This window comes from Eretmochelys imbricata, chromosome 3 (assembly GCF_965152235.1).
Source record: "Eretmochelys imbricata isolate rEreImb1 chromosome 3, rEreImb1.hap1, whole genome shotgun sequence".
NCBI lineage: Eukaryota > Metazoa > Chordata > Testudines > Cheloniidae > Eretmochelys > Eretmochelys imbricata.
In genome coordinates, this window is record NC_135574.1 from 166,529,056 (window position 1) to 166,800,563 (window position 271,508).

General features: G+C 42.7%; 4 protein-coding genes across 11 annotated transcripts; 2 read left to right on the plus strand and 2 right to left on the minus strand.

The window, feature by feature from the left end:
• Positions 1-47,690: 47,690 nt before the first annotated feature.
• NENF (neudesin neurotrophic factor) lies at positions 47,691-54,417 on the minus strand. The gene is made up of 4 exons (XM_077813773.1): positions 54,205-54,417; positions 49,605-49,665; positions 48,812-48,915; positions 47,691-48,099 (listed from the first exon to the last, which is right to left on the minus strand). The coding sequence occupies exons 1-4, from the start codon at positions 54,361-54,363 to the stop codon at positions 47,923-47,925; spliced, it is 501 nt and encodes a 166-aa protein (XP_077669899.1). The 5' UTR covers positions 54,364-54,417; the 3' UTR covers positions 47,691-47,922.
• Positions 54,418-77,792: 23,375 nt separating this feature from the next.
• On the plus strand, positions 77,793-129,504 carry PACC1 (proton activated chloride channel 1). Of its 8 annotated transcripts, none has more exons than XM_077813777.1 (9): positions 77,847-78,037; positions 86,607-86,706; positions 90,327-90,344; positions 90,441-90,542; positions 92,827-92,981; positions 95,538-95,680; positions 110,109-110,250; positions 115,005-115,109; positions 116,209-117,451. In XM_077813777.1, exons 1-9 carry the CDS (start codon positions 78,002-78,004, stop codon positions 116,368-116,370), a joined length of 963 nt encoding a protein of 320 aa, XP_077669903.1. In that variant the 5' UTR covers positions 77,847-78,001; the 3' UTR covers positions 116,371-117,451. The 8 variants fall into 8 exon arrangements, 6 of the variants coding, with proteins under 6 accessions (XP_077669906.1, XP_077669903.1, XP_077669905.1 ...); XR_013345720.1 differs by adding an exon at positions 129,401-129,504 and having other exon boundaries at positions 77,848-78,037; positions 90,327-90,542; positions 116,209-116,560; XR_013345721.1 differs by adding an exon at positions 127,699-127,900 and having other exon boundaries at positions 77,848-78,037; positions 90,327-90,542; positions 116,209-116,560.
• On the minus strand, positions 120,182-211,650 carry PPP2R5A (protein phosphatase 2 regulatory subunit B'alpha). The gene is made up of 13 exons (XM_077813774.1): positions 211,003-211,650; positions 174,742-174,938; positions 162,646-162,747; positions 152,483-152,575; positions 150,002-150,132; positions 149,137-149,196; positions 147,651-147,759; positions 135,241-135,294; positions 126,925-126,975; positions 125,641-125,760; positions 125,416-125,543; positions 121,880-121,981; positions 120,182-121,490 (listed from the first exon to the last, which is right to left on the minus strand). The coding sequence occupies exons 1-13, from the start codon at positions 211,151-211,153 to the stop codon at positions 121,355-121,357; spliced, it is 1,434 nt and encodes a 477-aa protein (XP_077669900.1). The 5' UTR covers positions 211,154-211,650; the 3' UTR covers positions 120,182-121,354.
• Positions 211,410-226,433, plus strand: LOC144263113 (uncharacterized). The gene is made up of 2 exons (XM_077813781.1): positions 211,410-211,882; positions 225,158-226,433. The coding sequence occupies exons 1-2, from the start codon at positions 211,593-211,595 to the stop codon at positions 225,168-225,170; spliced, it is 303 nt and encodes a 100-aa protein (XP_077669907.1). The 5' UTR covers positions 211,410-211,592; the 3' UTR covers positions 225,171-226,433.
• Positions 226,434-271,508: the final 45,075 nt, after the last annotated feature.

The window sequence follows — 271,508 nt, forward strand, 5'->3', positions numbered from 1 at the left end:
TTTATGAGATTGTTTGTGGCGTGAGGACCCAATCCTGCAGGTTGCGGAGTATCACTGGTAGAAGTCAGTGGAGGTGAGGGTGCTCATAACTTCCTGACTGGCTCTCAGCACCTCATAGGATTAGGTCCTAAATCAGGGTGGAATTTGGGGACTGTCCATCCTGCTTCTGTTTTGCCATTGCCTTCCATGGGAGATGATTGGCCCTTGATACTGGAGAATGGAGACACGTATGTACAGTACATTAGCTACAAATACATGCCTTCAGGAGTCCCTTGTATTTTGCTGTCTACTTACATTCATTGGCCATGGAATGTTCTGGGAGCAGTCAGTTAGCAGGAATGTTTTATGGGTTCTGCACTTTTCAGAATCCCAACACATTTTAAAAATGCCTCCCTCTGCACCATCCACTTGGCTAATATGACAGATGTGCAGTGCCTCATAGCAGTATCCGCTAGATTATATAATGTGATGGGACTTAGGCAACCTCACATGACTCAGCACAGTGTGATGGGTCAGTTGACAGTTTCAGGAACAAAATGCAGTAATTAGGGAAACTTTTCTTTCCTCTTTAAAAAAAAAAATTTTTTTTTAGAAAATTGCATGGTGAGTAAAAGGTGCCAGATTTTCAGCACTGGAAACTGAAGTATTTTCTTTATCCCTAGGATAGGTACAGCATAGACAGCGATAGCACACAATAGCTTGCCTTTTGGTGCCCTGACAACATGTCTCAATTCAGTTATAGAGGGACAACCCACAGGAGTGGCAAAGCACTTCAGGGCCACCATGACCTAATCCTTAGTCTCCAAGCCTTTTCAAGACCAGACCTCTTTGCAGAGACTAGCAGCAAGGGCCTGATTCTACTCCCATTAAAGCCAATGGCAGAACTCCCATCAACTTTCAGTCGGAGCAGGAGCAAGTCCAAGATGTCCATAATGATGCTAGTAGTTGTGATGCAAACCCCTGTTTTCCTACAGAGCCTACACCTTAGTTGAAACAACCAGTTTTATTTCACCTAGATCACTAAAGCCAAAATGTTCAAACCTTGGAGTCTATAGTTCAAAAGCCAAATCCATAATTAGGCCCCCATCCAGCAAAATACTACTTGCTTTATTAACGGCAATGGGACTACTCACATGCTGAAAGATATGCACTTACTTAAGTGCTCCACTGGACTGGGGCTGTTGGGCATTGTAGTGAGGCGGTGTGGCTCCCCGCTGCCCCGGAGAGGGTCGAGCCCCTCCAGAGTGGGCAGAGCCAGGAAGCTCTGAGCCCGCTCCTCAGAGGGACAGGCGGGCGACCCGGAAGTAGAACGGTGCAACCCAGAAGTATAAAGTTGGGCCCTCAGAGCTCACTAGAGGACCAGCTGCCGGGGAGGACAGATGTAGCCAGCCTAGCCTGCAACTGGGAAAACCCTGCGGCCCCAGGTCCCCGCCAAGACTGGCCTGACCTGCCCTGCGCCCGCTATCCAGGGGAATTACCGGGCTTGCCGCTTGTCCACTGCCCCAAGGAACCCCTGGTGCTGCACCTCCCGGAGAAGACCGCTGTGACCCAGGTACCAGAAGGAGGGGAGTTAGAAAGTAGCCCGGGGACAGCCGACCTCAGTCTGGCTGTAACTCTGCCAGAACCCATGTCAGTGTGTTGCGGTCAGGATCCCCACTGACCCAGCAGTGGGTCGTTGGCCACTGCTAGGGCCCCGAGCTGGGATGCAGTGGAGTGGATGGGCCCACGTCCCCTCTGCCACCCAACTTGTGGGTGGCAGTCCCCCCCTCTTCCAGGTCCTTGAAGGCCTGGGATAATTCACACATGCTGTGTTGCTCAGCCCCTGCCTGAGGGCCTGAGCTACTGAGTATTAGTGCCCCGCTCTGACTCAGGGCCGTGGCCTACGGTGCTCATTCCAGTTACCGCAAGGGCTGCCGAGGGAGACTCCGGTAGCCAGACAAATTCCCCCAAAGTCAACTGTGTGTAGAGAGCCGGTGCCCCGGAGAGGGCCGAGCCCCGGCCTAGCCCCTTTACAGGCACCTTAAATAAAGGGTGTGGTTTTCAGAGATGCTGAGCATTCACAGCCACTATTGAGGTCAGCGGATTTAGGTGTCTACATTTAGGCCCCCAAGTGTGAAAATCATGCCCTAAGTCACCATCACACATTGTGCATGTGGTATTTTAAGCTTGTTTTTCTCAGACTGCACCTACTATTGGAATTCTAAGCGAATATATTCAGTAATAAAAATAAATACTGCACAGAACAAACAGGAACATGATTAAATAGAAGGGTTCAGTGTAACTCTGACACTAGGTAACTCTATTCTCTTATTACCATCAGCAGGGTCTTTTGGCAGCAGTGTTGCTAAAATCTTTTTATATATATTTGTTTTTCTTCTTGTGGCAATCTAGGAATAAATGTTGATGGGATTGAACAACTTTCAGATATTTTGCTGTGAATGTCTTTGGAATTACCTTACTTTGTATCTGTGCTTTGCAGTGTTGCTGCTCTCTAGCAGACTCTGGGTTTCCTGTGGCTATATCTAGATTTTCAAAATTGATTTGCAGTATGAGCTGACCAAAAGGGAAAGAAACATGACATTGTAAGGTTCGACCCTGAGGTTTGTAACTTCTTATTAAGGAATGCAACATAGGATCCTTCAAGTTGTTGATTACTTCCTAAGAGGTGCTAAATACCCTCAACTCCATTGAGATCAGCATCCACTTTGTTCAGGGGAAAAAATAAGGGACATTTGTTCTCCTGTGCACTTGTTTCTGTCTTCCTCTGTGTATGCTCCCTTCCCCCTGTGCTCAGTAAAGTCATGTTAGCTATATATAGTACATCCAAGGGCAGGATGGAACTGGGTTAAAGGAACGTGCTTGTAGGTACAATTTGAGTATTCAGCCAACACACTATGATGATGCCAAAATGCAAGGTGCATAAACAGTGGCTATCGGCCAGATTCTGGCCCCCACTAAGACTGTCTAGTGCTGTTTTGGAGGCGCAAAGCAGCCTTAAAGGCATTTTAGCCAGCTTCTAGGGATTCCCACAGACTGGGGGACTGCCAGGTGGGTGGGGCCAGTGTAACTTGCTCTGTGCCAACCCTCTTGCAGTCCCTGAGGTAGATTGTGATTGGGGAGCCACAACCTCTGGCCAGTCCTCAGCTGTTGGTACAGCCCCTGGGTGCAGAAGCAGCAGGATGCAAGATAAAGCATCTTTGGGGTTTTTTACTTGTGCCAGGTATTGGACTTCAATGAAGTTACTCCTGGTTTACACAAAAGTAACTAAGAGAAGAATCAGGGCTTTACAGTTTTATACAAGCTAAGTTTTTAATGATATTACACCAGCGGAAGTATTAGAGATGAGCCCAAAGTAGAAACCCAGATCCAAACACCCCTGAACTTTGGGAAGCTTGCTCCTGCATCCAGTTCCCAATTTTGCAGCTGGTCCCTTTTTCAACTGTAGGCTGAATCTGAACCCAAACATGAAAGGAAAAGTTTGTATTAGCATCTGGTTCTGGATTGGAACCATCTCTGTTAACTATGGATGTAATTTTATCCTTTGACCTTGACATTTTAATTTAATAATATGACTGTGCTGGTGAGCAAGACTTGCCTACATATAGAATTTGCTAGTGAAAAGCATAAACCATTCAACAGAACAAGATCTATGGAAAATATGAGTTTAAACCCACATGGCATTTCAAAATTCATTTCCATTTCACATGATCCATGACTGGGCCTTGTTATATTGAATGGATACATTTAGAATTGTTTCCTGCCATCTCACACACAGGAAAGAAATTCCAAACCAATATAGTTAATATGTCTCTCCAGGAATAACTATTGCTTAAAATATTGGGCAGTCCTGGAATCTGTTCTTTTTCTACCATTTGTTTTAGAATTAAATCCTCATTGCTGCCTGAGTGAACAAGGAAGGGGCAAGGAGAGGAATTCTCTTCCCAGGCAGTGGTGCTATAAGGAGGGCTTTGGGATCTATGGCCATTGGGAAGCATTCATGGACAGAGGACTGTTCTCTCGGGATGGACTTCACCTGAGTAGGGAGGGAAATAGACTTCTAGGATGGAGTCTTAATAAACTGATTAAGAGAGCTTTAAACTAGGAATTTGGGGGAGATGGTTGGGAGATGTCCAGATAATCTCCCTGCCGGATTTTAACATTGAGAGGGAAGAAAACGAAGTAAGAAAGGATACAGCCATGGGTAGGAGAATGGATAAAAGGAGGAAGGGTAGTGTAGATACCAGTCTAATAGGTGATACTGGTGGTAGAATGTCTGTGCCTAATCAGGTAAAGAATGTGAGAGAAGCCAGACAGCAAAAATTAAGATGTTTGTACACTAATGCAAGGAGCCTAGGTAACAAAATGGAGGAAGTAGGAAAATGGAGGAAGTATTGGTGCAGGAAGTGAAACTAGATATTATAGGGATAACAGAGACATGGTGGAATAGTAGTCATGACTGGACTACAGGTATTGAAGGGTATGTGCTGTTTAGGAAAGACCGAAATAAAGGCAAAGGTGGTGGAGTAGCATTGTATATCTATGATGAGGTAGACTGTAAAGAAATAAGAAGTGATGGAATGGATAAGACAGTCTGTCTGGGCAAAAATCACATTGGGGAAGAAAGCTACTAGAGCTTCCCCTGGGATAGTGCTTGGGGTGTGCTATCGACTGCCGGGATCCGATTTGGATAAGGATAGAGACCTCTTTAATGTTTTCAGTGAAGTAATTACTAATGGGAATTGTGTGATCATGGGAGACTTTATCTTCCCAGATATAGACTGGAGGACAAGTGCTAGTAATAATAATAGGGCTCAGATTTTCCTGGATGCGATAGCTGATGGATTCCTTCCTTGCTGAACCAACAAGAGGGGATGCCATTTTAGATTTGGTTTTGGTGAGGACCTCATAGAAGAAATAGTTGAAGGGGATAATCTTGGTTTGAGCAATCATGACCTAATTCAGTTCAAACTAAATGGAAGGATAAACAAAAATAGATCTGTGACGAGGGTTTTTTTACTTCAAAAGGGCTAACTTCAAAAAATTAAGGAAATTGGTTAGGGAAGTGGATGGGACTAAAGAACCTGTGGATCTAAAGGCAGAGGAGGCCTGGAATTACTTCAAATCAAGATTGCAGAAACTATCCGAAGCCTGCATCCCAAGAAAGGGGAAAAAACTCATAGGCATGAGTTGTAGACCAAGCTGGATGAGCAAGCATCTCAGAGAGGTGATTAAGAAAAAGCAGAAAGCTTACAGGGAGTGGAAGCTGGGAGGGATCAGCAAGGAAAGCTACCTTATTGAGGTCAGAACATGTAGGGATAAAATGAGAAAAGCCAAAAGCCTGTAGAGTTGGACCTTGCAAAGGGAATTAAAACCAGTAGTAAAAGGTTCTATAGCCATATAAATAGGGAGAAAACAAAGAAAGAAGTGGGACCGCTAAACACTGAGCTGGAGTGGAGGCTAAGGATAATCTAGGCATGGCCCAATATCTAAACAAATACTTTGCCTCAGCCTTTAATGAGGAACTTAGGGGTAAAAGTAGGATGACAAATGGGAATGAGGATATGGAGGTAGATATTACCACATCCGAGGTAGAAGCCAAACTCGAACGGCTTAATGGGACTAAATCGGGGGGCCCAAATCTTCATCTAAGAACATTAAAGGAACTGGCACATGAAATTGCAAGCCCATTAGCAAGAATTTTTAATGAATCTGTGAACTCTGGGGTTGTATCATATGACTGGAGAATTGCTAACATAGTTCCTATTTTTAAGAAAGGGAAAAAAGGTGATCCGGATAACTACAGGCCTGTTAGTTTGACATCTGTAGTATGCAAGGTCTTAGAAAAATTTTTGAAGGAGAAAGTAGTTATGGATATTGAGGTCAATGGTAAATGGGACAAAATACAACATGGTTTTATAAAAGGTAGATCGTGCCAGACCAATCTGATCTCTTTCTTTGAGAAGATAGCTGATTCTTTTAGACAAAGGAAATGCAATAGATCTAATCTACCTGGATTTCAGTAAGGCATTTGATACAGTTCCACATGGGGAATTATTAGCTAAATTGGAAAAGATGGGGATCAATATGAAAATTGAAAGATGGATAAGGAATTGGTTAAAGGGAAGGCTACAACGAGTCATACTGAAAGGTGAACTGTCAGGCTGGAAGGAGGTTACTAGTGGAGTTCCTCAGGGATCAGTTTTGGGACCAATCATATTTAATCTTTTTATTACTGACCTTGGCACAAAAAGTGGGAATGTGCTAATAAAGTTTGCAGATGACACGAAGCTGGGAGGTATTGCCAATATAGAGAGGGACCAGGATATCACACAGGAAGATCTGGATGACCTTGTAAACTGGAGTAATAGTAATAGGATGAAATTTAATAGTGAGAAGTGCAAGGTCATGCATTTAGGGATTCATAACAAGAATTTTTGTTATAAACTGGGGACACATCACTTGGAAGTAACAGAGAAGGAGAAGGACCTTGGAGTATTGGTTGATCTCAGGATGACTATGAGCTGCCAATGTGATATGGCTGTGAAAAAAGCTAATGTGGTCTTGGGATGCATTAGGTGAGGTATTTCCAGCAGGGATAAGGAGGTGTTAGAACCATTATACAAGGCACTGATGAGACCTCATCTGGAATATTGTGTGCAGTTCTGGTGTCCCATGTTTAAGAAGGATGAATTCAAACTGGAACAGGTACAGAGAAGGGCTACTAGGATGATCCGAGGAATTGAAAACCTGTCTTATGAAGGGAGACTCAAAGAGTTTGGCTAACCAAAAGAAAGCTATGGGGAGATACGTTTGCTCTCTATAAATATATCGGAGGGATAAATACCAGGGAGGGAGAGGAATTGTTTAAGTTCAGTACCAATGTGGACACAAGAACAAATGGATGTAAACTGTCCATCAGGAAGTTTAGACTTGAAATTAGACGAAGGTTTCTAACCATCAGAGGAGTGACGTTCTGGAATAGCCTTCCAAGGGGAGCAGTGGAGGTCAAAGACATATCTGACTTCAAGACTAAACTTGATAAGTTTATGGTGGGGATGGTATGATGGGATTAATTGGTCTTTGACTATTAGCGGTAAATATGCCCAATGGCCTGTGATGGGACAATAGATAGGGTGGAATCTGAGTTACTGCAGAGAATTCTTTCCTGGGTATCTGGTGAATCTTGCTCACATGCTCAGGGTTTAGCTGATTGCCATATTTGGGGTCGGGAAGGAATTTTCCTCCAGGGCAGATTGACAGATGCCCTGGGGGTTTTTTGCCTTCCTCTGCAGCGTGGGGCACGGGTCACTTGCTGGAGGATTCTCTGCACCTTGAAGTCTTCAAACCACGAGTTGAGGACTTCAGTAGCTCAGACATAGGTCAGAGGTTTGTTACAGGAATGGGTGGGTGAGATTCTGTGGCCTGCGTTATGCAGGAGGTCAGACTAGACAATCATAATGGTCCCTTCTGACCTTAAAGTCTATGAGTCTATGAGCCATGAGCATCGGCAGAGGTGCTCTGTGAAGGTTGTTTCCCTATATTCCTCTTATTCACCTCTGCTGCGGGATCTGTTCCACAGCAGATCCTCTGATCTCATCAACTACCTGCTCTCCCGCTTTCTTCTCCCCCTGAATGCAGCCTTGCCAGGAGCTTCTGCAGAATGGCATGTGTTGTCAGTAGCTACAGGTGAGGTGCTCCGCTCTGGTTCAATGATGATAACAGTCAGCTGCATGCGTGTTCCCTCTGTGTGCTGCCCCAACTCTGCGCAGATAGCTGACACAGCAGACCCCAAGAGAACCCCCAAAGACTACAGACTCTAATAAGGTACGAAGGCACCCGGCCAGGTTTATTGTCAAATGAAGCACAGTAATAGTTTCCTATAGACTCCACAGGACATACTACGAATATGTGCCCCCTGGCAATGGACACAGCTCAGTCAGTGGCGGGACACTCAACTGCCCCCTACGCTGGACAAAGTTATGCACTCTGAGACCTATTTTTATACAATTGCAGGACAGATTACTCGTCCCTACTGACGTATTGAGGTATAGCCCCTTGACTCATTAAGGTGCTGTCTCCCCCTTCGATCATGTTGGTTGAAACAAACAGATCTGTCCATCATGCTGTCCTTTTGACCCTGTCTTTGTGATGCACCTGACTTTTCCTTGTTATCTCTGTGAAGTGTCCTCATATCGGGATGTCCAGGTGCCATCTTGGCACACGTTCCTCTTATTACTACTAATATCATTAGTGCGTGCTTTCTCAGAGCCCTTTTCTTGCCAAGTTCTGCAGTTAGGGCCTGCCTCTGGCTCACAGCCCTACTTTGCTTAGCAATGCCTGGAAGTACTTTGGTTCAGGCTTTAGGCCTCAGACCAGGCTTTAGGCCTCTCTGATACAAGGGTTCATGTTTCAGGACCTCTTACTACAGCATGCCATCCCATGCAGAAGATGTGTGTCTCCTATGTGTCTCCTTCCAATTCTGCCACTTCCTTGGGCAGCAAAATAGCATCAGGGAACCCTCATGTGGCCACAGAGGTGGAGGCAGTACTTGACCCTTTAATGCACATCTTGTAATTTCCTTCTGTGTATGCAAATGTAAAGAGAGAAAGTTCTCTCAAATAAAGAGTGTCATTTTCCCCTTTTATCCTTTCTTTGCAAGCTTAGTAATAAGACTTTACTCTCTAGGGCTTTCCACCAATGTCTCTCAGAGCACTTCACAAAGATGAGTAAATATCTCCCTATTTTATAGATGGGGACACAGGCCCAGGGCGGTCAAACGACATACCTAAGGTCACACAGCAGGTCAGTGGCAGTCAGGAAGAGAACCTAGCTCTCCTGGTTCCATCCCACTACCTGATCCATCTCCATCTCATTGGGAGAATGTTTTTCTGCATGATCCCATTAGCTGCATTAATGGCTTCTCAGTGGGTCAAACCCTTAAGTCCTTCCTCAGTTCACTCAATCTTTACTTGGACTTGCAGTTTTTCTTCTGAAGCTAAGGAGAGTTTTCCTGAGTCAGGGCAGAAAAAATGAGAGAGCATTTTAGGATTTGTACCAGACAGCAACGTTAGAGCCATGTGAACTGTTTCTCTCCTCTATTACAAGATGAGGAGAGTAGTGTAAGATCCCTGTCTGGCACTATTGAGCCTTCTCACTAAGTGCATTATCTCACTAGTGGTTATGCAATGACACCCCTATACAGTGTCCCAGTAAATCAGTAATTCTACATAAAGATTGCTCCATTCCTTCCCACCTGCCCACTTCCCTTCACTCCACTGAGACCTGCAATTAGATGGAACCATCTTATTTGTATTAGATTTTCAAACAATAGTCAGTGCCATGTGTGTGTATTTGTCAACTTACCATATAAGCCACAAGAGTCTCTTCCATTGTTTGCATTACACTGTCCTCTAGTGGCACCAACCTTCTTTTCTGTGCAGCCTTGCCGTCACATACAAATAAACCTTTTCAGATGTATTCTTCCTCATGTATGTTATGTACTAATGCAGAAGGCTCTTCCTACAGAAATGTTCTGCATAGTAACAATAACATTTAGCAAGAAGCTCTCCATAGAGGAAATGTGTTTGTAACAAAGCTTTCAGGCAGAAGTTGTAAGCATGAGTGGTCATGTTACAGAGCTAACCAATTCAGTTCCAGATTTGGGCTATAGGTTTCGTTTGGCTGTCCTTTCACTCTGCCCCTTGAAGATGTGAAAAGAATAGTCCAGTCTTGGGAGACCATTCTCCACTAGGAGTCATGAGATCTGGGTCATCTTTCTGTCTCTACCACAGAGTTCCTGTGAAACCATGGTTAAGTCACTTACGTCGTCTTCTCCTTCAGATCTCCTATCTGAAAAATGGGGGTGATAATAGTACCTTACCTGACCAGGGTGTTGTGAGGGTCAATTCATTAACGGTTGTAAAGTGCTTTGAGTAGCTCAGGTGGCAGGCACTATAGAAGAGAAAAATAATACTGTTTATTGTGCTAGCACCCAAAATGTGCTAGGCACTTTCCACTGGAGACAAAGTCCTTCCCCAAAGAATGTACAATCTTTAAAGACAATCCTTATACAGTGCCTAGTCCAACAGGGCCCAATCTGGTTGGAAGAATCCCATTTCTGATATGGGTTCTCTGTGCAAACAGGAGCATTCTCCTCTCTGTTTGTATCACTCAGATCCCCAAAGAGAATAGCTCTTACCAGAACTAGATTCTCCGTTCCTAGGCTCCTTTTTTCAGCCTGAAATATTTACCACTGATGCCCCAATATGGCACTGAGATCTATGTTGGTGGACTGCTGTATCCATGCCAATCACAATGCAGGATCAAGGACTTAGAATAACCTCTGTTTGCAAATGTTCTCTATCCTTTATGTGGATACAGTAAAAATGTTTTGCTGAAGTGTTTGGGATGAGTTTATTAAGTTGTCATAACTTGTGTAAATCATTAATAATGACTCATTTTATTAAAGAGACTAGGTGGGTGAGATAATATCTTTTATTGGACCAGCTGGGACTGACTAATGTTTTGGGACTGACATGGCTACAACTACACCTCATTTTATTAAAGATACTTGAAAGAAAAAATAATTTAAAAGATGCTTTGTTTGGTGGCCTAACAGTTATGTTCAGGAAATGACTCACAACCAGCTATTACTATTTGGCTGCCTATAGGAATAGGGCAAAGTAAACAATACATATTTTTCTCTCCTGTTGTGTAACTTATATGTAAATAAGCTGCACAGAACAATTCAAACTCCCAATCTTTATGGGAAGCGCTCTCACTGTTCATGTTGCGGACTATTTGCTAATGTTCACACAGAGAAAGGGAGAGAGAAAGAAGATGAAAAGGAATTCACAAAAAGAAAAGGAGTACTTGTGGCACCTTAGACTAACCAATTTATTTGTTAAATAACAATTTATTTGGATTTGTGCTGGAAATGGCCCACCTTGATTATCATACACATTGTAAAGAGAGTGGTCACTTTAGATAAGCTATTACCAGCAGGAGAGTGGGGTGGGAGGAGGTATTGTTTCATGGTCTCTGTGTATATAATGTCTTCTGCAGTTTCCGCAGTATGCATCCGATGAAGTGAGCTGTAGCTCACGAAAGCTTATGCTCAGATAAATTGGTTAGTCTCTAAGGTGCCACAAGTACTCCTTTTCTTTTTGCGAATACAGACTAACACGGCTGTTACTCTGAAAAGGAATTCAGTTCACTATACAGTTTCAGTTTGCACTGGTGAGAAATCCAGTTGAAATGTATCTGAGAATATATCCCACAGCCAGCCTTTTCAAAAGGTTTCAGATTATAAAATAGGTTTGTGGCATGTCTAATAATTTTCCATATTCCTTGCCTTGCTCATCCATTCAAAACACAGGAGGAAAAGCATTTAGTGGTTTTTAGCCTGTTTAAATTGACTTATTTTGTTAATGAAGTTTCCAAAAATGTTACATATCTATTAACATACTTCCTCTTCTTTTTAAGTGGCAAATGCAGTAGCCCAGATCCTCCCGTGGACATGACACAAACCTGTTTTGCTGTAAGATTGCTGTAAAATCATTTAACTGACCACAGCAGGATTCCCCCAGCATAGGGAGATCCTCAGGTGGCATAGAGTGACCACAATAGTTTCTGTATCAACCCCCTGCCCTGTCACTGATGCAGGGCTTGTGAGTGGGGAAAAGGGAGATTGGGGAAAAGGGAGTATGGTCAGGTCATCCATACACTTTTGATTCCCAGCTGATGTAATGGCTCCTTTGGACCATTGGCAGCTGGTTTAAGCTAAAGGAGACTGGCCCTGTGTAGAGCAGGGGATTATAAATATATTCAAAGCCACTTTTGCACATGCCCTCCTGACTCGTGCGGAGCTCTCCATGGCCAGAGTCTGGCCCAATATCCTTTTAATGCTTCTTGGATGTGTGAGAGACTCCTTTTCACTGCAGCTCATTCTGCTTGTTTTAAGTGATGTATTAATTCTTGATATTTCAGTAGCTGCCTTTTAGCCAAAAAGCCCTAATTGCTTTACCCAGTATTAACTAACTAAGCTTTATCATGTTCCTTCCTCTGAGATAAATAAATATTATTAAATCCATATTATAGATGGGGAAACTAATACTCAGAGATTATGGTGAACATTTTAACATAGGTATCTAAAGTTAGGTGTTTTAGACACCTAACCTCATATTTAGGTACCTAAATAAATGACTTGATTTTCGGTGTGGTAAGCACTCATTGCTTGTGTTGGCTTCACTGGGAACTGCAAATTATTATTGCATTACAGTAGTACCTAGAGGCCCCAACTGAGATTGGTGTCTTACTGTGCTAGGCACTGTTCACACACAGAGTAAGAAACAATCCCTGCCCTGAAATACTATAATTACAATCTAAATAAACAGGACAGACAATGAAAGTATTATTATCCTCAGGTGGGGAACTGAGACAGAGATACATTAAGTGATTTACCTGAGATTACACAGGAAATGTGTGGCATACCTAGAAATAGAATACTGCTCTCATGAGCCAAATTTCAGTACCTGAGCCCCAAAACCATCTTTCTGCTCTAGTACTCAGGACCTCCAAAAATCAGACCTCATATTTAGCTTCAGGCACCGAAGTTTGAAGATGTTGGTCTAAGTGACTTGTTCACGATCACATACAAAAATCCACTGCAGAATGAAGAACAGAACCATCTGCTATCGCCCTCAGCTACAGTTTTTATTCCTGTGAATAGTGGTCCTCTATCAGTCAGTACAGAACTGTTGGCATGACATGACAAAGGATGCACCACACTAAAGGCTGAGTCCTCAGCAGATGTAAATCAGCCTAGTGCCACTGATTTCAATAGAGCTGTGCCGATAGACATTAGCTGAGGATCTGCCCCTACAGGCCTAGTCTGGCATTCCTTAGTTACCCCCAAAACTGTGCAAGGAGTACAGGATTGGGTGTTAATTCTCTACCTATTATTTTAGTCAGGGGTGAAAGTAACTTAAGGGGCTTACCGCTATGCAGCGCGTCCTGAGCAAGGTGGGGGTGGGGTTTGACCGGAAGGGGCGGGGCTGGGGCCAGACTCCCCCAGCCAGCCCTTCAGTGCGGCCGGCAGCGATTTAAAGGGCCTGGGGCTGCTGGCCGCCGCAGCTGCTAGAATTACCCTGGGGCTCCAGCAGCGATTTAAAGGGCTGGAGCCCTGGAGCTCTCGGCCACCGCCACTTCCTGGGGCTCTGGCAGTGATTTAAAGGGCCGAAGCCCTGGGCCCTTTAAATTGCCACCAGAGCCCCGGGGCTCCTGGCCACCTCCACTACCCTGCGGCCCGAGAAGCGATTTAAAGGGATGAAGCCCCGGGCCCTCTAAATCACCGCTGGAGCTCTGAGGTTCCCGGCTGCCACTGGTTCCCCAGGACTTTGGCAGCAATTTAAAGGAGGGGCTCCGGCTGCTGGCGCGGTAGTGGCAGATGGGAATCCCGGCCCTTTAAATCACCGCCGAAGCCCCGGGGCTCTTTGCCACCACCAGTACGGTTGGCTGTGTACTGGCTCTTACCGGTACACTGTACCGGACCAAACCGGCTTACTTTTATCTCTGACTTTAGTACTCAATGTTGTGTGCATAATCTTTATATCGGTCATACTATGCTAAAATATATATATATATTTTATTTACAAAGCCGCCAAAACTGTTTTTAACAGTACCAGGTGCCACATTTCATATGAAAATCCTTCACACACTGGTCCAGATTTTGAATATTAGTCCTTTTCAGGTCACTTGTGCTCTCCTTTCTACCAACATACTTTTTTCAGATACATGTTTTAATTAGAAAGATATGTATTATTATTTATTATCGTCACTACACAAAGATATGCCAGGCACTTCTCTGTAGATTTAGAAAGCTGCAGTCTCTGCCCCAACAAGCTTACATTATCTGTAATTTAGATATGGCACAACAAATAGGGATGTGGAATGATCTTCTAAGAAAAGCTCTACATGGTATTGATTTACATTGATAGATTTAAAAGCCCTTTTTTTTTTTTTTTTTTTTACTTTGACACAAACATTAGATCATTGGGCCCATCTCAGTATTTACTACATTTATTCTGTGGTATTTTATGTCGTTAAAGATTGTACAGTAAATATAATTCCCAGACAGAAATACATTGTTAAAATGGAGATAACTGTGCTTTTTACATCTAAAGTTCTAGTCGAGTAGCTTCAAATATCTGAAAGGCAGGAGATTTAGGAGGAGATCCTCAGCTGATATCAACTGGTGTAGCTCCATTTAAGTTAATAGAACGATACCCTTTTACACCAGGTGAGAAACTGGGTCATGAAGTTAAACCTGGGGGTGGGGGGTGAACAGATATAGGAACTGAGACATGGAGAGGTAAAGTCACTTGTAGATCACAGAGAAAATCTATGGGAATAGAATTCAGATCTCCTGACTCCCCATCCTGTGCCTCAACCAGTGGATGATCTTTCCCCAGGTGCTTTAATGTCATAAAGCAGGGGTTCTCAACCTTTTTCTTTCCAAGATGCCCCTTCCCCCCCCGCCCCAACATGCTATAAAAACTCCATGGCCCACATGTGCCACAACAATTATGTTTCTGCATATAAAAGCCAGGGCCGGTGCTCGGGGGTAGCAAGCAGGGCAATTGTCCAGGGCCCCATGCTGCAGGGGGCCTCACGAAGCTCAATTGTTCAGACTTTGGCTTCAGCCCCAGTGGCAGGGCTCAGGGCTTCAGCCCCAGGCAACGTAGCAGCGGGGCTCCAGGGCTTTAGAGTCCAACGCTGGCCCTGCTTGATGGACCCCCTGAAACCTGTTCATGGTCTCCTGGGGGCTGTGGACCCCCGGGGTTGAGAACCGATGTCTTAAAGTATACATATGTACATAAGAATGTGGGGTATACACACAAATCTGGTAGCATATCTTGTTATACATAAGAAACCTGCAGTTTAACCAGTCAGACACTGGATGTCTCTGTTGTTTCAAAAAAGCAAAGTGAAGATCCTGTTGTCTTTCGGTCTGAACAAGTGAATCTCAGAAAGATAAATGGGTCACCACTATGAAAAGACCAGCTGTCAGACCACTTGACCTGCTGTGATATCATTCCTGGAACTACCAACTCCCAAAGGGACCCATAGTGACTGACCTACAGTGAGGACAAATGTATTTATCTATGTTTCAGCTCACCAGAGAGCATTTCCTATCAGCCCTATTCTCCTCTAGATTCAAGCAGTCAGCAAAACTGAAACTAGAGAGTTTAATACTGAATAATCTGCTGCCAGCAACTGAATATAATTTAGGAACTTAAACTGAAATCACTGGTGCCTGTTTCCACAAATGGCAGCTTTAAATAAATGTTCACTGTCCAGCTGGGTATGAATGGTAACTGCTGGTAATGCATCAGTTACATTTTTGTTTAAAAAAAAAAAAACCCATAAAAGTCAGGTTCTGGTTTGGGAATTGGATAAAGAGCCTTCTACCTTGAGGTTGCTGGTTGAAGTCAGCTCAGGTTGGTAGTGACTTAAACTTGTTGCCATTTCATCACTATGTGGCAATCTATAGATAGGAAATTAATTGTGTGGTGTTAGTCCATTTCCCACTGGAAACGTTCCTACTTCACAAAAATTACCCCACCATTGGCATTAATTGGCCTGCTGGCTGGCAGCTTTGGTAGAGAGGCCAAGGACTGAATTGGCAAGATGTCTTGCTCCAATTTCTTTGGGCCTGATTCTTCTCTCACTTGCATCAGTGTAGATCAGAAGTATGTCTGTTGAATTCAGTAGAGTCACACTGGTGTAAAAGTGGTGTAAATGAGATCTAAATAAAATTCAGATCTGAATTGGACCTTCTTTTTTTTTTTTTTCTTTTGCAGCCCTCCAGGTGAGAATTGTGGTGTAGTGTGGAAGAAACAGGTGCTACCTGTTCTGTGGATAAATAAAAGACTTTGTTCTCCAGAGCTGTTAATTTGGCACCTTTAACCAGCAGCAAATTCACATGAAAAAAATCAAACCAGCTCCTCACAGATATATCTTAAGAGATAGAATTGGTCAAAATTGTATGTTTTATATAGGAAAAATTAATTTTAATTTTCCTCAAAATGTTAACAAATATCCAAAACTTTCTATGAAAAAAATTGAAACCTTTTTCCTCCCTCCTTTCCATCCTTTTCTTTCATCTCTCCTCCCCCTTTTTTGCTAGCGAAAGAGAAGAAAAGGGGAAAAAGGGAGGGGAAAGGTAAAGAGAGGAAGGGGGGGGATGAAAACTGATTTTTTTTCAGGTTTGGGGGGATTTTTTCCTAAAAAGATAAAAAAAAATAAAAAAACAGATTTTCAAAAAAGTTAAATTTCCTCTACAGTTTTCATATTTGAAAAAGACCATTTATCGTGAAAAAAAAATTTTGAATGAAAAATGTTGACAAGACCTATTAAGAGACTTATGGAAAGGAAAATAGACTGACAGTTTGTTCCATAGAAATACATTTTATTTAATGTCAGAGTGATTTTATGTTTGAATTTGTTTATTAGATTTTGGACTCCGAACTTGTGTCTGGATAAGATGGTTTAAAACCCTTCTGTGAAATTGATAATTTTCACCAGTACTCATAAAATTCTATGTAACACTGTAACTATATCTATTCAGTCTGCCTGATAGAGGGATATCAGTAAAATAAAAAAATTTAGGATTCTAGCAGTTTTCTCTAAAAATATTGTCTTTTTAGTTAAAAAAAAATAGCAAAACTGATTTTTCTATTAGTAATATAGATATTGTCATACCCAATTATACTAGTGGTCTGTTTAGTCCAGTATAATGTCTCTGACAGTGGCCAGTACTAGCTGCTTCAGAGGAAGGAGTCAATTATAGAATACCAGCTGACAGGGAAGTTTCTTTCTAACCTCTGTCAGTTAGTGGTTGTTAAACCTTCATCCTTCAGGGTATATATGGGTCTGATCCAAATCTGCTGATCAGTGGAAAGATTCCCATTGACTCCAGTGGGCTTTGGAGCAGGCTTTATAATCTCTTTCCACTTGTATTCCAATTTATGTAACTGTGGATATTTTTGTTATCCATATAAATATCTAATCCTTTTTAGACTTCTAAGTTTTTGAACTCACTGATACATTATGGCAGTGAGTTCTGTGCTGTATGTAGAAAAGTGTTTACTCTCCCTTTAAATAAAATCATGGGTTTAAATTACAGAAATGCTTATAAACTTGAACTAGATTTTGCTAACTCCAAACTATCTTGGAGCCGATGGGAGTGAGCCTTCCAGCCTGGGTCAATAGACTCAGGCTGGTGGGGCTCGCGCTCTAAAAGCATCTGTTGCCAACACTTTCAAGTTGTGGCTTGGCTGGAGCTCAGGCTCTGAAGCCTACCCCACTCCCTAGACTTCAGAGCCCAAGCTCCAGCCCGAGCCACAACTTCAAAGTGCTACCTACACAACTATTTTTGGAATAATAGTGCAAGCCCCACTAGCCAGTCTGTCTCACAGGGTTCGTCTACATGGCAATAAAAGACCCATGGTATGGCCAAGGGTGCTCTGCATCAGCTGACTTGGGCTTGTGGGACTTGAGCTGTGGGATCAAAAATTGCAGTGTAGATGTTCAGGCTCAGGCTGGAGCCAAGTCTCTAAGACCCTGTGAGTGGGGAGAGTTTCAGAGTGTGGGCTCCAGCCTGATCCTGAATGTCCACACTGCAATTTTGAGTCCAGCAGCCCAAGCCCCACAAGCCCAAATCAACTGACCCAGAGTCTGAGACTCGATGCTGCAGGTTTTTTATTGTAGTGTACCCACAGACTCATAGGCTTTAAAGCCAGAAGGAACCATCATGATCATCTAGTCTGACCTCCTGCACATCACAGGCCACAGAACCTCACCTACCCACTCCTGCAGTAGGCCTATAACCTCTGGCTGAGTTGCTGAAGTCCTGAAATCATGATTTAAAGACTGGATGTTACGGAATATCCCCCGTTTACTTTAGTTAAAACCAGCAAGTGATCTGTGCCTCATGCTGCAGAGGAAGGTGAAACCTTCAGGGTCTCTGCCAGTCTGACCTAGGGGAATTCCTTTATGACACTAGCAGACCAGGTGCCAGCTCATGCCAAGGCCCCAGGACTCACTGAACACTGACAAATGCATAGCTGCAAACCAGTCTGTCTTACCTGTGGGTGCGCATAGTTAAAATAGATATTAGTGTTATAAGGATGTGTTTAGACTTTATGGAATGCTTGTAGGATGCTACATGAATTAATCCAACCTATAATATCTGTATCCCATGCTTTAAGGTAATACTTAAGTGTTTGCTCCATAATTGTAAAATGTTTGTTCTGAAACTATGGGCACATCTTCACTGGCAACGTAGTAACGGCAGAGCGCTGGGAGAGAGCTCTCCCAGCGCTCTAAAAAAATCACCTCCCTGAGAGGCATAGCTACCAGTGCTGGTGCACTGTCTATACTGGCATGTTACAGTGCTGAAACTTGCAGCACTCAGGGAGGTGTTTTTTCACACCCCGAGCGAGAAAGTTGCAGCGCTGTAAAGTGCTAGTGTAGACAAGCCCTATATAAAACTCACAAAACAGGGGAAAAAAACTTCACCTAATGTAATATGCTGGATTCCTACAGTTAATTAATAGGAATCAGCTAACTTAAGAACAAAACCTTACTTTCTAGTGAAGACAAGGCCCATGAGGGAAAACAGTGTGTCCTCTATAACATGTTACATCAAGTCTTGCCTCAAAAATGGCTGCTGTTCCTGCTCACAGGCAGATATCTCAGGGTATGTCTACACTTACTGGGGATCGACGTAGTGGAAATCTGCCAAATCGACCGCAGATGGCTCTCCCATCGTCTCCGGTACTCCACCAGCATGAGAAGCACAAGGTAAGTCAACAGAAGAATTTCTCCTGTCAACCCAGCGCGGTGTAGGCACTGCAGTAAGTCGACCTAAGCTACGTCGACTCCAGCTACGTTATTCACGTAGCTGGAGTTGTGTAACTTAGGTTGACTTAACCCCGTAGTGTAGACCTGCCCTTAGACATTCCAAGATATAAGGCTTGTTTTCCATGAAAAGTTAACGTGAGTTATAACTCAAGTCCTGTCCATGCACAAAAATCCTTCACTCAAGTGTGGTGGTGCTTTTAACTTGAGTTGGCTGGCCATCACCGGCTATAGATTAATGCCAGAGTTCACACAACCTGCTAATGTAACCACTCTGCAGTGTGTATGCAGGCTTGCTCCACTCGAGTGCAGTGCCTTCCCACACTTGGCCCATCTGCCCAGAAAGGTCAGACAAATTCTTCCCCAATTCATTGGGAAAGAATTCATAGAGCAGCTCAACTTACTTCATCACAACGCACCATAAGATGTGCCCCCAGAAGTGCTGAGTGCAGCACCAGTGTGAACATAGCAGCCCAAGTGTTATTTCACAGTGTGGCTTCTCTCACTTGAACTAGGCCAGCTCAAGAGAAGTAACTCAGGTGTAGATAACTCAAGTTTACACAGTAATGAAGACATCTCCATAGTCCACAGAAAATAAATTCACAACAACCACATAGATCACAATTTGTTATTGTACAGTTGCTCATGATAATTGCAGGGCTGTTGACACCAAGCCAGATTCTCTGTCCCGGTGATAGGGCTGGTACAAGGACCTAGGAGATGTGGTTTGAACCTCCTCTATTCAGGACCTGTCAGGGTCCAACGTGGTTCCCAGCACAGGTTACAGAAGCTATGAGGACTGGCCTAAATTGTACCCTAGCTGCAATGGTCTCTATGGATCGCTGCAGGGTTACAGAACAGCTGGAGCATAAAGCATTCTGGTTACTCTTCCTCTCTCCTCCAGAATGTCTCCTGTGCTGAGGCCTCTTGTGGAGCCTGGGAGTGGGAAGGAAGTATTCAGAGCTAGCTATGGCTGTCCTTCAGCTCAGGCAAAGGACCTCTTGCTCCAGGTTTATTTCTGGATGGGAGGTGAGGGAAGAAATCTTATGGCCCCTCTGAAGCTCTCTTGCACCAACATAGCTAGTGAATTCCTTCCACTGTGCTGGCTTATCTTTGTATAGAAAAACAGGCCAACAAAAATTGGCCCTAAATCTAAAATTACTACATTTTTTTCTCCATTATGGATATCAGTTTTCTTTGTTCTCATTGGCTGAAAGAGAGAACCAGAAGAACAGTACAGATATGTGAAGCATTTACAAGGAACTCTACTCTCTTCTTCCTGGAAATTTAAACAGTTGCCATTAATGTGTTTAGATTTCAGTGATTAAAACATCCCAAGTCTTACTATACCCATATTAATAGATTCTTAGGAATAAGTATTATGAAACCATGGACAACAGACACTGAAGGGAAAAACCCTCTACAATCTATGTCCGGGGCGGCAGGTTTGTAGAAATTTTGGTGGTGCCCAGAACTCCCAGAGCCCGCCCCCCCCCCAAATTCCATCCCCCCAAACTCCACTCCCCACCTGCCTAAGGCTCTGGGATGGAGTTTGGGTGGGGGGAGAAGGTCTGGGGTGCAGGCCCTGGGCTGGGGCAGGGGATTAGGGTGCAGGGTTCAGGCTCTGGGAGGGAGTTTGGGTGCAGAAGGGGTGAGAGGTTGGACTCTGCAAGAGAGTTTGGGTGGGGGAGGTGGTCTAGGGTGCAGGCTCTGGGATGACATTTGGGTAATGGGTGCAGGCTCCGGGCTGGGGCAGGGTGAGGATGCAGGAGGAGGGGTTCAAGGGTGCAGGCTCTCGGAGGGAGTTTGGGAGCAGGAGGGGATGTGTGTGGGAAGAGGGAGGGGGTGCAGGCGCTGGGAGTGAGTTTGCGGGAAGGAGGGGGTGTGGAGGGATGGGATGCAGGATCTGGGAGGGAGTTTGGGGGTGGGAAGGGGTGGGGATGCAGGCTCTGGGATGGGGTGGGGGTGCTGCGCTTACCTGGGGCTCGTAGGCAGGACAGGCTGGGGGGGCCTCTGTGCACTGCCCCCCTAGCTTCCTATTGGCCGCAGGGATGCTTAGGGCAGGAGCAGTGCACGTGGACACAGACCCAACCCACCCCGCCCAGGGGCCATAGGGAGGGGCCAGCAGCCACGTGGAGTGAGCAGGCAGAAGCCGCTCAGCTCCACTGCGCTGCCGGTGGTGGGTGGGAGCCCTGGGGCTGTTTTAAATCACCTGGGGATGTGCGGAGGGAGTGTGCAGGGGCAGCAGGTGGGGCCAAGGGAGAGACCTGGCCTCAAACAGTGCTGGAGTCAGGCACTGGGGTATATACCTGGTGCCAGGCACCACAGGCCCATAGAACTCGCTGCCTATGCGACCCACCTATGAAAAAGTTACTGCAGAAGCACTTGTCCCATCAGCTTGGACTCTAGGGAGCTGGGGATAAAACCCTAATTCCTTCTGGTCAGGGATTTTTATGCTGTTTGCATTCTAAAGGACAAAGATTCCAAAACATAAGAAAGAGATCCCCAAGGTGCTTGGCTTAGGTTAGCCCCAAAGAACTTAAAAGCTTGCTTATTATAGAAGCTTATATTACTTTTTGAACCTATAATTATATTTTATTTGTGTGTGTATGCTTACCTGCTTTAACCTTATGAATAAGTCTTTTGTTTCTTTTTCCTAGTTAATAAACCTCTAGTTAGTTTGTTGCAGTATTGGCTACAAGCATTGTCTTTGGTATGAGACCTAAGGTGCAAATTGACCTGGAGTAAATGACTGATCTCTTGGGACTGGAAGTAACCTGAATATTTTTTGATCTTTGGTGTAAAGTGACCATCTATCACAGAGGAAGTGTGCTTAGGTAGCAAGATAGATCGAAATGCCCAACGGGACTGTCTGTGACTCCATGTTAAGACTGTATAGAGACAGAGGAGTTTATACTTGTTACTTGGTTGGTGAAATCTAAGTATAGCACTCACAACCAGTTTGGGGTTTGTGCCCTGCTTCTTAACAGGCTGCCCTGAGGTTGGTATTCTCACTCCTGAGCCACTCCAGACAGCATGACATCCTTCTTGGCCCCAATTATGGTGATCAGATAGACCTTGAGCATGTGGGCGAGACCCACCAGCCAGACACCTGGGAAAGAATTCTCTGTAGTAACTCAGAGCCTTTGCCACCTCATGTCCCATCTCTGGCTGTTGGCGATAGTTGTTAATAGCAGATGCAGATAGGCCATATGCCACTGTAGGCAACCTGGTCACACCATTCCCTCCATAAATTTTTATCAAGATCAGTCTTGAAACAAGATAGTGTTTTTGCCTCCACTGCACCTCTTGGAAGGCTGTTTCAGAATTTCTCTCCTCAGATGATTAGAAACCTTTTGTCTAATTTCAAGCCTAAACTTGTTAACGGCCAGTTTTTATCCATTTGTTCTTGTGCCAATATTGGCCCTTAACTTAAATAACTCCTCTTGCTCCCTGATGTTTATTCCTCTGATGTGTTTATAGAGAGCAATCATCTCTCCTCAGCCTTCGTTTGGTTAGGCTAAACAAGCCAAGTGCCTTAAGTCTCTTCTCATAAGGTAGGTTTTCCATTCCTTGGATCATTCTAGTAACCCTTCTCTGCACCTGTTCCAGTTTGAGTTCATCTTTCTTAAACATGGGAGACCAGAACTGCACACAATATTCCAGATGAGGAACACTGTCGACCCTGACTGGTCCCACTCCAAAATACTGTGTGGACATACCCTAAAGTCCCAATTCTGGAATTGATAATGCACAGGCAGCGTGCTATGCCTGTGGGGAACTCCCTGATTTCAGCAAGGCTGCCCTGGAGGACAGTGTCAGTTACAGGATCTGGGCCTAAACCTATTCACCGCATATAAAACCACAATCATCAGAATCTGATATGCACTTTAAGAAAGAAGTAGATGTTTATTCATTCTGATCGCCTGGGAGACTCATTGTGGCTTACTGAATTTTGCATATTAACATTCAAGTGAACAAAACCCCATTTTGTTTGTTTTTGAAAATCAAGAATAGATAACATCACAAAACATGCTTTGTTCATGTAGCATTATGGCTACATTTAATAACTTTTTAAGTATTGGTGATTATTCTATATTGTATTTTGCAAAAATAACTGTTTTAGTATTATGAAAACTCACTGCAATGCTGAGCTATTAAATCTTTGCTTGCAAAGCGAGGTGCTACCACCATTTTGTGAGTGGATTATAAATGTGCAGATTAGCAAAATTCAGAGTTTTATTCTATTTTCACTCATCAAGAAATGTCTTTATGACTAAAGAATTGTGGCAAGAGGTGGGTCTGTGGTCTAGCTCAGAATGGCCATAATAAGTGAGATCCTCTTTTGGGGGTTAAGCCACAGGATGTGGAATTTATAGACTGCTGAGCTATTCTAGTATGTCAATTTCTATGCTCCTATGATAGCAAACCTGCTGTGCAAAATATTACAATGGCATATGGAAAGGACTGTAGATCAGATTCTAAAATTGTCAAAATCAGTGTAGTTCCGTAGAAGCACTGTAGCTATGTTGACTTACACCAGTCGAGGAGCTGGCCCCATGACTTCCGCTTGGATAAGAGCAGATGACCTTTTACAAAACAAAACAAAAGTTTTCATGCAGTTGCCTTAATGGTAAAGAATGAGGGAAGAAAAATACTGTGGGAACAAAAATGTTTCTAAATTGAAATTCTACTAAAGTTTCCTTGGAGGCATTGCGAGTTTTGGAAAGTGCACATTGATATGTGAGGCAGCCCTTTGATTGCTGTTTGTCTGTATTGTGATGTTATATTTACTGTAAGAAGCAATATTTATTTTTCATATTGCTATACTGCCTTTTTTGAACATGCCCTGTGGTTCATAAACACCGTATGTGCCATTTGCTATGGTTGTTGCTAAGGGAGCAGTTTAATATTTTCATGACTGTCAAAGTTAATAGGCTCATAAAACCAAGTGAAATTCTCCATAGGTGATTAATTGCTGCTCTAGTACTGAAATAATGTAAAGTCTGAACTCTCTGAGTTTCAAACTTTGACTTATAGTTTTTGTGGGACTAAGGTATTGTAATAATATGTATTGTATTCCTTCCTTCCTACTCCATTCAGTACTTTTGAGTCAGTTATGTTTAATTGCAGCACATAAGTGAAGAGCACTAAAGCACTGAAGATAAAAAGTGGCTTGGCAAATTATTGGAAATAGTAAACAACCTGGGGACAGGGCTGGCCTTACCATGAGGCGAACTGAGGCAGCTGCCTCAAGTGCCAGACTGTGGAGGGGCGCCACTAGGACCCAGAGTGCAGAAAATTGTGTCTGCTGCTGGTGTGTATGTATTCTCTCTGCTCTAGATGCACAGATACGGTGGAGTGCTGTGCTGGAGGAAGGAGGGCACAAGAGACATAACAGGCAGGCAGGAAAAAAGATGAGAGGAAATAACAGGGAGGAGGAGGAGCCTCTTATGTACCGCTCTAGCACCCCCAGGAACCTGGACTGATTAACACCAGCCTCTCAGGGAGCTTCCTGTTTCCTGCTGCTTCCCTGAACCCACTTGAGGAGAACAGGCAGTCAACTGAAGTAGTAGGAGCCAGTTAGGCCCTTAAGACAGTGATATCTTCCCTCACTCAGGCCCTGCTACCAGTCTGCGTATTTGTCCCCTTCAACTGAGTGTTGAGAGCCACTATAGCTGGCACAGAACAGCAGTCATGAGTGAAAGAAGAAAACGCCCCTCTGGGGCAGCATTCAGAAAAAGAAAGAAAGCAAAGGAAGCTTTTCAATCTAAGCAGGAAGGAGCTCTTCTGAGATACACAGACACAAATGTTCACGCTGAGCCTTCCGGCTCCAGTGAGGATGTGAGTGGTGAGGAAATGCCTGATCTTCCAGTTAGTCAGAGTGCAGGTGACCTGGCTGCTACTGCAGCATCCATATCTCCATCTCAAATGGATGTAACCATGCACATTCCTGAAGAAAAGTTTAGATCAGAGAAGAGTGTGGTGGAGGCTCAAGAAACAGCTGCTGCTGAGTTTAGTTCCTGAAGTCTAGATGATCCAGGACTATGGGCCCACTTGAACAGTAGCCTGAGGGACTTCCTTGTACTGCATGGGCCACAGCAAGTGAAAAACTTCATGTTCCCCAAAGACAATGAAAATAGAAGTTTCCATCCAGCACATTACTGGCGTGAAATCCCCAATGGTGACAAAGTGGAGAGGCCATGGCTTATGTACTCAAAAACCCAGAATGCTGCTTACTGTTTTTGTTGCAAACTTTTCCAGTCTAATATTCCAGCCACATTGGGTTCTACAGGAACAAAGGATTGGAAAAATCTGCCTAGAAATCTGGCATGCCACGAAAAGGCAGCAAATCACCAGAGAGCATTCCATAGGTGGAAAGAGCTTGAGATGAGACTAAGGTTAAAGACCACCATAGATGATCAGCATCAAGAGAAGCTTGCATCAGAATCTCTTTACTAGCAAAATGTTCTGAAAAGGCTCATTGCCATTGTGAGAATGCTTGCTACCCAAAACCTAGCACTGTGTGGCACTTCAGATCAGCTGTATGTGGCAAACAATGGAAACTTCCTTAAAATTGTGGAGCTGATGGCTGAGTTTGATGCTATACTCCAGAAGAATCACCACCCACAAAATGTACACACACCACTACCTTGGGAAAACAATTCAAAATGATATCAGACAGTTACTGGCACAAAAGTCAAACAGAAGATTGTGGCAGATCTGAAGTCAGCAAGATACTACTCTGTTATTCTTGACTGTACACTTGACAACAGCCATATGGAACAAATGACTTTAATGGTGCATTTTGTAACAACAACAGAACCTAGTGAAAATGTCCCTGCAATGGTGACTGTCAGAGTATTTTCTAGAATTTATTGACATTGATGATACTACAGGAGCTGGTATGAGAAATGTGCTTCTTAAAAAGCTGGAAGATACGGGAATTGCCATAGCTGACATGAGAGGTCAGGGCTACAATAATGGTGCCAACATGAGAGGAAAGAATAGAGGAGTGCAGTCCCGGATCCAAGAGTTAAACCCTTAAGCTTTTTTTTGTCTCTTGCAGTTCTCATTCATTGAACTTGGTGGTCAGTGATGCAGCAGGAGCTTCTAGTGAGGCTGCTGAATTTTTTAATGTAATTCAAAGCGTCTATTTTTCTCTGCATCAACTCATCAGTGGCAAATATTGAAGTAACATCTGGGAACATCCTCTCTGACACTGAAACCACTGAGTGCCACACGATGGGAAAGACGAGTGGAGGCGATATAGCCTATCAAACACCAAATTGGGAAGATAGATGATGCCATAGTTGCCATTATGGAGGATAATGAAATGACAGGAACTGTTTGTGGGAGAACAGTGGCAGAGGGAAATGGAATCACCTGAAACATACATAACTTCAAATTTCTGTGTGGCTTAGTGTTGTGGCATGATGTAATGTTTGAAATGTTGTAAGCAAGAGACTCAAGGTGTTGACCTTGATATATCTGGAGCAATGGAACAACTGGACAAAGCAAAGTCATACCTACAGTCTTACCGGTCAGACGAGGGATTTCAAAACGTTCTGAAAGAGTGGACAGAAGTTGGCAGAGGAACTTCACACTGAAGCTATTTTCCCACCCATTCAAGAATACAAGGGTCTCTGAAGAAGATGACATTTTGATTACGAGGCATAGGATAATCCCACAAGAGACCCCAAACAACAATTCAAAGTTGAATTCTTTAACCAGGTGCTAGATTGTGAAATACAGTCAGCTGAACGTTTCATGCAGCTCAAGGAACACAGCAATATATTTGAGATGTTGTATGATATTCCAAAACTCCTCACTGTACCTGAAGAAGACCTACATCAGCAATGCAGGGCACTAGAGACAATGTTGAAACATGATGACATGCATGATATTGATGCAAGTGATTTAGGTGATGAACTAAAAGCCCTTTCAAGATACATTTCAGCAGGATCAACTCCAAAGGGTGTTCTGGAATATATGTGCACAAATAAAATGACCACCCTCTTTCCAAATGCTTTTGTTGCTCTGCGCATACTTCTAACATTTCCTGTAACAGTTGCCAGTGGAGAATGCAGCTTCTCCAAGCTTAAGTTAATAAAAACACATCTATGCTCCACAATGACACAGGAGAGGCTGGTCAGCCTTGCAACCATCTCAATAGAGCATGAGCTGGCCCAGACTGTGGACCTTCAGGAAGCAGTTCAAATCTTAGCAACCAAGAAGGCACAGAAAGCACCACTTTGATTATTCAAACATAAAGATGCCAGTGTTTACTATGCAGACAAGAAAAGTTAACTTTCAAATGCCTGAACAGCAAATGTAAGCGTCACTTAAATCTTTTGAACAAGGCATTTTAAGTTGTTAGCTCTACTTTATTGAGGTAGGTAGCAGAGCAGTACCATGAGAGGAGTAGAACAGGAAGAAGGTAGAATTGAGGCCTTTCAAAGTTTTGGCCCAAGCGAGGGGGCATGGGGGCGTCATTTGAGCTCCCCGCCTCAGGTGCCAAAATGTTGTGGGCCGGCCCTGCCTGAGGGAAGTAGTTCCTGTCCACAATGAAATCAGAACCAGCCTAGCAGGGAGCTAATAGGGCTTTACAGTCTAGTGGGAATTATTTTTTCTGAGGATGCTGATAGCCAAGTCATACAGCCTTTCTCAGACAAACTATCGCTGACTATGGTGGTCTGGGAAATCATGCTAGAACCTGTTAGTAACTATTGTGTTTGAACATTGCTTTGACTAGAACAATCATTGTGGCCCAACAGTTTTTGTTGTCCTTCACTAAGACCATAAGAGGTTGGGTGAATGGTTGATCTGGGGAGAAAAATCCAAACTCATCCAAACAGTTTGCCAGATGGAACCCCAACATTGTGGGTTAGGGTGATGCAGCACTGCAGTAGCCTATAAAAATCCATGCTGTAAGAACCCATCCAAGCGTCATAGAGACCACTATATCACCTAGAACAGGGATGGCAACCCTTCCTGTTTCTTGACCAGATTCCTCAGATAGGTAAAGGCATTTAAAATATTAATTTCTGGACATTTAAAATAACATTGGGGTTGCAGTCTCTCCTGATAAAAAGCCAGTACACATGCACAGGCACACACAGTATCGTCAGTGTCGATCAAGGACAGAATGTATTCCTTGACTTTAAACACTCCCACCAATGCCACTTTGTCTTATGGTCCTGATGGTATACACTTTTTTTGAGAGGAAGGCTAATTTTTCTATTTAAAAATAAAATAAGTCTGAAATACCTCATGTTGGTTGACCTTCAGGACCCACAGCAAAGCCTGTCTTTTCCAGAGGGCATTTGAGGAGGGTTGAAGGACTTTTGGGCATGAGGCTTCCTTAAGGAATCTGAAGGTAGAGATCAGGACTGATGAGAGAGGAGAAAAGGAGGGACAGTTATACCATGGCTCTCAGCTCAGGGTCCCTCCCAAAACTTCTGTAACTGGGTTGAAATGGGAGGGGATAGGAACCCAGCAAACATGATGTTCCATGGCCCCAAATTTCTCTCCACGGGCCTGGTAGAGACACTTCGTACTGTTTCGTTGAGGGACTGTTTTGTATGGGGTAGGATCTGCTGGTGTTTTGTTTCGTGTAATGGTGTGGAGGTCACCCTAATATTCCCCCCTGTGGTCAGACATGATGCTGCAGGTGAGCCCCTGCCCTAGTTTTCTCTCACCCCAGGTATAAACAAGTCCAAGCAGGCTTTTCCAGTATGAAAGAGTGCCCGCCTTGGAACGTCTACTTTATTTAACAAAACAGAGCAGCGAAGTACAAAACATAAACAAAAGCTTTACATCTTGCCCCTCTAGCCCTTCAGCATTCTCAGGCTGAATTCTCTGCCGGGAGCTTGGGTCTTCGCTGACTGTTTAGCTAGATGCCTATTCTCCCCCCACGCCCAGTAGTGTATTGCTCTTTGCTGAGCCAGTCTCAAGAGGTCCCACACCTAGATTGTTCTCCTGGGCTGCTCCAGTCCCTTGCCTGGGAGTAGTTTCCCTCTGGGCCTGTTTCATGAACCTCTACTTTCTAAGGAAACACCACTGAGAATAGCACTGTAACCAATTCTCCTGAGGAATTATTCTCCCGAGAACAGGGGTGGGGAACCTATGGCCTGCGGACAGGATCCGGACCACTGGTTAATTTCATCCAGCCTAGCTTGTGGGGCTGTAGCCGCAAGCGCTAGCTCATCTCTCCACAGGACCTTCCTGGCTGATGCCTCATAAGCCTTTATTAGGCTTAGGTGCTTCTATCCCAGTTGAGACCACCACCCAGCTACTTAGACAATTAACTATTGGGATCTGGATTGACTCATTCTCCTTAGCAGAGCCTGTCACTGTAGGCTGGGTCCTGACCCCCTCAGGGGCCAACTCCTGTGACATTTTGTCATTACTTTTATTGCTCTGGATTGTAATTTTGGGTGTCAGGGCTCCAAGAGCCTGGGATAGGCAGCTTTTAAAGTGCTGAATTGAAATATATAAATCAATTCTTTCTCCCACAGACTCAAAGGCCAATAATGTGTGTATAAGCCTCAGACCTGGAAGGTTTAAAGGGAACAAGAGTTCTTTGCTCCCCATATAGATGAAAGGAGAAAATCTAGCTGCTGGCAGGCTTAATTTACATGCAGTATCATTTTGCTTCCTTGCAGTTCTGCATAGTGCTTTGTGTTGTATTATTTGGAGTTTATAATCTGCTTTTAGGAATGATATTAAACTGTTCATATAACTGTATTTATGTAAATTATGGAAGGCATACTTGGGAGAAAATGTGTTACCCTAAGCTGATGAATAGTGAGTTTGGTTTGGATAATGAGCCCAAAATGAAGAAGAGGAGGGCTTGCCTTAGAACTCATACCCAGAGCCCTAGATCCTGAACCCAGCAGTAGACTAGCTGAGCTGACTCTGCTCAATCAGGACCTGCTAGTAGCAGACCTGGTGAAGATAACTACTGAACAGACTTTAAAGCAGCAGATTAGGTAGATTGGATTTTGCTGAATCAAAACTGGCTGCAGAAGATCAGAGCAAGCTCTGGTCATGCTGACTTTAGCAGATGAAAGCAGTCTCAGAGGATCTACCCCGTACCTTACTACCAGCACCCACTTGACTGCCATGGAATCTAACTGGATCTGTGAGTGGCAGGTGAGTGTGGATTCTGCTGAGCAGGAGTTCTGGCCTCCACACTTAAATCTTTTAATAACAACTAGGATGGTGAGGACTGTTCTACCCCTTGCACTGTTCCTGGGTTTGCTAATTTCATGTGTGAGACAGCTGATTATCTTGTTTCTTCAATAAAAAGTGTTTGTGTTTCACATTCCACAGTGCTTTGCCTATGGGGAAGAATGTTTATTTTTAAAACAGGTGGAGGTTTGTCAAATATTTTACTTATTTTATACAAGGACCCCTAGATATCTTGTTGAACCAGGCCCTTGTTACTGCTAATGAGCCCTGGCAGAAGGGTTACCTATGTAAAATGCATACTGACTCAGAATGAGAGGGGCACGTTTTAAGGTGTTAGTCCAGAATGTATAGAGCGCTCATAATCTGCCTCAGATGCCATTTCTCTTCAAATCCACCTTGATGTGTAATGTCTACAGTATGTAATAATAACAACTTTCTTTTTCTCCTTCTACCAACAAGGAGTCTCAGCATTTTAACTTCCTTTTCCTCCTCCTAAATGAGGTTAAACGAAAACCCTTGTCAAGACTGAAAGGGAAAATATGATGTGATTTAATTTTTTTCCAGTCACTTGGTCCAATACAAATTATGACTAAATCGCTAGTACATATTTATTTAAAATGTTCATGCTGTCTCCCTAATATAGAAATCTGAAATAACGAGGCAGGAAGCAACCACATTATCAGTTTGGCTTTGGCCTTCTCTATTTTGCTGCAACTTGTCACGAAGATTTGCAACCACCTTTCCCTAGCTAAGTCACAGGGCTTCCTCTTTGTCCTCAGCCTCCTTTCTCTTTTTGTTGCTTTCAGTAATATTGATCACTCCCTCTCCCCCTCCTCCTTTTCACCCTTGGCTTCCTTGGTTCTGTCTTATCTTAGTTCTCCTCCTACCTTTTTAGTTTGTTCTGGTTTGCAGGGTTGGATCCATTGTGTGTTCTTTTCTTTCTGATAAGGGATGCTAATACATAGCATCCCTCAAATTTCTCAGGCTGCTATGTAATTGGATTCTGTGTATAACACTAATCATTGCTTGATTATTCTGACATTCTCAGTAAAGAAATATGGACATTAAAATCCTAATGTAATTACACTCTGGCCTCTGGCATGAATATATTTCACTCTGACTTCTCACTGACATTGAAAGCATTTAGAGGCCCCAGTGTTTATCTTATTTTGATATACATGTAATGGGCTTGAAGTAACTTTTTAAGGTGAAATTGTGTGCCTAGTGCTACTTACAGCCAAGGATTCTGCTTCCTGCTTGATGACATATCACAATTGTCAGCTTTTTATTAGAGCTTCTTGCGTAGGGTTAGACATTTGACTTTCTCTGTGAAATAAGCTGCTAACACTGCTGAGCTGGCAGGTTAATGGTGAGATTTCATTAATATTAAAGGCTAATACCAAAACAAAACTCCCAGAGAGATGCCTGTGCACAGATTTAAAGAACCTGGGGTCACCAGCTGAGACAGCTGGCTCTCTATACACTTCACTTAGGAAAAAAAGAAAATAAAATTATGATGAATAATAAGATGATGTTACAAACCAGAAGATCAATTTGTTTTGCAGCATCTGAAAGCTAAAGATAGTGATTTTAAAGCCTAAACAGTAAGCGCTCTGGTTTCTGAAGTAGATAAAGACATGTACAGTAAATGGTCGTTGCTTTTCCCTCTCCTTTACTTTGTGTTTTGAAAGAATTTCCAAGCAATGTGAACAGTAAAGATGTGTACCAGCAGTGGGGCTTAGCTTTAGTGGTCATCCTGACTTCCTCCTCATGACTGCAACCGTCTTCCCTCACTCTCTGTGATGCCTTTCCTAGTCCATCAGTTTCTCTTATCTTTAAAAAGGCTATGTTGCAAGTTTATTACACTTGCAACATAGACAGAACAAGAACAAGAGCCCTCTGCTTAGAGTGTTCCTTCTCTTAGTTCAAAAGGTAGAAATTTGTGCTTTGGGTGGTGAAGGCCTGAAGTTCAATCGCTGAGGATAACAGTGGTGGCCTTATGTGTAAGTAGATTCAGTTCATTACCATAGTCTATTTGTCTCTTTGCGAGAGCCAGTCAGCTAATCAACCCCAATATGCTTAGGAATCTTCTTCATTAGATGCACAACGTATTCTAGAGCATGTCCTTAAGAAAATCCTTTGGTTTAATATGCTATAACTGCCTATTCTAAATCACACATGGAAAAACTCTTCAAGGCAAATTAATAGTCAAGGGTCTTAAATCTGATCACAGTAAGAGAAATGTAAATCTGAGGTAATTCCATTGACTACGGTGGAGTTACTCTGAATTTACATCAGGGTATTTAAAAACAAAATGTTATCAATGATCTAAAGAGTAATTTCTGTTGTTCAGTAATAGACATATTTCAGAACTGTGGGCCAGATCCTCAGTGGGTGTAAACCGCCATAGTTTCCTTGACATCTGTGGAGTTATGCCAGTTTATACCAGCTAAATATCTGATCCAATGTCCTACATCCGCCTAGAGGACTGAAATTAAATAACTAAGAAACTTGTCTCTTCTGAGATATTCTGTCTAAATACAGTTCCATTTTTATGCCAACTTCTGTTCTGAGGGGATAAAAATGTAAGGTACAAGCTATTTGTGGGTGCAGTGAAAGTCATTTAAGCGAATTGATGGAAAAAGATCTAACTGAAGGAACAATAAAGTTAAAGGAAGTTATGGATGTAGTGTTTTTATATAAACATTTCGCAGTTTGTTTAGATCAATGTTTCCTTAACTCTGATAGGCAGATACTGATGATCTAAGGCAGTGGTTCTCAACCAGGGGTTTGGGGACCCCTGGGGGGCCACGGGCAAGTTTCAGGGGGTCCGCCAAGCATGGCTGGCATTGGATTCGCTAGGGCCCAGGGCAGAAAGCCAAAGCCCCACTGCACAGGACTGCAGCCCAGGGCCCCAAACCCCACCACCCAGGGCTGAAGCCGAAGCCTGATCAGCTTAGCTTTATGGTGTCCTCTGGGGTGTGGGGCTCCAGGCAATTGCCCTGCTTGCTACCCCAACACTTGCCCTGGCTTTTATATGCAGAAAAATAAGTGGTGTGGCACAGGTGGGCCATAGAGGTTTTATAGCATGTGGGGGGGGGGGTGTCTCAGTAAGAAAAAGGTTGAGAACCCCTGCGCTAGGGAGCATTTGATGATGGCTTAGGGAGAGCTGGCTGGCGATATGGTGCTGGCTGTTCTCCTTATTCCCAGCGAAATTGCATTAAAAACAGACAACACATATATTATTTCTTAATATGACTTTCCTATTTAAATAAGTGCTGTAATTGCTATAGGGATGTTATGTGATTGGGAATGGTCTGTGCTACCACCAATAGAAAGGGGAGTGTGGTCTGCGTGATCATAACTGTGAAGGTAAGTGATCCATGAGCAAATCTCTGTATTAAGATGTGGTCTGCATTATGAAAAAAAAAAAGAGAGAGAATACCTGGTTGAGATGCTTTGCAGTGAAATATACCAAGTGCAGTGGGATGGGAGTGATTCTTAAGGGTAACAAGTACTGGATGCATCAAGAAAACAGCTATATCTCGTTGGGTTTGCACTTTTACAGCACACACAAATGTATGTCAGTATGGTAACACTAGGCTTGCAATGAGGAGAGCCACATACTGAGTAAGATTTCAGAATAGCAGCCGTGTTAGTCTGTATCTGCAAAAAGAAAGGGTCTACTTGTGGCACCTTAGAGACTAACAAATTTATTTGAGCATAAGCTTTCGTGAGCTACAGCTCACTTCATCAGATGCATCCGATGAAGTGAGCTGTAGCTCATGAAAGCTTATGCTCAAATAATACTGAGTAAGCATTGTGAATATTGGCCTGTGCATTAAATGCACATATAATCATGTTGGCCTTCAACTTGGGTGACATTCTAATTGGGTAATTTTGTAATTATTTTGATTAAAATCTTGCTTATTTTTAACAGTGCTTCCTCAGTCATTGGAAAGATTATCAGACCTCTTTCAGACATTGCTGCCAATGAAAAATGATTAGTCCACTCAGGGTACAGGAATTACAGACAGTTGTTATAGAATTTGGAGACCTTTTCTTGTTTATCTGAGATCGTTCAAACTTACCTTTTAAAATATTTTGATTATGGCTAGTAGATGAAACTTTTAGCATCAACCTCTGTCTTATCCTTCTCCCCATACTCTCTACCTTCATTTCTTTCACTCTTTGGACTTACCGTCTCATCTTGTGTCTCTGTCTTGTACATGGTGAAAAGTATTACCATATAAAACATGCTTGCAGGTAGCTGAGCCAGGAATGCAGGACGGGGCTCATAATTATTTTAAAGCAATATTTCAGTAAATAAGTGACTATGGATCCAGCCCACACATGGACATTGACTTCATTAGCTAAGTAAGGATGGCAGGATCAGAATTCATAATGAATTTCTAAAATACCCATCCCATTTGCGTGCCTAAATAACCAACCCTCCTAATTTCAATCTGTAGCTTGTTCAGCAGATAAACACATAGCAGCTGCTTCCGCCCAACCAGTATGGGCAATCTGGATTTAGTCATCAGTAGAAAAAGTATCTTGATTTCACCTCTCCAAAATCCATTATTGATCTCAGGGGGGTTACACCACTACTATTTGCACTTGCAAATCACATATCTGTGGAGACCAAACTTCATGCCAGCTATAGGAGGCATCCGGTGGATGGATGTTAATAACATCTTCCAACTCTAACTAAAAGAAATAACACAGATCCTGTGGACCTGTTGAAGAAATAACATAGGAAGCTCTTAATATTATTTGTATTACAACTGCACTCAGGTCCCTGTCATGGTAAGTGCTGTACGTACACAAGAGATACTGCTGCCCCAGAAAGTTTACAGTCTCAATGGGCAAGACGGACAAGGTATTATCTTCATTGTGCATCAGTTCCCTATCTGAAAAGAGATTGTGACATGTTCAGAATTATGCAAGGCGTCTGTGGTAGAGCTGGGGATGATGCCAGATCTTGAGTCCCAGACAAATCCATCAACCACAAGACCCCAACCTTCCTTCCTAAATTATAACATCATTTTTTTTAAATGATGTAATGTGAAAAATCCCAAAATAATGACTGGACAGCAATGGCCTGCTTTTCAGAGGGGCTGAGTACCTGCAGCTCTCATCCAAGGCAAAGGGATTCAATATTTTTGGAAAATTAGGCTAGGATATCAAGAAAAGAGCAGGCAGAGATCTGTTTAATTCATGCTGTTTTTCACAGAACTGTATCTGCAGAGGGGGTCACACTTTTCCATTCTCAGGTTTAGCCTGTTCCTCTGTTTCACCACTTCTGAAACCATACTCTCCTCTGGGTTATTTATAACCTATTGCTTTTCAGCAAGTAGCATTTCACTTCTTTTACTCCTCTCTACCCCAAACTCTTACATTCCACTGGCATACTGCTGATTTGTACCCTTAATCCTTTCACCAGCCAGCCTGTCTTTCTCCAGCACCAGGACCTACTAAATTCAAAGGGGTCTCTTCATGCAATAAGAAGTGAAGCATTTATTGTAGGCTGCAGCACTTCAGGAGTTTGTGTAATATTAAGTGTGCAGAGTGTCAAACTCAATACATGTTTCTAAAATGTCCCTACATGTCTGGAGATCATATCACATATTTTTAAAGCCTTAACAAACCCACTAAATTGACATGTTGGTCTTTCACACACTACAATAATGAGAGCTTTTCTGCAGTCCTGAAAGTCTAGCCACCCCTTCTTTTTTGTCCACCATTAGTGCTGTGGATCATATTTCTGACCTGTACAGATTCAATTTAATTATAAGAATTTTTCTTGGTCATAAAGTTTAGATTTTCCCCTCAACGTAAACTGCTAAGTGTGTGCGTGCGCGTTTATACCTGTGTCTGGTCAATTATGTGCATGTATCTTTGTGTAATGTACATACATCCACAAATGCATTAAAATTCCAATTTTCCCATCCCTAAAAAATAATCTGTAGCTATTCTAAAACCCCGGTGCATGGCTAAACAATGATTAAGGAAAAATAAGAGGTGTGATTGTTGTGAGGCAATCTAGAACATAATGTAAGGTACTTCTAAGTATGTCTCTTTGGCCCTAAGGTTATCATCAAATTTTTAAGCATACATTCCCTGGAATCAACACTTCTGCCACAAAGAAACCTATTTCCATATGGGAGAAATGTTGGCAATGAAAGATGACTCTTGAAATTAAAATGAACGCTCTCCCTCTGGCAGAGTAATATTTATTTCTTTAAATGATGCATGGCCCCCATTAGCTGGGTGCCAGCCTCACGCTAATTAAAAATAAATACAAATGTAGTAAACCTACTGTATGTTTGATCTACTCCATTTTTGTCTCTTATCCGTATCCTAGCTTTAAAATGTAAAACAAATTATCCCGTTAATGGACTAGCCTCCACTCAAAAATATAGCTATACTGGGATACTCTTGAACACTTGTAAGTGCTTTAGGGACAGGAGTCTATCTAACTCTCTCTTAAGTACTCCACAGCATGGTATCTTGGCTGCATACATCTAACACAGCTGTGCTCAGATAGCCTTGAAAAGGGGCATGAGTTGACCAAACATGGAGGTATTAGCCCTACACATCAGCGAACCCCATGTGATTAGTATCTGTGGGGGAACATTTCATGAATCTGAAATAATTCACTTATTGGCTGGAACAAATGCCACACATGAGCTTCCTCCTCGGATATGTAGACAATAGAGAGCTTTCTAACTACCAAATATGGGCTCACGCCATGAAACTCAGGTCCAGATTCAAACTTTTCCCCAAGCTCAAGCTTGTTTGGATTTAGAGCTCTCGTTCCACCTGTTATGTAGTGTCTGTATAACTGCAAAAAGAACAGGAGGACTTGTGGCACCTTAGACTAACCAATTTATTTGAGCTCAAATAAATTTTAGTCTCTAAGGTGCCACAAGTCCTCCTTTTCTTTTTGCGAATACAGACTAACACGGCTGCTACTCTGAAACCTGTATAACTGTAATATCTATAATAGCCGAATCAGATATGCCAGGAAGTGGATCAGAACTTCTGTAAAGTTGGGATGGGGGTAGATCAATGTTTCTGCTTCAGTTTCATTCTCTGCTGTTTCTGCAAATGATTTTACCGGGTTTTCAGCAAAGTCTGATCTAAATACAGAATCCAGCACATGGGGATGGGGAGTTGTGATGCTCTCCAGCGGAGTTGGATGTTTTTTCATCTATGATCTATACAGTGTTGATATTTGAATGTAATCCAATTTGTAATTTGGTATAATTTACTAACATAAATTAAAAAGTTTTCTGAAACAGCTATTGAAAATGAACACCTTGTATGGGACAACTGAGCAGCACTATGTACAGTGTGAGATGTCACAACTTAGAGGAAATACTTTATGAAACTGTGAGAAGAGACAGTAGCCCTTGGAGAACATGTGGCCTTCTTCTCGGAGGAGAGAAAGGCATTTCACACTCTGGTTTGTCCTGAGAAGCAGGTCACATAGGCTGTGAGGTGTCTCTGCTGAAGAACCAACCTTATGCTATGTCTTTCACTTCTTTGAGAGACACAGAATTACAGAATCAGAGGACTGGAAGCGAGCTCGAGAGGTCAAATAATCTAGTCCCCTGCACTCATGGCAGGACTAAGTATTAAGTGAAAAGTGCCTGAACAACCACATGTTCTAAAGGATGGCAGCATTATGACGGGGTCCCCAGCGTGCAACCTGGAGTGTGGGGCCACTTAGCCCTTCAAACCCATCCACCAGACCTGGCCCTCATACGGTGATGCTGATGTCAAGCTACAAACCTTTGGCAGCTACTGCACTTACATAGACATCCACAGGCAGGGACACACCCAACTGTGCCACATTAATGATTTCCCAGCCACTCATGAACCATCAAGAGGGAGGCTCCAGACAATTCCCCCCAACCCCCCAGTCTTGCACCCCAGAACTGTACGGTCTTACACTGCTCAAAGCCCCTTGGGGCAGTGCAAGTTCATTAAGTAGTTCACCACTCCCTCAGTGTGGGATGGACTGAACTGAGATTTCCCAAGCACTTTGACCAAAACACAGTTTTAGGTAAAACAGGCTTATTAACTACAGAAAGATAGATTTTAAGTGATTATAAGTAGCAGGCGTAGAGATCAAAGTTGGTTACTTAAGAAATAAAAATAATTTCATAGTTTAAGTTCTACAGACTAAACAGGATTTGAATCAAGCAGTGTCTCACCCTGACAGATGGTACAAGCAGGTTACAGATCCTCAGTACACAGGCTGGCACTACCTTCCAGCCTGGGACCACCCTTCCCCCAGTTCAAAGTCTTTGTCCTCCAGGTGTTGAGTTGGGGGGAAGTGGAAGAGAGACCAAGTGATGATGTCACTCTCCCACTTTTATAATTTCTTCCATCTTGCTTGAAAGATCCTTGCTGTGACGTGAGGATTAGGCAGCCCCCATTGGTCAGGTAGTCTCCATTGCCTATTTGCTCTCTCTGAGAAGTCTCTGGGATGGCTGTTGAGAGACTAGATTCCCTTTAATAGGCCATCAACACATGTCTGGCTGTCTTTTGTTGAAAGCACATACAATAAAACAGGATATTAATATTCAACAGATCAAGACTTAAAATGATACCTCAGTAGGCATACTTTGTACAAAACATATCCTAATTTTATGACAGTGGTGAATATGGGCGTTCCAGGGTGCTACTTTGAGGTAGAGTGCCACAAGCCCATATTAATCTGGTAGTATTTCTTGGGACTGGAGAGTTTGTGATGGCAACAGACACAAATAGCCAAAGAGAAATAGTGGCAAATATTATATATTGCATAGTATTTCCTATGGCTCTGCTTTTTGAACTCAGCTGTTCCAGATGCATATCATCTTGGTTTCTATCTATTTTATTTGTCGTAGGTTTTCATAAAGCCCTTGCCCTCTGGTAAACAAGATATGAGGGCTTAAGTTTAGGTCCAGTAAACACACCAAAAGGACTGACATCCTGCACTGAACAGAAAGAATGAGGCACACAGAAAGGAAAATATTTTAATAGAGACCCATTTTTGAGGATAGATCTGCCAAAACAAGCCAAGCAGTATAAGGTGTCTTCATAGCACATGGATACACCTGCTCTTCCCACTTAATCCCCCCCTCTTTTTTTTAAACACCAAGTTAAGAATCACACTCCTTAGTATCCCTGTTCCCAGTCCCATCATCTGAGCAGCTTTCAATATCTCCCATGCACTTTTGTCCTTTCAGACACCGATTTAGTGGAATGAAAACATTCTTATCTGTTTGACATGGACCTGCACACTGACATGAGTGACAGATACTTTAAAAAGATTTAAAGGTATGCTATAAATAGCAAATTCTGACTCAGCTATGGTGCTAGCTGGGTGAACTACTAATTACAAATATAGCCACTCAGTAATGAAATATTCAATATTTGTTACAAATTCAGCCTTTTTTTAAAATCAACCCACTCTCACAGACTGATTTTCTTCTTTCTTCTTTCTTCTTTCTTCTTTCTCTGATTTTCTTTGAATGTATTGATTATTTGTAAGTATTTGCTGAATAGTTTGGCTGAATAACTTACAGACAACTGGTTGTTAAGGCACTTTTCACTTGGAGTACATGTATGTTTATTACTGATGTTGTGGTGCTCATTCACCTGCATCACAGGTTATGTCTTATTTCCTGATTGGATGACAAACATTCTAGAAAGACTAAAAAATAGCAGATAATACCCTTCCTGTATGAATTTTCATAATTCATACAGCTTTTGGGAATTGCAGACATCTTTGTGAATATCCACTAGCCATTTCATTCACAATGAATCAGTTCTTTTACAGTTTGACCAGATCTGCTCAGAAATCACTACTGGATTTCTGCATGCAACTCTTCAGCGCACTCCCATTCCCTTTACAACAAATGCAAATTAGTTTGAACAGGTTTCAGGCAAGTTTTATTTATAAATAAGTGCCAGATTAATTTTTTAAAAGTCAGCTAAACAGTTTTCTTCCTCTTTCCCTCCTGCCACATCAAGTGATTCCCCCACACCCAGTAGTTTTGCAAAAAAACAAGCTGTAGCAGCAGAACGCCTTTTCAAAACCAAACACAAGACAGAGGAGTTGATTACTGCTCCTGGTGAAATTTGTACCTCACCTCCAATGTATTGTAGCTAAATAGAGAAGCATCTTCTGTTCTCACTATTCTTAGTAAGATAGCCTTTCCTACTTAGCATTGTTCCCAAACATCTAGAGCTATTCCTGGCCTGAAATGTGATCTAAGATTGGTTCCTATAGCACTACAGATATACAGTTGATATCCTTGGATCACAAAGACTCTTGGGTAGCATGGCTGCAATTTTCAAAGAAACCCAAGGCCTTATCTACATGATAAAACTGTACCAATTTAATGAAATTTGTGTAGAAACTGATGTTAAATGGATGGAATTCTCATATTAGTTTGAGTCATGGAAATGAGTACATTCACCCAAAGAGGCACTGAAATGCGTCCACACAAAGGTGTTGTAATGACTTAATGACATCCGTTTCTAAACTGAAAAAATGAGGAGTCCTTGTGGCACCTTAGAGACTAACAAATTTATTTGGGCATAAGCTTTCGTGGGCTAAAACCCACTTCATCAGATGCATGGAGTTGAAAATACAGTAGGCAGGTATAAATATACAACACATGAAAAGATGGGAGTTGCCTTACCAAGTAGGGGGGTGGGAGCTGTCAGTTCTAACGAGCCAATTCAATTAAGGTGGAAGTGGACTAGTCTCAACAGTTGACAAGAAGGGGTGAATACCAAGGTAGGAAAAAAAAAAATCACTAAACTGATATAAATCTAAACTGATTTAGTTTAAAATGTATAATTTTCTCATGTAGACAACACATAAAGGAGTTAGGTTCCCAACTCCCATTGAATTTCAATGTGATTTGGGCACCTCATTCCATCAAGCTTCCTTTGAAAATCCCAACCCTAGTGATTAGAACTAGGATTCAGGTCTTCTGGGTTGTATTCAGAGCTGTCTTCAAATTTAGGTATTGCCTAGATTAGAAATTAAAAGATGTGCTGTTAGCTAATGTGCTAGTAACACATTTTGTATTCTAGTCTAGACAAGGCTTTAACATGAATTCACTTTAATCTGTTTCCATTCTGCAAATGGAGATAGTACTGATCTACCTCCCAGGGGCGTTGTGAGGTTTAGGCCAGATTCTGGAGCCCTTCTACTGAATAGCAGTTACCTCAGCAACTAGTACCATTGACTTCAAACAAGTGGCACTCAAAGTGAGGACTGCAGAATCTGATTAACATACATCCAGGTCTTCAAGCACTTTGTGTGTAATATAATCAGCATTTCTAAAGTGCCTGTTGCCATAGTATTTAGTTAAATGTACTAGGATAAAAGAGAGATTATTTGGAGGGGAGGGGAAGGTCATAAGAGGGAAACGTAGCAGTGTTGTGTAAATTATTCCTGTGTAAAGAGATCCTTAGGTGAGTTCTAGGGTTTTGACATTAGTTCAGCTCCCTTTGGTAAACTCTTTTGCATCTTCTCAACAATGAGAGAGGCTCCTTGAGATCCTCACCAATAGTTCACTCCACAATGTAGAGTAAAACATTATGAAAGAATAGAAAAGGAGTACTTGTGGCACCTTAGAGACTAACCAATTTATTTGAGCATGAGCTTTCGTGAGCTACAGCTCACTTCATCGGATGCATACTGTGGAAATTGCAGAAGACATTATATACACAGAGACCATGAAACAATACCTCCCCTCACCCCACTCTCCTGTTGGTAATAGCTTATCTAAAGTGATCATCAAGTTGTGCCATTTCCAGCACAAATCTAGGTTTTCTCACCCCCCCACCCCCCTCCAAAAACCACACACACAAACTCACTCTCCTGCTGGTAATAGCTTATCCAAAGTGACCACTCTCCTCACAATGTGTATGAAAATCAAGGTGGGCCATTTCCAGCACAAATACAGGTTTTCTCACCTCCCCACCCCCTTTTTTTCAAAAACACACACACACAAAAACTCACTCTCCTGCTGGTAATAGCTTATCCAAAGCGACCACTCTCCCTACAATATGCATGATAATCAAGGTGGGCCATTTCCAGCACAAATCCAGGTTTTCTCACCCCCCCCCCCACCACAAACTCACTCTCCTGCTGGCAATAGCTCATCCAAACTGACCACTCTCCTTACAATGTGCATGATAATCAAGGTGGGCCATTTCCAGCATAAATCCAAGTTTGACCAGAACGTCGGGGGCGGGGGTAGAAAAAAACAAGGGGAAATAGGCTACCTTGCATAATGACTTAGCCACTCCCAGTCTCTATTTAAGCCTAAATTAATAGCCTAAATTAATAGTATCCAATTTGCAAATGAATTCCAATTCAGCAGTTTCTCGCTGGAGTCTGGATTTGAAGTTTTTTTGTTGTAAGATAGCGACCTTCATGTCTCTGATTGCGTGACCAGAGAGATTGAAGTGTTCTCCGACTGGTTTATGAATGTTATAATTCTTGACATCTGATTTGTGTCCATTTATTCTTGAAGGATCCTGAAGGATGACCCAACACTCTCACAAATCTTGGGAGACAGGCCAGTCCTTGCCTACAGACAGCCCCCCAACCTGAAGCAAATACTCACCAACAACCACATACCACACAACAGAACCACTAACCCAGGAACCTATCCTTGCAACAAAGCCCGTTGCCAACTGTGCCCACATATCCATTCAGGGGACACCATCAAAGGGCCTAATAACATCAGCCACACTATCAGAGGCTCGTTCACCTGCACATCCACCAATGTGATATATGCCATCATGTGCCAGCAATGCCCCTCTGCCATGTACATTGGTCAAACTGGACATCTCTACGTAAAAGAATAAATGGACACAAATCAGATGTCAAGAATTATAACATTCATAAACCAGTCGGAGAACACTTCAATCTCTCTGGTCACGCAATCAGAGACATGAAGGTCGCTATCTTACAACAAAAAAACTTCAAATCCAGACTCCAGCGAGAAACTGCTGAATTGGAATTCATTGCAAATTGGATACTATTAATTTAGGCTTAAATAGAGACTGGGAGTGGCTAAGTCATTATGCAAGGTAGCCTATTTCCCCTTGTTTTTTTCTACCCCCGCCCCCGACGTTCTGGTCAAACTTGGATTTATGCTGGAAATGGCCCACCTTGATTATCATGCACATTGTAAGGAGAGTGGTCAGTTTGGATGGGCTATTACCAGCAGGAGAGTGAGTTTGTGGGGGGGGGGGGGGCGGAGGGTGAGAAAACCTGGATTTGTGCTGGAAATGGCCCAACTTGATGATCACTTTAAATAAGCTATTACCAGCAGGAGAGTGGGGTAGGAGGAGGTATTGTTTCATGGTCTCTGTGTATATAATGTCTTCTGCAATTTCCACAGTATGCATCCGATGAAGTGAGCTGTAGCTCACGAAAGCTCATGCTCAAATAAATTGGTTAGTCTCTAAGGTGCCACAAGTACTCCTTTTCTTTTTGCGAATACAGACTAACACGGCTGTTACTCTGAAACCTATGAAAGAATAGAGTAGGTTCTCTCCTGTTATGGCAAAGTCATTAAAACCTTCTTGAATCATGCAGACACACACGATAAATTAACAAGAGGTAGATTAGAGGCTGTAGAGTAAATACAGTGAGTCATTTTCTGGAGGATACAAGTGGATTACAAAGAAATTCATCACCCTTCAGGGTGTTAGGGGGCTTATTCCTTCACCTACTTACTTCCCTGGTCCTTCTCCCATGAACAGAGAGCAACAATACCCGAAGTCCAAAAGTGCAAACAATTGGATGTTGATTGGGGTGAACTTCCAGCAAGCATGATTCCAGTTTCTTTCCTTAGTATCCTCCTTCCCAGCTCTGACACCACAGAGCCTTACACCTGTGTCCCTATTCCCATTCCTGCCCTTAGCAAAACATTATTCCAATTTCCTTATCCCCATTCCCTGTTCCCATTTCCCCCTTTAGCAAAACATGATTCCAATTTCCCCACCCCTATTCCCATCTCCCCCACCCACACACCCACCTCCTCAGTTCCTGATTGATTGCAGACTATATAGTAAAACTTGAGTTCGGTTTAGCTATACCTTAACCAATCATTTTCCTGAAATTTAACTAACCAATCCTAACATATTGTAACATGATTATGTAACCAATTATATCCCACCACCTTTATTAGTTTACACCCAGCAAAATTAATTATACAGCAGACAGGAACAATCACAGAACCAGACAGAGATTATACAGACAAACAATAGCAAAGTGGGAACTATAATGACAAAACAATACAGAAGTGAGGATTTCACATCCCAGTATTGATAACTGAGTTCTTGCCAGACAGGATGCTATCAGACTAAGTTTCCTTTTACATCTTCTAGGCACTTCCCTTTCTCTGGAGGTGATAGGCACTATCAGGACAGGATTGTATTCCTAAGAGCCCAATAGCACCTTATTTCAATGTGACTAGTTTGGAACGTGAGGATGTGACCGTTCACTTCCCAGCTTATGGCTGCCTCTGTTGCTTAGCCAAAGGCCTTAATCTAAGAACAGGGCCGCAGACTGTCACAGTAAGAGAAGGACCTTACACTGGCAGACAGTGATTTTGATTCTTTCTTTTATACCTCTAACTCGCCAAGTGATAAGAATACACCTAAATTCTTAAAGTACAGGCCTTTGCAGACAGGCCTGAATATCTATATCCTAACACAGGGTAAGTCAGGAGCCTGTAATGGGACCTCTCACTGTCTGCTTGTTTAAGTGCAAATTTCAGATAGATCAATGGTCTCGCGAAATGATGCAAAACTCAGGGTAACAAAACCAGCTCTAAAGAAGGGGTGACAATAAATGTGATATTTTTAGGAAAATTTTTTTAAAAATGTACAGTTGACATCATACACATTTGTCTCCAAGGCAAATGTTACCTTTCAGCAGTGTAAAATTCAGCCCCCAATCAACTCCCTCACCACACCAAAAAAGATATCTTACAACATATGACTTGGCTGTTTTTTAAAAGGTTACACTCTCATGCTTAGCATACTAGAGTGGGACTCAATGGTTATGACATTGGGGGGGGTTAGTCAGGGGGCGGATCAGGGGTGGGGGCAGGCTGTTTGGGGAGGCACAGCCTTTCCCACTGGGCCCTCAATAGAGTTTCACAATCCCAATGTGGCCCTTGGGCCAAAAAGTTTGCCCAACGTGTCTTACACTATACTGCTGAATGACTATAAGGGAAAAAAGGGACTTAAGGCACAAAGCAAATTTAGAGTAAGTATTGATGTTATGAAAGGGATAATTTAAAAAAAGTTTTTCTTTGATTATCAGACAATTGTCCTTTTCCCACAATATGCTATATAGTGTACAGATCCCAGGAGAGGGAGAATAAATGATTTAATCATTTACTCTTTGAAAGAAAGCAGCCAGGAGGTTAACCTAATGAAGCAAATTATCTTTAAGAAATTGGAAGCAGCTGCTCAATTTCTCAGTGCTAATTCAAACTGTCATGGTGGCAGGTAAATCCACATACATGACAGTTAGCATTTGACTTCAGTTAGTGGAAGTCAGTAGTTAGCAGCACTTGGTATAGCACAAGCATTTAATGTTCTCTGGTTGCTATGTAAATTAAAAGCAGCCTGAAAGACAGCCAAGAGAAATCTGACAGAGGAGAGGACTTGTTTTCCCCCCAGCAGGACCTGGAGTTGTAAATTAGGTTAAACAGAAAAAAAAAAACACACACACACTCTCACCTCTTTCAAGGGAACTGGAGTGGCAATGATCAAGCTAGCAAAAGTAATAATGCAGAGAACCTGATAGTGCTTTTTCCATTTTTAAACTCTGGTAGACAAGGGTGCTGGAACAATTTGTGTAGGGTGGGGGTGGGGTGCTGAGAGCCCTTGAACCAAACTGTAAAGTCTGCATATGATGATAACCACTTCAAGCCAGGGGCTGTGGCAGCACCCCTAGTTCCTGTACCTGTATGTAGAGTCAACCAGAGAGTTTAATTGACAGCATAAAGAAGCTGGGAATATTCGGGTCAGACAAATAATCACAGTAAACTTATACTTTACAGTATGTGAACAAAGACTTTACGATAACCATAGGTCCTAGGTTATAATTTCTCTTGGTTTGTGGGAATTAGGCGTTGATACTAAGGAACCATGATGACCTAATTTTAAAGTGACAAACCCATGTAAATGTATTACAAAAAAGTGCTATTTTGCTGAAACTACTGCAATAATAAGAGTGAGTTAGGCCATGTCTACACTACCACTTATGTCAGTATAACTTAGGTCACCCAGGGGTGTGAATAAGTCACCCCCCAAGCAACATAAATTACACAGACCTATGTGCTGGTGTGGACAGCGTTATGGTGGCAGGAGACCTTCTCCTGCTGTCACTTGTTGGAGGTGGATTATTTAGGGCGATGGCAGACCTCTCTCTCGGCAGTGTACAGCAGCTCCACTAGAGATCTTTCAGCAGCGCTGCTGTGAGCTATTGAGTGTAGCCATAGCCTATACCAAATCAAAAAGGTAATTAAATATTACATTTCCCAGAAAAAAAAATAGTCTTTGTTTTGTAACACTGGGCTTTGCATAAACATACAGCATTTAAGGACTGTGGCAAATTGCCGGCTCTACTGTGATGGGTCTCACGCTCTCTCTTCTTGGGGGTGGTTCAGGGTACCGTTTCTTGCCCGTGAACTGGGGTATTAACTGCCCCACTAGTGTCCTAGAGGAGAGAAGTTGAGAGGGAAGGACCTGGGCCCGTCCTCTACTCTGGGTCCCAGCACAGGGGCCCTAGGGATAGCGGTAAACCACTTGAACTAGCAGTTCCTTCCCCTGGGCTACTTCCCTCTCCTGCCCTTCAGCTTGTGGAACTTTCTGCCCTCCCTCTGCACAAACCAGGGGTCCCTTTACCTAGAGTCTTGGTCTTCTTAGCCCACCGCACCACTTCTCCAAACTCTCCTCTGCTTCCCTCCCAACTGCTCTCTGCTTCAATGCCAATCCACTCTGCTTCAACTCCTCCTCTTATCTGATTGAAGCTGGGGTTTTTTATCATGTGACTGCCTTCATGAGCTTTAATTAATCTACAGCAAACTTTCTTCCCTCTACAGGGAATAAGGCTCCCTTCTAACACTCTCCTGCTGCCCTGTAGCCATGCTGTATCACAGTACATTTCAGGGAAGTCAGTATTTATATATCCACTGTAATCAAAGAGGATGAATATTAAGCTCCACACCACTTCTCTGAGATAGGAAGCCTTATTACACCTATTTTACTGATGGAGAAACTGAGGCATGGAGAAGTGAAGCAAGACGACTCACGTAATAGAGCAAGTTTGCATCAGAACAAGGAACAGAACCCAGAAATGGCAAAACCCCTAGTCTGATGATTCAGTTATTAAAGGACACTTTCTCCCCTTTAGAAATGAGTCTTTAGTTATCCAATTTTTCTTTTTATATTAAAAAAGAGAAATCAAGATATTGGCAGTGAGAATTTTATTGAATTAATTCTCCTCAGTCCACAAATATGTGCCACTGATTAAATTTTATTTGGTTCACTACTTGAAGGAATTCATTACATTAGTAATCAGTCATTATCCTCGTTTGTCAGGGGGTGGGGGCTGCTGATAACAAAAATACAAAAGATACATAATTCATAGAAACTGTTCTTTTGCCTTAGAAACAGTCAATGTTTCCCAGTCATACAGTGTTGTTCTACAATGTCCATCTGGGGATTTTCAGGATGCTAAATCCTTCATCAAAATTCATCTCTAATGCTGAAATGTGGCTGATCCTCCGGTTTAAAGTTCTGATTGGGGCTGCCATCCTCATTCAGAATTCTTTGAGAAGTGTAGCCAACAATAGGGTATTTGGCTTTGTACACATCATTGAAGATATCATCCAGGGATTTTAGCTCTTCATCCGTGAGTCCTGTCTATATGAAACATGGGCAAGAAAAAATGGCAGGTGTTTACATATGTCTTTATTTATGTTGATCATCCTACCCTCAGAGCCAGCCTTCAGATTTAATTTGCAGGGCACACAAACAATAGAGGGCTTAGTAACTGGCAATGGGTTATTTATCATAGAACCTTTAACCCCTAGGTCATTTATTCAAATTCAGCCCAGTAGTGACAAAGCCTGACATCCTCAGGTAAAGTGAGTTGTTGGCTTCAATTCATTTCCAAAAAGCACCATCACAGTTGGCCCATTTGGTATTCTCAGCAGAGACACCAAGGACTGAATTGGTCAAGGAAACTGAACTATACATTTTTAGATGCTATCCCTTGAAGGTATGTTGATGGGGCAGCTGCTGTCCAGGCTGTGTCTGTTCTACTGATGGAGAACTTCTCTCTCTAGAGCTCTCAGTTTAGTAGCTTTCACCAGTCCTAAATGCACTTTTTTTTATTTTAAATTTAAAGAGTAGCTAAAACCAATGTTAGAGGAAAACGTGTAAATCTATATAATGGAAGGTGTCTCAATCAGATCAAAAAGGTATTACGGCATTTCTTAGAAAATAAATATTTTCCTTATTCATAGGATTGGGCTTTGCATAAATATACAGCAGGGGAATATATTTTAGGAAAGCCAAGAAAATGATTGAAATTTTGCAAAGAAGGAATTAAACAAACAATCCCATTTCTTACTGTGTCATGAGTGAGATCTTCTGGGTCAAGTGACATCTTTGCAACTCCTCGTGTTGAGTCCTTCCCAACGAGGGCGTTGTATGGGGCACCTTTCCCATAAAATTCTGTTCAAGGAGAGGAAATCTAGTAATGCTCAGACTATTGATAGTGAAAACAATGGGCCAGATTAAGCATCTGCTTATACTAGCATGACATGAGCCCATTATGCTCCTAAATCAGTCAAAACTAAGGACTTGAATCTGAGCCCTTTTCCTCCCAAAACTTTAATGAAGTCTCAAGACAAACTAGCTTAACTGGACTAGTTAATGTGGCCTAAAATGGCAACTGGCTGTCTTCACTTAGATTGTAATACAGCTGCTGCCCAAGTTGTGTCTGATCTACTGATGGAGAATTTCTCTCTCTAGGGCTCTCAGTTTGGTAGCTTTCACCAGTCCTAAGTGCACTTTTAAAAAAAATTTAAAGAGTGGCTAAAACCAGTGTTGGAGGGAAATGTGTAAATCTATATAATGGGAAGGTACCTCAATCAGATCAAAAGGTATTACAGCATTTCTTAGAAAGTGATAGGATAAGAAGAGGATCTATTCTGTTCCAGACAGAGGTCAGCATGAAAGGGGGTGTGAAGCTGTGAGTGGGAGAAGGCACCTTCAGAGGAGGATGGTTAGGAATTAAGAGCAAATGAGTATGTTCTTTGTATTTAAATAGAGTTTGAAGTTTTCTAAAGGTTTAGGATGTTTAAGAAGAAAAATGGGATAATGTGAAAGGGGAAAAACCCCATGGGGAGAAGCCAACTCACCTTTTCCAGAAGTGACATCAAATACTACTCCCTTCACGGCCATGTAAATAGGCTGGCCCTCCTGGAAAGAAAGAGAGGCCAGCAGATGCTCAAAATGAAGCCAGTATGTGTACAGCACATTGAGGAGAAAATGAACCCCTTACTGTGTGTTCTCTAGCAACTTAAATCATGATCAATGCACACAAGATTCACAGCCTGGAGTTTTCATTCATCCCCCAATCCATCACATGCTGTAAAAAAAAAAAAAAAAAAAAAAAAACACGAATAAAGATTTCTCTGTGGGTCTCTGGGCAACAAGAAGCTGGTTTTCTATACCTCGCCATTATGACTGTTGTCAGTTGCCAAACAGTCATGCATCCCTGTGTCAGCTGCTGGCACTATACAGTAAAGAAGCCATATTCTGAGTCAATGGCAGGGATGGGGGAGGGAACAGAGGCTGCAAAGCCTCCAGGTCACTTGCAGGTTAGTGTACAAAAAAAATCAGTCTTCATCATGTGATAATTACATGAATAATTTCCACTGGTATCCAGTGATGTGTATTTCACTGGTATCTAGCTGTGATGCCAAGTTCTGAGTGTCTGCATTATGAATACCATGTTATACATGGAGAAGATGTAGTCTCCTGTTCTCACTATTGGAGCTTGTTTTCACTATTAGGACACCAAATACTAGTGGAATCGGTATGTTAAAGCCCTGTTTATTTCTGTGCTGCATCAGTCTGTCTCTTGCTCCCATAGATGACTATTCTTGTAATTCCTAGAATAAACACTGGCACTTGAAATAGTCTGAGAATCTTTATGGATTTAACCCCAGAAAATGATGGAAGTTCAAGGAAGAAACAATTCTGTTTGGAATCTAGTAGTCAGACAATACACTTCCCCTTTCTATGCCTTTTTTGGAGTCAGTTCATAATACTTGTTTGTTCCAAGATGATTAAGTAAATCATTCTGGAGGTGGATGTTTTGTGAAGTGAAAGGGTGTATGGCAGATGGTATTCTGCTTTCATCAAGAGGATAAAGTGCAAACATGCACACACAAATCTGATCTTCTGCTGACATCTGTTTTGCTTAATAAACCACTGATTCCACTTTGTCCTCCCCTCAAAATCTATTCTCCCTGTCCATGAGATGCTGGTTAGTGTTTTCTTAGTTTCTGGAGACAACCCCAAGAAGGCCAACCAGCAATCGCTTCAGAGAAGAGATCTGTGTAAATTTAGCAAAGGATTTTATCATTTTGAATTTGTTAGCTAAGATTTGTTTTCACCATAGAAAGCTAAAACTTCTGGAGATTGAATTCCTGTATTAATTCTATGATATTTTTAAAAACTGTCTATATACTTGACTTAATGAGCTAGAAAAATACATTAAAGGAAGATTTTGAATCCATTGGCCTACTCTAATCCTGAATCCATTGGCCTACTCTAATCCTGGCAGGCAAGGATTAGAGTAGGATGGATACTTCATTTAATCCCTACACATCTCTGAAGGCTATGGAATTAGCTCAGGTGAGAACAATAACTTTGTAAATGGGAAGAATTTTCTTTGAGGATTACCTCATTGGAGGGATCACCACAGGTTTTGGAAGAATAAATAGGTAGCTGTGATTCTGTAAAATTTTGAGACATCGGTAGTTATAGTGCTAGTGATGAGGGAGAGAGTGAGGGGGAGTTGTGTATTCCAGTAGCCTATTGAGTGGTTTGGTATTTATGGAGAAGCACATTCTACAGATCTCTAAAACTGAGGAACTGTCTGTAAACACTCAGATGGGAGCAGATATCTGGTATCTGTTCGTTTTCTGTCAGGAAGGAAACAGGAAAAATATCCTGTTCTACCATTGTGGTGTTCATCCTGGGGAAAAGGGGAGATCTGACAAACAACTAGAGACTTTGGGCCCATTGCCTGATTATTTTGATGGTTCTCTTGAGCAGCCTGGGAGAAACTGACCTGCTTGGATAGATGTTTAAGAACCTTGTCCCTACAATACCCGAGATATCCTTGAAACTGACTGTACTATTTGTACCTATGATTTGAAAAGGCATTTCTACTATTATATGTGCCTGAGATGGGTAAAGGACTGTTTAGTGAACTTGGCCTGTCTCACTAGACAAAATCTCAAACAGGGCTATCTATAGAAGAGTTTCCACCAGTTGCACATTTTTGATCTATTGTGTAAGAACTGATTAGAGAAAGAAATTAGAGTTAGGAAACCTGGATTCTCTTCCAAACTATTCACTGTGTGACTTTCAGCAGCACGTCACTTAACCACATTTGTTTAGTGTTTTGAAAACTTTGGTTGAAAGATACTTGCAAATTATTATTATAAGGCAATACAATTACCTTAAAGATAATACAGCTTTCTTTCCTCCTTCTCTAAAATTCTTTAAAATAGTGCTAGGAAGAAAAAAATTACTTCAGAAATGTTGGTGTTCTGAAGTTGTTTAAAAAAAAAAAAAAAGGAAATTCACACACATGCTTAGTTGAGAGTTAAAGTTGTCAATAGATATCTATTTTATCTCATTTTTAGTTTAAAATAAAGTCAGGAATTTAAGATCCCAGTAGAAACCTTATCTCTAGTCCTTAGCGTCTCCACCATCCCCATTCTAACCTTCAGCTATGAGTCACAGATGCCCAGTATCTCAGGTTAAAATTCTGGCCTTCAAACTATTAATATGCCACTAAACAGCTGTGACCAGACTTTCTAAAGTGCACAGCAGCCAGCAGATCCTATTGAAATCAATGGGAGTTTTGAGGAGCCGAGCTATTTTGAACCAGACTTTCCCCCTGCCTTCACTGTACAGGACGAGACCAAAACATGTAGTTACATCCATGGCTGACAGCTGACCATTTCTGCTAGGCTTATTCAATCTTTGCCTTACTGATTCTCACCATCAATTGCCATATGATCTATCAGTTCCTTCCCATTAATATATTGATCACTAACCTTTAATGTGCCTTGCTGACTTTTCACTTACTGACCATATTAACTAATCTCACCAACCTCTGCCTCCTTTGCCATGCCTTCTTTTGTGCCCTCATTCCACTCTGCTATTCTTCTCTCTCTTCCTCCCACTACAGTCTGATCCCGTCTACCGTCCTCATGCACACAACACAACAATCTTCTTCCAGCCCCAGTTCTGCCCCCTGTCCACTATTAACCTCCTCTCCAACTCTCTTGACAATAAGTAGAGAGAAAAAAATTAATTTTGCACTAAACAATATTAATTTGTTAACCTCCTCCCGTGCCATTACTTATGCTATTTCTAAATGTAGATTGTAAGATGGTTAGGCAATATCCTGTAATTCTGCATCTGTATGTAAAGATCTATGTACTCCTAAGGCCATGTATAAGTCTGATCACCTTGGACTTTATAGCTGTCACTATACAGCACGCCCCAATTACTCAGAACTTCATAGCAAGAGTACAAATACAAGTTGGATCCTCCTGCTCCAAAATCATAGGCCCTTATTATATGGGCTAAAAGGGCATCACAATAAGTTGTTAAAAATATAGGACCTATGACAGATACTTGAACAGTTCTACTGTTACCTAGTAGAGAGCAATGGTACGTACATATACACACTAGCCAGCTCATTACAAAAACATGTCATATTAGCCTCTACATATGATCCATAAGAGCCTGCTGTGCCCATCATCCCACAATGTCCTTGTCTTCATTGCAAAATTTTAACTCAAGTATTGCCCCATCCACACATACAGACCCTTAGTATGAGGGCTGTAGTGCTTTTAACTCTTATGGGCCAGCCTGCCCAGTGACACAGACCAAATCTCAGGTTAGCACAACTCATCAGCTGCTAACACAACCGTTCTGTAATGTGGATGCAGGCTAGCACCTTTTTCATCTGCTTTAGTCACTTTTCTGATCATACCAGGTGTGGTCCCCTCATCCTCACGATAAATTACACATCCTTGTAAGACAGGTCTCAGATCTTGTATAAGTATAAACTGGAAATGTGCGTGTTGAGTGAGGGGAACAGAATGCAGGTTATATCTCCATATAACAAAAGATCATACCACTGAAATTCATATGCACAATGGGGAAGAAGACTTGTGTTTCTTTCATGTGGCAACAAGTGGTGTTCTTAACTGAAAATGTCCAGACTGTCCGATGTTTGTCATTGTAACTACACTGTTCTAATATCCTGGCTCGCACAAGTTGGTTTCTTTTATCACTGTCTCCTCGTTTGTTTCCCAGCGATGTTTTTAGTCTGAGAGTGGTGACTATGCTCCCCAGTTGGAGAGAGCTGATTAGGTAGCTCCACTGTGTGATGACACTTGGTTTCCTTTGACATGAAAAGTTTTAAAGTCTCTAGGAGAGAGATGGTAAAGTTGGCATCAAACTGCTCCAGACACAGCAGGGCTGTGGCTAGTTTCTGGTGGGAGTGTCACGCATCCGATAGTAACAACTCCGCCCCATCTCCGCAGGGGCGGTGCCCTCCGCCCATGCAGCAGCGCCTTCCCCCACCTAGTCATGCCCCCGGGGCCAGCGCCCATGCCCCCCAGGTCCCCAGCGAGCGGCGCCCCCTCCCCACCCGCATCGGCGACGCCGCTCTCCCCGACGGGCCCGGCGGTGCCCCCGTACCTCCTGCCCGCTGTATCTGGCCAGCTCGGACTCGGTGAAGAGCCGCACCGGGCTGGGGGCCGGGGCCGGCTTGAAGCGCAGCTGCTGCTCCGCCAGAGCGGCCCAGACGGCCAGGCAGCCCAGGGCCAGGGGAAGCAGCCGCTCAGGCCCACGGGCCATGGTGCAGCGGAGGCGGCCAGGCAGCTCCGGGGCGGGGCCAGGGGCCTGCGAGGCGGGATCCGGGGAGGCTGTGGGCTGGCATCGGCCCCTGTGGGGAAACACCCTTCGTCCGTCCCACCCCTTCAACTGCCCCTGCCCTGACCCGCCCCGAGCTCTCCCCAATCACCAGTACTCCCATCAGCCCTGTAGCTCCCCAGCCCCAAACCACCCCTCACATCCCCTGCATTGCAACCCCCCAGCTCCCTCCAAATCACCCGCCCCACACCTCCCTTCCCCAAACCACGCCTCACATCCCCTGCATTGCAACCCCCCAGCTCCCTCCAAACCAACCACTCCTTACACCAGCCCCAGCTCCCCCAAATCACCCGCCCCACACCTTCCCCGCTCCACACCAGCCCTGCAGCTCCCCTGCCCCAAACCACCTCTCAAATCCCCTGCACTACAACCTCCCAGCTCTCTCCAAACCAACCACTCCTTACACCAGCCCCAGCTCCCCCAAATCACCTGCCTCACACCAGCCCTGCAGCTCCCCTCCCCCAAACCACCCCCCCACATCCCCTGCATCGCAACCCCCTAGCTCCCTCCAAACCAACCACCCCACCCCCTCAACTCCCCCTGCCCCACACCACCCCTTACACCTGCCCCAGCTCCCCCAAATCACCCAGCCCCCTCACCATCCCCAGATCCCCGCAAATCACCCCGTTCCTCACCTCCCTAGCCCTACACCAGCCCGGCAGCTCCTTCCAGCTACCCCATCCCCTCACTTCCCATGCCCCACACGACCCCTTACACCTGCCCCAGGTCTGCCAAATCACCCAGCCCCTTCACCATCCCCAGATCCTCCCCCAAACCACCCCATCCCCTCACCTCTCCAGCCCCACACTAGCCCTGCAGCTCCTCTGCTGCAAACCACCTCATCCTGTCACTCCGCTGCCCCACAACACCTCCAGCTCCCTCCAAACCAACCACCCCACCCCTTCAACTCCCCCTTACACCCACACCACCCCTTACACCCACCCCACAGCTCCCAAATCACCCCATTCCCTCACCTCCGCTGCCCTGCAGCTCTCCCCACCCCAAACCACCCCCATTCCCTTACCTCCCCTGCCGCACACCAGCCCTGCAGCTACCCCAGCCATCTCACCCCCTCATATTCCTCTGCTCACACCATCCTCATACCACCCCCGCAACAGCATCTTATCCCCTCAGGTCCCCTGCCGTACACAACCCTATGTCCCCCTACACCCACCCTGCATCTCCCCAACTTCAAATCCCTTACTTACACCTACCCCACAGTAGCTCTGCATCTCCCTTCAAACCACTCTCCTAACTCCAATTCTTCGCCTTCACTCCAATTCCTACCTCTCATCAGCCCTGCATCTTCCCCCAGACCAGGCTCCTATCTCCTATTCACTCCCAACCCCTACCTCTGCCCTTCCTTGCATCTTCTCCTAATTCCAACCCTTCATATCCGCCCCCAACTGCTGTCCCTCATTGCCACCAACCACCATCCCCTCTCCAGTCCTGCATCTCTGCAACTCCAGCCCATCACCTTCTCAATTCCAACCATCCAGTCCTATACCTTTCCCACTACCCCCATCCCCCATACTGACACCGTCATCCCTGATTTAGACCTCAATCCATTGCCTGGACCCTAACCCAACCCTATATTCCTCCTAACTCACAATGTAATCTCAGATCCACTGTTTTCCTTAACCTAATTTCAGCCTCTGGCTTTTCTTTAACCTCCCCCTAACACAGCTAACCCTTCCTCTCATCTCAGGGCCTAATCTTAGCTGTTTGTCATTTCTTTTACACCACACCCTAGTTCCAACTCCCCCTTTTCCCCTATGAGGTATATGAATTAGATAAGGATGTGGACAAATTGGAAAGAGCTCAGAGAAGAGCAACAAAAATGATTAAAGGTTTAGGAAACCTGACCTATGAGGAAACGTTGGAAAAAACACTAGGCATGTTTAGTCTTGGGGAAAGAAGACTGAGGGGCAACCTGGTAAGTCTCTGTTATGTTTTTATAAAGGGCTTTTATAAAGAGAAGGGTGATCAGTTGTCCTCCAGGTCCACTGAAGATAGTACAAGAAGTAATGAGCTTAATCTGCAGCAAGGGAGATTTAGGTTAGGTATGAGGAAAAACTTTCTAACTTTAAGGGTAGTTAAGCTCTGGAATTGGCTTCTAAGGGAGGTCATAGAATCATACAATCATAGAATATCAGGGTTGGAAGGGACCTCAAGAGATCATCTAGTCCAACCCCCTGCTCAAAGCAGGTCATTGGAGTTCCCATAATTGGAAGTGTTTAAAAACAAGTTGGACAAACACCTGTCAAGGATGATTTAGGTTTATTTGGTTCTGCCACAGTGCAGGGGGCTGGAGTCCCCAGACCTACATTTCTATGATTCTGTGAGTAATGCAGGTATTTATATATAGCATTCTGACAGTGCGTTTGATATTCCTGTTTAAACGAGTTGATGTATTATTTTTGCAAAAATACAGGGGAAGAGTTTAAGCAAATACATATATGCATAAAAATTAAACAAGGATCTGTAAAGTGCCTGTTATTACTCTGAGGAAGAATAATTAGTGGTTCACATCTGTAATTGACAGAGTGGTATTCCTTGAGGTATAAGCAGCCAGAATTGTAACAGACAATAGCTAATAAAAGATTCTTTCATTCCATTCTCTGAAGTTTCTCTGCTTGCTGTCTCAGATGATTATGCAGAAAACTGGGGAAAATAAGGATGGTTCAATCTTTGTGACTTAAAAATGCTAAGATTTTCAAGTTAAGGAACAAGTGGAAAAATATGAATGGAGATGGATTCCAATTCTCACATGTTGTGATTTCTCCCTGCTAGAAAGTATATTGTAGGGAAACATCCTGCACTGAAAAGGGGATTGACAAAATAAATGATCTAATGTCTGTGATTCTGTGTAGAATGAAAATCAGGTTAAACTATTCTTTTCAATTCAGGTTCTGGTACCTCCCTCATCAACATAGAATCTGAGTGCCTTCTAGTAGTAGCAGTGTGACTAACATCAGTCGTGTGGACTGGTTATGTGGAACACAATCTGATCTATCATAAGGTATTCTTGTAATTACTGATCCTACTACAGTCATACTGTGAAATGCAGAGTTTTCTATAAATTTACATGTAAAAAACTAAAAGGCATTTTCATTACCATTTTATGTGTACTTGAAAGTTTTTTAGATATGGTCTAAAGCTTGCTAAAACCAAGTGTTTCATATTTGATTTTAGTACAGTTTTCCCTTATCCTGTGAAAACTGTATGTTTCTTGTTTAAACCATGTTCATTATTAAAATTTTTGAATAGTCTTGGGCTGAGAACTTTGGTACCATGTTAGAAAACCCCCAATAATTGATAATTCCCTGTTGACAGGAAATTTGATCATGTTTGATACTGGGAAAATGAATGGAGAGAGAATTATTTTTCCTCTTGAGAATTTTTCAAGAATCTTGTAATATATTGGCATTTATTAGTAGAGCACTGAAAACAGAACATAAATTTTCTATTAAGTTAGCTCTCTGGAAAGGTTAATATAAAACTGATCCTGAATATCAACATCTGAGAAAAGTGGGCCTGACCCTGAGGTTATATCTTCACTGCAGAGTTTACCTAGGTCCAGACACCCAGGTAAGGGTATCTGAGCTAGCCAAGACTACCTGCAAGCACCCATACCTTGAAGCCACACTTAAGTCGTGACGCATACCTATCAAGCCACATTTACATTGGTCCCGCAATAGCCTGAATTATACACTAGGATTTCTGGGACCATAGTCGATGGTTCTTAGTGCTCCACTAAGCTGAGCCTCTCTATGAATTGCTTCACAGGGTATTGTGGGGAAACTTGTCTTTCCTTTCTGGGTCTCTGTTGAGAAAGGAATCTCTCAGCAAACTGTACAGTCTCAGAGGCTTTTAAAATGGTTTGGTTCTGTCCAGATAGAAGGCTAACATAAGAACAGGCATACTGGGTCAGACCAATGGTCCATCTAACCCAGTATCCTGTCTTCTGACAGTGACTGGTGCTAGATGCTTCAGAGGGAATGAACAGAACAGGTTAATTATCAAGTGATGCATATGCAGGCATCCAGTACCAGCTTCTGGCTGTCAGAGGTTTAGGGACACCAAAGCATGAGAGTGCATCCCTCAGCATCTTGGCTAATAGCCATTGATGGCCCTATCCTCCATGAACTTACCTAATTCTTTTTTGAACCCATTTGTACTTTTGGCCATCACTGTGTATACATAGTTGGAGTTATGTTTTCCAATATGCATTACTTTGCACTTATGAACACTGAATTTGTTGTTTTGCCATTTTATTGTCCAGTCAACCGGTTTTGTGAGATCCACTTCACGGTCAGCTTTGGACTTAAGTATCTTGAGTAATTTTTGTATTGTCTGCAAATTTAGCCACCTTATTGTTCACCCCCTTTTCCAGATCACTTATGAACATGTTGAACAGCACTGATCCCAATACAGATTCTTAGGGGACCCCACTATTTACCTTTCTCCACTGAAAATTGGCCATTTATTTCTATCCTTTGTTTCCTATCTTTTAACCGGTTACTAATCCATGAGAGGACTTTCTCTCTTATCCCATGACTTCTTATTTTGATTAAGATTCTTTGGTGAGGGACCTTGTCAATGATTTTCTGAAAGTCCAGCTACTTATCTGGATCACACTTGTTCACATGTCTGTTAACACCCCCAAAAAATTCTAAGATTGATGAGGCATGATTTCACTTTACAAAAGCTTGTTGACTCTTTTACCAACATAACGTGTTCTTCTATGTGTCTGTTAATTCTATTCTTGACTACAGTTTCAACCACTTTGTCCATACTGAAGTTAGGCTTACTGGCCTGTAATTGCCAGGATTGCCTCTGTAGCCTTCTTAAAAAATAGGCATTTCATTAGCTACTCTCCAGTCACTGGGTATGCAGGCTGATTTAAGTGATAGATTACATACTACAGTTAGTAGTTCTGCATTTTCATATTTGAGTTCCTTCAGAAACCTTGGGTGAATACATCTGGTCCTGGTGACTTATTACTGTTTAATTTATCCATTTAGACTCAGAGACTTTAAGGTCAGAAGGGGCCATCATGATCATCTAGTCTGATCTCTTGCACATTGCAGGACACAGAACCTCATCCACCCCGTCCTGTAATAGACCCCTAGCCCCTGGCTGAGTTACTGAAGTCCTCAAATCTTGATTTAAAGACTTCAAGTTACAGAGAATCCACCATTGACACTAGTTTAAACCTGCAAGAAACCCATGCCCCATGCTGCAGAGAAAAGCAAAAAAAACCCAGGGCTCTACCCATCTGACCTGGGGGGAAATTCCTTTCTGACCCCAAATCTGGTGATCAGTTAGACCCTGAGCATGTGGGCAAAACCACCGAGCCAGACACCTGGGAAAGAATTCTCGGTAGTAATTCAGAACCCTCCCCATCTAGTGTCCCATCACCAGCCATTGGAGATATTTGCTGCTAGCAGTCGCAGCTTGGCTACATGCTACTGCAGGCAGTCTCATCATACCATCCACTCTATAAACTTATCAAGCTCAGTCTTGAAGCCAGTTAAGTTTTTTGCCCCCACTGCACCCTTTGGAAGGCTGTTCCAGAACTTCACTCCTCTGATGGTTAGAAACCTTGGTTTAAGTTCAAGCCTAAGCTTGTTGATGGCCAGTTTATATCTATTTGTTCTTGTGTCCACATTGGCGCTTAACTTAAATAACGCCTCTCCTTCCCTGGTATTTATCCCTCTGATGTATCTATAGAGAGCAATCATATCTCCCCTCAGCCTTCTTGTAGTTAGGCTAAACTAGTCAAGCTCTTTGAATGTCCTCTCATAAGGTAGGTATTCCATTCTTCGGATCATCCTATGCGGGTTACTGCATCCTTCTCTGCACCTGTTCCAGTTAGAATTAATCTTTCTTAAACAAGGGCGACCAGAACTGCACATAGTATTCCAGATGAGATCTCAGCAGTGCTTTATATAATGGTATTAACACTTCCCTGTCTCTACTGGAAATATCCCACCTGATGCATCCTAGACTGCATTAGCTTTTTTCACAGCCACATCACATTGGTGGCTCCTAGTCATTCTCGGAACAACAAAAACACTCAGGTCTTTCTCTTCCTCTGTCACTTCCAACTGATAAGTCCTCAGTCTATAGCAAAAATTATTATTATTAGTCCTTATGTCAGTGGTGGACAACCTGCAGCCTGTCAGGGTAATCCGCTGGTGGGCTGCCAGACAGTTTGTTTACATTTACATGGTTGCCTGCAGCTCCCAGTGGCCGTAATTCGCTGTTCCCGGCCAATGGGAGCTGCGGGAAGTGGCGTGGGCCGCAGGGAGGAACGTGCTGGCTGGTGCTTCCCGCAGCTTCCATTGACCGGGAATGGCAAACCGTGGCCACTGGGAGCTGCAGGCTGCCATGCAAATGTAAACAAACTGTCTGGCGGCCTGCCAGCGTATTACCCTCATGGGCTGTGTGTGGCCTGCAAGTTGCCCAGCACTGCCTTATGTGCATGACTTTGCACTATTACATTTTATCCCATTTCTATTACTCCAGTTTACAAGGTCTTCCAGGTAATCTTGTATGATATTCTAATCCTCCTTTTTATTGGCAATACTTCCCAACTTTGTGTCATCGGCAAATTTTATTAACACACACTCACTTTTTATGCCAAGGTCAGTACTAAAAATGTTAAATAAGATTGGTCCCAAGAATGATCCCTGCGGAACTCCATTAGTAACCTCCCTCCAGCCCGACAGTTCACCTTTCAATATGACCTGTTGTAGTCTTCCCTTTAACCAGTTCCGTATCCACCTTTCAATTTTCATATTAATCCCTATCTTCAATTTAACTAACAATTTCCCATGTGGAACTATATCAGATGTCTTACTGAAATCTAGGTAGATTAAATCTACTGCATTTTCTTTGTTTAAAAAAATCATTTATCTTTTCAAAGAAGGTTTCAGAGTAACAGCCGTGTTAGTGTGTATCCGCAAAGTGAGCTGTAGCTCACGAACACTTATGCTCAAATAAATTTGTTAGTCTCTCTAAGGTGCCACAAGTACTCCTTTTCTTCTCAAAGAAGGAGATCAGGTTGGTCTGGCATGATCTAGTTTTTGTAAACCCATGTTGCATTTTATCCCAATTACTGTTCACCTCTACATCCTTAACTATTTTCTCTTTCAAAATTTGTTCCAAAACTTTGCATACAATTGAGGTCAAACTAAAAAGCCTGTGGTTTCCCAGATCACATTTTTCCCCTTTTTTAAAAATAGGAATTATATCAGCAATTCTCCAGTCATTGGATATGACCCCCAAATCTACAGATTAATTAAAAATCCTTACTATTGGGCTTGCAGTTTCACATGCCAGTTCCTTTAATATTCTTGGATAGAGATTATTCAGGCCCCCCAGTTTAGTCCCATTAAGATGTTTGAGTTTGACTTAGACTTACAACTTGAATGTGGTAATTTCTATCTCCATATCCTCATTCCCATTAGCCATCCTGCCTCTACCTCTAAGCTCTTCATTAGTCTTATTAAAAACTGAGGCAAAGTATTTGTTTAGGTGTTGGGCCATGCCTAGATTTTCTTTAATCTCCACCCCATCCTTAGTGGTTAGGGGTCCCACTTCTTCTTCCCTCGTTTTCTTTTTATTTATGTGGCTATAGAACCTTTTATTATTGGTTTTAATTCCCTTTGTAGTATCTAACTCCGCTTGGCTTTTGGCAGTTCTCACTTTATCCCTATACTTTCTGACCTCCATGAGGAAGCTTTCCTTGCTGATCCATTCCATCTTCCATTCCTTGTAGGCTTTCTGCTTTCTTTTAATCACCTTTTTGAGATGCTTGCTCATCTAAGTTGGTCTGCAACCCTTCCTTGTGAATTTTTGCCCTTGCTTGGATACAGGGGAAACCACCTCTATTGAAACCTCAATCTGAGACAGTTCCTCAGATTGGTCACCTAAAAAAATTATTTGGATGTGGGATCTCTCCGATATCCTCTGCAGTGAAGACCACTGCAGAGAATTCATGGAACTTCTCTGGGATGGCCTTGTCTTCCTTGAGTGCTTCTTTAGCATCTTGATTATCAAGTGGCCCAACTGGTTGTCTGGCAGGCTTTATAGTGTCTGCTTGAAGGTAAACCCTAGCTGTTACGGTGTTCAGAGAAGCCCCTATAAAGAATATCTATTGTACTGTGCTCAAAGTGGACTTAGTGTTGACTTGGAGACCTAGCCTGTGGAACAGGGATATGGTTGTCTGTACTGCAGAGAATGTAATTGTATGACTGGCCCTTGAGCAGCTAGTCATCAAAGTAGGGGAAGACTATTATTCCCGGCCACCGGAGGTAAGCAGCTATCACTGCTCTGATCTTTGAGAATACCCTTGGGACAGAGGAGAGGTCAAAGGGAAACACTCAGTACTGGAAGTGACTCTGACTGCTTGTAAAACAAAGAACCTTTTGTGAGAGGGGTGAATTGTGACATGAAAATATGTGTCCTGAAGGTTGAGGGCCATGAACCAGTTCCTGGAATCTAACTATGGAATAATGTCTGTGGAGTTACCATCCTGAATTTCTGTGATTCCACAAAGGTGTTTATCAGTCCGAGATCTAATATTGATTTCTCCATCCTCTGTTCTTTTAGGGTACCAGAAAATACTTGGAGTAGAATCTCTTCCCTCTCCGCTGGAATGCAACTGTTTCTGTGGCTCCTATGCATAGAAGAGAGATGACTTCTTGTCTCAGTAACTGTTCATGAGATAAATAGGGTCGGTAAAGAGGGCAGGGTGAGCAATGGAGGTGAAATGGATTGAGTAACCTGATGTTAAGGCCTCCAACACCCATCTGTTAGACGTAATCTGTTCCCAAGCAGGTTGAAAATGGGAGAATCCTCTCCAAAGGGAGGGAGGTGAGTGCAGCTGAACATTCATGAGGTGTGGAAGTTCCAAGCTCTCAACCAAACCATCAGAATTGACGGTTGGATGAAGAGGACAGCTGTGTGGTGGTAGTAGTCACAGTAGGTAGTCTCTTCTTTTGACACCTAGGCCTGCCTTTCGATGGTTCAGTAGGCCTAGGGTAGGTAAAGAACTGAACTGGACGAGATCTCTGTGCCATTTGTGATCTGCTAAATTTTCTTTTGTTTGCAGGCATGTATATGCTAAGGGCTCTAAGTGTGGCTCTGGAATCTTTCAAAGTCTGGAGAATTGACTCATAGGAGAATTTAAGTCCATCAAAAGGGAAGTTTTCTACAGTATGTTGGACCTCCCTAAGAAAACCAGATAGCTCTAGCCAAAGTTCTCTGCTCATAACATCAGTGGAGGTGCAGTGGCCTACTGTCACCTGAATCTAGGGAGGCTATCAAAGAGGCTCTTGCTAAGAACTGACCTTTGACTATGATGGTCTTGAACTGCTCACAGTGTTCTACAGGTAAGTGTTCACTAAAACTGTTGAATTTGTCATAATTGGAATAGTTGTACTTCACCATTAGACCTTGTTAATTTGTAATCCAAAATTTTGGAGTGGCTGAAAAGTAGCTCTTACAACCAAATAGGTCAAGGCACTTCTGGTCTTTATCACAGGGTGTAGACTTGGAAAGATGTTGGCTGCCATGCTTGTTGACAGCCTCCACAGCTAAAGAATTTGGTGGAGAGTGGGAGAACAAAAATTCCACATATTTTAGTTGGGATGTAGTACCATGAGCCTGCTTGCAAGTGGGTGGTGTGCTGGCTTATGGTTTTGGCAGGATCCAGCAGAGCTTTATTCACTTGTAAAGTCACTCAACCAGAGGATGTTCTAAGCAAAATGCCAAAAGTTTGTTGCAACTCTTGGGCCTTCTTTAAGGGAATCTCTAGCAAGTCAGTATGCTTCATCAGTTCCTGACACTATTTAAAATCACTAGCCAAAGAAGGTGGAGGCATTACAGCCTCATATGGTGGTGATGATATTTGTTTGAGGTGTCCCCTCCTTGTCCACTCTGACCTCTTGCTCCTCAAAAGTTTCCTCTCGAGGTTGAGGTTGTTGAGGAGAAAGTGATGGAACAGACAGGTGTCGTCTTCTGTATTCCCCACGAGTGACACTAGGAGCCGTTGAGAACTGACGGTAATAGAGAGTCCATGGGTCTTAAGAAGGGCATTGAGGGGGCCCATAAGGTAGAGGATGGAGCATCCACTGCTGGTCATACCAGTGAGGCAGGGCTTATGATAGTTTCTCCCTTGGAATTTCCCTTTGAGGGTAGGTATCAGGGAAGAAGTCTCTCCTATGGAAGGTAGGAGATCCCTGGACAGAGATCTGGGAATCAGAGGACTCCTCCTCAGAATAGTTCAAAGGTGGGGTGAACACTGAAGATAAAGATAGTTGTCCACCTGGTGTGATATGTACCGGAGAGCTGGTCACTGGGGCTGGGTCCAAGAGATACAGGGAAGTAAAGGATGCTTTGTACACCCACACATCCTTGCTTTCTGTGAGGAAATGCATGGATAAATTCAGATGTACACTACAACATCACATTGATCTATTTGCTATTATTATGAGAATTTGGTTTAAACCTCCTGCCTCCTCTTTGTTTCCCAAGTACTAACACCCCAATGAATTGTACAACCAAGTACTTTATTAAAAACGAATACAGGTGTTCCAGCTGCCAATACTAGAGAGTACAATTGTTAATAAAAGTGAAAGTGCAACGAAAACCAACAGTGATGCCAATCTGTGTAACGTCACTGGAAATGTAAATGCCACCACCAGTGTAGCTGGTTCTCTACCTGTGGCTGAAAGGAGACAGAGTGAACAGGGTACATCTAATCATACACACTTCAATTCCAGGAGTTCATCAACTGAATCTTTGCCTACCCTGCCCCCTACAATTGTCCAGTGGCTATATTGGTTGCAGGATGTGCAGCATGGAGGAGGGTCCTCTGGGGATGGTGTTGATGCAGGTATTAGGGTCTGCTGCTTGCTGACCATCACACTGAGCAGTCACTCAAACATTTGCTCCTCCCAGTCTTGCTCGAGTTCCCTGTGTTGCTGTCAGCTCCTGCTCCATTCTCACTCTGTCATGCTCAAAGTACTCTGCCACCAGTCTCTCCTCCCTCTCCCTGTCTGAAACCTCCTTTTTCCTCTTCTGCTTCATCATTTGCTGCTGGAATTTCAGCTGTTGGTTCAACCTGTGGTCAGAATCCCTCTGCATGTCCTGCAGCAGGTAGTCTCTAACCCTTTGTCTTTTCTCCTGTTGGTTCAGGGTCCTTGCCCAAAGGGGCTAGGTGGCTGCCTTGGTCCAGCAAAGACAGAAGGCCCTGCCAAGGCAATGAAAGAGGATATTACTTTTTTGTCCAGGAAAAGAAAACAAAAAAGTTCCTTCCCTTTTCATGTTCCGCATCAAAGTAAGGCCACAAGTTAATACTTTTATCTACCTGGTAGCATGCCTTGATTCCATCTGCCCTGTCAGGGTTCCTTCCCCACTCTGAACTCTAGGGTACAGATGTGGGGAACCGCATGAAAGACCCCCTAAGCTTATTCTTACCAGTTTAGGTTAAAAACTTCCCCAAGGTACAAACTTTGCTTTGTCCTTGAACAGTATGCTGCCGCCACCAAGCGTTTTAAACAAAGAACAGGGAAAGAGACCACTTGGAGACGTCTTCCCCAAAAATATCCCCCCAAGCCCTACACACCCCCTTTCCTGGGGAGGCTTGACAATAATATCCTAACCAATTTGTTACAAAATCATCAAATGCCCAAACCCCTGGATCTTGGAACAACGGAAAAATCAGTCAGGTTCTTAAAAGAAGGATTTTATTTAAAAAAAAAAAAAAAAAAAAAAGGTAAAAATCATCTCTGTAAAATCAGGATGGAAAATACTTTACAGGGTATTCAGATTCAAAACACAGAGGATCCCCCTCTGGGCAAAACCTTAAAGTTACAGAAAACAGGAATAAACCTCCCTCTTAACACAAGGAAAATTCACATAAAACAAAAGATAAACTAATCCGCCTTGCCTGGCTTACCTATACTGGTTGCAATATTGGAGACTTGGATTAGGATGGGTTTGGAGAAGATGGATTTCTGTCTGGCCTCTCTCAGTCCCAAGAGAGAACAACCACGTAAACAAAGATCACAAACAAAAGCCTTCCCCCCCCAAGATTTGAAAGTATCTTGTCCCCTTATTGGTCCTTTGGGTCAGTTGCCAGCCAGGTTTTCTGAGCTTCTTAACCCTTTACAGGTAACAGGATGTTGCCTCTGGCAGGAGGGATTTTATAGCACTGTATACAGAAAGGTGGTTACCCTTCCCTTTATTTTTATGACATGCCCATATTTGCCTGTTCAGAAGCAGCTGCATTTCAGGTCACCAGCCCATGAAGTAAATCTTTTATATTTATTTTATTGTAAAAAATCAATACATATTTTTGGCCTAGACAGGAGGCGCTTGGGGCCCACAGGCCAAGGACCTTTTACCAGTAGTGGTCTTAACACTATTTCAGCCAGTGGTATGTAGGAGACAGACCTCAATATTGAGTCGAAAATATTTATCAGTAAAACTATTATAATTTATTCTTATAATATTAGGTCATTTCAAACTTGCTTGCACCTTAAAATATACTCAATATTTATACAGGATGCTTAGAAAAATAACAGCACAGTCTTATGTTATCAGTTGCTTATTTAATTGTATGAAATGTTCAAGTTAAAGAAATCTACCTTCTGTCAACTAGTGACAAATTGTCGAAGTGTCAAAGGAGGATAACCACCCCACAGCCATAAAATCTGTGTTTACTCTGAAATGCAGCTTTTATAAGTTCTATCGTGCCTTAACTTTCTGTGTTATTTTCTTTTGTTATGTTTTGAAAGATGTATGTAAACCTTGGTTGTTAGGATTTTATGTTTTCTATAGAATGTTTTACTGAAGTTTTTAACTGCAAGTTGTAAATGTACTACAAATGGCAGATTTTAAATCTAAGGGTCATTTTGGACAAAGGACCAAAGCACATCTGGTATGAGATGCAAGTCTACTACAGAGACGAGTTTTATCTCAAGCAAAGGATTTTGTAGGCATGTTTACTATTGTGTCATCAAGAGCCATAAAAGTAGGCCTTTTACAACCCCCACTCTCTTTGCAAGAAAAAAGTGTTGGTTTCAAACACACAGCAAATATGCTAGAAAAAAATCCTATTAAAATTAACCCCTTTTATAAACTCTTTAAAGACTTAATTATTCAAATATTAAGGAAAACATTTATGGCTGGGGAATGTTTTGTAGCAGATCTTTGTAACTTCTAAGTTCATGTTCCACTTGATGGTGAAAAATCTATGCCTGTCACTTAAATGCTTAAGAGTTCATCAGCTTCTTTTGAGATGTATATTTGCAAGTGCTTTGTCTCTAACTGCAAACCTTCTAATGTAATAAGTTCCTTATATCATTGTATATGAACAGTGGCATGGTTTACGTGCAATATAGTAAGGTCATTTGATGCTACAACTGGTTACTCATTTAAAAGCCATTTGAGTATAGAATATTTGTATTAAATAGGGAATTTATTTGATTATCTGGCTTAAACTACTTTCTTACCAAACTCGGAGAAACAATCACCTATCCAAAGATTGTTAAGAAGGGACAATAACTTCTTTAATGACTATTCAAGTTTAAAAACTTTCTTTAAGGAGTAATAAAGTTTAAAAAATACTTTTGAAAACTGAAAACCATTATATACGACATACAGGTATTTGCACCCTTTTGAAGCAGAATTTCAGCTCCAGTAAGCTAGAAAGGAACTAATGGGATAAATCAGAAAATGGACCGAATAAAAGAAAACTCAAACTTCGAAGATGTTCTGATAATCTCCCACAACAAAGGCAGTATAACTATCAAGTTGAGGAAAAATTACAACCCTGCTGCATGTGTTGTAGCAGATCATCTATGCATGAGCTGAAACTGCTGATAACCTCAGAAAGGTGCTGAGCCAATGAAAGAATGACAGCTGCTAATTTTTTAATTCAACCAAGCTCTGAAATAGGCTTGACTTCCTCTTCCAGTAAAACTATGAAAGGAAAGGAATATAAAACTTGCTGAATTAAGTAAACCAGCAGCACAGCCTGCTCCCATTCCTCAACTTTACAGTACTCCTCACAGCTCCTCCTGTTCATCTCTGCAAGCAAACAAGTAACAGCAATTAGCCAAAGAGCAAAACGGAGCATAGAAGAGCATCAAGAAGAAGCAGCAACCTTCCAGTTCAGCACTGTTCCTTCAGCATCAAGGGCTAGATTAAGTTAGCAAAGCACCCCAAGGAATCAGATATAAATTTTCTTGTAGTGATTTTAATAGCATATTGAAATGCTATTGTAATTTAAGGTATTAACAGCATCTGTTGTTAAATACCAGATTGTTTTACATCATGTATTTCTGGAGAGGAGACATAAGATCACTTGGTAAACAGGCAGAAATTGTGGGATTTAATTTGGATTTAAGATGCTTGATATTAATTTACTTGTCTCAAGACAGCTCCCTGAATAACTTTTTTTTAGCGGAGTTAAATATTTTATTTGGTTTCATAGGACTTAGTTAAGATTGCTCACTATTAACTTAAATAGCTTATTAATCCTTATCAATAATATTGATATGATGGCTCCGGGAGCACTCATGTAAACTAGCTGGATGTGGGGCTCCACATGTGGTTGTGCTGAGTGATAACAGCGCCTGGAGGGGTTTGCTCTTGTTACTATCAAAGCATTCTGAGAGACAGCTCAGGCTGGAGAGTTAAGGGGGCACAGTTGTTCCACAGTCCCAGGCTGAACCCTGAGGATCCTGTCACAATATATCAAAAAGGATTCACCAATCCTTAAATTAAATTATTTTGCCCATCTATAAACTGCTGTAGTTATCTATGACAGAACCATTATTGCTTGTTTGTGTGTTTTCTTTTTTGCTTTAATCATAATTATTACCTGTGACTGTATTATTATTATATTGCTTGGTTTTAATCATGGTATCCCTAAAGTATGGTGTAACCCATACACCTCCTGGGTGTAGTGTTCTGTCCCATCTAGTGGCACCGAGACCACTTAGGCCTGGTCTACACTGGGGTGGGGAAATCGATCTAAGTTACGCAACTTCAGCTAGATTAGACGCGATAAATCGACCCCTGATGGATTTATCACTGCCCGTCGATCCTGCAGGTAATGTAGACAAGCCCTTAGAGAGAGAGAAAATAAGTCTGCTCTACCACCTTAACTAACAGCCTGTTGTCTTTTAGCTCTTGCAGTAGAGGCTCATGCACTAAGCTCCAGAGGTCCCCGGTTCAATCCTGCCCGCCGACAACCAGGGTCTGTTGGCGTTACAAGTGGGGGTTCGTCCTGGATTTCAACTGGGAAGTCTCTGAACCTCATGACACGCTTCCTCAGCTATGGGAAGTATGTAACCCACACACCTCCTGGGCTTCTGTCCCATCTAGTGACACTGAAACCACTTAGAGAGAGCTAAAATTAGTCTGCTTTACAGCCTTAGCTAACAGCCAGTTGGCTTTTAGTTCATGTGGTAGAGGCTCATGCACTAATCTCCAGAGGTCCCCAGTTCGATCCTGCCCACCGATGACCAGGGTTTGTTGGCATTACAATGGCAGAGAATCCCATGTGACTAAAATAGTGGGAGTCCCACTGAGAGACGATTACTAAGATTTGGCCAACAGTTTCTTGTTTCTCTAAACTATAAATTTTAGTTGATTTTTGAGATAAAATCACTTGGTGCTCTACAACTTGGAACATTCCTTTCTACCCTACAGGCAGCATTAGAAGATGTTAATCTCCTGAAGACTCCAGATTAGAAGGAGGAACAATTTTTCCAGGCCTTTGGTAGAAGACAACCATCTGTCTATGCCAAGGAGATATTTTATTGCCTGGTGACCGATTAGCATATCAGTGACTGGAGAGGACTATGCAGTGTTGTTGTAGCCGTGTTGGTCCCTGGATATTATAGAGACAAGTTGAGTGAGGTAATATCTTTTATTGGACCAACTTCTGTTGGTGAGAGAGACAAACTTTTGAGCTTACACTACTATGCTACTGGGGTGGAAGGAAGGGCATGGGGAAAGCTTTGCCCTACCCAGGAATATCATAGATTGTCTTCAGTTTCTTGAAAGAGAACTTGAAATGATTGTATGTCAGCAATTCCTCCCAACATATTTTTGTGAGCTTCTAAAGTGATTTGGGATGGCTCTGAATGAAAAATATTATGTAAAGGCTAGATGTTATATTCACTGCCCAAAATCTTTAACACTAAAATAAGTTCAGCTGGCAATGCCTCATGCCCTTGCAGAATGGGAAGTGCCCCTATACTTAAACCTCTGAAAATATGGAAGTGCACACACCTCAGCCTTGCAACTTAAATTTTGGCTTCCTGGAACTGAGGATATACTGTATATTTCAGCCTGGACTGTCCTATAATCAGGCATAAGGAATGACTAAGTAAATGTGCTATTTCATATGATGTGTTGTGCCCCACAGAATTGTATTCTCATTTGTCTGCATGCACTCCCAACTGCTCTTCACTGTGGAGGGGACAACTGTACTGACTGCCACAAGCTTATTTGCAGCAGGTTGCCACAGCTCACATGGCAATATGAGAGGTTCATCCATGCCCAAAGGAATCACAACACAGACCCCTTGTTTCTGTGCTGTTACGTTGGTTGTGCAAGCAGAGGAGCACAATAATCTATCATGATTACAGGGCAGAGGTTAGTGCAAAGGGGCTGTTCCAGAAGGAATCCTTAGCACAAAGGTCAGGGGGTAATAACATCTGGTAACTGTGGGGTGGTTTGGGCAGAGCAGGTAAAGTGGTCTAGTACAGGTCAGGTGTAGCCAGCTGGTGTTCACTAAGCCTGCCCTCTACAAGAGATGTTTGCCTTAGTGAGGATATGGTCTGACAGTTTCTCCTGTATCGATATGGTGCACGCCCATGATGCACTTTATGCTCTGAAAGGATGGAGTACTACTTTGTCAGTGAGGAGCGGTGTTGATAAGTTGCGTAGTCAATTGCTTGACCACACTGGTTCATTACGAAATATATTCCAGATGCCACATAACCAACATCAGTCAGATTTATTGGTCTAAGCCAATAATAATATAGAAAAGGGAAAAGGTTCTATATCAGCAGTTCTCAAACTGGGGTCCACGGAGCCCCGGGGGGTCTGCGAGAGAACTCCAGGAGGTTCACAGGCCCCGCTGCTCAACTCCTCTCCCTCCCTCCCAGGCAGGCTCCCTACCTGCCCTGGTTCCACGTGGCTCCCAGAAATGGCCACCAGGTCCCTGCGGCCCCTAGGTAGAGGGGTGGCCAGGGAGGCTTCACGCACTGCCCCCACCCGAGTGCTGGCTCTGCAGCTTCCATTGGCTGGGAACTGCAACCAGTGGGAGCTATGGGGGTGGTGCCTGCAGGCACAAGGGCAGCTCTCAGAGCCTCACTGGCCGCGCCTCTGCCCAGGGGCCGCAGAGACCTGGTGGCCACTTTCTGGGAGCCGCAGTAAGTGCCACCGGGACCCTTCACGCCCCCGCACCTCAACACCCTGCTCCAGCCCAGAGTCCCCTCCTGCACCCACACTCCCTCCTGGAGCCCATATTCCCCCATCCCAGAGCCCCTTCCTGCAGCCCACAACCCTCTTCCCTGGGCCCAGCCCAGACCCCAGATCCCCAACTGGAGCCCTCAACCCCCACCACATCCCAACCCCCTGGCCCAGCCCAGAGTCCCCTTCCACACGCAAACTCCCTCCCAGAGCCCACAACCCACATCCCGGAGCCCCCTCCTGCACCCCAAACCCCTCATCCCTGGCCCCAGCCCATAGCCTATACCCCCAGATGGAGCCTTCACCTCCCCCTGCATCCAAACCCCCTATCCCAGCCTGGTAAAAGTGAATGAGGGTGCGGGAGAGTGAGCAACAGAGGGAGGGGGGATGTAGCAAGCGGGAGCTCGGAGAAGGGGTAGGATGGGGTGGGGCCTCGGTGAAGGAGCAAGGGGTCTGCGAAAAATTTTAAATCAAAATGGGGGTCCTCGGCTTGCTGAAGTTTGAGAACCACTGTTCTATATGATACCAGTCTCAGGGAAGCTGTCTCATGTAGTGATGTTACATTCACCTTATGTGGAAGGTGTGCTCCCAAAGGTATATACCACTTAAAACCCTCTCTTTATATCCTACTTGTTTACCAGTAAAATGTACTATATACATCCATCTGAAACTAGATTTAACCAACTAGCTTTTTACCTTGCTTTTCTAGTACCATGGTGTACCCTTTATCTTTGTTCTGAACATACGCAATTCCAGGTACTAATGGGCATGAAAACACCTCCTACGTCTGTCCCAGAGTAGATAGGCTTGTGAGGGTAACTCCCTTTCTGTTGCTATGATAAAGTAAACTTATGTCCTGATCCTGACAGCTTTCCTATCTCCTTAAGCCAAAGCTTACTTTAACTAATGCAAGGTGTTATGGGATACTTAGCATAAGTGAACAGATTATAAAGGTAGAGGCCAATTTAGACTATGTAACTGCTATATTTATGCTTAATATGTAGGGTGCAGATAAAACATACTATCAGTATAACATATATATACTATCCAGCATATATTGGTCAACAGTAGGTTGAGGCATGACTCAAAGAGGGCAGAACTAAGGTTGCGAGGTGGGGGGAGGAATGTACTGGTTTTCAGAGGTTCAAGTTTGTTTTACCATAACTGTTTATTCCCTGGTTTTTAGAGATTTAAATATAGGTGCCTTTGTTCTAGAAGGGTATTAGTAGGCTTGGAAGAATTAGATTTTTAGCAATGAATGTTGATAAACATCAGCTTCATTGTACACACGCACAACCCAACAAAAATATTTCCATCAGTAATAATCAAAATTTACAGATTGCCAAATTAAGAAAATGCTACTTGAGAATTTGATTTAAGGATATTTACTTTGTATATTTTAATGTGATGTTGACAACTTGTGTTTTAATGGTTATAAACCTTTAACTTTTTGAATCTTAACTGACGCTCCAAACACCAATAATTTCCCACAACTCTGGAAACTTAAATATAAAAAAATAAACACCAGTCTTATTTGGTGAAATTACACAATTGAATTCTGCCAAGCCTAGTTATGAGGCACTGGCAGGCAGCCTGAACTCTGCATTAATAAGTTTTGGGGCCAATTCCATATTTTTTGAGGAAGAGTGTGTGTGTGTGTGTGTGTCACACAAAGAGGCTTCTTGGGAACACCTCACTGCCTCTTAACTACCTGCTGTGCCCTGGTCCTGGCCTCTCCATGCACCCAGCAGGGCTGGAGGCCCATGGGTGGGGGGAGGAAGAGGGAACCAACAAGCTGTGAAGAGCCTATCTACCCATTGGAGGCAGCAAGAGAGAATGAAGGGCTGTTCCAGACTTTTGTACTCCACTTTGGGGCTAATGTAGGGGGAAAGGCTCAACACAATCCTCTACAGTGCGGAACGATTGCAGAGGTCTGAGGTGGCTCATTCATCTCAAGGATGAATATCATTTTGAAAATGTTTGTTGCAGTTTATGCACTGATCGTTTTTTTGTTTTTTTTTTAAGGTGGCTATTCGGGGGTTATCACTTGAGGATTAGTATGGCTATTTTAAAAGAGCCACTAGGGAAATGCAGTCTAGATAGAGCTACTATAAGGTGGGTGCATAACTGGTTGGAAAACCGTTCCCAGAGCATAGTTATCAGTTGTTCACAGTCATGCTGGAAGGGCAGGGATCAGTTCTGGGTCCGGTTCTGTTCAATATCTTCATCAATGATTTACATAATAGCATAGAGAGTACATTTTTAAAGTTTGCGGAGGATACCAAGCTGGGAGGGGTTGCAAGTGCTTTAGAGGATAGGATTATAATTCAAAATGATCTGGACAAACTGGAGAAATGGTCTGAAATAAATAGGATGAAATTTAACAAGGACAAATGCAAAGTACTCCATTCAGGAAGGAACAATCAGTTGCACACATACAAAATGTGAAATGACTGCCTCGGAAGGAGTACTGCAGAAAGGGATCTGGGGGTCATAGTGGACCACAAGCTAAATATGAGTCAAGAGTGTAACACTGTTGCAAAAAAAGCAAACCTTGTTCTGTGATGTATTAGCAGGAGTGTTGTAAGCAAGACACAAGAAGTAATTCTTCTGCTCTACTCCATGCTGATTGGCCTCAACTGGAGTATTGTGTCCAGTTCTGGGCATCACATTTCAGGAAAGATGTGGACAAACTGGAGAAAGTCCGGAGAAGAGCAACAAAAATGATTAATTTCAGAGTAGCAGCTGTTAGTCTGTATCCGCAAAAAGAAAAGGAATACTTGTGGATTAAAATGATTAAAAATCTAGAAAACATGACCTATGAGGAAAGATTGAAAAGCTTGGGTTTGTTTAGTCTGGAAAAAAGAAGACTGAGAGGGGATATGATAACAGTTTTCAAGTACATAAAAGGTTGTTATAAGAAGGAGGGAGAAAAATTGTTCTTCTTAACCTCTCAGGATAGGACAAGAAGCAATGGACTTAAATTGCAGGAAGGGAGGCTTAGGTTGGACATTAGGAAAAACTGTGTCAGGGTGGTTAAGCACTGGAGTAAATTGTCTAGGGAGGTTGTGGAATCTCCATAATTGGAGATTTTTAAGAGCAGGTTAGAAAAACACCTATCAGGGATGTTCTAGAATAGATAATACTTAGTCCTACCATGCATGCAGGGTACTGGACTAGATGACCTCTCAAGGTCCCTTCCAGTCCTATGATTCTATGTGACTAATTTTTATCATATCTGACATTTCATTTGGACCCTTCTTTCACAGAAACTATACCACTTGAACAGTAAAATTGATATATTTGAACTTTGGTTTGTGTAGATGGTTGAAATCTGTTTATTTTTCACAGGAAGTATAGGATACTGTTATCAGTCAAAATAGTACCTCAGCGTCACATTAGTCATTGTTAACTTTATGCATGTCCTTGGAATATGGCTCTTTTTTGGGGGGAGGGGGTGTTTCCTAATGGTCTGAAACCCCTTTATCAGGCTGACATTGATGAGAGTGACAGCTGTTTTCTTTTATCACACTCAATCATATGATTGTGGAAATGGGTAAGGATTATGAGACATTATTACATTACCCTAATATATTGCTTACTAGTGTCTTTCATTTTCCCTCTGTTTATTTAATACTATTTTTTCACAATACTTCTAAAGTAAAATCTGAGTATGGCTATGGATTTCAGAGCAATTTGAAATATTGGCTCATACCAAAAATTTTGCTCTGAGAGCAAAAATTCCAGAAGAAGCCCCTGCACAATGAAACTAGTATGCATGGCAAAAAAAGCTGCCACAGATAGGACTCAAATTCTAAGTTCATGGGTGCTGCTTAGGTACAATGGCCACAGCATGTCACCTGGAGCCACACCCTTACTCTGTTTACCTGTCTGCAAACAATCTGGCTTTCACCAGAGTCCCAGTCCTGCTGTGAAATCCTCAAATAACTTTCTCTGGCTCATCAGCTTGGCTTGAGCTACATTATAGATCCAACTTTAACCCTAAATAACTTTTAAAATAGTGATTCCGTGGGAGCAGTGGGTTTTGGACACTAGGTGGGATCAATTCCTAGCAGGTGATATCAGTATGAGGAGGATCAGAGCCCTAGTTTGAGCACTAGGTGTGCACAGAAAAACATAAGAACTGTAAAATGTTGATCTCACTCTTTTTTTAGAGCAAAGCTGTATCTCAAGTACCCCTTGCTCAAACCATCTCATATTTGGACCACTCTCTCTACCCCAGATCCTCGTTAGGCACAGGAGTTTTCAAGACAATGCACTTAAGCATTTGGATTTTAGAAAAAGCTGTTAAGCAGTAAGCTATTCTATAGTGGTACTGCTGTAATGTTAAGTTAGTTCATTAGTTAGTACCTCTTACAGTTCTGGCATTTAGGGCAGTGACGAAGCTCCTCCACTCCTGTCTGTTTCTGGCACGTCTTTCAATGGTTACCCAGCTGTGCCCCAGGTTTTTTCAGCTCAGCTTCCACAGGTCTTTGCCATGTTGTTTTTGGGCAACCTCATATTTGCTTACCTTCAGGTGTTCATCTTATTGCTATTCTCATGATGGAATCAGTTTGGATGTAATGTTAGGAGTGGTTTGTGTATATATATGTTTTTGAATTTCAAACGTAACAGTCAGTTGCATGATAGGAGAAGCAGCACTAATGCTATTTAGAATGTATTTATATATTATTTGCATATGAATAGCTTGTCAGTCTGCATTTATGTAGCACCCTTCATCTCCAAAGCATGTCACATATATTGGCTCTGATCCTCCAGTCAGATCTATGTGGGTGGATCTTTGCAGAGCCCCACTGAGGTCTGCGGACTCCATCTGGGTCTGACTGCAGAATCAGGGTCCATTAACTGGATATTCTATAACACCCTACAAGTAAGTAAGAATTAGAAATGGTGTGCACCTTAGACAGAGACTGTAAAATTGTTTTTCCAGGCCATTTTCTGAAAAGCAGCACATCCGGCATTTAAAAATATTTAATTAAAACACACGCTTCCTATCTAACCTGTGCATCTTTACCAGACTGAGGCACTTATTAAACCTTCAATATTAAAAATACTTTTAAAATAAGTCTGACAACCTCTAAAATGTAGCATTTAAAAAGGTGTGTAACTCTCTTTAGTCTGTTGCAATTGTATTGCTGTGTGATGACTGTTTGTTCCCATCTTCAGCCCCAAAGCAGGATTCACCAGCAATTAATAAAGAAGTTTAGAAAGTAAAATCGCTGTTGCCAGTTCTTGTGATGTTTATTGAAAGTCTTGCAGTATTTGGTGTATTTATTAAAGCCCCAGCTCCCAGAATTCTGTGATTATGTGATAACCTCACCTTTCATTTAAGAAGAGAAAAACCTGAAACTCTGAACTCTAAATGTTCAAAACCAGAAGGCAAATAAAAAAGAAACCATAATTATTATTTTAAGCCTATCTCTTGATTTTGCGGGGGGGCCTGACATTTTTGAATGCCTGGGGCTGGCAGTTCTAGTCTTCCCACATATCACTCCTCTGCTCTGCCTCGCCTGGTGCTCCCGCCCACGGAGACCCGTGGGTTGCTGTCTCTCGTGGAGAAATCCTGTTGAACATCGTGGTGCTCACCGCTGACATGCACAGAAAATGCTGTTTCCCTGCTGCACCCTGGACAGTCCCCAGGCTGCTTTAAATCGTTCGCGGCTTCCGTGAAAAGACTTTTTGGGTAGCCGTAGGTCAGGATAGAGCAGGGGCCCTGCGTGGTCGGTTTTAAACTACATTCCCCAGAATCCTGCGCTTCTCACGCCTGCGCTGCAACTGCTCCGCCTGAGAGAAGGGGGTTGGGGCAGCCGCGGCAACGGCCGCAGGCGGAGAAGACAGAGGGTGAGGCGCGCGCGCGTGCGCCTGCGCCGACAGCCCGCCGCGGGGGCGGGGGGAGGGGAGACAGGGTCCATGAGGGCTCGCGCTGGCGTTGCAGAGCCTCCGGCTCCTTGCTGTCGTGCGCCTGCTGTTCCCCCCTCTCAGCGCTCGGGGGCTGCCGCCGAGGCTTGTTCCCGCGCTCTTCGCTGGTGCCATGCTCAGACAAGAGATCGCCGCGTCTTACCAGGAGGTACTGAGGGGCGGCGGGGAGGGGAGAAGGTTAATTCGGTCGGGCGAGTGCCTCTGCGTCAGGAAGGCACGCTGCGCCGCAAGCCGGGGGGTCTTTTGTTTGCCCAGCCGACTCCGTAACAGGGACTCAGCAGCTGTGCACCGGCAAATGGGTTGCGGCGGTGGCTTGAAAGCTGCAAGACAGCGACGGAGATAAGAGCAGCACGGTGCCGGACGGCTTCGCAGCAGCCTCTGAGGGCGCAGCCGTTTCCAGCTAGGTGCAGCAATCCGGTGACGTGCACATTAATGGTAAACCTCAGATCTAGGGTGAAATAGCACTGCGGCTGATTGCCCTGTACCTGTGCTCAAGCTGAACACCGCTATAACTTGAGCGTATGTGTGTTGTTCCCCTTTCAGTCTGTTTAAAAGCAATTGCAGTATCTTCGTCTTGGCGCCAGTCCCCGCGCTTATTAAACAGTCATCTTCTGGTTATCCAGATCTTCAGTGGCTTTGATAAGTCACCTAGGGCATAGAAAGTCAGAGCCATAGCAAAACCGGCTGGCTGTTGGCTTTCTGTTGCCCTAGGCAAACTGTAAAGTGTCCATTCCTTCCAACCTGCAGTCACTCAAAGAGATCGCCTCATGAATCGTTTTGCTGCCTAAGGCATCCACCTGCTTTCTCTGTATGGTAGAGCCCTGATCCCTAGGGTCCTTGTATTTAAATACATAGGCACGAAACAGGATGATCTCTGATACAGGCAAATACATGTTTGTATTTAAAAACAAGGAAATGTCAGTGAAAATACAGTCCATTGTAAATTGTAGAAAGTATAGGTACATACAGTGGGCAGGTGACTTTATCACTTTTATAGCAAAGGTGGGGTCTGTCAGACATGAAAAGTGATACTGAAGGCCCAATTGTAATCGTGCCAGAAGCCTGCATCTAGTTTGCATATCAAACTCTTATATAAGCATAATATTATACTTGCTTGTACTTGTACCTTTCTTGGTAGGTGCATAGAAATTGTCTTGTTCAAGTTAATCGGCAATAAAAACCTGCAGCTCGTCACCTTTGCCTTCACCTCACAGCTGTTTACCTAGTTTTAGGAAGTTGCAAGCTACATTTGGCCTTGGGCTTGTGCCATAGGAAGCTCTAGTTTAGCCTATCGGCATTTATCAGTTCTTCTCCCATTTATCATGTTAGACTAGAAGACATTAAAAGATTTAAATAATCTCATGTACAAACAAGTGAAACAGAACATTTCTGCCTTTATTCATTCCCCCCCAGCAGGGTTTTCTCTGACTGGATGAAATTCACTTCACTCACATAAAGGTAGGAAGTGGGTGAAGAGCAGGTGGTGCTGCTATTTCTGTAACCAGCCCTGAACTGAAGTATGGGTTTTGTATCTCCCCTGATCTGCCCCTATCTCCCAAGTCAGTGTTGACATCCATTAGGGCCTCATCCTCCCTGATTGAACTAACCTCGTTATCCCTAGCCTGATTCTTACTTGCATATTTATACCTGCCTCTGGAAATTTCCACTACATGAATCTGATGAAGTGGGTAGTCACCCACAAAAGCTTATGCTCCAATATGTCTGTTAGTCTACAAGGTGCCACAGGACTCTTTGCCGCTTTTACATCTGTGAATAGTTTCATTCATATGGGCATATACTGGTACATTTGAAGAAACTGGAATAAACTTGCATGGTAATACTGCTCCTGCTATCCTGTTATTGGTGGACTGTAGCTTTTAGTGTGTATGCAGATGGGACTGGCTGTGAAATAGGTTTTGTAAGGTTGCATACACTCATTCTGGATTGAATGCTGTGCTCCCAAGATGTAATGGCTTACCCCATGCTCGAGTTAAGCTTTTAAAGTCCAGTGCTATATGTGATTCTTAGTGCTTTGGAGTGAATTTTGTATGCACGTTTGTGGTCAGATGAGTTTTCTGGACTTCCAGTGAAGTCAGTTGTCCTTACAAGCATCAGACCACCAGCACAGCTCACCTAGTTACTAAGGGTGCGATCCATGAAGGGACTTAGGTGCCTACGTCCCTTTGTGGATCTGGGCCCAAGGGTTAGTGCTTCTTACGCTTTGGGCTGACAGCCCTGTGATGGTTTTAAGTGTAAGAGGCTTGTAAAAATAGAACTGTCTCACCAGTGCAGAACTCCAAATGTTATATTTTGCTTCTGAAGTGCATTGAAATGCTCTATATTTTGATTTTTCATCTTTCTTCCATTCCAGCATATTAAAGAAGGGTCATTGTAGATTTACCCTGAGAGTGTAATAAATGTTGTATCATAATATGTTTTCTACTTTTGATATTACACTGAAATTTATTGCAGTTATTTTTTCCATTCCATTTTTATTTTAATTTAATTTGACATAGAAGTTCTCTCTCACTGCAATTTGCATATTGCTGTGAATTGGAAACAATTGCGGCTTATTCAGCTTCTCAAGTTCCACTCTGCTCAAAACCTCTCATTGCACTTGGTTTTCTTTGTTTAGACCTGATGTGACCAAGTTGCAGGTTTAAAGAAAGAATGAACCATCTGTTGTTAATTATATTCTGTGCTTCTGTAGGACCTTTCATCTGAGGATTTCAATGCATTTTATGTTGATTAAACCTTCAAACACCTGTGAAGAGTAGATAGTAGTATTCTCATTTTACAGAGAGCTAAACTGGGGCATTGAGAGGTTAAGAAATTAGTCCATAGTGTAACAGTCTGGCAGTGGTAGAGCCCAGAATACCGAATGCCTTTAACCACCTAACTAGACAATATAGGCAGATGAAGTGTCTGTGTGTTAGGAGGAAGAGTGTCTAATGGTGAGAGAAGATGAGAAGTCAGGAGCTGAGGAAACTATTTCTGGTTCTGCCACTGACTAGGTCTGTGACTTTTGATAAGTCCCTTAGGTCTTTTCTGCATGAGGAAGTTGCACAAGTATAACTTGAATCAACTTTTAAACTGTAAAAGGCCTTGTCTACAGCAACGATCAGTTCATGGCAAGCAGCGGTGTGACTACCCTGCAGTAGTCTGTGAGGATCCATCCATGTGAACCCAGCTGAAATGTATTAACAGTTAGTTAGTGCCATTTGATTAGCCACATTTCAAAGGAGACTAAATCAAAGGTCACTAATGAATTATTAATAGGAATCAGCAGAGTCCGCACACACAGTTAGTCCCACAGCAGTCTTGTGTGGGGTAGAGTCACAACTCGCCTTGCGCCAAACTAAATGTTCCTACAGTCTAATCTTTAAGTAAACTGGTGCTAAAGGCTTTGCGGACACTTTTATTTCAGCATAGGAGTGTCTTATTTTGGTTTAACTAAACCTGTTCCTAATCCAGGAGTGGTCAACCTGCGGCTCCGGAGCCACATGTGGCTCTTCAGAGGTTAATATGCAGCTCCTTGCATAGGCGCTGACTCCAGGGCTGGAGCTACAGATGTTAGTTTTCCAGTGTGCTGGGGGGTGCTCACTGCTCAACCCTCTGCTCTGCCCCAGGCCCTGCCCCCACTACATCCCTTCCCCCAAGGCCCCTTCCCCTGAGCCTGCCACCCCCATAGCCTCCTGCGCATGTAAAACAGCTGACTGCGGGGGAGGGGGGAGTAGGCGCAGATTGGTGGGGGCTGTCGGCAGGCGGGAGGCACTGGGAGTGGATCGGGGGCTGCTGACGTATTATTGTGGTTCTTTGGCAATGTACACTGGTAAATTCTGGCTCCTTCTCAGGCTCAGGTTGGCCACGCCTGTCCTAATCTATTCAAGTTAACCTGCAATAATCCACTCTTAAACTGACATAAGAATCCACACTGCTTTGCGTATCTGTTTAACTATGGCCATGTCTACACTACCACTTTTGTCAGTATAATTTATGTTGCTCAGGAATATGAAAAAACACCCCCTCCCCTGAGCGACATAAGTTACACTGACAGAAGAGCCGGAGTGTACAGCGCTATGTTGGCGGGAGAGTTGCTACCGCTGACCGTGGAGGTGGTTTTGTTATGTCAATGGGAGAGCTCTCTCCCGTCAGTATAGCGCGGCTACACGGGCGATCTTACAGCAGTGCAGTTGTACTGGTACAGTTGTGCCCCTGTAAGCTTACTAGTATAGACATGGCCTTAATATGTTGAAATTCACACCTTAAGTTATACTGGGGCAACAAAACCTCTGTCGACAAAACCTTTCTCTCTCTGCTGGTCTGAGTCTCTGCTGCCTCACACCCTGAGAAGTCAGTCATACCTGTGCAAAGTGTGTGTGAAACAGCGGTAACATTTTGCGCTCGCTTTGTGCAGGTGTGAATGACTACACAAAGTTTCAAGAAGAAAGGGGAGCATCAGGCTCTTTGCCTAAGAAGATTTTGCATCTGTAAAATGAATACTATTTGAGAGCTGGAATATAAGTCGCTAAAAGTGAAAATGATCAATCAGTATATTTTATTACAATGTTTAAAATAAAAAAATGTATATTTTAAAATGAGATAGACAAAAGTTGGTGCAAAGGAAGGATCCTTAGCCCTTCAGCTTCTGTGAGGGACACCTGGGGAAAAGATGATAGGACTTTTTTCTTAAACAAAAGGAAAACCAAGTTTTCATTGTTTGGATTCCATGTGTTCCCCAGTTCTTTGTCTAGATGCTTTGTGGTATATATTGATGCCTATCTCATGTGACAAGCTTACGACATTGACCAAAATGTCCTGGCAGTTTGGGCTCTGAGTTGGAACAAGAAAACGCGTGATCGCTATTACTTCTTTGCAAAGCCCTGATTTGTTTGTTAGCAGCTGCACTGAGCTGAAAAATAAAGAGCAGCGATTTGTCGACTTTTTGACTGTTCATTTGTAATGACACATCCGCTGAGGTGGTTTGGGCTGCGCTCTGGAGTAACTTGCACTAATATCTATGTTAAAAACAATAACATTTCTTGCATGCCCTTCTGATGCCCATCCAATGAAGTAAGCTCACGAAAGCTTATGTAGCTCACGAAAGCTTATGCTCAAATAAATTTGTTAGTCTCTAAGGTGCCACAAGTACTCCTTTTCTTTCTTCTGATTGTAAGCAGTGTCAGGATGAGCTCCACCCTGACATCTGGTGGTGAGGTGTGGCAAGTTGTGGGAAAGAACTTCAGGGGCTGATCTCATTTGCATAGGCACACCCACCCCGCCTAGAATGAGACCATAGCTGCCCAAATGGTCACTTTGGCTGCTGTGGGATCCCCAGTGTCTCTCTTATTGGGGCAGGAAGAATAAATTGTTATTACCCTGATTATGGGAACTGTGCTTGGAACTGTACGTGGCCTTTTGTTATGATGGAGGGATTCACCATCAACTAAGTAGCACTTGCTAGGCAAGGGTCATGGGTTCCAAAACTGTGAATGGAGAGAGGCTGGGGACAAGTATTAACACTTGGTGGCATGGGCCCCTTGGTGAGGGCCTTACATGCTAATTGCACTTCCTCCTCTCTCCACTGTGGAATATCAGAGCTAATTTTGATTTCATTAGAAGTCTAGTTATAGGCTGCTGAGCTCACTTTGGGCTGACATGGCTCCCCTACTACAAGAAGGGTTTCTTCAGGTATGTTGGCAACAAGAAGAAAGCCAAGGAAAGTGTGGGCCCCTTACTGAATGAGGGAGGCAACCTAGTGACAGAGGATGTGGAAAAAGCTAATGTACTCAATGCTTTTTTTGCCTCTGTTTTCACTAACAAGGTCAGCTCCCAGACTGCTACGCTGGGCATCACAAAATGGGGAAGAGATGGCCAGCCCTCTGTGGAGATAGAGGTGGTTAGGGACTATTTAGAAAAGCTGGACGTGCACAAGTCCATGGGGCCGGACGAGTCGCATCCGAGAGTGCTGAAGGAATTGGCGGCTGTGATTGCAGAGCCATTGGCCATTATCTTTGAAAACTCGTGGCGAACCGGGGAAGTCCCGGATGACTGGAAAAAGGCTAATGTAGTGCCAATCTTTAAAAAAGGGAAGAAGGAGGATCCTGGGAACTACAGGCCAGTCAGCCTCACCTCAGTCCCTGGAAAAATCATGGAGCAGGTCTTCAAGATTGATTCTTTGAGGTACTTGCATGAGAGGAAAGTGATCAGGAACAGCCAGCATGGATTCACCAAGGGAAGGTCATGCCTGACTAATCTAATCGCCTTTTATCATGAGATTACTGGTTCTGTGGATGAAGGGAAAGCAGTGGATGTATTGTTTCTTGACTTTAGCAAAGCTTTTGACACGGTCTCCCACAGTATTCTTGTCAGCAAGTTAAGGAAGTATGGGCTGGATGAATGCACTATAGGGTGGGTAGAAAGCTGGCTAGATTGTCGGGCTCAACGGGTAGTGATCAATGGCTCCATGTCTAGTTGGCAGCCGGTGTCAAGTGGAGTGCCCCAGGGGTCGGTCCTGGGGCCGGTTTTGTTCAATATCTTCATAAATGATCTGGAGGATGGTGTGGATTGCACTCTCAGCAAATTTGCGGACGATACTAAACTGGGAGGAGTGGTAGATACGCTGGAGGGGAGGGATAGGATACAGAAGGACCTAGACAAATTGGAGGATTGGGCCAAAAGAAATCTGATGAGGTTCAATAAGGATAAGTGCAGGGTCCTGCACTTAGGACGGAAGAATCCAATGCACCGCTACAGACTAGGGACCGAATGGCTAGGCAGCAGTTCTGCGGAAAAGGACCTAGGGGTGACAGTGGACGAGAAGCTGGATATGAGTCAGCAGTGTGCCCTTGTTGCCAAGAAGGCCAATGGCATTTTGGGATGTATAAGTAGGGGCATAGCGAGCAGATCGAGGGACGTGATCGTCCCCCTCTATTCGACATTGGTGAGGCCTCATCTGGAGTACTGTGTCCAGTTTTGGGCCCCACACTACAAGAAGGATGTGGATAAATTGGAGAGAGTCCAGTGAAGGGCAACAAAAATGATTAGGGGTCTAGAACACATGACTTATGAGGAGAGGCTGAGGGAGCTGGGATTGTTTAGCCTGCAGAAGAGAAGAATGAGGGGGGATTTGATAGCTGCTTTCAACTACCTGAAAGGGGGTTCCAAAGAGGATGGCTCTAGACTGTTCTCAATGGTAGCAGATGACAGAACGAGGAGTAATGGCCTCAAGTTGCAGTGGGGGAGGTTTAGATTGGATATTAGGAAAAACTTTTTCACTAAGAGGGTGGTGAAACACTGGAATGCGTTGCCTAGGGAGGTGGTGGAATCTCCTTCCTTGGAAGTTTTTAAGGTCAGGCTTGACAAAGCCCTGGCTGGGATGATTTAACTGGGAATTGGTCCTGCTTCGAGCAGGGGGTTGGACTAGATGACCTTCAGGGGTCCCTTCCAACCCTGATATTCTATGATTCTATGATTCTAAGCTGAATTCACCTAAGAACTGAAATCACTGAGTGTTGTGTTAAGTAGTGGGGGAGCCTGAAGATATATTGTGGAGCAGTTTGCGGGACGGCTGGAGTGCCTTGCGGGACGGCTGGTGAAGCAGTTCGACGCGGAGCAGTTTGTGGGTGGCAGGAGCTGCTTGTCGGCCGTGGAGCTGAGCGAAGGAGTTCGTGGGGCAGCTGGTGGAGCGGAGCGCAGCTGAGTGAAGGAGTTCGTGGGGCGGCTGGCGGAGCGGAGCGCCGCTATGGGGCGGTCAGCTTCAGATCATGTAAGGTGCCTCTTACCCCCGTCCCATTTCCACCCAGGTTGGGAGGTAAAGCTCCGCAGATAAACTTTCGAACTCTGGGGCTGCCCTGACCAGGGACAGAGACTTTTGGGGCATTGGACTTTTGGGACTTTGGGTGATTTGCGGTTGCTGGACTCAAGAACCAAAGGGAAAAGGGCATGCCCCAATTTGCTTGGGGTGGGGTTTTTTTTGCTCATGGGTTGTGTTATGAATCCTGTTGATGGTGTTTCCCCAACATAATGCCACATTGTTTCTCTCTGTTATTAAAAGGCTTTTCCTACACTCAGACTATGTGCTTGCGAGAGGGGAAGTATTGCCTCTTGGAGGCGCCCAGCGGGGGTGGTATATATTTGTCCCAGGTCACTGGGTGGGGGCTCGAGCTGGTTTGCATTGTGTTATTGGAATGGATCCCCTAGATATTGAACCCGGCCCTTGTTGCTGCCAACTCTGACGGGCAGAAGGGTTACATGATTGCAGTGTGCTAATGCTTTGTCCTGTGGCATGGGTTGTGATTTGTAATAATATATATGCTGAAACATGGACCTACTTCACTCAAGAACATGTTGAGATCATGAGACACTATCTTAATTTTGAAGGTTCAAGTGGGCTGAAGATGCTGTTGAAAAGTGCTGGTTTTTAAAGGGTGTTGGTGTGCTGGACTGAGACTTGAAAAATCTGGGTTCAATTTCAGGCTCCCACACTTCCGTTGTTGCCTTGGCAAGTCATTTAATCTCTCAGAAATGGGGATAATACTTCCTTTCTCCCATCCTTAGTCTTGTCTCTTTATGTCGTAAGCTCTTTTCCTGTGTATTTGTGCAGCACCTAGCACAATGGGGCTCAGCTGGATCCCACTGCACTACTATAATACAAAAAAATAATCATTATTGTGGTGATATAAAAGTACATTTGAAAATGGGATGTATTTCCTCAGCTGAGTGAGGAAGTGGAGCATGGAGCTGAGCATCCAGAGCCAGTGGAGGAGGGGGAAGTGGACGACGATCAGGAGGATACCAGCTCAGCTATTTTACCAGGTGAGAGCTGCTGTTCCAGAAGTCCTCTATCAAGTGCCTAATAAAAGCTGCTTGTTTTGAATGGCCTTTTGGGGAGCAATTGAAACAATAAATGGCTCACTGTCAGTAATGAAATACTGTACCAAAGAAGAGCTGAAGAGTTCCTTACCCATGAGACCACATCATGGTATCTCCTCTGCTACAGATATTAACCTGGTGTTAGAACCAAACCAAAGAAAATCCAGCAAAATCCATTTAAAAGGAGATGTTTCTCTGCCTCAGAAAGGTGAAGTGCTGAGCTGACCCTGCTGGGATTTGAATGTGCAATTCCAGGGAGCCAGTGTATTGCAACTTAGCGGTATAGGCATTGTCTACCTAAGCAGGTTGCACCAGTTAAACAGAAGGTGTGGTTTTAAACCAGTTTAGGCCTTGTCTACGCTACAGAGTTTTGTCAAGAAAAGTTATGCTGCTTTAATTAAACTGCTGTTGCATGTACACAGTATGCTTCTTGTGTCGGTAGAGCACATCCACACTAGCAGCTCTTGCGTTGACACAGAGAGCAGTGCACTGTGGGTAGCTATCCCACTGGGCAACTGGCTGCAGGGTGCTTTGGGAAGGGTTTGCAATGCCTCATGGGGCAGGGACAGTGTCACATGATGATGATTTCTCAACCCCATGGTTCCAGAGGCATCCTGTACATTGCCAGCTGCTTTTCAGCTGAAGTGTATGGGGGCAGAAGAGTGGGGAGAGGAGAGAGTGTGTGTGTGTGTGTGTGTTGGGGGGAGACAGAAACTGTGTGGGTTGGTGGAGAGTGTGTCGGCATGCTGTCTCTTTAAGGTCACACAGCAGCCTGAGCAACCAATCCTGAGGCAGGAGGAGGGGGACACATCAGCCTGGCTCTGCACAGCAGTCTCTCTCCCCCAGTACCCCCCGACTTCCCAGAGCTTTGAAAGGGGAGCAGTGCCTGCCTTCGAAGTTAGATGCAGAGCAGCCAAATTCAAAACAGTGAGTAGAGCAGTCTCGGTGGGAATTGTGGGATACTGGGGGAGGCCAGTTATGGTGACATAATGAATGGCAGCATCTACACTGACACTTTGTTGCTTTAACTTTTCCCTGAAAAGCTCTATGCCTCTTGTCGAGGTGATCTTATTTTGTTGGCAAAACAGAAAGAGTTTTGCTGCCAAAAGTAGCTTTGTAATGTGTACCCCTCCCCTGTTTTGTCAAAACTGTGTAGTGTAGACAAGGCCTAACTTCCGGCACAGTAAATACTGTGTGGATGTGCATTTTGGTTTAAATCCGGTTTATTGCAGTGTTGAGTAAGAATAGGTGTAAACTAAGTGTCCATACTCACTTTTGCACTTGTTTAAAAAAACAATATAAGTTTAATTGGTGCAATTTTCTTGTGTAGATAAGGCCCTGGTTTTTTAGGCTGTCCTCTCCTGGCAGTAACTGTGTGGGAATGGCCTGTGTGACCGTGGAATCCCATTATTTGACTAGGCACATGTTCACTGGGAGCTTTTAAAGGGTCAGTATTTACTATGGTAAGGAACAAACATCTCAGCATACTCCTACATTTGAAGGATAGGACATACGGTGGCATGATAAAGGCTGATTTTTTTTTTTATATGGCCCCCAGTGTAAAAGACCAAATTGGCAAAATATAGCCACCACTTCTGCATGTGCCATTTATAACACCCATTTGTGTGTGCAACTATATAGTGCACATAGTTAAACCTCCTTGTGTGTAAGTCAAGTGTTGGTTCTTAAAAGTTGTGCAGGCAAGTCATGGGTGGGGGTGTCTACACATACAAAGGGAAGCTGATTAAAGGACTTTGACAGTATTACCCATCCTGTTGATAAAGATAGTGAAAGTGTTTGAGAGAGGATAACTTCAGATTTTTTCTAGAGTTAACTGGAATCCTTCTCATGTGCAACTTTATATAATATGCATACGGAGTTAGGTGTTAGACTTTAGTCTTTAAAAATGTAGGGATAACATATAACTGACTGACTTCTAAGCTGGGGCATGCATAGGGTTGCCAACTTTCTGCTCGCACAAAACTAAACACCCTCGCCCCACCGCATCTCTGAGGTCCCTCCCCCACTCAGTCCACACACACACACCCATTACTCACTCTCCCCACACTCACTCACTTGGTCATTTTCACTGGGCTGGCTCAGAGGGTTGCGGTGCAGGAGGGGGCGCGGGCTCTGGGGTGGAGCCAGAAATGAGGAGTTAAGGGTGCGGGAGGGGGCTCTGGGCTGGGGCAGGCAGTTGGGTGCAGGAGGGGGATGAGGGCTCTGGCTGAGGGTGTGAGCTCTGGGTTGGAGCCAGGGATGGGGGGTGCAAGAGGGAGCTCCGGGCTGGGGCTGAGGGGTTTGGAGTGTGGGAAGGTGTTCTGGGTTAGGGTGCGGGGGATGGTGTGAGGGCTCAAGCTGGGGATGGGTATGTAGACACTGGGGTGTAGGAGGGTGCTGGGGGGTGGAGCTGAGGGGTTCGGCATATGGGAGGGGGCGCTGGGCTGAGGCAGGGGGTTAAGGAATGGGAGAGGGGTGAGGGCCCTGGGCTGGGGGGGTGAGTTCTGGGGGAGGGCAGAAATGAGGGGTTCGGGGTATGGGAAGAGGCTCCGGGCTGGGACCAAGGGGTTCGGAGGGTGGGAGGGGATTGCGGCAAGGGTTTGGGGCATGGGATGGGGTCAGGGGTGCAGGCTCCAGGTGGCGCCTACCTCACCCCCCCTCTTACCTCCTGGCGGCGCTTACCCAGAAGAAGCAGCATATCCCCTGTCCAGCTCCTATATGGAGGTGCGGCCAGGCGGTTCTGTGCACTGCCCTGTCCACGGGTGCTGCCCCCCCAGCTCCCATTGGCCATAGTTCCCAGCCAATGGGAGCTGTGGAACCGGCACTTGGAGCAGAGACAACGTATGGAGCCCCCTGGCTGCCCTACATGTGGGAGCTGGAGTGGGGACATGCCGCTGCTTCAGGGAGCTGCGCGGAGCCAGAGCAGGCAGGGCGCCTGCCTTAGCCCTGCTGCGCCTCCGACCGGACTTTTAACTGCCCGGTTAGCAGTGCTGACTGGAGCCACCAGGATCCCTTTTCGACCAGGTGTTCCCATAGAAAACCAGACACATGGTAACCCTGTGCGTGCACGCTGCTGTTAGCTAGCTACATAAGAGCACTACAGTGCCGAAAGCCTCTGTGTTGATGCACAGCTTAAATTTGGTCAGGATCAGTTGGTTCAGACTTGGGAGAGATGAGTCTTTTATGCTGTGGGGGGAAATAAAGGCTCCATCAGGGAACTTTTCGCTGTGAACTCTGAATTTTTCAGCTGAACTGGCCTCTTTTAAATGTATTTTTCTTCTGCCTGTTGTGTCCCTAGGCGCTATCCGTAATGTGGGAGGTAAAACAAAGACAGAACCCTCCCTCTCCTTACTGATTACACCTCGTCATGTTCATGGGAAGTAACAGACGACTGTTCGCTAGTCAAAAAACATTATTAATTTGTTTTTGTATTTTAAATCAAACTAAGCCTGTTGTTCCCTCTCATTGCAAATGGTTCATCTTGAAATAAACACTCTGCATGATTCAGTGTGGAAGACTGTAAGTAAATATACTTACAAATTTTAATCCCATATTTTGTTCAGTCCTAGATAGTGAATCAGGTACCAGTAGCCCTTCTGTGCGTTTCAGCAAGACCTGCCTAAAGAATGTCTTTTCAGTAATTCTCCTCTTCATTTATCTGCTGCTCATGGCTGTAGCTGTGTTCCTTGTCTACCAAACTATCACTGACTTCAGGGAAAAGCTCAAACACCCGGTGATGTCTGTGTCTTACAAGGAGGTGCCCTTGTATGATGCTCCTGGTAAGTCTCTGGAAATAAATCATCATAGTGGTGAAGTCCAACTGTATCTCAAGACGTCATTCAAATCTTTGCATGCGTTACTGACAGCATTTTGCATGTAACAAGTGCTGGTGCCGTTTACTCTCCAAGTCGGTCCAAGTGATGCAAAAAATGCTTTGGGCTTTGCTTCTTTTTTTGTTTAACACATGGTGGTGGTGACTTCAATGCATGGAACCTTTTCTCCGTTATTATGAGACAGACTTGCTGAATCTGAACGTGTATAATGTTAATACGAGCTTTAGAGGCTCATGCAGCTCTTCAGTAGCTCATATGAGGCTTTTTTTGCAGAGTCCATAGACTTGAATAGGGTCATCTTGATCTCTTGGGAGTGAGAAGAGAATTGATCACCGGAGTGCTCCTTAAGCTATTTAACCTAGCCAAGGCAGCACATCTGACTGCTGCCAGGATCCCTGCCCCTTGAAGTATCAAGAAATAATGGTGGTCAAAAGAAGGCAGAGCTTTCGTATTAAAAGGATTTTATAGGCAGCCACAAAATCATCATACTGTCATAGTTTGCTGTTGCACTGCAATATTTACATTATGGCATTGCATCAGTAGGCAGTGACAATGAAACAGCTCCACCCTATCAATATCACAACACAACATCAGAGCATCATATGGCAGTCCTTTGGTGACTTCATTGTTCTTTTTAAAATGCTTTGGAGTAGTGTGTGTGTGTGTGTGTGTGTGTGTGTATATATGTGTGTGTGTGTGTGTATATAAAAAAAAATTAACCAGTTAATGTTCACAGTGTGGTAGAGCATGCAGTTCAAATCAGCATTTGCAGCAGCTTACTCAAAGGGACACAGTCAACTTAAAAATCACACTTTTTTGTCTGAAAATTTTACCCACCTACTCTTGTTAGGAGTAATCCCTCCCATGACTATTGTTGAAAGATTAGAGAGAAAATATTTGGGTTTTTTTCAGCTATACTGTGTGCATTTGACAGCATTCTGTGTAAAGTTAATTTTAATTATTTCCTCTGTAGTCAGTTAGGCCCCAATTCTCCAATCAGATCTTTGTGGGGAGCTGCATTCACAAGCTCAGGTGTCTACTGACAGGGATCTGATGTAAGGTCAGGGCCTTTGTCTGTTTCCCCTATGATTTGTGTGAGTCTTTCACACCGTGACAGGGGAGAAAAAGACATTTAAAAAATAAAAATCTAATTGTAAAACCACAAAAATTGGCAGTGGGCCCAGAAGAAGTTGTAGGATCTGAAATTACTTTTTAACTTTTTTTTAAAACTGACCAGATTTTTCTTCCAAGCATGGAATACTGGAGATTAGCAAAATGTATTTTAGAAGCTCTCCACTGTCCTTTTTGACTTATGAGAGGGCATACAGGGTATTTCAGTAACTGGTGTAGGTTTATAAATCACATGTAGCATATTTTTACTTTTAAATAGTTGATCTATATTGTCTTCAAGCAAATCTGTGTTGCCCAGACTAAATGTGGCAAAAGAGCTTTGCTGGTTTTCATGAGGGGGAAGCCAGAAAGAAACACATGAAGTTTTTATACCCACCATTGGACTTAAGCATTGTTGTACTTTATGCTAAATATATTAATTGCAGCATAGGTGGGGAAAAAATAGCTTGCCTCCCTGATAACAAAAGTGATGAGAGAGGATAATTTGTTGACACGTGTTTTATATCTTTGATTTATCTTGATATAGTATTTAGTAATTTTAATGTCTATTTGTTGCCATAGGAAGGAACATCTTTTCGCTTTTATTTTGTCAGCCAGTGACTCTAAAGATTCCGTAGACAGTACATTACTTCTGTTGGATATTCCCAATATGGGTTTATACACTATGGTTTAAGGGCTTGATCCAGTAAAACAGTTAAGCATTTTAAGTGTTTGAGGAGTCCCATTGACTTCAGTAGGCCTATCCACCTATGCTTAGGTGCTTCTCTGGATTGGGGTTTTAGGGCCTGATCCAGCAGCTTCTGATGTTAGTGGAAAGATTCCCGTTGACTTCGGTGGGCTTTGGATCAGGCCCTGAAAGAGAAATAGGCAAGGTTTTTGTTTTATTTTTTAACCTGCTGCTCAGAGCTCAATCCTGCAAGGTGCTGAGCAGTCTAGCCCTGGTCCAGCGGAGCATTTAAGCACATGTTAACTTGGAATGCTTTGCTGGATCTGGGAGCTCAGCACCTTGCAGGATTAAATCTTAGAATGATGATCCACTTACTTGGGCAAGAAATCAACTCTCATTTATGTTTCTTCCAACTTTTTTCCCCTGAAACAGGTATTGCACTTTACCCAGGCAAGGCTCAGCTGCTTAGCTGCAAGCATCATTACTATGATCACATTCCGCCTCTGATAAACCCAGGTCAGCCAGGAGAAATTGAGTGCACCACTCAGAGAATCAACTACACAGATCCTTTTACTAATCAAACCATGGTAATGATTAAAAAGATAAAGGAACAGAATTCAGCGGATGGGGTTGTTTTGTGTACTGCAGCATTCCAGAGTAGCAGTATATGTTATCCAGGAACTGCTGTGAAATACTTGCTTTCTTCTTCTTTAACTTTTTTTCAAACAATCAGTCCTTATTTTTAGAAATGTAAAAGACATCAGTTGGTTTATTTTGTTGATAGCTGAGCGATATGTGTGTCATAAGAATCTGAATAGAATGGAACGGAATAGATATTTTTGACAGTGCAACTTTTGGTTCATTTCTTATAAAAATCAAAACTCGCATGCAACTTTAGATTGTGAGATATGTTCAATTTGTTGAATCCTGCTTCAGTTGAAGGCAGAAGTTTTTCCATGGACTTTCAGTTGGAGCAGGATAGGTCCTTAGAGTCCCTTTTTACATATTCCATGTGTGGATGTACATACATATATTGTAATGTCACTTTTACCAAACTTGCTGGAATCTTCATGTGAATTTGGCACCCAGCTAAACTGATTAGGAAGGCACTCTGAATATCGAGTGAACCAATAGTGGTGATGCTCATGTAAGAAAGGAATTGAGTTGTAGTCCACCTTTATTTGCTGCATTTGCAAGAGCAATTTTTGATCATATTTAGATAATTTTTATTTAAAAAACAGGCAGAAATTTGTCAGTTTGTTGAGTTTAAAATTGTTGTTCATGTTTAATTTACTCTTTTTAAAGCAGTCTGTGTAAACACCCCTTCATGCCAACCATTTTTCCTCTTCTTTGCTCTTCACTTCTTTCTGGGGAGCTGCCCCCCACCCCTCTTCTTTGTGTTGATATTTATTTAAGAGCAAAGGCAATGTTAGGTTCATTTGTAATGTGTTCTCTCTCTCTGCTCTTGTTATGATTGCCTGTTTCAGTGTGCTAAAGTCCTGCATTTTGTGCTGCATGTATTAGATACATTTTAAGAATCTTTGTGCTCTTGTAGCTCTGATTTTGCACTTGACTCCACACTGTCAGACCTCTGCCCATGCAGAGTCCCACTGGAGTCAATGGGATTTCTCCTGCGGGCAACAAATTGCAGGATCAGGGATCTATACTGAGCATGCTGTCTGGTATGCAACTTCATGTACAATATTATGTTTTCTCTGCTTAAAGTGGGGTTCTGTTCCCCGACATCACTTTTCAAAGCCTGTCAGTCAAGGTTTGTCTATCGTCAGTGTTGGATCTTAGAATTATATTTATGTGAGATGTTTGGGCTAGATGAGTGACCTTCTGTTTTGCAGGGAATCCCCACCTTTTCCTTAGGTAGACTCTCAAGTCATCCGGGGCTGCTGGAAGAGGCTTGTAGGATCCAATCCTCCATTCCTTGTGCACACAGAACTCCCAGTGACTTCAAGGCAGGTTGGAGTCAATTGGAGGTGTGATTCCGTAAAGAATGTATGATTGGGCCCTGAAAAGGTACTGGCCTTTATAACATACTCCCCCCAGCCCTCTCTCGCCGCAGCAGCTGGGGCCAGGGCAGAGGTGCCTCTCCCTGGCAGCGGCAGCTCCAGTGGGCCTGGTCTGGGCCGAGGGAGGGTCTTCTTTCCCTGGCAGCACTGGTGGGCCTGGAGAGGGGCTTCTTTCCCCAGCAGCTCTGGCGGGGCTGGGCCAGGCCAGGCCGAGGGAGGGGCTCTTCTTCCCTGGCCGTGGCAAGTCCGGGACAGAGCAGGTCCATGTTGGGGTTGGTGGGAAGGGGCTCCTCTCCCCGCCGCGGCAGGTCCGTGCAGGGGGAGAGGCATCCCTGCATGGGGCTTATGAGGCCGCTGCGTGGCTGCACATCTTAGAAGGAGCTTACACTCACACCCCCAGCTTGAAGTGTAGACGTGCTTCTAGACTAGCCAGGATCACTCTCCAGGTTCTAAGAGCTGAAAAATCATAGATTCACAGATTTTAAAGTCAGAAGGGATTATAATAATCTAATCTGACCTCATACATAATAGAACAGAACCTCGCCCAGTAACTTCTGCATCAAGCCCAATGATAGTAGTGAAACTAGAACTTCTAAAAAGACATCCAATCTTGATTTAAAGACTTCACTTTGCAGTGCAGACACTGCCTGAGATTTGAAGGTGTGATCATAGTATGGGTAGGCATCCCTGAGTTAGCTTTAATTGAGTTAATTCGGGTAACACAGCATACACATGGTGGCCCAGGCTCCAGAGTACAAGTCCTCCAGGGACCCAGGGTACTTATTTGGGTTGCTAGCCCATGCTACTACGTCTACACTGCTGCTTTACCCATGTTAGCTAAATGTAAAGCTAACATGACTATGCCTACCTGTGCTATGATCACACTTTCTCTTTGCAGAGTAGATATACCCTTAATCAGCAAGTAGGAATTTAGGTATGCCCAACCATTCTCACTGGATATCTTAATTGATGTGTACTTACCAAAGGTATGAAAATGCCCATGTATACTAGATTTCTGTCATGCATTAGTGACAGGTGACAAGTTCAGTGACAGGAAATGAAGATTCCTTTACTTTTTTCATAGTTCTATCAATAACTCTCTTTCTTTCTCTGTGCTTATAGAAACATGCTTTGATTGTCCAAGGACCTCGAGATGTGAAGAAAAGGGAACTGGTGTTTTTGCAGTTCCATTTAAATGAAACAGACCAGGATTTCAGTGCAATAAACTATCTTCTGTTCTCTTCTTTCCAGGAGTTCCTCAACAGGTATGCACAGGAATAAAGGGTGTGGCCTAGCAAATATACTGTAAGATGCATATTGTTACTAGTAGAATGAATTTAGGGCTTCTTGTTTTCCACTTCTGTTTTTACCGATTTTTAGGTGTGTGTTTGGGCTAGCTTGGGGCACTTTCATGCCTTGGAAAAAATGGTTTCTAGTCATTAATATTGGTGACTGAAGAATTTTGAGCTGTGGAAATGGTTTTCAGTGGCAAAAATCACCTCTGATCAATGTTGCCACCACTCATCACTTGACTTTTGCACCAAAGATACTGAATGACCAGTCTGTGTTGTTGGTATGGATGACTTGGAAGTGAATGTCAGCGGGCAGCACAAACCGGAAATACATTTTAAAGAATTATAATTTTTCTGTTTCTGTTAAGGGTTTTTTAAATCAATGATTAAAAAGAATCAGTGATGTTTTATCTGAAAGCTTAAACATAGTTACTCTGGACCCTTGTGTAAGGCTCTACAAAACGATTCACCTGTTTTGGGTGGGATTTTCAAAAGCACTCAGCAACAGACAAACTCCGCTTCCACTGAAGTGAATGGTAAAACTCCCACGGTATGTCTGCACTGCAGCTGGGAACAAGCCTGGCTTGTGCTCCTGGCGCTTACGCTGATGTGCTAAAAATAGCAGTGTAGACATTGCTTTGATGTTGTGGCTTGGTCTCAGGAGACCCCCCCTTCTCTGCTTGAGAGCCTAAGCTCCAGCCTGAGCTGCAACATTGGCTGAGCTATTTTTAGTGCACTAGGAAAAGCCTGCGGACCCAGGCTGAGAGGCTTGCTCCCAGTTGCAATGTAGTCATATCCTCACTGACTGTAGTGGGAGCAGAATTAATCCAACACTGAGCATTTTGAAAATCTCACCCTTCTATTAACCCTCCCTTACCTGCAGGGGGCAGATTTTATTTTTATTCAGTCTTTGCACTGAATTACAATTACTTGGTTCTGCTGTTCTCTGTGGCCCTGATCCAAAGCCCACTGAAGTTAATAGGAGTCTGCCTTTCTATTGATTTCAATAGGCTTTAAATCAGGTCCTAAATTGGGAAAACAGTAATATTCACACATGTGGTAAGAGAAAAGAGAGCAGAGCCAGAAAAATCACACACCACAGCATAGTTCATATGGATTATGGGGACAGCCAGTCCTTTGAGGTAGGGAGGGGAAAATAATATTTTTAGTATTATCATCCTCAACATTTGTATTTCAGTAGCGTCTAGAGGCCTCAGCCAGGTTGGGGACTGATTGGACAGCAGCCAGCACAAAGAGAACAGATGCCTCAAAGGGCTTAAATTGCAGGTGCTTTTTGGTAACAAATGATTGATTTTTCTCAAAAATTTTCCACAAAGCATTTGTCCTTCAGTGAGAAAGGGAAAACGTTAGCTTTCATAATAAGTACTGATCTTCTGTAATCTTACTTAGTGCTAGAACATCCCAGAAAGTATCAGTGTCCAGGTATTTAAAATGTACCATTGCTATTTCAGTACAAGAAAACACTGTTTTGTAGCTTTCAATAGAAATTAAGCTTAACATGAATCATCTGTTTTACAATCTGCTTTCTTTTTCTAGTTTTTATGTAATATATGTTGCTATCTTGGTAACTTACAATTAGCTACCGCATAGAGTTGGTCAGCCAGTCATTCAATACCTGTCTCTTGCTGACAGTGTACAAAGTCTGAATACTAGCCCCTCCAGATGCCTGCCTCTTTTGTGCCATATTCAAGCTCTGCAAGGGTGGGTATGTGTCCAAGTGAGTAGGTAGGAACTGCTTAAAAATGAACATTAGAAAGAATTCCCAGTGCATTGCAGGATTTAAGCAGAGTTTACATAATGGCACTGTGTGTGTGACAGCTTATAGGCACAGTAGCTGGGAATTGTTTGAGGGAACCGGATTCTACACCCTGGCCCCCAGGCTTGCCATAATTAGGCAGATCAGAGATGACATAATTGCTTAACCAATGGGAAGTTGCTCCACTCTTAAAGAAGCTGCTTGCTGACCAACCTGGCCCTCAGCACTGGAAGGCACCAGAGCTGCAAAGGTCAAGAAATCAAATGGTTTAAATTGGATCCACACATAATCGGGTTGATGCAGTGACAGAGCTAATAGGGGGTGAATGCTCCCTCGGCAGCCTTTGGGTGCGTGTGGTGCCTTTTCACATGGGGCTGGTGAGCAAGTCTGCACTGTGTTCCCCTGGAAGGGGTGGTTCCTGGGGGGCCAGTTCCAGCTCCCTGCTCCAACTGTTGCAACATGGTGCACAGGATTGTGTGACAACGGTTGCAATGCCACTCACTCAAATTTGGTCCAGCCACCCCTGGATGGCAGTGTGATCCCATGCACCGTTGTGCCATGGCTGCAGTGGAGAGCCAGGCCCAGCCCCACAGGACAGGAGCCGTAACTGCCAGGTGACTGTGGAGTGGGCTCGCTTCACTCTCCATCTCACCACCAACGACCCATTGCACCTCCCTTGCCCCCGGTTGCAAAATGTGACTCTGAAGAGCCTTGTGTGTCCATTTGCAGCAGTAAGACAAGCGGGATTTGGCATAAACTTTGAACAAACTAAGACATACAGTCCTTTAGTAAACTTGGCAGTATATGATGGGGTCACTTAGGGTGAACAGAGCCTTAATACAGTAAGTGTTCTAGCTGAGAGGCTGGGTTTAAATGAATTTTGGGTAAGGATCTGATTTGTAACATTCAATATAAATTAAGCTTATCATGAATCATTTACTTTATAATTAGCTTTTCTTTTTATTCCGGTTTTTCATGTACTATATATTGCTGCCTTGGTAACCTACAATTAGCTACAGTATTGAGAGCCTTATAAATGAAGTGGATTGAATAATTGAAGAGTCCAAGCTTGACCATGAAATAAATCTAAAAACCTTATAGATTCACATGTGGAATGCACTTGCTCTGACTTGGTCAGATTTCCAGTAGATGTCTATTTAAGCCAGGGGTGGGCAAACTTTTTTTGGCCTGAGGGCCGCATCAGGTTTCTGAAATTGTATGGAGGGCCGGTTAGGGGTGGCTGTGCATCCCCAAAAAGCCAGACATGGCCCGGCCCCTGCCCGTTATCCAAGCCCCCACACTTCTCGCCCCCTGACGGCCCCCCCCAGGGACCCCTGCCCCTAACTGTCCCCCGCTGCCCCATCCAACCCCCCCTCCTTCCTGACTGCCCCCCCCACGGACCCCTGCCCCATCCAACCACCCCTTCTCCCTGACCACCCCCAGACCTCTCGCCCCTAACTGCGCCCTGCCCCTAACTTCCCCCCACCACCCCATTCAACCCCCCCCTTCCCGGCTACCCCTCCCGGGACCCCTGCCCCCATTCAACCCCCATTCCCTGCCCTCTGACCACCCCGATCCCATCCACGCCCCTGACCACCCCCCGAATTCCCCTGCCCTCTATCAAACCCACCCTGCTCCCTGCCACCTTACCATGCTGCCTGGCGCACCGGTGGCAGGCAGCCGCGCCGTGCAGCACAGAGCACTGGGCTCTGCCACCCAGAGTATTGTGCTGTGTGGCTGCAGGGGAGGGGAGACAGCCTCCTGGGCCAGGAGCTCGGGCTGGGCAGGACGGTCCCACGGGCCGTAGGTTGCCCACCTCTGCCCTACTGCATATCTGACTTCTTCTAACTGCATCAATGACCATGTGGCTGCTTCATATATTTCCTCATATACTGCATGCAGTTCTGGAACCAAGGTTACTGCTATTGTTCTCAAGGAATGCACTTTTCAAAGTGGAAAAACTATTTCAGCATTCCAAAATCAGACTTCTGATATACACCAGAGGAGAATCCTGAACACTTGAAGAGAATTTAGGTAGCTCTGCTGCCTCTAAGCCGGGGTGGGCAAACTTTTTGGCCCAAGGGCCACAATGGCATTCAAAACTATATGGAGGGCTGGGTAGGGAAGGCTATGCCTCCCCAAACAGCCTGGCCCCCACCCCTTATCTTCCCCCTCCCACTTCTTGCCCCCTGACTGCCCCCCTCAGAATCCCTGATCCATCCAACACCCCCAGCTCGTTGTCCCCTGACTGCCCCTTCCTGGGACCCCTGCCCCCCCAGGACCTCCACCCCCCCCGTTCCACATTCCCTGACCGCCCTGCCCCCCAAACCTCCACCCCATCCAACTGCTCCCTGTCCCCTGACTGCCCCCCACCAGAATGCCCGACCCATCCAACCCTCCCTACTTCTTGTCCCCTGACTGCCCCGACCCCTATCCGCACCTCTGCCCCCTGACAGGCCTTCCAGGACTCCCATGCCTTAACCAGTGCGGGACCCTCCCCCCAGTTCCCTGACTGCCCCCCCCATCCACCCACTCCCTGTCCCCGACTGCCCTCCAGGACTTCCCGCTTCCCCATGCTGGAGCCAGCCACACCGGCGGCACTGCGAGGTGAGGCTGTGGGGGAGGGGCCGGGGGCTCAGGGGCCGGGCAGGGCGGTCCTGCGGGCTGAATGTGGCCCACAGGCCATAGTTTGCCTATCTCTGATTTAAGCACGTATCTTGTTTAAATAATTTCCATAAAATTCACTCCCCTCCCTCCAATTACCAAGCTTGCACTCTGATGCAGGAATGAGCACTGAGATGTTTATAAAACATCTTTTGTTTTATTAGTGTCACATTATACTGTCTCTTAAAACTCTAGTTATTGGCTCTTGCTCAGTGTTGTTAATATTCACTCACTGTAATGATAGGAGGTGATACTAATTCTGATGAGAAAGGATGCATTATCAGTGACATGCACAACAGTTCACATAAAGTAACTCCTATTAAAGACACTGTGCAATATGATTGCTGATGGTTGTATCATATAGAATTCCTGTGCTGTGGCTGCAGTTAGCTTTTGAGTTGCTTTGGAGAATAACTGATTGGCTGTTGTGAAATGTTCTCCATTCTTAGGGGCTTTTGTCATCTATGGACATGATCCAAAGCCCATTCAAGACAGTGGAAAGACTCCTATTGACTTCGGTGGGCTTGGATCAGGCCCTACATTATTGTCTTTGGACAGAGACTCCATGGGACAGCATCTGTCTTTATTCTATATCGTATGTCTATGCTTAATGTTCTACAGCAAACGACATCAGTGAAGACTGTCGTGGGCCTCTGTTGTGTCTGGAGAATTGTACAGACGCTCCCCAGGTTACGGAAGACCTGACTTACGCAAATTTGCATTTAGGGAAAAAGTTCCGTAAGCTAGAAATAGGAGGGGTTGTTTTTTTTTTTTTTTGTCATAACGTTCAGGTATATGTTTCCGACTTAAACAAAATTTGAGTTATGCATGGCTTTCCAGAACGGAACGATTGTGCAAGTCGGGGAGTGTCTGTATCTCAAGTCTTGTGATTAACCAAGCGTAGAAACCTGTGCTGGGCCTGACTGTCTCTAGATGAGTTTAACCAGATGTCAGAATCACAGATTTACTCACTGCTTGCTGTGCTCTTTTGCCTGTTTAGAATGTATGCTGTTTCTGGAACCTGAGTGTGTGCGTGATTTTTACGGTTGCTGCTGTACATGCCACTGTTAATTGTAGTGAGGAAAATTAATGAAACATTTATTTATAAAAAGTGAAACTAGAGAACAGAGTTTTTCTTTCCTTTATTATTAGTTTAACATCTGGGTTAGAAGGAAGGAAAACAAAACTTCACCGAAAATCTAGAAGTTAGGTAACATCTTAGCAAATCTAAAATAAAATTATTTCCTTATCTCTGTAGTGTTGCAAGATGAACAGCAGTATTAAATCCTAACTGCCCACTTGGGAATGGAGGCTGTGCTATTCAATGACCTAATTAGAGTTCACCACTGGTCCCTAGTGCCTGGATTGCCATGCACAGAATTGTGCAGATTAGTGAATTACAACACACAAGTAACAGAACTTCTAAAAATATGGCATTCCCATGTAATTGACTCTGTCTGTTGTACCTTATGACTTGCTGACTTTAAAAGAGACTCTTGCACTAGAGCAATAATGAAAGGAATCCATAGAAATTTGGTTCGGTATATTGGCATTTTTGGACCAGGATCTTGCATCAGGATTTGCTAGTCCAGACCCTTGTGTTCCGCTGAATGCCTTTGACTTCAATGGGACTCAATAGGGCTCCAAGTTAGAAGATTCTAATGCAAGATGATTCCCTTAGTCATGAAATATTTTAGGCAGTATCCCATGTGTCTAGTATTTGTGGTCAAAGGTTAGTCAGTGTCCATCTAAATAAACCCATAGTAAGCAGGTGTATTATCACTGGAAGTATTGTCCGGTAGTCCAGCCATAACACCAGCAGTTGGGAGAGCAAGTATCTGTGGCTCTGGCACTGGGCAAGCCACAGCCTTTTTGTGCTGCAGTTTCCTCAACATGTACAATTGTAATGATGATTTACTTTACACGGGAGAGGTTCAGTTAATATTTTTTAAGTGCTTTGATAGCCTCAGCTGAAGGGTGCTCTAGGAATTGTAGGATAGAGCACTGGCAGCAAGTTCCAGGTTTCAAAGTTGTAATGTGTAGAAAACTTTAATTGGCAAAAACTGAAGCCAGTGCTTAAAGTGTGGGAAATAACACTTCTCAACAGCGGGCTGGGGGTGCCGAGGGGCACACCATTTTACTGTTGTCTTATTGACTGCTTTCCCCATTGGCCTGTCTCATGGGGAAGAGCGTCCAGTCAGGATTGCTGCAAGATGCAGACGGAACTCTCTTCTCCCTTCTCTCCAGAACAGACACCATTCGCACAGGAGCTGGGACCAGAAAGAGCTCAGCTCAGAGCAGCTCTGCTCCTCCTTTCCCCGTCCTAGGAGCAGCAGGGATGTGATGGTTCCTCTGCCCTTTCCCCTGCAGCACTCAGCCTTGAAAGGGATGAGGGCAGGGTTAAGAGCCCCAGAACTGCTTCTCCAGCCTGGAAGGGGGAAAAAGAACTGCAGAGCTTCTGCCCCTCCCCCCCAGCCAGGGAGAGTGTGATAAAGAAATCCAGGAGAAGCAGAGGTGGTGGCAGAATTAATTTGGGAGATGGGATGGGCAGACGTGGGGATGTCAGACTCCCCCCATACTTTTCTGTCCACTTAACCACTGACTGAAGCAATGACAGTGCGGCCTTTGCAGCAAATGTACCATAGGAGAGTCAAAAGGGAAATAGTTTAAATTATGTATTTAAAATACCACAAAATTTTACCTACCTCACTAAATACAGTTAAAAGTGAATTAATACCCCCCCCCATTTTCTCTTCATTTTTATGTAATTTGAAGCAACCTCTCCCCCCCCCCCCCGCCCGCCTGAGCTTGGTCTGGTATTTTTTTTAGTCAGTTTCATTTTCTGATTCTAATGCTCGTACAGTGCTACAGGGGTCTGGATTGGAAACACGTGCAGGAGCATAGATAAATGCTTTCTCATTGCTACTCCCAAATTCTTTGAACTGAACATTTTAAAAGCCCACAAGTGCTACTTTTGGGCCTAACCAATCTATCAATGTCCCTTAATTATTAAAAGTTAGGGCTGTAGGATTCAGATTGGTTTCATAACTTACCGCCTAGATTTTCCATTTCCTTGTATGATTTGTCTTGGAAAGTTCTTCCAGGACAGTGTAGGTTAGTCATTCCTCAGGCTTGTGGTGAGCCTGTTTGGTTGGTAAACTTCTAATTATACATTTTCCCCTGCAGAGTGGTAACGCACTGGGCTGTTCTGGATTTGTCCCCATGAGATATGGCTGTGCTGCTCATTACCATCTCTTATAGTTATCGGAGAATGAGCCATTGCAAGACCCAGTCTCACTTGAATTCTGTTTTTTCATTTGCTTTTTCTTTTTGTTTGATGTTTTGCCCATTTCCTTTTTGTGTGGGTTTCTTGCATCCAAAGCTCGGTCCTTTTGTCTGAGTGCCTTAACAAACAGCTAGCTGCTCTAAATGTTCCCAGAGCCACTAAAGGCCCTGGGATTTGATCTGCCAAGGTCGGGGTGGAGATAATCTAAGGCTTTTCCTTTGAGCAATATTTTCTTTCCCCCTAGTTCTGCTTCTTTCATGTATATAATGAGGTTTGAACTTGGGTTTCTCTTGAACATTTGAGCGTATAACCTCACCTCCCTGGCAGGGGTGTCACTTTTGGATAGGGCACCCCCTTCCATGCACACTTGAATATTCATGTTAAGCCAAAGAAGGGCTGATCAGACACCACAGTGTAAGGCAGCCATTACCAAGCCTGGTCAGCTGCTGCTCTCCCCAAGCTTAGCTCCCAGCACACTGCAATCTGAGCTTATGGGTCAGTGAGAAGAGAAACAGGAGCCCAGCTGCTGAGTGTGCAGGGAAAAGAGCAGGGCTTTGGAGCGGAGTGCAGAGCACCTCTGGAGCAGTGGAGCTGCAGGTTTTTGCCTGGAGCTGGAGCAGAGCCGGAGCACAGCTCCAAAGCCCTGGAAAAGAGGCTTGGACTCAGCAGAGGACACTCAGCAACAGTCCTCAGTGGAGAAATGCAAGTTGGATTGGCTAGGCTCCTGCGCTTTAATGGAGTGCTCAGAGCCTTTAAGGCCAGAAGGAACCATCATAATAATCTAGTCTGTCCTCCTGCACATTGCAGGCCACAGAACCTCACCCACCCCTCCTCTAATAGACCCCTAACCTCTGGCTGAGATACTGAAGTCCTCAAATCATGCTTTAAAGACTTCAAGTTATAGAGGATCCACCATTTACACTAGTTTAAACCTGCAGGGAACCTGTGCCCCACACTCCAGAGGAAGGCGAAACCCCCAGGGTCTCCGCCAGTCTGACCCAGGAGAAAATTCCTTCCTGATCCCAAATATGGCTATCAGTTAGACCCTGAGCATGTGGGCAAGACCCACCAGCCAGACAGCTGAGAGAGAATTTTCTGTAGTAACTCAGAGCCCTCCCCATCTAGTGTCCCATCACCAGCCAGTAGAGATATTTGCTGCTAGCAATCACAGATCGGCTATATGCCACTGTAGGCAGTCTTGTCGTACCATCCCTTTCATAAACTTATCAAGTTCAGTCTTGAAGCCAGTTGGGTTTTTTGCCCCCACTGCTCCCCTTGGAAGGCTGTTCCAGAACTTCAATCCTCTGATAGTTAGAAACCTTTGTCTAATTTCAAGCCTAAACTTGTTGATGGCCAGTTTACATTCATTTGATCTTGTGTCCACATTGGTGCTTAACTTAAATAACGCCTCTCTCTCTCCCTGGTATTTCTCTCTCTGATGTATTTATAGAGAGCAATCATAGCCTTCTTTGGGTTAAGCTAAACTAGCCAAACTCTTTGAATCTCCTCTCATAAGATAGGTTTTCCATTCCTCAGATCATCCTAGTAGTCCTTCTTGCACCTGTTCCTGTTGGAATTCATCTTTCTTAAATATGGAACACCAGAATTGCATGCAGTATTCCAAATGAGGTCTCACCATTGCCTTGTATAATGGTACTAACACATCCCTGTCTCTGCTGGAAATACCTCGCCGGAAGCATGCTAGGGCTGCATTAGCCTTTTTCATCACTGCATCACATTGGCGGCTGATAGTCATCCTGAGATCAACCAATGTACTCAGGTCTTTCTCCTCCTGTCACTTCCAACTGCTAATTCCCCAAATTATAGCAAAAGGTCTTGTTAGTCCGTAAGTGCATGATCTTTCACTTTGCACTATTAAATTTCATTCCATTTCTATTACTCCAGTTTACAAGGTCATCCAGATCTTCTTGTATGATATTCTGGTCCTCCTTTGTATTGGCAATACCTCCCAACTTTTTGTCATCCACAAATTTTAGTAGCACATACCCACTTTGTGCCAAGATCATTAATAAAAATGTTAAATAAGTCTAGTCCCAAGACCGATTCCTGCATAACTCCACTACTAACCTCCCTCCAGCCCGACAGTCCACCTTTCTGTATGATCCGTTTTAGCCTCCCACTTAACCAGTTCCTTATCCACGTTTCAATTCTCATATATCCCCATCTTCTCCAACTTAACTAATAATTTATAATATAATAACATTTAACATTCCTGTGGTGGGAAAAACACCTCAACAGCCCAACACTGGCATTTAGTTTCAGAAAGGGGAACTATGCCAAAATGAGGAGGTTAGTGAAACAGAAATTAAAAGGTACAGTGACTAGAGTGAAATCCCTGCAAGTTGCATGCACACTTTTCAAAGACACCATAATAGAGGCTCAACTTAAATGTGTACCCAAATTAAAAAACACAGTAAAAGAACTAAAAAAGAGCCACCGTGGCTTAACAACCATGTAAAAGAAGCAGTGAGAGATAAAAAGGCATCTTTTAAAAAGTGGAAGTCAAATCCTAGTGAGGTAAATAGAAAGGAGCATAAACACTGCCAAATGAAATGTAAAAATGTAATAAGAAAAGCCAAAAAGGAGTTTGAAGAACAGCTAGCCAAAAACTCAAAAGGTAATAACAAAATGTTTTTTAAGTACATCAGAAGTAGGAAGCCTGCTAAACAACCAGTTGGGCCCCCCTGGACGATCGAGGTACAAAAGGAGCACTTAAAGACGATAAAGTCATCACAGAGAAACTAAATTAATTCTTTGCTTCAGTCTTCATGGCTGAGGATGTTAGGGAGATTTCCAAACCTGAGCCGTCTTTTGTAGGTGACAAATCTGAGGAATTGTCACAGATTGAAGTGTCACTAGAGGAGGTTTTGGAATTAATTGAGAAACTTAACAGTAACAAGTCACCGGGACCAGATGGCTTTCACCCAAGAGTTCTGATAGAACTCAAATGTGAAATTGTGGAACTATTAACTATGGTTTGTAACTTGTCCTTTAAATCAGCTACTGTACCCAATGACCGGAAGATAGCTAATACAATGCCAATATTTAAGAAGGGCTCTAGAGGTGATCCTGGCAGTTACAGACCGGGAAGTCTAACGTCAGTACCGGGCAAATTAGTTGAAACAATAGTAAAGAATAAAATTGTCAGACACATAGAAGAACATAAATTGTTGCGCAAAAGTCAACATGGTTTCTGTAAAGGGAGATCGTGTTTTACTAATCTATTAGAGGTTTCAGAGTAGCAGCCGTGTTAGTCTGTATCTGCAAAAAGAAAAGGAGGACTTGTGGCACCTTAGAGACTAACAAATTTATTTGAGCACAAGCTTTCATGAGCTACAGCTCACTTAGGGGGGGTCAACAAACGTGGACAAGGGGGATCCAGTGGACATAGTGTACTTAGATTTCCAGAAAGCCTTTGACAAGCTTCCTCACCAAAGGCTCTTACATAAATTAAGTTGCCTTGGGATAAGAGGGAAGATCCTTTCATGGATTGAGAACTAGTTAAAAGACAGGGAATAAAGAGTAGGAATAAATGGTAAATTTTCAGAATGGAGAGGGGTAACTAGTGGTGTTCCCCAAGACTCAGTCCTAGGACCAGTCCTAGTAAAATTATTCATAAATGATCTGGAGAAAGGGGTAAACAGTGAGGTGGCAAAGTTTGCAGATGATACTAAACTGCTCAGGATAGTTAAGACCAAAGCAGACTGTGAAGAACTTCAAAAAGATCTCACAAAACTAAGTGATTGGGCAACAAAATGGTAAATGAAATTTAATGTGGATAAATGTAAGGTAATGCACATTGGGAAAAAATAACCCCAACTATACATACAATATGATGGGGGGCTAATTTAGCTACAGCTAATCGGGAGAAAGATCTTGTAGTCATCATTGATAGTTCTTTGAAGACATCCATGCAGTGTGCAGCGGCAGTCAAAAAAGCAAATGGGATGTTAGGAATCATTAAAAAAGGGATAGAGAATAAGACGGAGAATATCTTATTGCCCTTATATAAATCCATGGTATGCCCACATCTTGAATACCGCATACAGATGTGGTCCCTGCATCTCAAAAAAGATATACTGGCATTAGAAAAGGGCAACTAAAATGATTAGGGGTTTAGAACAGGTCCCATATGAGGAGAGATTAAAGAGGCTAGGACTTTTCAGCTTGGAAAAGAGGAGACTGAGGGGAGATATGATAGAGGTATATAAAATCATGAGTGGTGTGGAGAAAGTGAATAAGGAAAAGTTATTTACTTGTTCCCATAATATAAGAACTAGGGGCCACCAAATGAAATTAATGGGTAGCAGGTTTAAAACAAATAAAAGGAAGTTCTTCTTCAGTCAGCGCACAGTCAACCTGTGGAACTCCTTGCCTAAGGAGGTTGTGAAGGCTAGGACTATAACAGGGTTTAAAAGAGAACTGGATAAATTCATGGAGGTTAAGTCCATTAATGGCTATTAGCCAGGATGGGTAAGGAATGGTGTCCCTAGCCTGTGTTTGTCAGAGGGTGGAGATGAATGGCAGGAGAGAGATCACTAGATCATTTCCTGTTAGGTTCACTCTCTCTGGGGCACCTGATATTAGCCACTGTCGGAAGACCGGATACTGGGCTTGATGGCGCTTTGATCTGACCCAATATGGCCATTCTTCTGTTCTAATTTCCCATGTGGAACTGTATCGAATACCTTACTGAAATCCAGGTAGATTAGCTCTATTGCATTTTCTTTGTCTAAAAGAACCAGTTATCTTCTCAAAGAAAAAGATCAGATTGGTCTGGCACGATCTACTTTTTGTAACACCATGTTGTATTTTTCCCCAATTACCATTTACCCCTATGTCCCTGACCACTTTCTCTTTCAGAATTTGTTCCGCTCTCTCTGCGGGGAGTAGTTCAATCACAGAGGTCCTGCTCTTTTGTCTCTCCCCTGAATGATTGTAGACTTCCCTAATATCTCCCAGCAGAGCTAGTTGTTAGTCGCATGGTTTCCCTTCACGTGACCCACCTGCGCATTCTTTTCACCCCAAGAGGTGAGCTAAATCTGGCACTGGTGTGTCGGAGCCCCAGCCCTCTTGAATGGTTGGGTTACCTTATATCACGCTCTTCAAAAATTAGCTGTCCCTGGTTAGTAAAAATGCTCAGCCTGTGTCTTAACAAATCATTACATTAGTGGGGTTCAGCTGCTCATTACTCATGAAAATGTATTAAAATTCAGGGATTGGCACAAAACAGAAAGGGGCTAAACGCACAGAGGTGTTCAGCCCCACAAAAAGATATTTATCGTTGGACCAACTGAAAAGAGGTTAATTTCTTGATCTCTCTATCTTTTTGACCAGAGGTTGGGTGGAAAACAGATGCTATACGCAGAAGAATTAGGCCTTCTTTCCATTCACTGTCAAAGAGGTATCAGCAGTTTAAGAAAAGTCAAGCCCATAGTATTAAAAAGTACCCTGTGTTGCTGTGAGGAGTCACTGCAGTCAGGTGGTAATGCCTTCAGTTGGGAACAGTCAGGTTATGAAAACAATTGCTAGTATTGCAGAATGCAAGTTTCATTTTAAAATCAGGTCTTTGGTATATATTCCAGGAACAAACAAAATGTGAGTTTCACAAATTACAGTAACTAAGTGACAACACCATACTTATCCTATCACATCACCAACAAAAGCCAAGAACTTAAAAGCAAGGAAATGAGAAGTTATAGACAACAATGTAAAGACATAAAACACATTCTTATCAAGTACACAGAGTGCACTGCAAGCGTATGAGAGGAACCTCCACTTTGCACATACAGAACCTAGCCTGAGGGCATGTCTACACTTACCTCTGGAGCGATCGATCCATCAGGGTTTGATTTATTGCGTCTAGTGAAGATGCGATAAATCGACCGCCGCGTGCTCTCCCATCGACTCCGGTACTCCACTGGAGCGACAAGCGTAGGCAGAGTTGACGGGGGAGCGTCAGCAGTCGACCTACCACAGTGAAGACTCAGAGGTAAGTAGCTCTAAGTACGTTGACTTCAGCTACGCTATTTTCATAGCTGAAATTGCGTAACTTAGACCAACTTAGCTCGCCCCCCCACACCCCCTAGTGTAGACCAGGCCTGAGTAGGGGGACTCGGATTCTGACTGAGGTCTCTGGGGGCTGCAGTAATATAGATTAATAATTGAGTGGAGACTTGATTGCTGAGCATCCTGGAGGTATTTTACCAAGAAGGATTGACAAGCAATGTTAATCAGAGAGGAAGGCTGGTCTAGTGGTTAGGGCCATAGCTGGGACTTGGCTTTGAGTCCTAGCTTCATCCAGAATTTCTTCTGTGACTTTGGGACATCATGTAATCTGTGCTTCAGTTCCCAGTCTGTAAATTTGGGATAACAGCACTTCCCTACCTCACAGGGCTGTTGTGAGGGGAAAATACATTGCAGACTGGATCAAAACAGGTGTATAATAAGACAAAAATTAAAATCTTAGCACAAGTTATGTTTTAGGAGTTCTGTATCTGGAGCCCAAACAAGCAAATCCTAGTTAAAAGTAACTCTGCGGCATTTTAAAAGGTCTTCAGTTTTGCAATTTGAGCATCCTGAAGTAGTAAAATATTTTGGTCCAAATTAGTTCAGAGAAGTAACACTATCCCTTTTCCCCCCCCACCCTCTAGTCCAGATAAAGGAGAATTCATGAAAGATTGCGAAAGCTCATACTCCAGCTGGAAGTTCTCTGGTGGTTTTCGAACCTGGATCAAAATGTCCTTGGTAAAAACAAAAGAAGATGGGAGTGAGACTGTGGAGTTCAAACAGGAGGTAAATAGTGCTCTGTAAGGGTTTTTCTGAATGTGGCAGACCTTAGCTGATTGTCATTCTGTAGTTGCTGCGAGAATCATTCAATACATACAGTGCTGCAATAGTAACCTTGTCTAATAGAGCTTCTCCTCAGAGCAAAAGGCAGCATGGCTTTGAAGAAGCTTGCTGTGATGCATAGTGGCAAATACGACTGACTTTCATGTTTTCATTGGTCCCTTATTCCAGCTCACCAGCAAGCAGTTTCAAAGTCGCTTTCCCACATTTCATAAAAACATAACAGCAAAGAGTTTATATTGCCCTTATGGCTTTACTGATGTGGCCTGGAAAAACCTGACTGGACAGAGAAGCCAGAAAGCTGATTGTCCTTGTTTGTTAAACTGGTGAGACTAGACCTAGAATATCAGAGTAAGGAGCTGGAGCAATTGACTTATTTGAAAATATTAACAAACTTTAGTTTAAAGCTGGGACTTTCAAAAGGAGCCTAAGATACAACGAGCACCTACAAATATTTTCAAGATTGAGAGGCATTGTCTAGGTTTGTCCTAGGGATGGAAGTCAGAGTAACGGGAAAGGAAAATTGAGGCTGAATTTTAAGAAACAGTTCTTAAAAAGATCATCAAATAAACTGTAGAATAGACAAAGGAAATTAAGGAAGCTTGGGTCATTTAGAAGTAGAATAGACAGTGCAGTTCAGAAAACTTGGAAGAGAACACCTGTTCAATGGTGGAAGATGACTACTGATGTAGTTATTTTCATCTCTGCCTATGGAATGGTTTTACCCTGAATTTCTCCCAGCAGAAAGACACTGAAGGGGCCGAGTTATAATAAAGAGATAAGATAATTAGATAATCATAGATAGATAACACTAGATAATTAGGTTGGTTTAACTGTATCCCTCAGGGGTGTGAAAAACTCACACCCTGGAGCAGCATTGTTAAGCTGATCTAAGTCCCCTGGAGACAGTGCTAGGTCCATGGAGGATTGTTCTGCTGATGTAGTTACCGCCTCTCAGGGAGGTGGATTATCTAAACCATGAAAGAACCCCTCCCATCTGTGTAGATAGTTCCAAGGCTGAAGTGCTACAGCAGCGCTGGCTGTGCTGCTGGAGTGTTTTAAATGTAGGCAAGCCCTAACTTGTCTCACTCCCTGTGTTGTTTGGAAGGAGGCATCTGCAAAATCAATAGAACTGCAACTGCCTTGTAGGAAACTATTGATTTGGAGAAGGACAGCTGTGACTAGCAGGCAAAACGTTTCTTTGCTAAGAGCAGGAGAAGATTATCCATCTGTTTTTAGAAAAGCATGTGTTTGTTAACCTGTTGCACACTTGGAAAGAGAAATGTTCATTGTAACATGCTGTTTTGCTCTTTTAAGGGCGTCTTCCAGTTCTCACACTTAGCTCCCTTAGCAGAAGCAGCATGGGGGCAACTGCAAATCAGTGATGTCAGGAGGGGCTCCCCAGGAATACCCTACAGGAGAGGAATTCTGAAGTGATACAGTCAGAATATAGTAACAGTTTAAAAAAAAATTGAGCAATATCCCCATAAATGGGATAAAACTCAGTTAACCAGAAAAGCCATTTTAGAAAGGAATGAACTATGTAGAAGCAAATCATGGGTTCATAAGGATAGATGGTGTGGGTGTTAATGACTAAACTGAGCTTCCAAGAGAGAGATCCTTACACTGGAGGATGAGTGAAGTTTATTTTTCTTAAGAATCTGGCTATGAGGTAATGAGAAACAAGACTCTTCCTCTCCTTATTGAGATGTAAAATACTAGATAGGTGCAAATTAGACCTTGCTACAATTTATATTGAGATTCTAGAGAAATAGTGTGATCTATTCATCCAGTAATGGTATTTGCCCTTGCTTTGAGGGTCCTTCTGGCTGTTTGTTCTCTTACTAACAATAGTACCTGAACGCAGGGGTGGTTTGATTTAAATCAAGGAGATCTGTCATGAAGCTTTTTGCCTGGTAAACCTCCAGAATCTGGTCTTGCAGCATCTTGAATTTCTGCAAGAGAACAAGAAAGCCTTTTGGAGGTGGAGTCAACTTGTGACCTTTCGTGACTATGCTCTGAGCTGGGATCAAGGAATTCTTTTCCATTTTGAACCCATGTTCCTCAGAGGGATAGAAAACTCTTGAGGTGGTTTCCACTGACTCCTGGAATGAGCTTTTTATTAAACTGTCATCTAAATAAGGAGATTTATGCCCACTATTTTGAGGGCTGCTATTACAATTATATATTCTTCTGTATAGCTGCTTATACTGCCCTCATTACTGTAGTATGAGTGTCTAATAATGCATTGAGATGTGACTTCTTCTGTCCCGTGTGCCTTGTACTGCCCATGCAGTGGAGAATGCAGCAATTCAGTTTGGTAATGTTATTTTTATATACATGCTGCTATGGTGTCAAAGAAGGCAAGGAGTGCTTGGAAGGTGAGGTTTGTGATGGAGGAGTTAATTCCAGTTTCAGACTGGCTTCTGAGAAAGTTCTGTCTCTTGCACAGGTAAGATTTACCTTGGTGTTCAAAAATGTCATTGTGCCTGAGCAGCAGAGTTGCTGACCACAATTGGCATGGTGGAGCTTTAAGGCAAAGTTTTAGATATCCTTGGGCCAGGCCACGGGCTGAGACCTTGATTCAGTATTATATGGGAAGGTAGCATAAGGAACGAAGGACAGGTCTGATGTGCTCATGGTAGTCATGTTGTGAGATGGGCTGCTTTCTGTTCTAGTTGGAGTTTCTTAAGGGCTGATGTCTTCACGCCCAGGTATATTGCATTGCTGTAGTCTAGATAAGAGGTAGTCCATGAAGGAGTGTATAACTAAGGCTAGGTCAGCTGCCAGAATGGGGTGGAGTCTCTTAACCAACTGCAGAGGGTATAGAACATTACTTGTGGATGCTGCTCTGAGAGACTTTAGTTTGAGTGCTCTTTACTGATGCTACAGCCTAAATTGACTAATTGTGGGCATGTACCTTCAATCAAAGGAAGCTGCAAACTCCTCCAAGAACTTTCCTCTGCCCAGTAGCTCAGCTTCTGTCTTGCTCAGGTTCAACCAGATGTTCTCAATCCATCAATGAATCTGATCCAAGCATGGGGTGGCAGCAGTATAGTCAGATATGGTGAGGGATATAGAGAGATGTCTCATCTGCATAGTGTTAGCACTTACGAGTTTTATTTTTTGAAGTCCTTCTTTGAGACACTTGAGCCTATGAAATGCACCAATTAGCAATGAAATCTCCCAACAGAAAAACCTGTGTGTCTGTGAGAGTAAGAATCCCTCTGTCCAAAGATGTCATATAGTCTCTGACCACCTGTGTTAGCAGAACTCTAGCCACTGTACAAATTGTAATTTGTACTTATTTTGTGAGCTGAGCTTAGCATATGGAAAAACAAACTTGAGAGCTAACAGAGTTAAATATCAGAGTTGTACATTGTGTCTGAAGTAACAAATAGAAAGCACTTGTCCCATCTCCAAGCCTCCAGTTTAGGCTAAAGTCTTGACATGTGCATAAAATACTACTGCATGACAGACAAGTTTGTACATTATTAGGGTTAATTTTTTTGTGGTCAGTACAGTAGCTTGTATTAGAAATTTGAAAAATATACTAGAGCCAAATCCAAAGAATTTTCCATTATTAAAATTCAAAGTTACTAGCAGCCAAGGTATTTAATAAAATAGCTTATGTATTTTAATTTTTTCTTCAGAAATACATCAAGGCTGTGACAAATAAGCATAGTCTGTGCCTTACTAAAAACTATCGAGTGTATAGTCTGGGTTTACAGGTTATAAAAAATAGATGTTTAAACTGTATGGGGGTTGACCACACATTTTTGCTACAGGCTAATGAGAACTACTCATTCCAGTCCACTACAATCTCCTGTCCAATTACAGAAGTGTACTTCCAACTCCACTACTGTCAGTCAAGAAATTTGTACGACAGAAAAGGAGTAGTACAGTAGAAATCTAAGTCAAGGAAAAGGAAAAAGAGAGACAACCTAAAGATGATGAGACTAGTTCCTCACTTTCAGCAGGCCAGAGCAGCTATTCTGTTGTTCGGTATTGCATATTCTACGTGTTATGTCAACAGAAGCTTGCAGGTTGTAACAGACCGGTTGCCATGTTCCCATCAGTCACTATTTGGTTGAGGCAAAGTAGGTCACCTTGTCCACATTGGGAAGTGACAAAATTCTAATAGAGTTTTTTTGGCCTGGCATTGGGCACTTGAATAAGCATGGTTCTTCCTCCTACAATGGTGTAGTCAATTCTACCTCAATATTCATTCCTAGTAACTTTACATCCCACTTTTTCAAACTACCAATATAGATCTATTCCTTCAGGTAGACCAAAATTGCACACAGTTTGGGGGAATCAGGACATGCAGATAAGTGAGGTTTGCCTTTAGGTTTGAAAATGACTACTGGTAAAGTATGGTTGCATTTAATGATAGTGTTTCTTGACCCTTTTGGAACAAACTTAGCCTCTCTTATTGTGGTACTTGGACACTCAAAGATTAAGTAGCCACTTTTTTAAAGTAGAAAAGAGGAGGTATATTAGGTTAAGCTTGAAACAGGGATTGTATGAGTAGAAAGGTAAGGTTCCTACAGCTAACAGTTAAACCAGACCAATATCCGGTTCAAGTCATTTAAAAGCCCATTTTAAAATCAACTCCTCCCTCACTCCTCATTTAGTGTAATAGCAGGTTGGACTTTTGATGGAAGAGAAAGTTAACTGCCTTTTTTTCCCCCCCCCAGACTAGTGTGGTTAACTACATTGACCAGAGGCATAAGCCGGCAAGTGACCAGTTGTTTTTTGTGGTATTTGAATGGAAAGATCCTTTTATACAGAAAGTTCAAGATGTAAGTAAATTCTAGTCACTCCTCAGCCTCTTGCATGACTTAATTTAAAACTAAGTTGGAGGAAGGCTGATGTCACTTTGAGAATTTCAACCCAATCATTCCAGAGTTCTCAAACTAATCTAAATGTTGCTGAGGTCAAGACCATCTTCTGCCTCTCTTTGACCTTGTAATTTGCATAATAATTACAGTACTTCCTACTATGGCTGTGCACCTGCGCACAGCTTAAGACAAAACTTGCTTCCCATATGCTCTAGATAATTTTAACTAAGTCTGAAGTTTTGTTTGAGAATAGATCTCTCCTGAGATCTGTGTTTTCTTCCTGGCTAAAGGATAAAACTCCAAATCAGGAAAATGCTTTTAGGAGACTAGGAGCTAATACTGTATAAAATGTATAAGGCAAAACACAATTACAATTTGAAATGGAATTTAACAGCTGTAATGTAAGTTGAGTACAAGTGATAAAAGAACAAATGGATATAAACTGGTCATTGGGAAGTTTAGATGTGAAATTAAACAAAGGTTTCTAACCATCAGAGGAGTGAACTTTTTTGGAATAGCCTTCCAAGGGAAGCAGTGGCAGCAAAAGACCTGTCTGGCTTTAAGATTATGGAGGAGATGGTAGGATGAGATAACATGATTTTGGTAATTAATTGATCTTTAAATATTCATGGTAAATAGGCCCAATTGCCTGTGATGGGATGGGATCTGAGTTACTACAGAAAATTCTTTCCTGGGTATCTGGCTGGTGAATCTTTCCCATATGCTCAGGGTTTAGCTGATCACCATATTTGGGGTTGGGAAGGAATTTTCCTCCAGGGCAGATGGGAAGAGGCCCTGGAAGTTTTTCACCTTCCTCTGTAGCATAGGGAACGGGTCATTTGCTGGAGAATTCTCTGCTCCTTGAAGTCTTTTTAAACCACGATTTGAGGATTTCAATAGCTCAGACATAGGTGAGGGGTTTTTCGCAGGAGTGGGTGGGTGAGATTCTGTGGCCTGTGTTATGCAGGAGGTCAGACTAGATGATCATAATGGTCCCTTCTGACCTTAATATTTATGAATCTATAAGAGAAACTATGACTTTGTCTCAACTCTTTTGCAGATTGTCACTGCCAATCCTTGGAACATGATTGCTCTACTGTGTGGTATTTTTTTGGCTCTGTTTAAAGCAGCAGACTTTGCGAAATTAAGTGTTAAGTGGATGATCAAAATCCGCAAGAGACACCTGAAAAGGAGAAGTCAAGCAATGAACCACATAAGCTGAGGACTAAACCACCTTTAAAACATATTTAGTACACTGGATAAAATTTCAACCAACAATGCAGCAGTTACATAAACTAAAAAGAGTTGTGCATTTAAGGAGAACTACTTACCTCTGCTGAAGTGACAGCATAAATGAACTTTAGTAGGCTTGTTCTACAGAGTTAACCTCTTAAACACATCTTTTTAAAAATGTAAGTTATGAACTTCTTTACCAAGCTTGTTTCAATGTATTGGGGGTGGAATGGAATTCATAAAGTAATGTTCAAAAATGTCAGCATTTTAGAGCAGAATACAGACATGTTTGTATTTAGTTTACGTCTAGACAGTTTTTAAGCTTTTCTCCATGAGCTAAATGGACTGCCCCAGTTCCCATAAGAGTACCCTGAATCAGTAAAATGATGTCATCCTCAGTCTGATCTTCACAGGCATAGTTACTATCTATGAACAGTAAGGAGCAAAGCACTTGTGAGATCAATGTAAAAATAGGTCAAAAGGTTTAATATCTTAAACCTCCAACTTATTACATAGAATACCTGGGATTTTTATCAAACATTTCACATTTGGTTAAAATGCACTGACTGTGTATTAAAGCTACTAATGTGGAATGTGTCATGGATCACTGCCAGTTACTACTTCTTAAACAAAGCTTCTTGCCTTAATACTTTACCTGTAGAATGATTCTTCCATAAACCAGATTCTCAAAACTTATGTACAACTTTTGTTGAAGTCAATGAGAGCAGAATTTGATGATAAAATTAAGTTTTGACCATTCTAGTACCTAACACAAGCAAGACTGTGGAGTTCTCTCCAGAAGAAGGTTGGGGACAGCCCAAAAGGTTTGTAGAACTCAAGCTGATGAGTTACTGAACCTAATTGCTGGGGATAATAATTTAGGAAGGAGAAAAGGAAAGTGAGCCTATAAAAGTGTAGGACAGTAAAATACTTAGTCCATGTTTTGAGAGGTATAGTTTTTCTGTTGTGTTTAGAGCTTAAAAAAAAATCACAGCTTATTGTACTGCTTAAGTCTAACCTGACCTTATGTATACACATTTTATTTTTCTTGATAAAACCCAATTCCTCTATCTCCTAGTACACATTTTTGAGGGAGGGGTATAAAAGAATTTTCATAAAACCAAAACATGTAGCTGACTCCAAGTCAGGAAGAATATCAAATGCTGGTTCTTCAGCATTTGATCACTCTAAAAAGGTAAAAAGCTTTTCTTGCTAGGACTGAATTCAGCTCCCACTTGTGCCTTGTGCAATTCCAGTTTGTTCTGCCTCCTAGGAGTCGTGGGCAAAACCAAGCCAATTCCCTGTGACTAACAGTTCTGAGGTACCTTCTAAGCAGCAGGAACAGATTTGCAATTGTAACACTACTTTTTCCTTAACTATAAGGGAGGAAGGAGATCATCAATAGAGCCCTGCAAATCTGTAGATACCAGTAGACCATGTTTGCAAATTGCAGATGGATGAGGATCCAAATTTTATACCTAGAGCCCTGCATAGCCACAGACCATGTTTGTGGGTGGGATATAGATACAAATTTTATTTCCATGCAGGGCTCTGATTATCAGTACCAAGTGATCCAGTTGGTTAGTATAAGCATTTAAGCTGGAAATCCTGACCCCAGTGAAGTCAGTTTTGTCAAGATTTCATCTCATTTCTTTTGGAACAATTGCATAGGGATAGAAACCAGTTTTTTTTCTACTCTGGAGCTGTACTACAGCAAAATCTGAAATTTAAATATTCATGCAGTTCGATTGTTGTGAAATGGAAGTGAACCAACAAAAGAATCTCTGGGGATGACATCTAGACATAACTAAACACTTGAGTAGCCTTTTCTTAAAAAGGAAGCAGTTTTGGAGAAAAACCCCCTCATTACTTCTGTATTTAAGAATAAGCCCTTTCTAATGCATGGGAGATGCACAGGTAAGTAGAGCTCCTCCTTGCTCTGATGCTGATTTCAAGACCTCCCTCCAAATTCCACTAACACATTGTATAGCTGTTAGCATTAATTTGTTGAAACATTGGGGATGCATGTCTTCTACCTTAGCCTAGTTTGCCAAATGAGCTATCTTTTGTTAACATTCTTATGGTTTTAACTACCTTGGTTGATTGTGGTTTCTGGAGTCTTGAAGTATCTCAAACAAGAATTTCTTCTATGAGGTCTCAAAAATGTAACATTTAGCTGCAAAACACTGAGTGGTACAAAATCAGCTGCAATGAAAAAGGAACCAATGCTGGTATGAAATTGTCCCTGTTTAGGTAGTAGGAGCATAAAAAAAGGTTAAAAATCTTATACTTGAAACCGGAAATTCCATTCCCCCCTTCAGATGACTAAAAGACTCTCCAATACATAATGAAAAGAAATTAGGCATGATATTTGCTCTAAATATAAACTTTCTATAAAAGAAAACATGTACTTAAGTTTCTTGAAGGTCAGTTTGTCTTCCAAAGACACATCTGAGCAACTACAGCATATTTCTGTCTCCTGTTTTTGCAAGTCTACCGTTACTTTTCTTTGAATCAATACAGAGCATTTGCTTTGTAAACGTGTTGTCCATTTTGATTTAAGATTTGCTGTGGTGTATACTGCTAAAGAGACTAAGGCCTTGTCTGGGCTGCAACTGTCTCGCTCAGGGGTGTGAAAAAACATACCCCTAAGCGCTGCAAGTTTCAGCACTGTAAAGCGGCAGTGTGGACAGTGCACCAGAGCTGGTAGCTACTCCCCTCATGGAGGTGGGTTTTGTGGGTTTGTTTTGTGGGTTTTTTTTTTTTTTTTTTTTAAACACAGTGCTGGGAGAGCTGCTATGCTTTGCCTCAGTGTAGTCATGGTTCTTAAGGAAAACACTACTCACACATTTTTGAACTTCAAGTCCACCAAATCAGTAGTCATTCTAAGGGAGCCCAGACAGTGCACAAGTGCTTATCCAGGACCAGGCTGTTCAAGGAAAACGTTCTTTGGGAGATCCTGCATCCCACTGAGTCCGTCCCCATGCAATTAGAGATCAGGGTCATGTCAGTCAGTTTTAGATCTCTTGAAGCTGCTGCACAGTCCCATTTCCTTTCTGAAATAGAACAATCCAAGACAAAGAAAGGAGTAAGTTTCTCTACAGAAAAGCAGCACACCTAATTCAAATATTGTACAGACTTGCCTACTGAAGCCTGTGTGCACCTTTTGCTTTTTTCTTCAAACTGGAACTTAAAAGCAGCAAAAAAATCTCTTTAGAACTAATCAAGGAAAACAAGTAGTTACCTTCTCTAGATGTCAGGCAGTTCTCGCACCTAAGCAGATACACAAATGAGACCAATGCTTTTAGGAATATATCACCTACTGGTGAGGCAGTTCAACAGTTAAGAACAGGGCATTGAACATTCAATACTTGATCAACTGCAGGGCCTGAACACAAATGATCTGTAGAAATACGCCATTGGTCAACAAGCTTTAATTCTACTCCGGATCTGGAGTTTAGCTAGCTTACGGCACATCTTCACTGGTAACGTTAAAGCACTGCAGCAGCACTGGGAGAGAGCTCTCCCAGCACTGTAAAAAAACCACCTCCACAAGGGGCATAGCTCCCAGTGCTGGTGCACTGTCTACATTGGCACGTTGCAGTGCTCGGGCGGGGGGGTGGAGGTGTTGGGTGTTTTCACATCCCTGAGCAAGAAAGTTGCAGCGCTGTACAGTGCTAGTGTAGACAAGCCCTTATGGCTATTCATTCAGGCTGAATATTGCACACATTCCTGCATAACTCACTTAACATAAGCCTTCTGGTCATCATGGATAGACAAAAAGAAGGCGATATACAGCATTAAATACAAACATAAAGACTTTATTGTATGCTGCTCAATCCCCTAGTGAAGATTTTATTACAAAACAACAGTTTTCACACAACTGCAATTTAAGAGATTGGAATGGTACGTCCGATAAAAGATGTGAGCAAGACTCGATTAAGTAAAACAAAACAAGACTTCTATAGTCAGCTTTCTCCATATTTAAGAAGCATACTGCATTTTCACTAAATAAAACAAGGCATTTGTGGTTAGTGCTCTGCACTTCCATAGAGAAACCTTGTTTGGAATGCCAGATTTCATCTCACTCCCCAGGCCAGCAGAAGCTGAAAGTGCTGCAGAAACAGCTCCATCAGCCCCTGAAGGAGAGAACTGCATTGTTCCACAGAGATTCCTTGGGCTGACATAAGAGCTTCATTGATGGGCTCTAAGGGAAGCTCCATCCTCAGCTATAGGATGAGAAAAACTTAAACAGACCCAGCAGAGAGAAGCATGGAGGGGGCACGTGAACAGCAAGGCATTCATCAAAGTGGAAGGTCAAACACAAGATATACAGTAATCTGTTCAAACTAGAGTTTTATTTTATGTTTTCATACTTCATCTTATTTCTAACTTGTGCTTTTCATAATTAAAAATTTAAACCCACTGCATAGGCATCTTCACTCAGTGGAATTCTATACAATATCTTTGAGATCTGTAATAACAAGGGGCACATAGAGTATCCCATCAAGTTACAAGTAAAAAGTAATGTACCTTAGTTTTATTTGAGGAAAATACAGCAGAACTAGGAGCCTTTTCTAGAATCTCAACCAAGGTTTGCAGCAATGTAAAAAGCATGTATAAAACAAGGGGAAAATTTACATAGACTACACCACCTATGTGCAACACAATCAAAAAGAAAATTCAAGTCATAATTCTCACCACTCCCATAATTCTCACTCATATTATGGATAAAATTCATTTCTGTGAAACTTCAGAAGTGACATATCAATGATTAGACAAATTTACAAGATGTGGTAATGATATATCATTCATCTATTGTATTTAAATTCATAGATTTTTTTCTTCCATTTACATTTTGCCAGAAAAAAAGTTGGCCATTTCTACTATACTGATGAAGTTTGTTTTGCAATTTTTACATATTTCAAAAATGTGTACAAAAGTATGTCTATGAAGCAGAGGTCATCATTTCTTTATTTGGCACTTGTATTGTTGTGTGCATTTAGCACGTTCTGAGCACTGTTTTGCTTTTCAACCAGAGTCTTCTTTAGCTTTAGCTCATCTAACTTTCTCCACAACTCTTCACGTTCCAATTCCTTCTTTTTTTCTCTACAGAAAAAGTAAAAGGATTAGACATGGCTAAGTTCCACATGCAATGTGCATTATAATTACTTTGAGGAAACAGTATATGTTATTCTTGATTATTATAAATTCCTCTTGTAATTTTTTTTTTTACAATTCTTTTACTCCTATAAAGGAGTCAGGATTTTCCCCATGCCAAATATCAAAGTTCAGCTTATTGATTCTCAGTGGCAGAATGTGACATCTGTCTTTGAGAGATTATATCATCCTTTTGCTAGTTGACTGATAGTTTGTCAGTCTTCTCTGAGTAATTAATTTCACTATTAATACTGCAATTTTATTCACATTAATAAATTCAGTGCATACTTTTTTTTCAGGTGATGCATTTCAGAAACACAAACTAATAAAATGATTACCTTTGTCTTTCTGCTTTGTATGAGCTTGTAAGTTCATCAAATAGCTTGCCATTCATTTCCATCAATGTTTTCAGCACATTATACACCAGTGCTACAATGGTCCTAACGCAAAAGGAAGGCACTGTAAATTATTGGATATAAGATTTGTTTACTAGTATCTGTTTTAAGTGTCTGACTTCCTCTTTCTGTTCCAGCCCTACTGCATTTAGACAGTATTGTAACTAAATTTTAAATGCAGATGTTTACTCTAGTCTCCTGTATGCATGAACGTGAGGATTTATTAAACATGCATAGTACATTTGGCTCATTGCCTTGGTTTATAAAAAAGTAAAACTGGAAGGCTTCACATAAACCAGCCATAGTAAATGATTTTTTAAATGTTATCCTCCAAAGCTGCAAAAGGCTGGAATCTGATTAAGGTAACTGTCACAGTGTTTTAACAGAATAAATTACATTAAAAAGTAAAATGGGTGATATAATACTAATGTCCATAAAGAGAAAGGTGGCAAAGATAAAATCCTCAAACTATAGACTAATGAGCCTCAAGTAAGGGAAAGAGTTTGACACAGCTGCTGATTACACTACAGAAAATGCTTCATGGAGAGGGGAAGTTATTTTGGGGTGATCTGTGCCACTCTCCCTGTTAGAAAATTGTTCTAATGTATAATCATGGCACCAAGACACCGGCTTCATGTCTGATTTTGTAGGTAAAAATGTAAAAGCAGAACTCAGAGCTATGTCTAGGCTGCTCATTTATTTTCTTGTATGTCTATCAATAATCCAGTTTACGATTATGCTCTTCTACCAATACCAGAGAGAAAGATGCTATTCAGCTATATTAAGACCCATCTCCCTTAATTCCCCTCCGGAAAGTTTAAAGTAGGTACTACACTTGAAAGTTAACTAATAATCCTTCAAAAGAAATACTGGAACATTTTCAGGGTAGAACTGGATATATTTAATTTATGAAATGTCCAAGATGCATATATTACTAACTCAAGCAGCAGGGTGATCTAGTTGTTATAACCCTTATCCTCCCCTTCTCACTTTCTCCACTAAAGTTCATCTTCCTTTGTCAAGTTACGTCTCAATTTAAACTACAGCCAAATAATAGTCCCAGCCCTGAAGAGCTTAGAGTGCCATATATACACTTATGACACTGTATATACTGTTAAATAATTTCAAATATTTACACGTAAGTTTCAAAGGAAATAAAAAGGTATGACAGGTTTTCTGTTTTCACCACACTATGTCCAGTTATAATTCACTGTTAAGAAGTGCAAACAGCAAGTCTATCATACTAAACAAACAGGAAGCCAAAATTCACCATACTTTGCTTGCTTACCCCTGACCCTCCCAAAGTACTAGGATGGAAACATGTCCCAAACCACAGCACCAGCAGATACTTTGAAGTCCAATTCAAATACTTAGTAGGTTTACTGACTGCATCCCCACACAAGTTTCCTCGCAGCATAAACTCTCTCCTTCAAGATCACATTAAAGCTGAGTAAGCTTTTATTTTCGGTTAGGGAAAAAAATCATTTTGAAGTATGTAATTCTGAAACATCTGTATCTTGGAAAGTTTTTCCTTTATATCTATTATCTGGATGGAAACAGAATAAATGAAACCTTTCTGAATTTATTAGTCCTGTAAGTATACTTTAGTTATTTTGACTCATCTAGTTTATGGAATAACTTATCTCAAGAGAAGAATTGAGGCAAAAGAGTGACTTCTCCTGTGACTGATGAAAAGGGGGATTCACTTCAGGTCTGAATTTTGATGAGGTCCCAAGAAACAAAGGACACAGAAATAGTCTTTTGTTTAACATTGATAGTTCAGTCTCACAGATTATGCGTTTGCAGCTAGATATACCGTCTTAATAAACGTGGAAAGATCCATTTCATAAACTCAAATATTGGACTTAACATATAATTGGATTAACATATAATCTGGTTCAAAGTTTATACTGGTCATTTGTGATGATTTAACAGGTCTGTCCGCACAGACTTTGTACTATGTGTGTGAACTAATCTTACACGTTCATCAACTCCTATTACACTGCACCCTTGACATACCAATGCAGAGGCCCCAAAAGTAAATTAGTTTTTTCTATAAAAGTAATTTCACCTCCATGTTAGAAAAGGGATCTATCAGCTTTGAGTAAAATGGATCCTCCAACTCACACACTATTAGAACTAGATATACTTTTGTTTCTCTTTAATACCAGAGTATGTTGGGTAGCACCAGTTTTTACTATCTGCTTGAATATTTGTAGGTGAAGACACATTCTCCTTGAAGCATGAATGGTTCAATCCATTAGCTCAGATTTAGTAATTCTGCTTTTCATATTAAATCAAACTACAGCTATAACTTTTCAAGTGAGTTCTTTGTAACTCCTGCATCTCTAGGAATAAAGTTTCTGCATTTAGAACTTATTTAACAGTTCTGTTGATTAAGCAGGAGCCAGAACAGAATTCAGCTCATTCTTCCACAATTGTACAATTCTATAGTGGCCAACAGAATAAAGATATATACAACCAACCCTCTGAGCAGCTTCCTGTGTTTATTTGGTGTCAGTTGCTTATGCTATGATTAAAATAAGGTTTTACTAGTCAACACTGAGGGTAAGGGTATCATTTAAAGATGGCAGAATACTGAATAGCTCCAAATCTGTTATTTCTAAGTCATCTAACATGTAATCTTCTCATTCTTCCACTCCAAAACCTTTCACTAACTGAAAAAGAAACACTTTGGTATCTTAATACTTAGGTGCAATAGTGATTTTACTTTTTAAGTGAAACTTCACACTAGGCGTCATTGTTTAACATTTAGGAATTATAAATGACAGCATTCAACAGTCACTTCTCTTCTCATATTTTTGTATAACCAGATGGTGGGCACCATTTTACATGCCAAAAAATAAAAAAATCCCCCCCCCCCCCACTTAGAGTTTAAAATTTTCCTTCATTACCCTGGACAACAATAAACTTACTGATGTAGATGTTGCAAGAATACTGTGGCTCATGGTCCGTTCCTTGGATTTTGATGCATCAGGGTGCATCAGAAGTTTCCTAATGTCAGTTACTATTTGTCATTTACAAATGATACACAAAGTCAAACCTGTGTAACAAGCACACCACCATCTAATTTCCTTGGACATTTTTTCATTAAATTCCAACTTTTCACCATAAGGGTACAAACCAATGAAAGATGTAGACGTGAATGAAATCCAATACCTTAATTCAAGTAATTAGAAAACATCTTACTCACTTCGGCTAAAGTAATTATTTGTATCTGTGGTAAGTGGTGCTTGGGAGAACATAAATTCCTCTAGACATTCTACCTCAAAGTATGCTTATTAATATAAAGACCATTCTCTTAGCACTTCATCTCATTTTGAAATCAATGGGATTATTCACCTGTATCAAGTTAAGCATCTGCATAATCACAGTCTAAGACAGGAACGTAGGTTAATACAATTTATTACTGATAATACTTTAAAAAAAAAAACACCACCAGAATAAGCAATACATACGGATTCCAGTGTTCTTTGGAGATCTTGTATAAACTACCAAACATAATTGGTAGAATTTTGTCAATGTTCTCCTCAATCAGACTAAGAATGTACTCATTATTCCAGAAATACAAAGCCCTTTCCGCAACCTGAAATACACATTTCAGAATCAGAACCACAAAACATGATAGTACTAATTAATGTAGAAGTCAAATGTGCAACACTATTGAAAATGCTATTTAATACCTGAAAATGGGAACTTGACACACACTTGGATATCTGCTTAAATAGAGGTTCTTCTATTTTTTTGAACTGGGTTGGTTCTATTACATCTAAGATTTCTTCAATTTCACCTAAAAACATCACCTGTTTTAAAAAGAAAAGTTTTTATTATACACATACACACACACGCGCGCCATTGAGAAGGTATATAGAAAGTTTATATCTATCACATAGCTAGACTGATGATACCAACTGAATAATCAGTAAAATAGGGTACACACCGACAAGTATGCTCCAAGAAACATGTGCAAGTTTCCTTATTGTAATTTACTATTTTTCTTCTTAATTTTGTAAGAGGACTTACTTATTGGTTTCAGTTACCAGAATATAACCATCATCTTTTACTGCCTCTTTTTCATGGTTGCTTTTAAAGTTTTTAAAAAGTCATTTGATTTTAAATGATGCTTTGAAGAAAACCAGAAAAAAAATTATTTCTTCAGCTTTGGCTGCAGAGACTCATTCTTCTCCACTCTGGATTCTTTTTACAAATGCTTCATTTCAGTTTTGAAATGCAAGGAGTATAACAGTATGTAGGTAACACAGAAAATTCAAGAAAACTGATGCATACAAGAATCTTAAAGGACACTGCTTTCATATAGAATTAGAAGGTTTCTTTGACAACTGAAGCCACCAAGCTCCCAACTATCTTAATTTTAATGACACGGGACAAAGCCAATCAGAAAAACAGATTTCACAAGACAATTTTAAAAGTACATTTTAAGAATGAGATATATTGTACCTACACATGAAATTACAATGTATAATATTTTTTGTAATAAAGTAATGAACGTTTTATTTAATGCTTTAGCCAGTGACAAAGACCTGGTCAAACTTTCATAGTGTTCAAAGTCAGCACTCACTGGCGATGGACTGCACTCACTGTAACTACTAAAATGCTTTTTAAAAAAAGCTTTAAATGTTTCTTTCAAAAAATTATATTAATGCCTACCAAAGAACAGGACTTAACTAGAACATTCCTCTCAATGATAATACATTATCCTAGGAATCTTTAGTGACGAACATATACGAGCATTTACTATTAGCAGTGCTGTCAGATTTAAAATAAAGTAGTAAGTTTGCACAATTTGTACAGAGGACTTCAGTGCCCTAAGAAATCATCAAGAACCACAAAAAACCCTGCGAGATCCTACAGACAGCACCACAGCTGCAAAACACCTCTGAGCCTGCAGCACTTTTTTTTAAAATCAGTTACAAGAGAATAATTCATTAAAACATAACAAGACCAACCTCTTTCTGACTGCAAGTTTTTGGCCAAAATTTGAGCAATCCTCTGATAACCTGTTATAAGAATAAAATTAAAAAATTAAAATCAGAACAAGTTTCCAGTATGTACTCAACTAGATTTTTAATATTAACATTAAGATATTAGAATCATATTAATATTATACTACTTATCCAAAACTGTAGTTCAAAGGAGATTGAACCATTTTGGGTCATCTGACATGGGTTTTGCCTTGTGTTCAGAATACTTCAACAACTTTACTCTCAAATTTACACTGCTTCAAAAAGTTTCCTGAGCATCCAAACAGCCCCACAATCGCATGTAGCTAGGTCTCCCTCTAAAGATGGATTCTTTGGGGAGAACTTGCCCCAGCAACTCAAGACCTGGAACCATCTAAAAAGTTGCAGCTGTTGGACCATGCACTCTCTCTCTCAGATCCAAACAACTCTTACAAGGCTAGATAGAGGAATCTGAGCCCCAAACACCTTTGATTCCTTTCTATTATCTGAAATGTCAAAAGACACAAACTGGAAAAGGACGACTATCTACAGAGAAAATGTATTCAGATAACTCTGTTGGGAGTTACTGTTTTGAGATTGGTAGAGACCCTAGTAAGAATTAATTAGAAGTTATAGCCTGCTCCAGATGGTTGAACAATAAATTAAAAATTGAAGGACTACTCTTTGAAAACAAACATCTGACTTTGCCTCTTAATTGAGAGAATAGTTCTGACTAAAAGCGTAAACAGGAGTTCCATGTGGCAATTTTACATATTTCAGAGATGGAGACATTTCAGGCATGACAGACTCTGGCCTCAAGGAAAGGGCCCCCAATCTTCTGCTGCAGTCAGACCAGGTTGATCAAAACAGGACTGAAACAAGAGCCTGATCTACTTGGACAATCTTTGAACAGAGACTGATTCCCCCACTGGATTTGTTCCCAGTGGCAGCCAACTTGGAGGCTTTGTGATTTTTTTGTTTTGTTTTACTTAGATAATAACGCAATCTTTTGTAATTCACTATGTTGTCTGCAGCTTGGATTCTCCAAGTAAATTGTGAGTTTTAGAAAAGACTGATGAACTGTTTGAAATAGAAATTCAGAGAATCTCTTCTTTGGAGGTGTAATTCTTCCTGAGGTCGACTGTGGGCACATTATTATTTTGTTTTATTTTTAACAGAACACTGAGGATTTTTCATTAGCAGCTGGATGTCACTTTCCTTCTCAATGCAACACTCATGCAGAGGTAGTACAGAGAAAACTGTCCTACAACCTCAATGGGAAAGTTAGTAATTTTAAGTCCCTAAAATAGACAATACCACAGAAAACAGATGTGGACCAGATCACTAAGAAATATGTATTTTGGGTAAATACAGACAGAGATTTTTGCATGGAAGGATAGTTTCAGCAGCAGCAAGAACTAGTTCAGATTGTAACATATAAAGCAAAAGCAAGCATTCCAAGATGTGTGAAAAAGGGACTAATGGAGACAGATGTAAGAGGCCTTAAACCCAGTCCTCTGGTCTGGCCAAACTCAGGAGCTTTGTAGCAGAGGGATTGTCAGAGCACAGGATGTTCCCTCTTCTCTTCTCATAAGGGAAGAGGACAGTGTATGACAAAAAAGGCTAACTTCCAAGTTATCTTGGAAAAATGCCAAATGCAGCAACCACTAAGTCTATATGACCTTGTTTGAGATGAAACAGGGCAGGTCACATCTCTTAGAACTATTCAGATAGTCTGGCATGTATCGCTGCACTGGTTCATATTTTCAACATTACCATAGCCTCTGACTTTGAAGGTCTATTAAAGCCCTCATTGTAGGAGGGAAGCACATGCTGCTGTTGCAGAACTGAGTATCACTTCAATGAAAAGTGATTGAGAGTGAACATGATCACAGTATCAACCAGGAAAGTCCCAAGTTCAGATTCATGAAAAGGAAGCAAGTTATATACAGAGAACAATAGTTCCCTTGTGAAGACCAGCCTTAATGGGAAGCTTAGGGAATGGGGGTGGGCTTCAGAGCCTGAGCTCCACCCCAACCTGCAACTTCAAAGCACTGTCTACGTAAAAGCTATTTTTAGAGCACTAGTGCAAGCCGTGCCAGCCCAAGTCTATCACCCCAGCCTGGGAGGCTCACTTCTACGGCCTGTGTAAACTTACCCAATAATCAGCCACCTAGAAAGGGCAGACATGGACAACATGACTCCTGAAACAAGCAGCCATCACTGTCAGACACTTGGTAAAGAAATGAGGGGTCTTAGCCAAACCAAATGGGTTTACAATCCTGCAACCTGAAGTGCTGAAATGAACTTTAAGGGCGATCTTGCAAGGTACTAGTCCAAATGGCATTACTTTTTAGAGGATTCTGAGCTCATCTGCTACTTTTCCAGAGTGGGAACAGTAAAGACAATACCAAAAAAAAAAAAAAAAAAAATTAAACTCCTAAATTTTACTGAGACTAACCTCTGATTTTCCTTCACACAGATCTTCATTGGTTTCCATTTATCTGCTTTCCCACCACACTCAAGAGGCATGGAAAGGGAGTCACGCTTATTAAAACTAGCTGTCCCAGTTTTGCTGGATTTACAGTGTTAAGCAGTTTATTTACATAAATACATTTTCTTAAAATGAAGTCTTGGTAATTTTTCTGTTGCTTAATTAGCTTACAGCTTAGTTTCTTAATTATATAATTATGCTGAGACTTTGGTTTCTTGGTTACATAACTGAAAATTTACAAGCATAATAGCTTATTCTCCTGACTGCCTCCCCAGGCACAAAACCACCTGAGCAATGCAAGAGAAAAACAGATAATATTTTCAGACAGTTAACATTTGCCAAACAAAACAGAATAGTGAGAAATTACTATTTGCACCTCTACTTGGAGTATGAATTCATTAAGCTCAAGTCCTCAGGTGCATGAAACTAAGGGTTAACTAAAGAGTCTAAAGTTTCCATCATTTCCTGGAATCAAAGTGTTAAGGATACTTAATTGTGTCATTTAGTATCTTTAAATATCTTCTTTCTCAGCTGGAATGAGTAGATGTGTCATATCCAGGCCTAAGAAGTAAGGAAGTTAGGTGTGTCCCTATGGGGATATGACCTTCAAAGAACTCCAGCTGCATAAAGAAACAGCTTTTTTTATTTTTCAAGTATGCATCAACTAGATACCCATGCCTAGAAATTACAATGCTAAGGAAGCCTACAAAGAACAGGAACCAGTTACTTAACATGGATTGCATATTTTAAAAGTGCTGCTTAAGCATTACTGTTTAACTGTTTTCTTCAAACAATACTAAAACCCCAAAAGTCTATTTACTAAGGCTAGCATACAAACATTTGACTTAGTGCTCACACTAGACAAAGCGTTTACGAAATTTGGATAGTCCAATCTTGACAGCTGCTTTAGACTTCACAGGGGTTCAACTACAGCCATATGTACCTGTTGGACAATCCCCATTATTTATAGGAATTGTGTATCGAGCTTGCTGCTCACAGAACCAAGCATTCCTGAAGTGTCAAGACTACAGCGCAGTGACACTCAAACTGTCTCCTATGGCTCTTTGAAGCACATGATTTTAAAACACTGTGATTTACTATATTAACAACCAATTAAGTTATCAACTTGCATTATGTTGTTAATCTGGATACAAGACAACCTAAATTCCCTCGGACCTGCCGCAGCAGGGAGTGGTGCCCCTCCCCGCCAGCCCCAACAGGGACCTGCCCTGGACTTGCTGTGGCCAGAGGAGAGGAGCCCCTCCCACAGCCTGGAGCTGCTGCGGCGAGAAAGGGCTGGGGGGAGTCCTCTCCCCCTACCGCAGCCCCAGGGCAGCCTGCACCTCAAACCCCTCATCCCTGGCCCCACCCCAGAGCCTGCACCCCCACCCAGAGCCCTCACCACACCCCAACCCACAGCCCCAAGCCCCTCGGCCCCATCCCCACCACATGAATTTTGTTATGTGCACCAATATGAAGGCGATGTGTCACACTATTGAGAGTTTTAACCACACTGGAGGAGCTGATTTGGGAGCAAGCTGGAACAAAAGGTTTAATTTATAAGATAACTACAGTTTTGATTGAAAAAGATATTGCTAGGAAAACAACCCAGATGAAAAGATGGGAGAGGGATTTGGACAAAGAAATTGATCTAGATCGAGTGGGTCTCTGCATGGGAAAGGGGATATACATCCTCAATTTGTGTAGCTCACAAAGAAAGTGTTTATAAATTATTGTATAGATGGCATTGACTCCAGACTCCCATCATATTTTTGCTATTCAGGACATACTCTGTTGGAGGGGATGCACAGAAAAGGGAGCATACTTGCACGTGGTAGTTGTATTTAGGTATAAGATGGTTTTGGGAGGAAATGATTAGAGATTCATTTTATAAGAAAATGCCAGCTTCCTAGAGATCCCCTGAACTGCTTACAAAATGGTCCAGTAAAGGATCTTAACTTTAAACAAACTGACAAATTAATTTTTTTTTATTGTTAGCAGCAAGATTTTGTATTGCATAACACTGGAAAAATGTGACTTCACCTATGGATTTGTGGTATAGTAAAATATAGACTGTCTTTGTAATGGAAAAGCTTTCACACCAAGTACGTAAACATGAGAAGCACCAAACAGAGGATAGGTATTCAGAAATTTAGTCACCTTTTTAGTGTACTCAGGAGAGGAAGGGTCCCCAACCAGCAAGCCAGAATCTTCTGCTAGGTGCTTTGAATATTAACCTGATCCTAAGTAATAACTAATTTATGACGTAGTATGTTAATGTTTTATTATAACTTTGCCGTAACAATTTAAAAAAAAAAGAAAAGAAAATGACAGTACTTTGTTTAGGAAAGTGGATCACTGCATATGCACAATTTTCAATTTAAAATACAGATTTATGCAAAAATAGGGTCTTCTCACTTAATGTATCTGTTCCACATGTTCAGTCAAAATCATATTTGCTTATTTAAAGCAGTAAGAGTAAGTTTTTAACTACGTTTTATTCTTGCTAGCAGATTGAGCTGGATTCTGTTCAGACTCATGCATCTTTAAAATCTAGTTAAAATTCTTTTGATCACTGGGCTAAATTCTGCCCTGTGTTACACGTGTGCACATTCTTTGACAATGGCAGGACATGAATTGAAAGCAACAGTATAACATGATGGAAGTTACTGGGTTTTTGTGCTGTTTCATCTACTGTGGAGATTTGTAACCTTTCAAAGTTGCTTTATATTTCTGATCTCTTTCTCCTTTAAGCTGTTGCACAATTCTGTCATCTAGATCCAGGACCTTGTGATCCCACTTCTGAAAAACTGTACTCCAGAATCTCAGCTTTTTAATGTATTTCTAGCCCTAATGGCTGCAAAAGTGTAAGCCAATGTTGTCTTGCTGAATATACAAAGAACCTGAAATAAATCTTCAAAAGGAGTAAACTGCTCCATTCAGCTCAGGGTACATCTACAGTGAAATTCAACACTTGCAGCTGGCCTGTGTTAGCCGACTCAGGCTCACGGGGCTGTTTGATTGTGGAGCAGACGTTCAGGCCTGGGATGCTCCAAGCCCAAACGTCACCAGGTGTTGAATTCCAGTGTAGACACACACAGAGTCCTGTGGACTGTCTGGCCATGGAATTGAACATTTTTGCCACCGAAATTTGACATTATGTTGAAGCCAGGTGCCTGATACTTTGTTTTCAATCTCTTTGCCTTGCTGGGACCTGCCTGCAGCTGCTTCTTGCTTTAAAACTTTTCCCACAATGAGGAGTGAATTGGATTGTAGTGCATGCTCTCTGCACTGTTCTGTGGAAACAGACAGCAGGGAGTTGGGGAACCAGAACTGGAATGTGGCTTGCACCTGTGGAGCAAAGAGAATGACAGTGTAGTCTGGCTAGCAGGGCTACCTGGAGCCTAGGGCTGCAGTCAGGGCCTGCTGCAAGCCCTGTCTTCCGTGACATATCGAATCATACAATATGATGGTTGGAAGGGACCTCAGGAGATCATGTAATCCAACCCACTGCTTAAAGCAGGACCAATTAAATCATCCAACAGATTTTTGCCCCATATCCCTAAATGGCTCCCTCAAGAATTGAACTCACATCCCAGGGTTTAGCAGGCCAATGCCCAAACCACTGAGCTATCCCCCCAAAACAAACATCATCCATTGATCTGAATAAGGCAGTTCACACCTCTTCTTGAGTTATTGTTTCAGTCTGACTGTAGACCCAGGAAGACAACACTGCATTGATTTGCAATCTGTTTTGCATGTTTTCAAGGTTTTCTTCAATCATAAGGCCAGAGACAACTTTTTTTTAAAGTTTGGATTCTGGATTACAGTTTGTATCCATAGATTCTTATATGCCAAGAAGTTCTAACTTTTGTCATTTGCTCCAACTTTTTGGGGCACCTACACAACCATATCTAAAGAATATTTGCTGTGTACATGTCAATATTATTGTCTAAACACGATTCATTTTTCTTTTACTGAGAAAAACCAAGCCTAACTGACCAAGTAAACAACAATCCTGCACTGGTCAGTAGATAGAGCTGGTCCGTAATTTTCTGTTTTAAAAATAAAGCGGTTTCAACAACATTGAATTTTTTTGGTGGGAAAATTTCAGTTTTATACAAAAAAATCAATTTTCCACTGGGGAAAAACAAGAAAATTTTGTTTTGGATCAGATCATCCCAAATCGAAACATTTCAGTTTGTTGGCTGACCTGCTGCTGCGTATCATGGGAGAGGGAGTCTTGCCAGGCCCATAGAGGAGAATGGGGGAGAAAGGCACCTGAACTGCAACTCCCAGGAGGCACTCTGGCTGCTCAGACAGTTAAATGTTGCACTGACCTCAAACAAAACATTTTGATTTTGGAATCAGAGCAGGTACTAGGCTCTTGGGGACTGATCTTAAGATGGAATATTTTTGTGGGGGCCCCCACACAGTAAACAGGCAAGTTCTTATAATAAAGAGTGAATAGGGGACCCTCTTGAGGTGCTCGAGGCCCTACGCAATTTCTTAGTCTGTTTATGCCTAGTGTCTGCTCTATTTAGAATGTCACCAGATAGGGTTGCCAACTTTCTACTCGCACAGAACTGAGCACCCTTGTCCCGCCCCCTGCCCCGCCCCTCCTCCTAACATGTCCCCCTCCCTCTGTCACTCGCTCTCCCCACCCTCCCTCGCTCATTTTCACCAGGCTGGCTCAGGGGTCTGTGGTGGGGGAGGGCTGCAGCTGGGGGTGTGGGTTCCGGGGTGGAGCCAGAAATGAGGGGTTCAGGGTGTGGGAAGGGGCTCTGGGCTGGGGGGTAAGGGCTCCACCTCGGGGTGCAGACTCTGGGGTGGGGCTTGGGATGAGGGGTTTGGGGTATAGGAGGGTACTCCAGGCGGAGACTGAGGGGTTCAGAGGGCAGGAGGGGGATCAAGGCGGGGAGGGGAAAGGGGGGTGGAGAGGAGTGAGGGCTCCGGGCAGCGCTTACCTCAAGCAGCTCCCGGAAGAAACCAGCATGTCCCCCCTCTGGCTCCTACACAGAGGCACAGCCAGGCAGCGCTGCCCCATCCGCAGGCGGCACCCCCGCAGTTCCCGGCCAATGGGACCTGCGGGGGCAGCACTTGGGGCAGGGGCCTCGTGCAGAGCCCCTTGGCTGCCCTGATGCATAGGAGCCGGAGTGGGGGACATGCCAGATGCTTCCTGGGAGCCGCACGGTGCAGAGGCTAGCAGGGAGCCTGTGCGGCACTGCCAAGTGGACTCAGGCAGCGGTGCTGACTGGACCACCAGAATCCCTTTACAACCGGGTGTTCCAGTTGAAAACTGGACACCTGGTAACCAGATTTCATTTTCTTGAAATGAAGATTTCAACATTTTGTGTTTCAAAGTTTTTCAGGATGTTTCATTCCATGAAACATTTCAATATTTTTACTTTTTGTCCCAGTTAGGGATGAAAACAAAATGTTAAAATATCAGAATTTCCAGTTGGACAGAAAAATCTAATTTCTGATCCACTAACTGGGAAGGCATGGCCACGAACACTGAGGATCTTTTCCCTATACTGAGGTCAGTCACACGATCTCAGCAATTTAACTATTTTCTATTCTATATTCCCATTTTTGTCACAAGTTATTACCAATAGATATAGCTGTGCTTTCAAAATCAAACATTATTTCTCTTTTTTGGCAAGTGTCCTGGATATACAAACCCTAATTTTTCCTGAAGTGTCTACAGTTAATTACTTAAAATTAGCATTGGCAAATAATGCTATCACTGATGTGCGAGTTGCACTGACACATTTTAGTTCAGACGGGAAATACAAAAATAAAATACTCAGTTGAAAAATACTTACTGGTTCTGTTAATGTCGTATCTTTTTCCAGGAACTGTACAACACAATAGGCCAGCTAAAATGTAAGTAATACAGTTTAACTATTTTTAATTGACACTATTAAGACAACACAACATAACTAAATATCACAAATGATAATGGAAGCACTTTAATCAGCAAAATATCTTAGCCTTATCAGATGTAGGCCTTTTTAATTTTTCTTCCTAAGTGAAGGATATAGCTAAATTTAACTAAAAAAGCTAAATATATTTCAAACTATTGTATCTTTTAAAAGCCTTCAGTATGTCTGGAGGCTTAGTTTCTTATCCTAGAAAAGGCTTCATTTTTTATTAAGCAGGAGATTTGATTGCTGTAATGCAGATTCAGCATTTAGACAAACAGTCTTTTCTTGACTTCAGCTCCTCAATTACCAATAAGCTGTGTTTCAACGTCATGCACATTCAAAACTATTGCTAGCCCAAAAGTTAGGTTAACGCTGAGTAAAGGTTGAGAATACAGATCACCAATTTAATGGTAAAATCTAGGAAATGAGGTGGGTGAGGTAATATCTTTTAATTGACAAACTTCTGTTGGTGAGAGAAACAAGCTTTTGAGCTTAATACACAGAGCTCTTCTTCAGTTCTGGGAAGAGAACTCAATGTCACAGCTAAATACAAGGTGGAAAAGATTGTTTAGCATAAGTAATTAACACATATTTCAAGGGACCATTCAAGGTGAAGTGGCCCGTTAACACCAGTTGGAAGCTGGGTGGGGAGGTGGAGGTTGTTAGTTATAGATTGTTGTAATAAACCCTCAAAATCCAGTGTCTCTATTCAGTCCATAATTTTTAGTGTTTACTAAAGTTATGAGTTTAAGCTCCCAGGCTCATTTTTTGAAAGTGTCATGCAAGTTTCCTTTGAGGATGAGGACTGACAGGTCAGATACAGCGTGATCGCTTTGTGAAGAGCGGTCGCCCACAGGAGATACAGTGTTTCTGTCTTATTTTTTATGGAGTGTCCTTTTTCTGGTCCTCTGGATAGACAACTTAAACTGCCTCACAGATATCCACCGTAACTTCAACAACCAAAACCCATCCAATAAACTCTCTCTGGAACACACCCACACTAGCATCAACTTCCTTGACAATACAATCAGAGTCAACAATGGAACCCTACAGACAACTACATATAAGAAACCAAAGGATCATCCCACACCTACCTTCATAGATCCAGTGCCCACCCCAAACACACCAAGAAATCTGTTATCTACAGTCAAGAACTCAGATACCACAGAATATGTTCCTACAAGAAGGTCCAGGATATATATCTTAGCACACTCAAAACTGCCTTCAACACAAACCTCCTCTGACCACACACCCCTAGTTGTCACCTACAGCCACCCAACACTGGAATCAATATGGGGTATAAGAACAAAAGAACAGCCATAGTGGGTCAGACCAAAGATCCATGTAGCCCAGTATCCTGTCTTCCAGCAGTGGCCAATGCCAGGTGCCCCAGAGGGAATGAACAGAACAGGTAGTCATCAAGTGATCCATCCCGTTGCCCATTCCCAGCTTCTGGAAAACAGAGATTAGGGGACACCATCCCTGCCCATCTTGGCTAATAGCCATTCATGGACCTATCCTCCATGAATTTATCTAGTTCTTTTTTGAAGAACGATCTTGGCCTTCACAACATCCTCTGGCAAGGAGTTCCACAGGTTGACTGTGTGTTGTGTGAAAAAATGCTTCCTTTTGTTTGTTTTAAACCTGATGCCTATTCATTTCATTTGGTGTCTCCTAGTTCTTGTGTTGTGAGAAGTAAACAACACTTATTTATTTTCTCCACACCAGTCATGATTTTATAGACCTCTGTCATATTCCCCTTAGTCATCTCTTTTCCAGACTGAAAAGTCCCAGTCTAATTAAGCTCTCCTCATATGGAAGCCGTTCCATACCCCAATCATTTTTGTTGCCCTTTTCTGAACCTTTACCAATTCCAATATTGGAATTCCATCTTTTTTGAGATGGGGCAATCACATTTACAAGCAGTACTCAAGAGGTGGGTGTACCATGGATTTATACAGAAGCAATATGATATTTTCTGTCTTATTATCGATCCCTTTCTTAATTATTCCTTACATTCTGTTTGCTTTTTTGACTGCCGATGCACACTGAGTGGATGTTTTCAGAGAACTATCCACAACGACTCCAAGATCTCTTTCTTGAGTGGTAACAGCTAATTTAGATCCCATCATTTTAGATGTAGAGTTGGGATTATGTTTTCCAGTGTACATTACTTTGCATTTATCAACATTGAATTTCATCTGCCATTTTGATGCCCAGTCACCCAGTTTGGTGAGGTCCTTTTGTAGCTCTTCACAATCTGCTTGGGACTTAACTATCTTGAGTAGATTTGTATTATCTGCAAATTTTGCCACCTAACTGTTTACCCCTTTTTCCAGATCATTTATGAATATGTTGAATAGGACTGGTCCCAGTACAGACCCATGGGGGACACCACTATTTACCTCTCTCCATTCTGAATACTGACCATTTATTCCTACCCTTTGTTTCTTATCTTTTAACCAGTTACCAATCCATGAGAGGACCTTCCCTTTTATTCCATGACAGCTTACTTTGCTTAAGAGCTTTGGTGAGGGACCTTGTCAAAGTCTTTCTGAAAACCTAAGTACACTGTATCCACTGGATCCCCCTTGTCACATGCTTGTTGACCCCCTCAAAGAATTATAATACACTGGTGAGGCATGATTTCCCTTTACAAAAACCATGTTGACTCTTCCCCAACAAATTATGTTCATCTATGTGTCTGACAATTTTGTTCTTTACTATAGTTTCAACCAGTTTGCCCAGTACTGAAGTCAGGCTTTCTGGCCTGTAATCGCTGGGATTACCTCTGGATCCCTTTTTAAAAATTGGCATCACGTTAGCCATCCTCCAGTCATTTGGTACAGAAGCTGATTTAAATGATAGGTTACAAACTACAGTTAGTAGTCCTGCAATTTCATATTTGAGTTCCTTCAGAACTTCTGGGTGAATACCATCTGGTCCTGGTGACTTACTACTGTTTAGTTTATCAATTTGTTCCAAAACCTCCTCTAATGACATCTCAATCTGGGACAGTTCCTCAGATTTGTCACCTAAAAAGAAAGGGAATCCCAAACCTGAGCCAATCACATCCTCAGCTGTAAAGACCAATGCAAAGAATTCATTTAGTTTCTCCGCAATGGCCTTATCGTCCTTGAGTGCTCTTTTCACATTTGCATCTTTCAGTGGCCCCAGTGGTTGTTTAGCAGGCTTCCTGCTTCTGATGTACTTAAAAAAAAAGTATCAAATAACTACAACCCATACTCGATAGAGACCCCATCCTGAAACCAATCTTACCTGAACTCTTTTCTGGCCTTCAAACCACCCCCCAACCTCTCCAAGCTCATCATCAGAAGCAAGCTCCCCACAGACCAGGACACAACAACTCAAAGCAACACCAGACCCTGCCAAAACAGATGCAAAATCTGAAGACATATCTCCACTGCTGCAATGATCAAACCCTCCACAACACACCTGTCAAGATTCATGGGAACTACACATGTCTATCATAATGTGGTGTACCTCATCCAGTGCACTAAATTCCACAATAACGACTACGTGGGTGAAACCAGACAGACAATCACTATGCACTTGAACGAACTCACACAAGAAAAATCACAAAAGACAGACAAACACCACATCACCTGTGGGTGAACACTTTTCACAAAGCGAACACGCTATATCTGACCTATCAGTCCTCATCAGGAAACCTGCACAATACTTTCAAAAGACGAGCCTGGGAACTTAACTTCATAACTTTGCTAGAAACTAAAAAATCATGGACTGAATAGAAAGACTGGATTTTTGCCTTATTACAACAATCTGTAACCCTCCAACTCCGCCCCACCCCAGCTACCTGCTCCTCCTCCCCACCTTTCCTTCAACCCCCCACCCCAGCCTGTGACTGAAGAGGTGTTAACAGACCACTCCAGCTTAACACATATTTCAAGGTACTGTTCAACTACTTATGCTAAACAATCTGTTCCACCTTGTGTTTAGCTGTGACACTGAGTACATTTCCCAGATCTGGAGAAGAGCTCTGTGTAAACTTGAAAGCTCACCCACCTTTTCTCTCTGCAACACTGATTTCAAGGTATAGAAGCGTCCAGTTAACACATTCAAACAAGTTTCAGAGTAACAGCCGTGTTAGTCTGTATTCGCAAAAAGAAAAGGAGTACTTGTGGCACCTTAGAGACTAACCAATTTATTTGAGCATGAGCTTTCGTGAGCTACAGCTCACATTCAAACAACTAATTCTGTTGTATATTGATACCATGCAATAACCACGTAACTATGACAAAGGCATTTTAGTGTTTGAAATCCCAGATTTGATTAAAACGATGAGACACAGTTCCCACTGAGTATCTTAATTGTGCATTTCCATAGTTAATATGTTTGGATTTCTTTTAAGTGTAACCTTAATTCTGAATTTCCTGGCTTTGTAATGCTCGATTTTTGGATAATTATAACATCTCTAATGTTGTTTTTTACCCTTAAATTGTTGATACATACTCTCAACATTACCTCCATTTTAACATAGTTTTTGGCTGGAAATTTCTTTAGTTTTTTTTAATTACATGTCATATATGAACACTAAACAAGAAGCCCAATTAGAATATTGCCATGTGAGATTTCCAATTATTTGAAGAAACACAGCTTCAACCTTAAACTATGTTTTTAAATTCTAACTTGTAAGGACATATTCACCCGTGCAACATAAGTAGGGCCCTACCAAATTCACAGTCCATTTTGGTCAATTTAATGGTCACAGGATTTTAAAAATCTTAAATTTCATTATTTCAGCTATTTAAATCTGAAATGTCACAGTGTTGTATTGTAGAGGTCCTGACCCAAAAAGGAGTTGTGGGGGGGAAGGGGGGTCGCAAGGTTATTGTGGGGGGGGGGGGAAGGGGGCTGCGGTACGGCTACCCTTACTTCTGCGCTGCTACTGGCACTGCCTTCGGAGCTGGGTAGCTGGAGAGCGGTGGCTGCTGGTTGGGAGCACAGCTCTTAAGACAGCTGCCGCCAGCAGCAGCACAGAAATAAGGATGGCCTGGCATGGTATTGCCACCCTTACCTCTGCACTGCTGCCTGCAGAGCTGGGCCCTCAATCAGTAGCTGCCACTCTCTGGCCACCCAGCTCTGAAGGCAACGCAGAAGCAAGGGTGGCAATACCACGAAGCCCCTAAAATAACCTTGTGACTCCTCCCCCAACTCCGTTTTGGGTAGGACCCCCACTTTGGGAAACGCTGGTCTCCCCAGTGAAATCCATATGGTACAGGGGTTGGCAACTGGCGGCACGCGTGCCAAAGGCAGCACGCGAACTGATTTTTACTGGCACGCTGCTGCCAGCCGGGGTCCCAGCTGCCGGCCCAACTCAGCCCGCTGCCTGCCTGGGTGAATGGAACCCCACACCAGCAGCGGGCTGAGCGGGGTCGGGACCCCAGCTGGCAGGAGCCTGCAGACGGAACCCTAGACTGGCAGCAGGCTGAGCCGCTCAGCCCACTGCCAGTCTGGGGTTCCGTCCGCCAGCCCCGCTTAGCCCCTCATGGTCTGGAGTTCTGGTCGCCAGCCCCTTGCCAGCCGGGGTCTCGGCTGCAGGCCTGAGTGAACGGAACCCCAGGCTGGAAGCGGGCTGAGCGGGTCCAGCGGCTGGGACCCCGCTGGCAGGAGCTGGTGGAACCCCAGACTGGCAGCGGGTGAACCGCTGCCAGTCTGGAGTTCTGTCCACCACCCCGCTCAGCCCGCTGACAGACTGGGGTTCCGGCCGCCGGCCCCTTGTCAGCCGGGGTCCTGGCCATCGGCCCCACTCAGCCTGCCGCCGGCCCGGGATACCAGCTGCCGGCCCCGCTCACCTCGCTGCTGGTCTGGGGTTCCAGCTGCCCGGCCCCATGCCAGCTGGGGTCCTGGCCGCTGGCCCCACTCAGCCCACTGCCAGTCTGGGGTTCTGTCGGGGGATGTAAATGTGAAACCTTAAATTAACGAAGACTCGGCACGCCACTTCTCAAAGGTTGCTGACCCCGGTATAGCATAAGGTAAAAGCACACAAAAGACCAGATTTCATGGTCTGTGATGCGTTTTTCATGTCTGTGAATTTGGTAGGCCCCTAAACATAAGGCAATCAGAGTGCACTAGGTAGCGAACCCAGATTTACAGCTACTTTGCCAGAACAGTACAAAGCAGCCAAAGTGTACTGGTGAATCTATCCCTTAATTTGCAAGTGACTTATTGCTTTAGAGGGCTATATTACAAAGACTGGCACTATTTGAAAGGATGGGCAGGAGAGCCCAGTCTGAGTGTCCCAATGTCCCTGTACTTTTAAAAGCTTTGCCTATGCTCCTGCCTCACTTCCCCGGCAGTGCTACTTCAGTGTGCATCACAGCTGAGGCACTAGTACCACAGAGTGTCTTTCAGGCACTGATGTCAAAATAGCTGGCAGTCATGGAACATTTAAAAAGTAGGGACATTTTGGCACAGTAGTCTACTAACTTGACGTGTCCAGTCCCCGTGCTTACAACCAACGGAACTGTTGCACGCCAATCAGCTATTGAGGAATGGTGATTGGTTAAATTACCTCTGATGCCCAATGACCCAATTAAAGAGTTACCTCAGCTGTTGAGCTGACCCTACCTGTAGCCTGTATAAACAATTTGATTCAAATTGTAAACAAATTGTTAACCATTTAGCTTAATTACAACCTAAGGTCTTCAGATATAGTCTAAGCCCAAGATTTCAGGAAATTAAATACACAGGAAATTTGAAGTTCCTATTATTTTCATATCATTCAGGACAAAGGAAAGACTAACAGATACTAGCTTAAAGGAGCCAGTTTTTAAATAGCCATAAAACTAAATTATCAGATTTATTTGTAAATTCATAAAGTTTGGGGAAGATACGCTGTATTTTTCAAAATATAAGAAAGAGGTTGAATCCCTGCAAAAACAGAACTCAATCTTAACTATGGAATTGAAACTGGCACTCCATAATTAACATTAGAGCTACATAATTTGTAACAGATCCAAAAAGCTATTATATATCACTGCTTTAATATATTTTTTAAATGTACAATATTTATTAGGCAGAGTAGAGCAGCTTTATCTGAACTGCTTAAGCCCATACAAAAAACGGTTACTCACCTTCTTGTAACTGTTGTTCTTCGAGATGTACTGTCCATGTCCATTCCAAACAGGTGTGTGCACACGCACATGCACAGTAGCCGGAAGATTATTCCCCAGCAGCATCTGTGCGGTTGGTCTGGGAGCCCCCTGGTGTCACGCCTTCACGGCGCCCAATAAAGGGCCCTACAGACCCGCCACCCCCTCAGTTCCTTCTTGACAGCTACTACAACAGAGGGGTAGGAGGGTGGGTATTGGAATGGACATGAACAACACATCTCAAAGAACAACAGTTACGAGAAGGTGAGTAACCGTTTTCTCTTTTTCGCGTGCTTGTTCACATCAATTCCAATCGGGTGACTCATAAGTCCAAGTTCAGGAGGTGGGGTTGGAGTTGTCCACTGACTGGAGCACTGCTCGTCCAAAGGCCACATCGTCTCTGGCCTGCTGCATAATTGCATAGTGCATGGTGAAATTATGAACAGAGGACCACGTTGTCACTCTGCAGATTTCCTTAGTGGGAATCTGGGCCAGGAACACTGTTGATGAAGCCTGCACCCTGGTGGAGTGAGCAGTGATTGGAGGTGCAGGAACCCCCGCCACGATGTAGCACTCACGAATGCAGGACATGATCCATGACTAAATGCGTTGCGACGACACAGGCAGACCTTTCATTTTGTCCATCACGGCCACGAATAACTGGACCAATTTTCTGAATGGCTTCGTTCTCTCAGTATAAAAGGCTACCGCCCTGAGGACATCCAGGGAGTGAAGTCTCTGCTCCCTGCTGCTGGAATGCGGCTTAGGGTAGAATACCGGGAGAAAGATGTCCTGGTTAATGTGAAACTGTGATACAACCTTCGGTAGGAAAGCAGGATGAGGTCTGAGCTGAACCGTTCGGGGCTCAGACTGCGGTGTAAGGGGGCTCTGATGTTAGGGCCTTAAGTTCAGACACCCTCCTGGCCGAGGTTATCGCTCTCAGGAACGCAACCTTGTAAGAGAGGTAGAGCAGGAAGCACAACGCCAAGGGTTCAAAGGGCGGTCCTATGAGTCTAGGAAGGACCGAATTGAGGTCCTGAGCCAAGACAGGTTTCCGGGCTTGAGGGTATAACCTGTTGAGACCTTTTAGAAACCGGCTGACCATTAGGTTAGCAAAGACAGAGTAGCCCTCCGTGTCTGAGTGGAAGGCCAAGATAGCGACCAAGTGAACCCTTATTGACAACATTGAGAGCCCTTGCTGCTTCAGATGGAGGAGGTAGTCCAGAATAAGTGGCAATGAGGCGAGCATTGGGAACGAATGGTGCTGTGCCGACCAGATTGAAAATCTCTTCCACTTGGCAAGGTAGGTAGCTCCTGTAGAGGGTTTCCTGCTGCCAAGGAGGATTTGTCTAACCTGGTCTGAACAGGAAACCTCCACCAGATTCAACCATGGAGCTTCTGCGCCGTGAGGTGCAGCGACCCGAGGTTTGTATGTTGGAGACAACCGTGATTTTCTGTCAGAAGGTCCAGGAAGAACGGCAGGGTCACTGGAGCTTCCACGGACACATCTAGGAGAGATGTATACCAGTGCTAGCGGGCCAGGTTGGAGCTATCAATATGACCTGAACTCGTTCCCTCCGGATCTTGAGGAGTACCTTGTGAACGAGCAGTACGGGTGGAAAGGCATGTATGAGACAACCTCCCTATGGGAGGAGGAACGCATCCGTGCTTGATCCCGGGCTGTGATTTTGGAAGGAGCAGAACTGCTGGCACTTCCTATTGCGTCGCATGGCGAAGAGGTCTATCTGGAGAAATCCCCACCTCTGGAAGATTGAATTTGCGACATCTGGGTGAAGGGACCACTTGTGGCCGTGAAAAGACCTGCTGAGGTGGTCTGCCAGCTCATTCTGTACCCCGGGGAGATACAACGCGTGTAGGCGTATTGAATGTTCTACACAAGTTCTACAGCATGAGGGCTTCCTAGCACAGGGGAGAAGAAGAGCATGAACCCCCTTCGTTAATATAGAACATTGCCATGGTGTTGTCCATCATAACTGATATACATTGTCCTGTTAAGTATGCCCGGAAGGTCTGGCATGCCAGGCGCATCACTCTCAGTTCTCTGACGTTGATGTGGAGAGCCAGATCTGCCTGAGACCCTGAGTCCTGCAGTCTCCTTGATGTGCTCCCCAGCCCAAGTCTGACACGTCCATCATTAGCAAAAGAGATGGCTGTGGACTGGTGAAGGGGACCCCTGAGCACACCTCCTGAGGGTCGAGCCACCACAGAAGGGAATCAAGGACTGGGCGAGGCAGGGTCACATTGATGCTAACCGCTGAGGAGGCTGCGGATGGAAGTGTCTCCACTGAGTTGATGGCATATAGAGGCCCAGGGACCTGAGGGCGGCTCTGGAGTCCTTCAGGCTGGTTAGCCTCTTGTCCATTTTCTTTGAAAAAAGTCTCATCCTCAAAAGGCAGATCTTGTATGGTCTGCTGGACCTCATAGGGGAGACCAGAAACCTGGAGCCATGAGCCCCTTCTCATGGCTACTCCTGTGGCCATAATCCTAGTGGCAGCATCTGCCCCGTCAAGTGCGGCCTGCAGGGACACCCTAGAGATCAGTCTCCCCTCCTCAACCAAAGCCGAAAATTCAGCACAGGAGTCAGAAGGGGGCAACTCTGTGAATTTAGCCATCACCGAGCAGATATTGTAGGAGTACCTGCTCTCGATGGCCTGCTGGTTAGATAGTCGGAGTTGTAGTCCCCCCACTGAGTACACCTTTCTCCCAAATAGGTTTAGTTTTTTTGGAGTCCCTATTCTTGGGGGAAGGGCCCTGAAAGCCCTGCCTCTACCACTGGTTAGCAGCGTCCACCACCAGAGAGTCAGGCTGGGGGTAGGAATATAAGTGTTAATAACCCTTGGAGGGCACAAAGTACCAGCGTTCGTTATGCTTTGCGGTGGGTTGCAACGAGGCTGGGGTCTGCCACAGGGTATTAGTCATGTCCATAATTGTCTTTCTAAACGGTAAGGCGATACGGGAAGGGCCAGAGGGTCTGCATCATCTACCACTTCCTCCACCTTAATGGCCAGATCCTGGGCGACCTGGCGCAGCAACTGCTGCAACACCCTGGAGTCGTCCAGAGCTGGGGATACATAAGTGCCCGCCAGTGCCTCCTCTGGTGAAGACGAGGAGGCAGCCATCAGAGGAGGTGGTTGCTCTCTTGCATCCCTACCCGAGGGATCTCGTGACCCTGGGGGGACTGTGGTTGGTGGGCACGGGTATTGGTGCCGACGTTGGGTCCCATGCCGGTACGGACGTCTGGTGTAGCGTCTGTGCCGGGGTCTTCATCAACTCTGTCACAGCCAGTGTCGATGTCTGCGCTCGTGCTGTCGTTGGTGCCGAAAGCACAGCCAGCACCGTAGCAGCAGTCTGAGGTGCTGATGCCTCTGGGGCCGATGTTGGTGACAGTGCCACGGTCAACGGCATTGACACTGGAGGGAATGGCTCAGTTGCTGGTCGTGGCGGAACAAATGTTGCAGATTCCACTGATGCAGCTCCTGAGCAGGATCCTTGGCTCCGACTCTGGCCTTGATGGAAAGCCCACAGAGTCCAAAAGGGCCACTGAGCTTGCTTCTGCCATTGTGAGGGCCACTGCATCGGGTGAGACCCTCTATGGCGCCTTGAGCTGGACCTTCTGCTCCTGCTATAGTCAGAGTGGTATGTGTCCGACACTGATGATTCAGAATAGGAGGACCAGGGCGGTGCTGCACCTCTCAACATAGAGCATCGGGAGCCTGGGGACCAACTGTGCTCCCTGGATGGAGGCACTGGCCTCGGGGGGTGCCGAGGTGACGGGGATCAGCGTGACATCATTGCCAGCTTTCCCTTTGACTGAATGGGGTGCGGGGATGGAGCCTGCGGTGCCGGCGCATCCTCCTGCTTTGGGGGTGAGAACAGCGCCGCGAGTCTCAGCAGGTCCTGCACTGCCGCAAAAGCCCCTGGGGTGGACGGGAGCAACAGGTGCTCTGAGGGGTTCAGTGAGCACGATGGGCCTGTACTCCTCACATGGGCAGGAGTCAATGTAGCCCCACTCTGAGCCTCAGAGCTGTGGCCCAACTAAGGTGCCACTGATGGGTGGTCCCTGGATCTTGCCGAGGAGGATCAGCCTCTTTGTCGTCTTCTGCGCTGGCGATTGGGACTGGTGCCGAAGGCTGGAGTGCCCCTGGGAGGCTCCTGATGGTGCCAAGCCTCCTTGGCAGGGTCTTTCTTAGATGCTGGATCTCTCAAAGACAGCACTGGACTGCTCCACGCCAAAGACAATGTACTGGGAGCGGGATCCTTGGCACCTGGGTCCGACTGAGGTTAGAGATCTGCCTCCATGAGGAGGCTTTTAAGCCTCTGCTCTCTCTCTTTAATAGTTCTTCGTTGGAATTCACAACAGATCTTGCAGCAGTCTTTTTGGTGACCTTTGCCCAGACACTGTAAACAGGAGGTGTGGAGTCACTTTTAGGTATGCGTTTTGTGCAGTCTTGGCTAGTCTTGAAGCCCGGGGATCACGGCAGGCCCCGGTGCCAAATAAGGGGAGGAGAAAAAAGAGGGGGGGAACCCCCCCATAACTAAAACTTGTAAGTGAACTAACTATGCTATACTAACCAACTAGAACTAACTATCTACAGCAAAAACTTGAAGTACTGCTCAGCTGCTTGCCGAAGCAAGAGCAAGGGGAAGTTCCAGCTACTGTCACTGGCGGTAAGAAGGAGCTGTGTCTGGGGGGGGGGGGGGGGGGGGGAGGGGGTGTATCGGCAGGGCCCTTTATTGGGCGCCATGAAGGCATGACTCCAGGGGGAGCCCAGGCCGATGCCATGGATGCTGCTAGGGGGAAAAAAAATCTTCCAGCTACTGTGCATGTGCACGCACACACACCTGCTTGGAATCAACATGAACAAGCACTCGAAGAAGAAGAAGAAAAAAGTATGCTTCTCAAAGAAAAACATTCAAGATTCCTCTATTCTTTTGTAAACAGTATTTGTTATTTGAAGATGACAATACAAAAAGGTACCAAGCTTAAATAATGTCTGAGTTGTGATAAACCAGTAAAAACCAAAAAGTTTTCAAATGCAGGCTATGACTTCTCAATTTCTTTTTCCCAAGTATGGAAAACATTTTAAGGTTTATTTATACTTATATATTAATAAAATATATTCTGTTCCAATAATTTTTCAAAAAACCTACCTGAGCATGAAACAAAGCTAAACCCTTAGCAGTATGCATAGGAATCAACACCTTCATAAGAAACTGTTTGTGTTCTGCTTTCAATGGCAGTGCAAAACCATTAATAATGCTGAAAAACATGAATAAGCACAGTTATTTCATCTTAAAAAAATGGGGGAACTGTCTCTTTTTCTTGGTAGATTGAGAACTACTGTACTCAAATCTATTTTTATATGTATTTTACAAAATGTGCCTATTACTTTAGGGACTGGGAAGTGGGCAGGAAGCCCATCCTCAGCTATTATCAATAAGTATAATGCCATACCTCAGTTATCAATGTCTGCAGTAAACAAGTTCAGTTCTTTTGTGATCTCTGGTGATAATCTAGACTCAAATTTCTAAGATCTTTCCATTTTTAAATCACTGTGGAGCTTAGCAAGGCACATTAACCATAGAGCTTAGTGAGGTTGACACACTGTCCACCCACAATAATTAAAAGGTGACCTTGAAAGAGAAGAGATAGACTTGTGTCCTATTTTACTACTTTGACACATAAATAAGACCTGAAAGTTTATTTGTTTGGGTGGCTTTTTTTAAAATGGGGGCTAGGGAGGAGGTAGTAGTTTGCTTTTTACCTTACAAATTCAGGTCCTGCTTCTTAAGGGTAGACACCATTGCCATGTGTACACCAGTGAAGTTTACCAAAAAAATCCTCAATGACTCAGCTAATCACGTATATGGGAGCCCTGCTGTAGACATGCTCTTGCAGGAAGAATCAGTGTTTTAGTTAAGCCTGCTAAAAGGCAAGTCTAATTGAAGCAGTAATAAAAATGGTTCTGATCATTGAAGCTCTGTCTCCCTCCAGCTCTCATTAACTTTAACAAGTATTCAGCTGAACCTGTGGGAATTTTTTTGGTAAATTTCACCAGTGCAGAATAGATCTATGTCAACTGTGGAGTACCATCACAAAAATCTCAGAGTGGGAAAGATAAGCAACTGTGAGGGGAAAGGATATTCAGTCAGACTATTTTAACACCTACAAAGCTTTAATGACTAACATGGTAGAGAAGGAAAAACCTGTTAAAGATTTAATATCTTCAATTTAGATGTAAGAGCTAACAATATTCTCCTCTGAGATACACAATTAGTCTCTTGGCAAAGCCATGATTGAGAAATGTCAATATTTTTAAGATAAAGCAAGGGAAAACAAAGCCCTTTTTAAGGAAAAAGCTACCTTTCATGGTTTTCATGCATCATGCCAAAGCCAAAAAGAGAAGCCCAATTTAAAAAGAAATCTTTTGCAGATCATCTCTAAGATTTACACAGAGAAAGTGCACTTTTCTAATTCTACATTTGCACAGCAACATGGAAATATAAAAATACCAATGACCTCAGTTCATCACTATAAGCATCAGAACAATTCTTTCACCCCACCCCCAAAATAATTGGATAGGAACACAAAAAATAATGTTCAACTGTTCATTTTATATTATCGAACCGAACTTACCTTCCCAATATCTCAAGTAGTTCAGCAACACCATTAAAGTGTTCTGTTTCATATATAAACCTGTTAAAAAATAAGATGCAATAGCAATAAATACACGAATAAAATGAAACTAAGAAGGGAAAAATAATTTCTAAATGTGAAACTCCTTCTCAAATGTATTTTATTTTATTTCTAACATTTGTTTTTCTTCAAAGTTAAAAGTCAGTTGGCTCTTTTGGGGTTTATGGTACATCTTTTCAGCAAAAGCCAGACTAGCCTACCCAAACTAGCTTGAATCCAGCTAGTGTGGGTAAGAACAGTAGCGAAGTCAGAATGAACTAGCGAGCCAAACACCTTCCCAGGGTCTGTGCCAGGCTTGTAATATCCACACTCAATCCCACAACAGCACTGATTTCACTGCTTTTGTTACCCATGATAGCTGGATTCAAGCTAGCTCAGGTAGGCTAGCCAATGCATAGCTTTTTCTGTGCAGACATATGCTTAAGAGTTCATTCTTCCTTCACATTAAGCTAAATCAGTTACAGTGATTTAAACTTGTTTAAGTAAGTATATTAGGGATTTGAACCAGTGTAACAACATTAAGTTTTACATTTTACAACTAGTGAAAGTTTTCAAGCATAATCAAGTCCTAAAATAAAGACCTGATCCTGCAAGGTACTGAGCTCCCTCAATTCTCATTCATTCAACATCTTACAGACCAAGTCTATGTAACGGACAACTATATGACTTCCCTGTTAGCTAGATAGCACCTGCTATGACAACCAGTACCTGGCTGTTTCAGGTACAACCTTTAAAAAGGAGAATCTTTGACTTAAGGAAAATATTTATCATCTAGGCTATATAAAGAACTAAATTTATAACGCACCTGAGGAAAATGTTGTTGATTTGTTTTCTGATGAATGCCCTTAATCCAAGGAATTTTCCATAAATTCGATGAAGGACTGTCTTTAGGAAATCACGCTCTCGTGGATCTTCACTATCAAAAAGCTCCAACAGCTTTAAAAAAAAATCTGAGATATTACTTTTTAAAAAGAATTAAACTGTCATTTTGTTAATTCTAATTCACAAATCATTAAAGTATTATTAGATGCAAACAACATTGTTACTTACAATTCTGTTCAAATATTCAATATTAAATAAATTAATATAACTTGTTAACTCAGATGCTTTATTTTTACTGTCCCATAGCATTTAATCTTCTAAAAATTACATCCAAACCCAACAGGAAACTTCTTATACAATGCCCTTAAGTTAAGTCATTTAAACTGGGATGAAATGTCCTTACATTAATCATTTTGATTATAGTTTTATCTAATAACTCAACATTTAGAAAGCGCTGCACTTTATAGCTTCAAAAAATTGTAAACAATTCTCACAAATGACAGTGAGGTATTTATTTAAGGCCCCTATCCTCAAAGATATACACATGCTTAAATAGGCACAGGTAGCCTACTGATTTCAACAAAACTCATGTGTTTAAAGTTAAGCGCATATATAAGTCTTTGCAGGATCAGGGCCTACATTCTGTAAAATGAAAAGATAACAAGCATTATGTACATTTTCTCAGGAGAAAGAAAAAAGAGTGAGGTTCTGACAGAATTATGGTGCTTTTATAAAGAAAGCTGTAGAACAAAAAAAAAATCTCACAGCCATCACAACTATGAGTACTTTCTGTCTGAATCTGATATCAGTAGGTAACAGAAAATATATCTGCTCTAAATGACTTCTCATTTCAAAATAAATATGATGCATTACACATTTTATATACTTTTTTGCTTATACTAACTGGTTTCTTGTTCATAACTTGTCAAGATTCATAATCCCTGTGAGATGCAAGTACAGGTAATATTTAGAGAATAATGTATTTATATCGAAAGTATGCTTTAGGGACTCGGAGTAAACATTAGTCACATGGGGATACATATATCTCAGTGATGGCCCACTCAAGAAAGAGTTGTCACCCTGCCTTGGTTAGCCAGTGATGGAATGAAAGGCTCAACTGTCTAGCCTTGCTCCATTCCAAGACTTTCAATGGAAAACCATCAGAGACAACTGCAAGTAATCAAAACCACTTGGAGGTAAAAAAGAAACATTACAGCAAACAGAGAATCACCCTGCCTATGAATAAAGACAAAAGACTGTTTCAGCATAACACAGTGAGGAAAAAGGAGTACTTGTGGCACCTTAGAGACTAACAAATTTATCTGAGCATAAGCTTTCGTGAGCTACAGCTCACTTCATCGGATGCATGCAGTGGAAAATAGCACTGAGGATAGCAGTGAGGAAAGGCACTTTGGATACTTTTATTGAGGAGACATCCTGAGGAGCGGGGGTGTTCTCATGAAAAACTGGATCCTAGTTCCTGTGAAGGTAGCCAGCTCTGCAACAGACTGAACTTTGGGAGGAAAACCTATTTTTAGATATGAAAGATAAATATGAAGTGTTGACCCAGGTTTGAGTTTTATTATTTTGTTATGTACTGTAACTATTTGTTTCCATCTCTGCTTCTTGTTCATAGCATAATCTCTCTCCTTTCTTAAATAAATTTTCTGTTTTATTACAAGTGCTGTGTGTTATACAGGAGCGGTGCTTTAAGGTAAAACTGGTAAACTTGGGGTACTTTTGAGGCAGAGGACCTGGGATTTCTGTGAATAACTGGTGTCAGGGGCTGGATATCACAACAGAATATTTCAAAAGGGACTTGGGGACTGGGATGCATCTATTGTTAATATGCAAGGCAAATACAAGGCTGGCAGAGCCCAGAAGAGAGTGCTTGAGTGGCTGAAAGGCTGGTAGTGTTACGGAGTCAACAACCAGCTAGGCACAGGCAAGTCTCCCTCATGTTGGATGCTGGGGTAACAAGACGACTCACAGTCCTGGGTGCCCTAAGAACCATCACAAAAATATTAGCTTATGTAGTGAGAGTCACAAAGCCATTACAATAGAACAGCACTGAGGATTATCTATTTCATGGGAAAACATTAAACTACAGTATAGATCACTAAGAAACTTGAATTTGTTCCACAAATTGAAACTACTGTATGTTAAGAAAAAATAATTGCAACAGAACTCAGTATTATCCCTATATTTTATATGTTTCTGAATTCCCAGATTACATGTAGTCTATGTAGATGTTCCTCTGCTAATATAAACAGTTGGCAAACAAAGGATTCTCATGTTACAATACAAAGAATTACATTTTAATAAAGCTGGTTATTTTATGACCTGCACAAGTAAAATTATGCTGTATTATTTAGATATTCAGCTGTGCAATACAAACCAACACCACAACATCCCTTTTAGTTAAGAGTTAATTGACTATTAAATATAAAAATGTTACACTCACCTGCTGTACAAATTTCTGATCAATGTATCGCTTTGCAATACTAGGCTGGAAATCTGGGCTCTCCAAAAATCTCAGGAAAAATTCATACACCAACTACAACAAACATTAAAATAAAAACTTTGAAGAAGTTACCACTACTCTTTACTAAACTAGTAAAAGGTTTAAAGTACCAAATATATTCTTATTTCTAGTTATTTTAAATGGGGAAATAGGATATTGAACATATTTTAGCATCAGAAGGTACAATTAAAAACCTGTATAACTTACAGAGGCGAGGACTCAAATATGAATACAAACAAACCTGTGTGCATGATTAGAAAATTCGCTTTTAAAAAAAAATACATATTAAAGAAAGTTTGCTTCCCAGAGATAGATATAAACTATAATTTTTAAAAATTAATCTGTATTTTAGAAAACTGGACAAATGCACTAAAGTTTAATCTTTACTATAAATTAGGCTTCTGTATACTTGATACCCCAACCCAAACAGCAAAGTCTTGTTGCAGACTTTAGACCCAACATGATACAGCATATATAGAATTTTACCCCCTAAAGTGTTCAGAAGTGCTGGTCCCCATCCCATGGGCCTTGGCAGATCCACAGGAGGGAAGGGACTGAGGGGAGCAAAAGACTTGTAACAGATCAGAGAGGTATTGAGGGGCCAGAGTTCATGCCTCACCCTTGAGATCCTGAGAAGCTCAATACAGAAAACGGCATACTTCAAGTCATAGTAGAAGGGGAGCGAAATGCAGGGTGGCAACTACAATCTGACTCTCCTCTCCCAAACCACTAGATGTACAAGAGTGGGGCCTCTTTATGCAGTGAGACCTGGGGGTGCAAATGTGTTTCATAGACGTAAGGTATGGCACATAAATTTAGGCATACAGTGTCATTGGAGATATGAGGCCTTGGTTGTAACCAACTACCATTTTAGCACTGCTGTGTGTATTAAAACCCTGTTGAAATGCTATTGTATGGCCACTATTGAGTGGGCCTTAGAAACCTATGAGGAGTAATACTTTTATTCACATATTTAAACTACAGCCTTAAGAACATCTGGTGATACATGGATGGAATCCTACTGAAGGCTAGTCAAATCCTTTTAAAGAACCAATACCTAAAAAATTGACTAAACTTCCTAAATAAAGAACAAATAAGGCAGTATAAAAATGCCTGTGATGCACCATCATGAAATACATGATAAATGCATAAGTGCCTGTATCTGTGTTTGTGATTAGCATAACAAATTATAAATTAAGGGGTTTTGAATCAGTGCACCTGATAGGCCCAAGAAAGGAAATTTCCAGTATTTCTCCCAATATTTCTCCTCTTTTTCCCCTCTGACAAATTCCTAGATTCTGACAAAAGGAATTTAGCAGTAGCCATTTAAGAGGGATTTGAAACTATACATATTACATAAAACAAAATTATATTGAGAGAAAACATTGCAAAGTCAAGCATACAAAAAGTTAGGAAATGCCAGAATAAAGTTTGCCCATGCAATTCTAATTCTACTCCCCTGTGTATATGCATTTTAATTACATGGTCACATAATATTTTTGTGATGGAGGCACTAGAGCTTCTCAAAGAGCCTTACAACAAATTTGTCAACATGGTTAGAAGAATATATTTTTCTTAACATTCTCGTAAACAGCTGAATAATTTTTGCTGAAATTCCCACCCACGCTTCACCTTAAAAAAAAAAAAGCTTCAGGCAGATACCTGGCATGAAAAATTCCAGCCACAACTGTTCAAGTGTGAAAGTTATATGGTTTTACAATGGGTAGAAGTAGGCAACCTGAACTATAGGTGTCATTACATGTGCTGCCTATAAAACAAGACTGATGCTAATGGAAGATGCATGGCACACCCGACTGCATGTCTGACTTCTACTAACTGCATCAATGACCATGTGGCTGCTTTATACATTTCCTCATATACTGCATGCAGTTCTGGAACCAAGGTTACTGCTATTGTTCTCAAGGAATTCACTTTTCAAAGTGGAAAAACTATTTCAGCATTCCAAAATCAGACTTCTGATATACACCAGAGGAGAATCCTGAACACTTGAAAAGAATTTAGGTAGCTCAGCTGTCTCTAAGCAATCTTCAGGTATCTAGGCAGTCTTACCGTTTGCTGTTTCTAGGACACAAAGCTGAAACTTGGGCTTTCTAGAATGCTTTCTTTGGAAACTCTCGGAAGAGGATTATACTGCAGAAATTCTAGAGATCTATTGATTTTGAGCCTTGATGTTTTTTCCTTGGAGACCACTAGTATATTGCAATTGGGCTTTGATGCGAATAACTCCACTGTCAGCAAGTCCCACAATTTCTTATGCCGAGAAATAGTTATTGGTGTCATCATCAACCTTCTTGATCTAGACCATAACAGTTCAACCAAACTATCTCAGAGCTGCTTTTGACTTGTTGCCTATTTTTACAGCTATGCCACATCTGGGGCAATTGTGTCTTTAATACTGATTTTATTATTTAAAGATTACAGCCTTTTGGATTGTGTGCTAGCAGGCTGGTGGTATAAATTACTACACCATTACCTATTGCATTGCTCTGTGGATAACTGCAAACAGGCACAATAAAATGACAATTTGGGACAGGTTGCTGTGACTCACACAGACGAATCTGTGAGGAGACAAGGAGAAATTCAGGCTTCCTTTTTTTCTGCAGAGCCAAGCTATTTGAAAGGTCTGTGGTAGAGAAACTGCAACTGTGGGCTAGAACTTTGCTATATTGTTGAAGGAAGCCAGTCATGGGTGGGACAGGATGCACTGAGACACAAAGCACAAGAAACCAGATCCTCAGACTATTCTAAAAGCACCAACAGGTTCCAGTTACTGAAAATCCAATTCATTTGATTCTCCTAGCAGTCAGAGCTTCTTTGACTCGAAAGCACTCAGTTTTAAAGAACAGCAATCCTAAAGCTGCGTTCTCGTTGAGAAGCAGTTTAGGCTGGTGTTAGGGCTCAGTGCTGCTGCAGTCCAGCAGTGGACATCTGAACTTAGAAGAAGGGAAAGAAAAAGCCAAATTGCTTCCATTATGGTGGAATGAACAATTCTAACCAAAGAGCAGCATCCAAATCTAATGAATGACCATCTACAGGAAAAATAATGAATCAATAATTAAGTTGCCTGGCCAAAACCTGTTCATCAGGATGAGCGGACAACAATTTCAAATAGTATCGGTGGAATTCAGACTTCAACTCATTCCTCCTAGACAAATATACAGCACAGAAGGAGAAGTTACTCACCTAGTAACTTGAGATTTTTGAGATGTTTTGTCCCTGTGGGTGCATCACCATAGCATGTCTGCACTCTCCACTGGAGAATGCAAAGCAGTATTTGCAGGCCTATGCAGACCAGCACCTCATGCTTCCAACCTAGGGAATATAAGCAGGCGAGGACCCAACTGTTCGACCACAGCCAAGCGGAAAGGAGGGTGGGAAGTGGAGCCCTCACAGAGATAAAGCATCTCAAAGAACTCAAGTAACCTCTCCATCTTTTTCGAGTATGTGTCCCTACGGATGCTACTCTGTAGGAGACTCCCAAGCAGTAAACTCAGTGAGAAGGTGGGTGCTGAGAAGGCAAGTCCAAGATGGTTAGGAGGACTGTGTCACCAAAGGTAATATCTCTGGAAACAGGTAACTGGTGTAATGCTTGGCAAAAGTGTGACTGAAAGACCAAGTTGCACTCCTACAGATTTCTGCTACAGGAACTTATTTCAGTAGAGCTACAGATGTAGACTGAGCCTTAGGTGAAGTGTGCTATCAACTCCAAGGGGGCTACATTCCAGCAGATTCACAACACGTTAAAATTAGGGCTGTCGATTAATCACGGTTAACTCACAAAAATTAATCACACTGTTAAACAATAGAATACCAATTGAAATTTATTAAATATTTTTGGATATTTTTCTACATTTTCAAATATATTGATTTCTATTACAACCGAATACAAAGTGTACAGCACTCACATGTTTATTACGAATATCTGCACTGTAAAAATGATAAAAACCGTATTTTTCGTTCACCTCATACTAGTACTGTAGTGCAAGCTCTTTATCGTGAAAGTGTAACTTACAAATGTAAGATTTTTTTTTTTACATAACTGCACTCAAAACAACGTAAAACTTTAGAGCCTACAAGTCCACTCACTCGTACTTCTTGTTCAGCCAATTGCTAAGACAAACAAGTTTGTTTACATTTACAGGAGATACTGCTGCCTGCTTCTTATTTACATCACCTGAAAGTGAGAACAGGCATTCGCATGGAACTTTTGTAGCAGGCACTGCTACAAGGTATTTACATGCCAGATATGCTAAACATTTGTATGCCCCTTCAGGCTTTGACCACCATTCCAGAGAACATGCTTCCATGCTGATGACGCTTATTAAAAAAAATAATGTGTTAATTAAATTTGTGACTGAACTCCTTGGGGGAGACTTGTCTGTCCCCTGCTCTGTTTTACCTGCATTCTGCCATATATTTGATGTTACAGCAGTCTTGGATGATGACCCAGCACATGCTGTTCATTTTCAGAACACTTTCACTGACGATTTGACAAAACGTAAAAAAGGTACCAATGTGAGATTTCTAAAAATGGCTACAGCATTTGACCCAGGTTTAAGAATCTGAAGTGCCGTCCAAAATCTGAGAGGGACGAGGTGTGGAGCATGCTTTCAGAAGTCTTAAAAGAGCAACACTCAGATGCAAAAACTACAGAATCTGAACCACCAAAAAAGAAACAGACCTTCTGCTGGTGGCATCTGGCTCAGATGATGAAAATGAACACGCGTTAGTCCACTCTGCTTTGGATTGTTATCGAACAGAACCCATCATCAACATGGACGCATGTTCTCTGGAATGGAGGTTAAAATATGAAGGGACATATGAATCTTCAGCAGATCTGGCACGTAAATATCTTGCGACGCCGGCTACAACAGTGCCATGCGAACTCCTGTTCTCACTTTCAGGTGACATTGTAAACAAGAAGCGAGCAGCATTATCTCCTGCAAATTGTAACGAAACATGTTTGTCTGAGTGATTGACTGAAGTAGGACTGAGTGGATTTGTAGGTTCTAAAGTTTCACATTGTTTTATTTTTGAATGCAGGTTTTTGTTTTTTTGTTTTTTTACATAATTCTACTTTTATAAGTTCAACTTTCATGATAAAGAGATTGCATTACAGTAATTGTATTAGGTGAATTGAAAAAATACTATTTCTTTTGTTTTTTACAGTGCAAATATTTATAATCAAAAATAAATATAAAGTGAGCATTGTACACTTTGTATTCTGTGTTGTAATTGAAATCAATATATTTGAAAATGCAGAAAACATCAAAAATATTTAAATAAATGGGATTCTATTAACAGCATGATTAATAGCATGATTAATTTTTTTAATCGTGCGATTAATCATGATTATTTTTTTAATTGCTTGACAGCCCTAGTTAAAATGCATCCTGAAACCTGCTTTGACAGTCTGCGTGGAAATAGGCTGTTCCTTCACCATCTCTGCAAAGTATACAAATAATCTGGAGGCCCTGAACATCACAGTCCTGTCAAGGTAGAAGGCAAGAGCCCTTCTGACATCTAGAGCATGTAGGCTAGTTTCCTCTCTGGAGGCATGAGACTCTGGGTAGAATGCTGGTAGATGGATTTCTTGATTAATATGGTATTTCAAAGAGACCTCAGGGAGGAAGTGAGGATGGAGACATAGTATAACTTTATCTCTATTGAAGGTAGTAAATGGTGGGTCTGCCATGTGAGCACTGAGTTTTTCCCTTTGTCTAGTCAAAATGATAGCTATAAGGACTAAGATCTTGAGGTGAAGGAGGGAACAGGTAGCCACTGGTAAAAGGGAGGTTTCCTCAGAGTACTGAGAACCAAATTAAGGTCCCACTGGTGGGCCGGGTTCCATACAGGGAAAAACAAGTTATACATGCCCTTGAGGAAACTGGCTGTAGTATTGTGGACAAAAATTGAGACGCCCTCAGTGAGTGAGTGGAAGGCTGTGATAGCAGCCAAATGTACTCTGACTGAGCTCACTGATAAACCTTGAGTCTTTAAATCGAACAGGTAATCTAGGGTTTTGGACAGTGGAACTGATGCTTAAGAAAAGTGAAGAGAACACCGGGAATAGAAGTGTAAGGTAAGTTTTGCAAAACTAAGGTTTCCTGCTAGATAGGAGAACTGACTGGATAGGAGATCTAAACAGGTTAGCTCCAGGCTCAAGAACCATTCTCTCAGGTTCAGGGAGGAGCGGTTTAGATGGATAAGGGTCCCAGAGTTCTGTGACAGGAGATCCTTTCTGAGAGAGGAAGACAGAGAGGCCACAGATAGATGAAGGAGGTTAGAGTACCACACTTGTCTTGGATAGGGCGGCACTATGAGAATAACCCTTACCCAAACTGCAACAGGAAAGAGCAATGTCTTGAGAATGAGGGGTAGCGACGGGTAAGCATACAGCCGGATACGGGACCACGGTATTAACAGGGGATCTCTCAATCAATTGCAGCCCTGTCCTCCCTTAGAACAGAAAAGGTGACATTTCCTGTTCTTTGGGTTGACAAAGGTCTGCTTCTGGGAGATCCCAGGTCTGGCAGATGCTGTGAAAGACAGAATCATTGAGCTCCTATTCATGGTCCTGAAGGAATTTTCTGCTCAGGGAATCAGCAATTGTATTCTGTAGGCCTGGAAGAAAAAATGCAGAGATTTCCATCTGATAGAAAATGCACTTAAGGACTTGGCTCTTGGCTTCACCCTGTTGGTCGCTATATTATATTGCTTCCCTGTTGTCCAGCATTATTTTGATGAACTGGCCCTGTATGGTGAATAGGACGTGCTGATAAGCATAATGAACAGGATTATTGAGGTGGAGTGAGACCTCTGGTGTGGACCACTTGCCCTGGGCTGTGGCTTCTTGGAGGTGAGCTCCCCCCCCGCATCTCATAAGAGAAGAGAGATTTATCTATTGAGAGGATTTTTGAGGGTTGGGGGTGGGGTCTGATGAAGAGGTTCTTATGGAGACCTTCAGTGGGTCCTTCCACTACCTGAGAGAGACCAAAACTTTGAGATACTGTGATGAGTTTGGAGTCGCTGTTTGGGATGTACAGCGTTAAGCCACATGTGAAGGCACCTGAGGTGCAAATCTCATTTGAGGTGTGACAAACGTGAAGGCCAACACGTGGCCCAAGTTGTAGGCAGGTACTTGCAGTTTGCAGGCTGTGCTGTATTGCTGAGATTAGACTAGACAGAGTGGAAAATCCCTTTGGGGAGATAGGCGGTTAGGGAGTCTACAGTGGCTCCAAAAGAGTCTACTCTTTGGACTGGGGTCAATGTAGACTTCTCCTGATTGATATAAAGGCCCAGAGACTGAAATAAGGTTAGAACCTTAGAAGTTGCCAACTGGACCACTAGAGCTGATTGACCCCTCAGGACCTAATTGTCCAGGGGGTATGGGAATACTGCTAAACCCCACTGATGTAAATGAGCCACCATTGCTGAGTGCAGCTTTGTAAAGACCCCCAAGGCCATTGAGAGCTCAAAGGGAAGGACTCAGTACTGGTAGAGTTCTGAGCCTATTATGAAACATTTGTGGGATGGGTGGATGGCTAAATGAAAGTAGGCATCCTGGAAGGTGAGGGTGATGAACCAGTCTCTCAGATCTATGGATGGAATTATGGTGGCTAGCATCACCCTCTTAAAGTGCTACGATAGGATGTGTGTGTTCAGGTTTCTGAGGTCAAGGATCAGTCTCCATCCTCAGCCCCTCTTGGGGACTAGGAAATAGTTGAAATCGAACCCCCTTCCAACAAATTCTGGGAGAACTTGCTCAATCTCCCTCAGGAGTAAGAGGGACAGGACCTCTTGTTTTAAGAGCTCTTTGTGAGAAGGGTCCCTGCAAAGAGATGGGGAAAGGAGGAGGGAGAGAAATAGAGTGGAAGCAAATAAATAGCCCATGCTGATCACCTCCAGTATCCATCTGTCTGAAATAATGTGTTCCCATGCAGCAAGTGGCTAGTATGCCTCTAAAGTGGGGATGGAGTCATGCAGAAAAGCATCTGGGAAAGTAGGTTGCTCGAGGCCCTTGACCCCTTGAGAGATGCAAGATCTCACTAGTGTGGGATTTATGGTGTGACCTTCCTCTCTGCCTTGTTTGCCTTGCAAGAGAAAGAGGCTTCTTCTTAGATGTCCTAACCTGCGAAGGTGCTGCTGGAACTGCAACAGCTACCGGAGCAGCCTGGGACATGGAGGCCAATGTACCGGAGGGCAGGGAGAGGAGTGGATCCCGCTGGGACTAGTGAGATTTCCATTAGAAGGTTCTTAAGTCTAGCCTGTCTGTCTTTTCTAGACCTGCCTTTAAACCCTGTGCAGACCATACATTTTGGGTAGGTGTCTCCAAGGCAGTGGAGGCATCTCCAATGCCCATCACTATGGGGCAAAGACGTGTGGCAAGTCTGGCAGGGCTTAAACCTCAGGGTCTTCTGCATAACCTGGAGTGCTAAAGGACTAAAAACATGGGTTTTAACAAGAAAAAAAAGGGGGGGGGCGCAAAGCCCCCTCTAAACAGAACAGGAGTGAAGAAATAAAATAACTGAACTAGAGAAAAAAAAGAAAATATCTATGTTAAAAAAAGTGGGAAGCTGAGAACAGTGGAGATGCAACTGCTTTGTCTCAAGCCAGAGGTGGTTGAGAAGGAGGTGAGTGGAGCAGCTTCGTGACTGCTTATACGCCCTTATTTGGAAGCACGAGGTGCTGCTCTGCACAGATCCACAGATACTGCTTTGCAGTCTCTGGCAGAGAGCACAAAGTCGCGCGCACACACACACACCCCCCATAGGGTGGAGCACCCATAGGAACATATACTCTAAGAAGAACTGAGCATGTCAAGAGAAACATCACTTCTATAGGGAGAGGTAGATCTCTGTCTTATGCCTGCAAGTGAATTTCACAGGCCTTTCTAAGTTCTAACTCCTGATGGACCAAAGTCCTTTGATATGGCTGATCTATGTGCTTACTGTATGTAGGAGTCATCTGCTCTAATCTCCTTCCTTTCATCAAGCCTCTGACTCATTGCAATTATAGCTATTTCTCATGCAGGTAAAATTCAGTCAAAGACATTTTCCTTTCCCCCAGGGGGTTAATAGTTATTAGGAACCTTAGGCTGAATGGTCAGTGCTCAGGGAAATTTGTATCTTTAACATGACTAAGCATCCAAATACTGCCCTGAACAGGTACTTTTTGTAGACAATATTCATGGCACTATTCTTTGTAATTTAACTAAAGTAGCACAATTATGGATTATAGTGTCAAAAAGTGGCATATGAAATCACCAAATGATTTGTAGTGGTGCGCACCAGGTAGTATAATTATCTGCTCCCTATTGATTTAATGCAAGAGGACTCCCCCCACCCCCCCAAACCAAGCTAATGTACGGTCACTACATGCGATCAGAACCCTGCTGACTACAACCTATGTTTGCTTGTTCAAATAAACAGTTATGTGAAAAAAACAGTATCACAAATCAATCGTGATTAATAGAGCACTGCTACAAAGTCACGAGGTTGGTACAGGAGTGGAACAATGAAATAACTCGCCAACTGTTATCCAACTACAATGCCTGTATTGTAGGCTTTGGGGGGCAGGGGGAGGGGAAGAAGAGGGAGATATTTGTCTTGCTCAAAAGAAAAATTAAGTCTATTGCTTTTTTTTTTTTAAACTATCAAAAAGGAAAAAACTCATTTGTTGATATACATCTGTACTTTAGTTAAACCATACAGAAAACCCACTATTAAGTGTACAAAATATGCAATGCTTAAAAATGATTGTGATAAAAGTGAAGCCAAAATACTGCTATATTGTACATGAAACACATATGCCAGGTTTTCAGCTATGATAGGATAATAAAAATATAGGGGCTTGGTTTCAAGAATCGAAACACACCTAACTCCTTTCTGAGGGGCTCATGTGTGTGAGTGTGGCAGAAAGATGCATTTAAACTTTTTCAAAAAATAATCCAACTGTTTCTAAATTTAGAAGGGGGAATGATAAGCAGATGCAATAAATTGTTCTTTTTGAGAAATATCAATAGGAATACATCACCATTTAGTTTCTACATTTCAAGATTGGTTGAAAAAGTAATCCCATACCTGTATGTGAGGCCAGGAGGCTTCAAGAGTAGGTTCATCTTCTTCTGGATCAAAATCTGGATTATCACTTGGTGGAAGTGTTCTGAAAATATTAGAACTAATCTGCAAAGAAAAAAATTGATTACTTGTAGTGTTGCTCATCAAATTTCAAAAGCCCATGCTAAACAATTGCCTCTATCTAATATCAAGATGAACTGAAACAAGAATGTTTTTAAACAATTGTTTTGCCCTTTTCTTTTCACCTTTGCATTATCATCAGTCCCAAATATTCAAAAGTCAGGAGTCAGGCCACAGAAAAATCACAAGACTTTTTAAAAATTAGGTTAATTTTGTCTTTAGGTTTTCAGTTTTCTGGGCATTTGGGCTGCATTTTCAAGCTGTTATTTGCAAACATGAGAACTAGAAACGTTTTTCTTTTTAATTAAAAGCTGAAATTTTCACATAATTACTTGATTGCAAGAACTGGGCTTTAAGTAAAACATCAAACTTACATAACTTGCAATAAAAATTGTGAGTTAGCAGCACTACATTTGAATGTAAGGGAGACCCTTCCACAAATATTTCTACTTGTTATTACATTAGAAATATCAAATCCTTACTGTCTCTTTGCTTGAAGATCTTACAAAGTTTGAAGAATGCCAAAAATTATGTTACACACAGCTGTAAGTCTTAGTTTTAGGACAGACTACAATTTAGAAAAATTAAAAGATTCAGTTTTACAAGCATTTTCAGATCTAAGCCAGTCATCTTACAGAAGGGACAGTGCAAGGACCTTTTCAGAAACACAAGGAATCTTCTTCAGGAATTTTCCCAAGCCCACTGAAGTTTAGACAAGAGAACAAAAATGTTTCGGCAGTCAAAAAGAAAACAGATATCTTTATTTGCCTGAGGGAATCTGCTTCACACTGTTCATGATAAATAGTATTTTTGAAAATCTGCTAGAGAATCCCAAGTTGATTTTGTATTTTGCCCTTTCCATTATTCCTTCAAGGACCATTTGGTTCAATTTTTCCAGGTACAACTTTCAATTTTCTTTACCCTATTGGGTCCAAGGAAATAGAGATTTTCAAAAGGGACAAATAGCAGTCAGGCACCAAAAGCCGCCACTTATGCCTTTGAAAAAGTGCCCAAAGTGATCAGACAGATTAATCTCTCCAGTTCAACACCATGCCAACATCAAATTCCCCCTCTTTTCAGTGATCCTTCTTCCAAGGCATGACTGTGGAACGAGCAAATCCCCTTTTAGAAACTGGAGTTATACAACTTGTTAGAGTCTTACGCAGGAAAAAGGTTTATAATACACTGGAAATAAGAAAATTGAAGAAAGTTGTAGGAAAAGGATGTCCAAATTTGATTTCACAATTTTTAAAAAAATCTCAGAAAGATTAGTTAGTACATGAGAAGTACTCTTAGGTATATTATCCCAACCCTAAATTCTCATTCTTGGTTCAGGGTTCACAATAGCATTTAACTTCAAAAAGGGGAACTACATAAAAATGAGGAAACTAATTAAACAGAAATTACCAGGAACAGTCACAAGAGTGAAATGACTGCAAGCTGAATGGAAATGATTTAAAAACACCATAAGAAAGGCTCAAACGAAATGTATACCCCACTTTTAAAACAAAACAAAAAACAAGAGAGCCAAAAACGTGCCACCATAGCTAAAGAGAATAAAAGAGGCAGTTAGAGACAAAAAAACACCCTTTAAAAATTGGGAAAAATACTATAAAAAGAATAGTCCCCAGTCTAAAAGAAAGTCATTCAAGATGGACTCATTATCTACTCCTACCCTGGAGCAAGACCGCCAAAGTCTGGAGCTGGGTCTTGCTGCAAATATATCTATTTCCAGATAAACTCACAGGGAGAAAATGTCATTTACTACAGAGTTCTTTAGTGCTACTTCTGCTGATCAAGTAAAATCTCTGCTCAGCTAATCTGCCAGTAGTATATATTTTCCTTATCTGCAAAGTGGAGAGCTATAGGATAAGTTTGCTGTACTATGCACCTTTCCCACAGGCCTCACCCAAGTACGTTCATGTAAAATACTGCTGTGACGTTATTGATAGCTACCTGAAACACTCTCCATGTCGAGGGCGAAAGGACTTGAGATACCAATATATTGGTCGTAATTCTAAAACACTGATATGGATTTTTCCTCACAGAAATTCCACTAACCATGAATAATCAAATTCTTGTAATGAGTTCCCCAGCCAAAATTGGAAGCATCTGAGATGACTGTGGCCAATGGAGCCAGGGAGTTAATGCTGAAATGTCTTAAAAGAAGTTACATTCAAATCCATTATGAGATATAGGATCACAACTCTAGAGATAGTGGCAATTTCATAAACATGCTGTCTATATTTGGAATGGTCTTGCTAGCCAGTGTTGTAGAGGCCTCGTCTTTAGATGTGCATATGGAGATATGTACATCAAGGTCATAAGGCCCATCAGCTTGAGGAACATCGCTGTTTGACGTGAGTTCTCCTGAGTATTACTATTACTCTAAACATCTTTCTTCTGGCAGAAGAAAAGCTGCCCCAATAAAATTGTCATCTGGGTTGTAGCGGTGTACGACATCTTCCAATATATCTTGAATCCTAGTGTTTGGAAATGTGTTGTCTGTATCATAACTTTTGCTTGATTCCCCTAGGAGAACACCTCAATGAATCAATCATCCAAATAAGGGTAGACATGGATACTCTGACATCTCCTATGTGCTGCTGCAAGGTACTTTATGAATACTCAAGATGCTTTAGATAGGCACAATGGAAGCCACTTATTAATGATCTCCTCTAACACTAAGCAATCTTAGTCACAACAGTAATTAACCTTTTCAATTAGAAAGTATGATTGAGATGTGAAAATATGTATCCTATAAATCAAATGCCTCAAACCAGTGCTCTGTAGATAAGACAGACATGACAGAGACTAGGGTAAGCATGTGGAATTTGAGCTGATGAGTAAATTTAACTTCTCTGAAGGTCTAGAATGGGTTGGAAGCCTCCATCTCAGGGGTCAGCAATTACCTGAAAAAAATTCCTTCCTCTGAAATTTGCTCTATGGCACCTGACTCAAGTAGAGAAACTTTTGATCTTAGTAAATTCCCGTGAAGAGGATCCCTGAAGAGAGATAAGGAATGAACAAGGGGTGATGGAGAAAAAGATGGCGTTTAATTGAACGGAGCAGCACTACTGGATGATCTCCAAGATCACTGGATGTGGTGATAGTCATCTAAGAAAGTTTCCAAATTTAAGGGGAGACAGACAGGTTTATATCTGGTCTGGGATTCTTGTACATCTTGTCAAACCTGAAGCTGGTGCAAAGGAAGATTATGCAGCAGATCTCCCTTTAGCTCGTTGTTTGTAGGGGGTGCATGTCTGCTGATGCTGAACATGGGCCTCTTACAATTGTTTCTTTTGAAATGAACAGGGAATAGAGACACAGTTACCCCAAATCTTTTCCGAGTCATCTAAGAAATCCTATAGATTTTGCAATAGACCTGATGTCTTTCAGTTTCTCTAGAACTTCATCTGATATACAGCTGAACAGCTAGACACCATTAAATGGTGTCAAGTATCACAGGGGTAGCTGTGTTAGTCTGTGTCCACAAAAACATCTGAGCAAGTAGCTTTTTACCCATGAAAGCTTATGCCCAAATAAATCTGTTAATCTTTAAGATGCCACGTTGTTTTTACCATTAAATGGAGATCTATTTGGGATTCTTGTTTTTGGAGTAACTGCAGGAGTATTCACAAACATGGTAAGGAGAAGCCCCTTAAAGTAATTGTGAATGGTGCATCAAAAGTACAGAAAGATGCTCTTAATATGTGCTAAGCAGGTAATTGATCTTTGATGAGAAGGGCTTTGGCTAGTTTTCTCTGGTCTTCCAGCAGTGACTGGGCAAAACAGTATTATTTCCTCCCATTGGTAATATTGGTAACTGGACACTAGTGCTTCATAGTTTCCAATTCTAATAGTGCCTGGTGTAGCAGAGCACAAAACTTTTCTACCCAGAGTATCTACCACCTTCTTACTCTGTCTGAAAGGGTAGAGTGGACTCAACCCCCTTTTGCTCTTAGAATGGCAGTTTCCACTACCAATTAATTTGAAGCTGAGTAGGTCCGGAAGAACAAGAAGCCCTGAAGATGTAGATTGTATAACTTGTCTGATTTCTTAGCAACTGCTGGTTTAGATGATGGATTTAACCAGGTTTATTTAGGTATACTTAGTGTCAAGAAGCAGCAAGGTATCTTACTTCTGGAAGACGAACCCAGAATATCCAGAACTGGGTGTGTCATTGTCTCTGATGTTACTGAAAGGATCTTTAAGATAGTAGTTATTTCTAAGCTTTCCAGGAAAAGGAGATGATGCACACCCACACATTTGAAGATGTTTTATCATCAAGATCTGGATCTGTGTACAGATGTTTGATAGACACCTCTAGTTCTTTAGATAGAGTATCTGGGACAAGTAAAAGGAGAGTATGGGAGGGGGCTCAGGGCTGGGGCTGAAGGGTGAGGACTTCAGCTGGGGGTGAAGGCTCTGGGGTGGTGCCAGGGATGAGGGGTTTGGGGTGCAGAAGAGGGCTCAGGGCCAGGGCAGAGGATTGAAGTGCCGGGGGTGAGGGCTCTGGGGTGGGGCCAGGAATGAGGGGTTTGGGGTACAGGCTGCCCCGGGGCTGCAGCAGGAAGAGTGGACTCCCCCAAACCCCCTCTCACTGCAGCAGCTCAGGGCTGGGGGAGGGGCACCTCTCCACAGCCTGGAAGCTCCACCAGGGCTTGGCCAGGGGTGCGGCACCCTCCCAGTGTGTGCCGCCCTTGATAGCCTGCTGCGTGGCCGCGCAGCTTAGAGGGAAACTTAGGTGACCCCTGTTTTTTGGGTTATGTGAAAGAGTAAACAACACTTCCTCCACACCAGTCAAGATATCATACCCCTCTATCATATCCCCTCTTAGTCGTTTCTTTTCCAAGCTGACATGTCCGTATGAGGAGATATTAAAAAGACCTTAATAATATTATTAAATTAAACATTGGTATTAATTCATTATTAATATTAATTGATTAAATAATATTAAACATATCCATATTAAACATTAAATATTAAATGGGAGATATTAAAAAGACCCTAATCATTTTTGCTGCCCTTCTCTGTACCTTTTCCAATTCTAATATATATATTTTTGAGATTGGGTGACCAGAATTGCACATAGTTTTCAAGGCTTGTGTGTATTATCAATTTATTTAGAAGTTTTATGATATTTTCTGCCTTTTTATCTATCCCTTTCCTAATGGTTCTTAACATTGGGAGCTGCCTTTTTTTTTTTTTTTTTTTTTTTTTTTTGAGACTGCTGCTGCATATTGAGAGGATGTTTTCAGAGAACTATCCACAATGACGCCAAGATCTCTTTTTTGAGTGCTAACAGCTAATTTAGACCCCATAAATTTGTAAGTATAGTTGGCCATGTCATTACTTTGCATTTATCAGCACTGACTTTCATCTGCCATTTTGTTGCCCAGTCACCCAATATTGTGAGATCCTTTTGTTACTCTTCACAGTCTGCTTTGGAATTATCTTGAGAAAAAGACTGAGCATCTGCCACCAAAAGTACTGACTGTGGACATTACCACCATCCTGCTGGTCATTCAGGCCTATAACATGTGTATTATCTTCAATTAAGGCTTCTTGCTAGATCCTCACATCCAGGCTATGTCTAAATCTTGCTGATTCTTTCTGAACTGCTCAAAAAAAGGTCTCTCTCATCCACCCATCCATCCAGTTAAAACTCATCCAAGCTCTCATCATCTTGTGTCTTAATTACTGTAACTTTCTTTTTTCTGACCTTGACAAATGCAATCTTGCCCCACTCATATCCATTCAGAATGCTGCTGCAAAGATCATTTTCCTAGTCTGTTTTAATCATTTCATCTTTGTGATTTCTTACACTGGCTCCTGCATTTCTATCATATCAAACATAAGCTGCTTGTATTCACTTTCAAGGCCTTTCATAGCCAATCCCCATCCTACCCATCATCTCTCATTCACTACTGAGCTGTGAATGCTTACCTCTGATCGGCTCACAATACCGGCCTCTATCGTTCACTTGTTACATTTTCCAACAAGCAAGCACCTTTGTGCTTTTTCCCCATGATTTCCCACATGCATGGAGCTGCTCCCTGTAAACAGTTGCAATGCTACCTCATTACCCAAATTCAGAACCTTCCTCAAAAACTCTCCTTTGCCTACAAAAATACTTGATAAAGGTTAGACTGTGGGTATGTAGAGCCCACTGCCTATATTACTGACCAATACTGCCTCACTGTTCACTTGTACTCCCCAATGTGTATCTATCGATTGTCTCTTGCTTTATATTTAGATTAGGCTTGGCAAATTGGTCAACTGACCAGTCAAATACTGTCAACTGACAACCTATTATTTGACCGCAGTCAAATATTTCAGCAACAATGCTGATGCAAGCCATGGCCTACCATTTTGACTGCATCATGGTACTATCTGTTGCTAGCTTAACTAAACATCTTGATCACTCACGTTATTACATGCTAATGCTATCTGTATTGAAAAAACTGAACATCTTGATTGACTGGAATCTTCTAGAATAAGCATTGTATGTATGTATGTATATCTTTATTTGTATACCAGGCCATTAACGTACATGGTGGTTTACAAAGCACATTAAACAAGTTAAAAGACGCGGTTCCTATCCTGAAGAGCGTACAGTCTAAAATGACTAGATAAACATACTGTAATTAAACTCAAAAAGGAATGGGGAAGGGATAGGAGGGTTCACAGTTATTAAATCTCCTTCCTCCAACACATAACAAAAAGATGCAAAGCTATTAAGCTGCCTACCTCAGATAAGCACATTTTAAATGACTTTTCTTTAATAGTTCCTCTGTGTTTGGTTTATTTCTGTTTAATTTTATTTTTCTTTTTTTGTAACTGTTCAGTCTTGAATAATGTTAACATTTAAATGATAACCTAAAAAAAAAGTAGTAATTAAATCTTCATTTTTTAGAACATCATTTCATTATGTTTTGCATTTTTCTGAGTTTACAAAAACTAAATTACTTAACTTATTTTATTAGGCATAAGTATCTAAGGCTAAGCCTACTGGAGACCATAAAGTCTTACTCTTTGTTACTGTTCTAATAAATTAGTGCTTTAAAAAAGTTGACTATTTTTGACATTCGACAGTATCTGACCAATGTCTGACTGGCCAATTGACTGATTATTTTTGGACCGGTCAAATGCCCAACCTATGCTGAGTACACTTAGATGGTTAAATTACTAGCAGCCACCTGAAATCCCATCTACACTAACACTGCTATTGTTTACTGCAACCAGCAAGGCTGAAATGGCAGTGGTAACAGTAGGACATTATTGGCACAAAAGCCTAATGCATAAACACCCCTGGTATCACTAATATTAAGGTCACTACAATACAATACACTCCCAGTTCTTTCTGCTGACAAAAAAAAAAACAAAACAAAAACACACAGTACAGGTAATGCCAGCCAACGACATATACTATGAATTCAGTCTTCTGTCTGAATCTTCATCTGGACTATTTACACCAGGTTTTATCAAACTATGTGGCAATTCTCACTGGTGGGGCATGATGAATAATAAGATCTAATACGGTTAGAAGTCCATTTAGACAACCTTTAGGAAGAAATGGCTTGACCCTTAATCCTGTCTGCAAAGGCTACAGACAGTATTAGGGGAGCTTCTGAATGATTTGGTCTTGTCCAGGTAGCATGAAAGAGCCCTGACTACAACAAGAGAGTGCAATTGTGTTTGCCCCTTGTTTCAGTGGGGTTTGGGGAAGAAAACTGAGAAATCAATCAACTGATTTAAACGAAAATCTGACACAATCTTCAGCAGGAACTTGAGGTGAGACTTAAGAGTCACCTTATCTTTAAGGAACACTGTAAAATGGACCTGCCATAAGGTCTGAATTTCCCTACCCTCTAACAGATGTTAGTTATGAATACTAAAAAGTCATTATTCACAGACCAATGGGGCAGAAGGGGGAATAAAGGCAGTTTGCTAGGGGTTCAAAACAGATCTCCATTAAGCCCGATAACAGTCTGTTGCGGTTTTAGGAAAGAATAGGCTCTCAGATTGAAGGAAAAACAAAATCATAGAAATGTAGGGCTAGAAGGTCATCTAGTCCAGACTCCTGAGCTGAGGCAGGGCCACGTATACTTAGACCATTCCCTACAGCTGTTTGTCTAACCTGTTCTTAAAAAGCTCCAGTGACAGGGATTCCACAACATCTTTAGGAAGCCTATTCCAGTGCTTAGCTATCCTTAAAATTAGAAAGCTTTTCCCAATATCTAACCTACACTCCCTTCCTGCAGATTAAGCCCATTACTTCTTGTCCTACCTCAAGTGGCCATGGAGAATGAATGATCACAGTCCTCTTTAGAACAGCCCTTAACATATTTGAAGATTTATCAGGTTCTCCTCTCAGTTTTCTTTTCTCAAGATTAAATTGGCCTCGTGTTTTTAACCCTTCCTCACAAATCAGATATTCTAAATCTTTTGTCATATTTGTTGCTCTCTCCTGGACTCTACAATTTTCCCACATCTTAAAGTATGGCACCCAGAACTGGACACAATACTCCACCTGAGGCCTCACCAGTGCCAAGAAGAGTGGGAAAACTACCTCCCATACCTTATATATGACACTCCTGTTAATATATTCCAAAATACTAGCCGTTTTTGCCACCAACACATAATGTTGGCTCATATTCAATTTGTGATCCACTTTAACTCCCAGATCCTTTTCTGCAGTACTAGTGCCTATCCAGTTATTCTCCATTTTGCACAAGTGCATTTCATTTGATTTTTCTTTCTTAAGTTCACAACTTTGCACTTGTCTTCATTGAATTTCATCTTGTTAATTTCAGACCAATTCTCCAAAATGCTTCCAACCCCTCCCAGTCAGTGTCATTCACAAATTTTCATCAGACTCTCCACTCCACTCTCCAAGTCATTAATGAAAATGTCTGTCCTGGGTCTGGCCATTGACCCTGGATCGACTAGATATGTCCTCCCAGTTAGACTGTGAATCACTGGTAACTCCTCTGAGTATGATCTTTCAACCAGTTATGTACCCACCTTCGAATAATTTCATCTAGACCACATTTCTGTAGTTTATGAGACTGTCATGTGCGACTGTGTCAAAAGCCTTACTAAAACCAAAATCTATCAAATTTACTGCTCTCCCCCGTCAACTAGGCCAATACCCCTGTTAAAGAAGGATATTAGGTCAGTTGGAATGATTTGTTCTGACAAATTCATGTTGGCTATTATGTTATCTTATGTTATCTCTAGGTGCTTACAAATTGATTGTTAAATGATGTGTTTCAGTCTCTTTCCAGGTATCAAAGATAGGGTGACTGACCTATCATTCCCCCGTTCTTCTTCCCACTCCCCACCCCTGTCTTTCTAGATATATGTACTATGTTTGCCTTTCTCCAGTCCTCTGGCACCTCACCAGTCCCCCATGAGTTCTCAAAGATAATTGCTAACAGTTCCAAGAGTTCTTCAGCTAGTTCCTAAGTACCCTAGGTTGATTCCATTATGCCATGTGGCAACTTGAATATATCTAACTTATCTCAATATTTAACCTGTTCTTTCCTTGTTTTGGCTTGTGTTCCTTCCCCCTTGTTAATATTAATTGTGTTAAGCACCTAGTCACAGTTAATCTTTTTAGTGAAGACTGAAGCAAAATAGGCATTAAACACCTAAGCCTTCCTGATATCGTTATTAGCTCTCCTTCCCACTAAGTAGTGGACTACGCTTTTCATCTTTCTCTTGCTTCTAGCATATTTAAAAACTTCTTCTTACTGCTTATGTCCCTTGCTACATGTAACTCATTTTGTGCCTTAGCCTTTCTGATTTTGTCCCTATATGCTTGTGCTATTCTTTTGTATTCATCTTTAGCAATTTGTCTACATTTTCCCTTTTTGTACAATTCCCTTTTTGATTTTCAGGTCATTATAAATAAATGAGACCTTTGAGGACTCTAGCAACTGGAGGTGGGGAAAATATAGTAAGACTTTGCATGGGCGAATGTGCAGACATTGCTGATAAATATATACTTAGAGCTGATAAGGTCCAAAATGTTTTAAAGATAGTTAATATTTCAAAATAGCAGAAACAGGGGCTTCCACACGAGACAGGTGACACTGCACTGCACAAATAGAAAACCTCTTCCATTCTCCTATGTGAATCAGTCAAGTAGACGTTTCTTCTGCTCTTTACCAAAGTGAAGAAAGGGATTTTTCTTGCACTACCTCCACTGGAATCTCCAAGTAGCCTGTCATGTGTTGCAGGAGGTGTGGAAAGATCCTAAAATCAACCACCTGTCTAGGAGTAGAAGGGATGACTGCCTCTTTGGTCAATGAAGAATATATTACTGTTGGATTCCATTTCCTTCAGGTACTCTTCCTTACTGCAATGTTCGTGCAAGTGCAGTCTGAGGCTGTAGACACTGATCCTCTCGAGTAGATCTACAGTGTCTCATGAAAGAGGAAGATTTAATTGTACAGGTGGGCAGTTGAGGAAGGTTTCCTACCTGGTTGTCCCGAAGGAGCCCAATAAGGCCAAGACAGTATGTTTTAAGGATAAGTGGCTAGGGGCTATATTGGTGGAAACCAGGGTGGATGTTTCTTATGAGATCCAAAAAGGGTGGAGGAGATACTCTACTGAAGATGCTTCTTCTTGTATTTCTGGGTGACTCTCCCAGATCATATCTTCAGTAGATCTCCAGGAGTTTCTGATTCATCATGCTGTCTTCTGTCTCAACTTTCTGAGCTCAATGCCTTTTTCCCTCTGACTACTTTTCAATCAACTTTTCATTCTACTCCCCTATATACCTGTCCTCCACCCAACAGTCTTCCTAATGGCCACTTCACTATACTTGACCCTCTTCTACTGCCTAATGACAGTTTTCTTCACCTTAAACACCCAGCTAGAATCTCTCAATTGTTGAGGAGAGAAAGGAAAATTTAGCTAGTTTTACAGCAGGAAAGTGGAAAAAAATTAGGTTCAACAAAGTATGGGGAAGAATTATTCTATAACTGGATGGTAGACCATACTTATGAAGTTGTTGTTAATCTGTCAGTATTACTACTACATTTCAAAGTCAGAATGACAGACTGATGTTTTACAGATCCCTGTATGCGAGACAGAGCTAAGAACATTTTTTTCTCCTACATTAAAGTCTTCAAACTGTTGCTCAGAAGACTATAGATGGGTAAATTAAAAGAGCTATCAGTCAATCAAGATTTAAATACATGCAATATGTACCTCAAAACCAAAAACTGAATGAGAAGCACAGAGATTGCTTTGAAACACAAACATCTCTTCCTTACATAAGAGCAGAAAAAACAGAAGTTACTGTAGTTAACAACTGTAAATAATTTCTTGTTTTATAACCACAGTAATTTACAGAAAGGGCTCTGCAGTACACATCAGTTTATGTTGACTCTAGACTATACAGTTACACCTAAATGATTTAAGGTAGTTAGTTGTAAGTGCATTTACTCTGAGTAGGACCAGTTCCTTCCTCCTTGTAGAGAAGCTTCCTTTCTATTGATTCTAACTTCAGTAAGAATCTCTCCCTGAGTTTTAGCTCCGATACTTACCCTTAAGAGTCCATACATCTATTGCAATTCTCAAGTAAGGAAGCACAGGCAGAACAACTCAAAATGTTCTCATTTTCTGAACCTTGTGGGATTTTTTTTCAGCTTGTCCAGAGCTAACTTTCTTCATACATCACATCTAAAAATTTAGCTATATTGCATTTACCATGCTATATCAAATAAAGCGACTTTTCAGATTTGACAAATTCAGCAAAGCTTTCTAAATAATTCTTTAGGCTGTTTGAGTTGATTACTTATGAACTACACTAAATTTACAGGTAGTGTCAGCCATGGCAATGCTCTACAACTACTGTAACAATATAAATTCAGACAGAAGCTAATGATCAGTAAGAAATGTTTTATTTAGTTTTAAATATATCAAATAAATAAATACTGTTCAACTCCAGTTTTTACTTACCATTTTCACTATGTCAGCATATGCTGACTCAACAATCACACCACGAGTTGTTGAAACGTATTCAACCAGTTCATTCAATGTGGCTCTCTTAATTTCTTTGCTCCTCAGGTCTGAAACAGAGTCCATGAAGTCAAACAGTATACAACACTGCTGTAACTTCTGACAAAAGAGATTTTGCTGTTCATTTGAGGTGGCATCTATAAACAGAAAAAAGAAAAAAAGCCACTTACGTTTTTAGAAATTGAAGCATTGATTTCTAAATATCTTATCAGCCATAACTCAGTATTAATAAGGAAGACTAGTTTTGGGTGGCAAGCAAGAGAGATTAATGTTCAATACTGTCACATCTAAAATCAAAGTTGTTTGTGCCACTACCATGAAATTTAACTGAGGGTTTTATAATATATCCACAATGAGTAAGAGATTTTAAATGGGGAATATATAAAATGTAATTAATATAGAGAGAAATTACACTTTTAAAAACTAATGTATTCTACACAAAAAAAACTTAAAACAAGTACCAACCCTCCCACCATCACCATGGAACTAACCACTCAATCATATGATTTGTTGCATTCCATCCACTAATTCTTTATTACATTGTCTATTTAAAAATTAAAAAATTTGCAGGGCCGATACCTTGTTTTTTTTTACCAATATATAAAGCTCTTGCCATCATAGGATGAATGTCTCAGTGGAGAACTGATCCCGGTATTTCACAGAAAATATTTTATCCTGGATTTTCACATCTTAGACTAGAGAAATTTAATTAGTAAAATAAATTAACTTATTAAATTCTCCAGTTTGAACAATTTGTGATCACTTAAGACCATATGTCTGTCATGACTATGACAGCATTTTCATAAAGCATCAGTCTTTGTATGCCTTCCCAGCCCACTAACTGGGCGAAATTCTTCCATTAATGCTACAATTTGGATCTGTGGTAGAGTGATTTTAATAGCTTTAGAGTATTAGTTAATTACTAAACCATATTAAACTTACTGGAAAATAAATATTTTTTGCTCAAAATATTGTGACCCTCTGACTTTTGCATACAAAGTCACAACAAAATCAGGCAGAGTTGTTATGGTTATCAATAAATCAATTCAATTTCACACCACTTAACTAAATTCAACAAAGGGAAGAAATTTCCCTTTTCTCACTAATTGTTGTTTGTATTGTGGCAACACCAGTATGAAAGAGTCCCCTCATCTCTCAGACATTTAAAATACTATGCCAAGCTGCAGAATTTTCACTCCCATTTCTCTCTCTGAACACATAGGCAGGCTTACCCAATTGAGAGTTTACAGAAATGGAAAGCAGCTGTAGTTAGCCTACACTAATTTGAGTATCTGATCAATATTAGTAAGTCCTGTGGAGTGTCCAGACTGGTATTGCCACATCATAAAATAAAAGCGAGTCAGGAGAAGGAAAAACTACCTTGCTAACTGCTTCGCTGAAGATATACAGAATTTTTACTCTTGTGACATGCTAGCAGAGTGAGCCATGCAGGAAACTCCCCTTGCTCTTAAGGTTTTTGGCCCTCTGCAATTAGGCCAGCTGAAGGGCTTTAAGGACAGTCTTAGATATCTCAAAAGCCCCAAAATATTTCCATAATTCTTTTTAAAAGTGAGAATTAAGAGTTCTCCTAAACTCCAATTACATACAAATAAGTTGTACAGACACCATCATTGCAAAATTCACTCTTGAAAAGTAAGTAGTGATATCCCAATAAATGTGAAATAATAAAAACTGTAGAGAGCGAAAATAGTTAAATCCAGTGAGGGATAAGAGTGCAAACAACTTGTTTCTGCCCCCCACCGTGGCTCAGTGCAGTAGGAGTCATCCTGAAAGACAACCCCTGAAGGTGGAAGAAGAATGCAAGCTCCACATTCTTCAGAAATAGATTCTATGGGAAGAAAATGAAGTGGGATTCCTTCCCACAGGTCATGTCTGAATAATAATGCTTGAAAATGTATTTAGCACAGATAACATGACTGACTGAAATCTTCCTGTGACAAGCAACCGGAGCTCTCCTGTTTAGGATTACCATTGACCTCCAGACCTAGACGCAACTATATCAGATCCAAGGACAGCTATATCACAACACAGACACCCTCTCAGGCGTGTCCTCTTCTAGTGACAGAATTTCCATGAAATAGATGTTTAAAAAAAAAAAGAAAAAAAGAAGAGAGCACCCGCCCGTTTGTGCTTTTGAAGTCTGTATTTTGCTTCAAGTAGAATCCACAGGTTCTCTTACTAGTTAAGACCCTATTCTTGTGATGGAAGACTCAAAGATTAAATGAATCACCTTGGCCATGAAATTTTGGACAAGTCCATGGCATCATCCTTTACAGTAAAAACTGGTCCGTAGAGCCTGAAGTCACTTCCACCTTGAAAATTATCTTGTATGTAAAGCACTTCATGTTAAGACAAAGCTCACCTCAACCATTTTGTCAGGCACTATTTGTCATCCAGGACTCAGAGGCCTTTTTAATGCTGGACTCAAATCCCTGTCTGAGCTTGGTAACAGGGATTAAAAAACTGCCAAATTAAACTAGAACAATCTCCATAAATTGTAATCTGACAAGTAAAGACTGATAGTCTGTGCATGCAAAAGAAGGGTCCCCAAGACCTGTTCAAACACCATTGCAGATGGTTCACATTCAAAACCATGTGACTCTTGTAGACTCCTTCCAAGATGTCAGGAGTTGGGAGACCCCACTGGGGATACCATATCTACTGTCCTGTACCCTATTTGGACTTAATTGCATTCATGCACCGAGATGGAGTGAAGCACTCTAATTGTCCAAAGCAACATTCTCAGCCTATTAGGATGGGACTCTGCCATGCAAAGGAGAATAGGAATCATCCATCTGGGACTCTAGAATAATAAAATCACGCCCCACGACCTTGACCAAGACTTTGATACCAGAAGTACAGGTGAATTGCCACACACTCCTCCTTTCCCAGTGAATGGAGAAAGCATCCCTCACTAGCAGAGTTTTCCCTCAAAGAGAAACAAAGATCACTAGTGGTGCATCTTTAGGTGAGTGGCATGCCTCTGGTCACTATTCTAAGACCAAGAAGCCATCAGCACAAGTCTACCACAGATCTACTCATTCTGAGAGATATTTCTTGTCCACCTTGCTAAGTAAGTAGTCACCAGAAGAGTTTTGAGAGTGTCCATTCTCACTCCTGAGGGGTCATCTACATAGGTGGCACAGACCAGTATCTGTGAAAGATATAGAATACAGAAGTCTAATGACCCAATGATTCTCTTGTTTTGTGATCAAACATACCCCCTTTGTGCATCCATGGCTGCCCCATTTTCGGAGTCTTGATGTACAGTTACAGTTTCTGGAAACCCTAGGTGATCTCCAGAAAAAAGAAAATCCCTTCTGTCTGAGCCTCCCTCCTAAATTGAATGCATATGAGATACAATAGTCTGAATGAATGGGCATGTGAGTGTACAAGATATACTGTGGTAAAAGCACTGGTGGCCATCTGAACCTATCTAAACTAGTATTTCCACCACATGTTAAATCATGGGGAGAATTTTTTCAGAAAAGACAACGCCTTAAATAAAAAAGGGAAAAAACAGATATGCATTTATTTTAAGGTAGAGACTGTCAACGGAAAAAAAATTTCAATTTAATGTGTGGGTTAAAAATTTGAAATATAATAATTGGGGCAGATGCTTCTAAAAAGTGAAAGTAAAGCAAAAAGTAAAAGACACCACATTGCTGCATTCTATTTTTACTGTCAACTTATTTTGGTAGTAGGCTACAAATATCTATTTACCCTGATGTATAATGTATTTTGTACGCTACCAAGATACTAAAGTGATGAGCTTCCTAAATATTTTGAATACACAGATGAACTAAATTACTTAACTCACTATTAAAATAATTTGTACTGACAGTGGTTTTTAACGGTTTTTAAAGTAAAAATTCACGATACAAACTTTTCACCTGACTTATTTCCTGATATGAGGCTAAAGTAACTAGCTAGTTTAAAAAAACAAAAAACAAAAAAACAAACTTATATTAGTTATTGAAGCCTTTCCTTTCTAGAAGAGTATTTACCAAATCAGGCTTACAATTTTTATTATTTGCTCAGAGTTTCTGTTTAAATATGTCCTCAGGCAGGTAATTAAAAGTTTGCTCTCCTGCAGAGGTAATGGAGTAACCATCCATCAGCTTCAGTTAACAGTTGATCCATAAAACTATACTGACTGGAAGTATTACACTAGGCAAGTACAGTGTAAGCCACCCTGCATGTTTGAAAGAAAAGGTTGCCAAGCCTCCCCATTTTGTGGGAGTCTCCCAGAATCAGGCTCTATCTTCCATAGGCTACTGAAGCCAAACCAGGAGATTTTAAGTGCTAAAAGTCCGGCAGCACAGCTAGGCTAAGGCAGGCTCCCTGCTGCTCCCAGAAGTGCCTGGCACGTCCCTGGGGGTCCCCCCGCGCTGCACCCGCCCCAAGCCACCAACTCCACAGCACTCATTGGCTGGGAACTGTGGCCAATGGGAGCTGTGGGGGTGGTACCTGCGGGCAGGGGAAGAGCACGGAGAGCCCCTGACCCCCCTTGCCTAGGAGCCACTGCCAGAGGGATAGGCTGGCTGCTTTCAGGAGCTGCCTAAGATAAGCGCTGCCTGGCTAGAACCTGCACACCCCTTCCCGCATCCCCGCCCCAGCCCAGAGCCCACATCCCCTCCTGCACCCAAACTCGCTCCCAGAGCCTGCACCTCAACCCCTGCCCCAGCCCAGAGCGGGCACCCCCTCCCGCATGCAAACTCCCTCTCAGAGCCCACATCCCGCACTCCCTCCCACGCCCCACCCCCACTCCAAGGGCCTTCACCCAAACCCACTGCCACAGGCTGGTGAAAGTGAGTGACGGTGGGGGGGAGTGAGCAATAAAGGGAGGGGGTATGGAGGGAGCGGGGGCAGGGCCTCGGAGAACGGGTGGGGCAGGGATGTTTGGGTTTGTGCCGTTAGACAGTTGCCATATTGAGAGAGGATGACTTAACATCTTGAACACCATTGTGTATCACAGGAAAAAAAAAATTCTTAGATTGTTACTAAAGATGACAGTTCAAACAAAACTATCACTCAATCTGAAAGCCTCAACAGTTCTCAGAATAAGAGGCAATTATGAGAGAGTAATTAGAATGAGTTTTTAATAGCATATGTATTAAAATGAGTCAAAGCTACAGTTTCTATTACAGAGTTGCAAAATATTATAAACCCATTTTCAATAATGCCCAAGTCACTGTTAAATTTATCTGCAAGCAAAAGGCAAATCTGATCTTAATTAAGTCACACATCTTAATATAAGTAGAACATTTATTTTTAGTTCTAGAATAGCACAAAGTCTGCCTACCCTTGTGGTTTTCGTGATCTCCCACATCTCCCAATAGAATACTTCTATTGATAGAAAACTTCTATACATAATGTTTGAACAGTTTACCAGACACATATTAGCTAGATGCAGATACAAAAAGATCTAGGGGCAAGGGGAGACACAACCAAGATCCAGGAACAGTTCTTGGAGAAGGCCAGTTTAGTCCTCGTCCAAGTGCTGAAAACGGGAAGGGGCTGGCATTTTACCAAGAATCCTGGAACCCCTGCTTGGGAGTTAAATCTATCACTCTGGCAAGATTACATATAATAAAGCTGAATTACAAATATAATCGGCTTCTTAAAAACAGTTAAAGGAACAAACCCACTCACGGTTTGTCAGACACATGGAAGGGGAAAAATGTATAATAGATTTAGAAAATTTCTGAAGCAGATTGTAATCTAAACAGAATTTGTACAGAGAAAAAGATGACTATAGGGAAATAATTGCATTTTGTCTCCCAAGGATAGAGGGCCAACCTACTCCTCAGTTTCAAGTAAAGAAATGGAAGGTGAATTTTAGAAAAGGAGAGTTATGATTAGTTTATCATGTACTTGGATTCTATAGTGATAATGCTGTACAAATGCCTGTAAGTAAAGAACAGCCATGTGCCTTTTTGACTCTCCTTGCTACCATGTCTCACACACCATTTTTTATTTTATGTATTTGTCATATTCGCAGAATCTCTTATTTCTGTGTATACGCTATTACAAAATCCTCATTTCAATTTCTACCCTTTTAATTTCTCACTCCCTCATTTTTGCTTATTCATATTTCCTTTCCCATCCCACACCACATGATGCTGCCACCTCCACCACACTTGTGAATGCTCCAGAAAGAACCAGTAAGTAAATGGAATTTGTGCTCCTAAAGTAAAAGACACTTCTGAAAATTCTCCCCTAAAACCTTCAAGTTTTTTGTTGCTTCAGCAACCCTGCAAAACTCTGAAAAAGACAAGGTTCAGAGAGATGGTGAATCAAATGCATGATTCCTAACTTTTCAAGAAACAGCTATTCACCTCTGCTTGTTTATAGACTTACCGTATATACTCGATCATAAGCCGATTTGTTTATAAGCTGACACCCCCGCCCCGCAGATGGATAAGTAAAAATGGAAAATGTTTATGACCCCTTCATAAGCCGACCCTATAATTCAGGGGTCAGCAAACGCTGGCTCCTGGGCCATCAGGATAAGCTGCTGGCAGGCCGAGATGGTTTGTTTACCTCGAGTGTTCGCAGGCACAGAGGTAAACCTAAGTAAACAAAGTGTCCCGGCGCGCCAGCTGCTTACCCTGACAGGCCGGGACAGCAACTGGTGGGGAATTTTTTTTGGAGGGGGGGGGCTGGGGGGGGAAGCTGGGGGTCAGGGTAGTAACCCCTGTAGCCACCCCCCACATGACCCCACCCCTAGCCCAGGACCTCCACTCTCCCCATCCCATCCTTTCCCACCTTATCGGAGGAGGGCCGGGGAGGATGTCTCTGGCCTGGCTGAAGCTGCTCCAGCAGGCCAGACTGGGTGGCGCAGCCGCAGCATGTTCCAGTGGGCTGGGCTGGGCGGCATGGCTGCAGCGTGCTCTGGTGGATCGGGCAGCATGGCCACAGACAGCTCTGGGGGGCGGTGCTGAGCGGCATGGCTGCAGCCTGCCAGCCGTGGAGCTGCAGCTCCTTTGGAGGCTGGAGGGAGAGCAGCATGGCCAGAAGTGGAGAAACTCTGCCCCCCGGTCCCCCACCCCCCTTCTGGCTCTGCTGCCTCTCCTTGCTCCCTCTGTTGGGGGGAGGGGCTGTGTCCCATCTCTCCCTCTCTATACCCATTCATAAGCCAACCCCTTCTCTGGTGCTTCCCTTTTTTACTAAAAAAATTCAGCTTATGAACGAGTATATACGGTAAGTACTCTTGGTAGAAAAAAATGTAAATGTTGATTTAGTGTTGCTGGACTGTATCAGTCAAGCATAACTTGAATCTTGTATATAAATTTTTGCTAAGCACAGCATGAGGTAAAACCCCATAGTTTAATAAGAGTATTCAGTTGAGTAATCTGATATACTTGAAAAAATGGTAAACAATACAATTCCCTTCATTGTTTTGCTTTGTTCTAAAGTAAGTTTCCAACTTCAATCATTTTAAAAACAGCAACATCACACCAACCATTTGATATTAATTAAAAAAAGGAAGGTGTTGCCTCTGTTAGAATGCTCTCTGTTACCATTTAAGCAATATGCATACTAAGTTTGTGGACTGAAATGTCTCTGCGTTTATCCCAGCTTCTCATTTCACCCTGAAAGTTCAAAAATCAAGGTATTAGTATACGGTGTTCTCTTTTTGCCATCTACCAATCTTAAGACCTATTAATTCATCATAAGCAGCAGAACGTTCAGTAATTTTTTTAGAAGGCTCACCATCATCTTTTAGAAGAATTTATCCTACACTTTAGCAATGTTAATTCTACAATTTATTTACAGAACAAAATTTACAGGATTTGTATACAAGAAGGCTCACTGAGTTTAGAATAAAAGTACAGAGTAACTCCTATTAGTGTTACACATAGTTAAGTAGGGCTGGCAAGCACTTAAAAAAATTAATTGCAAATAATCGCACTGTTAAACAATAGAATACCATTTATTTAAATACTTTTGGATGTTTTCTACATTTTCAAATATATTTATTTCAATTACAACACAGAATACAAAGTGTACAGTGCTCACTTTACATTTATTTTTGATTACAAGTATTTGCACTGTAAAAAACAATAGTATTTTTCAATTCACCTCATACAAGTACTCTAGTACAAGCTCTTTATCATGAAAGTTGAACTTACAAAAGTAGAATTATGTACAAAAAACGGCATTCAAAAATAAAAAGTAAAATTTTAGAGCCTATAAGTCCACTCAGTCCTACTTCTTGATCAGCCAATCGCTCAGACAAACAAGTTTGTTTGCATTTGCAGGAGATAATGCTGCCCGCTTCTTGTTTTCAATGTCACCTGAAAGGGAGAACAAATGTTTTCAGGGCACTGTTGTAGCTGTCCTCGCAAGATTTTTACGTGCCAGATGCGCTAAAGATTCATATCTCACTTCATGCTTCAACCACCATTCCAGAGGACATGCATCCATGCCGATGATGGGTTCTGCTCAATAACAATCCAAAGCAGTGCAGACCAGTGCATGTTCATTTTCATAATCTGAGTCAGATGCCACCAGCAGAAGGTTGATTTTCTTTTTTGGTGGTTTGGTTTCCGTAGTTTCCGCACTAGAGTGTTGCTCTTTTAAGACTTCTGAAAGCATGTGCCACACCTCGTCTCTCTCAAATTTTGGACGGCGCTTCAGATTCTTAAACCTGGGATCAAGTGCTGTAGCTATCTTTAGAAATCTCACATTGGTACTTTCTTTGCGCTTTGTCAAATCTGCAGTGAAAGTGTTCTGAAAAGGAACAGCATGTGCTGGGTCATCATCTGAGACTGCTATAATATGAAATATATGGCAGAATGCGGGTAAAACAGAGCAGGGGACAGACAAGTCTCCCCCAAGGAGTTCAGTCACAAATTTAATTAATGCATTATTTTTTTAACAAGCATCATCAGCATGGAAGCATGTCCTCTGGAATGGTGGCCGAAGCCTGAAGGGGCATACAAATGCTTAGCATATCTGGCATGTAAATACCTTGCAATGCTGGCTTCAAAAGTGCCATGCAAATGCCTGTTCTAAGACTTGTTCGTCTTAGCCATCGGCTGAACAAGAAGGAGGACTGAGTGGAATTATATGCACTAAAAGTTTTACATTGTTTTGTTTTTGAGTGTAGTTATGTAAGAAAACAATTTACATTTGTAAATTGCACTTTCACAACAAAGGTTGTACTACAGTACTTGTGTGAGGTGAATTGAAAAATACTATTTCTTTTATCATTTTTACAGTGAAAATATTTGTAATACAGTTTGTATTCTGTGTTGTAATTGTAATATATATGAAAAAGATAGAAAAACATCCAAAATAGTTAATACATTTCAATTGGTATTCTATTGTTTAACAGTGCAATTAAAACTGCAATTAATCTAGATTAATTTTTTTAATCGCGATTAAATTTTTTGAGTTAATCGTGTGTGTTAACTGCAATTGACAGCCCTAATAATAAAGAGATCCAGGCTTTGGGTTGGTATGCCACCCCAGGCACATCTTCAAAAGGCCTGCCGAGGGCCCGGCGGTTGTCTCGACGACCCCAACCCCTGGTTGTTAGGGAGTTGAGACTGGCGACCCTGATTCTGGTTTCTGCTCATTCTCCTATTGTAGTCCTGCCTAGAATGCCCTTGATACAGCCAAGATATAGGCTGGGGCTTAAAGTGTTTATGCTCAGGGGCTGGTGTATGCAGCCCCAGAGATTTCAGAGTGGCTCGGGAGTCGTTTAAGCTATGCAGCTTCGAGTCCATTTTCTCTGAAAACAAAGTGGAGCTCTCAAAAGGGAAGTCCTGAATAGTTTGTTGAATCTCCCTCGGGAGGCCAGAGCCTGCAGCCAGGAGCAACGGCGCATTGCAATCCCTGAGGACATGATGCTGGTTGCTGAGTCCGCCACGTCCATCGCAGCCTGCAATGAGGTCCTCGCCACCACCTTGCCCTAATCCAGACTTGGAGTCTACTGGGACAAGCTCCATAAATTTAGACATTGCATCCCAGGATTTAAAATTGTAGTAACTGAGAATTACCTGCTGGTTTGCAATATGAAGGTGGAGCCCTCTGGTGGAGTATAACTTCCTCCCAAAGAGATCCAGCTTCTTTGTGTCCTTTTCCCAGGGAGTGGGACCCTGCTGCCCTTGCATCTCCCGCTCGTTGAACACCACCACTGAGTCCAGTGGGGAATGCGTTAAAAGATATTTGTACGCTTTGGAAGGCACAAAAATATTTCCTTTCAACCCCTTTCGCTGTGGGGGTCAGAGAGGCCAGTGTTTGCCACAGGGTATTAGTAGTTTCCTGAATGGTCTTAATCAGGGGAGCGCCACCCTGGTGGGGCCCACGGGGGATAAGATGTCCACCATAGGGTCCAACACCTCAGTGACCTCTTCCATCTGGACACCTAGATTCTGCGCCACCCTTCTCAGAAGTTCCAGGTGGGCTCTACTGTCCGGTGGGGGAGGCCCCAAAGAGGTTCCCGCCACTGCCTCATTGGGCAAAGATGATGAGGAGTCCTGGGCTAGAGGGGGCTTTTCTGCCCATCCAGCTCATCAAAACGGTCCCAGTCATCTGCAGCTGTGCCTGACTTGATTCTGTATGCGGCGCCGGCTGTGGTGATGGTGGCACACGCAGTGGCGGCACTGGTAGTGGTAGCCATAGCGGTGCCACGAGAGAGCTCCCTGGTCCTGGATGCAGCTCGTCCATCAGATGCGGCCAAGAAGGATCATCTGGAAACGGAGCCCTGGGATTGACAGTATGCCTATGGGGTCCAGAAGGGCCACTGCACTGGCCATGGCACAGGTGGAAAGGTCTGTGCCATTTCCGGTCTCTGGGATTGTCACTGTTCCTGGTGCCAGCTCCTCCTTGACACATAGGAGTCCGCCTCAGAGTCAGACACCAAGAAGTTCGAGTGCAGCGACCAAGGTGACATGGTGCCAGGCGGTGCCGGGGAGAGGGCAAGCGACGTCGTGTCATCGCCCGTTTACCCCTGGCCGGCACTGGTGGTCTCTGCAGTGCCAGAGGCTTCAGGGCCGATGATCTCTCACACTGGTCGGGAGAGTGTGGACCTGTCAGGGCTATGAGGTCCCTGGCTGCCTTGAAGGTCTCTGGTGTGGAGGGAAGGTCTAAGTCTTCCACTTGACCCTTTTCCATTGGCAGTGGACCCCTCTGTGGGCCCTAAGTCACCAGTGCCAGCTGCTGTACAGGCAAGGAGGAGTGGCCCGGCACAGGTCACACTCTTTTAGCAAACTCATGCTCAGGCACTCGAGCAGGGGAGAGCCCCCTGTCAGTCTTCCTGTGTTTCTTGCATGGCACCAGTGCCTGAGAGCAGTGCTAAGATTCCGACCGCAAGGCAGTTTTCGGTGCCTGGGAGTGTCAGTGCTCAGGGTCTCTAACCCCAGAGTCCCTCCTCGGCACTGCATCCATGATTGAGGCTGGTGTGCTGCACACGGATGATGAGGAGCCCGGTGCCGGGTCCATGGGGTTTGACTCCAACTGTGGCTATATCAGCCTCCATCAGCAACAGCTTCAGCCTGTGGTCCCTTTACTTCCTAGTGTGGAGGCAGAATCCTCTACAGATTTTACACTTGTCTGTTTGATGGGATTTCCCCAGGCACTTCAGGCAGGATGTGTGGGGGTCATCCCTTGGCATCAGTTTCTGGCAGACCCCACACAGTTTAAATCCCTGGGAAAGAGGCATGCTCCAGCCCTGGGAAAGGGAAGGGAGTGGGGGAGAAACCCTCGCTCACCAAGATTCAAACACTTATAACTAATGTATTTTTACTATTTACAGATATTAAAGAAAAACTACTAGGGGATCACTCGAAATGAGAGAGAAACAGAACACTCCAAGGACCATCACTGGCGGTAAGAAGGAACTGGAGAAGGGGCAGGTCGGCGGGGCCCTATATGCAGAGCCATGAAGGCACGACTCCAAAGAGTGCCTGGACTGACCCGATGGGTACTGGTAGGAGAAAAACCTTCCGGCGACTGTGCATGCAGAGCGTGCACACCTACTTGGAATCGACATGAGCACACACTCGAAGGAGTATTTTTACAGCTATTTGTAAATTAAAATTTATGTAATTAGGATCTCCTCTGTTATTCTACAATGGGTTGTTTGAGTAAGTATCCTATCATAACAGCACAGCACTACCACATCACAGTGACATGCTGAGGATGCAATCCAAAGAGGCTAATTTAGGAAACTGGCAGAGGAGTACAGGACATGTAGCTTTTCTTGGCATTGCCCCTAAAATGATAGCATTCCTCAAATGGGAATCTGTTTTCACTTGCAGTACCTAAAACATAACAAGGCTCTTATAAAATAGTTTAGAAAGCACTTAAGAGCTGTAACTGTAATCCAGCTTACTCATTTGAACTTTTCAATGAAGAAACTGAGTTTTAATTCTCAAATTGTAATTTAATTAGTAACAAAAAAGCAGATAAAGACATCTGAGCAGTCCCAGTGGTTTAATTGTCAAGACTAATTGTTACAGTGCACAAAAAGCCAACTTCAGAAGCAACTTTCAGAAAGTCAGAAAAACAAATATTTGGTCATCTTCCCTAAAATATTAAAGAAGCCTTGAAAAAACATTGTGCTAACATCCCTAACTCAGACAATAATAAAAAACGGTTAATCACCTTGGTAACTGTTGTTCTTTGAGATGTGTTGCTCATATCCATTCCAATTAGGGGTGCGTACGCCATGTGCATGGCCGTCAGAAAGTATTTCCCCTAGCAGCATTCGATGGGTCAGCTGTGGAGCCCCCTGGAGTGGCACCTGCGTGGCCCTCAATATATGACCCTGCCGACCCAGCGCCCCCTCAGTTCCTTCTTGCTAGCTACTTCGACAGAGGGGAAGGGTTTGGAAGGAGGGAAGGGAAGGACTGGTTTGGAATGGATATGAGCAACACATCTCAAAGAACAGTTGCAAAGATGAGTAACCGTTTTTTCTTCTTTGAGTGCTTCCTCATATTGATTCCAATTAGGTGACTCCCAAGCCTTACCTAGGCAGTGGGGTCGGAGTGAAGGAATGTTGACTATAGTACTGCTCTACCAAAAGTCACGTTGTCTCTGGCATGCCAGACGATGGCGTAGTGCGAGGAAAAAGCATGCACGAGGACCAAGTCACTGCCCTGCAGATTTCTTGGATCTGTACCTTGGCCAGGAACGCTGCTGACGAGGCCTGGCCCCTAGTGGGGTGTGCAATGAGAGCTGGGGTCGGCACACTGGCCAGCTCATAGCAAGCGTGGATGCAGAACATGATCCAGGAAGAAATTCTTTGAGAGGAGACTAGGAGGCCTTTCATCTGGTCCGCCACCACAACGAAAAGCCGGGTTGATTTCCTGAATGGCTTTGTGCGCTCCATGTAGAAAGCTAGGGTTCTGAGGACATCAAGACAATGCAGTCACTGTTCCCGTGGACCAGCATGAGGTTTCAAGTAAAAGATGGGCAGGAAAATATCCTGGCTTGTGTGAAAGGCTGACACCACCTTGGGGAGAAAGGCTGGGTGCGGTCTGAGTTGTACCTTATCCTGGTGGAAGACCATGTAAGGCGGTTCCAAGGTGAGGGCCTTCAGCTCAGAGACGTGTCTCACAGACCTAATGGTGACCAGAAAAGTTGTCTTCCAGGAAAGATACAGGAGGGAGAACGTGGCCAACGGTTCGAATGGGGGCCCCCCCAGGAGTCACAAAAGACCAGGTTAAGGTCCCATGCAGGGATAGGCTGCCAGATCTGAGGATAGAGATGGTCCATGCCTTTGAGAAAGTGACCAAACCGTTGGGTTGGTGAAGACAGAGTGGCCAGACGCACTCGTGTTGAAGGCCGAGATGGCCGCGAGGTGAACCCTTACGGAGGACACTGCCAGGCCTTGCTGTTTCAGGTGCAAGAGGTACTTCAAAACGAAAGGCACCGGTGCCTGGAGAAGGGGAGGTGTGGCGCTGGTCACACCAACACGAAAATCATTTCCACTGCACCAGACACGTGGCTCGAGTAGAGGGCTTCCTGCTGCCCAGCAGGACTTGCCTTACTGGATCCAAACACAGAAGCTCCGTGGGTTTCAGCCATGCAGCTTCCAAGCCGTGAGGTGGAGGGACTGCAGGTTGGGATGACAGAGGCGACAGTGGTCCTGAGTGAGGTCGAGTAGAGGCGGCAACGGGACTGGAACGTCCACTGACAGCTCTAACAGCGTGGTGTACCAGTGTTGGCCTATCAGAATCACCTTTGCCCCTCCCTGCAGATCTTGAGCAGGACGTTGTGCACAAGGGGGAACGGAGGAAAGGTGTACAGCAGGTGACCTATCGAGTGAAGCAGGAATGCATCCGTGAGGAAGCTCAGGCTGCGACCGTGGAAGGAGCAGAATGCTGGGCACTTCCTATTGCTGTGGGTGGAAAACAGGTTGACCTGGGGAAACCCCCACCTTTGGAAGATGGGGTGGATGTCATCCGCTCCGAGAGACCACTTATGCAAGTGGAAGGACTTGCTGAGGGGGTCCGCCAGCATGTTCTGGATCCTGGGAAGAAAGGACGCAACCAAGTGAATGGAGTGGGCTATGCAGAATTCCCACAGCCGAACGGCTTCCTGGCAGAGGGGAGGAACGCCCCCCCCCCCACTTCCTTGATGATGTAGAACATGGCTGTGGTGTTGTCCATGAGAACTGCCACACAACTGCACAGGTGCGCCTGGAAGGCTTGACATGTAAGGCACACCGCCATCAGCTCCCTGATGTTGATATGGAGGGATAGCTTGGACTGAGACCACGGGCCCCGAGTCCGAAGGTTCCCCAGATGAGCGCCCCACCCCACAGCTGACGCATCCATGACCAGGGACGAGGAAGGCTGGGGGCTGTGAAAGGGGACTCCCTTGCACACCACTCAGGGGTCAAGTCACCAGCGGAGGGAGGCAAGGACCCGCTCTGGGACAGTGACCACCGAATTCAGGCTGTTGAGCCCCGGGCGGTAGACCAAGGTGAGCCATGCTTGTAACAGCCGGAGCCTGGTGAGCTGGGTCACGTATATACACGAAGACACATGGCCAAGGAGACTCAGGCATCCCCTTGCTGTTGAGGTCGAGAAGCGCTGAAGGCCTCGAATGATGCCCACGATAGCTTGGAAACAGGAGTCTGGTAGGAGGTCCCAGGCCTGAACTGAGTCCAGGACCGCCCCGATGAACTCTATCCTCTGGGTCGGTTCTAGGGTCGACTTCGCTACGGTGAGGAGGAGACCCAGCTATTGGAACGTATACCTGACCAAGAGAAGGTGGGACTGCACCTGTTTTCTAATGCAGCCCCAAAGCAACCAGTCATCGAGGTAGGGATACACTTGCACCCACTGTCGACGGAGGAAGGCAGCCACGACCAACATACAGTTGGTGAACACCTGGGGGGCTGTGGAAAGGCCGAATGGAAGGGCCATAAACCAGTAATGTTCACAGTTGACCACAAAGCACAGGAAGTGCGTGTGCGCTGGATGAATCACTACGTGGAAGTACATGTCCTTCATGTTGAGGGCAGTATACCAGTCTCCAGCATCCAGGGAAGGGATATTGGTACCCAGGGAGACCATGCAGAACTTCAACTTGGCCACGAATTTGTTGAGCCCACGCAGGTCCAGAATGGGCCGGAAGCCCCCTTTGGCCTTGGAGATGAGGAAATATTGGAGTAAAACCCCTTGCCCCTTAGCTCCTGTGGAACCTCTACTGCCCCCATGGCGAGGAGCACCTGAACCTCCTGAATAAGTTGCTCATGAGAGGGGTCCCTGAAGAAAGACGGGGAAAAGGGGTGGGAGGGCGGGAGGGCGGGAGGGAACAAAACTGGAGAGAGTATCCTGCTTCCACCGTGCGAAGGACCCAGTGGTCTGAGGTTATTTGGGACCACACACGGTGGAAGTGAGATAAACGATTCAAAAAGGGTGGGGAAGGATCCGGAGGTAAGTCTGGTACACCATCTTCGGGCGTCCCTTCAAAAGGCCTGCTTGGAACCAACGATGGTTTGGTCGGGCCCTGGCCTTGCCAAGATGGGGGAGTTGGAGGGCTTCCTACTGCCATTCTGCCCCCGCTGCCTGTAAAAGTCCTGCCTCGGCTGAGGAGGGTAGGAGCGCTGCTGCGGCTGTTGGGGCTTGAAGTGCTTCCGCTCGGTTGTTGGAGTGTGCATACCCAGAGACTTCATGGTCGCCCTCAAGTCCTTAAGGCTATGCAGCCTAGAGTCAGTCTGCTCCATGAACAGGCCCTCCCTGCCAAAGGGCAGGTCCTGCAGCATCTGCTGAACCTTAGGGGGCAGGCCAGAGGCTTGCAGCCAGGAGGTGCGCCTCATGGCAACCCCCGAGGACAAAGTACGCGCAGCCGAGTCTGCAGTGAGGCTTGCAAGGAGGTCCGCGCCACCATCTTGCCCTCGTCAACAAGGGCCACAAAGTCCTCCCTGGACTCAGGAGGCACAAGCTCCTTGAACTTCTGCATGGAGTTCCAGGAGTTAAAAGTTGTAGCAGCTCAGAAGTGCCTGTTGATTCGCAATCCAGAGCTGGAACCCACCCATGGAGTACACCTTGCCAAACAAGTCCAGCTGTGTGGCGTCCTTCAACTTGGGCGCTGGGGACAGATGCCCGAGCCTCTCCTTCTCATTCACAGCCGCAACCACCAGCAAGCAGGGCTGTGGGTACGTGAACAAATAGTCGTACCCCTTTGAGGAGACCAAGTATTTACGTTCAACCCCCTTGGCCATAGCAGGAATGGAGACCTGGATCTGCCAGATGGTTTTGGCATTGGTCCGGACGGTCTTGATGAGGCCACCGTTGACGGACCTTCCGGGGCCAAAATGTCCATCACTGGGTCCTCCGATTTCACCACCTCCTCGGCCTGCAGGTTCATGTTGCGTGCCACCCTGCACAGGAGGTCCTGATGAGCACAGATATGTAAGAGGGGTGGCCCGGAGACGAAGGCGCCCGGGGGAGGACATCATCGGGGGAGGACAAAAAAGAAGCCATGGGGCAGGGGAAGAGGGTCATCCTGACCCCCATGTGCTATGCGGGCCTGATGCCCTGCATCACTGACCGCAGGCCCAGGCTCCAGAACCAGAGTCGGAGGGGGTCCCAAGCTGGGAAGGGGGCACGATATCTCCTCCATACCCCCAGAAGCAGGCTGACTGGCAGAGGCTTCCAGCACCTGTGGTTCATGGGGGCCCGACCGGGTAACACCATACTGTGCACCAAACAACTATCTACCAAAGCTAGGGAAAAGTGGAGAACTTGCAGAACAAGACACTACAGTTCCAACGACCATTACAGGTGGTCAGAAGGAACTGAGGGGGCGCCGGGTCGGCAGGGTCATATATTGAGCACCATGCAGGTGCCACTCCCAGAAGCTCCACAGCTGACCCGATGAATGCTGCTGGGGAAAGACTTTCCAACGGCTGTGCACGTGGTGTGCGCACACCTAATTGGAATCGATATGAGCAAGCACTTGAAGAAGAACCAAGCACTTGACAGCTTGAAATGACCATTATCTGTCCTCACCACCTCTCTAGAGATCTAATATCCCTCACACGTTCTCAACAGAAATTCTTCCCCATATCACACTGAATTCTTCAGTGTTGTCATCAATTAAACAGCGATGCCACTAAAACCAGTGGGAATATTTTCCTTTATGTATTTCCTATGCACACAGTGAAAAATATCATTAAAAACTTTCCCAACTGTTAGAATTTTTTTTAAACTGCAATCACTATAAGTAATATGCTCTTGCGAAGCTAATTCTACCAAGTCAACATGCTACCCGCTCCATGACAAGGCCTTTATGCACAATATACTCCCATTTGACAGAGGGGCTCATTTATCCTGGGTTTGCTATAAGAGGACACCATGGTAGTCACCAAATGGAATTTCAGGAGTCACTGGTTAGACAGTGGGCTTAACTGTATCTAAGGCCTTGTCTATACTTTTTGCAGCTTTAAGTATGCAATTCTAGTTAAAGCAACAACCCCGCAATGCAGGTACAGTTATACCACTATTCTGAACTTCAAAACACTTGGTATACCTGTTAAATTCTTGACGTACAGCTTCATTCAAAAATTCTCAGATTTCTTGAGGGCCATAAAAGAGAGAGAGATTCAGTGTGGAACACAAGTCCTATAGCAATGTAGCGCAGTTGATAGGCCACGTGACTGGGATTAAAGAGATCTGGTTCTAGCTCCAGCCCTGTCACTGACTTGCTGTGTGGCACTAGGCAAGTCTCTTAAGTACAACAGGGCAGGTTTTACGGAAATAACTTTAGTAAAGATAATAGAGAATCTGATCAATGTACAGACTGTTTCTAAACAGAAGGTTTTCAAAGTTTGCCATATGGTACCAGGAGATCTTCAATGCAGCTCTGTGCAAGAGTATCTGCTTAAGCAGATGATGCTTTCAGCTACTGTTCATAGGTGGAAAATTTGTAGTTTTCCTTACCTCTTATATTAGGTCTTGGACAAACTAATGTATGAGTCCAGTAAATGAAGTACAATCATCCCTTGCAGACGTGGAGATTGGAATCAAAATCTTGAAAGACAACACTCCCTGTACAACAGGGCAATGCAATTTTAATTTTGTTCCCTGGAACTCGCATTAGCCACTAGAAATGGTTCAGTGATGGCTCATGACATAATAGACAGGAACAAAGAATGTGCCATCATGTGTATTATGTTTGTCACATTTGAATTACAGCAGTAATCTGTACGCACTCCAGCTGTATTCACTGTGTTTGGTGTATCAGAACGGTGGAGGGATCAGTTAGAGCAGGTTGCCAGAACAGTGATATGAGACAACCATGTACCTTGAGGGATCAAATATGCCTAATTTTAGCACTGAGTTTTGCAAGATGTGTCAACATGCTGCACAGGGGGTCTTCCTGTCATGGAATTAGCATCAGTCTGATGATGGAGTTGTAACATTTAGCAAGTCTACAGTGGTTTATGTGAAGGTGGCTTAGAGTTTGACCAAGTATAGATAGTTCCTGTTTGCTATGCCTGACCTCAACTTAAGTTTTGCCTTAGCATAGAGAAGGTGTTATACTTTGTCCTGTGGTACTAACGTGTGCTGTAGAGTGCCAGTGCGTGTGTTATGGGTATTTTGGAGCATCGCTAAAAGAGATTAGAGTTATAGTTGCAAGGGGGTGGGAGGGAGTACCCTGCTTACTTTCCTGGGTTTTAGAGGTTTGTGTACAACTGAACCCCACACATTCTGGAAAGGCATGAGGCACCACAAGGAAACCTTAACTCCGCATTAAAGTTTTGTCAGCAAATTTCCTAGCTTTTTAACAGAAAGGTTTTTTTGGTAGGAGATAGTGTTAAGTTAGGGAGGTATACTTATGTGGGTTTGCAGGGAATGGAGGACAAGTAAAGGATGCTATGTGGTTTATAGATGGCCCTCCTTCCCAGTCCAACTCTCTCCCCAATACACTTTGTTACAGTCAAATGGTGACAGCATTCATGCTACAGAATTTTTGTGTGTGGAGAAGTTGATAGGGTAAGAAGAGAGAATAGGTTGTTTCACAACATTCTGAAAGTTTTATTCTATGTGGTTAGAGAAACTCTAACCACAAGGAAGACCAACATAGCTACAGCACCACCCTGAACAACATTAACTATCCTGACAAAAGCACTATTCAGTCAGTTTACTTGGGTCTACACCAAGGTGTTGCTGGCAGAGCTCTGTCAACTAGGACAGGTGATTTCCCCACCCATACTTCTAGCCAACATAGCTAGGCTGGTAAAATGTTTCCAGTTAGACCAATCCTAAATTACCATAATTTAAAAGATGCACTTTTAGCAGTGAAGACAAAGCCTAGAAGTCCTAGGAAAACAAAAATGACACTAGAGCGTCAGACACTCAGTCTCTGAAGGGTTGTATTCAGAAATCACTTAATCCTGTGATTAAGTCCATCCCTATTTAGCGAAGTACTTAAGTACAGGCTTACTTTCAAGCACATGCATAAATCAATGTACTTCAAGCAAAGGTACGTGCATTAATGTTTTGCTGAATCATGGCCTAAGTGAATTGCTCCTTCCTTTGCACCATTTAAGCTTGAAAGAGGGAACTCTTTATACCATCTGAATGTATTCTCTCCATTAAGTCAACTTTAAAACTCCAGTTTGACTGAAATCATAGCACATTTCATAAGGATACTTGTGTTGCCAATGAAACATGCCATAAACAGACCTTTCCAAGTTAAAAGTTGCTTCTGAAAGCCAATATAAACAACAACTGCCCCCACAGTCTAAGAATATAATTAACCTTTTAAGTAAAATGCAGGAGCAAAATGAAACACTGGAAAATACAAGTCAAGGTCACAATTGCTTAGGTTTTTTTTATTTTCCAATACTATAGAAAACAAAGGGAAGAAATACTCCTATACTCTTTTCACAAGGCAAAAGGAACCTTTTCTTTTGCAAAGGAGGAGTAGCAGCAACAGAGACAACTCACAGAAGTACAGGAAGCTAGGGAAAAATACCACACAGATCTTTAACTCACAGGTACTCTACAAGGATAACTCTGCAATGGGAGGAAGACAGCATGTTATTAACATCACTGCTAGCTCTTCTTCTGCCTGCACCTGTTAGCTCTCCCGCTGCCAGACAGGCAGGCTGACCCTGGAGGCTTCACCCATGCCCTGGTCTTGACCAGCGGGGACATGCAGGCCACATTCACAGGAAGTCAAGAAAGCCAGGCACGGGGAAACCACCCCATGTGAGAGAGGTTTCCCGAGGGACTCCACCAACAGAAGCAGGTAAGAGATGCAGGAGAAGGTAGTTTGTCTGCATAGCCTCCAGGAGTATGAGGACTTCATCAACAGGATATACATGGAAACATCCGGCACAGAGAATATTAGCTAAATACTGATAATTATAGCAGCACTAGAGGAGGAAGGGGAATCAGCTGCTCTATAGGGAGGAGATTGGCTGCTGGCCACCTCGAGCAGCAGACAGTGCTCCACCCCCCACCCAGGTTCCCCCATCCATCAAGGTGAAGAACTGGTATGTTGTACTGGCAACAGGAGGTAAAGAGCAGACCTCAATGGCTGAGGAGGAGCCATCTACCCCCAAAGCTGGGAGCTCACAGCCACCACACCCAAGAGGAGGCAGTATAGTGTGCTGGTGGTTGGAGACCCCTTCTGAGGGGTGACAGAGACATCCACCTGCCAATCTGATAGGATGTCCTGGGAGGTGTGCTGTCTACCTGGAGCCCATGTTCAAGATATTTCAGAAAGGCTGTAAAATGTTCATCCATCCCCCTGAGTGCTACTCCATGCTGCTCATCCATGTAGGCACTAGTCATACTGCCAGGTATGACCCTTGGCAGATCAGCAGTGATTATAGGGCTCTGGGAGCAAGACTGAAGGAATCAGAGGTCCAGGTTGTATTTTTGTCCATCCTCCTGGGTGGGGGTAAGGGCTAAGGCAAGGGATATGCACATCCTGCAGATGAATGCATGGCTGCGCAGACACAGTGTCAATGGGAAAGCTTTGGCTTCCTCAACCACAGGATGATGTTCCAAGAAGATGATCTACTGGGAAGAGACTGGGTCCACCTGACCAAGAAAGGGAAGAGCATCTTCCTACACCAACTCGCCAACCTAGTGAGGAAGGCTTTAAACTAGGTTCAAAGGGGGCAGGTGACAAAACCCCACAGGTAAGTATAAAATAGATTATCTTAAAGAGGGCTAGATGTTGGGAGGGGAGGCATGTGGAAAATTACAAGAGAGTCATAGGAGCAACAAGAGGGAAATCCGTGGAGAACTCTGCTCAACATCTTAGACGTAGTCCTGCCCCAGTGCAGGGGACTGGACTAGGTGACCTATCAAGGTCACTTCGTGTGCTAAATTTCTATGATTCTAGTCTATACATAAATGCAAGTACAAACTAAATTATGACTTAATTGGCATCACAGAGAATTGGTGAGAGAAGTCTCATGACTGGAATATAGGTATAGAGTGGTATACCTTGTTCAGGAAGGACAGGCAGGATAAAAAAAGAGATGCTGTTGCATTATACATCAACAATATATACACTTGTTCTGAGATTCAGAAGGAGGTGAAGAGGCAGACCAGTTGAAAGTCTCTAGGTAAAGATAAAAGGGGTAAAAAATAGGGGTGATGTTATGGTAGGGGGTCTACTACAGACCACCAAATCACGATAAGGAGGTGGATGATGCATTTCTAGAACAAATATCTAAACCTCAAGACCTGGTAGTAATGGGGGAGTTTAACTACCCAGATATCTGCTGGAAAAGTAATATGGCAAAACACAAAATTTCCCATAAGTTCTTGGAACGTATTGGGGACAACTTTTTGTTTCAGAAATTGGAGGAAGTAACATGGGAGACTGCCATTTCAGACTTCATTCCAACCAACAGTGAGAAAGTGGTAGTGAATCTGAAGGTGGAAGGCAATTTGGGTGAAAGTAATCATGAAAGGACAGATTTCATGATTAAGGAAAGGAAGGAGTGAGAGCAGCAGTATAAGGACAATAGACTTCAGATGGTAAATTCAGACAACTGGTAGGTAAGGTCTGCTGGGAAGAAAATACAAGGGGAAAGGGGAGTTCAGGAGAGCTGGCAGTTTGTCAAGGAGACAGTAGGAAAGGCACAGCTGCAAACTATCCTGATGCAAAGGAAAGGTAGGAAGAACAGCAACAGGTCAATATGGGGCCAGCCTGTTTTGGGGGGCACAGCCTTCCCTACCTGTCCCTCCATACAATTTCGCATCCCGATGTGGCCCTCGGGCCAAAAAGTTTGCCCACCCCTGCTTTAGCGGATATATATATGCAAGATTTTTAAATCAGTGCAGGACCTCATTACCAATGGAGCTGAAATTAAACATCCAGTCCTACAACATATTACGTTTGAACTAGTTTTCATCAACACTGAAGTCCGCCCTTCCCCTCCCATACTCACAATGGTTCTTCAAAGTAAAGTAGTGATGGATACTACACTTAAATAAGATTCCAATTTGTAAGGGTAGCTTGCAAAGGGTTTTTTTTTAAATTGGGCCTGTGTCCATTATGCTGTGCAGAGATGACAACTTAGAATTTTTCTTCAAGTAAATTTTCCCTTATTTTTTACCTTAAGGTATTAGCAACATCAAATCTGACCCTCCTACCTTTTTGTTGAGGGACCAGCTAGATGTCTCTGTGCATCTTTATTTTAGACCCTCGTATATTAACTGAGAATCTTTGACAAAGCCATCCTTTAATCAGCATTTATAAAGTTGAAATTGACTAAAAATTCCTTCTCTATTTCAATTGCTCAGCTTTTACTCTTGACTTTTGTGATATCTAGTTCTTCTGTCATCAAGATGTTTTAGGGCAGTCAAACCCTAAAGTACAAAACAGGCAGAAAAAAGCATCTTTGAACAACAGTCTTCAAGGCAGCTTGTACACATTGTAGAAAGCAAAAAAGGCACTGTCCCCTCAGCAGTAATGCCATATTCCATTATTTTAAGGTGCCTTATTACTGGTTCATTGGTTTTGTAATCTTCTTTATGCTATAGAAACCTGGAACCTCTTTAGTTTTTCCAATTACATAAGTGATCCAAAGCACAAAGTTTAGCTATTGACAACCTTAACTCCATCTCAACTATCCAGTTATTAAAGGGAAAACCCCTTGAGAATAATTCAGTCTCAAAAAACACACTAGAAAGGCTGGAAGTTCAAAGCTACAGGAACAAAAACAAAAAAACAAACAAAAAAAGTGATGAGTACAGAAATACCCAGTTTAAGTTACAAGAACAACCTGAACTTTGCCCTCTCTTCATTCTCTCCAGTGACTTTTCTCTTCAGTCCGCATGAAAATGCGGACATGGAGACATTCTGGTAAGGATGTTCTGACAATGACATCTTAGTCCATTTTATTTGTGGTTTGCCTGTGGAATCAAGCAACTCTGAAGTACATTACAGCTTTGGTTTTGTACATTCACAAAAGCAATTCCCCAGCACTGCGTTCCTCACACATAAGCAACTTAATTTTTGATCCAACCTTTCTGAGTTTTCTAGCTCCAGGTACAGTAGAGATGTGCCTATGCCAAATCTCACATAAGCAGAAGGCTTTTAGATTTGAAACCCCATATACTTTTGGGGAACTAACAGTTAGCCTGAACATAATAAATTCTAGCAAAGAGATTTAAAAACCTCCCTCCTTCCCCAATAAAGCTTTCAAGAAGGCAGGAGCAGTTGTCATGAAAGATGCACTTCAGTTTAAATGTAGCAATGTGGTACATTAACAGCAAGAATAAAGTAGCCCAGTTAGATCACATCTCAATTTTCAGTCACTTATGTAATAATGTACAACAGTTTGAAGATAGGTGTATCCCCTGGTTTTCAGCTGTTCTGTGAGCTGTTAGAGGCAAAAGCAAAACTGATCTCTCTCCCTTCTCAGACTAACTGCTGTGTTGTTACTTTCCTCTTCAGACCAGCTTTCCCATCCGATGCAACACCTGTTCCCCTCTGGACCAACCCAACTGCCGCCTCCATCCCTCCCCCTTCCTCTCACATGTGTATACACACATACATACTTCTCCCAAGCATACCCAAAATTTTCTGACTACTACTTTTCCCATCAGGATCATGGTAAGTTTATAAATGCCTCATCAGGACCCACTACTCATGAGGAAATTTTTTTTTAAGTCAACGTTCAAACACTCACCCATGACAAATAGAAAACTTCCACCAGTAACTGAAGGAATAGCTCAAATGTAATTTTAAATTCTTCAGAAAAAAGTTACTTTAATTAAAATTAAGTTCTAATCCTTTCGTTTGCAAAGAAAACCTTCCAAATATGAACTGATGCAGTGCAGTCTTCTGAAATCTGCAGTCAGCTCTAGTACTTATGCTTGGTACAGATTTCCCTTTCAGCAACAAAGCAAAATGTACATTTTTATTCAATGTGAGGTGAGGGGACTCAAGAGTGAAAGACAGAGGCTCAAGAGTGAAAACCCTTTCTTGCTAGAAGCCAGGAGACATAGAATAATTCAACCCTTAACCCTCTGTTCCCCCCCACTTCCAGCATTCATAACAGCATTATGCCCCACTTTTTAGCAGATAGAAGGGTCCCTACAATTCTCATCACGCTGTTGCCCTGGTCATCACTGGTATTGGCCCCCATGTCCCTTGCTTTGATAGTGGCCTCTGGCTAGTAGCGACTTCATTTTTAGCTGACTAGGATCTAGCATTTTGGATCTAACTTTCCACCAGCATTCCTCCCATCTCACACACACCACCAGTTATCACTAAAACAAACAGATGAAACCAAATCTGGTGCTCTGAAACCATGATGTTTCTAAGTTATGATGAAACAAAGTTAGAACAATGCCAAGTAAAATCAACTCATTTCATGAAGGCTTGCATCTCCAAGCACCTTGTTTGATTTGTTTTTAAAGATTTACAGAATTGTACAACGGCATAAGAAAAATGCCTGTGAAATTTTAGACAGATTGGTTTAGCTTTATTAAAAGTCATGGGAAGTTCAAAATCAGACTTATAATGAAAAACAATGCAGAGTCTAACAAAGAGGGAGATGAGAAACACTTTGCCAGAAGGTTTAACTGCTATCTTCTGACAGCAGAGGAATGCTGAAACTCTCAATCCTGGGTCCTATTTCAGGTTCTAGAGGGGAGTATGGGCTAGTAGCGGTGAAACCCTTCTGTCCTTCTCTTCCCCTTCCCTGTCTCCCTCTGCTGCTATCATCCCAACCTGTCTGATTCCCAAACACACTCTACTCTGGCATTTAAGTCAAGCCATTTCCTCCTATTCCTGAGGTCCAGCAGCAGTTAGCAATAAGAGCTCTCTGTTCCAGTGCCCGACCTGTCAGCAGTCCAGAGAAGCAACTGCAGCACCCCTGAGGGGAGGATGACACATGCTCAGTACAGATGGAATCTTTGGATAATTTTGCTGCTAATTTCCAAGAAGCCTCTACAAAGCATGTGCAAATGACAATTTTCAGAGTTGTATAATTTGGCCAAATGTGGATTGATTTTCATAGAGCACCTCAAATCCCCTGCCCCCAAATTACAGTGGTGCTAGAGCTTCACAACAAAAACAGTTGTAAGCTTTCCAATACTTTTTTTTTTTTAAAATGTATTGGGAGTCATCAATACAGTGAAGGATCAAAATACCATATAGGAAGAAGAAGACGACCTTGAGGATCAGAATAATAGAAATGGGACTAATAAGAATTTCTGCTATAAGAAGAGGGTTCATCAATGGAAAGCAACAGAGGAGGAAAGAGACCTGTGTTTATGGGCCAATCATTGCCATCCCATGAGCCACCTACGTGATGCAACTGTGATCTGAGGATATATCAGCAGTGGTATTTTCAGCAGCGATAGATTAGGATTAATATCATTGCACAGGGAACTAGTAAGACCTCATTTGGAATAATGTGTACAATTCTGGCCATCCATGTTCAAAAATGATTAATTCCAACTGGAACAGATGCAGAGAAGGGCTCAAAGGACGATCAGGGGAATGGAGAGCCTGTCTTAAGAGAGGAGACTAAAAGAGGTTGGTTTGTTTAGCCTAGCAAAATGGAGTGAGAGGAGACCTGATTGTACTCTATAAATCTATCAGGGGGTAAATACCATGGAGGGAGAAGAGCTTTTTTGCTGGCACAAAAACAAATGGATATGAACTGGCCACGAATAAATTTAGGCTGGAAATCAGAAGTTTTCTAACAATAGAGTAAAGCTCTCGAACAGCCTCCCAATAGGACCTGTGGGATAAACCTTAAATTTGTCATGCTCTAACTTAAAGGTAATTATAGTGAGATTGTACGACAGGGTTGCCTAAGGTGGCAGGCGCATGGCTCAGCAGCCCGGGAGGGAGCAGGGGTTTCCTCTGGTTCATGTCTTATGTCCTAACATCTCATGATTGAGGGTTTCAGCCAGCCACCTGTAGGGATGAGGAAGGGAATTTTTCCCCATAATGTATTTTGAGTCGGGGTGTTTTGTTTTGTTTTGTTTTATCTCCTGCCTTTGAAGGATTGGAGATGGCCATGGCCAGAGATGAGACACTGGACGGGGTGGAACGGTGCTCTGAGGTGATACTGAGAATTCTCTCAGGGGCTTGGCTGGCTGGCTCTTGCTCACATGCTCAAGGTCTAACTAACTGCCATATTTGGGGCTTCGACGGAATCTTCTCCCAGGCCAGAGTAGCAGGGACCTTGGGGAAGGGTGGAGAAGGGATTGCCTTCCTCTACAGTGCAAGAAGCAGGTCACTTGTTGGGATCTGGGTATATCTTAAATAATCAACTCCCTGTTATTGCAGAGGCCTTGGCGCACCATAGTCCCTTCTATTCTCTACCTGTGGCACACAACAGTTTAGTTTCCTCCAAGATAGTTCCAAGTGGCTTGGTGGCTGGACGGTGTTAGTAGCCTAATATACAAGAGGTCAGACTAGATTGTCTGGTAGACTCCTCTAGCCTTAAACTTTATGACTCTAACTATACCTCATTCTTAGACACAGCTGAACTGTTTCTGTTGAAACGTAGGCTATGTCTACACTACAAAGATAAGTTGACCTATGTTAGGTTGACTTACAGCCACCGTATTAATTACTGCAGTAGCTGATGTCCACGCTACCGTCCTTCTGTCGGTGATGTGTGTCCTCACCAGGAGTACTTCCACTGACTGAAGAAGGGAAGTGGGGGGAGGATTGAGAGCCAAGGCGGGCAACCAACGCTTCTCGACTCTGGTACGGAGATCTGTGCTGGGAGTCTGGCTGGCATTCATGCTCCCGGTGGGAGCAGGGAGTTCGGACCTGGGGTGGGGGAGCGGGGCAGCAGTGCTCCCAGCAAGGAGCCAAGGGAGCAGCCTGGCCTGGAGCAGAGACCAGGCAGCAGCCAGCCTTCTTGTCAATTTCACAGCTCCAGCAGAGACTTGAAATTGATAAGAACAGTCAATGTAAGGAACACTGTCTACACTGCATCTCCCTAACCACACTGACCTAAGCCCTACACCTCTCGTTAAGGTGGTTTTATGTCGTCGGTATAGAAAGGGAGTTAGATCGGCACTGGTGGGAGGAGCATGTCAGTGTACACCTCCACTATTCTGTTGGCAAAAGCTGACAACAAAATTGTGTAGTGTTGAAAAGGCCTAAGAAATTTAATCGGAGGCATGGGTCAAAAAGTTTTCCATACTTGGCATGGAAAACTTCAGTCCAAACAGTTCTAGCAAAGTTATAAGCAACTGAAAACTAGAACCTTGTAAAGGAAAGTGTTACACAAACTTTACCATAGGCAGTCCTGCTTGATCTGCATATAGTAAGTCTAGAGGTATTTCACTAGCAATATCCTTAAGACAAACTTCCTTGAACATGAAAAGCAGCAAAACTGAAGGGAAAGGAATAGCCCAAACACACAATCAGTGACAAATATCATTAATTTGCCTATGAAAAATAAGCTGCTGGGTTCAGTCCAGTTCCTAGCAGTTTTTCCCACAATACCACAGAGAAAACTGGCATTATTTAATACTTATTGTCCCAGTGAAGCCATGACTCCACCCTCTCCTCCACGTCCCTTTTCAAAATTCACTTCCTTCCATTAGGCCTGTAACCTTAGTATTACCTCCCAGTCAAAATAACAGGGTCAAGATTACATGGGCATGAAAGAGGAGCTACATCATCCCCCAATGGCCATTAGGCCCTTTCAAGTCCAGGTTACAAGAATATTAGTGAGGAATCTTGAAAGTTGCTGTGCATCCTATACCTGTTCTGGATAAATAAAAATGGTCTCCCAAGAGCCATTGATATGGCACTGTTCAAAAGCACAGAATTCACTTAAATTTTATTAGAGAGTTCCACATATCCTTCCCAGATTGATGTAATGTTCTTTTGATCAGATAAAGGCAGCATGTCTTGAGCAATAAATAATTTACATTTAGCTTTCTTGATTGGACAGCTAAATTACTTTAAACTCAGCACCTGTACACCCAATATCTGACTAAACTATAAAGCAATGAATATGGAAAGAAATCTGATACTAAGTTGGCACAAAGAAGATGTGAAAGATTTAAATAGGAAAGTTCTTCACGTGAAGACTGTCAATAGCTCTGTATTTAGGAATTACACTTTATGGAAGGTTTCAGAGTAACAGCCATGTTAGTCTGTATTTGCAAAAAGAAAAGGAGTACTTGTGGCACCTTATCTAAAAACTAAAAAAATCCAAGTCTAAGGATAAGAAAGATCACTTCTTGTAAGAATTAGAGCCCAGACATTCCACTTGATAAACTAGTAATAATTCCTTAATTTGGAAGAAATTCAGTTGCTTGGTTTTTTGTACAGCACTCCATATCAATCCAAAAAAAAGAATTCTGTATCAAGTGCTAAAGAACTGTTCTAGCTTCTCTTTCAAAATTATGAACTTCTTGCTAGACTGAAGAGCAATTTTTGCTATATCTGTGTGTATTGTAAATATATTTGTAACTTTTATATAAAAAACCTCACAGATCCTCCACCCAATTAAGAGTTTACTCCCCTCAAAGGAAATCTTATTCACCATACTAGTAGATGTAGGAGATCTTGATAAAAGATATAAAAGAGAGAAGTAATAGGGGTGACCAAGGGTGAATCCCCAGGAATGTAAGTAAACAATTCACCAACCTATGAAAGATACTGTACCCTGACATTTCCCTAATGTATAATGGGCAGACATTTTTATTAGGTTGACATTACAGTGGACCAGGACAGTATTTTTGATGGATGCTTTCTTTGGGGAAGCACAAGACAACAACATTACAAAGAAACTCAAAACCTTGTGACAGGCTCACTGGTCCTGTAAGGAGAGTTGGGCTCAGCCTTACCTGTGATGGATCAGCCACCCCTCACACATACACATACCCAAATGATCCTAATTAGATGTGGATCAGATGGCTTGGTTAAGTTATCAGACCCAGCTGGAAAGCATCAATTGATGCCCATAAAAGGCTGGGAGACCTCAACTGGTAAAGTTGTCTCCTGTGATGGGTCCTGAAGGGAGAGGATGACACAAGAGAAGGAGGTTCCTACAGCAAGCACTGGAGAGGGCCAAAGCCCAGGCCAATAGCCCGAGGTAGACTGTGAATAAGAATCCAGTCTGTGGAGAACCAGATTGGGGAAGAACTCCAGGAACAAAGCCCTGAGGATCAATGGCTCAGGTAGGAGCTGGACCTCCAAGGATAGTCTGGAGGGTCAGAACTTTTTGTTTTGTTTTGTTTTTTGTTTTCTTAAAATAAAGTAGGATGGAAGACCCTGCTATGTTATGTATGTTTTCCTGGCCTTGCCTGATGATACTGAGACAGATGGTGAGCCACAATGGGGTGCTGTGGAGGCTGACCCTACTACACAACTTTTATAGCTATTTGTTATTCTGAAACAGCCATGGATTACAGATATCCAAAACAAATTTAAGACTCAGTCTGATCTTGATGGATTTAAGTTGTGTACAAATGTAAAACTTTACATTTTTGTAATGTAGCCATTAAAGCTTAGCTGAGGTGCAGCATCTGGAAGCCCAAACTACCTCCCTGGAGGGTTGAGGAGTAAATACTATTGTTGATAGTTTTTACATTCCATATTTGGATGTTTAGTAAGATTTTTTCCAGTATAAAAACTTGAAGTCTCTAATTACAGGATTCTCCTCCTACACTGTCGTCATCCCTAGCACAGAGACCCTATAGCCTTTCCCAAGCCTTGCAGCTGATGGATTCTTGGACCGGCTTCCAATTCTTCCACTGTAACAGCCAATCTGTTTTGCACCAGGAGCCAGCCTCATTTGGAAACAAATTTAAGTAAACAAAACATATTTGATTTTTAATATTGTTTCCATCCTGCAGGGTTTGAAAATGATTTTTCTAGATTTACAGTTTAAGATTCTAGAAAGCCATCAGGAATTTCTTATTCCTTATAAATACAGTACAAGGTGCGTGTTATATAGGAAATACGTACATCTACTTTACTGCCTGTACTTAATCTTAAATTTTGCTCTGCAGAAGCAGAGTTGCTTGCTTTGCAAAAAAGCTTGTCTCACTGCTTCTGATGTCTCACCATTTTTTAAAGTCAGTAAAGTTTTCTTGCTTCAATTCATAAACACAAGCTAACATACTATTTTCAAAACTACTTGCATCAGATTTTGAATTACAATAATGCTTTCTAAAGTGAAGTTTAAGAATTCCATGACTGTATATGTTGCTAAACTGCAGTGTGTGTGTTAAATATATTCTCAAATACATGTATTGGTTAAACATGTAGTATGTAAATACATATAAGTTTCACCCTAACACTATGAGAGATCATACTTAGTTTTTGAATTTTGGTGTTACCCAACATTGTATTTTAGAATTCAAGTACATAATTGACAAATTCCTTGTTTGTCTAAAGTTTCACAAAATCAAAGTGAAAAGCAACAGGAAGATTTTTTTAAGCCTGCCCCAGCTTTAATCATTTTTAAAGCCTTATCCTGGAACAGTCAGTTTCTTGAGATTTTTAGGTAATATCACAAAGTGGACTCTGCCTGCATCATGTATGTACAAGGAAAACAAAGACAATTTGACCAAAGGAGAGCATAATTTTATTATTTTTATATACCCTGTCACTAGTAAGGCCTTGCTGACCATTTGTTCAAAATGAAAAAAATTGGTTTATTCCAACACGCACACACAATCACAACCTGAAAGAACATCCAAAATGAACCATATTCATAAAAAAATAAAGTTAACAGCTGTTTCACAAAGGATGTTCTTGTTATACTTGTAACTAGCACATTACTTAGTACCTGAGTAGATTTCTCCAACTCATGACACACAAATTAATAGATTCTGGTACTGCCCAGCCATAGTAGTGCGTTTAACTTCAATATATATTACTCTGGAGGACATTCTGCACCTAAAAGTTACGCATACAATATTTTAAAAATCTGCAAGTTGCATTGGTCAAATAAATGCAGAGACTCCAGCATGGCAGTGGGGAGTAGAGGCCGCTGGTTACACAAAGGTGGAGATCACCCTGCAGCCCCCGCCACCCCAGAGACATGGACTCAGGGGTGAGGCTGCACCCAACCCTGATCCAGCAGAAGGCCTGGGCCTACCCCAGAAACAACCTGGGGCCCTGCCCTTCTGCTTCAGGAGCACCAGGTATGGGGCAGGCAGACTCAACCAGGCAGGATCCAAGGGTGGCGGGATCCAGGTGTGGGGTGAGACGATTCTGTGTAGAACAATCTGGGTGCATGCAGCTCAGTGGGGGTTCTAGGTGTGGGGGGGATCTGGATGCTCATTGTGGGGGTTCTAGGTGAAAGTGGTTGGGGCTCAGCCAATGGGTCTGGGGAGCTCAGCAGGGGGGTCTGGGTGCTGGGGGAGTGGGGCTTGATGGGGTGGGGTTCTGGGTGCAGCTATCTGGGTGTCAGTAGCATGGGGGTCTAGCTGTGGGGGCTCAGGGTGGTGGGGCTAGTTAGGGTGGAGGTTTGAGTGCAGGGAACTCAGTGGGGTTGATTTGGGTGCAGAGGTGGGGGCCCGGAGGCAAGGGGATCCAGATGCAGGGGTTGAGGTTCATTGGAGTGGAGTTCGGGTATGGAAGGATGGGGGGGTCTGGGTGTACAGGGTGAGGCTTGGCAGGGGTGACTGGGTATGGGAGGTACAGATGCACAATGGTCAGGTTAGCAGCTCCCCATACAGTGACCCCTCCCACCACAGCTGAGGAGCAATGGGGACAGAAAGCTGAACTTCCTGCAGCTGGGGGAGGTTTCTGGGGGTGGGTCTGACACAGCTCTAGCCACTCCTTGCAGGAGAAGAGGAAGTCCTGTCCTCTCCTGCCTCCAACCCAGCTGGGACTAGCATCTGATCCCAGATCAGGGTAGGAGCCACTGGCTGGAGCATCCCTAGCCCTGTGGTGATTTACCTCTCCACCGGCTGCTCCAGCAATGTACCTGCACTGCTAGGGAGTGGTGTGTGACTGCTCTTGCAGCTTCCCTTTGCTTCCTTGTCAAAGTCTTTTTTTTTTTTCCTTTTTTGGCTGGGAAGTAAAGAAATCTGCTGGGGACATGAATTCTGCACCTGCGCAGTGGCACAGAATTCCTGCAGGAGTAAATAAAATGTTTACAGGTTTTCATACAGTACTACTTATATCCTTGTATGAGAATTTTTGATTAGGAGGTTCAAATTCCAGTCACCCACCAACATTTCCTAGATTAGTTCCTTTTTAAAATCTTTTACCCAAACAGACATTATAATGACAGGAGCCTAATTATTTTTGATGCATCTCTCCTGCCAAGAAAGGAGTATGAGCATTCTAGACCAGTCAGACAGAAACTTACAGGTTGTTTTGGAATTTTTATGATGTTTGCATTTTCTGTAAAATGATGGAGTAGTTGTGACTAAACTAGGTTACCTATATTTTAGGTATAATAAGAGTATAATAGTCAATACTTCCTAACACAGCAGGCTTTAACTTTTCTTTAAAAGCAAAAGCTGTCTGGGAAAACAAAAAAATTAACCTAATGCCCCTAGGCAACCAACATAATGCCATTTTTCTGCTTTATGCAATGACCCAGGATGTACTACAGTCGTAGGATCACACCTACCACAGAACTCTGTTTGGAACTGGTCTTAGAGTGAGGTCAAACTGTATTTTCTCAGGGGGGAAAATGCATGATTGGGAATAAAAGTTCTATGAAACCATACATTTTTGGAGGCCAAGCGTGATGCTACTACTACAGTGTACGCTTCAGGGGAATCACATGGAGCAGGAGCCAGCAAACTGCAGTTTAGACAGATTTCCCAAGAAATGGGGGGAAAACATGCAAGTTTTAAGTTACTAGTGTGCCACCTGACTCTCAGATTGGTTATTTGGGACACTCAGCATACATCAATAGTTTGCAGTTTTGAAAAATAGTTTGACAGGTTTTTTAAAAAAACTACATTTGTCAATTATTTTGAAGCAGTTGAGATTATACGTGCTTCTGTAGATCAAAATTAAACTCTGACCACAAATAAATACAGACAAACAATTTCAAACCCTTAATTTAGGTCCCTTCAACCCCAAACAGAGCTCTGTGCGGGTGGTTTGCCCATACAGATTCAGTTTGCAGGTTTAAGGCTTTATAGACCTCTAAACCCCCAAATCTGGCACTTTACAGGGATTGAGATAGTTAAGTGACCTAAACTGCAAGTATAAGTAATTGTGGAGACAAAACTGCACACACAAAATTGAAAGCCTCACTAATCTGATTGGACAGTTGGCATTAAAGCCCCAATTCAGCAGAGATTTTAAGCATGTACGTAGTTCCACAGACTTCAACGGGACCACACATGCAAGAAGTAAAGCATGTGTTTGAGTCTTTGCAAGATGAGGGCCTAAGATTCCTATAAACAGTAACCATATTGCTGAAAAAGTCACCCATACGTGATCTCTAATGCAAGGGCTCTGGTATCAGCTATTGAGAGCTTTTAATACAGTTTACCAGAGGTATAAAAATCAGAACACATTTGAGGAAAATGTATCAAGTATTGACTATTAAAGCACAATGGAGTTTACACTTATGAAGTGTAGGAACTTAGTTCATGTTTCAAACAATTTTTCCAGTGGTTTTTTTTAAACACTGTCTTACCTGAAAATTATACTAGTTTGCAGAAATATTGCACAGGGGGGAAAAGTCACTGATCTGTCAAAGGAATACCGAACTGTTTGAATATATTTTCCCCCTCTTGTTGTTTTATGAGCTGTGATGACTATAACAGATGTGGAGAAAAAAAATCCCCCACTTTGTTTATTTGCATTTAGCAGCAGTTGGATAGTTTGTTTCACTGTTTCCCCTATACAGTCACTTTCCTCTGAGTGGGTCTGTTAAACATTTTTCTCATTGTGTTTTCTTAAAATATATAATCTGACTGAAAAAAATTAACAAATAGGGAGATTCAGGGCAAATCTAGTAACAAACTACTTTGAAACTTTAAGTTAACCATGTTATACTGAACCTTGCAGCAAGTCTAATCCTGACAAAGGTGGGATTTTCACAAGAGCTTTTTACTAGTCTGTTTAGAAGACAAGCATGATGTGCTTTTGAAGCGACCATTAAGCTGTATAACTTTTAAAGTAATAAAACTTATCTTTACCTTTAAAGTTCTTTTGAATTTTGTCAAACACTGTCTTAATCACAAATTTGTATTCACCATCTAACCACCATTTTTGTATTATGGGGGATTTAAAGACCACGCACAACTTTAATTTTATATTTAGATTATGTGCAAGACTCTATGGAAATTTAGGTTTATTTTGGTAAGAAACTAGAGCCTGTCCTGCAATATCCTCATCAGTCTAATTTCCCTGTAACATTTAAATGTGATCTAGGACAAAATATAACCTACAAAAATACAAATACTTTGTAATTTGGCCAATTTAGTGTTAGTGCTGCCAGCATCTAAAAATCTTAGTTTGCCACGTGAGACCGTACCAGTGGGAGGAGAACTTTTAATGGTAATTTGTGAACAATTAAACTGAAGCAAGAGAAAGGGTTTACTCGAAATCCTCCAACACAGGTGGGAAGGAGCAATTAGGCCAAAACAAGTGCCCAGGTCTAGCACACATTTTCTGTGGATAAATTAGATTATACTACAAGTACAGCGTTTGCCAGTGTAAAATACACCTCACAGGAAAAGGAAACTCCATTCACTCCAATATTTTAAAAACAGTTTCCTTCCCCCCAGCACAACGAGCAATCACGAAAGAAGGATTTTGAATTTCACTAACTTGCTGGGTCAAAACCACGAATTTAATCCCTAATTACTCAGAAAAAGGGTTGTAATCTTGAGGCACTAGCTGGGTTAATCCTTCAACAGGCAACAAATTGTAACAGAGCTGTTGCACGTTTGTTTACATAAGACGAATATGGACCCCCAACGAGACAAGCTCTGGGTCTGAAAGTATTTGTGGGAGGGTTACATCTCCTGACAGTCACTACTTGAAAAATACAGGGAGAAAAGCGAAAGGAGAACGGTCAAGGAGGACTAAAGGGGCCACCAGAAGACGAGCTCAGGGCTTGGAGATCCAGGAAAGGAAAAAGAGGGAAGACAAGCCTGAGCTAGGGATTGGAGCGGGGAAAAGCCCACAGATGGAGAAACGGGGCAGGCTAGAACGAGCTCAGAATTGGAAAGGTGGTTAGTAGCTCAGCAGTGGGCGACTCAGTGCAGCACCTGTAGCCCAGGGCTGGGGAGTGTCGGGACGTACCTTTGAGCTGGGGCAGAGGCGAGAGCTCTACCTGGCTGCTCTGACTCCGGAACTGCGAGGAGCCCTGCGAGCGCTTCTGCCTCTGAGCCTTGCGCACCGATTTCCGCGTGAAGCCATCCACCTTCTCCGCTGCAGAGATGGCCGCCGACATGGCTGGGTGGTGAAGAGAGGGGCGCCGCTCCCCAGAAGCATATATCAAAGCGGTGGGGAAGAGGGGCGGAAAAAGGAGCCAAGACCCCCCCGCCCAAAAAACGGAGGGGATCCCGACGGCGAGCGGGCAACTTCCCCCGCGCCGCCTCCGAGCGGCCCAATCCCGGCCGGGCTCGCTGACGGAGCCTACTTTATCCAAGCGCTGGGAGACTCCTCAGTCCGAGCCGCGACGTTCCCAAGTTCCTGCTTCGCTCGTAACTTCCTCTCTGCGGAGCCGGCTCCCGAAACTTTCCCTGGCGGAGCCGCGGGGCGGGCACGGCCGCCACACGCTAAACTTTCCGGCGGACGGGACGGGACGGGAGCGATCCGCGCGGCTCACGCTCTCCCCGCAGCGAGCGCCGCCCGAGCCGCCAGAGATAGCGCGAGAGCTGGGTTCGCCTATGCCCTCCTCTCCTCAGCCAGGCTCGCCTGTGCCAGTGCGCGCGGAGCTCGCTGTCATGGGCCGAGCTCGCCTGAGAGGCACGTTCCCCCCACCCGCCCCTCAGCCACCGCCGGGAGCCCCCCGCGCCTCTGCTGTCATCATGCTCCCACGCGGCCCGGCCAGCTCAGACCGCGGGTTCACGAGTGTCTCCGTGTCCCTCCGGGGCCGCAACAGCACCGGCCCGGTCGCGCCGCAAAGCCCCCAGAGCCGGCAAGCGAGAGCGTCCACGGAACTTGCCAGCGGTAGGAGGTGAGTCCTGAGGGGGAGGGGAAAGAGGCGGGGCATAGGTTGGCGGGGGGTGGTTGGGGTGGCCGTTGCTGCATGCGCATGAATGATTGACGGGAGAAGAGCAACCAATTAAAAGACCGAGATGGCGGCGGGGGCGCCAATGCCGCGCGACCTCCGGCACGAGTGATTGATAACGGGGTTGGCCAACAGAGCGGGGGAATGTGGGCGGGAAGTCTTGTGGCGAGCCGGAGAGTGATCGGAACTGAGTAATGAGGCGGGGTGCGCGAGAGCCAATCCAGAGTGGGGAGCTCTTCGAAGGCGAGACTTTGCATGGCTCGGTCCCTCTGGGCGGGCGGGGCAGGCCTCTTGTCAGGGAGGGAGCCGGTGGAGGCCGCTCTCCGTAGGGAGCGGAGAGGCGCAGGGGGCTGCCGCGTCGCTCCCCTCCGAGGCAGCGCCGTGGGGCCGGGTGTCAGGCACCCGCCCGGCTAACGCACTCCCTCGTGCCAGCTGGAGGGATCATGCCCCGCGTATCGGCTGCCTCAGGTTGGATCCGTGCCAAGTACCTCTCAGGGGTGCGCTTAGCAAGTCGCTCAAGTGCTGAGCGAGGGCGAGCGAAGGGCTGCGGCGTGTTGGGAGGTGTCACCAACAGCCGTGCGCGCGGAGATTGCTGTCAGTGAGATTGCTGGGATTGAAATAAACACGTCACTTAATAGTCGTTCCAAAAGGGATCCGGGGCCTCCAGCATCAGCCGCACGTGCTGCCTGAGCTACTGAAACGGGTTTTGACCCTGAAGCGTGTACACTGTTAGTTATGGTAGAAGGGAAGAACTGACTTGTGTGTATGTTACTGTTGTCCTCGACTGGCCCCATATCCGATGTTTTCAGGTGTTTCTCAGTTCTCGCTACTGCCAGTAACTGATCTAGTGTAGGTTTCAGAGTAACAGCCGTGTTAGTCTGTATTCGCAAAAAGAAAAGGAGTACTTGTGGCACCTTAGAGACTAACCAATTTATTTGAGCATAAGCTTTCGTGAGCTACAGCTCACTTCATCAGATGCATACCGTGGAAACTGCAGCAGACTTTATATATACACAGAGAATATGAAACAATACCTCCTCCCACCCCACTGTCGTGATTCCTGTGCTGTACCTTTTTTTTTAAGCCCTACATAATGACTGTGACTTTAGTTGATGACCACGGTGACTTACGCAGTGTGAGTTATTAGTTCCTATTACAGTAGTCCTTAGAGACCCTAACTGAGATGGAGCCCCATGATGTTAGTTGCTGTACACGCATGCTTGACGCTGCGGAGTGCTCAGCACTTTAGTCTGAGTCCAGCAAAGCACCTAAGCACATGCTTAACTTTAAGGACATGAAGTACTGGTATCAGTGGTACTACTGACGCGCTTAATGCGTTGCTGGGCCAAAGTTCTCAGCATCTTGCAGGCTTGAGCCCACATGTAGTAAGAGACAGTGTATGGCCTGAAGAGCTTACAGTCTTCAGGTAAAACAGACAAAGGGTGGGAGAAAGGAAGCATTATTCTCCCTTTACAGGTGAACTGAGGATAAGGGATTAAGTAACTTGCCCAATGTCACACAGGAAGTCAGTGACAAACTAGAAACTGAATCCCTGTCATGTCTTAACAACAAAATCTACAGTTCTCTCAAAAAGTAGAAATCCTGTGTAATTCACTTTCTAGGAGTTGAACTTGGGCTTCCTAGGTGAAAAACAGCGATCCTAGACTAGACTAAGACTACTAGGAAAGTGTGTGTGTGTACAGTGTACACTCACATTAAAATTTGATTCCACTCCTCACACACACATTGCCCCACATTTGAAACATAAACATTTGGATATCTTAGCTCATGGTCATGTAAATATAGATAATGGACTGGCTATATAGGCATGTGTTTTTCTTATTTTTTTACAGTGTTTTGGCTCTGATTCAGCAAAGAACTTAAGCATCTGCTTAACTTTAAGCATGTACTGAAGTGCCAGTGATTTCAATGGGACTTACATACTTAATGTCTGATGTGTTTAAGTTCTTTGCTGAGTTGTTTCATAGTTTTCATAGATACACAATCCATAACAGCAAAACACAGATTAGGTGATAGGCTTACACAGTTTTGGCGTGCATCTAAATTTACTGTTTTCCAGATGTCCTGTTGTTGCCATTTGTACATTACCAGATTTTATTATATCACTTCTATTTCCTTATAAACTCCAAGAAAGGACTCAAAGGAAAAAAGAAGCCTGTAACTTCAAAAATCCTACCCACATTTCTCCCCACTGACATGTATTGTGTCAGTGTCATTCCTTCTTTCTTGTTACTTAAAATGCATTCAGGAATTCATTTCCATATCCCCATCATGTGTTTTTGTTTTGTTCTGCTTTCTTTTAGTGATCTTTATGCAATGTGTATTATGTTCAGAAAAAAAATTATATTGCACCCAACCTGTCCAGCCTCGCTGGTGCTATAAATCAATCTTTCCTAAAGAATGGGGAGCATAAGCTCTTTCTGTTCATTAAGTAAATTCCATGCAGTGTTTTTTTCAGTATTTTAACAAAATTCATTTCCCAAACAAAGTGGCAATGTTTAGCTGCTCATTCCCCTAAATGGCTAACAGGAGATCCTGTTCATGTCTATTAAAGCAAATTCTGGCACCTTTTATCTAGTAGGCCCAAATTTCAATGTATAGAACACAGCACCTTATTCCAGGAGATCATAGGCCAGAATATGTGCCCTCCACTGGTATCGGAGGGAGTATTCCTCTATTCCCACATACTCTCCAATAGCTGTCATTTCCTCCCACACTCATTTTTAGAAAGTGACACTAATCAATGCATTCTATGCACTGTTTTATAGCAATTCAGTCCTTCCCTGATGTTTAGCTGCCTGTTCCCAGTGCAAAACAGTCGATCTTCATCTTAAAGTCGAAATCTATGGGTGAAAAGTATTCTATAAATGCTAAGCGCTAAGTTAAATATAATAAACTTTTCTGAGCATTCAACTTCCTTCCCAAGATTTTCTTTAAAGTTAGTAATCTTATTTGGACTGCCAAATTCAAAATAAATAAAATAAAAGTCCACCGCTTGAAGTAACTGAGAAAATGCAAGAAAATGGTTGAGGCTGCTAACTTTCAGAGACCTATCATTAGGTGGAAGTTGTGTTCTGCAGTAATGAAATTAAATCTCTTCAGAAGTCTTGAGTGGGGAACCCACACTGCTACTGAAAATATTTCAGCTAAGAATTTTAGCTTACCTTCATACCTCACCTCTGAAAGAAATATCATTAACAGCTGAGCCAACCCAAGAAAAAAGGAACAATTTACAACTGTTCATTCTGTCAAAAAGTGAGACCTATTTTTTAGTTGGTTTTATTTAACATAATTTTCCTATTTTGGAAAAAATGACAAGACAGCTTCATTGACAAGTTCCTAGAAGACTAAAGTGAAAAGAAAATGTTTGGATCTACGTTCTGCTTTAAGACAGATTCTACTTATGGCTTTTAGGAATGGTGTGCCATTGAGGGGGAGGGGGAAATTACTTTCTATTCAAGATTTTAATATTTAAAGGGACTGTATGAACAAGATTTTTAATTAATTTAAAAAATCCAATTTTTGCTAGCGCTTCCTTGAATAGTATGTCCTGAATTTTAAAAAAAAATTAATTAAAAAAAAATCTGAAAGGGTTTTTTTGTTCCCCTGTTGATGTTTTTAAAAACAAAATTACTAAGGGTTTGATCCTACAAACAGTTACACAAATAACTTTACAGATGTGAATGGTTCCATTGAAGTCAGTGGGACTACTTGTATGAACCAGGCTAATTGTGCATGCACGTTTAGCGAATTGGGCTACATGAGGGAAACAATGAAACTGACAATACACAAAAATACTGATCCTGCGAAGGCTTATGCATGTGCTTAATTTTACTTACATGAGTAGCCCTATTCTAATGAAGGGATTGTACCCTTAATTCCCAAAGTCAGTCCCAGAGTCAATCACTCTGGAAAGAAGCAGTTCTGTCATGCTCAGTAATAGTCCATCTGGCTCCTTAAGAGATGTAAAGCGTCCCCTTGGGGGCATAAGTTTGCAGCTAACCTTTCCAAGTCACTTAAATGTCTTTGCCAGAAAGACATTCGCTTAGCAAAATTCTGAAGAGCAGGAGTATGTATATAATGAGACAAATCATCAACAGGTTTATTTTATTCAGATTTAACAAATGGTATTTCTGTTAATTGAAATTCAAAACTAAATAAATAGTACATATTTCTATTGCCGTTTCCTAAATGTTTGTTTGTAGCAAACCAACACTTCATAAATACCAACAAGTGCTATCCTTTACATATTTGTAGTTTTCGGTGATAGAGTTGAACACAGAGACTAGAAAATAAAAAGGAACTATTTCTGTTGGGAAATCTTTGCCTTTTAACTGAAGATTTAGAAACTAGTCCTTTAAGAAATATTTTCTAATGCACAGTGAAGGGAGTAAATCTGTCAATGAGCTGCTAGTCCTGGAACCCACATGAGGAGAGGAAATTCTTGATTTAGTTCTAAGTGGAGCACAGGATCTGGTCCAAGAGGTGAATATAGTTGGACCGCTTGGTAATAGTGACCATAATATAATTAAATTTAACATCCCTGTGGCGGAGAGAACACCACAGCAGCCCAACACTGTAGCATTTAATTTCAGAAAAGGGAACTTCACAAAAATGAGGAGGTTAGTGAAACAGAAATGAAAAGATACAGCGCCAAAAGTGAAATCCCAGCAAGCTGCATGGAAACTTTTTAAAGACACCATAATAGAGGCTCCACTTAAATGTATACCCCAAATTAAAAAACATAGAAAACCAAAAAAGTGCCACTGTGGCTAAATAGCTAAGTAAAAGAAGCAGTGAGAGACAAAAAGGCATCCTTTAAAAAGTGGAAGTTAAATCCTAGTGAGGAAAATAGAAAGGCGCATAAACTCTGGCAAATGAAGTGTAAAAATATAATTAGGAAGGCCAAAAAAGAATTTGAAGAACAGCTAGCCAAAGACTCAAAAAGTAATAGCAAAAAAAAGTATAAGTACATCACAGGCAGGAAGCCTGCTAAACAACCAGTGGGGCCACTGGATAATCGAGATGCTAAAGGAGCACTCAAGGATGATAAGGCCATTGAGGATAAATTAAATGAATTTGCTCAATCAGTCTTCACAGCTGAGGATGTGACGGAGCTTCTCAAACCTCAGCCATTCTTTTTAGGTGACAAATCTGAGGAACTGTCCCAGATTGAGGTGTCATTAGAAGAGGTTTTGGAACAAATTGATAAACTAACAGTAATAAGTCACCAGGACCAGATGGTATTCAGCCAAGAGTTCTGAAGGAACTCAAATGTGAAATTGCAGAACTACTAACTTTCGTTTGTAACCTATCATTTAAATCAGCTTCTGTACCAAGTGACTGAAGAATAGCTAATGTGACACCAATTTTTAAAAAGGGTTCCAGAGGTGATCCCGGCAATTACAGGCCAGTAAGCCTGATTTCAGTACCAGACAAACTGATTGAAACTGTAGTAAAGAACAAAATTGTCAGATACATAGATGAACATAATTTGTTAGGGAAGAGTCAACATGGTTTTTGTAAAGGGAAATAATGCCTCACCAATCTACTAGAATTCTCTGAGGGGCTCAACAAGCATGTGGACAAGGGGGATCCAGTGGATATAGTGTACTTAGATTTTCAGAAAGCCTTTGACAAGGTCCCTTTGGTGAGCTGTCATGGGATAAGAGGGAAGGTCCTCTCATGGATTGGTAACTAGCTAAAGGGTAGGAATAAATGGTCAGTTTTCAGAATGTAGAGAGGTAAATAGTGGTGTCCCGCAGGGGTCTGTACTGGAGCCAATCCTATTCAACATATTCATAAATGATCTGGAAAAAGGGGTAAACAGTGAGGTGGCAAAATTTGCAGATGATACAAAACTACTCAAGATAGTTCAGTCCCAGACAGACTACGAAGAGCTACAAAAGGATCTCTCAGAACTGGGTGACTGGGCAACAAAAGGGCAGATGAAATTCAATGTTGATAAATGCAAAGCAATGCACACTGGAAAACATAATCCCAACTATATATATAAAATGATGGGGTCTAATTTAGATCCCACTCAAGAAGAGATCTTGGAGTCGTTGTGGATAGTTCTCTGAAAACATCCACTCAGTGTGCATCGGCCAACAAAAAAGCAAACGGAATGTAGGGAATCATTAAGAAAGGGATAGATAATAAGACAGAAAATATATTGCCTTTATATAAATCCATGGTACGCCCCCATCTTGAATACTGCATGAAGATGTGGCCGCCCCATCTCAAAAAAGATATATTGGAATTGGAAAAGGTTCAGAAATGGGCAACAACAATTGTTAGGAGTATGGAACGGCTTCCATATGAGGAGAGATTAATAAGACTGGGACTTTTCAGCCTGGAAAAGAGACAACTAAGGGGGGGGGGTACGATTGAGGTCTATAAAATAATGACTGGTGTGGAGAAAGTAAATAAGGAAGTGTTATTTACTCCTCATAACTCAAGAACTAGGGGTCACCAAATGAAATTAATGGGCAGCAGATTTAAAACAAACAAAAGGAAGTATTTTTTCACACAGTGCACAATCAGTCTGTGGAACTCTTTGCCAGAGGATGTTGTGAAGGCCAAGGCTATAACAGGGTTCAAAAAAAGAACTAGATAAGTTAATGGAGGATAGGTCCATCAATGGCTATTAGCCAGGATGGGCAGGTATAGCGTTTCTAGTCTCTGTTTGCCAGAAGCTGGGAATGGGCGAAAGGGGATGGATCACTTGATGATTACCTGTTCTGTTCATTTCCTCTGGGGAACATGGCAGTGGCCACTGTCGGAACAGGATATTGGGCTAGATAGACCTTTGGTCTGACTCAGCATGGTCACTCTTATGTTCTTATCAAAAAGCTTACCAATTGGAATTCTGTCTGCCTCTCAGCAGGTTCCTGACATGAGTTAATGCTTGTTAGAAATAAGTTTTGATTGGAAAACTTAGTGATTGTGGCAGCCGATATAAAGCAAAAAATGGCCAAGGCAAATAAAATAGATATCTAGGCCATAACAAAGAGAAACAAACTAGAAGAATGGATATGCTTAGTAAATCCCATGATGGGATGCTAGAAGTCTAGTATACAGGGGTTGCAAATACTTTCATAATGTAGATCATGTATTAATATAGAATTTTTTTGTGGACCACCTCCGATTCCATGGACTGTTCAAGGATGTTTTTGAAACTTTTCTTCAGAAGTAGAATCATAAAAACAAGAAGCAGTGTTGCTAGTCCTGGGTGTTAAAAAATCATGAGTCTGCGCCAAAAAAATCATGAAGTTTTAAAAAACAGTAAGTTTGGATTCCTTTGATTTGCCCTCTAGTGTCTGAGCCTTTAGCGTGCGCTTGCTTCACGTTTTCAAGTTTTCCTCCACAACAATGAGAGCTAGAAACATTTATTTTTTAAAGACAGTTGCGATTCTCATGTAACAACATCAGTCAAGGAGCTGAGTCCTAAACTCAAAATATTGTGACACTCATGATAAAATCATGAGAGTTGGGAACTCTTAACCATTGCAATCAAGGTTCTGAGGGATGTCTTTTTGCCTGTTGGTAAGGCTAGGCCTAGTGGATAGAACAGTGGACTGGGATTCATGAAACCTGGGTTCTGTTTGTGGCTTGGCCCTAGGCCTACTGAGTGATTTTGGGCAAGTTACTTCCCTCTCTGTTACTCAGTTTCCCCATCTGTAAAATAGGGATAATGATACTGATCTCCTTTGTAAAGTGCTTTCAGATCAATGAATGAAAAGCGCTTATTAAGAGGCGGGTGATATTATTATTTATTCCAATCAGTCTGTTTGGTTTCTCCTGCATACCATCCCTAACACATTCCTTGCAGCAGGTTAAGTAAACATTATTATTGAAGTTACTGGAGAATGTACATTCATGTTAGGGCTGGTCTACACAAGGAAATATGCCAGTATAAGTATAGTAGTATAATTATGCTGGTATAGTAACTCCGTTAAATTTCCCTGTGTAGACAAGCCCTTAGTCATGGTGGTAAAAGCAGCAACGCTTGTTTCTGCCACAGTGAAATGTGACATTATAGCAAAGACTGCGTCCCATATGGTACTTAATCTGCAGAAGAACCCCAGCATTTCCATCTTGCTGCATGGGGATGGAGCACCTAAAGAGATCCGATCCACCCTCTTTCCAACAGACCCGACACCCCAGTCACTAAGCACAGAGCATGCAGCAAGTTCACTAAATCCTTCCCAGTGAACACATGAGCCACAGTTTGTGTTTCAGTCTGTAAATTGTTTTTTTGTTTTGCAGGCTTTACTGAACACAATTCATGTGACTGTGCTATTTATGGAGGAGTAAATATTGCCCGGGGTCTGTTTAAAAAGGCCAATGACCTGGATTTTTTTCCGTTTGAATTATCTCCACGAGTCAGACATATTTAACCACTGATTTTTTTCCCCCTTGTTGCTGCAGACTGCAGTCATTTTTAACATCTTGGAACAATACTAACTAAAAAGATCAACATCCAAGGAGAAAGAAAGCCTCATATTGTAAATGGCTAATTAGACAGTATGCTACCCTTTCATTTCTGGAAGCAATTAAATCTAATCCAGAATCGCCAATGAATGCATCTATGTAGTATGAATTTTACCTCTAAATATAACCCACTCACACCTTTCACAATGTCCCTGTAATTTAGGTTCATAATTCTGGTTTTGTTAGTTATTATTATTTTACAGACCCTAATATAGAAATGTAATGAATTAAAAAGTAATTACATTTAAATGGATGCTTTGAGGGGAAGGAGACTTAAACATTCTCCTTGCTGTGCTTGCAGTTTGAACAACAGTATTGTATTAATGCATAAGAACCTGAGCGTGTAACTGCCTAGAAAATATACCAGTCTAGTTTCACTGTCCAGAATGAGTGATGTGAAAGTAAATAGGTAGCATAAGTGGTGGGAATACTTAGCACATCTTTATGTATTCTTAAAAAATGTGCCCATCACATTTGTGGAGTAAATAACATTCTTAAGACTATAAAATTAGATGATCAATGTCAAACTAAATATAATAGATTCAAACCTGACAGTTATGCTGTAAATATACTCCTCTATCGCCACTTACGCAAAAGCGTGAGAGAAGGTGATGTTAGTGTCCTGAAAGACAACAGATCTGTGGTCTGTCAGACCAACGAGGAAATTAATTCCAGAGTCAGGGGCCTTCTTTCACTGAAAACAGCATAACCCTAAGAGTTCAAATCTAAAGCCTGTCTATGCACAAGTTATAGTGATAGAGCTTATACGAAGGTAAGTAAACCAGTGTAACCACACCAATTGAAAGCTCTCACTGCTGCATGTACACTCTTTTAAGCTACTTCACTTTGGAAGCCTTGTATCTACACTGCACAGCATTGTGTTAAAGATTGTTTAGATATCTGTTCATAAATTAAGAGCTGCAGAGTTGGTTGAAACAAAGGATATATTCTGCCTTTTGCTTGAATTGGTTAATTTTTTTTTCAAAAATTAAATTTCAGCATGAATCAGGAACAAAAATGTTTGCAACATTTATCTTCCCCAGCTTTCTACGGCAGCTCTACTTTTGATCTGTGAGCAACTTCTATTTATATCAATAGCAATATATGACCCAAAGGTTATAAATTATGGCCCAGTCTTAGCTTTAAGCATGCATGTAAGTTTTTGCAAAATTGAGGCCTATGTTTATATGCTCTAAAGCCCCAAATGCGCAAGCTAATCTGTATATGAGACTTGATGCAGGCATAATGCTCCACCCATAAGGATCAATTTGAAAGGTCTCAAGGGGTCTGTCTAAAGATCTGAGAGTCAAATGCAGGATGAGAATGTAGGGTAGTAAGTAAGTAGTCTAGCTTCTGTACCAAAATATATCCTCTCTTTGGCATTCAAGTGACAGGATATAATTAAACAAATTAAAAATACACTTCAATGGATTCTTCTTTGTTGCTGTGCTGCTGATAAATCAGAAGAAGATTTTGTTAGACCTGTATAGGACTTATTGTCTAATCATCCATTTTTAGTGGTAGAAGGCTTATCTTTAACCAATGTTTCTTTTTTCTTAATTACTAAATTCACACATTGTATTCATGAGGGATGGACAACACGGACTTGAGTTAGACTTAGCAGACACGGGGGAATGAGCATGCTATGCAAGTTTCCCCATGCGCAACTCTGCCACTACTCCTCAGTCCTCCAAGACAAAACAAGGAACAGTGGCAGAATTATGCCTGGAGAAGCTTTCTTTTCCATTCCTGGGTATCTCCTTAGCAGAGGCAGCAAGTTAGAGTTGTTGGGAGAAATATTCTGCACCACTAATGAAAGTGATGAAATGCATATTTTTACTATATCAGACAAAACAAATTTGTTTTCCCCCCTAAATCAGAGGGATTTGCACATGTCCCCCCTGATTAGAATTTCTCCATATTTGTCACCTTTTTTGAGGCTTCATAGCTCATCAGTGGGTTGTTCCACACTTATGATGATAGTTTGCCCTGAGTCAAAATTGTTACTGCAATATCTTCAACTGCCAGCAGCCATCAGTGCCACCTGCAGCCTCCATTAATGTTATTTAAAGAAGTGTTGTTTTATCTCATTTGTGAACTAACACATGTTTTTTAATTCAAATTTATATTCCTAATCAAGGGTTTGCACATTCTCACTGAGAGCATTTTTCAAAATTAAATTAAGTGAAGCCTTAATTGGCGTTCAGTTGATCATAACAAATTGCAGTGACCCTATACATACTGCTCCTTTCTCCCTCTTAATAATGGAGCTGCCAACTTTCAATAAAAGGCCACAGGGAAGATTTCATGGACTTTTTCTTTCTGTAATATACTTGAGATTTGTTCTTTTATTTTAATTTTACACTGTATGTTGCCCTCATTATCCCACTATGATTCAGTTGAGTTTTAGGCAGTTCCTCAATTATATGGCATAGAATGTTTTCTTTATGCTATGCTATTTCAACTTTTATAGTATAGAGCATGTGCTGATTCCTTGCAAAGTTCGGTGCTAGGTATTCCAGATGCATAGGACCCTTGAAATAATATCATAAGACTCAATATAAGACAAAAACCTGACAGATTTATTCAATACATCCATTCTGGGTGAATGCATACTTAAAGTTAATTAAATGGTAACTGAGTGTACTATCCCATCGTGGACTGGGTGGCTTGTAAAGTGTGATATGGATTTTACATTAGCTGTGTCAACTTGGTTGTCCTAAAATACTCAAAAGACTAGTCCCATTACATCTCCATGATACACTATTGCACTCTTGGCAAGGTGGAAAATCATTTTCCTCTGAAGCACCAAGTACTAACCAGGAGGCAGATTATCTGGCCAGAAGGGCCAACGGTATTCTCAGATATAGCATTTCCAATGTTCCTTGATTCAGGGTTCAGTTGTGTCATTAAAGGCACAGCCCCAAATGGATGGTAGCATAGTCCCATCATGTGAACAGCCTACTCTGCTGGCCAAGAATGACCCCATCTCCTTCTCATAGCTTTTGGGATGCCATGTTCCAGGAAGCATCTGGAGGGCCTCTTGGAGCACAGGGCCTCCAACTGCACCTCAGTGCTGCACAATAATGCAAGAGGAGGGTCTCTTTATGCCCTCCCTTATGCATCTATGAAGTAGCAGAGCACAACCTGGCCCGTAAAGGGTTGGCAAGTATGTTGGGTATTTTTCATTCTGGTATCAAGGAAAAAATGTGATGATTTTGTAATTGGATACACTGTTAATGATGTAAATTAAATACATTTTTGCATACAGGTTCCAAACCACATCACAATAGAAGCATCAGTGCATCTGAGCTAGCATTTGGTATATGGTAGGTGAAAAATAATGCAGAAAGAGGTCATACATTCTTTAAAAATATACCCTAACATAGCAGGACCTCCATCAATTCTTGAGATAGTCAGATCTATCAGTGACTTCAACAGGGTAGCCTCCCAGAATAGACTTTATCTTTATTTGACTGAGTAGTGGGGATTTCAAATACCATGAGACTTATTTCTGCAATTTTATTGACATTGCTGACTATCCCTTTCCCAGCAGTAGAAAAAGGTCATGTTTCAAACTTAAGTTTCTGATAACATCGATCCCCCAACCTGTTTTAAACACCAGTTCTAGTTAATTTGGTTTAAACATAGCTTGACCAGCCATTGTACACAAGGCTAAACCAGGTTTAAAACAGTGTTTTGTATTCTGTCTAGATAGGGGACTAAAACACTGTTTCTGAACTTGGTTTAAACACTATTTGATCCCGTGCCCACAAGCTGGACAAAACTTATATAATACAAATGAACTTGAACTGATTTTTAAATGGTTTATATGACATGGTTCCCAGTGGTCCTAGTGTAGCTGAAGCCTTCCTCAAATAAGGTTCTGTTCAACTGATTAGTAGGATAAAACAGTACAATCCTTAAAATACTGTCATACCAATAGATGATTCAAACTGAAGCTAGTTGCTCATCCTATTGCCATATTTTTGTCAAATCTTCTTTCAGTCCCAATTTAATTTCTAATAAATATTTGGGGCCAGTTCCTCAGCAGATTTAAATTTACATAGCTCCACTGACTTACGTTGGCTGTGGATCTTCAATCTCTCCTTTCGCAGTAAGGGTCTCAAAAAAGGTATTTTCTCCTCAAATCACATTTATTATAATAATTGTATAGTTTTCATTAACCACTGATCTCTTCTCAATGCTAATAGTCTGTAACTTTGGAAATTGAAGTGTTATTTGCTTAAATGTTGCTGTTGACTCTGTAGACCATAAAATGTGGGTATTGTTTTGCCTTAGTATTTCACTGGGCCATATATACTGAATCACTGATCAGCATTTCACATTGTGTAATGTAATAAGAATACTTAGCCTAAGTGTCTGCAAAGGGCTATGTCTACACTTGAAACCTTACAGTGGCACAGCTGTACCGATGCAGCTACGTTGCTGTAAGAGGTCTTATGTAGCCACTGTATGCTGAGGGGAGAGAGCTCTCCTGTCGACATAATTAAACCACCCACAACAAGCAGCTGTGCACACTATCACTTATGTTGGCGAAACCTACGTTGCACAGAGTTATGTGTTTTTTCACACCCCTGAGTAACATAAGTTTTGCTGACATAAGTGGTAGTGTAGACATGGCCTAAGTAAGCCTCCCAGCATCCCTCCCAACAAGTAAGTATTTTTATCTCCATTTTACAGGTGGGGAAACTGAGGAAGAAACCGATTAAGTGACTTGGTCAAGATCACCCAGAAAATTGTTCAGTGCTGAGATTAGAAATCAGGAGTTTATGCGCTGCTGCTCTAAAAAGGAGCAGCGGGGATTCCTGGCTGACCTGGATGCTGTTTGCTGCATCATACATGCTAACCAGCTAGAAACTGTATGTGCACATTAGCCAACAGATCATGCTCTCTTGAGGCTGGCATGCCTGGGCTCATGTGTCACCCTCTTTTTCTCATACTGCTCTCTTAAGCACTAAAGAGGTTGGCTTCTCTGCTTCTTGTGCTAAGGGGAGGGAAGAACAGCATCTGACTCTCAATACAAGCTGAATTCCACATTACTATATTAGGGTCAAGTGACTGATTTGAGAATACTATGAGTTAGGATATACTTTAATCCATAGGCCTGATTCTCCTCTGCCGTCCTCCTTGTTTAGTCGCTTACATCTATGTAAAGTGGGTGCAAAATGCTATCAAGAAAGAATGGTAGAGTTTTAGCCTCCATTTACACAGGTGTAAATGACTACATCAGGAACAAGATAGGACAGAACCAGGCCTCATGCTATCATCTTATTTGCTTTGAGCTCACTGTAGGTCCCAGTATTGAACTAACAACTCAGTTTCTACTCAGGCAAACTGCCAGTAAGAAAGCAGTGGGAATTTTGCTTAAGTAAGGACTTCAGGATTGGGCCTGACAGTTTGTGTGAATGCCAAAAATTATTTTAAAATAGTTCGTAGAATATCATCATAAGATAATGTAACATCACAGTGGGCGATCTATTTAAACTGTTGCACATTAAAACATGAGTGGGTTCATGACATCACTTTTTTGCAGTCTTGCTCTCTGTTGAGATTATTACAAAAGGCCCTACTGCAGATTGGAAATTTAAGTACAGGAAAAAATAAGTGCCCTCCAATTTCTCTGGAAGGTAATAATACAGTAGTGATTTTAAAGTAAAAGTATGTGTGTCAATGAGAATCTTTCTGAGGTTGAAGTTAAGGTGCATTTGGCTGATTGAGGAATTAGTGAGTACTGTGGATGATTGTATCTGATAACAAAAGGGAGGTGGTGATGAGGAGTATGATTCCATTTGGGTCTTGTGATGTTTGTTTGGTAAGGTGTACTGATGCTGGAAAGGAGGTTAATTATGCTAATGATGACTAATCAGAGGATTTCCTTGCCTTTAGTTATTGTGTGGATAAAAAAAAAATTTGCTCTACCACTGACTTGCATGAACTTGGTCAAATCATTTAACCTCCCTCTACCTCCATTTTCTCCATGGGGATAATCATATGTGCCTAATTTACTGGGGTATTATAAGGCTTACTGTTTGTGAAATAGGTTGTGATTCTCAAATAAAGGTACTTCAAAGTATAAAGTGTCATTTTTTGATTGAAATATAGTACATGTCAGATTTTATATACTGAAAAACCTTGAAAGCATATTTAACTGGCTTTAATGAATTATAGTTACATTATAAGAACATAAGAATGGCCATACTGGGTCAGACCAAAGGTCCATCTAGCCCAGTATCCTGTCTTCTGACAGTGGCCAATGCCAGGTGCCCCAGAGGGAATGAACAAGTAACATCAGGTGATCCATTCCTTGTCGCCCATTCCTAACTTCTGGCAAACAGAGACTAGGGACCTATTTGTCAGAAGCTGGGAATGGGCGACAAGGAATGGATCACTTGGTGATTACCTGTTCTGTTCAGCCTAAATGAAAACCAAAGAATTCAACTTGTAAATTAATCCTATCTCAGATTACTTACGCTACCTTAAAGGCACATATTTTGGCTAAGTTGCTGTCATGTCAACTCTTGTCCGTGGACATGAGAAAAATCTACATAACAACTGAAAACAATCCACATAGTAAGAAAACAATTTCATACCTGTATTTATGGAACATTATACAACCCGCTGATTGTTCAACTACAGTTTAATTTATCAGAGCAGATATGTTTTTTCCAAATTTGCAAACAAGGCTCTTTTGCGCCTTATAAATTCCCATAATTCTTATGCACTAGGCAAAAGTGTGTTTGATTTGTAATATAAATAATCTTCTTACAAGTAAGTTTATCATTGTATAAAACTTATCCAGCATCTAACATTGGATTAGGAAAAGAATGTTTTTATGAGCTAGTAGAGCTCTTATTTCTTACAAGCCAAGAGTTGTAAAAATATAATTGCAATTCCTTCTGGCTGAGATAAGAACGGTCAGTACCAGACAGGGTTTTACTTCACATGCAAGGTAGAGGCACAACACTGTTTTGAAAACAGGACCAAAGTCAAGGATTTGTGCTCTTAAACATGACCTGCTAGTAATTTTGAATAAATCTAGCTATTTTAGGATGATATACTGGATACTCCAAATTACCAAGGCATATAGGGTTAAATTTTAATCTTTGAAAATCTTGATAAGCTTCAGTACACTTTCAGCACATTTGCCTAGTAGGAGATTTTTCAAGTCTAATTAGTGGTACCACAGCCACCTATCCAAAATTGAATCAATTTGTTATTCTTCTAGCTTTAATTAAGTGATATATTCATGTAAGCAGTGTCAGGGTGAGCTCCACCTTGACATCTGGTGGTGAGGTGTGGCAAGTTGTGGAAAAGAATTTTGGGGGCCAATCTCATTTGCATAGGTACACCCACCCCACCTAGAATGAGGTCATAGCTGCCCAAATGGTCACTTTGGCTGCTGTGGGATCCCCAGTGTCTCTGTTATTGGGGCAGGAAGAATAAATTGTTATTACCCTGATTATGGGAACTGTGCTTGGAACTGTACGTGGCCTTTTGTTATGATGGAGGGACTCACCATCAACTAAGTAGCACTCGCTAGGCAAGGGTCATGGGTTCCAAAACTCTGTGAATTGAGAGAGGTTGGGGACAAGTATTAATACTTGGTGGTATGGGCCCCTTGGTGAGGGCCTTACATGCTAATTGCACTTCCTCCTCTCTCCACTGTGGAATATCAGAGCTAATTTAATTTCATTAGGAGTCTAGTTACATGCTGCTGAGCTCACTTTGGGCTAATGGTGCACCAGCACTGAGGCTCCTTTACAAGCTGAATTCACTAAAGAGTTGAACTGACTAAGAACTGAAATCACTGAGCGTTGTGTTAAGTAGTGGGGGAGCCTGAAGATATATTGTGGAGAAGTTTGCCGGACGGCTGGAGTGCCTTGTGGACAGGCTGGTGGAGCAGTTCATGGGACGGCGGGAGCTGCTGGTAGGACGCAGAGCAGTTTGTGGGACGGTGGGAGCTGCTTATGGGCCGCAGAGCGGAGCTGAGTGAAGCAGTTTGTGGGGCGGCTGGTGGAGCGGAGCGGAACGAAGGCCTATGGAGCTGTGGGGTGGTCAGCTTCAGATCATATAAGGTGCCTTTTACCCCTGCCCCCATCTCCAACCAGGTTGGGAGGTAAAGCTCTGCAGATAAGCTTTTGAACTCTGGGGCTGCCCTGACCAGGGACAGAGACTTTTGGGTCATTGGGGTTGCTGGACTCAAGAACCAAAGGGAAAGGGCATGCCCCAATTTGCTGGCAAGAGGGAAAGTATTGCCTCTGGGAGGCGCACAGCGGGGGTGGTATATATTTGTCCCAGGTCACTGGGTGGGGGCTCGAGCCGGTTTGCATTGTGTTATTGGAATGGATCCCCTAGATATTGAACCCGGCCCTTGTTGCTGCCAACTCTGACGGGCAGAAGGGTTACATTCAGTAAACTAGAATTTGATCTCAGATGCTTATCTTTAAAATCTGACATCTGGAACATTAGGAGACGTTTTATGATAAGCAGTAATATGTTGACGTTAGAACCTAGCCTATTATTCTTTTTCCTGTAAGATTTTTCTGGGGCCTGTTGGAGATATGGCTTGTGCTTTGTTCTGCTACCACTGCCCTCAAAAGTAAAAAAACAAAACAAAAAACAAACAAACTTAAGAGCCAGGCTCTTCCTGGAGTCTTGTTAGCTAAAGAGCTAAGACCCAGGAGTAAGAATCCTTCAAGATAACTTCAAAAGGCAAAAAGAAAAAGGAGTACTTGTGGCACCTTAGAGACTAACCAATTTATTTGAGCATGAGCTTTCGTGAGCTACAGCTCACTTCATCGGATGCATACCGTGGAAACTGCAGCAGACTTTATATATACACAGAGAATATGAAACAATATCTCCTCCCACCCCACTGTCCTGCTGGTAATAGCTTATCTAAAGTGATCATCAGGTTAGGCCATTTCCAGCACAAATCCAGGTTTTCTCACCCTCCACCCCCCCCCCACAAATTCACTCTCCTGCTGGTGATAGCCCATCCAAAGTGACAACTCTTTACACAATGTGCATGATAATCAAGTTGGGCCATTTCCTGCACAAATCCAGGTTCTCTCACTCCCTCACCCCCCTCCAAAAACCCACCCCCATACACATACAAACTCACTCTCCTGCTGGTAATAGCTCATCCAAACTGACCACTCTAAGTTTAAATCCAAGTTAAACCAGAACATCTGGGGGGGGGGAGTGGGTAGGAAAAAACAAGAGGAAATAGGCTACCTTGCATAATGACTTAGCCACTCCCAGTCTCTATTTAAGCCTAAATTAATAGTATCCAATTTGCAAATGAATTCCAATTCAGCAGTTTCTCGCTGGAGTCTGGATTTGAAGTTTTTTTGTTGTAAGATAGCGACCTTCATGTCTGTGATTGCGTGACCAGAGAGATTGAAGTGTTCTCCGACTGGTTTATGAATGTTCTAATTCTTGACATCTGATTTGTGTCCATTTATTCTTTTACGTAGAGACTGTCCAGTTTGACCAATGTACATGGCAGAGGGGCATTGCTGGCACATGATGGCATATATCACATTGGTGGAGGCTCGTTCACCTGCACATCCACCAATGTGATATATGCCATCATGTGCCAGCAATGCCCCTCTGCCATGTACATTGGTCAAACTGGACAGTCTCTACGTAAAAGAATAAATGGACACAAATCAGATGTCAAGAATTAGAACATTCATAAACCAGTCGGAGAACACTTCAATCTCTCTGGTCACGCAATCACAGACATGAAGGTCGCTATCTTAAAACAAAAAAACTTCAAATCCAGACTCCAGCGAGAAACTGCTGAATTGGAATTCATTTGCAAATTGGATACTATTAATTTAGGCTTAAATAGAGACTGGGAGTGGCTAAGTCATTATGCAAGGTAGCCTATTTCCTCTTGTTTTTTCCTACCCACTCCCCCCCCCAGATGTTCTGGTTTAACTTGGATTTAAACTTGGAGAGTGGTCAGTTTGGATGAGCTATTACCAGCAGGAGAGTGAGTTTGTGTGTGTATGGAGGTGGGTTTTTGGAGGGGGGTGAGGGAGTGAGAGAACCTGGATTTGTGCTGGAAATGGCCTAACCTGATGATCACTTTAGATAAGCTATTACCAGCAGGACAGTGGGGTGGGAGGAGGTATTGTTTCATATTCTCTGTGTATATATAAAGTCTGCTGCAGTTTCCACGGTATGCATCTGATGAAGTGAGCTGTAGCTCACGAAAGCTCATGCTCAAATAAATTGGTTAGTCTCTAAGGTGCCACAAGTACTCCTTTTCTTTTTGCGAATACAGACTAACACGGCTGTTACTCTGAAACCATTCAAAAGGCAAGTAATTTTCTCTCATCTGCCCTTATCTCTGGAGGGCACAAAAGATAAGAGCTTTTGAGATATCAGATAAGTTGCTTATTTGCATGCTGATCCCTGTAAACTAGCAAGAGATAGATCAAATCTGCTTTGAAAGGAGTAGACATTGGTGTCTCTAAAAAGACATCCCACCTGCTATGAACAGCCAGAGTCTTTACACTGAATTGGTTTTAGATTATTAGGATCATTTGTTCCGGGTCCAGAACACTTAAACACAGATAAAAACTGGCTGTACATGTCACTTTAGATCTACATTCATAACGGAGAAACAATGTGCATTTTTGAATTTGTGACCAGACAATGTTACTGTTATGAGGTGGGTGAAACCTTGTTAGGGTCGAGTTGAAACCTCGCTGAGACTGATGGGTTTGAACTCACCCTTCAATTAACATAACTGTAAGGATAAATTAATCACAAGCCCCTACCTAAAGATAAAAGGGTTGTGAACCTGCACAGGACTGAGTGAGTGGAGGTTTTTTGGTTATTTTGCTGAGTACTACTTATGTTTTCTGTGGGGGGTGGGGGAGAGAAAGGAGAGGGAGAACACACAGAAACTGAGAACAGACAGAGGCAAAAAGCAAGAAAGACAAGCAGTAACCTATGAGCACAATGTGACCCTGGAAAAAGCTAGAGAAAGAAATTTTGGGTCTGGTGTTTGCTAAAGCTTGGCTCTGAGTAAACTTTTGGCGATGATTGGAACTTGGCAAATGCTAGTTAGAAATCTTATGAAAAGAAAGATCCAATTTGCAGGGCACATTTTAAGAGGTTTAATGGGTAGTGCATGTTCACGGGCACTGGAAGGGGAAAAGTTGATAGCAGAAAAACATGAGGTAGAAAAAGATCTTGGATGGATGTTGTGGTATCCTGAGTGGATCAAAAGGACTATTAATCCACAAAGAAATTAGGAGATGATCATACAGAATGGGCTACCATGGTTGCAGACCTCCAGTCATGAAGATGCCATGTAAGAAGAAGTAGTTGGCTGAAGAGGCTTAGGGCTGTAAGCTAAGAAATTGCTCATTTATTTCTTGGTTTCCCCCATGTTCAGAGAAGCAAGACTTTTTACATGCCTTTATAAAGGCAGGGTAAAAACCTTTAAATCCCTCCTGGCCAGAGGAAAAACCCTTTCACCTGTAAAGGGTTAAGAAGCTAAGATAACCTCGCTGGCACCTGACCAGAATGACCAATGAGGAGACGAGATACTTTCAAAGCTGGAGGGCGGGGGGGAAACAAAGGGCTCTCTCTGTCTGTGTGTTGTTTTTGCCGGGACCAGAGCAGGAATGCAGATCAGATCTCCTGTAAAGAGTTAATAAGCAATCTAGTTAGATATGCATTAGATCCTGTTTTGTTTAAATGGCTGATAAAATAAGTTGTGCTGAATGGAATGTATATTTCTGTTTTTGTGTCTTTTTTGTAACTTAAGGTTTTGCCTAGAGGGATTCTCTCTGTTTTGAATCTGATTACCCTGTAAGGTATTTACCATCCTGATTTTACGGAGGTGATTCTTTTACTTTTTCTTTAATTAAAATTCTTCTTTTAAGAACCTGCTTGCTTTTTCATTGTTCTTAAGATCCAAGGGTTTGGGTCTGTGTTCACCTATGCAAATTGATGAGGATTTTTACCAAGCCTTCCCCAGGAAAGGGGGTGTAGGGCTTGGGGGGATTTTGGGGAGAAAGACGTTTCCAAGTGGGCTCTTTCCCTGTTATTTTTGTTAGACGCTTGGTGGTGGCAGCAATAAGGTCCAGGGACAAAAGGTAACATAGTTTGTACCTTGGGGAAGTTTTAACCTAAGCTGGTAAAAATAAGCTTAGGGGGTTTTTCATGCAGGTCCCCACATCTGTACCCTAGAGTTCAGAGTGGGGAAGGAACCTTAACACCTTGTAAATAAGCAAGATTGCATCAAAGAAAATATCAGACTCCATCAATTTCTGTTTCCAGCTGGAACATCCCAGAGTCTGAACTTTAACTAGTTGCTTAGATGAAAAAGGAGCAACAGCATTTGTTGAAATCCCATTTCCTTTCCCTCCTTATTTCCATATAGATCTTACTAAAGGATTGGAGTTAATCCTCTGCTACACTTCTTCTCATTCCTTTCTTGATTATGTTGTTGCCTTACTGTAGGCTGTGTGGCCATCCCTTCTTCTCAGTCTCTGAGGGAGGCCATGCCTCCTTGCTGTCACATATCTGCAAAGGTGAGCTCAAAGGGGGGGGGGAATTAGCTACATCTAGTGTTCCAGCCGGGCAGAGCAGGATGGCAGCCAACAGTAGGCTCTGACCTGCAAGCAGGACAGAGTGATTAGGTAGTCCCTGAGCCCCAGGCCGTCAGCCAGAATGGGACAGTCAAGCAATGGGTTGGCTCTGGCCTGCAAGCAGGGCAGAGCAGCCAAGCAGTCTATGAGCCCTAGGCCCAGTCAGGGCAGGGCACCAATAAAGTCTAGGGGCTCAGGTAACGGTTGCCTGAGGAGCGCAGGCCTCCAGGCCTAAAGATGGGGGAGTACTGCCACAGCACAGGGTAGGGTGGCAGCAGGAATGCAGGCCCGCCCAACTCCACAACATCCCAACCCAGAGCCCTAACGGTGGCAGAGTGGCCTGCCACTGGGTCAGCAGGGATCCACCCGCAACTGTACATACTGACCTTGTATCAGGCCACTTCCCAACCAGACGGTTGCCTGCTTTCTCTGGGATGCTTCCTACTCTCCCCATCAGGTGTATTTGTGTCCGTCATCTTGGGGAACGCCAGCCAGGTGGCAGCTCCTCAGCATCTTGGTTGGCCGGCAGCCCGGGGAAATCTGGCCAGTCCTCAGGCAGCAGCTCCTTGGCACCTTGGTCGGCCAGTGGTCCTGAGAGCTCTGGCCAGTCCTCAGAAGGCAGCTCCTCTGCTGGCTCTAGCAAAAGGCAAGATGCTTCCATCTCCTATGGCAGCTCTACCACAACTGAGCTGCACGCCCACCTTTTGTACTTCCCCTTCCTGACCCGCCCATCCACTTCCATCGGGACAGACACGGCTCTCCTGGTTCAGCCCACCAAGGGGCTTGTTGTGGTCCCTCCTTCTCACTTTCTGAGGGAGGCCACGCCTCCTCACTACACTTGCATACTTTACTTTTACTTTTCACTCTGGCCCACTTTTTGTGTTGTGTAGGCTCTGATATTTGCTGTTTTATGGTTTCTTTCCTGCTAGAATGGACTCGGCCTAAACTTTGTGATATTTATCTAACAGCTGAAAACCAGAGTGTACTTCAAAATCTCAGTGTTGTTGGCAGATCGTAAGCAAATAAGATGTTTGGGGCTGGCTCAATAATGTAGCATGTAATCCCTGTAAGGCTACATGAGAGAACCAGGTTTGATTGTCAGGGCTGGGCAGGATTGGGTGTGGAATGGAAGCAGGGCTCTCGACTGTGGTGGGGAAAGTGCCAGAAAATGGTTAATACTAACCTCCCTCCCTTTCCTCGGCTGATAGAACTGACAGTCTACGAAGGGAGTTCCTTCCAACTGAAATGTTCCTTCATTTCATTAGGTCACATTGGAGAATTTAGGCTCTGAGGAGATCCCTGCTGACAACCCAGTAGAGAACTGTTCTTCTTGCAGTCTCCAGCCGTACCATGTGGTTTTGAGACGAGATAAGTGTGTAGAAGACACTTGAAAAAAAAAAATCTCTCCTACAGAAGCCTGAGAGATTGCACTTCTGTAGGTTATGTACATTTTCTGTGCACCGTAATCTTTTTTATTTATATTCCAGTAGCACCTAAATGCCTTGATTGGATCCCCATTATACTGGGACCACTACAAATGTATAGAAATACAGTAACTGCTCCAGATTACACCCCAATCCTCCAGAGACTTACATATGTCCTTAACTTTAAGCTTGTGAGTTGGCCCCTTGAATTCTCACCAAAGCAGACAAGACAGACAAAGGGTGGGGGAAAGGGATACAACATACAAGAGGTCAGAGTGTCTAGCAAATGTCTTCTTAGGTCTAGAGACTTTTTCTTTGTTTGCTGTTGTTGTTTTTAACGGGGATAAGCTGGATAACAGGGAAAATGTAGGGAGTGAAAAAGAGAGGGGAGAAGAGAAGGGAGGAAGTGCCAGCAGAAGACTGAAGAGCAGCAGATTGGAACAGAGTTAAAAGTTCAAAAACAGACATTATTCTTCTATTTAAACATGATACTATGCTGGAATAGTCACCAGGTCCATAAAATATAAACATAAGAATGGACCTACTAATTCATAAATTCAGTAGTAATCTCTCTTTGCTTAGGTTTGTCATTTTGATTACTCTATCTATACAAACATTTCCTCATTTTGAGTGGGCTTCTTAATAGATGGTGCTGAAGTCCACTGTCACTTGCTGAAAAATGAGATCACATGATTAGAGATTGGTCAAACCCACAAGTTGAATTTCCCCAAGAATCTGGGTTGGATCCATCTCTTTAAATAATTTAGAAAATCTCAATCTTTTTGTCTTCTCTAATTTAAGATCTTGAGTAATGTTCCCTTGGTATCGGTTCTATTAAAGTAAGTTACCTATTTTTCTGGTAAGACAGGAGTACCACGGATGCTACAACTGTTGCTCCACAGACTACAGTGAAGTATTTACGTTAACATGTCTGCTTTTATTTCCCTAAAATCAGTACACTAGATAGTTTATATCATCCTGACAATTTCTTTATCATGTATTTTCTCTCACCTTGAATAACTCTATGGGTGCATCTGTGCTAGTGATTACCACCAGAATGCCATATTATGTTAAAAAATTAACATGAAATTCACCTTGTGCAGAGGGCCAACACAGGACCTATGGAGCACTTAAGTCCCACTTAAACCCCCAAATTAAGGTTTGTGTGAGAGTGATGCATAGGTCTTGCACACGTCCTCTGCACAGCAGTGAATTTCATCCTTAATAAATAGGGAGTTTTGTTCTTTAAATTCCTTTTACACATTAAAATGCTTACAAAGAAAGCAGCCTGATAGTACTGCTGGCTGGTCAGTACCAGCAAGTTCTGTCTGAGTGCGGGTAAGGAAAAAAGTTTGCTTCTAAAAACTTGGCTCTGATATCTTACTGTGTGTTCTGCTGTAAGTGAAGACTTTCTCACCCCAAATAGTCTTGCATCTCAGATGGTATTCCGGCACTCTGTGAATCTCAACCCTTCTGTCTACTGCATCACTGGTGCACCCATAAATTGGTCTCCAATATCCTTTCTTTGCTGATGTTTGGCCCCTGAAGAATCTCTCGAGATCCAGTGTTAACCACATTTTCAGTTTTCTTTCCAGCTCCCCGACATGATATTTTGATTATAAAAATCTTCTTTCATTGGCATCACTTGCTGCGACTTGGATTACCATTGATGGGAACTGCCCAGCATCCTTTAGAGTAACTGGTATCTTTATTGTGAGGGTATTTGTCCTGCCAACTGGGAGGCAACATATCATCTTGTTTTCTGTTGGCCATAGATGTTTTGGACTACATTTCTCATTATGTAGTCACCAATTGGGATTATTAATTTCTGGATCCCTTTAGGTGGTCAAAAGATCGCAGTACTGATTTTGAGACAATACCTTCATCAGGTGTTGGTGGTGACTGGTACGGAAGGCTCCATATCAAAAAGTGTCCTCTTCCTTCCCTTTCTAGAAGTCAGTTCTGTTTTATGTCCACTCATGCCCATATACAAAAGAGCAGATCTAAGAAATTAATCTGTTTTTCTATCAGTAAAAGCAGTTTTTTCTAAATGAAATTGTTGCAGAGAAGCCTTCCATTTCAGCCACTACAGATAGGTTGCCATGAAGAAGAATCATCCTCTCGAACAGTGTGTGGTGGGGTGTCCCTAAACCCACATCACCAAATCCTCCTATCCATCATTTACCCTATTCTACCTCAGTTGGCAACACTTGGGGCTGGCTGGAATGAAGGCTAGTCTCTGACACCCCCTGGATGTTTGACTTTATTGTCTTAGTTTCTTAGTCTCTGCAAAAGAGTAATAATAGACCTTATCTCCTACCCCTCTTTCTGGGGTGTATTGTTTTGCTGACAGCCAGGATGGCTCCGGGAGTGGCATGTCCCACAGCTTCCTCCTCCTCAGCTAGACTACCTTTGTTACCCTCATTCTTTGGAAGAAGTAGCCTTCTTCCAGTTCACCACCCCTTCCTCTGGGAAATTTCCCCTTTCAAGCACCTCTTCCTCCAAGCTGAACATGCCTTGCAGGTGTGCCTTGTTAGCACACTACAGGCCCAGAAGAGCTCATTAGCCTCCTCTAGCCCTGTGTGAGGGTGTAGCCCTTCACAAACATAAACAGAGTTCTTTAAAGAGTGTGGATTATGTCAGACCCCAAATTTACTTAGCCTTTAAAGCTGAACCTTCTTGCAGCAAATTAATTTTGTTTTGAAACTGATCCCTTTGGTCCTGAGTCATTTAAAAAAAAACCCCACAATAACATGCTGCTCTTAATGTAGTTAGTGTACAAATATAGTGGTACCAAGCTGTGCTATCAACACACAGAGGTGAATTACAAATCACCTGGTTGGATGGATCTGTTTTAGAAGATATATTATGCTTATCAGTCTCTCAAAGCACAGTTTCCTCCTTGACTGACCTTTGAGAAACATATTCCTGAGATTGTTGAATTGTTCACAGCGGATTTAGTTCTCTGTATGTAGAATAAAAAGAGAAAAGCTTAATTGCTAAAGAAGAAAGACTTTTGTTCTGTATATGTTGTTAATTTATGTTTCAGGATATTTCTGAATTGGAAATGTGTCAGCTGGTTACTACTTTATCTTGGTTTGCAATTGCTGCTCTCAGGCTTAATTGTCATGTTCATAGCTAGGAGTGTTCTCTTCTTAAAACTAAAGCCCCAATGGATGGGCAGCTAACCACAGTCTTCAGCATTTTAACCCATAGACTGCCAGTGTTTTCAGGAGTGCCAGCCATATTAATGTCTATGATGTCCAAAGGGGATTTCCCCCAATATTCAGTTTATAATACGACTTGCTGACTAATTCAAATACATTACACTCCACTTTTTGTCTATTCCTTTGCTTCCAAAGAGTCTAAGCCAAGAAAGAAAACAAACTTTTTTTTTTTTTGCCACACATTAATCTTCTTGAACAGTCTCCCCTGCTGATTGAGGTCCTTTATAGCTTACAAGGGTTGAAAGAAAAATGGAAAGAGGATATAGTAGCTATGACTATGTATCTAATCTTATCTGTCTTTCGTCTAAGCATGTATACCACAGCCATCAACAGAGTATCTGAGTGCTTAACAACTATCGCCTTAAACAGTTTATGCTTGTACTTGCTAGGTGTAGAATTAGAATATTTGATGTGTGGTATATGTTCTTGTCTGCATATATAATACAGAGTACTTGTATGTGGCTTCTTTGTTACCTATATTGCTGTTGGTCACCTATCTGTTCCAGGATGTAGCTGAAAATAGGACCACTGCAATTCTTAGCCAGTTTTTCCCTGATAATTAACTAATAACCCTTTCTTTATTATTATTTATTTTGCAGTTGCACCTACTGGCCCCATGCAGGACTGGAGCTAGGCATTATACAAACATAAAGGAAGGTGGAGGTCCCTACCCTAAAATGCTTACTACCCTTTGGAAAAATCTGTCTGTCCTTAACTTTGATCACCCCACATGCCATATACTAGCTGAGGTCTAAAACACTGCATTTACAGAAAAAATACTTTCTTATGTTTGATTTGCCAGATTCAGCTTTTGATCTTTCTTCAATCTGCTGCAACCTAATAACTCAGCATTGTGTTTGCTTTCTTTATTGAAGCAGCATGGGGTTGGCACAGGCTCTTCTAAGGGATTTCAAATCTCTTTTCAAATCAATATACTGTTGATGCTGCTGTGGCTTCTCCATTTCACAGCTGTTTCACCTATTTTGCACCTATATTTATTCTACATTTACCACCATCCAAATATAATTGCCCTAATCTAGCTCACTACTTAAGCTGTCTGGGTTTGGGGGTTTTTTTGTGCTGTTCCTCAGCATTTATATTTTTGATCATTTGCATCATCTGTACACTTAGCCCTGGTCTACACTACGGGGTTAGGTCGAATTTAGCCACATTAGGTCAATTTTAAAATGAATGCATCTACACAACCAACCCCATTCCGTCGACCTAAAGGGCTCTTAAAATTGGCTTCTGTACTCCTCCCCAGTGAGGGGAGTAGCATTAAAATCGACCTTGTTGGGTTGAATTTGGGGTAGTGCAGATGCAATTCAACAGTATTGGCCTCTGGGAGCTATCCCAGAGTGCTCCAGTGCTCTGGACAGTACTTTGAACTCCAATGCACTAGCCAGGTACACAGGAAAAGCCCTGAGAAATTTTGAATTTCATTTCCTCTTTGGTCAGCATGGCGAGCTCAGCAGCACAGGTGACCATGCAGTCCCCCCAGAACTGCAAACGAGCTCCAGCATGGACCAAAAGGGAGACACTGGATCTGATTGCTGTATGGGGAGAAGAATCTGTGCAGGCCGAACTCCGATCAAAAAGAAGAAATGCTAATATATATGCCAAAATCACACAGGGAATGGTGGAGAGAGGCTACAACAGGGACACACAGCAGTGCCATGTGAAAGTTAAGGAGCTCAGGCAAGCCTACAAAAAGACAAAGGAGGCAGAAGGTCGCTCCGGGTCAGAGCCGTATACATGCTGCTTCTATGATCAGCTGCATGGCATTCTAGGGGGGGGGACCCTACCACTACTTCACCACTGTCTGTGGGCACCTGCAAGGGGGGAGTCTCACGCAACAGGGAGGAGGATTTTGTGGATGAGGAAGAGGAGGAGGAGAATGTGCAGCAGGCAAGCGGTGAATCCGTTCTCCCCAGCAGCCAGGACCTTTTCATAACCCTGGAGCCAATACCCTCCCAAGGCGGGACCCCCGACCCTGAAGCTGGAGAAGACAGCTCTAGTGAGTGCACATTTGTAACTACAGTATAGGGTTTAAAATCAATAGTGTTTAATGTTTGATTTGCCCTGAAGAATTGGGATACATTTGCGGCCAGTACAGCCACTGGAAAAGTCTGTTAACGTGTCTGGGGATGGAGCGGGAATCCTCCAGGGACATCTCAGTGGAACTCTCCTGGAGGTACTCTGAAAGCCTTTGCAGAAGGTTTCTGGGGAGGGCTGCCTTATTTCGTCCTTCACGGTAGGATACTACCACGCCAAGCCAGTAGCAAGTAGTCTGGAATCATTGCAGCACAAAGCATGGCAGCGAATGGTCCTGGGTTTTGGTCGCATTCAAGCAACATTCGGTCTTTATCTTTCTGTGTTAGCCTCAGGAGAGTGATATCATTCATGGTCACCTGGTTGAAATAGGAGAATTTTTGTAAGGGAACAGTAAAAGGACCCCGTTCATGCTGGGTTGTTTGCGCTTGGCTAAAAGGGATCATCCCGGAGAATAGCCACGCGGTGGGGTGGGGGGAGGTGTGTGCTGCACATCCACCTGAAAACCGCAGCCCCTCCTTTTAAATGTGAAACTCAACCGGCATTGCTTGCTTGCTATGGGAAAGGATGGTACTGCAGTTTAAAACCATTCCCACATGTTATGAAGGCGTAAGAAGCCAACCCCAAAAGGCTTACCATGGCTGCCTGGAAACCGAATTCTGTTGCCCAGCTGTTTGTGATGTGTCATCATAGCGGCAGGTGCTCAATATAAAAGGCAAAATGTGACCTTGTACCTAAAGCACATGTGCTGTCTGCTGTGAATTGCTTGATTCACTGTAAAAGAGTCTCCCTTTTGTTCTCAGAAATGTATCATCTTAAATTTTACTCTCCCTTTTTATCTTCCCCCTAGGTGCAGATGTTTCTATGCGCTCGCTATCATCTCCGTCCCTGAGGTTATCGCAGATTAGAGGGCGAAAAAAGCGCACTCGCGATGACATGTTTTCTGAGCTCATGCAGTCCTCCCGCACTGATAGGGCACAGCTTAATGCATGGAGGCATTCAGTGGCAGAGGCCAGGAAACCATTAAGTGAGCACCAAGAGCAGAGGCAGGAGGCGATGCTGAGACTAATGGGGGAGGAAATGGACATGATGAAGCATCTGTTGGAGCTGCAGGAAAGCCTACAAGATCACAGACCCCCGCTGCATCCATTGTATAACTGCCTGCCCTCCCCCCTAGTTCCATATCCTCCTCACCCAGATGGCCAAGAATGCGGCAGGGGGAGGCTCCGGGCACCCAGCCACTCCACTCCAGAGGATGGCCCAAGCAACAGAAGGCTGTCATTCAAACAGTTTTGATTTGTAGTGTGGCTACAATAAGCAATGTGGCCTTGTCCTTCCCTCCTCCCGCACCGCACCCCACCCCATTTGGGCTACCTTGTCAGTTGTCTCACTTTTTTTAAATTAATAAAGGAAGAATGTATGGTTTCAAAACAATAGTTACTTTATTTCCTTTGCCAGCTATGATCAAAGGGGGGAGGGTGGTTGGCTTACAGGGAATTAAAATCAACAAAGGGGGTGGGTTTGCAGCAAGGAGAAATACACACAACTGTCACCCGTAGCCTGGCCAGTCATGAAACTGGTTTTCAAAGCCTCTCTGATGCGCAGCGTACCTAGCTGTGCTCTTCTAATCACCCTGGTGTCTGGCTGCTCAAAATCAGCTGCCAGGCGATTTGCCTCAACCTCCCATTCCGCCATAACCTCTCCCCCTTACTCTCACAGATAGTATGGAGCACACAGCAAGCAGCAATAACCATGGGAATGTTGGTTGCGCTGAGGTCTAACCTAGTCAGCAAACAGCACCACCGAGCGCTTAAAAGTCCAAAGGCACATTCTACCACCATTCTGCACTTGCTCAGCCTATAGTTGAACTGCTCCTTACTACTGTCCAGGCTGCCTGTGTACGGCTTCGTGAGCCATGGGAGTAAGGAGTAGGCTGGGTCCCTAAGGATAACTATTGGCATTTCAACATCCCCAACGGTAATTTTCTGGTCTGGGAAGTAAGTCCCTTCTTGGAACTGCTCAAACAGCCCAGAGTTCCTAAAGATGCAAGTATCATGCACCTTTCCTGGCCATCCCATGTTGATGTCGGTGAAACGTCCCTTGTGATCCACCAGTGTTTGCAGCACCATTGAGAAGTACCCCTTGCGGTTTATGTACTGGTTGGCAAGGTGGTCCAATCCCAAGATAGGGATATGTGTTCTATCACCCCGCCAAAGTTAGGAAAGCCATCCAGTATGACCTGCACATTTCCCAGAGTCACTACTCTTGATAGCAGAACGTCAGTGATTGCATTGGCTACTTGGATCACAGCAGTCCCCACAGTAGACTTGCCCACTCCAAATTGATTCCCAGCTGACCGGGAGCAGTCAGGCATTGCAAGCTTCCACAGGGCTATCGCCACTTGCTTCTCAACTATCAGGGCAGCTTTCATCTTGGTATTCCTGCGCTTCAGGGTGGGGGAAAGCAACTCACAAAGTTCAAGGAAAGCGGCCTTACAGATGCAAAAGTTTCGCAGCCACTGTGAATCATTCCATACCTGCAACACTATGTGGTCCCATCAGTCTTTGCTTGTTTGCCGGGCCCAGAATCGGCGTTCCACTGTATCAACCAGCCCCACTGCCACCATGATGTCCCAATTGCCACAGCCAGAACTTTCAGGAACGTCTGTGTCCATGTCCTCATCACAATCGTCTTTGTGCTGGCGTCTCTTAGCCTGGTTCTGCACAGACTCCAGGATAATGTGTGAGGTGTTTACAATGCTCACAACAGCAGCGGTGAGCTGAGCAGGCTCCATGCTTGCCATGGTATGGCATCTGCATGGGTAACCCAGGAAAAAATGCGTGAAACAATTGTCTGCCGTTGCTTTCACGGAGGGAGGGAGGGGCGACTGACGACATGTACCCAAAACCACCCTCGACAATGTTTTTGCCCCATCAGGCATTGGGAGCTTAACCCAGAATTCCAATGGGCAACTGAGACTGCCGGGAACTGTGGGATAGCTACCCACAGTGCACGCTCCGTAAGTCGATGCTAGCCACGGTATTGAGGACACACTCCGCCAACTTAATGCGCTTAGTGGGGACATACACAATCGACTGTATAAAATCGATTTCTAAAAATTGACTTCTATTAAATTGACCTTATTTTGTAGTGTAGACATACCCTTAGAAAATATTTTGCATCACTACCATCTGAATCACCTACAGAATCTGTATCACCAGTATGTTACATGATAGCTTTTGCTTGTAGAAAAGACTACAACACATTTAGGTTGCAAAATGATTTCCATTGTTCCTTATTTGGAGGCACATAATCTTCTGAGAAACCTGTCTGTTGGGCTGATAGTATCTGTTCTTGTTCTGAGCTCAAAGGTGAGTTTTTATTTTATTTCAAAAACTTGAGGAAACAGGTACAGTGAAAATGGCTGAAGTGAAGCTTTGTGTATCAGTGGTCCTTAACAAGGAGAAGAGACTTCGCTAGGCCTCTGGGGAGGGGGAAAACTACAAATTGAAAAGTCACTTCAGAACATACTCCATAGATATCTGCTAAGATTATTTTAGCAGTTTAATGAAGCTCCAGTACAAGTTAGTCTCTAGTCCTGCAAAGTTTTATGCATGTGCTGAACTTTACACACTGTGCATAGCCCTGCAGATCACTCACAGTGTATAGAGTTAAGCGTATGCGCAAGTCTGTGCAGAATCAGAGCCTTGGGGTGGTAATGGCTGGTCCCTTCAGGTGAGGTGATCAAGAGGGAAAAGAAGTTAAATAATTAGCCCAATATGCCAGAGGGCTTGTCTTCGCTGCAGAATGTACTCAAGTTATAACTCAAGCATTGTGCCTCACTCGAGTCCTGTCCACACACAAAAACTCTTGACTAAAGTATAGTGGTGCTTTTAACTCGAGTTGGCCGGCAGTTGTGGGGTATAGACTAAAATTTGAGTTAGCACAACATATCAGCTACTCAACCACTCTGTGTAGCGTGAGTGTTCTCTCACAGTGTGATCATTCTCACTTGAGCTAGGCTACCTCAAGAAGACTTAACTTGAACTTGAGCTGATACTTCAAGTAAAGACATATCTAGGGGTGGCAAGTTTCTTAGTAGTAGCTTGAGAGCACCAGGAAAGTTCACACATCAGTGTCTGGGCTCCCTAACTTTGTGTTCCTCTTCCCGCAAATAATTACTATTATTGATATTTGGGATTGATTCTTTAAGAATATGTAGGGAAATTGTATTTGCAGTTATTTGGAATGTTTAGAAATAATGGTACCAAATAATAAGAAAACAATAGAAAAGGTAGACATAAGTATGGAGGAAAACTTAGCTGGTTGTGTAGGGTAGGATGGAGGAACAGATCTATATTTGGAGAAACCTCTTTGTATTGAAAAGTAGGCCAGTCAGGTGGCGTGATGCTTTTATGACTTTGAAATGCTGAACCCATATAACAGAAGTTACACTCACATTTGAACTAGAGCAATTCTATATACTCTGATAAGGGAAAAGATTGGTACGAACAAGCTGGCAGTGTTGCCTAACAAACATTCATCTTATTAGTAGTGGCTCTGAAGCTGGATAAGCAAGGGTTAACTGAATTTGTGCTGACCCTCTTCTGCAGCTGGCTTGTTAACTCACTTGGCTGGAAGAAAGAGAAGGTAGTTCTCAGGAAGAAAACTGGGGTTTGAACAGACTTGTTCGATCTGAGAGGGTTGAGCTGCAATTGTAGTATACTAGTATGGTTGGGACAGGGGCCCTGAGTGGGACCAACCTTGGGGAGAAGGTGTAACAGTGGCAGTATAGTGCTCTGGGTAACCAAGAGCTCTAAGGAAGGGCGACTCTGAGAAGAACTTTTGGGAGGACTTTAGTTATAGAAAGTAATTTGGATGAACAGACCATAACCCAGGAGCTGTGATTCTGAGATTGTGGTGTCTTTTGTGAACAAGGACCCAGTTAAGACTTGGGCTTAGTCTACGGTTACAAAGTTTTACTGGCATAACTGTGTCGGTTAGGAGTGTGATGGATATATTTAACCAACATAGTCAAAAGTCCTCTTGTAGAGGCAGTTATACGAATACAATGGTGTTTTGTATGGCTATCCGTTTTTGCTTTGTGAAACTGGAATACGCTATGCTAGCACAACTGCATCCATGCTGGGAGTGGCTGGGTGGAGTTTGCTGCTTTAACTATATCGACACAGTTAGAGCAGCAAAACGGGTAAGTGTAGACACAGTCTTGAAGAACTTGGAGTCTTGTATGGTGTCAGGTGGGAAATAAGACCCTGCTTACACAGTGCTTCTGTAATGATTTTTTTTCATTATTATTATCACACTAAAATGTTTCCTAAGCAAAATACACTCTTCTCTGCAGTATGTGCTTAACTGCAAATGCTGGTTTGTTATTGTAGGGTTGTTGGTGTGCTGGGCTGCTGACGCTTCTTTTAAGAAAGTGCTGACTCAGCTTTTAAAGAGGTGGGGAAAAGATAGGGTAAATTAGGTAAACAACTGACAAAACAAGGGGAATAATTAAATCAAAGATTAGCCAGATCCTAACTTTCCTGGGAGTTTTGGATGTGGAGGAATCCAGTAATGGAATCTAAAGAATGGCTTGGAAACCTGAAGTTCCTGAAGGAAATGCTATCAACAAATACATGGTAAACACTGGCAGTTCCCAAGATCCCAAGCATTATGCTATATCCCTGGCTTCAAAGGAAACATTTAGATGATTCATAATGAAGTTGATAGATATTATAAGACAGTAAAAATCTATCCTAAGGCAGGATATCTTCAAAAATTTTTGTCATAAATAACTTATATAAAATACTATAACTTCAACAAAAAAAATGGGGTAAGACTTCCCACTTCCTTTGTGGTCAGTGGGGAAACCTGTTGAAAGAATGACCAGGAGCCATCATGCCTCAACACTTGACTAGATAAGCTAGCTCAAGAAAGTATGACTGGTATTTATTTGTACATCCCTAATGAAGGGGAGACATATTTTTCTCTGAGTCACTTAAGAAATGTGTAACCTGTTAAGGAGGAGTTCTAGCAACAGCCACTAATGGGATTTTAGCTAAGGAACCAGTAAGCAGTTGGGAGGATTTTAGAGCAAGAAATGTACTGACTACAGGTAGATATACAGCTCCTAGTGGATAGAATTAGAGCTGCCCAACTCTGTTATAGGCCAGATACTGCTAACAGCTAATGGAGATTTGCCTTTAGTTCAAGTGGTATGGCTTTTGGAGCAAGAAGGGATATGGCTTTTGGAGCAAGAAGATCTTAGTTCTGGCCCCCTGGTGCTGTAAAAGTTTTGTATTCCTATATTATGCTGAGTATGCAAAGGGACATTCGTGGAATGCTAGGTAGCCACAGACTCATTTCAGCGTATGGTACAGCATTCCTTTGGGAAGAAAGGCTCTAGAAAAGTCAGTATTATAATTTAAAGGTAAACTTGCAGGCTTTTTACCTGTCAAGACATGAATTCAGATCCCCAGGTTTCTGTGACTTTTTTTTCCTGCTACAGTTGCATCACTAACACTGGTTTCAGAGTAACAGCCGTGTTAGTCTGTATTCACAAAAAGAAAAGGAGTACTTGTGGCACCTCGGAGACTAACCAATTTATTTGAGCATAAGCTTTCGTGAGCTACAGCTCACTTCATCGGATGCATACTGAGCTGTAGCTCACGAAAGCTTATGCTCAAATAAATTGGTTAGTCTCTAAGGTGCCACAAGTACTCCCTTTCTTTTATCACTAACACTGTAAACTCTCTAGAGTAGGGACCATTTTCTCATTATGTATTCACAGTGCCTGACATATTGGGACCCCAATACCTTATTTGGGCCTCTAACTAATATATAAAGCAAATCAGGAGCAGACTGCCTTCTCTAAATTGCCCTTAAGTATTGTTATAGCCACTGTAGATGTGAAATGCAGAATAGTAAGGGCCTGAACTCCGGTCTTGTGTATGAAGTATAGGAGGAACTAGTTTTAAAATGTACCTGTGATTTATAAGTCTGTGCATTAATTTAGCATTCTGACATTTTTATTTTTAAAGCGTTTTAGTTCACCCTCTGTAGTAATGCTAAGAATGGTTGGATTTTAAGGTAAACATGGATTGTATCCCTCTGCTCTACCAAGTTCACAGATCAGCACTTTCAACCATGAGCCATACATTTAGTTTTGCAGTTTAGGAGTCCTGCAAAAAAGTCTGACTACAGAAATTCTTTCACAAGCTCTAGAGCCAGAAAAATATGATAAAAGAAAATTGAGGGATTAAGTAGAAAAAGAAAGAGCAAAAAATAAGCCAAACCAAAGCTGCAGGAAACTGAGCTTGAATGTAAGAGCAGCATCTGGACAGAGTGGGAAGTTGGATTTGGCAGGGACTAAAGTGTTGCAAGCACTTCAGGAAGAAATTTAGGTCCTGATCCTATAAAATTCACTCTCATATGAGGAGTTCTTACTCGTGCAAATAACCCCACTTCAGAGGGATTACCAAGGGCTGCAGGATCAAGCTCTTAGAACAAATCAGCTGTTGTTATTGGCAACACCCAGGATGGAAGACAAAGATAGAAGTACTGTAATGTAAAAGGTGAAAGGATTGTTCAGCTGTTCTTTAGAGGGTCTTTGGCTAGGTCAACTGAGTCAAGCACACTGGAAATCTAGTAAATATTCTTTTATAAGAGCAATGTGGCTGTTAAGGCAATGATGACTGTAGGAGGGGTGTATTTCAAGTATACATACTTGCCAGATCTCTCTTTCAGCTGGGACACTCCTTGCTTTTTTTGGACTCTTTCCCAGCCTCCTGTAGATTTTGGAAAGCCTCCCAGTCAGCTGCCATGTAACGGGCTTTGAACTTCAAATAGGAACACCCAGCGCTGGAGGGGACACCACCACCCTTCCTCAACTCCTCTGTTGTATTTGGTGTGTGGAAATAATGGAATTCTTCCAGACTGCAATTGCCAATAAACTGGCAAGAATAGTACCAGGGAATCTGAGAGCAGAGTTGGGTTTAAGTCATGGAGAACTTACAAGCCTTTGAAAATGGACATTTATATGTTGTAATACAGTGCCTAGTATTACTGTGCAGAGAGAGAGAGAGTGTATGCGCGCCCCTGCTGTACCTGGGACAGAAATGCCACTTAAGAAATAGGAAAGAAAATACAGAATCTGAATTCTGATGCAACTCCAATTATACCAATTGAATTATACCAATTTTTTTAATCATTTCTGGTTTGCGTGAAGCCAGTTCTGAAAAATGCTGACTGCAGTGGCACAGTTAACAAATAGGAGCAGTTAGTTTATTAACCATCATTCAGGCAAGATTACCTGCTATTAGCTGAAACTCCGGGGGGCAAGGATCAGCGTTCATGTCGCATTCCCCATCAGTACCCGGCCCAAGCTGGGGACGCTAGTGATCCAACCAATTTGGTGATGAATCCTGGTCATGTGCCATCTGAGGCATGTTGCGCATATGCTAAAGGAAAAAAGCTGAAATCCCCAGTAGCACTCATGCTTTCATCCCACTACATTAGCGGGTAGTAATATGGGACTTGCCATATGGTTCAGATCAACAGACCCTCTAGGTAGGTATGCTGGCTCTAGCCCAGAGGCGGGCAAACTGTGGCCCGCGGGACTGTCCTGCCCAGCCCTTGAGCTCTCCGCCGGGGAGGCTCGCCCCCGGCCCCACCCCCGCTGTCCCCCGTTCTTCGCAGCTGTGCCGCCGTGCAGGCAGCACTCTGGGCGGCAGGGCTGCACGCTCCTGCAGGGCAGTGCGGCAGCATGTCTGGCTCAGCCGGGTGCCACGGCTGCCAGACATGCTGCTCTGAGTGGCATGGTAAGGGGGCTGGGGCCAGTGGGTCCCGGGGGGCAGTTAGGGGACAGGGAGCAGAGGGTGGTTGGATAGGTGTGGGAGTCCCGGGGGGCCTGTCAGGGGCTGGTTGGATGGGGCAGAGATTCTGGGTGGGGCAGTCAGGGGATGGAGCACAGAGGGGGGTTGGAAAGGCATGGGAGTCCCAGGGGGCCTGTAAGGGGGCGGGGGTGTGCATAGGGGACAGGGAGTGGGGGGAGCTCCCGGGAGGGGGCAGTCAAGGGACAAGGAACAGGGGGGGTTGAATGGGTGGGGAATTCTGAGGGGAGCAGTCAGGGGGTGGGAAGTGGGAGGGGTCAGATGGGGGCGGGGCCAGGCTGTGTTGGGAGGCAAAGCCTTTCCTACCTGGCCCTCCATACAGTTTTGCAACACCAATGTGGCCCTTGGGGAAAAAGTTTTCCCACCCCTGCTCTAGCTAGTATCATCTGCTTCAGAGGGTGCAAAAATCTCCATAATGGACAAGCATGGAATAATCTGACTTTAGGGGAAGTTTCTTCTTAATCCCAGGCAGTAAGGTCTTGACATATACCCTGAAACATCAGAGTTCATATCCCTTATAACTTTTTTGCCCTATAACTGTGGATGGTGTCATCCTTATAAATGACTGTCCTGTTTTAGAATTCTGCTGACTTATTGGGGACAATGATATGTTGGGGCAGTGAGTTCCACAAATAAGTGGGTTTCTTTTTTTAACAAAACCCAACTTTCTGTCATAAATTGTAATATATTGCCTCAAACTTGTATCATGATAAAGTGTGTAGGAACACCTGGTTTACCTTCTCCGTGCCATTTATTATATATACCTAATCAAATCCTCTTTTATTCTTTTCCTCTAAATATTTCTATATGTGGAAGTCATTCTATGCCTCTAGTCATTTTTGTTGTGTACTGTTGACCTCCTGAATTTCTGTTTTCTGGTGGTTTGTTTTTTTGTTTTGTTTTTTAGAGATCTGATTATAAAAACTAAACACAATATTCAAGGTGAGGATGTATATTGACATGTAATGGCATTTTAATATTTTCACTTTGTCCTATGATTTATATATTTTTGTTCGCTTCGTGAATGTGGCTGACACTGAGCTGAGATCTTCAGTGAATGATCTACAATGACATATAAATCTTTTCCCTGAATGATGACAGTTTATTTAGGACCGAGCAGGAATTCCCAGAAGGAATAACTTGAACTACTCGTGCACTGTGCATTACCTTGCTGTGAGTGTCATTTCCTCAGCACTGAACTTCATCTACTGCCATGCTGCTCATTCATTAAGCTTTACTAGGCCCTTCTGATGTTTCTCAGTCTTCTCTAGTGTTGACTAAACTAAATTACTTTGTCATCTGAAAATTTTGCCACCTCAGTGTTCATACACCCCCCTGTTTCCTAATCATGAATTAATATGTAATCTCATAAAAGCCAATTAACAGGTTTCTATATTTCATGGCAAAATCAAGAGTGTTGTCTTGCATGTTCTTAAGGTGAGAGAAGTGCGAAGTGAAGCTGAGAGTTTCTGCCACCTGAGGATCACAGTAGATGATGCTCTTGACTTGCCAAGAATAGCAGATTTTGTTTGATGAATATTTCAGCAATCAGTTTAATATATTGAATGTTACATCTCCTCCAAAACCAAGAATAGCTCATCTGCACTCAAGAATGTGTGATTATTCTGCCTCAGCAGAGTGATTTTCAATGATCTGGTTCATTGAGTGCTCAATCAGTACTGTCATTTAAGAGATCTAGGTCTAATTCCTAGTTCTGTGGTCTCAGTCCTTTGGCCTACATCCCAAATTACATGCCAGGGAATTACATGCCAACTCAAAACTGAACCCCTGTTGGCCCCAGAGTCTCACTGTGCCATTCTGGAGTGGCACTGATGGGTTCCAAAAGGTATCCATACCCAGGTTGGGAGTGCTTTTGATACAGATTCATGAGCTATTCTGGGAGTGGGATCCTCAGAGTTTCATAGTGGGTGTAGAAGGCAAGTTATATTCTTGCTTTCCTAGATCACAACATATATATTAGTACTCATACCGAAAATCTCTTCATATAGTTTCATCACAGCAGTGGAGGTTAAATAAAAAGGACTGTGAATCAAAGCTGAGAGGCCAAATTCTGTTTTCAGGTACATAAATGTAAATCTGGAATAACTCCACTGTCTTCAGCAGTTACTCCTCTAGAGCAACACCACTGAAAGGGCAGAATTCAGCCTGAGCTTTACAGTCTTGCCTGAAATGGAGAAAAATTCTAATATAAAGTGGTATCAGGTATATGTGTGGATTTATCATAATGCAACCACAAATAATTTAAAATAATCCTAAATTTAGAAAACTGTTTAAATCCACCCACCAATAGTTACAACAGCAAGACTGGATTTTATTTTTATGAGACATATCTTTTAAATTATTTTAAAAAGAGGTATTAGTATATTCAGCTGAGCAGATCTATGTGGATGAAAAGGCACAGGAGCTTTACATTGAGGGCTGGAAACAAAAGTGATGACTACACAGAGAAGAATGAAACCTTAAGATGACTTATGCAGAGGCTATTTTACCTTGATAAGAAACTGTTAAGGGTGAGAAATGACTGAATTTTTAGTTTGTTTTGGTGATAGTCATGACAGGAAAGATAATACTAATATTAATGTTTTAGCTGAATCTGGTTTCACTTAAAATGAGTTAAGGACACATCCCAGAAAGCTGTGTTGTTCTGAGCCAGTCCTTTAACCTCTCTCTCTCTCTCAGGCCCCATGTATACCCAATTTCTGCCATATTATTAAATATACATATATTTTTTTAAAACCATGGATGGGAAATGACTTTGTGTCATGGGGCTGGTACACCCGTCACCCTTTGTGGGGTGGGTGGAGTATTCCGGCCCCATGGTTGTGTCTGTAGGGCTGCCCCCAGTCTCGGGGCTGCGTGGCCCTGTGGCCTTAGTCCAACAACCCTTGTGATCAGGGCAGCACGACCTGACAGCTGGAGTCAATGATACAGTCCGTGTTATCAGGGCAGTCTGGCCTAGTGACCAAAGTCAGTACTATGGCCCCTACTCTCAGGGCAGTGCGGTCCAATGGCCAGAGTCAATGCTAAGTCCTCTATTGTCAGGGCAGGGCAGTGCAGCCTAGCGGCCAGAGTCTGGGTGGTGGCCGGGATAGGGGAACCTAGGCCGGCCCTCTCCACCGGGTCCCAACCCAGGGCCCTATCGGTGGCAGTGTTGCCCGCCACCAGCTCTGTGGGGCTCCAACCAAAACACGCCGAGCCTTGCTCCAATTCTGTGACCGTTTCCCCACAAAACCTCCCTGGGTTACTTCCTACACGAGTCTCTGGGGTTGTCCGTCTCTGGGATTCTCCGGTCTCTCCACGCCATTCCAAGCCAGTGTGTCGGAATCCGTCTCTGACTAGCTGGCCTCCGTGCCTGGTTAAAAGTAACGGTGGTAGCCCTGGTTGTTAAATAAAGGCAGCCTGGAGGCTTTATTTTTTTGCATGCCACCCCTGGACCACTTTCATTATAACCCTGTAGCGCACAGCCCATGGTTTGGTAAAACTGCCTATTTCTCATCTATAGAAAGGATGTGCAGAAACTTCCTGGAAGCATTTCCCGTTGCTACTTCAGGAAAGGGTGGATATTCTGATCTTTCATTTTTTCCATTTATTTCCAAAAGAGGGAGGGGGTATTTGTTAACAGACTTTTCCATGGCTAATCAGACAACAGAGCTCCTAAAGGTGGGGTTGGTTTTTTTGATGCACACATTCTTGTTTTGTTTTTTTCTCAGGTTGTATATTGCATCCAGTTGGCTTGAGGAGTTTTGTCAACAATCTGTTGGTAATAAAGCATGAAGGTCATTCCTTGATGCTGGCTTTTCAGACTTGTTAACTATAGAGATGATGAGTGTTTAATCCTAATGTTATTCAAAGAAACTGTTAGACAGTAGTTCCTTCTTGATTTAAGACATCTTTAATGACTGCAATGCTGACAAGCCCAGGGCAAAGTAGCATTTCTCGCATTTCATGAACAGTAAAATACTTTGTAGTTTCACCATGAACTTTTGGCTATTTTTTCATAACAACCAAAAGCCATTTAAATACAAAATATTTTTTTTGCAGGCAACAGCCTTTTTTATGCTATGACACTGAGAACATTTTTGTGTGAAAATGGTTCATTGTAACTTGTAGCAGGCAACTAAGTGAGGCACGAATCTTGAAATTATTGTGCAGGTAAAACCATATCCGTTAGTGAAACTGTTAAACTATCAATTTAACAAAATCTCACTAAATAATATTTTACTTCTTGTCTAAAATACTTAACAGACTAAGTACCTACATATAATACTGAACTGCAGCCACCTTTGGGAAGGAGATTGGCAAATTAATTGCACAGTATTGAGGAGAGGAAAAATTTTGCTTCAGAGTCTACATTACTTACAAAAAGTGCCTTGAGATCTTAAGGGCCAAACTTTTAAATACAAAGTCCCAAGGCCAATGTGCAAAAACTGTATGCATTTGTGTTGCAGCTGTACACTTGGATTTGTAGCATCCAATTTGTGTGCACAAACGGGTATTGTTATATTTGCCTGTTTACATATGCAGTTGCAATAGATGTATATTTAAATGTGTATACATCTTTGAACATAGACCTTGGGCTGCATCATTACAAAAAGTTGGTTATAAACACCTACACAGAGCAGACAGAACTACTGAAAGACTTGCACATGTCAAACTGCATGGAATCCATTTCGTATACCAGTGAAGGAACCTGTGCATTCTTGTAGTTTAGGTATTTTAGACGTGATGCTTGGACCTCAAGACACCCATTCCTCCAGTGAAATTCTGAGTTCTATGGAAAAATATGTCTAGAGGAAATAACTAGTTGTGCACTGATCAGCTTCTGATGGAATGACGTCTGCAATGCTTTGTAAAGAGACTTTGGGGAAAGCTCTGAAGATGTGTGTTCCCTCTTGGTCTGAAAACCAGCTTGTAAGTGCAGTTTACCATAGTCTCTCTCTTTAAAAAATGGCACCAAATGCTTCTCCTCAGGAAGCAGATGTGCTAATTATGACTAAATGGCTCCTTCTTAACCTCTTTTCTGAGCAAAAATGCACTTTAAATCAGAAGAAAACCACTACAGTATTTGTCAGGCGCTGCCTCTGATAATCAGGCCTAAGGTTGGAGTGTGGGTCACAGCTAGGCGTAGGTTGGGCCTGGGCCAAGATCCGGGGCAGGCCAGGGTCAAAACCAAGATCAGAGTCTGTAGACAAACCAGGATCAGAATCGTAGCCAGAGTCCAAGAGCTGGCCAGAGGTTGAAGCTGGGTGGTTAGATTGCAAAAACAAGCCAAGTTGGTACCAAAGCCAGGGTCCAGATACGCAAAGAAGGTCCAAACCAGATAGTCGGAGCTTGAGGGTTTGAGGTGGGGTGGGAATCAGGAGGTGGAGGCAAGGCTGGAGTGGGTTGGTGACAAAGCTGGAGTGAGGTAAGGGCAGGAGCAGGCTGTGAGTTGCTGGAGTCTGGGGCGCTGTGAAGCAGCAGGAGGATTCCTGGCCAGGTAACACTGTTGCTTAGACTGATCTGCAGCTCTGCTGAGGTTGCAGAAATACCTGACCCTGGGGTCATTTGACCCATGCTCTGCTTAGGGATAGGTGCTGCTGCATGCTGGAGAGCTGACTCACTGCAGCACCTGAGTGAGCAGCCCTGGTTTGACTGCAAGTTTGCCTCGTGATTTAGCTGATACATATGGCACAGCTGAATTTAGTCCGAGAGGGTGGGTACATCTCCCTTTTACTTCAGTGGGAGTTGTGATTGCTTATGTCATGGATGAATTTGGTCTATGATATAAACACAAGTTCAGGCAGCAGTCTTGCTAGGTACTATCCTGCTGCTTCCCATTCAGCGGCTCAATAAAGGAACTACAAATGATATGCTTTTCTGTCCATGTCTCTGATGTTTGCATACACATCAGCTATACTGAAACCAAATTTAAAGTGTGGTTTAAATCAATAAAGAGAGGAAATTCCTAATTATGGCTGAGAGGCTCCTTAATGTTTTTGATTCATGCTATTCAGTTTAACATAGTATTTTAGCACACATGGTAGAAGACAATCCCTCTTCAAAATGGAGGTCCCCTGGTAAGAGCACCATTACCAGTGCCACACCTAGGTCTGGCAAGAGTACAGTACAGAGTTGCAGCTTGTATTCATTTCCTAGCTTCAGTCAGTTGAAGCCAGACTCTTACCGTTGATTGTTAATATTTTGTGTTTGAGTTTCCTTTGGATGTTTTTCAATGTTTGTTTAAAAATAAGAGCGTTGAGATGAGTTGCATATTTCAGACCAGTTTTGAAATGCGTTTCAAAGCCAAGCATTAACAACCTGAGACGTTACAGTGGCTTCCTTGAAGTGTTGTGGTCAGCTGTGGAGATCCATTAAAAACACATAATATTTACCTATAATATATAATAATAACAAGATGTTCTAATACTACAGAGTCGTTACTCACTTTCTGTCATGTAAATCTGCAGTGCTTTATACTCAGGCAGATCTGTCATGGCTGTGTTGATAATAATCTTTCTTCGAAAATCTCCCAACTGTACAGATCCACTGGTGGTAACAACAGTGGAAATGCTAGTGTAGACAGGGCAGTGATGTTTTTACCACTTTGTCTTTTAGATCTGCTCAGAGAAGATCTAGAGGATGCAGTGGTAAAAAAACATCATTGGCTCCCTGTGCCTAACTACTCTTGCACTCCCATATTTACCACCAGAGGAGCTGTAATAGTTGGAGACATCCCAGAAAAGGCTAGTATAGATAAAACTATTTAGTTCCTACTGGAAGCAGAACAATGCTAACTACAGGCATGTTCAACGGTGATGATCTTTTTCATATATGGTTGTGGCTAGTGCCATTTTGAGTACAGTTTGACTCTAGAACCTGGATAAGATGGCATTAGAGATTACTGTGCTAGTGGAAATCATGCTCTAATTATCCCAGCATGGTTCTAAACACAGTGTTATTGTGCTGTATATATGGACACACATCCTATTAGAGCAGATCTGTGTTTAAAGTTGTTTCAAACATTGTTAAAAGCCATGAGGACAGGGGCTTACTAGCTAAGAGAGTTGTTGGTATGATTTATCTGAGTAAGACAATCCACTTTCTTCACTTCCTTCCTTCAACAGTTGTGTAAAGTTGCTGTGCAGAAAAGATGACTTGCAAGGGGGAATGAGATGGTTGAACCATTTTTCCCGCTTTATGATGTCTAAAGCAGTTCTCAAGCATATTCCTTCATAATGCAGCAGAACTGTAGCTGACATCAGTTTCTGAAAACTTGCAGCTTGCATGATCCAGTGTTCCAGGGCGGACAGGGCTTTTGACCTCTGAAGAGCTTTCCAAAATGAAATTGGGGAACATCGCCGTTACACTCAGGAAATTGAAGAGGGATGGAGCTTGTCAGCATACATACTTGTCGTCATCCTCTTTGGAAGGATGGTTAGAATGATGTGCTCCTCCAGAGCTACAACAAACAACATGGGCTTACAGGCACTGCTAGCAGCTTTAAAGAAAATTCAGTGGAATAGAAGAGATTCCGGCAACTACGTGTCTTAACTATTCTTTTATTTAACAATCTACTAGAAAGTTCACATCTTGACAATATAATGATGCAAACTACTGTTAGAAAGCATGGAAAATTGCCAGATTTCAAAGTAGATAAGCCTTAGGTTTTTTTTAAAAAAGGATAATTTAAGAACTGTTTAATTGATAATAGAAAATTATGGAACTGCATGTCACCTTTGAAGCTTTCTGAATTTCCCCCCGTGTTGTTTAACCATAAAGCCACTCCTATTGTGGTTTAAACTTGGCTCTGCTGGGAAGCAAAGTGCTGTATCCTTAAAAAGGCAGCACCCACAGAGAGAAAACAGGGACACTGACTTCATGGAGGCACTGAAACAATGATGGGGTCTTTTAAAAACTGCTAAACAAAATCTAAAAAAATAACTTAGAGAAAATCTTACTTTGCTAACCGAAAGCTAGCTCAAGAAAATATCTACCAGATAATTACCAGAGCTTTCCTTCAACAACATGAAAGGGGAGAGTATGTTTCAGTCTGGTCCAATGTCTGTTGATTTACATTTCTTCAGTAATACCCAGAGGATTCTGTGTGAATACCGCTATGACGCAAACAGTCTAACTTGGCAAATGTTGCCATTACTTCAATTGCATTTGTATCTTCCGCTGAGTCACACATGTTCCTGAGTACATGGCACACTCGTGGCCAAATGCTGCACAACTGAGCTGCCAAAGCACAAGGCTGTCTGGCATCCATTTGGACCAATCCATCATCACAGAGCAAAGGTCTGGGATGCTATCTCTGCCTATTCCTCTGCAGCAGCCTGGAAGCATGCAGGATCTTGTTTCATATCAGCCACCTAAAGGAAGTAGTTCTCAAGTATTACAAGGAAGTTAACTTAAAAGAGCTGGGGAACAAAATACCTAATGCTGCAAAGCAAAGAGATTCATCAAGCATTTTTCTGGGGTGGTATCCCCAGGATCTCCTATGTTTGTCACTAGTATTTGTGCTGATAGACAGCATTCTGAAGGAGAAAAAGCTCTCCCCTAAAGGGTAAGTGTACACAGCATAGTTTGGGTCTGTGAGACCCACACCTGCAGACTCAGTGTTTCCAAGCCCATATTTGAGCGTCCACACTGCATGGGAAACCCACACCTCCCAACTGTGCCGGGACATCCATGTTGCGCTGTGGAAACCTGAGACAGAACTTCAGCTTCTGTGGGCTTATGCCATTTGCATCCTAGCATTCCTAGCACCCTAGGCAGCTGTAGCTGCTTTAGGGCTTCGTTCATAGTGGGTTGTGGGAACACAAGTCTGTCCATCCTGCATGAGTTGTCTGGAAGTGTTTTGGGTGGTTTTAGCCCATCAACACATGGAAGGGCTGGGAAGCACAGCCCTAGGGGATTGTGAAATAGCTTTGGGAGACTCCACACCTAAATCTGGTGACTCCCACTTGAGCTGCATCCACATGCCTGGGCTTTGACTTGTGTCACAACGGGACTTGGGCTCTTCCCACCCCCTTAGCAGGATCCAGGTCTTGCCCAGAGTCAGACCAATATCTGTGTGGATGGAAGGGAGGCTTGAGCATAAACCTGAGTCAAAGTGCAGGCTTAGAGTGCTGCATAGACATACGCGCAGGGAATGACCACATTGCAATAAAAAACCCACAGCACCAATTCTCAGTCCTGGAGTAAGGTGACTCAGGCTCACAAGGCTCAGGTTGCAGGCTATAAAATTGCAACATAGACATTTGGGCTTGGGCTCCAGCCTGGGCTCTGAGACCCCATGATGGTAAGAGGGTCTCAGAGCCCAAGTGTCTACACTGCAATTTTATAGCCCTGCAAACCCTACTCTGCTGACCTGGGCTAGCTGCGGCCATGCCGCAGGTCTTTTATTGCAGTGTAGACATACATAAAACTACCTCTGAAGCTGACTAGCAGACAGAGTATGTTACTCTGAGTAGTTAATGAGAGCTGTGGCAATGCTGTACACTGATATCTTGGTATTTACATTCCAGTGATTTGTGTGCAGACATAACTGGCTCCTGATAATAGCAATATTAGTTACACAAATATGGGACTTGTTCCAAGAAACTCCATTGGGTGTGTTTTAATATAAACACAGTAATGTAACCTAAGAATGCCACAAAGGGGGAAGGAAGGGTGTGATAGATTTAGTAAAGCAAACAATGCAACATTGATATTTGCATTCGATTATCTAATGAGATGAGCCAAATTGTAGCAGGTGTATTAGAGGTTGGATGAAGCCCCTTTGCCCCATCAGCACATCTGCACAAGAGATAGCCACAACCGTGCAGATGGTGCTGCAGTTGACCCCTTTGATAAAAAATTGACCATCATCGATGTCCACTGCATTTTTGGAGTGGAGCAGTGTCAGTGGACATCTTCCCCAATTAGGGCTCCACTTTTCCCCATCCCTGCAGGGGACATACTTAGTCTGGAGGGTGGTGATGCTGTCTTAGGTGGGGAAAGACATCCCTGCTACACCCATATTCCCAACTCCCCTCTCCTGCCCTTTACTGTTCACAGTCAGCAAGCCAACTATGAGTCACTGTTTGCAAGTATCAGTTTTGTTATTTCTCAAACTTGTTTCAAATCACTACTGTGTGTCTTGATATCAGGCTTTGTTTTAAAACATGTTATTAGTCACATGAGAGATGTCAGTGATGCTTTGGAAAAAAACTACATAGTTAGGTACTTTATAAAGCATGTATTATGTCCATTTCAAATATAAAGCTTTCTTTGGAGCTGACAGAATCTGAGAGATCGGTGGTTAGGGACTTCTGAAAAAAACGTTTTTTACTCTCCTCAATTAACAATCTGTTGTGTCAGTGATTACTTATACTTTACATCAATGTTATTTTTCTACTACAGGAAGAAATATTACAGGGCCAAATCCCGAAGTCCTTACTCAGTTTTCATTCAGGCAAAAGGCTCATTAAGGCCATTGGGATTCGGCTCAATGCTACTCAATAACTACTCATTGCCTCAAAAGAGAACATACTTGGGACAGATAATGGAGGAAGAAATCTCCTTGCTAGTCTTTGAATATGTCGCCATACAATAGGGTGACCAGATGTCCCCATTTTATAGGGATAGTCCTGATTTTGGGGTATTTTTCTTATATAGGCTCCTATTACCCCCCATCCTGTCCCGATCTTTCACACTTGCTGTCTGGTCACCCTACCATGCAATCTTTGTACAGGCACACTAAGCCCACAGAAATCCAAATGGGAAACAAACAGACTGAACTGTAATTCACTCCACTCTCCTGTGCCAAGAGAAGGATCTGCTTAGCCTCTGGTATCCCTTTTGGATCTGAGCGGATAGCCAAAATTTAGGATCTTGCAGTTGCTTTGATTAGGAGGAGAAATTGATATTGAAATCAGGTATCTCTTTGAGCATTCCCTGTTTACAAAGAATGTACAAAGTCCTGTTTCTCTGAATACAGCAGGAATCAAATGACAGGAGATATTTTCTTTGCATACAGTCCCACGCCTGTTTCAGCCAGCCCTGAGACCAAAAATGCATTCTCTCCTTTTCTTTTCTTAGGCCCATGCTCCCAAGGCTTATTCAGGCCATGTCCTTGGCTTTCTGTTCTTTCTTTGAGCTTCTCTATTCTTTTTGCTTCCTGCCTGCTTCTCTCTCTCACACACACACCCCTCCACTAAATAATAGCCAGTGAAATCCTCTCTGCTTACATGACTCCATTTCTGTGTTGTTGCATGTGCCTGTGTTTTGGCTGGAAGCTCCTATTGTTTTAGCTACCTGATTCTATAAATGAGCTTAATGACTTCTTACAGCTATCTTATTTGAAGGGCAACAGTTATACCCTCCCACTTCCGTGAGGTTTTGCCCAACTCATTAAAGGCCCGTTTATGTTGATGGAATAGTGCTGTGTAAAGGACATGCCTGGGCAACTTGCCTTATTTTTGCATCAATTTCTCCAGATATAAGAAGGGGGAGTACACTACTTGCCTACCTCACAAGGGCTGATATGAGTCTTAGGGCTCGTCTACACTTACAGTGCTACAGTGGCACAGCTTCGCTGCTGTAGTGCTTCAGTGTAGACAGTACCTAAGCTGACAGGACAGAGTCTCCTGTCCATGTAGGTAATGCACCTCCCCAGGAGGTGGTAGCTTGGTTGATGGAGGAATTCTTTTGTTGACCTAGCGCTGTCTACATGGGGACTTAGTTTGGCTTCTCTACATTGCACAGGGATTTCAGACTTTTCACACACTGACCGACCTAGTTAAACTGAACTACTTTTCTAGTATAGACCATGCTTTAGTACATTAACATTTGAAAAGATCTCTGGGTGCTGTATAGTTAAAACGTACTGTATGCAGAGAGCAATCGGACTGCATTGTCACAGAACATATGCTATTGTTACTTGGGGAGCATGGGATAAAAACAAACAGCATGTAGGTTTCAAAATAGCCAATGGGTTACAGAAACAAATTGAGGGAACATAGAAGCCTGACAGTATGTTTCACGTATACTATACATGCATATCCCTGCTTAAGCCAAATAAATGTACTATATCAATATGAAATCAAAGGAACTGGGTAATTTCACAGGTATGTCTAGAAGTTTATTGACTGGTGTTAAAATAAGTGGTTTATTATAAACGAGTGATGTGATCTCTTGATGTATTGAGGCAATATATAATATTCAGTGATTTTTAGCAAACCTTGAATGTAATTTCTTAGGGGGAGGGAGTATGTCTGCCACTGTGATGAAGTCAGCACCCACATGCTGATGGCGATTAATAATTTAATAGGGCACACAGGAAGAGCTTAAAACAGCTGTGATTCAGTAAACTAGCCTTCAAATGTATATTATTTGATTTTCTGAAGGGTCTTAAATCTGCTTCTATAGATTGAACCGACAGTAGCTCTCTGTGTACTGAATGGCTCCAAGTTTTCAAATTGATCAGCCTCCAACATTGTGCTTTCACTATTTTAGTGTCCCTACCCTATAGTCTTAAGAAAAGATCTTTCCTACTATGAGTAAAGAGTGCACATAAAGCTGAAGAATGAGATGATTCTCTGTACAAAATATGAGCTAGTGTGCTTGAGAAATTTTGTTTATATCTGGGGGAAAAAAACCAGTACATTACTCTTAAAAAAAATTCACCTACGCACAGTCTGACAAATCTGAGTTCTCAAGCAGCACATGGGCTAGCTTATGCAATCTCTAAATTATTTTCAGCATGCGTACACTTAGTGCTGATAAAAGTAAAGCAATAAAGTGCTGAATGAGGAATAGTTTAGGAAGGAACTGTGTAAGCTTCCCTCACTTACCTCTGTCAATGCACCTCGCTATTGATTAGCCACAACATTACTGGCCAGTCCCAGGCTTCACTTTAGCAAAGACTGCTAATTACAGCATGGATTTTTCTGAGGTGCACAAATCAGGACTAGAATGAAGCTATCCAACTTATTCTCACATGTAAACACATTCAGGATTTTGAACCCAGACAATTTTCTCCAACAGTAGAAATCGAATAGAAAAAGCTAGTGCATTGTTCCACAGTGCACACTTCCTAATGAGACAACTGGTACCTTTACTGACAGTCTCAACAGGTACATCGGGAATAAATGGGTCTAGAGACTAAACTGTCCCCACCCTTAGAGCTAATCCTAGCACATCAGAGTTGAGGTGCATTGGTGAGGTGGTAAACTTACAAGTAACCTCATTAATTTGCATAAAACGTGACAGCTGCACGAAGCTCAGCAGCTATGCTTGGGAGAGGATTACTCTTCTCCAATCTTCCCACCCCCACCCCTAGTAAAGCCGCTAAGTTACTTAGGTTGGACAATGGATTTACTCCTAAATCATAGAATCCAGCACCCCTTTTATAGTTCAGAACCAAAATAAAGAAATGTTCCATTAACAACAGGGTCAAAAATGGAATAAACATTCTAGAATAGAGGTTGAGTAGTAGTTACATTTTAATGTTCCTTTAACATTTTTATATGTAATATATACTATAGTTAAAATAATATTAAAGTTACAATGTCAAGCGCTCAGAAGTGAGGAAATGCCAGGATTATGGTTGCCTGTGAAACCATAATTCTGCCTCTTTCTGTGTATTATCTCACAGCCTCTAGTGACATGATCACATACTACTTTTTCCCCACAGGGATCATCTGTAGTGTTTGAACCCAGGCATGACCTTTAGATGCATGGCACAGACCTGTTCCACTTGAGCTAATGAAACAGCTTGCAGCAGAAGTAGACTGTTCTTCTCTGAGTGGACCAGGTCTAAAGGGGAATAAGGCATTTTGCCACAGGGCTGCACAATAATTTCTGAGACAGGAGTGGAATGTTGGGCACCAGGATTCCTGGGTTCTGTTCCTGGCTGTGAGTGTAGAGTGTAGTCTAGTCATTATATCACTGGTTAGAGACAAGATAGCCAAGTCCATAGATTTGAGTCTGAAGGTCAGTGACTGAGTGAATGAGACTTGGCTTTGTCATATTGGAGAGCTCGATTTTATTCCCAGCTGTGCCTGAAGTGACCTTGTGCAAGCTCACTTGCCTTATTTGTAAAATGGGAAAAATGATATTTGTTTGCCCACCTCTTGGAGTATGGGTATGAGTCGGTTAGCAGTAATGATTGTCTGCTGGTTCCCAGCCCAGTGTACCTTCCTGTAGGCCAAAAGGTGCTCTGAGCTGGAAGATCCCTCTGTCTTATGCCCTCTGATCTGAGTGCAGGCAGGTGTGACAGGACTGCCAAATATATTAGTGTCACGCAGGTCTACACAAGGCATTTAGCTTTGCTCCCAAGCATCCCGCATGTGACTCCCTTACTCCCCTACCTCTACCTATCTGCAGTGCAGAACTGTACTGGTTTCACTTTCAAGGGCCTCTGCACTCATACATGGAGAGGTAAGATTTAGCCCTAAACTCTCATTTCTTCAGTGCAATTTCAGTTGACGTTTCCAGCCTATCAGTGCTGTAGTTTTTCTTTCTCTCTAAACACCTATAACATCCAGTCCAATCCATTAGAATAAGTTTGAAGTTTTTGTAATGTTATATCTTGCTTGATCTAAACTAATGCAAGTCTAGCAACAAAGAAAGACTTATGAGACCCACTTTCAGGACCCACTTCTGCTGTGCTACTTACAGGGAAACTTGAATAGACTTGTCTATAAGTTGCCTGGTGGTGTGTCCATTCCCGAATTTCTGTCTGTTTGTCTGTCTAGTCTGAGAAAGTAAGTTCCTGGGAGCAGCAACCATCCTCCTTGTTTGGAAAGCATGTAATGGGCACCATTGTAAATAAATCATGTTGTCCACATGTTGCAGTTTCTATTCCTGTGTTGCTTTTTAAGCAAATACATTGTTTGCAAATGCATAATGTGAACAACATCCAGGCAATGCAAGAGGAGACAGGAAATGTTATTGTGAGAATCTCTTACTGTGAGCTCTGACAACATGAACCTGGAGTACCATTTAGGTGCAGCGTTCTGCAAAGTAATTCCAGGAAGAGGCTTATTTATGTTTGAGGGTTTGTTTAAAACCTGATGCATTTAATAAAATGCAATTGCTCACGGTGTTGGTTTTTTAAAAACACATCTCCATGTTTTTCCGGGATGTGGGGGGGCGGAGGGAAACATCCTATTTTGGCAATGTGTAGATTCTCATAATAAAAAAAGCAGAACAGCAAAGGTTGCATAACATCCAAGCACAACAGTGCTAATACTGTTGCCTGGCAACCAGCAGGAAGTGTGTTGGAGAGCAAGCCTGCTCAGATGAATGAACTCTGTTTTCAGCTGGCAAAAGTAGCTCTGCTATTAAACATGCTTGGCCTGCTTGTATGAAACTTTGTGCTGAAGAGAGGCAAAGGAAGCACAGTTAGGGAAGGACAAGATTTACTGGTAATAGTGGCAGGGCTGGGGATTCCCTATCCATACAGCAGAATCACTTAGCCGCTTCCTGCAGTCAAACAATGCTGGAGTAGGCAGCTAGCAGGGCTGGTACACAGTTCAGATTCACCTGTTTTCAACACATTACTAACCATGTGGACACAAATTGTGGCGTTAGCTGGTTATGTCTCTAAGCAGTTAGAGGGATAGCACACAGCTGAATGGTGAAGACCTAAGAGGAGCAGCTTGGGGAAACTGACCCTGCTATCACAGATGAGAGGATCAAATCAGCAAGTGTTCTTCTATCTAAGCAGGCCAAAGAGCAGGGAATTCCATTGTTGCTCCAGAAGTTAACTTTCCTATGGAATATAGTAAAACATGGCACCTATCCACTGACTAGGCAGAGTTGGCATTTTGACTGTAAGATTTTGCTGGATAATTTAACAGCAAAAAAATTTTTATCTTCACTATGAAGAAATTGTACAATAAATTAATCTCCTTTTTACTATCTTAAAATATCACATATCAACTGAAATCAATCTACATATGAAGGGATCCATTGTAATGACCTATCCTGTCTCTATTAGCTGGGGTGCAGGCTGGGGAAATCGGAATTGAAACAGTGTTCTTTTGGCATCCCCAGCTCTAAGGGAGGCAGGCGCTGACAGTTTGTTGGATTTTTAGATAATGTGATTTTGCCTCAGTCCTTTGGATGTCACACTATCTACCCATATAGAATAACTGTACATTTATAGCTCTTCCTGTACAAAGATCTTAACGCACTTTACAAATATTGGGTTCAAGGACAGCATGATCTTCATTTTACAAATAGGGAAGCAGGTACAGGGAAATTAACTACTTTGCTGAAGGTCACAGAGTTAAGCATTTGCTAGAGCCAGGAATAGCACCTAGAGCTCCTAGCTTTCATACCTGTACCTTATCTACACAACCATCCTTCCTCTCCATGGTTCCTGAAGATGAGAGACCAGCAGGATTTAAAGAAGTGCAATACATATTCCCTTGAACTAGTTAATTTAATTACTCACCAGCAGGCAGGCTAACAAGGAAGAATATCTACCATAAATGCAAATATGGGCCGTGGCCTCCTGCTTTGTGAGTGAGTGGGAGAGAAATTTAATAGACAAATAGAGCCTGGAGGAAAATCACGAGAGGAGAAATTGTGTTATATCAGACCTAATTTAACACACACTTTTTGGTAGGTGTTGAAGTCTCTATTTCAAGGTGGGGTTTGAAATACCACAGAACTGCACTTCCTTTTTAGCTGCCTGCAGTGTGATTATCTCAAGGCTGCACAGATAAAACAGAACTGCAGCTGACATGAGATAGAGTTTGAAATGTTAAACTGTGCCTTTTGTTCACGTGGGTTTTTTCCCTTTCCATTGAGTTTCCCAACATGTCTTTGATACACTTTGGAACAAGTAAACCTTTTGAAATTATTCTCTTTAACACAAAGAGAAATATCCTCTTGTCCCCCCCCCCCCGCCCCAGTTGTCTTTTAAAAGCTGGGCTCAATTTAAGCAGAGGCATACTGACAAGAAAGAACAAAGGTGAAGCTTTTTGCCATGAAAAACGGGAACTCTGTTGATAGAATCTTATAGCTTGTACAGCAAAGGTGGTATAAATAAAGTCACATACAGTACCATAAAAGGCATTCAAACTATGCTGGCAGCAGCTCTCTTTCGTGCTAATGATGTGCTACAAAAGATTTGAGCTTTAAATCAAACAAAGAAAAGACAGGGAAATTCATCTTCAACTCTGGACTAATCTATTGTGTTTACACAGCACTGCCGTCATCACTGCTCTGTGCCTCACTTCCTCTCTCTGTAACATGTAGCTAATCCTTCCCACCTTAGTAAAGCACTTTGAGATTCTCAGATGAAAAGTGAAGTGATTCCAAATTACCAGTCTATTTGTTCTTTGTTTTGTATGTATGAATCTAGTAAATAGTCATTGTGGAAGCATCCAAATTATACGGCAGTACTTCACATATGTTTGAAAGAGACACCGCTAAGGTATCATTTCTCTATGGGAAAAATGTCACACTCTCACAGACAAATGTTTGATTTGCAAACCAACAACTGCAGTGATGAAAAATTAGCAAAATGCAGGGCATAGATAAATCAAAATCAGAGGGGAGCAAATGCTTTCATGCATGTAATCTGTGTGCTGTTCCACCGTTGCATCAGAGTTCAATAGCTTTCACCTTTAAAATAACCCAGAAAAATTGCAGATGTTTTTATGTGAAGACACTAGCCTTTTGCTTCCTGCAGATCTGCTGAGGTAAGATTTGTATTTTTATTGAGAAAACAAGATAAATAAAAACATAATTTATTATTGTGAAAAAAGTTTCCATGGTTCAGTTATGGCGAGGCTGCATAGGCGAGAGGCTTAGCAAATAAGACAGGTGACTGCAATGGAGCATGAAAGCATAGCTTAATTTAAACTAAGAACTGCCATCTGGTGGTGTTTGGTCTTACTAAAAATCTGAAATGACAATTCATTGCACTGAACTCTGAACCTATTTGAAAACAAAAATATGCAAAACAAACAAACATGGTCATGGTATGATTGGATGGAAAAGCTTCATCTCTTGACAACTCTTAGATTGCCAGCCTATAGTAGCATTGTAAGTATTTTTACGGAGGATTAAGCTTTATTATGTATTTTGAATAAATGCCATAGTTTGAAAGGACTAAGTAAATATGGCTTTTACTTCTTTAAAGGAGATAGGAGGTAATCTTGAAGAGCTCTATTCAAATAGATTGGAATTAAATAGATTGTGGCTCATGGGACTGCAGCCAATGATGGAATTTAGAATCCAAACTTTGTATGCAGCATGCCACATCCTCAACTGGTGTAAATTGGTGTAACTCCTATGACCAGAGGAGATATGCTGATTTACACCAGCTGAGAATCTGGCCCTTTGCTTGTGGAATTCACACACCAGGCTTGGGCAACAACTCATAGCAGAGCAGAATGCTAAGTCTCATCTTCTATCCCTGGAAAGAAAATTGCCCCCTCCTCCCCAATTATGTACAAGGTGCCAGACAAGCGCTAATGTACAAGGGGAACACTCTCCAGTCGTGTCTGACAGCAGGAAGTTGCCTGGACATGAAAACATGCATGTTTTTTGTGCCTGCAGGAGATCTGCACAGAGGCACTTGCAGGTTGTCCCCAACCTTATGACTTTAGTGCTGATTGGGGACAAAATTTTCAAAAGTGAGTTAAGAGCCTAAGTTTCATTTAAAAAAAATCAATAAGATTTAAGCTTCTAAATAACTTGGGAGTTTTTAAAAAAGTGACTCTGTGTAGCTAAGAGCAAAACGATCTGTTTTCTGATCTTGCATACACTAAAAGCCCATACAATCATGGACATGCCTCAGACAGAATCAACATCTGTACCTTTTTTTCCCTCGTTGCTTCTGCCCCAGTGCACAATCTGTGTCATGAGCTTTCAGCTGGTTGCTTACTATTTAGAAAGCAGAGGCTTGTGTCAATTAGTTTACAAACCATAGTGGCATGATGATTCATGGACCTGGTCACTGTAACACTGAATGAACCTCTCTGCTATAGGAATGATTTGTTGCCCCTCAGTGTCATTGAATAATGAAACAGCTTGGGGGTGATCTGGTAGCAGGATTTTCTACAAATGAAAGATTACTAGCAGCATTATAAAGCGATTATTTAGCAAACAGGCCAGAAGTTCAAAGCCTGGAGATACCACTATAACTCTTGGACATGAGTGGAGGTTGCTACAGAAATGAATGTGTAATGTTACCTTATGCTATTAAACAGTAGCTACATTTCAGTCCCGAGGTAGTCGCCCTTCAGCAGTGAGAGAACCATTTCATTTATATAATATATACACACACAGCTTGTAAGGGATCTTGGATCAATCTCAAAGAACATATTGTCAATGAGAGCAACATCTGATTACTAAGAGTTGGGGTCCTGGCCTGGTACAGCAAGCCTTCAAGTCTGTGCCCTACTTATCACAAGGATAATCTACTGCTAATCCAGTTTTTAGATAGAGTAACTGGAAAAATGAAGTTTTGTGGGCAGCAGAGGCTGCCCTTTGTTCTACAGAAGGCTGCATTTTGCCATATGTAGATGTGAAAGGATGCACTCTCACAGTCTCCATCACTTTAATTATTCAATAGAATACACACAAGTGGCCAGACTTTCTGATGAAAGGGTTGAAAGGGTGTGGGAACATGTTCTCGTACTTCCCACGCACCTACATTATGCTGATACGCAGCAATGGGGCAGGGTATGTATCATTTCTGCTGAATAGGGCCTTAGAGAATACAGTCAAGTCTTCACCTAAATCTTGTTTGCATTGTGTCTTCTAGCTAGCATAATTTTGCCTCCAGGACCTGCAATAATTTCATTGCTAATTCTGAGCTGCACTTGTCTATAGTATATACTGGGGAATTTCTGTGTTGTAAAACCTTTCTCCTATTTATATACAGGGAAGGAGCTCTAGTATATTATGAAATGTAAATGTGGTATTTGTAAACTTGATTGAATTTGAACTTATCATAAACTTGGCCCAGTTAGAAAGTGTAGTAAAGAAGCATTTCAGCATGGCAGCAACGCCGTGGGGGCTGAAACTGGATAGTGCTCTTTTGAAAGCCTTGTTTAAAATTTAAAGATGTTAGGAAACTAGGTGCCCCAAGGGAACTGGGACAAGTGACCATCTGCTGGCCACATGAGCTACGTGAAGTGAGATTGGTCTTAGGCTAGGCTAGGCGCCATACGTCCACCTCACAAAAAACAAACCAATCACAGTGCCACAATTGATCAAGGAGCAGCTTTGTTGGCAGAGATGCCAAGGAATGAGTAAGCTTGAATACTAGACCTCTTTGCTCTAGAAATGGTCTCTTCACATAACGGTAGTTTGAGGAAGCTTTTGCCCCTGGTGTATCTGTACTATGGCTAAGCAGAGCTCCAGGATCCAGGGCTGTCAAGCACGCTCTTCTGACAAGCACTAACTTCAAAAGAGTGTTTTTCAAATGAACACCTCTTCTCCCCACCCCTAAGAAAATTAAAGTAGAAAGATATCAGGAATGGAAATGTGGTAGCAAGACAGCGAGTGCTTAGCTGCTGCAGGAATGCACGTGATAGGACAGAGTGTAATGTTATTTACATAAATCCAAAAGTGAGATAGGCCCTTCTCAGTCAATGAGGAAGAAAAGGTCACTGCCACAAGGTGCACATATTTAGTCACTATAACCTGAAGAAGAGCTCTGTGGAGCTTGAAAGCTTGTCTCTCCCACCAACAGAAGTTGGTCCAATAAAAGACATTACTTCACGCACCTTGTCTCTCTAATATCTTGGGGCCAAAACAGCTACAACATTGCAAACAACTAAGACCTAGACATGAGACTTAACATTTAACTGCCCAAACCCATGCTATACAACATCAAGCCATTTTTATTGCTACTATTTCCTTTCTGATATACAACAGTGTTTCCATGATGGTTCCTGGGTACTGCTCCAGAGTCTGTCAGGGACTAATTGTCATGTCTTAGCAAATTCCTTTTAGGTTAGGAGGAAGTTTTCCTAATGCCTTGTTTCTCCGAATTGTACTTCGATACTTTACACTTACATAGTACCTTTCACCTAACAGTCTCAAGCCATGTTACTTAGGTGAATAACCATTATTGCCATTTCACAGGTGGGGAAGCCAAAGTACAGGAATCAGTACCTAGACCTCTTGGCTCCCACTCCCTTGCTCTTACTGTTAACTAATGCAGCCTCCCTGGAGTAAGTATCTGAAAGGGAATTTTATTGTCTACTTTCTTACCTGTGTCTTGCATAGAGTTTGTTGTTGACTTTAGTTTGATTCTTGCATGGCCAGGCATCTTTCTTGTCTACTTCACATGAATGTCAGTTACCCCCTAACTGCTTCATTACTCCTGTCTTAAAATGATTGCACTTTAAGCTTCTCATGATGCAACTTTTCTAACTTTGTTACCTACCCACCCGTGACTACACACAAGTGCACCTACAGCAAAATGCAGAGCCTGCTCAAGCATATCAGGGCTTGTTTTATTTTGTATCTGTCACATGGTGTTTTTGGAATCCATTGGATTTCATAATCACACTTGATAAACGCTCTCCCCCTCTTCCCTCAGTATATCCAAGTAAGTTGGTGACATAGAAAATAATGGTGACACTGAATAATTCAAGAATGTGGTGTGACAATATTTGCTAAACTCATGTCAACACAGAAAGGCCTCCTGGCCTACTTTGTCATTGCTGTAACATACAGAATGAGCCTGGTTTAGAGTACTACAGGGAGGTGGGGGGTTATTTGATTACTATTAAATGATTTTATAGATGCAAGTTAAAATACTTCTGCAAGAACAATAATAGAAAAATAAACTGAAGTGAGGCTTTTTCGCAAGGATGAAACAATTGGGAGGGTGAGAGCAATGAATAACAGGAATGTCTTGTTGTGTAGGCATAGGTATTGCAACAGAAGAATTCTATATTCTGCTAGGTCAATTTGGCCTTTACTTATTTAGATATATACAAACTAAAGGGCATACTTATCCCTGTGCTCAGAGCACCCTCAGCATTAAATACATGGGCAATAGACCTCCCATGCAACTAGACAGCAGCTATGCGCTCTGTGATCCAAACCAAAAATCCTGGATAACTAAAGCTTCACGACCTAACTATTCACCTCCTGCACTTTTTCAGACCAACATTGGGGAAGCAATTCCCAAGCTGTAGGACCCCCCAGGTGACCTGCCAGCAGCTCCTTCTCATTTATACCAGTGGCACCCAGCCGTGGTATTATGGCAGGGGGAAAGGGGTGGCCCTCAGGTACTTCATTTAGGCCTTTAAACTGCTAAATACTGAAATATCCTCAAACTATTTAGTTCAAAGAGAAGGTTAAGAGGTGATTTGATCACAGTCTACAAGTACCTACATAAGGAAGAGATTTTCTGACAGACAGTTCTTCAACCTAGTAGGAAAAGGCAGAATGATACTGAGTGGCTGGAAGCTGAAGTCAGACAATTTCAGACTAGAAATAAGGTACAGCTGTTTTAACAGCAAAGGTAATTACCCATGGGAACAACTTACCTAGGGATGTGGGAGTTCTGCACCACTTGCAGTCTTTACATCAAGACTGTATATCTTTCTAGAAGAGGTACTACAGCTCAAGCAGAAGTTACCGGTTTGATGCAGAAATTATTGGGTTCTGTGTTATGCAGGTGGTCAGATTCGATGATCATAATGGTCCCTCCTGGCCTTCAGAATCTATGAATATCTGCAGAAGCTTGGGCTAGCAGGATCTTTCAATAGTAATCTATTCATGGCATCAGACTGAGAATTGTTTCCTTAACTTGAAAAAGCAAAAAAAAAGTT

Coding starts and splice junctions, on each gene's coding strand:
- NENF (XM_077813773.1), bottom strand. CDS start 54,363: ATGGCCCGTGGGCCTGAGCGGCTGCTTCCCCTGGCCCTGGGCTGCCTG. Junction 49,666..54,204: donor CCAGATACAGCGGGCAGGAG/GTACGGGGGCAC, acceptor CTTTCTTTCCAG/GAGGGCCAGCCTATTTACAT. Junction 48,100..48,811: donor AAGATCTCACTCATGACACA/GTAAGAAATGGG, acceptor TGTTTCATATAG/ACAGGACTCACGGATGAAGA.
- PACC1 (XM_077813775.1), top strand. CDS start 78,002: ATGCTCAGACAAGAGATCGCCGCGTCTTACCAGGAG. Junction 78,038..86,606: donor TCGCCGCGTCTTACCAGGAG/GTACTGAGGGGC, acceptor GTATTTCCTCAG/CTGAGTGAGGAAGTGGAGCA. Junction 86,707..90,326: donor CAGCTCAGCTATTTTACCAG/GTGAGAGCTGCT, acceptor TATTTTGTTCAG/TCCTAGATAGTGAATCAGGT.
- PPP2R5A (XM_077813774.1), bottom strand. CDS start 211,153: ATGTCGGCGGCCATCTCTGCAGCGGAGAAGGTGGATGGCTTCACGCGG. Junction 125,544..125,640: donor TGTCAAGTTCCCATTTTCAG/GTATTAAATAGC, acceptor TGTGTATTTCAG/GTTGCGGAAAGGGCTTTGTA. Junction 121,982..125,415: donor TCCAAAGAACACTGGAATCC/GTATGTATTGCT, acceptor CTTTTGCGTTAG/GACCATTGTAGCACTGGTGT.
- LOC144263113 (XM_077813781.1), top strand. CDS start 211,593: ATGCCCTCCTCTCCTCAGCCAGGCTCGCCTGTGCCAGTGCGCGCGGAG.